Source organism: Rissa tridactyla, chromosome 10 (assembly GCF_028500815.1).
Source record: "Rissa tridactyla isolate bRisTri1 chromosome 10, bRisTri1.patW.cur.20221130, whole genome shotgun sequence".
Lineage (NCBI taxonomy): Eukaryota > Metazoa > Chordata > Aves > Charadriiformes > Laridae > Rissa > Rissa tridactyla.
This window is the reverse complement of record NC_071475.1, coordinates 14,536,879-14,794,039: the sequence shown is the minus strand read 5'-3', so window position 1 is coordinate 14,794,039 and position 257,161 is coordinate 14,536,879. Positions and strand designations below refer to the sequence as shown.

The 257,161-nt window shown below is 45.8% G+C and overlaps 2 protein-coding genes across 6 annotated transcripts; both read right to left on the bottom strand.

The window, feature by feature from the left end:
• Positions 1 to 14,249: 14,249 nt before the first annotated feature.
• Positions 14,250 to 19,010, bottom strand: BHLHE40 (basic helix-loop-helix family member e40). 2 transcript variants are annotated; one of them, XM_054216733.1, is made up of 5 exons: positions 18,715 to 19,010; positions 18,522 to 18,591; positions 18,270 to 18,377; positions 17,548 to 17,671; positions 14,250 to 16,517 (listed from the first exon to the last, which is right to left on the bottom strand). In XM_054216733.1, exons 1-5 carry the CDS (start codon positions 18,792 to 18,794, stop codon positions 15,658 to 15,660), a joined length of 1,242 nt encoding a protein of 413 aa, XP_054072708.1. In that variant the 5' UTR covers positions 18,795 to 19,010; the 3' UTR covers positions 14,250 to 15,657. The 2 variants fall into 2 exon arrangements, with proteins under 2 accessions (XP_054072708.1, XP_054072709.1); XM_054216734.1 differs by having other exon boundaries at positions 18,886 to 18,965.
• A 49,533-nt stretch (positions 19,011 to 68,543) lies between these two features.
• ITPR1 (inositol 1,4,5-trisphosphate receptor type 1) lies at positions 68,544 to 251,012 on the bottom strand. 4 transcript variants are annotated; one of them, XM_054216021.1, is made up of 59 exons: positions 250,876 to 251,012; positions 236,643 to 236,750; positions 235,399 to 235,509; positions 232,798 to 232,868; positions 199,030 to 199,145; positions 195,493 to 195,579; positions 193,773 to 193,931; positions 192,426 to 192,524; positions 191,875 to 191,958; positions 191,645 to 191,791; positions 190,208 to 190,303; positions 188,756 to 188,800; positions 185,601 to 185,755; positions 184,196 to 184,295; positions 183,600 to 183,760; positions 182,660 to 182,801; positions 182,149 to 182,307; positions 181,393 to 181,565; positions 181,012 to 181,131; positions 179,495 to 179,689; positions 177,519 to 177,770; positions 176,023 to 176,164; positions 174,885 to 175,038; positions 174,357 to 174,544; positions 172,091 to 172,229; positions 170,557 to 170,615; positions 169,260 to 169,421; positions 168,994 to 169,164; positions 167,926 to 167,991; positions 166,925 to 167,062; positions 165,290 to 165,415; positions 164,726 to 164,926; positions 162,954 to 163,205; positions 162,275 to 162,400; positions 161,418 to 161,546; positions 157,495 to 157,615; positions 156,675 to 156,859; positions 155,201 to 155,349; positions 154,132 to 154,243; positions 134,718 to 134,850; positions 133,101 to 133,291; positions 117,452 to 117,632; positions 116,573 to 116,826; positions 110,063 to 110,263; positions 108,304 to 108,414; positions 106,947 to 107,042; positions 106,060 to 106,182; positions 104,943 to 105,047; positions 103,903 to 104,095; positions 100,084 to 100,206; positions 96,200 to 96,375; positions 94,777 to 94,941; positions 92,959 to 93,154; positions 91,507 to 91,608; positions 89,469 to 89,608; positions 87,962 to 88,127; positions 87,027 to 87,187; positions 75,610 to 75,771; positions 68,544 to 69,923 (listed from the first exon to the last, which is right to left on the bottom strand). In XM_054216021.1, exons 2-59 carry the CDS (start codon positions 236,732 to 236,734, stop codon positions 69,837 to 69,839), a joined length of 8,250 nt encoding a protein of 2,749 aa, XP_054071996.1. In that variant the 5' UTR covers positions 236,735 to 236,750; positions 250,876 to 251,012; the 3' UTR covers positions 68,544 to 69,836. The 4 variants fall into 4 exon arrangements, with proteins under 4 accessions (XP_054071996.1, XP_054071993.1, XP_054071995.1 ...); XM_054216018.1 differs by lacking the exon at positions 235,399 to 235,509; XM_054216020.1 differs by lacking the exons at positions 235,399 to 235,509; positions 250,876 to 251,012 and adding an exon at positions 235,551 to 236,064 and having other exon boundaries at positions 236,643 to 236,739.
• Positions 251,013 to 257,161: the final 6,149 nt, after the last annotated feature.

Below are 257,161 nucleotides of genomic sequence, written 5' to 3'. Positions count from 1 at the left end.
AGTTGGGCTCCGTACTAGCTGCTTGGCAAGAAACCAGCAACAACTCTGCAGGACCCTTCCTGACAAATTTGGGTGCCTATGGTTCAGGTTTCCTTATGTATTTAAGTCCCACCAAGGCATTTTGCTGGTGCTGCCCACCAGCCATGGCCCCTCGGCACCACCCGGGCTACAAAGCAGCTTTGAATCCAGTATCAAAGCACTGACTTTGTCCATGCAATTCTGCTCAGCTATGGTCATGATTTTCTGCCTGCTGTCAGAGCCTGCCACGTAGTCAGGACCTGCCTGACCCATGGTGTCACCCAGCATGGTGTCCCAGACCCCTGAGCAGGTCAGTCCTACAGGGACACCCGGTACCCAGCTCCTCTCCAGCCATCTCCACTCTCACTGACCAGTGGCTGTGTGTGTTTGCCAGCAGCCAGCATCGCTGCCCCTGCCCCACTTGCCCATTCCCATGCTGGGGAGCGGGGCTACGCCTGGCACAAGCGAGACATGGTCCCCATTTCTGCAGAGGGCCTGATTGTCCCTGGTAAGAGCCCTCTCATCGTGGCCAGCAGCGGACAACCCCCCAGACACAGCTTAGGCTGGCTGCCCACGATGTCTTCTCTCTGTTCTCCTGCGGATCCCGGGCCTCACTTGCTTTCCTTGCACATTTATTTCCTCTTTTTCTCACCCCAGTTTTCTCCCTGGCCGGCGGGTGCTCTTCTGCCTTTGCTTGGGTTTTCCAGCAGAGGGGGATGCAACCTCACCAAAACTGGCCTCCTCGCCCAAAGCCTTCAAACGTGCCCTCCGCTTCATCCTGCCCCTCACCTGCATCTTCACCTTCATCCTCACCCTCGTCAGGACTGGGCTCCCCACGCAGTACAGCCCCCCTGGCCTGGCAGTGCTGGCACCCATGCCCCAGCACTGCTGGGCACATGGGCACCGTGGTGTCCAGCAAATCTTCCTTTTAATTGCGTGTCAGAGATCCAAAGCAAGGGATTTGATCAGCAGTAAGCTGTTAACATTACATGAATGAAAACAAACAGCGACGTGATGGCCAAGTGTCTGCCCCAGCCCCCACAGCGTGAACATCTTTGGTTTTCCCCAGTGTTGTGACGGACAAGGGGGGAGGGAATCCTGGGAACTGGGTATCACTTTGACATGAGGCAAACAGAGGGATGTTTATTCCCAGACACAGTGGACATATAATGTACATCAAGCCAGAAAGACAAGACGGTCTCATTTGATGCTTTTTAATCAGGGAAATTCAAAGTGCTACATGAAGCATCGCACAGTTGGGGAAGCTGAGGCAGAGACGGGAGAAGCGGCGTGCCCAAAAGCAGCAGGCAGCTGGCGTCAGGCACAGATCCCTGGTGGTGGGAGCTGCAGTTTCACTTGCAGGCTGCAGACCAGATATTATGAAGCGATGCGCAAGGAGGCATGGGTTTTATTCAGGTTTGACTCTCTGCTGCAGTCCTGCAGCATGGAGAAGCTGCCCGCACTCTTGCCTTGCAGTGAGGGAGTGTGCAATTTGCTCCGGGGGCGAGGGGCAAGTCCTGGACAATGTCTTTGCCTTGGTTGGGGAAGAAGCAACACACCTACAGGTTCAAACATCCTCTCATGGACCAAGTCACTTGAGCTGCACTGATTCACACCAGCCAAACACTCAACTCATTGCCTCAGCAACCTGGTAGGAGTCCTACACTGCACAGGAGGAACTTTACGCATGTCGATGCTGAAACCATTTCTTGACCAGGAGCAGAGGAGCAGAAGGGAGCACCCAGCCCACTCTGCAGTCTCTCTTGCATTGGATTCCATGTGCTCTGGTTGTCTTTTTTGTCTTTTATTATCTTCTCTGGAAGTAACATTCCCCGTTGGGATTTTGTGGAGCACGGTCATCTCAGGAAGCTGCATACCTCACATGCTGTCATGTCAGAGTGCTGCGCTCCAAGGTTATTTCCTATCAACTGCTCCTTCTCCCAGCCATCCAGTTATTTTCTCCTTGGCTAAATCAAAATAGAAATAGTCTGCAGCCATCCTGGTTCTTCCTGCTTTATATGCATGAGCAGGAAAGGGAATTTAGAATTTTACTGTAATGCCTTACACAAAAGCCTGCTGGAGAGCATCACTTTGATTAGCTCTTATTCTACAACCAAGAAAACAAAAAAGAATAAAAATAAGGGAGAGCCCAGCATGTGGCTTCTGTGCCTTGCTGCTTCAAGGCTCCTTAGAAAATCTCCCCGGTTGCTCAGGGCCCCCATCAATGACAAATATATGTCATATTTGTGCATATCCCAATAATTGGTTGGGTTCTATCCTCTTTTAATAATGAGGAAAAGAAGGGCAGGCGCAATGTAATGATTTGCTTGTTGGCACATCAGAAAACTTTAATAAATCACCCCAGTGTCTGTCCTTGAGGCCCCCCCTTCACTCAGCTGTCGCTATTGCAGGCAGGTGAACACCTCCGACATCGCAAGCAGCAATACGGGGCACAACAAAGCCCCAACAGCTTCATAACTGCAAACAAGGCACCCCAGCTTGTGGAAGTCTGAGACGGAAAAACTTGATTTAGGTCTGGGAATTAAATTAGCAAAAGGGATGAAAAAGAAGAAAAATACCTCACATCCAAGCACGCATCTTTGGCAGAATTCATCACTGGAAAAAAATGTTAGGATGTGACTTTTGCAGATAGCTCTGATGCATGACAGACTGGACCGAACTCCTTGTACTAAACTCCCTGAACTTTGAGGATTTGATGCAGATCCAGATTTTAAATTTCCGTTGGGGCTTTTCTCATTAAAACCAGAAGGATCACTTTTCCCTGCAGAGGCTGTACCAGATATTAATTTGCCCCTTCTCCCCCTGTGTATACTGTCCATCCCCCTCTTTATCCTTTTTCAGTTTATGTGAGTCTTGGCGTAAGGCACTTAAAAACCAAGAGGTCTTGGTTCTCCCTAGACATAGGGCACTCTGGATTCTGAAAAAATGGGCTACATAATTTAGTGCGAGTATCTGCATATGGATTTTTTTAATAAACTTAATCCCAAATAAAGCTCATCTGAAGCCGTGGGCACTCAGAAATCATGTTTAAAACCACAGGAGTGTAGAAGAGACAGAATGCAAACGATGCATCCCTTCTTCCCACCCCGCCAGGCGAGCGCCAGTCATGAGACTCACACAGCTTAAATCCCACTGTTACACTTTCCCACCAGACAAATCCTACTTTATTAAACTAAAGTGCAAGGGAATTAGCAAAAAACGCCTGTTTCCTTCACGCTGTAGTATATATAAGTAACCTAATCCATGTGCCAAAGCTCCCACTGCTCTTGAAACCCCTCAGCTGGGAGTTCCCATCAGCAGCTCACAATTACCTTTCCCTTCTAGGGCAGGGGAAGGAGAGGAACGTGTGGGCACCTGCTGGAATGCATCCCTGCAGCTCTCCTGCAACACATCCCTGCAGCTCTCCTCTTGCAACACATCCCTGCAGCCCTCGTCCCGCAATCCATCCCTGCAGCTCCTCCTGCAACAGCAGGGTGACCCCAGCCCGGAGCAGACACTCACTGCCTGGGTGCTGGCTCAAGGAATTAGACACCAGGCTAATTAGTGCTTGGCTTTCCTAGTTAAAAAGGCTCATTTGGCTAACCTGACCAAATCTATGGGTCCAGCCCACCGCTGCAGGCTCTGATGGGCTGCCCGGGGAGGAGGGAGATCCAGCGATAGAGGATGCCCAGCACCGCTGCCTGACCTGCCCTTCACCCCGGCTGGCAGGGGCAGCCCAAAACTCTGATGAAAGAGAAAGGAAGTGCGAGTCAGTGCGAAGACGGCGTTTCATTTACATGAGATAAGCGCCTTCATGTAGCAACTAGAAATCAAGGGTAATTGGCGTGGTTGGGAGACTGGTGTCTTTTGTTGCACAAGGCGTAATGGGCCTCCTCGGAGGGAGCAGGAACCAACGTTCCTGTGAGCGAATACTGCAGCCTGGAATAGCGATGTGCTACATCCTATTTCTCAGGAGGGAGGAAGGAAGGAAGGACACGTGAAAAGAAAAATAGCAGTAAATGATCCCGCTTCATCATTTTTTTTTCCTGTAACCCTTCTGGCCTTACAAACAGGAACTTCATTTTAAACTAAAAATAAAGCATGATGCCTATTTCACAGTTGCAGATGGGTGTTTCCAACTGCGCTGCTAGGTTTCAGCCCCTTTCTATATGCAGCCCAAGCAAGGCACGGTAGGAAAGTGCCTGGCTTTGCATTTGCTATATTTACATATCATCAGTTATCAGGAGAACAGGATGTCCCAGGGGATCTGAAATAGGATACACCACACTCTTCGTCTCCTGGCCAGTTCAGCCGCGGGCCAGGTCCGTATGACCGACAGTGTTTGCTTGGCTGCCCGTGGCTGCGGTGGGTCCGGCGGTGCCTGGGTGAATGTTATCCGTCCCCAGCCCGGCTGGCACGTGGGACAAGCTGCGCTGGCATCCCCAGCCTTCCTCCAGACCCCGCCTGACACGTGTGGCTGAGGCTGAGGAGAGCCGGGGCGGGGGGGGGGAGGTGGAAAGCTCCTATTTCTCTTTCTGCCACACCTTTTTTTTTTTTTTTGCAAGGGCAGAGGAGATTAATTCTGCCTTCAATAAAATCAAGTCTGTATTTTCTTCTATGCTTTGTTTTTTCATAATAACTCTCCAGCAGCCATCAGGAGTGTTTCAGGACACGGTGATGGAGCACAAGCAACCATTTCCTAGCAGTACCCCAGCACAGATCCCCACAGGCCCCCAGCGGTCCCGCGGGGATGCCAAGTGCAGAGTGGGAGAGGGTGGGTGGGCAGGTGGAAGGGCCAGTACCCCGTTCTTTGCTGGAGAGGTTACACCCGGCATTAGAGACCCCACAAGGCAGTGAGCCGTCTCCCTCGGAAGCGGGTTGGATGCCCTGCCTACCTTCCCACCTTGGATTTAAACGCCTTTCTCACAGGTTGGGCGTAGCTGCCAAGTATTGTGCCTTCTGTACATCACTCCACCTTGATTTCAAACCACTTCAGCTTGTGTTTGGGAGTGGTTTCCAAGCATTCAGCTCACCCATATCTTATCCACGCTGGTTTCCTTTATGAGCTGCACCCACTACAGGTCCAGAGCTTTAAATGCAAACCCAAACAAATATGTGGTAGTGCTTCCCATTCCCACTGGGCTGGCCTGGAGTGGGAGTGGAGTGAGTCAGGAGTACCATAAAGGAAAGTGAAATAGATCCACCCTGAGCAGACGATAGGATCAGGGCAGATTAGTAGCCTTGGATCAGATTCAAGGGTCAGCATAAATCTTTAATCTTTGCAAAGTCCTAGAGACTCCCTCCCCTACACTCCGTCTCACATGCATACACACCAGGCATGACTAAACAGCTCTCTGCGGGGATGGCAGACGCTTCAGAAACTCCCGGCTGGTTTTGGTTTGCAAAATAAAACAATAAAGCTGCTCTCTGTTCTATAAACGTGAGAACTTCCCTATGCAGGCAGATCGTGACTGATGCAAGCCCTGCTCTCGAGATGCTGCCCGGGGACTGGTGTCACACTGCGGCCACTGCTTCTGCCAGCAACTCGGGGCTCTTTGCCGATGGGTCCCGTCCAGTTTGCTCCCATCTCTGTAAAACACTCGCCTGCTTAATGCAGTCGGCTGAGAGCTAAGTACAATCCCCACGTTGCGTCTTATTAGGTCCTGACAACACGACCTGCCAGGACGTCATTACTTATTATTCCTCTATATTTGCTCCCCACTGACGCTGTGCTCAGTGGACATAATCTGGATAGTTCCCAGGTTTCACGTGGAGCTGCCAGTGGTTCACTCGGGGTAATCGGGGTGGGGGAAATGCTGGGCTGCCCTGGGAGGGGGCTGTTCTGTGGGGATGCGCTGGGTTCCCTGGAGAGCAGAGGGGCTGGAGGAGAGGCGTGTGCCAGCTTTGCACCCAACTGATGCACGAAGGGAAAAGAAAGAAAGGAAAAAAAAAAAGCGCAAAAAGCCCTGGCCTAGTTTTTGTTTCACTGTGCTGGTCTCAGGCTCGAAGGATGTGGTTTGGTGGTCAGTGCGTAAGACAGCAAATGAAAAAAAAAAAAAAAATTCCTTTGATTTAATCCAGATCAGGTCTGTGCATGCTCATCCTGCGGTCATTGGGAAATCACACGAGGGAAAACCCAGCCCATGCTGCCTGCGACTGGGCACTGAGGGACGTGGTGAAGGTTCCGTGGTGGCCCTGTCCTGCTCGACAGGGTGACCAGTGAGTGAGGTCCTCCGGGCACCGGAACGGGAGGATCTCAGTCCCCACAGGGGCTCCAGGACATCGATCTCCTTGCCGTGCAGCAGGCTCCATCTCAAGCTTTCTTGATAGATTTATAACAATTCAAGTCACTCTCATCACCGCTCTGTGCACAAAGGGCCAGGCAACTTCTGTATAAGTGAATATTTATATATTCCCATAAACATTTTTAATGGGAAATTGCCTAATATGTCTTATTAAATGGAAAGCACGAGCAGCTGGCCGAGGGAGCCCAGCAGTGCTGCTGACGGGGGATGTGTCGGTGCTGCGGCACCTCACAGCCGTAATTGTTTCAGGAGTCCTTTGACTCATCTTATGAGCAGCTCCAGGATCTGCACAGAGTTGTTGGTCTCACCGGTCTTCTTTGCCTCACTCCTGGGTTCAAAAAGCTTGTGTTGCAAATACCTCCTGACCTCAAGTGCCCAGGTGTTTGCCAGAGCTGGGCTGCAGCTGGAAAACCCCTCTGTGGTTGATGCCTCACCAGCACGCAGCAGCCAGGGCTGGTGCTCGTCACATGTGTGACAGTGCCTGGCTTTGCTGGTCCCCAGCTGACTGCCGGCATGGCACTACCACCAGCCTGTCCCATGAGCCCCAGCATGCAACCACATGCTGCGGGGCACCGGGGACAAGCATCTGCCACCAGCCAGCCCTGGGGAGAAGCCTCCACCATCAGCCCTGGGGACAAGCCTCCGTCACCAGCCATCCCTCACCCTGGGCAAGCTCCTACCAGGTCCTGGCCAGCCCCACGCCTGCCCAGCTGTGCCCTCCCCTCGGCCGGTAAGGAGAGACAGGGAAAACTTGACATGCAGGAAAAAGTGCAGGAAAGCTATCCCCAGGTTTGTGTGCCCCACCGAGGTGTTGGGACCTTGCAGGTCTTTGGTTCCTGCCTGGGGACCAGGGATGTTACTGAGTGCTGCAGTGCCAGGCTGCTATGTTACTATGGGGATGAGCACCACGGGGACAACAGGAATAAATGCATAAAAATCCCCAGCAGCTTTGCTCCAAGGGCGTCAGCGGAGATCAGTGGGGTGCCGTAACCTGCCCTCCTCCTTGCCCCTTGCCCGGCTCCATGGCCGCCCACCCCTTGCGACACCCAGCTCTTCTGTATCTTTTCCCAATCTGCGAGGCTGACGACTCAGAGCTTGACACGCAGTTGTGGTTATGCTGGCTCGGAAATGCCTTGCGGCGGAGGCGGCATGCCTGCTGCCCTGCCCACTGCCCTGCCTGCTGCCTGCCTACTGCCCTGCCTGCTGCCAGGGACCGGCCACCCTGAGCATTCCTTGGGAGCCATATGCCGGGCGAAGGGCCTCCTGCAAGGCACATGAGCATGGGGCACAGCACAGCAGGCGATGCACGTGGTCCGTGCTCTCTATCGGCACGGGTTTTGCAGCGGCCACGTCAGCACGGGATGCGAAGCACCTGGCGGGTTCACAGGCGGGAGCGCATTGAGTCAGGCGTCGCACACTCACTCCTTATTCACTCGGCTACGTGAGCCGCCGGGCAGAGGCTGAATTCTCCATGACCTTTGGACACTCATTTAAACCATGGAAAGGTTGACGGGCAGCCAGCGGGCAGGGAAAACAGGCAAACGGCCTTCGTGAGGTGGCAGTGGGTGCTGCTGTCAGAGTCTCCATCCTGGGGTGGTCCCCAAGTTGGAGCAAACGTGGTGCCCATCACCCCTAGAGCCTTCTAGCACCTGCTGTGGGGTGGTGGAGCCGACCCGCATCCTCTGGCCTTTTATCCTCTAAAACCAAGCGGTACAACTCGTGGGACACCCAGAGCTGAGCCCCAGCCCATGGCCCTTAGGGAGTCCTGCACTCCTGGACCTGCTTTTGCTCATCAGATGCTGCCACCCAGCCAAAGCCAGCAGAGATGCTCTGATAGAAACAGGCCTGAGGAGAGACTGAGCCCAGCTGTGCTGCAGGGAGGGAGGGAGGGAGCCACCGCGGCATGGCCAAGGCCGATGACAGCTTTCCCGAGGGCATCGTCTTAGAAAGCGGCACTTCGGAGGCGCGGTGATTCAAGGGGAAAGCTCTGCAACACTCATTCTGGGAAGTTTCCGTTTGAATTACTGCAAAGAGCAGTTTTTCCATGATAAACAGATTGCTTCAGTTCCCCAGCAGCGATGGGGGGGGTCACTGCCACCCCCTCCCTCCGCAGCCCTTCCTGCACGGGGCCCTGAGTCATCTTCCACCCCAAGGCTAGGCCGAGAGGACAGGGACAGGCAGGGCCCCGCAGGATCCATGCTTGCAGCCACCACGGTGCCCCGAGGAGCCCTCCCACAGCACCAGGGGAATTCAGCCCCAGAGCAGCCGGTACGGCTCTGAGGTCAAATGCTTGTTTGAAACCAAGAACCAGAGAAAACCCCTTCCCAGCCGACTCCTGACCAGAGTGAGCAGAGCCAGGGCCTCCTCCAAGGCTCCTGGGGCAAACTCAGCCTTTTTCATTTGCGAGTGGGGGCTCCATTGTGGGGGCTACATTCGACTGTACGGGCAACGCTTAGGGGACTCCCTGCCTCCCCGCCTACCTTGTCCCCATGCCACCAGGGATGCTCCTTCATGGGGGTTTCCAGGGATGCTCTGGGGCTGCCCAGGACCCCACGTTGAACTGCACCCCTAGAGCAGAACCCCAACCTTGTCTGACCTTTAGGAACGTGATATTTTGGCACCACTGCGGCTGCTGCTTGTACAGCTGTTGCAGTCACGGTGTAGAAAACACTGCTCGTCTCCTCCCTGCGTAGACACCCAAACCAGGTCGGTCCGAAACCTCGTGTCCTGGCCAGCTCTAAGGCAAACATCTAAGTGGGCAGAGATCAGTAAGGGCGAGGAATCCCACTCCCTGTGCCTCTTTAATCCTATGGAATAATGCATACTGTGAAGTGAAGTCTGGACTTGGTCCAACACTGTCTGAAGGCAATGACAGACCTCCCACTGATTTCAATGGGAGCAGGAGTGAGCTGGGGTTTTTAATCAGCATGGTACCGGCAACAGTAATAGATCATCAGGCCCTGGCGTTACCCGCGCACCGTAATGCGGCTAGAATACATTAGAACGTGGCTGCCTATGCCCATAGGTCACATTTCATCTCAAATCACACCGGCTTCACAACGACATGTGCTAATACCACGCGATGATCATCAGTGACTGCTTCCATTCGGGATGAAATATTACCCCTGCTGCGCACCAATCGATGGCTGGAGTCGAACTCCGCCAGCAGGTTTCCAAACCCCCTGCTGCAGCAGGAGGAGAGTGTGGGGAAAGGCCCTGAACATGGCTATAACCTTATTAATGATTTGGCATCAAGAATAGAAATAAGAGTTAAATCTTCCGTAAGTTGCTCAGCTCCACATTCGCGTTGCATACGTCCTCAGGCAAAAGTGCCAATATGAACTCCGTGCATACTCCGTGACAAGGATAAGTAATATTTCGGACCTAACTGTTTGCATATTCATCGGTACTTTCAAAGCAGAATATATCTTTGCCTTTTTTCTAGACAAACTGAAAGGAGGCACGCAGCGAGGCTACCGGGAAAGCCCGGCACGGGAGACGGGAACACTGCGATACTTCCAGCAGCACCATGGGCTGAAGGAGACATGAAGCTGTACTGCAGAGAGAAAGCTAATTATTCCTTCTTGTAGGACAGCTCTGCTGAGGACAGACCGTTGCCACCATTTATTGGCCTGAGCTGTTGTTCAGAAAACAATAAAGAGGCATCTCGCCCTGGGTAATGGAATCAAAAGCAGAGGTGGGGAGAGCAGATAAAATGGACCTCTGGGGACAAGCCCGAGGCTGCAGACGCTGACCCAGCTCTTCCCCAGGCAGCAGTTTCACCCCGCAGAGTGGGGTTCCCTGGCCACAGCCCAGAGGGGAGATGGACGGACACGTACGGATGTGGGGCAGCACTGAGCCGGCCGAGGGTCTGACATCCTGCAGCACACACCGACCTGCCTTAACCCGGCCGGGCCGCAGGACTGCCGGCAGCCCGAGCCTCAGGCAGGATCGACTGCATGTCGACTCCACCCGGCTCCATGTGGGTGGAACAAGTTGGGTACAAGGAGACTGGGAACAACTAGCCCGGGACAGACCCTGTCCAGCTCCTGTTTCCCTGAGGGCAGCACACATGCACACGAGGAGATAGGGGATGTACCTTGCTACTTTAGGCATTCCTTGGTGTTGCTTCTTGCAAACTCCTCCTAAACCCCTGTGCTCTTCCTCAGCTGTGTGGTGTTACACAGCCCTCCCCAGTTTTGTAGATTTTAACGAGGCACATGCAGTGAAAAGCCCTTCCCAGACAGAGCTTTCCTGTTTGGCCATTTCCAAAGGCACTGGGCATAATGGCAGTAGCTGACTCCTGACACACACCCAGGAGAAAGTGAAATGTATAAGAAATAAATTATTTCAAAATGCCAGGTAGAAATATTACCCTCTGTTTCTTAAAACCCCAGCATGGGAGTGCGGTGTCCTGGGGGGGTGGGCACCCACTTCCCACCACCCTCCATCGCACCCACCACATCTAATGGTGTGAAGACTCTGCCTGCCCAGCCATCGAGCCCAGGGCTGATAACAGACATATTCAATGTAGGGGCCAATTAGCAGTGTTTATCTGGCCAGCTGCCACTGGGAGGTATTTGGATATTTCTCTAGTGCCATGAAGTGCCTGGAGAAGGGCAGTGGGAAAGGTCTGGAGCTGGGGGGGGGGCCGGAGAGCCCTGGCTCGGGCGGCACGCCACGAGTCAGGGTTACAAACCATGAATACCCCGTGTCACATAGCGAGGGGCAGCGTCACCGCCTCCACTGGCTGCGGTTACGCGACCTGAACCCAGCAGAATAATTTTGCCCCGCGGAGTCAGGGAGCGACTCGCAGCTGGGCTCATCCCGCCTCTGCCCCCGCCTGCCGGGCACTCCCAACCCTCTCCCTCAGTCCCCACCATCACACCAAATGTCTAAAGGGGAAAAAAAAAAAAAAAAGACTTGCTCAAGACCTGCTGCTTTTTCCACGATGAAGCAGCTAACACAGAAAACAGCAATTATCTGGTTCAGTCTGGTGCTGCTGGCCTGGAACATGCCATGACAACGTGTTTCTTGTTTCAAAGCCTCTTTTGTACTAGGACACAGTTCAAGGGATCTTGCAATGCCTGCATTTGTAAACACGCGGCACTTGCAGCTACACGCTTTGCAGATGAAAGCCAGGGGCAGAGCAGAAGGGCACTTCTCCCCGCCGGGGCCGGTGTCGCGGCCGGGGGCAGCGCTCCCCCCTCCGCTGGGTGTCCGGGGGCGGACGTGCCAGTGGCGCAGAGACCCGGCAGCCCCCAGGGCTGGGTAACTGCTCCACGGGGTCCTCAGAAGTCATGGCACGTTCAGAAAAATGGAGTCCTGAAAAAGCAAAAAAAAGAAAAGGTAAAAAAAAAAGAAAGAAAAAAAAATCACAGCAAAAAAATGTGCGTCACTGCAGATTATTTTAGGCCCTGGTCCATGCATAATGCAAATAAGCAGCTCCCGGGGTACATGCCTGTAAAAACCATCCAGTCCCACAGCACTCGGGTATAGGAGCTTTCCAAACAGGTGGTGAAAGGCTAAAATTATGTGTCTCTGTGTCCTCAGCGGGGTTAGGAAGGGCCCGCGCTTTAAGGACGGCTCTTATCGTACCTCCACAGGGCTGGTATAAAACGGGACTGAGACATTAAAAAATTCAAGAGCATTTATTTCCTTTTGAGGCAATCCTGCGCTTGTATTAACCAAACCACACTCAGCATCTCCGTGCTCTCCTTTGATCTGCTCCACACTGGGCTGCCTCCTCGTACTCGCTTTTCACGCGCTTGGGCTTTATTTCTTCTATTATTTTTTTTTTGCGTTTTCTGAAAAAATCATTGTATCCTCCTCGCCTGACTTCAAGGAGTCACTCGGGAAGCCCTATTTATGGGTTGAAATGCTGCTGAAAGAGTTATTGCCATGTTATTCAGCTGTTGTGCCAAGCCTGCATGGGGATCGGGTTTCTGCTGAAAGGGTGCCAGGCACGTCTTTTTCCAGGAACCAGCAGCCGTATTTAGCCTCCGGCTGCACATGAAAGACTGCAGTCGGAAACGTGACATTGTGTCAACATTTGAGGCAGGTCAGAGCTGGGTGAGACCATGAAAACAAGTCCGGGGAACTCAGCACGCCCCGCCGGCACGGCGCGGCACGGGCTGCCACCGCCTGGCCCTGCGCCGGGGATCGGCCCCTCCGTCACCCACTGCCATGTCCATGCTCCTCACCGTGCTGGGGATCGGCCCCTCTGTCACCCACCGTCACGTCCCTGCTCCTCACTGTGCTGGGGATTGGCCCCTCCGTCACCCACCGCCGCGTCCACACTCCTTGCCATACTGGGGATCAGCCCCTCCATTCACGCACCGCAGTGTCCATGCTCCCCACCAAACTGGGGATTGGCCCCTCTGTCACCCACCACCACACCCCCGCTCCTTGCCATGCCAGGGATCGGCCCCTCCGTCCCCCACCACCGTGTCCTCACTCCCCACCATGCTGGGGATCGGCCCCTCCATCACCCACCACCATGTCCCCGCTCCCCTCCGCACCGGGGATCGGCCACACCAGGGATCGTCCCCTCCGTCACCCACCGCCGTGTCCCTGCTCCTTGCCGTGCTGGGGATCGGCTCCTCTGTCACCCACCACCGCATCCCTGCTCCTCACTGTGCTGGTGGGATGGCGGTGGGGCACCCAAACATTATCCCCAGCCCATAATTAGCCTTCACTTCCTGGGTAAACATCATCTCTTCCACTATTTTTTTACATTTTTTTTACAATTTGTTTTTCTACTTTTTTTTTCCCTCCCTGACTGAGGATCTGCAGCTTCTGCGTCCTCCCGCCACGCGACAAGGTGGGTCAGGAGACGGAGACCGAAGGGGAGCAAAAGCCATGGAAATGAGCCAGAACTGCAGCCGCTAACGAGGCTGTAAACGTGCAGTAAACGCTGTCCCCAAAATGGGGTGACTTACAGTCGCCTTCAGCGCGATCAATATTTAGCCCTAATTAAAACAAACACAACATAAACGTCAGGAGGTATGGAGGCCCCAAATAAATTAATACGAGCAGCCCTGTGTTTTTGTCGAGCATTACTTAAGCGAACGTTGCTTTAACCTAAGGCCAATCAGAGTCTAACAGCAGACCCCAGGCACCGGCTTCTCCTCCAGCGGGTCCCGCAGACTGAGCAGCCGGGACCAAATCGGGCATTTAAACCTCTCACCGGGTTTTGGGATTCATCTGCATTGTGAAAATCTTAAGTATCCCGTGGAAGTGCTTGTGCCTCGTCCATGCACGGGCAGCGCCGCCGGGAAACCGAGTCCTCCCACAGTGCCCATCGCTCGAAAAAGCCCATTTTTCCTCCAGAGAATGGGCCAGGCTGCAGAGAAGAGGCATCCTCCCGGCAAGGGGCTGCCTCCTCCTCCTCCTCCCTGCTCAGCTTGGGGCGGATGAGCCAAAAAGCCAGAGCAGAGGGCAGAAAGTGAAGTAAGGAGGAAGCAGAAAAGCCAGGCAGGCTCTGCCGGCACCTCCCTCGGATCGGGCAGGAGACAAAAACCCCAAGGTGCCAAAGGAGTTAAAATAACATCCCTGGGGACACGGGTGACGGGAACAGGAGCTGCCAGGGGAGCCCCCGCACGCCGGCCTGCCCGCCATCGACCACACGAAATCACCCTGCTCAAATATTGACAGGCACAGGAGGCAAACCCTTATCTTCCACAGGAAAAGAATTATTTTATTAAGTATTTTTAAACAACTACTTAACATTTACTCAAGATAAAAATATGTACAATATCCCACCTTGAAGAAGGCTCCAAAATATAAACACTGTACCTCTCCCTAGAGAAAAAACAAAAAAATTCTTCTCTTCAAAAAAAAAAGACAACCCAGAAACAAGAATACATTCATATTTCTCACTTCTTTATGCTCAAGTAGTTATACAAATAATAGACATCTGAAACGTTTTACCTTTTAATATATTTATATAATATATATATATTTATAACAGGATTTTACAAATAAAGGCAACAACTGTATACCAAAAAAAAACCAAAACAAAAACCAACAACAAAATAAACGTTAGAACACAATCTGCAATCAAGCATAGTGCATCTCAACAGCTGGTGCAATGGGAGGGCGAAATGAAAATCCATCCAACAGGGTTGCTGGACACCAGTTCTCCAAACCAGTAAGAAAAAAAAACAAAACCGCACTGCATTTTGCAGTGAAGTTTTCTTTTTTTTAATTAAAAAAGAGCCGAATCGGACCAGATGTTCTTGTGCAGAAAGACCCTCACAGTTTAACGGGACAAGTGTCAGCCCCCAGCCCTCTCTCTTTGATACAGTGATGTGGGCCAGGGTTTGCCAAGGAGACTCGGGAATGGAGATGCTCCAGCCGCCCCAGGATTAGACTCCTTTGAAAATCCCAGCCTCTTCATTTTTCAAAGGCACTGACGGGGGCATGTTCCGGCCGAACTGCCCCCTCTTGCACGAAGCTCTGGACTCGCCACGCGTCAGGACGTCACCGGCCGGTCCCCCACTGCCGGCACTCCTGAAACCCCCGGGATTTCCCTCGGAACACGCCCGGAGAAAGTGCCCAGCAGCAGCGGGAGAGAGGCCTGGAGTCAGGTGCAGCAAAGTGATCTTCAGGAGATTTTTCTCCCCTACCCGGCCCAAACTAGCAGCTCAACTTACAGGAAGGGGCGCGTGTTAATTTATTTATTAGATGTACGCCATGTAAAGCTTCCAAGCAGCATCTACCTTTTATTTCTTAAAAAATATATATATATATCAGCAAAGGTGTGGAGAGAAACCCGTCTGAAGTCTACCTGACTGTGCACGACCAAGCAGTGACCGCTGCTCTGCTCCTCCGACGCGCTGGGTGGCATCGCCACCGCCGCCACCCCGGTCACCTCGACGCTGGCGATTGATGGGGCACCGAATCAGCTCAGCTCAAACTACCGGCACGGTGGCCGCTGCCTTAAAAGCCCTTATGAGAAGTACCGTATTTTTATAGCCGCGGACCCTAAAGCCAAGTCTGCCCAATGGAATATTTTTTCACAGCTTCGCAATACAGTCACAGCCGACCAACGGTTGTTCTGTAGATGCGGGGAGGGAAGAAGTTAAGGGGTAAAGCAGAAAACCCTTTTTTTTTTTTAAGTTTTGGAAGTAGTTCTGAATCGCTAACCCAGGCACATCCTTCATCCTTCTCCAAGCTACCTGACAAGTCAGAGAAAAGGGGATTTCGCTTCCTACGCACAGTGAACCTTATCCCCACACCTCAGTCCAGCCAATATATAAAAGTGAAACAGTCTCAAACTAAAAAAAAAAAAAAAAAAAGAAAAAGGAAAAAAAAAAAAGTCACACTGCGATTAGTCTTTGGTTTCCAAGTTCAAAGGAGGAATCTGCTTCAGAGCCTGAAGCAGCGCCGAGGAGTCGATAGGGGAGTGGGCCGGGACGGGAGAAGGGAGTCTCTGGGGCATCAGCAGAGGGGGGGAGATTTTATCGGGGTTCATGAAGCCCGTGAGCGCGGCGGCGGAGGCCGGGAGGCTGGGGTACAGGACGGGCACCGATGCCGGGTACCAGCACTTCTCCAGCATGGGCAGGTAGGCGGTGGCGGAGGGCGGGATCAGGTAGAACGGCAGGCACAGGGGGGGCTGGTGCCCGTGGGGAGCCAGGAAGCTGCTGGAAGAGCCCATCATGTCGCTGCCAAAGGGACCCTCGGACTCCGGCGACTCCAGCCTGCTCCTTTTGGCCGGCGGGTCCTCAGTCTCTTGCTTAATAGAGCTTATTCTCTCCTGGACGGCGTACTTGAGTTCGGTATCCTTTTTGAAATACTGCTGGTCGGATTTGGAGTCACTTTTCTCCAGCTCTCCCCCGTACCCGCTGTCCGTGTCCGTGTCGCTGCCGCTCTGTTCCCCGCTGGAGTGAGCGAATGTCCTCTGGATGACAGGCACGCAGTTTTTCCCGTGTCCCTCCGCCACTTTGGTCAAGGAGACGGGTTTCTCTTTGGAGTCCACCATTTTAGGAGGGATGTCTCCGGCCTTGCGGCCGGCTCCGCCCTGCAGCACCTCGGAGGCCATTCGGTGGAGGTGGCCGACCAGCTGGGACGACTTCAGGTCCTTGCCATTCTCGTGCTTCGCCAGGTATTGCAGCATTTCCTTGGCACACATCTGGAAACCAGATCGAAACATTTCCTGGCTGGAATCAAGGTTTCTTGATGACAGGTCACCTGAGGAAACATTAACAGAAAGAAATTAAAAATTAACAACGTGCTAAATAGTTCCATTACCACCTTCGAGGCAGACTGAAGGCAATGTTAAATTTTGGTTCCAGCCCAGCTAGAGAGGCGAACGCGATGGGCAACCTGAATTTTGCATAAATCCCCCTGATTTCTGCGTAAGCGTGCATTTTTATTTAAACACCCGCCTGTCCACTTTCACACAGCGACTTTAAACATTTTTTAGTTCTGCATTTACTGTACACGCCACCTTCGACAGGTGCTGCAGCTGGGAGCGCAGCAGTGAGCCAAGCCGATGGTTCCTCTGGGAAACAGCCCGGCAGAAACAAACCTCACTCCCGGCAGAGCTCCTGGAGCACGGCCACCCCCAGCCCCTCTGCCGACCTGGGGCGACTTCGCTTCAGCTTCAAAAGCTCTATTGCACTCCCTGTGGCTGTCAGGGCAGTGGAAGGCTCTTCAGAAAAAAAAAAAACCCTAAATTTTACTTTATCAGATTCACGTGAGTGCCACATGTGAAAACAGAAGGAGGAAGTACATCTAAAGCATGATAAGCTGATGCACCGGGTCCCCTCTTCGCCTGCAGAACACCGGCTACAGCGTTTATAAAGAGATCTAAAAAAGATGTCTATAAGAAGCAGATTTGTATGTATTTGCAGAAAAAAACCCAATCCAAACAAACAAAACTGGGATTGATCCAAAGCTCCTGAACACTAATGAAAATATTGGAATGGCTTTGGAGAGAACCTCACAGCAAACCTGAGCTTTAAATGGAACTACTTAAAATCCAATTTAATTTCAAAACAACTCCACAGGGCACTCTGCATTGACCACATTGAGAAACACACCTTTTTTTTTGCGAAAACTCATAAAGCAAAGTGAGAGAAAATGACGGCAATTAAAGGAAGGAACTCCTGCCTCCTCCCTTCTCAGGAACGAGGTGTCACAACTGCATTTCAAAGACTCCAAGAGAAAGTCCATCGAGCGCACGCAGGTTCTCACACGACACTATTTGAATACTCACCCGCTTGTAAACCGTTCTGCAGAGCAATTATTTTCTGCTGCTGCTGCTCAATGAGGTTGGTCAGAGCTTTCACATGCTTCAAGGTGAGCTCCAGAACCACAGCCTTCTCCAGGTGACCCAGAGTCTGAAAGCAAAGGGACAGGTTGGTGACCACCCTGGGGACGGCCACGCAAGCAGGAGCCTGACGGGGCTGCTGGCGTTTGCCAATTAACAGCGTTTGATGATTAACAGCGGAAGGACCGACGCAGTTTTGGAGAAAAAGCATAGCAGCAGAGCCGTGATCTGAATAGTACAGGACTATAAATGACAATATTCCATGAAAATAAATTAAAAAGCAGGCAGCAGCAAAGGCTATCAGGGAATCTCATGGGTATTTTCGGTCATAGCTCAAAGAGAAGTATTTCATGTATCTGTTCTGCTGCCCCTGCCGGCGCCGTGACCTCAGCACGGGGGGACCCGGCCGAAGGGGACGCGGGGGGGGGGACGAGCCCCGCAGCTCCCGGAGCCGCTCCAGGACTCGGCTCCCGGCAAAGTTTGGGATGCGCTCGCAGCCCGCCGCGGCCGCCGTGGGGCGGGGGGGCACAAGGACGGGGCGGGGGGGGGGCGGGGGGGCGGATAAGAGGCAAAGCAAAAGAAAAAAACCCCGAATCGCCGCTGAGAGGAGAGGCAGAGCGCCGGCGGCGGAGGCTCCGCGGGTCCCCGGGGCCGCCCCCGGTACCCACCGTCAGCTTGAGGTGCTCGGGCAGCAGGTCCTTCAGCTGGGCGATGCACTCGTTGATCCTGTCGCGCCTCTTCTTCTCGATGAGCCGGTGGGGCAGCTTGTAGGTCTCCTGCAAAGCCAGCGGCGGCGGGTCAGCGCTCGGCGGCGGCGGGGGCAGCGCGGCCATCGCTCCTTCTCCCTCTGTCCCCCCCCGCCCCGAATAACGGGGCCACCCGCAGCCCCTCCGCCGGGAAAACTTTCCTCCCCCGTTTACCTTATTGTCCTCGCTTCTCTTTAACCCCCTCCTGGGCTTGTAAACTTGGTACATGTGGGCGAAGTCCAGCCTGCACGGGGGAGGTAGGGGGGAGGGGGGGGAAAGGAAAAGAAGCGAAATTATCCCTGGGGGGCCGCGGCGGGACCGCTCCTCCTTCCTCCTCCTCCTCCTCCTCCCTCCCGAGCCCCCTTACCCCGGCAGGTCTCCGCTCTCCAGGGCGGGCATCTTGCCCAGGCAGACGGGCGGAGGTTGCGCGCTGGGGATGCGCTCCATGGCGGGGTGGTATTAAAAATAAATAATAAAAATAATAAAAAATAAAAAATAATAATTAAAAAAAAAAGGGCTGCCGGGAGCCGCTACCGACCTGGGCCGAGCTCAGGGCGGGTTGTTCATCCCGCGTCCCTCGCCGGGGCTGAGGAACGGCGGGGCGGCGACGGGGCCGGGTTAAATGCGGGCGAGTGGGTGGACGGGAGCGACGTGCCTTACCCTGTGACTACCGGCACGTCTGGCGGCCGACGGGGCGGGCGGGACGGGCTTTCCCCCCCCCTCACCCCCCCTCCCTCCCTCCATCCTCCTCCTCCTCCTCTTTTCTCCCTCCTCTCTCCATCACATGAGCCTCACGTGTTGGTAGCGCTGCCGCCGCCGTGCAACGTGCCCGGGGCGGGGGGGGAGCGGGGGGAGAGCACCGGGTTGTGCTGGGCAGCGGAGGGGGGCCCGGTGGCTTGGTGGTGTGGTCCCCCCCCCCCCTCCACGGAGGGATGCTGAGGTTCCCACGGCCCCGCATCTCCCGTCGGAGGGGCACCGGACCCATCCGACACGGGGCCGTCTGGTGCCCCTCCGACGGGAGATGCGGGGCGGTGATGGTCCCCCCGGCGGTTATGTACCCCCAAGAGCCCGGTGATGGGGAAACTGGTGGGGAACCAGCGCGGCTTCGACCTGGAAAGCATCCCAGAATGGGCTGAAACGCTTTCACTGGCACGTCTATGTATTTACCATCACCTTTTAACACCCCCCTCCTGAAAAAAAAAACCAAAACACCCAAAAGAGGCAAAAAAATACCCAAACACAGATCCGGATTAAATCTGCAAGCCTCAGAAACTCTAAGAAACACGCCGGGAGTCACTCTAACAGCGGCATCACCCCGGAATTGAGGAGGTTTTCCCGCTTTTGCAAAGCAATTTGTGGATGCCGGAGGTTGCATGCCGTGAGAATGGTGTGTACCTGCCAAAGCAAAACCTCTTCTCTTGAAGGGCTTTGGTCATTTCCCGCCCCCCCCCCCCCCCTTGCTGAATGCTGAACAAGTAGAGGCAAGCTCATCAGATAAAAAGCACGTTTACCAAGATAAGGTAAGAGCAGAACTCCAGCACGGAGCCTCTGCTATCGCCTCGCAGAGTCCCAGTTCGCTCCACCTCGGGAGGAATCTGAGGTCAGGAGATATTACGTGAGAGCACAGAGATTTTCATAGGGACGATGGAGACAGGCCTTTTAAGGCTCACCCCATCCCCAGGTGCGTGTCGTTACCAGGAGGAATCCTAAGAGAAGTTGGGGCCTGGCAGAAATCTGCTAGCTGTAAACGTAACGTTTGTAAAAAAACCCCAGAAAAACTCTTTACAAGATCCCAGCTGCATCTCCAGCGTAAACAGCGCAGCACTGCATCAGCGACGCACGCCTCCCCAAAAGCAGATGCCTGGGTTGTCCCACTCGATATGGCCTTCTCGATATTTTGCATCTGAGCCTGCGAACCTGGCATTTGTGGCCCTGATCCGGTCACCGATCTCGAGGGTCTGCTGTGATGCTGTGACCCGGCTCCGCACAGAGGAGAGAGGACTTAACGGGCTGCAAATGAAGCGCTGAGTTTAAATCACAGCCCTAGGCCGCGGAATGCTCAAAGCAGAGATTGTCTTCGGTACAAGCATGGAACAAATTCAGCAGGAACCACCAGAAAAGATGAAACCGGTGGGTTTGTCCCTTCCTGCAGAGCAGGGGAAAGTAACCAGCCTCAATAATGGGGACTGAATCAGATGGTTCATTCTCTCTCTGCCCTGAAGAGCCAAGCTGTTATTTTCCAAACAAAGTGTGTGTGTGTGGGGGGGGGGGGGTTGGGAAAGGTGTACAATTTTTAATCTATCCCATCACTGACCCTCTGTCCGAGGCAACAGAAATAATTAGAGCTTGCTGCAGCTGACTGCTAATGAAAAATGAGGTCTGGGGCCAACCTGCTCTGCATTTTAAGTTCAGACTTCACGCGTACATGGACAGTTTCATGCCCATGAATTGTCTGACTCCTGCATGCTCTTTCAGATATTCGGTACATTCCTGCAGTGGGTGGTGAGCTACAAATCAGGGTCAGAGGTAATCCCCAATTATTTAGCCCTTTTACTGTTCTCGTGCTTGCCAAACAATTCTCCATATCAGGATTTACTCATGACCTTAAGGGACGTTGCCAAGGATTTAGGAGTCCCCCTAAAAAGAGGATCCAAGTGAAGTTATTACATTCTTGGGCATCAAGTTAGATTGCTGGAGAGCTGAGTTACATTTTCCTGGGGATCAGTTTTCACAAGCTAGGGCTGATGCAATCATCAATTTGCCTTCTTGATTTTGTTTGCCGCATTATTTCTACGTGGAGGGTTCCTTTACAACGCACAATTAAGGCAGTAGCAAAATGTTTAAAAAGGCTTAATTCTCTTCATTTTTTTCAAACGGCCATCCATGGAGCAACGGGACTCCTGGGCGCTTCTTTCGGAGGGTCTGAGAGTCACAGGACAGCGGCAGCTCGTGTCCAAGGGGGATTTGCAGTTCTTTACAGAGGCAGGAGAAGGGGAGGGTTGGGGGTCAGTTTGAAGGTGTGCTGAGGGCGGGCTGAGGGGGCCGAGCCCCAGGACCTGCCCCTTCCCCGCCACCGTCCCCTTCCAACCACGGCAATTTGGGGGGGAAATGTTCCGAAAATCCCTGGCACCGATGTCTGACGGGAGCCTATGTGGGCAGCGCCGGGAGTTAACAGATGGGTTGTGGATTCGAGCTTACGATAAGGTTACTGAGGGTGGTTTTGTTTTAAAATGTCTCTTACTTAATATATCCATGAAGGCCAGGCATGTGCCTGTGGCCTGTAATCAAATCGCTGACTCTCCCTCTCTCTCATTTCCAGCAATCCCGTGTCAGGTTTCTGGCACCGGAGGTGAAAGAACAGCCACGTCTGGGCCCAGCAGCCCCGGCTGGACGCCGGGGTTACGCCGTGCAGGAGGCGCTGCATGCACACCGTCGGTCCCCGGCATCTGACGGGCGGCCTCAAGGCCTCGATAATTAATACCCATTTCGCAGAAGGAAAAGTTTCTGTGGGAGAGCCAAGCCATCCCTGGGAGAGCGGGGGAGCAGGGTGAGCTCCCTGCTCAGCCTGTGCTCAGTCAACGCGGCGGCTCTTCTTCCCAGCCAGGTGGATCTCCATTGTGGCGCCTGCCTTGGGGTCAGACGGGAAGGTCCTCAGCGGGCAGCAGGGTGCTGGCAGCTACGCAGGACGGTACCTCCATCCAACGCTCACCCCTCGCTGCAGCCTCAGGGCTGCAGCACTCCACGATCTTGGTCAACGGGGGATGTATTGAGCCAGGAGCGCTCGGGATCAGCAGCTCCCGGGAGACCTGCATGTCTAATTCCCCAACCGTACTGCCTAAGGCACGTGTAGGAGACCCTGCACCCCTCAGCCGAAGGCAGGATCCTGAGAGTTAAGTCCCTGTGGGACTTAGGAGCGGTTTGTCACCCACCAGGGCTCTGCCTCGTCCTTCTGGTAGCCTGGAGGTAGTTGCAAAAGCTTGAATTTAGCGTGAAGTCTGGTGGTTTCAGCTGCGTGTGACTCACTATCTCAATAGCACAGCTGGCCACTCTCACCGCCACGATGAAAGGGATCCTCCGCAAGTCAGAATAAGTTGAGATTTATTATTGTGAGTACGTGCACCCATCACTGCTTAATTACATTGGTTTAGGCTAGCATGGACTCTGCTTGGATAAAACGCTGGGAAAACCTAGGGAGAGCTGCTGTCTCGGTGGAGTCCTGGGCAAGCAGAGGGCCCCCTCCGGCGCTGCCCCGCATGGCTGCCGGGCACCTGGAGCTGCGGGTGCGACGCTGGCACTGCTCAGTGAAACTCGCCCCAGGACTATTCAAATGAAAGCCATTCCCCTCTCCGAGCGGAGATGTTTGCCAGCACCCGGTGGGAGGAATACGTAGGTGTAAACTATTTGGAAGTGGCAAAATTTGTGGACATTACAATTCATAATAAGAGACTTTAGCCCACTTTGATACTCTGTTTAATAAAACCTGCCGGCTTGCCGGGGACGTCCTGCCCTGCCTGGCACCGCCAGCCAAGCCCAGGCAGCCGCGGCACTCACGCCGTTTAACCAGTTCCCCACCGGCGGGTTGCACCATCTCGTGAGAAAGATCTCCAGGCGTGCACAGCCATGCAACCCCACAGCCCTCAACCTCCGTCTGCTCCTGGCCTCCGAGCGATTTCAAAGGCGACATCGCTTGTCCCCTGCCACTGTCCCTGGGCTGAGGAGCTCCAGTGGGGCAGGGGACAGTGAGGGGTTGCCCAGACCCTCTGGCTGCCAACCCAGGAGCAGGAGTCGCTTCTCCTCCTGAGTGACGGAGTCGTCTGGTGGATGCTTTGCACAATGGTATCTGATCACATTCCTCCTCCTGCCAAACATCAAACAGTGAGTCAGCGATGAAGCCTCATCAGATGTCTCTCTGCTTTGGCTTTCATATCTGAAAAGCAGAAAGGATGGTGCTCTGCAAGTATGCAAAGCAAAGAAAGTAGGGTGCCTTTAGATCTACGACTTGGAAAATACCACAGCTTTTAACGACAGCATTATTTATTTTTTGCTGGCATCCACGTACCCCAGCAGGAATCAATACCACCGGGGCTGGGCAGATTTTGTTCTTTCTGGGGGGCACAGGTAACAACAGCTACAGGGCCAAACTGCGTTCTGTCCAAGTCAAATATTAACATAAAAAATATTCTGAACTTGCTAACTGGACTAAAAAAATTACAATTCCCCCTAAAATTAACACTAAAATAAAGCCAGACAGGTGGAAGGAGAGGCCAGGAGTTTGCTGCTCTTACAGTTCATGTAAGGACATGGAGGAGTTAAACCTTGACCTCCGAGCCTTGAGCTTGTTGGACAAGGTCTGTGCCATTCGCGTGCTCACGGCGTATACGGCATGTGTTGATCACTTCAGGGGATCTTGGTTCAAACCGTAACTATCGTTAGCAGCAGCGGCAGAGCAAAGGCTGTTTGTCGGGGCTTGTGAAGAGCACAGCAGGTCGGCGTGGGAAGCTGGCTGGGACCGAAGCTGGCGGGCAGCGCAAGCACGAGGAACCCAGCTGAACTTCTGCAGGGACACCATCAGCTCCTATAGCTGGAGATAAGGGAGAAGCAGCCCGTGTGCTGCGTGCGGACTTGCTTGGCCCAGCCAGCTCTTTGTAGGCTTGTGTGATCCCATGGGATCAAGCGAGGAAGGTGCTTGCGAGGGAGCGGGATGCCCCACGGCTGGCTGAGGGCTGCAGTGGTCCTGATAAACCAAGGGCTGCTTAAGGTGTGCAGACGGCTGACTGCATTGGGAAAGGAAAAGGGCTTCTTGGCACTCGAACTTGGTCGGAGCTAATGAACGTTTGACCCCTTTGAATAAATGGGATGCAAAGAAAATGCAGGCGGTAGGGGAAGTGCAGGTGCACGGGCTCCTTCGTAACAAGCCAGACAAACCATACACATGAGATTGCTTCCTAGTCGTGCAGACTCAAAAAACACTTGGACAGGAACATCATTAAGCTCTGGGGTAGTCTGGAGCAGCCGTGGGAGAATGCAACCAGTCATTTTCTAAATAAGAAGCCAGACCTCTGGATCCAGATCCACCTCCTCCCAAACTCCCGGTCTGATCCCATGTGCATCACGAGCCAGATGTGGCTTGGGCATTACTCCTGCCGCAAATTCAGCTGAAATAAGCATGAACAGGAATTAAATGGAATAGGAAATAGTCACGGTGGATTTGTGCCTAATCAAGATTACACACAGTTTTGCTGACTGCGTTCCTCCGGCGTGAAACAGGAGCGCTCCGGCAGCCCCGGTGCCACACTGCAGTCGGGCTCCTCACCTAAACAGCACCTGGAGGGGAACGTGCCCATATTTATGTAGAAAATACAGCCCACTGGGACAGACCAGGAGGCAAAGTACACCCAAGGCATCCCTACGAGAAGTACGAGTTGACAGGAATGTCTCTCATAGTGCCCTTCCCTCTGTATCAGAAGTGATCTGGCTGAGAAGTCCTGGAGCAAACCACAACTGAGGGTGTTGCTGTCTTCCCCAAATACTTTCTCTAATGAGGTTTTTAAATAGTTTTGCCCCGCCTACACTGGCAGCCAGAGCACTTTCATCTCCAGGTGAATGGGAACCGAGGTGGGACTCCGCTGTCTGCTGGGGAGGATCATTTCCATATTGCAGCCGAGGCGGCGAGGCTGGCAGGCAAAACCCGCGCCGTGGCAGGGACCTGCTGGCTCTCCGAGATGCCTGCTGATTGCCGCGCAAACATTAACCGCGGGCAGCAGCGTTTGAAGTGCAAAGAGCATCCCGGCGGTGTGGGTTCGCAGGAGAGGCGGCGCGTTTCGGTTACACCTTCACGCCGAGGAGAACTGCGCATCAGCAAGCAGGTAGCCCCTGCAAAAATGAGGTTTATTAACAGGACTCAATTTGTTGCAACCTGTACCTCCGGCACTCCGCGCAACCACACACCTTTCACTCTGAGGTGGCAAAGATCAGGTCTATCCGAGAGGCTTTTTTTCGGTGGGTGTGGAAGTACTCTTTCCATGCTAAGGCATCTCGCCCCCTTCTCCTGGCCGGTGCTAACGTGCAGCCCCAGGGGCAAGCGCTCGCCCACCTCCTCGCACACGGCAGCGGAGGAGTCCGAGATTCGCCCCACGCCTCCACGGGCTCATCTCCCACGGGGATGCCGGGGGACGCACGGCGCTGGCCTGACACAACCGCTCCGTGGGGCTGAGCGTGGGATCCGACAGGTCGGACAGTGCTTCCAGCATTTTTTTTTTTTTCTAAGGGGAAAAAGAATAATTTCATCACAAAATATTCACATGGCCTATATCCCAATAATCTGGGGAAATATAAATGGCCACACAAGCTCATTACAACTGTCCCTTCTGATTTTATAAACTGTACGTCTGTATAATGAAAATACAGTCCCAGTCCTGAAGAGCCACAAACATCTGCAGCTGCTGCCCAGATGTGGTTGCCCGGAGCCTCTGCAAAGGTTTCAGGGGAAAACCCCCCTTCTGCCTCGCACGTAACGCCAAAACAGAGGACAGAGGTTTCGTTTTATAAACCTCCACCAAGGAGACATTAAGTGCCTTTGATCTCCAGATATAAAAATGATCTTTTGATTTAAGATTATGAAAATGAATAACCATCTGCTAAGAAACAGCTACGGACCCACGTTTTATTGAGGCCATATGGTGTCCAGGGCTTCTACGTATGAATTCAATTAGCTGCTTGTGTCTGCGTCAGTAATTCTGTATCCACCCAGTCATGTTTTTGGAACAAATATTATAATATTCCCATGGATCCTCCAGACAGTGGGAGGTGTTTCCTTCACTGTGAAGGTTTTGGGAAGCGATGACTTTGTCTCATTTCCATCGTACCCTACTCTGCATTCCTAGTCCCTTGCTTCTTAAGGCTTGGAGCTTTCCCGGGAACCCTGAGCCAGCCGCGATGCTGAGCAAAGACATCCCCGGCTCCAGTTCGCCATCGGGGCTCACGTTTTGTCTTTCCCCATCACCCACGTGGGGAACCTCACCCGTCCATCTCTCCTACACCGGGACTGAGTTTCCAGCGTTATTGAGAATACAACCCATTTCTAACCTAAGCCAGATCCACCCCGCCCTCCTTTCCATGGTGCTTACCAGCGGTTTACTCGGGGCTCGGCTCTGCTGAGAGCAAGGCATCTCTTGCCACCACCTCACAATCTGGAGGCGTGGCATGATGTAAAGATACAGCCCTTTTAATAGGGGGGGAATGCCCAGTTGCCTGACTGGCCACCAGCCCCAGCAGACAGGCAGCTTTCCTGCCCGGGAAGCCAGGTTATGCAGAACGCAGTTAGCTACTATGATCTTTCAAATCTAATAATCTGGAAGTCGTTTTTTTGGTTTTTGTTTTTTTTTTGTTTTAGGTGTGGCTCGGCACCACACGCTGCAGTCAGCAGGCTGCATATTTGCACTGATTTGCCTCTTTGCAGTGCTGGAAGTGGGAAAAATCCTGTTCCGGCAGCAGGCTGGGCAGAAGCCCTGAGAGCAGCAGGTCGTAATTAGGGGTTGGAAGGGCCTCGCTCCCAGCCCACACCTTCCTCAGCATCCCGATAACTCATCTGCACAAGGGACAGCCTTGACAAATGCTCCTGAGCAGAAAGTATCCCTAGCAAAGGGATGGTATTTCTTGTTTTCTCTTGACTTTTTTGGGGAGGGATGAGGTTGTCAAGCTAAATTGCTATTTATAGACATATTTCTCCAAAGGTTTTCCTTTTTCCCTCCTCTTTCTGTGCACATAGTAGTGCAGCAAAAACACTGCAGGGTTTCGCTTAGGCAAAGAGAAATCAGCTTTTGCAGAGCCCTGCGCTATGCCAGAACAACACAGAAGAGGGATTATCACGCGAGCTCCCAGGGCCATCACTGTGACCGGCGCCGTCTCCTCCTGCGAGGACACTCTGCAAAGACACACCCAGGGCCGGCCGGCAGCTCCTGCCCCTCGTCTCCCACCCTGGGAGCAGAGCCAGCCCTTCCTTCCCTGTAGAAAACCTCTTCTTCCCAGGGCTGACAAGGCTCCTTTACGACCGCCCCAGGCTCAGCGTCACTGCTGCCCCACAGCTTGCCTGGAGCACCGATCCCATAGGGCTCCTGCTGCTCCCCATCAGCTCGAACACCCGTTCTGGGTGTCAGCTGTCCCCAAGCAGAGCCACAGGCTGGGCACAGACTCTGGAAACAGGGGCTGCCACCCTGGCACATATCCAGGCCTTGATTTACTTTTTTTTTTTTTTTCCTTATGAGCATTTCTTAATGTCATACAGATTCTGTCTACTACAGCTGGTGGAAGGGGCTGGCCAGCTGGAACATCCTGACATCCTTTACATCTGTAAAACACGGTGTTACCACCTGTCTGAATGCTGGACTGTCCTCCTTCCTCAGCTACACTGGAAAGATTTGAACCAGGACACATATTCCAATCAGTGGCCCGCACTGCCCTGCTGCCCAGGACAGCATCGTCACGCAGCAACTGCCCCGAGCTGCCCGTGGCACCGACTCTTCTTTCAGGGGTTTCTCACCAATGACCTGTGTTTGACTCCGTTTCAAGAATGGCTTTACATTATCGGTACGTGGTCACATTCCTTCAGTCTGATGTCGTTGCTGGGAATTGCTGATTTCATATTTATGTCGGTACAGAGTCTCACCAAGGTCCTTCCTGCCGCTGCTGGAAGGTCCATCTCCTCCCTGCTGTTCCTGGAGACCAGCCATGGAATCCACGCTCCATCAGGGCACGCTGCGGCTGCTGCGCCTGGGAAACCCAGAGGGGCACCTTTCCGGGCTGGCTCTGCTCGTCATTCTGCGTGGCCATGATTACAGACTTATTACCAAATTAGAGGATAATAGCGCACAGCAAAACTACTAATTTCCAAAGATTTCTCTTTTTAAAAATAAAATAAAAGCCCTTTGCCAGATGGGTTTTACAAAGAAGAGCTCTGAAGAAGCAGCCACGAGGAAAGAGCAGCAGAGTGGAGGGATAAGAAAATGGAGCAGGTTCTCATTAGGGTGCAACACATGTAATAATTACTCGAGGAAGCACAGGGGATGGCAGGGCTCATTTCATTCTGGATCCCACAGCAACTGCGAGCTTGCTTGTGTGTGCAGCTGCTACGGGTCTGGAATACAGTTTTACAGCTCTGTGTATCCCAAACATCCCTTGCCCCTTCCTTCCTTCCCAGGAACTCTTAGGAACTCGCATCTGATCCAACATGCCACTTGGGTTTTTTTTTTTCCTTCCCGTTGGTGCTGAACTGCTTGATAAAGCAGTTACTGCTCAAAAACAGGATTTTAGGCAGCTAGTTCAAATCTGACACCCATCAACACGGATTAGTCAACTTTATGCCATAGTCATCACTCCGGCTTCTCAGCCTCCCTTGACAAAGCTCACATAAGCGTCCCCATGACGCTATTACCAGATGTTCTGGTTTTCCATCCTCACAGTTTGTCTTATGCAAGGGACCCAGCACAGTCCCTCTGATCCGCTGGCAGCTCCTTCGGGAGCCCCCCTACCGCAGCCTGCAGGTTTTGGGCTCCCAAACCTGGATGCAGAACCTTCCACAAACGCTACATCCACCCACCCCTCCCCATCGCCATCACACATCACTAACGTCACCCATTTCAAACTGTTTTGAGGAAGGTTAAGAGTTGGCTGGTTGAAGCCAAAGTTGTGACTAATATTTTTTTGGGAAAGTACTTTATGTCAAAACAAGTGAATAGTGAAGCGGAGACATGTGGCGCAGAGATGTGTGGAGGTAGGGAGGGGCTTTTTTGTGCCAAATTTCCCTTTTCCCTAACGGGAGAACCCAGGTTGCCTTATTTCTTAATGTAGAATGAGACAGAGAAGGAAAACTTCCTTCTTTACTTCTTTTAGATCCCCGCATTTCTAGAAAGCCGCTGAATCACACCCTTATGATGGGCTGCCATGGAAATGGGCCCCCTCGGCTTTCACTTGCCAGCCCACCAGCTGGGTGGCCCAGGGGCAACTGATGGATTCAGGAGACGACGGTGACAGGCTCATTCCTCACGAGCCACAAAGACACCCAGAGTCAGGTATGGCATACGGAAACACTTGGGTTGTGCGCCTTCATAAGGGAAATAAAAACCAATTATTTTTAATCATTTAGAGCAGGCAAAGGACTCAGCCCTCATAACTACTTTGCTTCCAAAAGTTATTCAAGCCCTATGGAGCCACATATATTTGCTTATTAACTATGTGACTGTATTAGCAAAGCCTCCTTCCTCTCTCTCAAGCTAAAATGTGGTATGTAAAATGGCAGTGCCTTTTATAGCCCTGTGCCCGCAAAGACTCAGCTGCAGAAGTCATTTCCTATTTACATTAAAAAAAAAAAAAAAAAGGAACAGTTCAGCAAAGATCTCCCCGGCTCCAGCCATCAAGGTGCTGTCTGCAGGTGTGGATGGTGACTCATGTCCCGCCGGCAGCCAGGGGCCCGGCTCCAGCCAGCAACCTCTGCCCACAGCTTATCTTCACCCTCCCGCTCCCGGTGCTTCCCCGGGACCAGGCAATTCCACGCACACCCAAATAAAGTCCCAAATCAATCCCGTCTGGCCTCACCCTCTTTCTCAGCAGAGGGTTTGGATCATTTCCATGTCTCTTTTTCTCTTCCTCCCAGAGGAAGTCCTCCTTAAGAGCAACTCCCTTTGAAAACCTCAGCCAGAAGATCGGACATCTCCCGCCCTGCTCTCCTAATCTCTTCTGGTTAGAGTAACAACCCTCCAAGCCTCTCCTACGCCCCAGACAGGTTTTCCTCTTCCCCCACAAATAGCATCCCCTTCCAGGGACCGGCCCTTTGACCAGCTCCTGCCCTCATTAACCCTTCCCCACCACCACGATGCCCCTGGCCTCGGCAGCACCCGGGCAGAATCCCTTTGGGGGGAATCCCTTCGGGGGCACCTGGTTCCCACCGATAACTGCACCAGGGAATTAGGGACTGCACACAGAAATAAAACATCCCATGGCATAAACAGCTGGCTGAAGCCCATCAACTTTGGCTACTCTTTAAAAAACTTAACGGAAATACTAAAATGCACTCATTTTTGCTAGCCATCCCTTGGGAACGCTGGTATTGTTCCTGGCCAGCAGCGAGGAGCTGTCAGGATGCCCAGAGCATGACATGGCCATCTCAATGCCTCTGGCAACCCCAGTTTCACTGGAAATCACCGTGCTGGGCTGGGCAGCCCGGTGCTGCGGCTTTGCCACCGTCCAGACCTCAGCCCTCCCGCTGCTAACGCGCAGCAAAAGGCACTTCCTGAGGACAGATTTTTAAAAAAGTGGATTTTATCACTGTCAGCTAACCAAACCCAGGGCTCGTTTCAGATGATCTTCAGAGATAGGTACAGGGGAAATACAAAGCAGGCGACCTCAGGAACAACCTACCTTAGCACAGACTGCTCCATTAATCATTTTGGCTGCAACTCAGCATCACCAAAATTAGAGAGGTTTGAGGTTAGCTCTTCAATCTGAGAAGCCCTGTCACATTGTGACTAGATACTGTGCTGAAATTCAGCTGCCGGAATTATGGAGGTGGAAGACCTTTATTTAGCCTGATCTTCCATCGTGAAACCTCCTCCAGATTTCCAGCGAAACCCCTCTCGGAGCGTGTCAGAGTGCTGAGTAACAGGACCAGTTCAGCTGACTGCCGTGACCTCCTCCAGGCTGCTTATCCGTGTGTATTTTGGATACAAAACTATTTTCATCAGAAAGTAACTTCCTCAGAAAGTTAGTGGGAGATCTTTAGTTTTAGTTTTCTTATGGGTTTTTTTAAATACGTTCTATGCCTGTTTGCAAAGAAAACTCTGAAACCTCCTTTAACCATAAAGAAATTTTGAAGCACACTCTGCGTTTGCTTCGGCGGTTGCTCCTGCCTCTCCTACGGCCGGCCCTGGCTGTCGTTTTATTCATCACTTAGCAACATTTACGAGCATGAGTTTGTGCAGTGCCGGGGTCACCACACCCACCACCAAATCACACATCCAGACAGCCAACTTTCCAGAAAAAAGAAAGAAAAAAAAATAATCTTCTCTTGGCATCTCATTCCCACTGCTCAAACGTTACCGATTTGGGGTGGAAATTCCCTGGCGGGAGCTTCTATTTCCATTCTGCGTGTTCTTGAGAACAGTGGTGAAGAAAGTCACCGCAGCACTGTAGGGCTGGCAGGAGGTGGCAGACCAGGCAGGAGCACAGCCACGTCGCCCATGGGACATTCGTGATCCGCCATCCCTCACCACCACTCTCCTAGCTTGTTTCTTTCCAACTGCAAGACACGGAAAACCCCCAGGGCCTGCTCGGGGCCACGTACGGAGGGCAGCTGAGGAGGAGACGCGTGACTCAGTGGTGGGGAGACTTCCAGGTCGGCGTGTCCGCGGGGGAACCGCCGGCACCCATGTCCCGCGGGGGAAGTGAGATGGGGAAGCGGAGGAAGCTGGCACAGGAGGAGGTCAGCAACGGGTCGGGTGGGCACACGGGGGCATTTTGAGCTCGCTTTCAGATGAAATTTAGAAACGAATGCTCGTTCTTGCGTCTCTCATGAGGGCGTATGACGTGGGTAGATATATATGTACATCTGTCGAGATGCCCCCTTCCCCCAGCATTCAGAATATAAGGTTTTTCTTTACTCTTATTGCCAATACTATCACTCAATTGTCATATTTTATCTCTCTGGGCAGTTTCTGCATCAAATTCTCCTAGTAAAGTGCTCTGGGACTTTTTAGTATGAAAAGCACCGTGTAAGTTTAAAACTCTATCTCTCAGTGCCATTAAAATTACCAAGAAATAATGCAATCCCGTCAATTCTGGAGACTCAGCATGATGCAGGATTTAATCTTTACCTGTCATTGGCCAAGTACATTCTTGCACTCCACCAAGACGTCTTAGCAACTGCCCTAAAGTGAACACAATGCCACAATTTCTGCTGCGAGGCTGATGATTGATTGATTTTTCACTGCTTGGATAAAGAGAAAGAAAGAAGTGAAATAGTGAAGTGAATAGAAGTGAAACCACTAGTTATGCTGAAAAGCCAGCTTCGTTAGGAGAACTGCGTTACCCGCCATTTATCACAAAATCTGATTTCTGCAGCCTGGATGGCAATGCCTCGTCAGTTGAATGTCAGATTATGGCCCGCGACACCCAGAAACCCACGGCAGTACAAATCCTGTGCTGTTACCTGCCTCCCTTCCCCAAGGCAAAGAATTAGGAACAGCGAAAACAAAATCATGGGACTGAAATAATAAGAATTAAAAAAAAAAAAGAAATCACAAGACCAGTGGTTTGGAGCCGGGCAGGGCAGGGAGGGTTCCTGCAGCCAGAGCACCGCTCGGGCTCTCGCCTCCTTGAAAGGCCACACAGGACGTCTTCAGCTGGCATTTCTCTCTCCTGTCTATCTTATTCCATCTCCCCAAGTCTGACTTACTGAATTTGATTTACTAATTTGATTTACTGAATTGTATGTAATTCCCGCCCCCCCCCCAATAAGGAAACATCCTTTTTTTCCCCCCATAAGGAAACATCCTTTTTTCCCCCTCCATGAACTTTTCCAAACCTGTACATTTTGAGGATGAAAGCTCCCCTGTATGTCTTCAGCTAAAGCGGGACTTTGACTTCCCACCTGCCACCCTGGGACTGATGCAAGCAGGATAGCGAGCAAGCTGACTCCCACTTCCCGGGAGATGGTTCAGCCAGATTTAGGAAAAACTGAGCAGTCTCCTGTGCCAGGCCCCATCGCAGATGCTGGGGGAAAGGCAGGGATGGAGCTCGAGCACTTGGAGGCTGAGCTGCAGCTCGGTGCCAGACGGTGCAGCAGGAGAGGCCGCCATCGGCAGCACGCACAGACGCCGGGCTCAGCTCCCCGTGGGGACCCCCAGCCACTCGGGCTCTGCACCTAAATACACAATATCTGGTCTGCATGGGGAAGAGAGGCACTGACCGTGCCTACAGAAGTCCTGTTACTCGCCAGTGACTACACAGGACCTCAGGCTGCCTTCCTCCCACCCCATGGTCCTGTACGTCAGAAGAGAAGCGTGGTCAGATGTGTTGTCCACTTCCCCGCTGTGGCTGGAGTCAGGGAAAGCCCCAGAATGGGAAGGGACAGGCTGAGACCTCGTGCCCCAACACGCCTCACCAGGAGGAAGATGCTCCATGGCCTTTCCTGCACAGCGTGACCCAGGCGCGTCACGCACGCTGGCACAGAGGCATGGCGATGTGGCTCCCTGTGCGCACCTACAGCAGGACAGATGGCATGCGGTGGATTTCTGCATTAGGAAAGATGATCGGGTGATCTTCAGAAGAGAGATACGATTTTCATTACCTCAAGCACCGGCTTGAGCACTGTGCGAGTGCCTTCTCGCTTGGGATGCAGGTGGAGACCAGCCATTCTGATCTGCTCCATTTTCCTCCCTCCATTACCCCTTACCAGTCTATCTATCCCGGACAAATCAGTCCTAACAGCCATTTTCAAAAACTTCAGGCTAAGACCACTAAATGTTCCTCGGCTCCATCACAGTGGAGTTCATCACTGGTAAATTACTCTGCGATATCCATCAGGCAGTTACTCATGCAACAAGAACCGCACACGAGCCCCAAAATACGCTGCGTTTGTGGCAGCAGGCAACCTGCATGTTCCCTGAGCACCTCTGTGTTCGGAGGTGCCAGAACTGTTAACTAAGATTGGCAAAATCAAACTTTGCAATAACCCAGATCGTCTGACTCCTGGTCTTGTGCCTTGATCACAAGACGATCTTTCCCTCTGCGAGAGCACTGAGAGCGAGGGATGAAACATCACTTCTGTTGCCCAACACCTCCCCCACGGACATGTTCCACTTAGACCTTGGTATACATGGAGAAGAGCCAAGAAACCAACGTAATAAGGAAAGCAATTCCAGGGCAGCCTTGTGTGGGGCTCTTCTATAAGCTCTGATCAGAAGCCCTGAGCTATCAAGGTTTTTTCACTCCCATCTTGGTAATCCCTGATTTTTACAGCACAGATTTAGGACTGAGGTGAACCTTAGGCAGGCAAGCAATACCCAATTTGCCCATATGAAGTCTTGTTTCTTAGGGGAAAAAAACCCAAAGATAACACCCTGTAAACTAAACACGACTTTCTCTATTCTTTCTTGTTCTTCTTACGAGGCCAGTGAGGCCACCACATTCTTGAAAAAATAAAAATGTAATGCCCCCAGTTAATTTGTAAGGAAACTGGCTCCAGCCTACAGTAAGGATTCAGTATCAGGATAGGTTTTGCTCAATGGAACATCTTTATAAACTGAAAACCCCGTGGATGAGCGTTAATCTATTCAGGATATCCCTGTTTCCTGATCCGGACCCACTGGGAGCCTTTCCGCTGGCTGCAGTGAGATTTGGATCAGACCAGCTAACCAGAGCTGTGACTGGCTGCTCCTGCTAACTCCAGCAGACCAGGCAGCTCCGGGTCCTTAAGGGTAATTAGTCACTTAACAGGGGTCAAGCTAACGAGTGTGAGGTGCCCACGCAGCCTGGGGGCTGAGCCCCGCTCTTCCCCCACTGCTGCCCCCATCTCCGGCACCCCCTCACCCAGCCAGCACCGGGACACGAGCTACAGTCTGCCTGGACCTGAGATGCCCGGGCTCTCCAGGTATCATAGACAGACGTGTTCCTCGTTCGGTTTTCATTTCTAAAACACCCCAACATAAAATAAGGACCTATAAAGGCAGCAGCAAAGCCAAGGAATGGGTTGTTGCCACTGATGCTCTGGGTCGGGCGCTTGCTTCGCCTGTATTTATGTGCTCTGGGGAGTCGTTCCCCGGCTTGAGAGCTGCTTTCATGCAGTGTTAGTATTTCTCAAGCATCCTGGAGCTCACTCCACTCCCTTTCTCATTAGTCAAGTGACTTTTTCTTTCTGTAATCAATAATGACCCTCTGCAGAACTAGCTAATTTGAAAAAAAATAAAAAATGTTTTATCGATCACATTTTAACTGATCTAAACTGAACCGTCTTTCCTTAGGAATCAGACAACGTGGCTTCTCATTACCCTACTCTCTCTCCCTTGGCTTGACCCGTTTCCTTTCTTTTTTCTCCCCCCTCTTGCCAATTGAATCAAATCCTGTAACTAACCTTTAAGGGTTCCTTAGTCTTTATTTTGTTCCTATTAACCTTCTGTTTCTCTGGATAATTCTGCAGCCAAGAGTAGGTGTGACTCCCACGTTACAAGTCTAGCTGTGCTGTTGACTCATGTGCTGTGCTCGCAAAGCCAGCTCCTTTAATGGGAAGGCTTATGCAACGTAGCGAGGTCTCCCAGAGCATATGCTCTTACTCGAGTTGTGAGATTTCTGCTTGTTCTCTCTGCTAAATGAGACTGAAAACGCTGGTGGGCCGCACAGAAGGTGCACACTATTTCATGAGCCCTTACTATGCCCTGAATACGCACACGAATCCCTGGGCCCCCACACAGCCCATGCGAAAGGTACTTTGGGCAGATGCCACCCCCCCCTCGCTCCAGACCCAAAAATCAAATATCTGCACAGAGATGCTGCCTGGCTCCGGATGGCGGGGATGCTGCAGAGGAACAGGATGCCGCAGACTGCCCGACCTCCCGGAGCTCGGGGAATCGCCCAGCGAGGAGCCCTGGCTTTTTAAAAGGCCACTTTATGGTATACAGAGATTACACAAAGTGAATTTAACAGACGGTCAGATTTGGCCTGTCATGTTGGAGGGTGCTCACACAGATTTATTTTTTTTTTTTTTAGGAGGGAAACCAGCAAGACATGTGGTGAAAAACACCCTATAGCTTTTAACTAATGTCTTTGAGCTCTAGCCATCTGTTACCGCGAACTTCAAGTGAGAAGCAGCCACCATTTTGAAAGCAGACGCTTAAAAAAAAGTGAGAGGATTTAGCCCTCGATTCCTTGGACAGAAACCTGCTCCCATGCCAGCCTGGAAGGCCAACTGCAAACCTCTCTGGGTAAGATCACATCTTCCCTGCAAGGCTGAGTAAAAGCTGAGTTAACAGCTATAAAATTCCCAACGCTGCAGCGGGTGCAGGATGGGGAGCAAGCTGGGGGGGACCCGGGGAGCATCGACGTCCCCGAGGGGGACCGCGGGACCCCCATCAGGCAGGAGACACCGGCGTCCCTGGCGGGCGGCTGGCAGCGAGCGAGCCTGGGCTATGCGGGTCAGAGCAGCCGCCGCTATTTCCTGCGAGGCTCGTCGCCACCCAGCCCATAAACACACAAGAGTCATAAAATACAAAAATAAAACCTCCTTAAAAGTCCCCCTGTGGAAAGAAAAAGAAAAAAAATCAACCCCAAAACCCAACAAAAGCCATCTCCTGCAGCTGAGCCTGATGTACTGCCCGCTCCATTTTTCAGCCAGGCTTTCCCACGGTGTGCTTGGAAAAACCGGGTCTGAGGCAGAGGCTTTGGGAGGCGGCACCGCGTCACCCCAGCCCTTCGCTGGAAGTTCTGCGGAAAGCCGGCTGAAACATTAACCTGGGGCTTGCTGCAACGCTCCGCTCCGGCGGTGGCACCTTTCCCAAAAGGAGATTAAACCCGGCAGCTGCTGATATGGAAACCAACTGTTGAACTGCAGTGCACTTACATATGCTAATCGCGCGAAGCCACCGACTCCTGCAAACGTGATGCAGGAAATGACTAAACATTCAGTGCTTGTTATTTAGCAGTATTCCTGGAGACACGTAGGTGGTGTGGACAGCATGGTATGTGCATTAAAGTGCAATTTAGGTCAATGATTCTTTGAAAGGACCATTCTTTCTCCCCCCTCTCTCCTCCCGTCAGGGGCATTTGCTATTCCAAGATTAACTTTTCCAGCTATCTTTTCCAAACAGTTCCCATCAGCTCAAAACAAAATAAAAAAAGGGGAGAAGACTGTAGGAATTGCCCTGTTTTAATACTGAAACATCTCTGCAAACTTTTTCTCATGCTATCTATTTGTAATGCTTAGAAAAAGAAATTAAAAGAAGCTTTACAGGGAAGAGTGCATGTTTAGACAAAAATAATAATATTTAATGAGGTGTCTGAGTCTAACTTTTTAACAGGTGAACCGACAAGCCCAAAATGAAAGCCAGTCCCGGAAAGACTAGCCAAATAGGGGCTGCGGGAGGGCGTGAGCACAGCTTCAGCTCACGCTGCAGCGTGCCGGGGCTGCCATCCTCCTGTCCCACGCACTCTCCGGTGCCCAGCGGTTCCTGAAGCATCTCTGAGAACGTGAGGCGGTGCCTCCAGCACTGCCCCGGCACCTGGGGACCTCAGCAGGAAACGCAAATATTCTCTGAAAGCCACTAAAAAGCTATCAAAAGCACGCACTTCATAAATCTGTCATTATGTAACCTAACATAGATGCATTATTGTAAGGAAAACTAGCAGATGCACCGCAGCCAAGGGAGCAGAGGGCTCCGTGCCCTCCTGGGAGACACGGAGACCCCAGGGAGCTAAGGCTGCCGCAGAAAAGGGTTCCATCTCCGAGCACAGGAGTTCACCTGCAGCGGGAACAAACCCACGAAACCCCCAGGTTTCTCCCCAGTGCTCAGGGACTCCGACGCTATTTTTCAGTTGGAGTCAGAGAAACCCCAACCTGGAATCAATGGCAAGTCTCCAGTGGGGCTGGGGGAAGGGAGCTGGGATTGCCAGAAGGACAGGCCTCTAACAAACACAGGCGTCATGAAAGGAAAGGTCCCTTTGTTAAAGAAAAAAAAACAAAATAAATTATTGATGGCGATGCAGAGCACCAGCAGTGAGAAATTCAGAAGACCCTTTTCAAACAGGAATGACGCCAGGCAGGATGCCGGTCTTCTCAGGCCATCTACTTTTTTCCACCCAAGGACCAGCTAAACAAAATCCCAAGAAAAGCTCATTTGTATCTATTTAATTATTTAATCAATAGCACTGCTTTCAAATCTCCTCCTCACCCTGGCTCAAGAACAGTCTGGTGTCCCTCACAGTATCTGTGATATCCAGGGGACCGCAAAGCATTCCAGGGGGAACTGCTATGGGAGTTGAGCTTAAGTTAAATTTAATTAAAAAGGCGTTCAATTAAATACACGCAGACAGTGACAGAGCAAGGGGAAACAACAGCCACAACACTTGCCAGAGCTCACCGGCGCATTTGGGAACAAAAGCTGGTTTTGGGGAGGGCAAGCGCATCGCCAGGATGCCCAGGTTATTCCGAAGTCCTTCCAAGAGCTCCCCAGGTCCTGTGGTTGCCAACTGGGCAGAGAGCAAGGGCGGGCAGGAGGGAGCCTGGCGGATCATCTTCTCCCCAGGACATCACCTCCAGCAGCCTCCTGCCCCGGGCGTGAACCCATCCCCTCCTGACCCAGCAGATCCCAACACCAGTTGAGTCATCCTGACATTTAACAGCGCAGACCGGCTGGCTACTGCTAACTATTGTTGAACCAGGAGAGGGATCAGAAGAAAATTTTTGACCAAATAATTGTTAAAAGCTTCTTACTTTCGTTTGCAAGTCTTTTCTTCAAGTGTTTCATGCATGCATGTGATGTGAGGAAATAGCTGAGGATGACTCCGAGGTGCTATTCATGGTCACCAGGCAGCGCTTGTCTATCAGATAACATTTTCTGAGAAGAATTGTTCAAATCATTGGGAAATCTCAGATGAACTTGAGATGTATCTCTGGAGGCTTACATCAGCTGGGATATACGTCCCTTTGGTCAGGTAAGTCAGGAGGGGTCAGACCCACAGTAAACAGATTGTGCTTTTGCATGAACCACAGTTTTAATAAAACTTCCTGGTGGCAATGGGCTGCAGAGATACGTCGGGTGTGAATCTCATGGGAGAGTCAAGAGGCATGAAAACCCAAGGTAGAATTCAAGAGGGCTCAAAATAACCCCTTTGATTATGCAAATCACTACTTATAACTGACTTTAGTTTTCTCATGTCTCATCTAAGGTTGGGACCAGAGAGCGGCACCACCAACCTCTCAATAGCAAGCCTTCCCTTGGCCAATTTTCCAGCATTAACTGCCTTTCAAGGCCATTTGTTCTTAGGTATAAAGCCTTTTTTTTTTTTTTCCCCCCCTAAGGGTATTGATAGGGCAATGCTTTCAGGACTGCTGCCAGGGAAAGACCGTCCCTGTTGCTCCTTCATTACCATGACAGCTATTGGGACCTTTGCTGCGTGTCTCACTATCTTGGCTGCAGTTCCCGAGACTGAACAATCTTTCCAAATGCAGGGAATTCCCTTTGGATAAAGGGAGAGGGACAGTCACAGGAAAGCTTTGACTGCCATTCCTCAAATGTATTGCTTCATGCCCTTCCAGGCAGCTGCAAACACCACTGAAGTCAACTGGCACCTCCGTACTGACTCCAGCGGGCTTCGGATCAGCCCAGGATACAAAGGTCAATTCAGCCTCCAGTAGCACGAGTTACAAGTGCAGATACAGAAATCACAATGCACTGAAATCACAATATAGGAGATCTTCACTTTTTTTCCTCTTAACCCACTTAAGGGACTTACACAGTGAAAAATGCATTAGTGAGGGGAAAAAAAAAAAAAAAAAAAAAAAAAAAAGAGATGCGCAAACACTGAGTATCATTAAAATACAAGTAGCTCATACAAATGCGGTTAGGAGAGAGAACTCCTACATTCCTACTCCTCTTAGTGAGGGGAGAAGCTATTAGTGATCGCTACAGAGTTCCTCCTCATCTCAGTTTCTGGATTAGAGGAGCAGAAGTGCCCTCTCATCTGCTCTGTCACCACTCTGACCCTCCTCAACTCACTGCTCAGTATCTTGCCCTGTCACTGCCATATACTTTTCACTCAACACTCTCTTTAGAGCATTTATTACTCAGAGACCTAATTACTTAGCACTCCCTCAATCAATCACAAATGCAAGACACCAGAAGACATCTAGGAATCCAACTTCTTGAGACCCCAAAGTATGAAGACAAAGAATGCCTTTTCCCAGGAAAACTTAACGGAAAACCACAGCTATGCTTCTTAATGTTTACGCCATGAAGCCATCTCACATCCTTATATTAAACAAGGATGACTTTACATTAACAATATTGTTGCCCTTTTGTAATGCATGAGCTAAAGACCGGGTTTGGGTTAGTGACCAGGGAAGGTGCAGTGGGGAGCTCATGCGCGATAACTAGGCTTGACCACATTACTAAGCAACATGCATCCCAAGTTTCCCATACCCTGTTCAACGTTTCATGCACAGATCTTTGCTTTCTTCTAAAAAACATAACATGGGTGGGATTTGTTTACACTGGGTGGAAGTAAGTATTAAAGCCAAGCCGGGAACCACAAGTGTTTGAAACTGGCAGAAAGGGCAACAGCTGCTATGATGCAAAAGTACATATTTGCTTGAAGACTCTGGCTAGAAAGCCATTAGAGAAATCCAGACTGATTCATGCTCTGCACCCTCACCAGACGACTTCCGATAGAGCAACGCCAACTTTCCCGCAGGAGCCTGAATGCAGACGGCGTGCCGGCTCCCTCCCGGCCAGCTGCTTGCACGCAGGTCATCAGCGCTGGGCACTTCTGAGACCGCACAAGTTTGTCCTTTGTAAATTAAACGTGCTGCTTTGAAGAAAAACTTCCTTTAGATAGACAGAGCGCTCTTTAATCAAAGTATAGCAGTTAAGCAAGATATTAAAGTTATGGTTTAACTACAGCATCAACAGTTGAATCACAACGGCTGAGCAAGCAACCAGTGCCAGACAGTCCTTGTTCCCCACGGTGCCTGGGGAGCCCCAGGGAACCGGGTGAAACCGGGCAGGAACGCTCAAGGCTCCAACACCTGCACTGCCAAATCCACCCAGCAGCAGTCCTGTGTCAGGGCCAGGCGGGAAATGCCCACATACTCCATAACTGTATTTGCAAGTGGCTGTAAAACCATCTAAGGCTTATCTCTGTCACTTGATGCAGAACAAACCTCCTCGTTCTAGGGACGAAAATCAGGGAAGTGTGAGAAGTTGCTCCTCAAGACATGAAGATTTTGAAACGTGGGCTTAAAGTTTGAGCCTATCAGAACTCCACAAGTTAGTTTACAATCTTTGAGCACACTCCTCCCTCAGCAGGAGCTTCCAATTCACCCTTCTCTCAGAGGATTAGGAAAAGATGGAGAAACACTTCGGGGGGGGGCGGTTGAGTTCCAATTCAGAGTTCTATGTTTGGCATGTGATATTAAATTAATATAATAGGCTGCTTGAAGATGCTTTCCCCTGTCATATAAATATGCTTGTCCAAAGTGAGAAAGGTAAAATAATTTCCTCTAAAAAGTTTGTAAATATCAAAGTTATCATCAACAGTTGGGGCGGCTCAAATTTCCCAAGATTCGCAATTATGATCTCAACATCTCAAATCTCAGTGAAAGGGTTTGGTGTTTGCTTCTTCCCCCCCCACTAGCCATACATCCCAGTGTTTCATTGCTAGCAGCAACATTTTTTGGGCGCTTCTCCTAACTATATCCAGCAGTATTCTCAGAATCAAGCACCAGCCCTAGATATATCAGTATCAATCAGCAGTACACATCCTCCACATCCAAATGACTTGACTTGGGCCTGCAAGCTCAGACAAGATGCAAATCCTCAAGTAAAAAAGCCAATCAATCAGGTGTTTGGATTTTGCGCAGTCCATTTAGTATTGGGACAGGAGGGGATTTCCTCCTACCAGCTGACACTACTGCAGATCATGGCCACCACGCTCAGACCTCAGCTCCTGGGTGGATAAGCACCTTCACAGAGGTGAAGCGTGATCTGGTTACTGTAAAAGGGGAAAAAAAATGGACTGCTCTGTAGAAAAATAGCAGCAACCCTCCAAGAGTGCTATTAGAGCAAATACAAGTCCTAGTTTTACAGAAATGAATGAAGATTTCTTGCAAATATTATTTTTTTTTTTTGAGCAAAATCTGCTCCAGGCTGATTTGCTTTGTTCTACTGGTAGCAGAAGGAACTCAGGAGCTTCATGCCCGGGCAGTATGTAACAGCAGCAGAGTAAGAAAGACCACAGTGGGGCCAGAGATGAGTTTTATGCCTGTGTTGTACTCCCAAGATGTCCTCATTCCCTTCAGGTCACAAACACAGTTGGGGGGAATTGGCCACTATTTCTGGGGAGGGCGTAGCCTATTTTTTTTTCCCCAGTGGCTTATAACAGGACCTCTACTCACAGTAATGCCACAAACTCACTTACCCGGCCAGGAGCAAACGTCTGAGCATGTTGCTCAACCAGACCACAGGCAACAAAGCCATCAGCTGACAATCCCCCAAACCTTCCAGCACAGACCTCAGAGCGGGATGGGAGAGGGCCAAACACCAATCCCATCAGCAGATTAACCACTTGGCAACTGCTCTGCTTTCCCTATCTGATGGCGTTTGCCCATACAGCTCGTGCAGACCTCTGCGGACTGCCTGTGCCTGCGTGTAGAACCACCTCACCCTGTGTGAGGGCTTCAGCAGCAGCACTGGTAGATGAGGTCCCCAAGTCCAGAGAGGGACGCAAAGCTCTGCTTGTGTGCTTGTCCATAGTTTCAAGTGACACCACACCAGGGCTACCTCGGTCCTCTTCTAGTGAGCGGTGAGCTCCTGCTCCCCACGACTGCCTGCATCCCCCCAGCGCGATGCTGGCTAACTGCAAAAAGCAAATGTTGGCAGAAACCAAACGCGAAGGATGCCACATGCACGTTCCCACCTAACCGCATCCGTTTGGGTTGCGCCCTACAGAATTTGGATGAATTGCATTAAGGCATCCAATGCATAATAAAGAAATGCAAGAATTTCCCTGCTTTTGCCTCCCTCCTCCTATTCAGTCTTGCATCAGCTTTCCCCCCCCAGCTTTGCATTTACTTCAAACTCCCTCCCTTGGTCTGCAATTACAGCACAGAAAACGCCCCAGCAATGCAATGATTTCTCTGGGCTCTCCAGCTTGAGAAGTTTACGGCCCACATTGGATTTATTCTGTGTTTGTTTATTTAATGGCCCAGTTAGGAAACTCAGAGAGTGGGATCTGTGCATGGGCTACGCACAGATCACAGCAAGACCTAGCAAAAGCACCTGGGAGCTCTCAAGCCTAAAACCAGTGCAGCATCAGGCCATGTTACTTCCCTATCATTCACAAGGAAAATGGGAGAATGTTGCTCCCCCTCCTCTGTGAGGAAAACTGCCCATTTAGCAGGGCTACACACAAAGCTGGGCTACCAACACCCAGCTTTGGGCCACAGTCAGCCACGTGGTTCATGGCCCTGGTTTCTCCATGGGATGCCACCCTCCCATTTCTGTCTTGTTGCTGTAAAAACTGCAGCATCAAGGATGCCAGTCCTACATCTACAACCTTTGTAAACCAGTCCGTAGTTAATCACATCAAACTCACAGGCTTTGCTAGTGCTGACAGTCCTGCTCCTCCACTTTCTGTCCCTTCTACCAGAACAAACTGCGTCCAGATGCTGTAGGAAGCATCAAGGCCATTTCTCTTAGTTTTACATAAAACAGAAATTCTCCTGAGGGACTCTGGCTGTTTTAGCTTCATATTACATTGCACGGAGCAGCACAACCAACACAGAAGAACACAGAATCTGGCCCACAGTGAGTAAATATGAAAAATCAGACATGAAGGAGAGAGTCTCCACCAACCCTCCCTACTCCATGTTCAGATGATGGCCAGTCAGGCACAGCCCAGGAGAGGTTTCTCCTCTGGCCACCAGACAGCATTAAAGAAAAGCCAAAGCCAAGCACCTGGCTCCTAACACACTGGTACAATTTCTGTTCCCATCTCCAAAGCCCATGACTTACTTTTATGCCATTCGGAAATCTCCTTCTCCCAGCTCCAAACCAAGGCTTGAAATTATTAGAGGGAGTAATGCCTCTCAGGGCAGAATGCAAATTTAAAACACTTGTCCCAAATAACAGGAGGTAGTAATTAGGCTCCAGCGCTTCCAAAGCAGCATCCCTGGGCTACACCCTTTCCCGCACTGCTACAAGGATGTAGGACGGGTACGTGGACATGCTGTTAAAATGCAGGCTACGGGAGGCTGGCTTTCTCTATCTGTTTCATAAATTAGCTCCTCTCTTTTCATTTTCCTCCTTCTCTCTGTCCTCATGTTTATGAGCTTTGTTCCCTCCATGTTTAAATTTTTTTCTTTTTTTTTTTCTTGTTGCTGACCCTTATCCTGTTTCCACTTTGAAAAAAAAAAAACAAAATTAAGATGCCTGTTTCCTTAACTAGTTCTTCTCCCTCTCTTATTCCTTCCCCCCTTTTGTTATCATCTTCTCTTTCTCGTAGTTAACCAGTGTCTCCTTCCTCTTCCCTGGGGTTTCCTGCAAGGCCATTTGCATTCTTTCTCAATCACATCAAACAGGTGATTTCAATTTAGCAGCAACCAGGGGAACACCTCAGACATCCACACGGCATCAAAGCCTCCTGCCACCTCTGTTCACAAAAATCTCTCCAAACTCTTGTTCTGCAAAGCAGATTCACCTTGCAACGAAGTGACGGGGTGTATGAGGCGCTGCCACCGAGCCATTCCCAAAGCCACCCTTCACCTCTGCTCTCAGTGGTATGTGTCTTGTCCAGTCTGACCATACCAACATCACACTGTCCATCAACTCAGGCCAGGAAGGGCAGCCCTCCTGCTCTTGCGATGCAAAAAATAAAGTTAAGGGAATGATGCTGATGGTCCCAGTCCCCGTGCAGCTGCAGGATGAGGGCCGAACTTACGGCTGCTGCAAGGACAGAAAGCCCCAGGCAAAATAACCGGGCCACAAGTACCTTGCCCTGCCTGTGCCCTCAGGGAGAAGCAGACAGTTTAAGAAGACAAGTCTTTATGTGGCTTTAGAGAGTAGACACGTTTGTTATAATCCAATTACAATTCCTTACAAATGCACTGTAAAGTTAGCTTTGCAATCAATGAATGGTCACGGATCTCCTTAAGCTCCGGATTTATATTTAAGAAACTCTATCATTATGGTAAACCTACAAAGAGCGTGTCCAACTGGCTAAATAGGGACAGCAAACACCCTGGGTTAAAGCTTCTACAAGGGAGCCTCCAGTTCGCTTTGTTCCTCCCAACTGCCATTTTAAAGATGGGCCTAAACTGAAATCCCAGGTGAAATAAGTCAACCTAGAAACAGATGTTTTCAAAAAGGCAGGTGGAAGGCAAACAAGTATGGTTTTACATATCACTTTTTCACTCTCAAATTGTTTAAGTTAGAATTTATAAGGAAAAATGTCTCCAGACCCTCTAAATGACTCTCGGCCAAAGGTTCACATGCTGAGGAAGCAGCGGGGAAGCAGCCCTGTACCAATTACATACCAATTACACCAACCAAAGCTTCCAAACTTGTTCTTCAGGCCAGCCAGAAAATTTATTAGAGTGATGTTCCAGTCGCTAGATTTTTTTAAGTTTCCTAATTCGCCTGGAAGTTTACTTGCTTTCTGACTTTTGAGATGCTAATCTGCACTTTCAGTCCTTCTGCAGCTAGAAAGTCACTTTGTTTTAAACTGAAAGCTCTTGGGTAATCACCCACCATCAGGTGTGGGAGCTCTGGACGCACCGTGAGCCTCACAAAGCAGGGGCAGTGCTGCTAAAGCAAAGGTGAGAAGATGCTTGTGCACGCCTTGAAAGGACATGCCATCACCACCCACGCTGGGGGAAGATGAGCTGTGCCAGCCCTGTCCCACAGCAGTGGCAGTGCCCATCCCCACTGCACCGACTCAGCCCATGCCTAGCCGGTGTTTCTCGGCTGCTGCCATCCTGCGTCCCTGGCGCACCACCATAGAATCACAGAATTGTCCAGGCTGGAAGGGACCTTTCAGACCATTGGGTCCAACCATCAATCTAACACTGCCAAGCCCACCACTAAACCATGTCCCTCAGCACCGTGTCTGCCCGGTTTTTAAATACCTCCAGGGACGGTGATTCCACCACTTCCCTGGGCAACTTGTTCCAATGCTTGGCAACCCTTTCATTGAAGGAATTTTTCCTAATATCCATCCTAAACCTCCCCTGGCACAACTTGAGGCCATTTCCTCTTGTTCCTTGGGAGAAGAGACCGACCCCCCCTGGCTACACCCTCCTTTCGGGGAGTTGTAGAGAGCGAGACGGTCCTTCTCTGGACAAGGGCATCAACCCTGGTGATGCCTTCGCTCCGGCCCCACATGCCGCAGACACGGACGTTTCCCAAGAAGAGATGCAAGGGTGAGTGATGGGGGAAAGAGGGCCAGTCTGCACCCCCGAGCAAGGAGAAGCGGGGTGCGGGGAGCATGTGGCAGTACTCGGGTCTAAGCTGTGGCTGCAGAGAGGGTTTTAAGGGAGGTTTGTTCCCACAGTCTCTGGTGCTTTCCTACTCCGGGACTAGCAACCTCCTCCCGCCCAGACCAGGGCTGATTTCACATCCTTCTAGCCCGGCATCCCTGCCCAAAGCTGTACACAGCTACTCCCGTGGGGCTTCCCGATGCCCAGCCTCCCCACTGCCCAATTCCTCCTCATGGCACCCCGTCTGGAATCAGTTGGCAAGTAACGCGAGCAAAGGACTGTATTTTCTCTGCCTCCAAAAGCCTCCAGCCCGCTCTCTGCTGCACGAAAACGCCAGATAAACAAACAGTGCAAGGGTGCAGCGCAGACATCTCCGGCAGGAAACAAAGCGCAGAACTTGCTCTATTTTAATCCCGTCAAGGGTCTTCTTGGAAGCGCGGCAGAGCCCGGCTGTGCAGAGTTAAGAATGAAACCCTATTTTTAGCCTGTCCCCGGTGAGGTAAGTGCGCGTGAGTCAGAGCCCGGCGTGGGATGTTGCATAAGACGGGGCCTGTGCCGCAGCTCCGGGGGTGCGAGGAGGATGGAAGGAGCCTTCCCTCCCCGCTTCCTGGCATTGTCATCTCAAGACAGACCCTTCACGGTATTTAAATGCAGGGTTCTTTTCTTCCTTCCCCCCCTCTTTCTCTCTCCCCCCCCGAAAAATTTAATTAGAAACAGCAGTAGGCTGGTTATGTAATGAGATTAATTGCAGCATTAGAGTGAAAAAATATAGGGCATACAGGTCTTAAAGATTCACATGCAAAGTCATGTGTGGGAGTGAGAGAGACAAGGGTGAAATGCAAGACTTATCTGTTTGATTAGGTACTTTTCAGGGGGCAGTGATTTATTCCCTGAATAATTTAACCGGAGCAATCAGCAGATAGCTAAAGCAAAAAGAAAAGAAAAAAAAAGAGCAAATAAACATCCAGAAGACAACAGAACAAAATTGCTTCCGCAGCATCTCTAAAGGTTAGCTCTGTACCTTGCTAGCAGGATGTTACCCTCAGCAGCAGACCTGCCCCGTAATAGCACTCACTCACACCAATAAAAATGAGGTTTTCCATTGACTCATGATTAATGAACTGCAGACACATGCCGAACGGCAGAACTGCAACTAACTTTCACTATGCTGGAACTTTATCCGAGGGAATATCTGAAGCTCCAGGATTAATTTATTTTTTTCCTGCCTTTTGTAAACCTCTTGCCAGAGAAGACCTGAAGCCCAGGCTGGCACTCCCTCCCGCCTGTGACCTCCAAACACCCGACACTGACGCGTGCAGCTCTCTAAATGGTGTTCTCTCCACTGCTGTTGATTAAATTCAACCTAGTTCAATAATGGCAACAAGTCACTGGCGTATTTGATTGCTCAAGTGTCCTATATGTCGATGGGCTAAGTGAAGGCACGTCTTCATTGCAAAACAACAGAGCAGCCTCGCTCCAGAACTGAATTCGGCGAGGCTGAGTGAACGCTGCTAAGAGTTGAGGAGGCATAGCTGGGTGTATTTTGGCAGTGCGGTTTTTCAGAGTGGAAGAACTGTTGTTAATATTCATGGAAGGGAAGATGAAAAGGCGCTGGAGAAGGGAGCTCGTGGCAGGGTACCAAGGATGTCTCAGCAGGTTTTATCCTGTGCTCTTGCTGGGGAGAGGAAGGTTCACAGCCTAAGTATGGCTGTCCTTATATTATAGATTATTCTCCAGGATCATCTTGATGCCAGCCACCCCTAAACTCCAATCTAAACGTCCAGTGAATGAAGAAATATTAATTTAAGGCTGCCTATGAGTAAGTGCCTGAGCTCCCTCTTAAGTGAAGGCTCTTCACACAGTGAGCCCAGCCTTGTTCAAGTAAGCTCCATTACTGGCAACTTTAGCTGTAAAGCCACGGCTGGAAACAGAAAAACCTCTAGAGTTGATGTCTCCCAAACAAAAACTTTATTTGCTACAGCCATACTATACCCTTGCAATTATTTCAGAGGTCCATGCTTCTGGATTTATCAAGCAGCAAAATGCCAAGATTAATTTAAAAGCAGCTTTAAAACTACCTTGAGTTTGCATCTTGTTTGATTGCTTTACTAATAAGAAACACACTAAATGATTCATATTAGAAAAATAGATTTCAACCGCCTTCTAAGCCAGGCCCAGTGCTAACTCTGAATCAAAGCACTCTGAACTGATAAAAGCAGAAATGCTCTTCCATGAGGTTTCCAGTCCTACTGGAGACATAATGCAAAGGAGAGTGAACTGGCCAAGAAGTCTCAAGCCATTAGCTGGGTTTGTGGTGCTACACGGCATTGCAATATTCCTCAGCACTTTCATGTGTTTCTAAAGCTTTCCTCACCACTGCACACGATAGCTAAGCATGAAACACATCCATCGATTTAGCATTTGACTTCATCCGTCCCAGTGCATGTGCTGTGTATCACTTGACCATGCTTTCTTCCTTATGCAGAACCTATTTGTAGACAATTATCGGGCCAGATCCTGAAGATGCTGCCCGCAGAAACTTTCCCTGGAACCATTTCCCAGTGGAAACTTTCATCCTCTCTTAGAAACTGGCCAAAGAAAAACGGTTCAGGTTTGTCAGCTGTATCTTCTAAGTGCACAGTAAGATTTCTCTTGAAGAAATCAAGATCAAAGCTCATACAATTAGGGACAAACTAAAATCAAGGGCACCTTTACTGAAGCTCATTAAAAATATTCTTTGTACCACTCTCCTACGTGAAACCCAAAGCCTCATGAATACAGTGGTCTAATGAGAATGCGATGGTGGGGTTTTTTTCCTCCAGTATTTTTCTCTTCCATACTTAGCAAATGTCATCGTTTAATTAAGGGATGTCAAAGGCACAGAGAGCTGCCCCGAGATAACTGTCGCCTGCTGCTAGATAAATGCTGAGGTGAAGACACGTGAGAAGGGCTATCACGCAAATGCTAAATTATGGAGAGAGGGCAAAGTTCAAAAATAGAACTGACAAAACCTTCATTTATAGAGGTGGGCTGAAGAACCTGCTTTTGCCGGCCTTTGTGAATGGGTCTCTCTGCCCCCAGTCCCCCGGTCCCGAGCTCGCCGACTTCTCTCGTGCCTCTTCTCACTCCCACATTGTCCCTTGCAGGAAGATTCACTCCCAGGTATCTCAGGGTGTCCTGTGGGCTGTGTCTCAGCATCACATACGCACTGCTGACAATGCACTCTCATTAGAGCAGCGGGATGGTGCTCGGTGCGGCTGCACAAGCCCTTAACTAACATGTTACTTACTTAGTGCCGGCTCCCACCACTGCTGCAGTACCACACAGCTAGGAGCCCTTTGCAAAGCGCTCGCTGAAGACCTGACCTCAAGGCATTTAAATCGCTACAAAGGCTCTTACTGACTTCCTTCAGCACCTTACCGACAACCTTTAATTTAGTTTTTAAAAGCATGCATGTCTTTATTTATTAATATTTACCAAAGCCCTTTCAGTCTTTGACTCTTTGATTTTACAACCTTTTATGATTCTCACTAGATAAAGTTTCTTTTCATGAAAAACAACCCAACCCCAACCCACTCAGCTGCCGGCTCCTCTCTCCTGGTGCCTGTGCTTGCTTTCACAGGAAGGTTGTCTCACTCTCCTTTCCCTTTTTCCACAGAGGTCAATATCGATCCGATCATTCCAGCAGCAGTTTTTTGCTAACGGCTGTCTCTATGCTGTGCCCTCTGACAAACCCATGACCTGCAAACAGTCCTTCTTCTTTGCTTGTCGTCCTTGTCTGCATTCATTCTGTTCACAACTTACTTGACAGAACGTTTTACCAGAGGGATGGTCTACGCTTTATTTCACCAATTACTCCTGTTTCTCAGCTGCTGTGCAGAGACGACAACACAACGTTCCCTGTCTCTTCAAAATTATCTCCAAATTAATATACAGGTACAATATTTACAGCAACATATTTCCTTTTGTTGGAAATCATGCCCTAAAAATAGCTTGCTAGAGTCTCCGTAGAAGTTCATCAACATGTAGCGCCCTGAAGATGGACTTGGGTCAGGCCTAAATCCCTGTTACAGACAACCAGCCATGCAGAACTCAAAGAAAACATCCTACAAGTTCCCCAGGGTGCTGCGGACAATGCAAGCACAGCGCTACAGCATTTTCAGACTCCATAGGTCAAGCAAGATGGGTAATTTTTCTTTGATCATGTCTGCATTCTTAACAAAAACAGCTGTATTTTGATGGGCTTTGATGTATACTTTATCTGACCCACTGGTGAGATTCTTCAAGTGGGACCACACAGAGGTCCCTGGGGTGAAGGGTTCATAAAGTAAGTAATTGTAAATAACAAAGAGGAGCCAAATGAATTCCTTCACTCTGAAAAATGGCATACGTCTTCTGAGCCAGGAAACAAAAGAAGGATTTCCATGGCATTCCTCTACAAAACTATCAATCATTTCATTACCGTGAAACAAGCTTCATAAAATATTCTGTAGTTTTACCAATAAACTGATAAAATTAAGCCCCCATACTGCTTAATTGCACTTATTAGCAAGCCAATTGTCTGTCAGATTTATTTTGTTATGTGAGCTATGCTCTTAAGAAACGGCGTGCAATTTTTAATCAAACCTGTGATACTCACTACAAGACAGACTTGTGAAGGGCACAACTTCACCCAAACAAGAACATTCATCACAGCTGGACACAGAGAAGAGGTGGCTGTATCTTGTTATATGAAAACATATGGTTGTATAAAGATTTATCTCCTCCATCATGCTCCAGCTCTAACATATTTGCAGCCCTACTTGATGGACCTCCAGGTCGACCGGGGGCTGACCTGTAGCAGCATCTCTTAGGTTCCTGCCCAGCAGGGGCAGCTGAGAGCCAACCCGAGCACATAAATCATTGACAGAAACCCAGATTTACGTCCACGTTATCTTTAAGTAGGAGTTTTAGCAGAATACTGGGAATACTAAATGCGAGGCTTAATGTGGGAGTATCTCAGTATGAACAGTTGCCCCTGGCACACTGCTTCCATCGACAACAAGAGGTGGCAGGCAGTGGTCCGAAGGCATCCATCCCTTCCCGTGATGCTCCGCAGGCTTCTGCGGGCACCACATCTCCCAGGGAGACACCGACCGTGGCTGCTGTTACCATGGCTTTGCGAGAAAGACCTTCAGCAAACACGCAGCGCTTGCCAATAAAAGCTGCACCTCTCGGCAGTTAGCACAGCCCTACATGCCGGGGACCACTGCTTCGCCGCAGCCTCCGCAGCCCGCACCTGCACATCCCAGCAAAGGCCCCTTGCAGTACTCTTCCTTACTCATATGCCTCTAGTAATACTTAGGCTCATAAATTTAAGTTAGTACTGTCTCTAAAATTTTACACAGTTTGGCTCTTATACAGGCTCAACTCCACATAATTCCCTGTTGTAATTCAGTAGTTAGACCCAAGATTAATTTAAACCATTTTTTCACTTCAGTGGGGTCACTCAAAGACAATTTTCAGTGGAGTATGAGCCCTCAGCTTTAAAAAAATGCTCTGTGTTTCTTAATAAATGCTTCTTTTCTGTTTCCCAACAAGAAGATGAGTGAACCATGGGACTAAGGAAACCTCGCTTCTTGCATGAGTTTGGTTCCTGAAAAGCCATAAGGACCGCCTGCAAATTTCACAAAATCGAGTGTTTCGGTGTCATTCTGCTGCCGTCTTTCCCTTCCTCTCTCATGTGAATACACTCATGCCCAAAGACTGTAATGTTGCTTCTTCTTTCCCAGCTGGGACAGTTGTATCTCTCACTCCTCTTTTAGCTACCTATTTTATCAAAATGGAGCTCCGCAGCTTGATCTGCTTTGTAAAATTGGCCTGGTCACAGCCCAGCGTTGCTTAGCGAGTACACAGGCACAGGCAGAGGTCATAGAATCATAGAATAGTTTGGGTTGGAAGAGATCTTTAAAGCCATTTAGTCCAACCCCCTGCCATGAGCAGAGACATCTTCAACTAACCAGGTTGCTCAGAGCCCCGTCCAACCTGGCCTTGAATGTTTCCAGGGATGGGGCATCGACCACCTCTCTGGGCAGTGTTCCCTACTACCCTCAACGTAAAGAATTTCTTCCTTATATCTAGTGTAAATCTTCCCTCTTTTAGTTTAAAGCTATCACCCCTTGTCCTATTGCAACAAGCCCTGCTAAAAGTTTGTCCCCATCTTTCCTGTAGGCCCCTTTAGGTACTGGAAGGTCACGTCAGCATTGCTCCCCAGCACGAGCATTCTCCAGTGGACTCTGAACTCGCTGCTCGCTGTCACGCTATTTGCGTTATTTCTTGGCTGGTGCCCGTCATTAAGATTTCTTAGGTCACAGAAAGCACCGCGATTGAACTTTCCTTCCAGACATTTATCTCAATAACCCGTGCACATCTTGAGCATGCCGCCCTGCTCTTATTACTTCCATGAATATGCCAGGCAGGACCGGTACACCTATCACAAAGGTTGTCCAACACTTCCCACCATAAAAACCCTAAGTTGACTACAACTTTCAGAAGCTCCACTGGTTCTTTCAACCAAGGAAGCAGGGGGCAGGGATCTTTTATCCCTGATGAAATAATTCATAGAATCACAGAATGGTTTGGGTTGGAAGGGACCTTAAAGATCATCCACTTCCAACCCCCTGCCCTGAGGGACATCCAGTGGGACACCTCCCACCAGACCAGGCTGCTCCAAGCCCCGTCCAACCTGGCCTTGAACACCTCCAGGGATGGGGCAGCCACAGCTTCTCTAGGCAACCTGGGCCAGGGACTCACTGCGCTAACAGTCACGAATTCTAATTCTAAATGTGTTTTTTTTGTGAAAAGGTCTCATGTCCCCATGCCTTGGGACTGCAGCCCCAAAACAGGGAGAGAAGGGGGAGCTTTGCTATCCACAGTTCCCAGCGCAGGATGCCACTGCCCTGGCTGGAACACAGCCAGACCCCGAATTCACACCATTTCTGTAAAAAGCAGAGGGGGAGCGGGGCTGCGGGTCATTTCCACCCGTGCGGATATCCGCAGGAGGACGGAGGGCTGGGGGCTGTGCGGTACGGGAGGGTTTCCAAGGGTTTCTGGAAGCCCGCTGTGCCCGCTCCACAGGCCCCGGCCTCACACGCGCACCCGCCACCCGCCCGGCTGCCGGGGCGCGGCCCTTGATGGCGGCGGGGCCGGCGCCGCGGCGGAGGGCCGGGCGGGCCACGCCGAGGCCGCCCCGAGGGCCGGGCCGGGCTCCCTCAGCGTGCCGGGCCGCGTGTGGGGCGGGCCCGGCCGGGCCATGCGGAGCGGAACGTGAGCGGGGCCGCCCCCGCCGACCCCGCCGGGGAGCGGGAGGAGGAGAAGGCCGGCGGGGAGAAGGGAAGAAGCGCCGCCTCCCGTCCCCGTCCCGGCGCGGGGGTGAGCCGCCGCACGGGGCCGGGCGGGCGGCCAAGGCGTGTCGCTGGCGGGCCGGCAGCCAGCGCCTTCCCTCCCCCGCGGGCAGGGCCGCAGCCTGCCCGTGTCCGCCGGCCTTCCTGCCGCTCCCCGCCCCCGGGGGCGGCTGGCAGCCGCCGCCGCGGGGGTTTCCAGCCCCGTTCCCCCGGCGCGGCGGGGTGAGAGCCGCCGCTCCCCGCTGCGGGCAGGGCCGGGGGCTGCGTCTGCGCGGGGGCAGCGAAAAGGGGAAAAAAACACCCAAAATAAAGCCGCTGGACTGGAGTGGAGAGTGCCAGCGAGTCTGTGTGCTGCACGTTTGTGAAATCACGGAATGGTTCGGGTTGGAAAGGACCTTAAAGATCATCCAGTTCCAACCCCCCTGCCCTGGGCAGGGACACCTCCCACCAGACCAGGCTGCTCAGGGTCCAACACCTCCAGGGATGGGGCATCTGGACTGGGCACTGGTGAGGCCCCACCTCGAGTGCTGTGTCCAGTTTTGGGCCCCTCACGACAAGACAGACATTGAGGTGCTGGAGCGTGTCCAGAGAAGGGCAATGGAGCTGGTGAGGGGTCTGGAGCACAAGTCTTGTGAGGAGCGGCTGAGGGAGCTGGGGGTGTTCAGCCTGGAGAAGAGGAGGCTGAGGGGAGACCTCGCTCTCAACAACTACCTGAAAGGAGGGTGTAGCTGGGGGGGGGGGGCAGGGTCGGTCTCTTCTTCCAAGGAACGGGCAATAGGACAAGAGGAAATGGCATCAAGTTATGCCAGGGGAGGTTTAGGATGGAAATTAGGAAAAATTTCATCACTGAAAGGGTTGTCAAGCATTGGAACAGGCTGCCCAGGGAAGTGGTGGAGTCACCATCACTGGAGGTATTTAAAAGACATCTAGATGTTGTGCTGAGGGAAATGGTTTAGTGGTGGACTTGGCAGTGTTAGGTTAACGGTTGGACTTGATGATCTTAAAGGTCTCTTCCAACCTAGACAATTCTATGATTCTATGCACAGCTTCTCTGGGCAACCTGGGACTGTGCCTCACCACCCTAACAGGAAAGAATTTCTTCCTAATACCTAATCTAAATCTCCTGTCTACCAGTTTGAAGCCATTACCCCTTGCCCTGTCACTGCATGCCCTTGTAAAAAGTCCCCCTCCAGCTTTCCTGTATGCCCCCTTCAGATACTGTAAGGCCACTATATGTTTTTTATGCCAGGATGTGGTTAGCTGGGTAGCGAAGGATCACAAATGGGTTTCAGATGACCTCTCCCCAGTGTGTGAAAGGGGGGAAAATGCAACAACCCACTAACCAGGCAGGGAGCCAAAGCTTCGCACTGCCGTACCCTCCGTGCCTTGAGCCAGCTGCAGGCTTCTGCTTTTCACATTCATTTTAAGATAAAACACAAATAAAACATCTTCAAGATTCTACCAGTGAGCTAAACCATGGGATCAGCTCACGTAGGAGGGGATGTCACATCGCAGCGCCGCCAAACCGAGCCAGGCTCCTGGGTCACCGCCTGGGAACGTGCAGGTTGTGCTGAACATCAGCACAGCTTTAATTTTCGAGTACAGTCGTGCGGAGTGTGTTATTTTGGAAATGTTGAGCTCACCTTTTGCTAAGCGCATTCCCCAGAGATTTCATGAGGTGCAGCAAGCATTTAAAATAGAAGAACATGTGAGACCTTGTTCTTTCCAAAAGGCCTGAGCATGCACTTGCATAATATTCAAATGTTATCCCTGTAATTACGTTAGGTTTTACTTTTCACAATTAAAAAAAAAAATTCAGTTAGAACTTCACTTCGCAGAAAGTAACATTCCTGCTTTTTAACATTTTGTAGTTAATCTTCTACTTAAAAGTTTTTAACTTATTCATGAAAAGGACTGTTTTTCAGGCTGCTATCTTGCAGTTTATTATTTATCAGTGCAGAATTGTGTTTAATTGGGAGTCTATCGGATCTGCTTGACTTGGGCTTGCAAAGATTATGTGATTTTCCAGACTGAGTCCTTACATTGTGGTAGGGCTTATATATATCTGGAACCCAGTGGGAGATTTATGGCTGCAACGCCATGTCTGATGTGCCGGTGTCCGTTACTGGCAATCCGGGCTATCATAAACGCATCTTATGCCCCAGTTGATGCATTAGCTTGGTTCAGCAGAAACTGGTAATTTAGCACTGTTGCTCGATCAATGTCTTGCTTCCTTTAAGAAAGAAACCTTTCAGAGTTTTTAATTCGGTGCTTGCCAATCTGCTGCAGGTATTGTATTTCCCCAATATAATCCTGCAAAAAAAAATGTTGCTCCATCTCAAATAATATATGCTTAACATATATATAATTGATGCCTTATGTAAACCTCCTTTAACCCTGACAGCGCATAGCAAAAGCGTTTGACATTATCTCTCTTTAAGACAGCATGTAATGTAGTTCAAATCTGTTTGTTCCAGTAATAAGGGAAAAGGCGATGATCGGTAACAAGAACCAAATGAAAAAAAGAAGCAAACCAGCACAGTCATTTTTAAAGTCAAACGTATAGGTTGTGCCAAGCCAAGAGGGAAAAGATGTGCTGCCGTGTTTTCACACGACGGGGACATCAAGGGGTTTTGAAGAAATTACCACTGCCTTTCCCGTTCAAAATAACCGTCGGTTGATTAAAACTTGGGTCTGGCCGGGCAGGTGTCCCTTGCCGGCTCAATGAATGGCGAGCTTGGCGGGGGTGTGGGGTCTGTGGGCTCCTCCTTGTGGCCCCGGTGGCCCCTCCGTGTGGTGGGAGCCTTGGGGGGCTGGCCAGTCCCGGGGTTTGCTGTGCAGTATGGCACTGGGCCATGCATAAACCCCTGCTATATTAATAAGGGAATGCAGACGTAAATAGAGCTGGTGCAGCTGAGTTCATTCTGATTCTCTCCCCTAGTACTGTAGCACTTAAAAGTTACTTTTGGGAAAGCTACTTTTGGAGAGGTTTTGTCACGTAAATTCCTACTGTGAAAAAAAGAAGTTCAGTGTTACATGGGGTTACTTATTTTACAGCTTCCCTTTAAAACGTTTCAACAAGTGGTTACTGCAAGCACCAGTGACTTTTCCAAATGTATTTTTCTTGAATTGTACCATTTCTTCTATTGGATCGCCACTTTTTGTAATCCATGTGTTTTCTGGGGCTGGAATTGGTGGCTACCCCGCAGCAAGGCAGAACGAGCCCAGCTGAGCTCAAACTCACCCTCAAGTCGAGCACCAGCCTCTCTGCGGGCGCCCCGGTGCCTTCCCGGCCAACAAAGTGACTAATAGCGAACTGTGCTAGACAACCAGGACAAACCGGGCTTGACATACAAGAAGACGAAAGTCCTTCTCTAGAGTTGTTGGCATCTATAGAAGGCAAACTATTAAAATCTACTAAGTGCTCCAAAAGTGGATCAGTTGTGCATCTTCGTATTGAGCAGGAAACTTTTTCGATAGTGCAAGAGGCGGCGAATCCAAATACCAGGAGTGCTGGTGCAGAGAGGTGATAATTATGTGGAGAAAAGTGGCAAAAACGTACAACATCCCGTGCCAGGAATCTCCCTTCCCACCAAAACACAGCAGAAAAGAAAAGAAATTGGTAGTAGCGGAATGGAGGAGAAGGTCAAAGAAGGTCTACAAAATATTTGACCATTTCGTATTTAAATAGCTTCTGTGCAGCTTGTATGCAAAGTGTCAGACCAATGCAAATTAACACTGCTGAGTCATGGCCAGAGTGGGGGGGGGAAAAAGTTAATTTAAAAAGTGACCTGAAAACTAACATGAGGGAAAGGAAAAAAAAATCATCCTGCAGCTTTTGAATCTTGTGTGGAGTGTCACAGCGTACCGTTAGGGTATATCAAGGTAAAATAAACACTTTAACAATTTAAATTAAACACTTAAGAAGCCAGAATTATTGTAAATATCAGGTAAGGAAGAGCAAAAATATTTTTTATCTCAGTGTCTTTCAAGAGCTTAAAAAAAAAGTCCCCAACTTCTTAAATCAAAGGTACAGCAGAGTAGGTGTGTAAAAATCTGAATAGTAGCAAAACCAGATAGCAGCTCTGGGTTCATTTTATATAAAATAAGATGTATCAGTGAAAATGAGGTGATTATTTAAGTCATTCTGGGTTAATTTCTCTAAATATTTTGGGTTTATTCTGTAGAGGTTCTGGTTTGGGACTGTGAACCCACGCACAGATCACACGCCTCCCTGGCAGGGATTCCCTTCACCCTGTTTCTCCCAGCGCTGAGGACACAGAGTAGTGCTGGAGGGTGTTTGTGGCTCGGGAGGTGGTGGGGCGAAATACTACTCTGCTAGTCCAGAAAAACAACTTTTATCTGTCCATGCAACCCCCCTGCCCATCTCCCTGGGGGCGGCGTGGCCTGTGCCCAAAGGGGAGGCTGGGGCTGGCCCGGCCGAGGGGTTCGGTAGTTGGGGATGGGTTTGGAGCAAGGATTATCACTGCCCTGCGTGGCTCCGTCTTGCGCCCGAGCTCATCGATGCCCGTGTCCCACCCTCCTGCTCTCAGGAGGGGTGCAAAGTCCTCATCGTCATTCTGGCGTCACTCGCGCATTTATCTTCAAAGGCTCCGGTCATTACAGAGCTAAAATGGGGCAGAGGGGGAGAGGTGGGAACGAGGACTTTGGCTGAAACCGTGGCAGCGGCAGCACTACAACCCTATTAAGGCAGGCACTGAACTCGTGGTGTTCAGAGATGCTTTGCCAGCTCCCATGAACTTGTGTGAGGGTTGCTGCTTGTCAGTCCCTGGCACAGCTCTTCCCTTAAATTCCTGTCCCAGTTGGTCTGGTGGCTGGGGTTTAGATACCCATTGGAACACAACCTTCAGCCCTGTTGTTTCTTCCTGATGGCATCTTTCCACTCACGCATTTTCCTGGTGGTTTCCCACCTTTCCCTCTTAGTTTCGGTGAGGCCACCTGAGGCAAGGGCCGGAGGAGAAGCATCCCTGGCCAGGGCCCTGACTCTAAGTGGGTGTTAGGAGAAAAAACCCTGAGCATTCACACGAAGGACGGGAGTAACAGCTGTAGTAGAGTTTATATTCTACCGATCATGGGACTTTCAGTTGTTTCCTATCTGTTTTTCAGTAACATGTCTGGTGGTTATAAAATGAGCAGTATTTATCTGACCCGGGAGTCAGAGACATTACCTCATTGTCACGGGGTCAGTGGCAATTAGACTGCAAAGACCAGCCAAGCAGTGCCGCTGGGTACAATAGTCTGTGGCAGGCTTAACCTTTACGGTCACCGCTGCTGTGGAGGGACAGCCCGGCAGCGCCGCGCAGCCCCACCAAGCCAGGCCTGGCATTTTAATAGAAGAAAAGGCCCCCTCCTCCTTTCATAACTCATCGCAGAACGCTTAGGCATGCTTATCGGCATATATGTTAAAAGGCTGCAATATATTCATTTAGGCAGGATTAGTGGGCTAATTGTTTGTAGCAGTTCTATCTCAATTTGGAGTTAAAAATTAGGTTCATCCCCCCAAAAAGGTGTAGTAATGGTTGAATGCAATGCAAGTGCAATGATTTATAGACACCAGCCATCCCGTAGTTGCCATAAACACGGTGTACGAAGGTTAAGAGCCAGGTCAGCAGCTGTGCGCAGCATCACCAGCTCGGCACGGAGAGAATGTCACCTGTGACCAGAGAAGGCGACTGCACCCGCCCGTGCAGCGCGGCAGCAGAGAAAGGGACGTACCCTTGGGCGCTGAGGAGCAGCTGAGCCGTGCACTCGAGGGCATTTAGAACTGAAACCAGGTGCTTTTGCTTTCTGGAGGTGGCAACCTTATATTTCTCATCTGTTAATGTATGATTATTCATCACGCATACTTCCTTTTCGTACATGATAGACTTGAATTGCACAGGTCTACCCCATGCAAGCCAAACCGTGATAACTCTCAATTTAAGGGCAATTCGCGTTCAGACAGCATGTGTAATAGTTGCCTCAAGTGAGGCGGCTGAGCCGCCAGATGAAGGACGCTGGTCGCCAGCTTCCCACTGTTCCTGGTTATTGCCTGCGAGGGTTTGTCAGGCTGGGTGGGCAGGATGCTGCGGGAACACACGCAACAGGAGCTCTGCCTCACCCTGGCTGGCGGCCAGAAGGGCTTTCCTCCTCCATGTTGTCACTGGTCCCTCTGATTCATTCTGTCTGCGCGGCTCGCTCTTGCATGATTTCATGCACCACCTCTGCTTTTTGGGTTCAGGAAAATTTAATGTTCTGCCTATTTATTTTTCCACTGTATAAAATTTTGGTTTTGGCATAGGCTGAGATAACCCTGCTCTACCGAAGAGAGATGCTGGGAGAGAGGTTAGGGGGTAGCACTGGAGGTATTTTACAGGCATGGAGTCTTCCCTTTGGCTTTACAATTCCCGTTGTTTATAATTAGGGTGAGGCTGTGGGTAAGGAGAAAGACTTGTCCCTACCGTACTGTCCAATTGAGTACTGGACTCTCACAAAAACTAGGGACTAGACTCATAAAAGGTGTGAAAGACAAATATCTGAGTGTTTCAGTTCTTACCTTGTAGGCACCAGCTCAAGCCCCGAGTTTGGGGTCTTGGTTCCCAGAGAGGCTGTGGGGAGAGAAGGGTGGTTCCTGCAGTAGCTGGCAGAGGGGTAACCGCTGGTCAGCAGAATTATTAATTAGATCTCAGGAAGAAATCCTTTGCTGTGAGGGTGGTGAGCCCCTGGCCCAGGTTGCCCAGAGAAGCTGTGGCTGCCCCATCCCCGGAGGGGTTCAAGGCCAGGTTGGACGGGGCTTGGAGCAGCCTGGTCTGGTGGGAGGTGTCCCTGCCCAGGGCAGGGGGTGGCACTGGATGGGCTTTCAGGTCCCTTCCCACCCAAACCATTCTGTGATTCTGTGATTCTCCACACTGGATTCGCAGCTGGGAGCTGTGCCCAGGGGCGAGGTGGGACATGAACCACGGTACATGCTGGGCAGAGTGTGGAAGAGCCACACTCCCAAAGTGGGAACCGGGCGCAATGCCTTTTCATGCTCGGGGAAGATTTTAATCTAGTTCTTCCGGGCAGAAGCTCTAACAAGATATCCCTGAGATAGGAGCTCATTCGTGCCTCCATGTGTGCTTCTTTGTGCTTCTCTGAACCCTGTGACACTTGACTGTTCCCTGAGTTCAGGTAGCATACTGCTTGGGGGCACCGCGACCTTGCTGGCTGTGCCTGCTCCAGGCAACAGGGAAGTATTTTTATTCAATATTCACTGAAACAGCAACTGCACCCAGGTCTGCTTCCTGGAGTGCTACCAGTGCTATCACCGCTCTCTTCAGTCCAATAAATGCTACCAGGTGCAAAGCGTAACAGTTTCAGGAGGAGACGGTGGCATCCTCCCCGCTGTGTGGCAGGTAGGCACCATCAGAAGGAAGGTTGGGGCCTGAACCATTTACGTTTCTAGTGTCCAGTCCGGATCCCTGCCATGCTGGGTCCCTCCATGTTTTAAACAGGTCTGACCCCATCCTGACTCTGCAAACGTGCTCTTGATCAGACGACACAGGTGAGGCGTTGAGGACTTGGACGCATGCAAGGCGTCGAACCCAGATTGTCCCAAGGATGGCAATAAATAGGTATTTAGGAATTGGGGGGGGGATTATTATGGAGCTGGTGAGGGAGGACAAACTCCCAGGTTCTCGGTAGCACTTTTTTGGCTGGTCGCTGCCAGAGAGGGGTCTCTAAGTGACAGGGGCGTGTGGTCCGTGTCAGCGTGAGCTGACAGGAGTCCCCACCTTGGCGGGGCTTGGTCATCACCTGCATTTCTTCCAACTCCCCAGGCATGTCGGTATTTCCTGTAGTACTTGCCCTCAGTTCGTTCCTGTTGGTACAAGCCAGGTCCCCCTCCTTCAGAGCCATCCACCTGCCTGTACCGCTGCTGGCGCTGGTGGCTTCACAGAAAATCTTCACAGGACCATGAAGAAACATAGGAGTGGCTGTGATGGCACTGACATCAAAGGCACTGCGAGGAACCTGCATTTCCATCTCTCTTCCCAACATTTACATTGAGCAGGTTTTGGAGGCCACCGTTTCCTTCTGTTCCTCCCACTTCCTAATTTTAGGGGGAAAGAAAAAAAAAAAAAGAGCAAGCTCTTGTGGCCAACCGCAAACGCACACCATGGGGAGAAAGGCTCCTTGACGTGGCAGAGCGGGATGTCTGGGAGCACCTTGAGGATGAGACCATCGGCAGCATTCCCCTGTGGACAACTCGTCCCGCCTGTCTGGCCCTGCCTGTTTGAGGTTTTCCATTGCTCTAGTCCTGGCTTCTTCCAGACACAGAGCAGCCCTAGGTTTTGGGGTGTCTTCAGGGTGAGACTGGATTTCTGAGGATCTGCATTTTGGGTTTAGATAGTTGAATCCTCTTGTCAGCTCTAGGTCTAAGCAGACACAGTCCAGCTTGCTCTCTGCAGAAATCTAGCGATTGAGGTGACCTTTCACACTTGAATGAGATTCAACGGCTGCAAAAATTAGAAATAAGGGCAATAAATACATTTACCAGTAAAGGCAGTTAGTCACTGGGATGTATTGCAAAGGTCTACACCAAATTTACCATCACGGGGAGATGTTCTTCTTGAAAACGTGGGGCAGTTTACCCACCACCCACCAGTTATGGGGTTGGACATGAGAACCACTGGGAGATACTGTGATTTAGATCCTGCAGGTAGTTGTGCTACTTGATTATAATGGTTCTTCTGATTTATGAATAATGAATCATCCTGTGATTAAATTGATGTGAAAACTCCCATGGTGTGTAAATAGAGGCAAACTGCAATTTTTAACTGCTTTCAGGTATGCTAACACTGAAGGGATGTCATTTTCTTTCTCTAATTTAATTGTACACGGTGTTTGCTCCCATCATTCATAAGTAAAAGTTTCTTACAGACTTAACAGATTGTGTTTCCATCTCTGTTGCGTAAAAACAGTGTTATATGGACACAAGCGAAATGGAAATCATAACATAGCATCCCCACTATTTTAAGAGTCATATTGAAACACATGGAACAGATACGCAATTCCACTCTTCGCTGCCTTCAGATTTGGTGCTTTGTGTATTTATTTAGCACTAGAAAAGGAAAGTGAAAACAAACCCGTTGCCTCAATAAGCCCCAGGAACAGGCTTCGCTGCTGCCCTTTCCCTTAGGACCAAGTACCATTTCCAGGCAGGGGAAGGGATGTGGGTAAGTGAGAGCTGGAAAGTCATTCCTGAAATGAGACAACAGAGAGAAAGGGGGAAAAAAAGGGGAAAAAAAAAAAAAAAAAAAAAGGGCTGAGTGCCAGGGTGAGAACAGCCAGCTGAGGAGGACTGATGGGTGAGAAAGCTGAGACAGGGGCCCGAAGGATATTAGCTCTTCTGGATGGAAAGGCTGACATGAAATGCGCTGGCTGCTCCTGCTCCGTGGTGCTCCTGGGGAAGCACCTGCCTTGAGGCAATTTATCCAGCTGTCAGCTTGTTTTCACACAGCCCGTAAACGCATCCTGGGATTGTGACGGCAGCTAGGCACAGGGTGGTTTTCCCATCTCCTGATTATTTTGGACATTTCAGACCTGCAGGTGACCCTGCTCTGGCAGGGGGGTTGGACCAGATGATCTCCAGAGGTCCCTTCCAACCCTATGATTCTGTGACTCTGTGACCTTTTTCCCGCGTTGCACTGGGACAAACCGCTTCCACTTTTCCCAGGGAAAGCTGAGCGCGGGAAGAAGCGGCTCCAGCTGCCAGCGGAGCCAAGGTGCCGCACGGGCTCCCCACAGCCGGGGGGGTCCCTGCAGCACGCTCCGGCACCGCGGCCTCATAGCAGTCAGCAAAAGCGCTGCAGATTTTGTGCATTTTCCTACCAGCGGTTAAGATCTAAATCAATTGGCATTTTCCGATTTCTTTCTGCAGACTTTTCTAGGTGCAATTCCAATTGCACCCATATTCAAAACTTCCCCAGAATTGCTTTGATTCGCTCGAGAGTTGTTCTCGTATTTTTTTTTATTTTTTTTTTCCTTCCAGCCTTACATAATTTCATTTCCAAGTGTCCCATCACACACGTAACTGCAGCAGAGAAGCAGCGCAAAAAAACTCATGAGAGCACGCCGAAAGTAGGCTAGCTGGGCTAATACAATTATTCGGCATGGCTGTGCGTATCAGAGGTGAATTTCTATATGACTAAGCACATTGGCAGTGGGGTTTGATGGCATCTGTAGAGTACTGCTCCATATTTGTCTTTCCTTCCTCAGTTTGTCTCAGTTGGTTGGTTTTTTTTTTAAAAAGGTGGGTTCGTACGCTACGTGCTGACACGACTTCACTATTATGGATGGCAGGAGGGGTATGAGCCTCGCCACGCAGCCGAGTGCTGGAAAGATATTTGTCACTGCAGATTTTGCTTGTCATATGCAGAGATGACATGCAGATCTCCCCTCTGACAGATTGATAGTCATTCCGAGATGCATCCACCCACAAAAACCACAGGCATGCTGCTTTACTCAAATCTTTACTTTAACCACTACTTTGTGATGCAAAACTGGTGGAGTTTTTGGTACTTTTTGTTAAAAATGAAATCTTTATAGGGGTTTTCCAGCATCCTTGCTAGTTACTAAAAACAAATCAATTAGCCTACTGGATGGGGCAACTCAGTTTACTTGTGGGCGGCTTTGACATTCATCTCATTAACATGTTTAGTCTGAAAGAAGGTTGGAAAGGTAGTAAATAAAAAATTGGAGACAGAAGTACTGCATCTCTCCAGGAGTTTTTCCTTATGTCTCGGTTGAAATGCCAGTTTCACATAGGTGGAGTATTTGTACTGATTTTACTCAAAAATATCAACGTCTCCTACGGACCAAGTTCGGGGATTAGCGACGTGGGTCAGTCTGTTTGTAAAAGTAAATGCAGTATCTTAACTGGGCGGTTACACTCCGCGCCCTTCAGGGCCAGGAAATTCACAGTTCAGGACCAAACTTCCATTGTGGCATGTGAGAACCTGGCCAGGTCGGCTGGAAGCCAGGTAGTCTCCAACTAAAACAGAGAGCCACCCGAATCAGTCATCGGTAGGATTATGGCCCCTTTGTGTCCCGTGTTGCAGCAGCTACTTGATACAGTGCTTATTTTGGGTGATTCAGCACGGGGACACTGCACGGACATCCCTTTAACACCTCGCCCTGGGCGATCCTGTAGGTATAGGTGTAGGTATAGGTATAGGTGTAGGTATAGGTGTAGGTATAGCTGCCTGGAAAAACAGCGAGGGGGTCCGCAGGAGTACAAAGAACACACATGGCGACAACTTCAGGTGGTTATGTTGGAAACGTAAAAGGGAAAGTACTCCAAATAAGTTTCTCTTGTTCAGAAATACAATGGGCAATTTAAAAAAACCCTATTAAGTATGTGTGTAGGAGCATTTCCCATTCTGGGAGACAAGTTGGATTGTTACAGGGAGCTATATTATGACTTTCCCGACACGGTATCAATCAAGACCCCTTTATGTAACGAGGTATCCGTCACACGCGCCCCATCGCGAGTCCCCGCCGCGAGCGCTGAGACTGTAATCCCGGCTCCTTTGTCCTGCCTGCTGCCAATTTGCTGCAAAATTGAGGACGTGGCTTGAATTTGCCATTGGGGCGGTCTGGGGGCCGCGGCGCCACGGCTGGGATTTCAGAGCCGTTATTTGCATTGCCTTGATTAGCATGTCACCTGCTTCATTAGCGAAGAAAATTCTCATCCACAGACTCAGCCATTCATGCAAATTGAAGAATACACGGAGATCCTTCCCCTCTAGGACTTTCCATTATTAGCAAAATTGGTAGATTCTTTTTGTTCCTTCCTCTTCGGAAGGTCACTTTCATTTTCACCTCCAAATGAAAGTTCTTATTTAAAAGGCAAAATAATTGTATTCCCAAACTCTTAACATACAGCAATCCTGCCTAAAGAAATCCGATGCCAAATGAAATCGCCGGTGCGTGCAAGGCAGGTGGAACCCACCCCCCCATTGCAATCCAGTCCTTACACCACTTGCCATCTGTCAGTGCCACCGAATCACTGATTTTACTGGAGGTCAGGAATCTGTTTTCAGAGCCAAAAAGCTCCCCACCATGTAGGACCTAAACCTCCTGCACTCAGCTGAGCATTTCCTTCTCCTGACACCCTCAGCAAACAGAGGATTCTGATAGCACATGGGACACCTTCCTTCCTTCCTCCATCCCTGTTTTCCAGGCTACGCAACCCCAGTTCCTCACAAGCCACCTTTTCCCAAATCCAGAAATCCTTCTTGCTTTCCCCCTCTGGCATGTCCACACTACTTTTCCTGAAGGTGGGGCCAAAGCAGAAGGTTCTCCAGGGCTTTAGGGGCACTGTCCGGAGCAGAGCGGCACTTTCTGTACACGTTCACACCCTGCCCTGTCCCCAGGAGCAAGTTACCTTCTTCCATAGCAGCACCCCCCCTCTCTGGTGGCCCGCTGTCACCCTGGACCTCTTCTGAAGGGGTTCTGCCCCACCAGCTCCCCTTGCTCTGCACCCTCGGTGCTGGGGCAGGGAAGAGCTGGTTTCTCCTGGCCACCGCCACACGTGGGCTCCGCATCGAGAGGAAAGTCCGCTCCGTTGCTGCGACCACGGTCTGCAAGTGCTAGTTATGTTCCTTGAAGTTACTTTTGATATTTGTAGCTCTTCCACCCAATTGACAGTGCACACCAACCTCAACGCTTCCGAAGGATTCCCTGTGTTCGGTTCATTTCTGATGTCCCCAAGAAATACTGCTGCAAAACCTCTGCAGAGGAGGATGGTCAGAGCCCTGTACCTTCTCCTGCAGCATCTCCAGAGGTGGTGCTCAGCCTCCTGGGCTTAAAGAAACTAAAGGCATTGTTAATTACAGATTCTGATCTCAGGTTTTGGAGGGGGTTTTTCATTACAAATTGTTAATAAAACTTTTTGGGATTTCAAGAGGTGTTCGGCTTTTGTGGAAAAAATACCCAAACTGTGGTATTTAAAGAGATCCCTCACACAGCTTTTCCTTGACATCAATGACGAGCTGCCACAAGGCGCCCAATCTCAGTCTGGACGGGGAGAGCCCTTATGCAGGCATGAACCTCAGGAGCCATGGGGCCAAAACCGCTGCCAACCAGAAGAGGGTTTTCTCCATTCCTCACCCTCTCTGCCGCAGCCAGGGTGGGCAGAGGAGTTCAGCGCACCCAGAATAATCCAAGCCAGAAAGAACAATCCAGAAAAAGTCATGAAAACCAAAGAAGAAAAAAAAGTGAAGGTGTGTGATGGTTGGGCATGAAATTTCATCACAGTCATGAGTCTGCAGAAGTGAATGGGGCGTTTGTGGACGGAGGGGAGGAGGACGGCCATCGGCTTCCTCTGCTGACCAGGAGCTGACACAGCCTGCGCGTGGGCTGGGGAAGGAGCGTGACCATGCAAACCCTCCGTGTGACCACAGGACAACCCCCCCACGCCACCCCCTGCCCACGCCGCCCTCATTCCCACCCTCCCGCAGCGGTGGCGCTCGGCTTCAGTGGCCGGGCTGCAGCTGCACCAGAGGGAGAAAAACCACTGTTGCTTTTTGCATCTCCCCCTACCTCCTGGGAAAGGACAATCGCACGTGAAAACACCAGCTGAGTTTCACACAGATCACCGCGCCAACTGGGGTTTGTGCTTTTGGCTGGTTTTTGCCTTTTTAAGGTAAAGATGCAGCGATGTGGAGCGTTCGCACGGATGCCCTCTTGGAGCGGGTGCCTTCCCAGCCTCCTCCCTCTCACCTGGCTGGCGCAGGCTCCGGGAAGCCTGACAGATCTCTGTGTGTGTGTGTGTGTGTGTGTGTGTGTGTCTGCGTGTCCCTGGATGGCACGAAGGGAAGAAGTGAGTCAGATACACAGCTCTGCCGCTCAGAGAAAATGAAATCCCGCTCCTCCATTGCACAACCCCGGCGGCTGTGGCATCCGTCACGCTCCCTCTGCACACACCTTGCTGGGAGGCGGCAGCTGCAGAGGGGAGGAGGACACATTTACCAGGATACATATGGAAATGGCACATGATGAAGTAGTCACAACCTCACCAGTAAACCTCTATCTGCTGTCCAGGCTGCCTCCCCCCTCGGATGCACTCGCTTTGACGTTTCGCGATGACCCGTGGCAGGGAGACGCACCCTTCTCAGACAGTTGTGTGCACTTACCAGATTAAAGGTGATTAATTGTACCAGGCAGTTCCTGCTACATCTTAATCAAATATACATAATCAGCGATGCTCCTGCACACAGGATCCTTGGAGCTGGAGCAGGTTTTTTTTTGTAAACTCTTGCACGTTCCACTCTGAGGATGAGAAGCCTGAAATATCAGTGGTAGGAGTCTGAAGTATCCAAACCTGGAGTGACCGCGGGTGAGGTCCCTGGGGCACCGGTGCCTCTCAAAGGACTCGCTCCGGTGTTAGAAGCCCAACCTCGGAGCTGGGAAAAGCACCGTCCGTAGCTGAAGGCCCCCGCGGTTCAGCTTTCCGGGGTGCCACAGCAAACACAACCACACACCACCTTGGAAGGGGGACACAAACCACCAGCAGCCTCTGACCATAGAGTATTTTGCATCATTTATTTAAATACCTATATTTATGCATTTACAAATTTTCATAGCTCTGTTTGTAGCTTTTTTTTTTTTTGTAGACAGTATTGCAGAGAAGTTAGCTTTTGTAAAATGAGGTCCATGTATAAAACTATGCAACAGATTGGAGGAAAAAAAACACAAAACCAAACCAAGTTTCCTTTCATACTCTCTAGAATCGGAAACCAAAGAAAGTGACCGAATGGAGGGGGAGCGGGAGAGGAAGGAGTGGGACAGACCAACCTCAAACCAGCGGCTCTCTCACAAGCATTACACGTCAGTGCTCAGCTACAGTCCTAGCGGGATAGTTCACGTTTCCGTCGGTGCAATGCCCGTTTGCTAAAGCTTTAGCAGGCACGTAGGTCTCTAATGAAAAAATAAAAGGAAAGGATCCTACACACTGGGAATGCAAAGCCCGGACAGCCTCGGGACAGGGTTTAGGTGTCGTGGCACGACATGCCCGAAGGAGACTGCACCGACTCACCAGTAGCGCATCCTCATCCCAAACTTCATTTTGCATAAAAAGTTCCCTTTAAGAAATCTTAGCATTTAAAAAACCCGGTATCTGAGCTCTTCTAGCCTCAGTACGTAGAAGAAGTCACTTGAAAAATACCTCCTGCTTTCCTCATTTGGAAGCTTCAAAGTAATGTTTTGCTTTAATTGATACCAATTTAACAGCTCACGGATTCCCAGCGTTATCTCTGGGAGGAAGAGGCAACAGATATGGCATTGCAAGATATTTACACACATGGTACAAAAATGTCCAAGGGTATGAAAAATCACCAGTAACACAATTTTGCAGCAGCCTCATTTACACCTGTAATTTTATACCATTTATTACATTGTACTAACACACCAGATTCAAAGATGTGCACTCCCTTTAGGACATTCAGGAGTTACAAATATATTGTGATTGCATAATTCATATTGCACAATTGTATAAAAACATAAATACTAGCTATTCTATTTATTTATTTATTTTTTAAATACAAAATACATGTCACATAGTCAAATATTCTTTTCAAGTGCAATTCAGGTGCTCTCTTTAGTCCTTCCAAGAAAAAGGCAATTTTGATAGTTTTGGCACAAAGTTTAACCTCCGCCCTGTGCCAACAGTTCTAATTACAACACATATGCCCGAAACTTTATATAGTAGCAGTCATATACATATAGTATAAAAACATGGTATTTACAAACTGAACCGAACGTACACAAAGCAGCGGCAGTGGCCGGTCTGAGCGTTACTGGTGCTGCCGCGGGAGGGTAAGTGCCCCTCATGACTTATGCCGGTTGCTGCGGGTTCACATTCATGGGCGGAGGGTGTCCTAGGAGACCGATGCGCTGTTTCTGCTTCCTCTGCTCCGTCATCTGGAAAATTAAAAACTTTGCTCATTAGGCCTAGATGCTTCCTGTGCGTCAGCTTGCTGAAGGACCCGGCGCTGCCTTTTGTGGTTAGCGTTTACTCTGAAACCCACTTTCTACAAACAACGCTGCCCCGTCCGCTGTGCCAAGCGCTACGGGAGGGAAGAGGCAACTACAGCCCCGTCTCGTGTGCTCGTCGGGGGCATCCGTGCACTCGCCCGTGCGGCCGACTACCGTTTTGCAAGGAAAGAGCTCGGGAGAGCCAGGCGGCCAGCGCAGATTAATGCAGAGCAGCGCGCAGAAACCTCCCCCGTTAGAAATTCTTTGTAACCCGTCCAACGTACAAGGCAGACAAGACGCAGAGGGCGGAAAAAAGGGGCGAGCCCTCAAGTCAGGCTGGGAATACCCTTGTCTTTGCTGGAATAGACTCGAGCGCTCCCGCTCTAGTCAGGAGTGAGCCAACATCCCTCTCCATCTGCCAAAAGCCAAGATGCGAGGCAGGGACGGGAGGTTAACCACCTCGCTGCCAGACAGCCACAGTTTTGGCAGTACTTCCCAGCACATAAAATAACGTTTCTCCCAGTTAGTGCCATCACCGTGACCTGAAAATGGATCATCATTTTTCATTACTGATACCGAAAAACGCCCGCAATCCAATTCTCCACTCTTTTTCAAACCTTGGGAGGTTTCTGACAACTTGCGTAAGCCGACACACACCACGTAAGGAGCGACTCCAGCATGGGCAGACTCTCCAGCAGCCAACAGCTGGATCGCTGCATGCACTCTCTGCGTCTTGGCTTTGGAGGAGCCGACACGTGGGATGGCTTGCAGCAGCCGTGCCAAGCAGGATGCCCGGACAGCACCTTGCCCCTCTACCACTGAGGCAAGCCCAATGTTACTCCTCAGGGAACCGTGCTCCACCGAGAGCCCCTGCACCCTCAAAGCAACGTGGGAACGCAGAACCATTGCCCATGGTCAGTGGTGGCACCAACAGCGTGCACAAGCAGCTGCGCTCACGTCCCACTCCTGCTGCTCCTTCCCTCAGACTGAGCACCCCTGGCTGCGGAAACAGCCTCTGTGGGGCTGGGGCACCCCACCGGCTCACCAGGGCATCGCAGGACCCCACCAGCCACTCCAGCAGCACAACTATGCACCAGAAAAGCTGGCCCAAAAGCCAATTCACCCAAAAAAGTAATCTTTCATTCAAGCATAAGATACAATTTCTCTTTATGAAAACTCACTAGGTCCCCTGCAATGCTTTTCCTGTAACATCTCCATCCACGACCTGGCTCTGCGGAGAAGGACCTGGGAGTCCTGGGGGAGAACAAGTTGCCCATAGGGCAGCAATGTGCCCTTGTGGCCAAGGAGGCTAGTGGTCTCCTGGGGTGCACTAAAAGGAGCGTGGCCAGCAGGTGGAGGGAGGTCATCCTCCCCCTCTGCTCTGCCCCAGGGAGGTCACAGCCGGAACACTGGGTCCAGTGCTGGACCCCGCAGTTCAAGAAAGACAAGGAACTACTGGAGAGAGTCCAGTGGAGACTACGAAGATGGTGAGGGGCTGGAGCATCTCTCTGCTGAGGAAAGGCTGAGAGCCCTGGGGCCGTTCAGCCTGGAGAAGAGCAGACGGAGAGGGGATCTCATCGATGCTCAGCAATAGCTAAAGGGCAGGTGTCAGGAGGATGGGGACAGACTCTTCTCAGTGGTGCCCAGTGACAGGACAAGGGCAATGGGCACAAACTGGAACACGGGAAATTCCACCTCAACATGAGGAAAAACTTCTTTACCCTGAGGGTGGCAGAGCCCTGGCACAGGCTGCCCAGAGAGGTGGTGGAGTCTCCGTCTCTGGAGACATTCCAAACCCGCCTGGACGCGTTCCTGTGCAGCCTGCTCTGGGTGACCCTGCTCTGGCAGGGGCTTGGACTAGATGAGCTCCAGAGGTCCCTGCCAACCCCAACCATTCTGTGATTCTATAACCATTTAATTTTTTTCAATTTTCAGATATTTAATCACAAATGTCAGCCAATATAACTGACTGCGGAAGTAACTCCAGGAGAAGGGAGATAGCGTGTTTGCACATTCATTTGTAACACCGACTTGAATGTATTTGTCTAAAAACTCCAGTTTTGGTGATGGTGAATTGCCTTCCCACCCCCATCTCGGGGTACCCCAGCGTGCTCAGGCAGCCGGCCCGTGGCCAGCCTTGGGTCTGGAGTTCGTTGTGGGGAAAGAAATTGGTCAAAACAGGCTGTTCAGGGGAACCTCCAAAAAGTTCCTCCATGCGCCCCTGCCATCCAGCACGGCACACACCGCTGCTTTCACTCAGGCTAGCCGTGTATAATTACACTCATTTAACCACTGGGGAAAGGACTGAAATACAGTAATTCCTCTTGAAACCATAATTAAACTCGTCAGCAGCCCGGTGCCTTGCTCATCACCTGAGCCAAGGGAGGCAGAACTGTTATTGTACCTTTTCAGGAAGATGACCGCAGCCTCCTGGGGACAGGTCACACACACCTCCTGGTCCTCCGTACTGTGCTTCTGGAAGTCTGTTTTCACAATGGGCAAAGGGGAGCGGGAGGAGCGGGGTCTTCCCATGGCTCTCCAGTCTCAGCCACACACACAAGCTACTCCCTGGCTCAACCGGCTGGGACTTTTTTTTAACTGTTCCTAACTCCCAAGTTGGGAACGCAAAGAGGCAATAAGGACTTCATTTTAAAGTTCACACTAATTAGCTTCACTGAGCAAACTAAGAGCCACAATTTCACACGGCCAATAAACTGATTCAGAGGACAGAGGAAATGAAAACGGAATGAAAAAAAGAACAATGAAAAGGGACTGTAACAGATATTTTTCATGCTGCATAGAAAAAGGGATGGTGCAGCCTGATGCAGGTGTCCACAGAGGATGTGTCTTTTAATAAAAGGGGAGAAAAAAGCAACCAAACGTAAAGCAGAGAGAGAAATGGAATTGCAACGTCGATGCAGAACATTACCGATCCTGCAAGATGTGTAATGCTTGTCCAGAGGGCACAGTGCTGCAGGATGGAGCAACTTTAATCTCTATCACATTTACCTGGAGACTGAATCTCTTGCAAAAGCTTGACCGCTGCAGCACCTGCACGCCTGGGCCTAAAAGGCAAGAAAAGCCTGGCACAAGGTATTGCAGGGGAGCTGTCAGCTACCGGGGTAATGCTGACAGGATTAAAAAAATAAAACCAAGGGGCTTGAAGTTCATCTGAGTCAAGCTGGACTCACCAATAATCATCTGTAATGCTGTAACGCAGGCTGCTGGGTCCAAAGGTTAGGGGTGAGTTGGAGTTAACTCCGGGAACGGGAGCGTGTGCGAACGGCAGGAGCAGGGTCCCACGCAGGCGGGCACACACAGACATGCCAGCCCCTGCCCGCCGGGATGCTCGAGTGCCTCAGGCAAAGCCAACCCCAGCAGCAGCTCCAGCCACGAGTCACGTTTGCGGCGATGGAGGCCAGGGGTCTGGCCGGTGCGAGGGAACTGTCCTGAGCCAAAGTCCATTAGAGACGCCTCGCACTCACTGACACGGGGCTGGAAAGGGCTTCTGCGTGATTACATCTAATCCCCTGCTGTTGCAGACAATTATGTTGTAATCTTTTTGCGCAGAATTAAAGTGATCAAGATTTTAATGGCTCTTGGTGCACTTCCTCGTGAAAGCAGGCATGCTGGATTTCAGTTTCTAACAATTACTGTCTCCAGAAACCTAATGAGCTTGAAAAGCAAATGAATGAGAGGTTTTCCCTTTATTTAATTACAAGGAAATAAATACAAATAAAAGTTCCCCGAGTTAGTTCCTTTTCCTGGAGACAGTTCCAATCATGAGGGATATACTGGTTTTGTCAAATAATTGGAGCATCCTGCAACTTAAGCAGGGCTCTCAGTAACGGTACTTAGGGGAATTCCTAAAAGCTATCACAACATTAATGAAGCTGGTTTCCTCTTTTGCTTTTACAGTCAAATAGCTCTCTAAAAGCTAAACCCTTCATTCTTATTTTCACAAAGAACGAGAAGGGTTTTTAGTGCTTGGTCAGCCAAGAGCTGCAAGCTTCAGAAAGAAACGCATTCTGATCCAGAGCTGGCTGCGGGCGATGGAAAGACTCCTGGTGACTGCAGACCACTTTGAGTCAGACCCTTCAACAGGAAGACGTAAGACACATGTTTCAAGATAATTGTTTCCAGGCAAAACAGCAAAACCACTACCCGGCAAGTATTAAAGCACAGACAAAAGAGCAACTGCCTCTATCCTCCATCCTCAAAACCAACGAGAGTAAGGGGGTCCGTGGCACGGAGTCTGAAAACTAATTACAGCCAAGGGCAGCAAGGTTTTCTGCACCCAATCTGACATGTTAATCCCTTCCTTGTGCTCTGCGGGGTGTTGGGTAAAAGGGCCCGGCTCCATCAGAAACGCAGAGTGTGATCAGAAGGCGGGGAGCCGGCACCTCAGTCAATACTGGCTTCCAGAGACTCAAGTCTCCACGAAGATAACTGGCTTACAGAGAAAGGAGGACAACCCGGAGCAGAGGAGGAGAGCAGGAATCCGATTAGTACTGGAGAGAGTTGTGCCAACGGCGCTACAGTGGGCAGATCGCATCCGAAAAGATAATGAACCAAATCTGCTTGCCCTTTCTGCCTGGTGGATTCCATCGACTGCCCCGGGACACCATCAAGTGCAAGTCAGCAATTAATTTTATCCAGTGCCCATATCTATATAAACTTAACTAATTGAACCATCTAGCTCAGGTTATTAATTCATAAAGATAAGCACCTAGTCACTTTGCCATCACAAACAGCTCCCGACAGGGCAGGCAACAGCACTTTCCCTTTTCCTTCCAGTTAGGCTGTTATCTGTACGGACAACATGACATAAAGCCCTGCTGCCTCTGTGGCTTTCACAAAGCCATCGCCGGCTTTGGGCTGGGAACGATCCCTAACATCTGCTCAAGACCCAGCCAAGCTGAAAGTTAATACAAGTCCTCGAAATCTTGCTGCAGAGAAGAACTGCCGCACTGAAAAACCACTTGGAGGTCTACACAGTGTTCAACACACTACGCGGACTGTTCAGCAGCAGCAATACATGCCACAGTGCAAAATGTTTCTGTGGGTATGTCAGTCTCTGCTGCAGCCTGAAGTGTGACAGTAGCCAAATTCTATCTGCAGTAGCAGCGGTAGCAGGGAGGAGAGCAGTGCAAGCTAACCACTCAAGTATTTCTCCAGTTTCTCAGTGGGTTTTGAGGTCCGCGCAGCAACACAGCACTTCTATCAATATCACACCCTCTGACTTACAGGATCGTGCTAAGGTCTCGGGTTAAAACCCGTAACGACAACAACAACAACACCAACACCACATGCATGCAGGCTGCCTGCACCAGCGATGACTGATTTAAGCCAACTTCAGCTTTGATTCTTTTAATGCAAGTTTTGCCTTTCTGGAGGTGGCCACTTTGGACCGCAGGGGCTCGGTGAGCACTGCCAGGCAGGTCAGCAGGGGCGCAGGGTTTTGAAAGGACATTTTGTTTGTTCTCTTCTTTCCTAAACACAAGTTACTTTACAAACGGGGTTTGCAGAAGCCACGGAGCTGTAAAACACCCCTTTGTACGACAGGTTTGCAGGACCTTTGTCCTGCCCGTACCAGTGCGTAGCCGCACGTTCGCAGCCAGCTCTCCCTTACCTGATCTTTAAGCTCTGACAGCTGGCCAGAGAGGTTGGTCACAAGCTTCATGGTGGACTCCAGCTTCTCCTGCAAGTTCCTCAGCTCGTTCTGCTCCCCTTCCGCGTCGCTGCTCACAAGTGACATGGCCCGCATCCGGGGGAACCAGTCTAGGTTTCTCTCCTGAGAATCACACACGAGTTCACAATTAGCGTTTGCCCAAGGAAAACCTGCACCCGAGTGGCTGAGTGCAGAGAGATCTCCAACGCCGCGCGGGCACACTCCTCAGCTACACAGCCTCTGTAGTTATTTTCATTTGCATCTTACTGGAAAGTCTGCAAAATTGCTCGCTACAGGCAATGAGGCACTTCAGACCTAACTACTGAAAATTAAGGCTGCTTATTGTTGGCTTTTCCTTTCCAGCAACTCCCTCTCCCCAGCCATTTCTTCTTCAAATACACTTCACTGTAATACACAAACGCTGGACATTAAACCAGCCCAGATTTCACATCCGGATAAGAACTTTCCAGTGCTAGAAAATCTGCCCCCATCTTATAGTCTTTTAATTTGTCTTTGTTGGAGATTTTCTGCTGATAAAGCTGGTTTGATTTTTTCAGTCAAGCAAAGTCTGGACATGCTTTCTAATGAAAGAAACCATGTTCTACCTGGAAATACATTCCTAATTGAAATACTTCCTTTTTAATGAAAAAGAAAAAAGAAAAAAATTCATATTCCGACTGGCTGATTCAGGCTAAAATGCGGGCCAGATTAAGTTATAATGAATTGCTTATAATAAAATTTTCATTCAGGCATACAAATTCTCTAATATTCCATGTTTAAGTTACAGTCAGGAGCTTCAGTGGACACGTGCTCGGTTTTATTGGTATGTACATAGAGGCTCACACATACACTCACGTACACGCCAGTGACGTTAAAAATAAAAGCAGGAACGGAATAGAAAGCCACAAAAGAGGAGGAGGGGTGCATACCGCATCTTGACACCTTAAATTTCAACACCGAACTGGTTTCCTATCTAGTCTGGTTCTCCTCCCACGCTGGAGATACTCTCTGAAATGGAAGTTAAACTAACACTGGATAAGGATGTGTGCGCTCTCGTAGGTGACGCTGCAACAACTGGTAATATTTTAAACAAACCAGATGAAACGGTAATAGCCTACTGGATTCGCAGTATCCCAAACCAACGATCAATTGACATCACTGATTAACGGCGACCAAAGTTCGCTCCGCTTAGCAGGCCAGGCTCTTCGCTGGGCTTTCTCTCAAACCTAGGGCTTATTTTTACGGCAGAGCAAACTCTCTTTGGCTTTTTGCCATTCCCTGCCCAAATCTCTAACTCGAACCCGCTCCCCCACCTCTCTGTCCCCCCCTCCACGCTCACTCATCCCCAGCAGCATCCATCCCACTGAAATGGGGTCTGTGCACCTCTACGGAGATTTACAGCCACGTCCTTTCTGCAAGTCAGATGTGATGCCAAGATTCATCGTCTTAAATTAGTTGCTTCTGATCTGCTTGGAGTTTGCTATTGCTGAGATTAAAAGGCAGAAAGTGGGCCCTTTCCATGCAGCGCACCACCGGATCCCCACGTGATGCAGAACTGCCAGGAAGACTTTTTTCCTCCTGATCTCTGTTTACAGGGCAGATGGTTTCTGCTAATAAAAGAAAAAAATATATGTACAAAAAAAATATGCCTTTATCAAGACAAGTGCCAAAATATTTTGGACTTTAGGAAACGAGAGTCCCACAATTAAGATTTAATAGTAGTAACAGGCGACATTTCACTGCGTTCTTCCAGACGTAGTAAAATCCTCATTAGGGAAGAGGGCAGGCTCGGCACCAGTGCTCAGGTCCAGCACCTCCCCCCAAGCATTTCCCCTCCCCACCCAGGGAAAACAAACTAAACCAACTGCTCTTCCCTCCCTGCTCTCCTCCAGGACAGAGGTTTTCAGGGTCAAGTCAAACTAGACTGAAATGCAATTTATATTCACAGGTTTGCCTGGACCCTCAGAGGTCTGTGTCCTGAGGTTTCTAGGCAGACGCAGTAGCAGAGCCCTGAAGCTCCCGTCCATTCCTCACTTGCTGTGCAAATATTGTTATTTCACTTGTTCCCGAAGAGGTGAGCTTTCCAAGCCCACCCCAGAGCGCTGCCAGGAACCATCCTTCTGAAGGATGAAGGGGACAAGGGGAGCAGGACGTGGAAACACCAACTTTTCCCTACCTGCAACATTTCACTAACAAATCCCGCGAACCTTTTCTAGTATTACTTTGCAATATAAGCAAACGCTGTAGCTGTTGCAGAGGCTGCAACTTGATCGTTACAGGCAGGGAAGGTGACAGGCAGTCTCGGATGCTGAAACCAAAGCATCAAGCGTTAGAGCATTGCCAGCTTCTGCAGGCTTGTCAGAAGTTTCATACTCACTGGCTTTCTGAAAGCCCCAGCTCTTGAAGTTCACTTGAGTATGGGAAATCTTGGCTTTCACTTGAAAAAACAACAAAGTGCCTCTCTAGTTCTCATGGTGAAAGATTAAAACCAAAAATGCTCCATGTGAGCTGAGAAAGGAGAAGGCTAACGAAAAGGAGACATGACTCAGGGCTGCCTGGGCAGTCTCCTGGACTCCCTTTTGAGCCTGGAACTGGGAATACCCCTGCTGAGTTCTGATCCACCTGCGGAAGACCCAACAGGGGCACCTGGAAATTTGCTGTGCAGAGACAGACTTGGGGAAGGACATCACTTTGCCAACCCATGTCATGGGCTGGACCTCACCTGCCCTCCTGATCAGGTTTCATGTAGCTTATTGGCATGACTCAAACCCAAAGTTCAACCTGGAAGTGTCCAGCTGCCACCCAGCCAGAAATATGGGGATGTCCACCCAAACAGCCCGGGCAAACACCCCAAGGTGAGGAACCGTGGGGACAGAGGTGCTGGCAACACTGCAGCAATGCAGGCAGAACTGGCCCCTGTGCTCACTGGCCCATGATGGCTGCTGGGACTCTCCAGAGAGGGCAGCAGGGATGCTGCCAGCACGCAGGGGCACACCTCTTCCTCCTCCTCCTCTTTGCATACACCATCCTGCACCCCTTTGCTCTGGCTTCATGTTGGAAACCTTCAGCCTGTTCCTGCCACCTGCACCAGTGCCGCAGAGACAAGCTGGAGAGCCTGGATGTGACCAGCCGGCTGAAACGCAGACTTCTGCCCCAAAGGCAGGAGGGGTAGTTGTGGGGGGTGTTTTCTTTTAAATAAATAAATAACGATGCCTCAAGCGGAGACAGTGAAAACGGAAATAAGCAGGAATGCAGAAAGGTCAGTGGCTGACAAGCCCGCTGGGCCGGCGTGCGGCAGTCAGCCCGGCTCCCGGCCCCTCTGCAGAGCGCTGCTATTCAAGGTTGAATAAAAGATTTATATCTCGATGATCTAGTTTCTGCTGAACTTTAACTGAACACCGGGGTGCCTTTAAAGATACAGCCTCACATCTTTCACCAGGGGTTTTGCTAGTTTTCAGAGGCGCTAAGTGAGCTGTGAAGGGAAAGGCTCCCCCCGCAATCCTTTTCCCTGCCTGTCCCTGGTCCCGCCGGGCTGCTGGCACCTCGCATACCGATGCCTTTATGCACTGTCTGCTGTGGTCCTCCTGCGAACGGCGGCACCAGGATCCTGGTGTGCAGTCAGCTCCCTCTTCCCGTCACAGCCACGGCTTCCTCTGCTTCAACAGACGAACCGACTGAAGCCGCTGACGGAAGCTGGCTAACCACAAGTGCTGGGTTTCGGGTTAGCTCTTTTCTAGGTAAAGTTGGAAAAGTCCCTCTTGTAGAGCAAATATCATTAAATCTCAGACATGGGGGCGATGCTGACCGTCCACAATTGGAAATTTGAAAAAAAGAGGAAGCGGCACTGCATGATGCAGATGCAATTCATTCTGAGAAGTGCCCGCTCCTCCCTACTTCTGCCGAAGAGTTTATTCTAAGAAAGGTTTCTGAGGCAACCTCCGCGCGAGCCCTGCCAAGAGATGCATTAGCCCTGCTCCTCAGGCAGGAGGCGGCCGCTAACGGCACGGACCAGGGCTTGTCCTCGCTGTCAGCCACCACAAGGAAGTCGCCGCTCCTCTTCTGGGTCTCCATTTGCTCAGCTACCACTGCTCCTAATATTTACGGGGTGCTGAAGGGCTAATTCAATGCTTAAAATAAATCCTGTAGCCTGCCATTGGAAGGCTGTCTAGCAGCCCTCGCTTAGAAGGGGAAGGGCGGCAGCAGCAAATTTCAGTTTCTGTCATGTGTTGTTAAAAATCATACCCATACCGCTAATAAACAGCTTGGTGAAGCACTTTGAAAATTACTTTTTTTGTTTGTTTGCAGTGAGATGAAACTCCTCTTGGTTCTTTCTTGAGCTTCCTGGAAAAAGCCCCACATCAGGTTCTCTCTTTCTTCTGCAAAGGGACCACCATCACTTGTTCCACACCAAGCCACACTTCTCCCCTCGCCGTGAAGAACGGCGCTTGACCGTGTCCCCCCTCCACACCAGGAGTATTTTCAAACCCTCACATCCACCATGTCTCTAAACAGGAGGCTGATGATACAGCGTTAATGATATAAAAAAATCTCATTTTGCACTGTTTCCATAGATTAAATACCTAAGTGGTCTTTCCACTGGTGCAGAGCAGGGAGGCTGGAAGACAGACACCATGCCCAAAGGTGGAAGATGATCATGTCCCTGTATGAAATGATCCCCCCAGTGTGTCCCAGTGACTGCCCTGCTGCAGGTGACTCACTCGAGCCGAGTGTTGTGTTCACCAGCAGTGAAGTTACCCCACCAAGCACCACCCAGCTCGATGCGACCGTGGCAGCTGACCCCGCTGGGAATCCCAGAAGGCCATCTCCTTTCTCCTGCAGAAAGGACAGTGCCACCTCTCCGCAGCAACCTACTTCTGCGCTGTTTGGATCTACATTTTAAGTAGGACGCGTTTCACCACGATCAGCTGGGTAGGACAGAACAATTAAGCATGCAAAGGCTGAACAAACAGCTGCTGGTGGCCGCGGCTGCAGTCACCCACCTACTCTTGCACAATGCATCCGGCACAGCCCTGGAGCACCCCGCGGCACGGGGTCACGGGCTCCTTGGCACAGCTGGGCTCGCGGAGGCAGCGGCGGCAATGACTCAGGGCATGGCCACCTCACCCCAGCCCCGGGCCACCTCCTCGGCACACACAGCCCCACGGGGCTTTTTTTGTGCTGGCCAGCGTTGCAGACCTCGCGGTTTATTTTCCCCAGCGTGTCGCCCTCAATGGTGTCCAGGTGGAAACCCTCCCCCCCCAGCTCCCTGGCGGAGCCCCAGCAGCAAGGACACGGAGCCCACCCTGCAAGCTGTGTTGGGATCCACCCGATTCCCAGCACGTTATGCAAACAAACCATTACACGGAATTGGGCTGAAGCCTTTGCTCCTGTTTTCATCCACCCAGACCCTTTTTCTGCCGCACACTCAGCCAAAGTGAAACCTTTGGCTCGTCAGAGGGGATGCTGACCCAATATTCCCAGCATGTGCGCCTGCCCAGGTGGCTTATTATCAGGGAAAAAACAACAACTCAGCCACGTAAGGTGAATGCCAACAACGGGAGGGTTTTTTCCGCAGCAGGTTGCAGGGCACACCGGCTTGCACGCCTCTGGAGAACAGAGCACGCCGGGGCTGTGTGGGGAAGAGGAGGTTGACCAACCATTTCTCCCCACGTAGCTTCTGGTTTGTACCTTAACGCCGATTTCAAGGGCGGAACAAGTTACTTCACTATCTAAATGCAAAGCCTGGAACCTGTGCCGATGACACAGTGTTTCCAACAGCCAAAAGCCTTCTGCCAAACACACCTCTTGCCTCTTCTATGCCTCTGCTATTATTTGTTGTTTAACCCTGTAATTAAATTGACTAACTCTGGTAAGGTATCTCAAGATGCAGCTTGTTGGGAAGATACCACCAAATTAAGCACTATCAGCTCCAATTCAGAAGCTGACCTCCGCAGTTCTCCTCTTCTCCCAGCTTGCACTCAGTTGAAGAAACCCCAGTTTCTTCCTCAATAACCAAACAACTGCCTACAAGTTATTTGTACGGGCTGCTCTATTCTGCATCTGCAATCGGGTTGGTAAGTATTGATATGACAAATCTTTTTGATTTTGCCCCAAAGTACAGGATTTGTATATATACAATATACAAATTACACACAAATGTAACTAAGTCTCTAATACTTTCTCAGACTCTAATTTCAGCTGTATATATACATGCCTTTCACCAGTGCTGGAATTCAAAAGCCGCTTTTGAAATGCTTTGGGCTTGAAGCATCTCGGCCTGCCGCTTGTTATTCCTGTAGGTGCTGCAGGTCAAATCCAGCCTTGGCCATCTCCAGCCAAATTATATGGGATGCAGAGCCTGGGGACACAGGAACCCTTCAGAGCCACCACCATGTGAGCCTGCTGCAGGCTGGGAATCGCACGCTTCTGCTGAGCTCCGGAGCACTGCGACAGCCGGGGCTGGGCATTTAACTTCTCAGGAGAGGTTTCAGGTCAAACTTGCACTTCTGGAAGAATGTAATTTTAAAAGCCTGATGCTGATGAAACCTTGCCTTTGCTGACGTCTCGGCAGAAGTTACAGGCTACACCAGACACTCAAAACAGTAATAAGAAATACTTTTGAATTACAGTAGAGCACATAGCTCAAGACAAATAAAAAAAGTCCAGTAGAATATTTAAATTTCCAGTTTTGTAAAAAGAGGTTAATCAGGGCACAAAAGGAAATCTTAAGCTTTCATTTCCATTCCAAATTCCTTTAGAGATATCTGCACCATCACTCCTATTTATAAATGGTTCATTTTCAAACGATGACACAATCCACTTGAAGATTCGGGACTCAGCGCTCTCGATGAGGACACGTGAGCTTGGGCAATCCCTTCCACCTCTCTGCCTCGCTTTTGTAATGCAGGTTAATGGCATGGATCCTGCCTGGTGCAACACGAGACTAAAAGTCTGTGGAAACTACAAGAGCTAGTTAAGAAGCTTTGTGCTAACAACTTTTCCAAACAAGCCCTTATTTTTCAATATGCACATCTGCGTGCATAAAAATCACTCCCGGCCATGCGGCGCTTTACCCACACCGATCAAACGCTGATGTGAAGGTGTATATGCAAATCCCCACGTTAGGGTATGCAAGAATTGTGTATGCAAATATTTGCCCATGCAAGTGACGGCACAGTGCAGCTGCATGCACAACGGCTCATGAATGCAAAGGAAACTGAAGTGGTTTTCCACATATCGGGCTTCAGAGTAAGAATTTTTTACATATTCTAAATGCCTGCAAACAGCTGTTTGTAGCGGACCTTTGCCAAGAGGCCAGAGACAGCTGCACTGATGGGGCTGCTGCCGGCACGGCTGCCACAGGAACTGTAGGCAAAGGCAGAAAACTTCAAAAATTCTCAAGACAGGATGGGCAGATAAGACATTTAAATGAACTAATCTGTAGGGAGTTCACATAAGTCATTTGGGTGGGGATGTCAATGTCTGGCCAACACGATAAGTGGATCCCCCCACCTCCTACACACTTGGTATTATTCAGACATCACCTGATCTTCCCTGGTGACTACGAAGCCACAGAGCAGCCGAACCCTACGCCTTGGTTCCTGGGAAACACGGGAGGCACTGGACTACTAGCTCTGCAGCACCATTAGCATACTTTCCAGATAAACACTTTTCAAAAGACATTGATCCATCTTGAAGCCTCCCTATCTTAAGTGCCCATCTGCAGTGATTTAGCCAGATGAACAAAAGTTAGGTCATCAGGAGGGCTCTAGAAACACCAAGAATTAAAGACCATCTCTATTACCACTAGATGCCTTCTCACATCCTATAGTACTGTCGGTGCTATTTAATAGGTATCAGGAGGTGGCACAAGAATGCATTTCGAAGATGAGCTGCTTCACGCCAAGCTTCTGTTTGCCGTCTCCTGAAACGCATGAGGTTATCAGCCCCGCCAGCGCTGGTAAGAACTTCAGGAGAGGTGATGAGTCACCGCAGCAGCTCGGGTGTGTACGAGAGCTCAGCTTCTACATCAAACGCCGTTCCTACCTTGCACGGCTCTGGCCATTCCCAGCTAAGATTCTTGAGATATCCCAAGTTTTACGTCTTGTATTCCAGCAGGCACACGCTCACCTTACTGACAAAAGTGAATATTGTCCCTGTTTACAGGGGGAAAAGCTGGCAATGAATTCCAGGCTTCCCATCAGAAGTCTGGACTTGGAGCTAGAAAGCCGTGCAGCCTGGCTTCCCACGGACACGCACAGGGACACGCAGGGCTCCGCAAGCACAGGGGGACTTCAACACAAATAAACCACGATTGCCAGCACCAACAGACCCGTATTTGTAGCAGAAAAACATTACGGAAGGTGTAATTACAAATCAGTACTAAACCACAGTAGATTAGATTTTGCTTTGTCAGATCACCGTGGTTTTTTTTAATATTTGTTTTGATCACGCTTACAGCGTTCAAAATACTTCTAACGTTTAAACTCTGTTTCCAAGTTGACTTCTTTCTGCATGCTGTGTTTTAACTTAATGAGCTTCAATCCATGAAGAAATACAAAATTCACTAAAGAACTGTAGTTAATCATTGATTTTCATGGCTACAATTTCTCTTTAAGCTGGGTCAGATTCCTGCAGATTAATTCCATGGGCAAGATTCAGCTCTACCTTCTCCAGTACAGGGGACAGCCTCAAAATTGCCTTTCTACACACATTATTTTTAGTCAAGGAAACATCAAAATTCAACATCACTCCTAAAGCTTCTGAATATTCACTAACCGGCATAAGTGAAATTGTCCAGGATTCTTTTGATACCACAGTGCTTAAAATATCTTTAAAGCACTGTATAAGCAGCACTGGATGCAACTCACAGGCTGATGGTGAATATAATTTTAGTGTCCTAAATTCCTTTTTTTTTTTTTTAAAGGTTCTGTGGTGTTGGAACAACCCACAAATACTAAATGGCAGAGGCTTTTTTTTTTTTTTTACTATTCCCAAAAGGCAGAAATCCAAGAGTTTTCTAAAGATATTCTGTTGGGAGTCAGAGCAAAGGTGAAGTGCATTTGAGGTGTGTTCTGTCATCACAGTATGATCTGGAGCACGTGATGCTTCCTACCCTCAACTACTAAAAATGGGTATAAGTTGCACTTGAACAATGGTACCACATAACAGCCCATGGAAAAGACATGCCCCATCTCTGTCATTATCAAAGATGTTAGAGTGCCACCTTCAGTCTGAAAATGTGGGGAGAAAATCCCCTTTCAATCTAACCCTGACACGAGTAGGGCTTTCCAGGAGAATCTGGTAACTGCAGACATTATAAGCAATCACAGGTTCCCATTAGCCTCCTGTACAAATACAAAATAAACCATCACCTCCAACAGGCGAATCAGAATCTTTGGAACCACTAACATATTTAAAAGGCTTTCCTTTTGCCTGTCCTAGGTTCGTGGAATGAAAACAGAAGGCTTGAGTAAAAGATGAACCATGCCCCAAGTTACTTTAGATACACCTGAGGCAAAAAAAAGGATTTCTGACTCCTACAGAAGTATTTAGAACAGGTCTGGTAGAGAGATATATTCATCATGTTTTACATTCAGATTTCCCAGGGCAGCAAAGAATGTTTTTAATGTGAAAGGACGATGGAAAGAAATTGCTGCTGATGTTCAGAGTAGGCTTTGCCAGAGCAGCCCTAAGGAATACGTGGACTGCAGAACACCGCCGAGATCTCGGTGCCAGGCCAGCAGCAGCCCCAGCTGCGCCGGTCACACCAGACCACTGATGTGCAAAGCAAATTTACTTCCTATTCTATGGCTCGTACGGTTACAACACGCTTTCAACAGCATCACAGTGAGACCCTACTGGTAGTTCTCAATTTAAAACTGGCTTGTGAAATGCAAAAAACCACCAACTATAAGACGTACTCCAAATCTCTACCTACAGCACATAGTTACATAAAATTGCATCTGCACAAGACACTTGGTCTATGCATAATTCATCCACATTCCCATTCAACACACAGTAATTAGCCTTTGCTGACACTTCTATGAATGGGAATTCTGATAAAAGTTCTCCAGTTTTTGCGTTTATTGCAAACATATTCTGGTTTTTGGTTCTTACCTACTTTGAACTGTTAATCTGAAACAATAACTTGTTAATAAATTGTTCATTAATTGAAAGGTCTTTTTTTTTTTAACTTGTTTTAACACAAGACAAAATGGTCTTTTAGAAGTAGAATTTAAGGAGTGCAGCGCTTGCCCCTGAAGTAATGCTTGCAGCAGTGGGATAAATAAAGGAGCAATATAATCAGTCAGACTAGAAAGCAGCAGCGATGTGCTTAGTTATCTCACTGCGCTAATCCTCTATCAGGTGACTGCTCACAAGATTTCTTTGAGCCCTCATTAGAGAGGCAGAAATCCAGAACTAGGACATACACTTTAGTGACCCCAAAGTAACATGTTTAACCTCGAAGAGATCTGGGTGGGACTCACATCTGACCGGGCCACGACAAATTGCCCACTTAAAGGTAGGCTGTACTTCTGCAGCAAAAAAGTTAAGAGACAAATAAAAGGATTCTGCTAATTATTTGTCTGAAGGCAAATAAAGAAATAACTAATTGAAACGTTATAAATCAGAAACAGCTTTTGCTAACTAGCCAGGAGACACACAAACTAGTAACTGAGGTTTAGGATCTAACTCCAGGAGCTCTGAACCTGCAGCTCGGCAGAGACGAGGCTTTTCATTCTCTCCTTAAAAGGCCTTACAATTGAGTAGATAGTAATTTTAAATTTTTACAATAAGAAGCTAAAATCATATGACAACAAATCCTACAGGTCAGTTTAAGATACTTATATTGGGACGGGTTATAACTTGTTTGTGATACTTCAGATACTTCCACCAGCTTGAAAATATTCTCGCTCCAATGTTAGTTTTCAAAACTTCTCACCGGATTTAAAACCACGGCGACTACCTAGCTGTCACTGCTCACTGCCACCTACTTGGGTGCACACACCGGAGTGTTTTGGAGGCTGGGAAGTTGCGGGTACACAGATGCAAATTGCTGTGTGACTGCAGTGCTGCAGCACGTGTCAGCTCCCACAAGTGCCCCAGCCCTTCCCAGCACACTGCAGTGTGCTGCCGTCAACCCAAGGTCTTTTCTCCGGTTATCTTGCCAAGTACATCTTAAGTACATTATCTTTAGAAGATGCTTCTAAAAGGAAAGGCATTGGATCAAGCTTATTGTTGTAGGAAAGGTCTTACTCCAAGTTTTTGCTTACAAAATAAATAAAATCCATAATACTGTATTTACCAAATGTGCCAGTAGGTTAGTCTAATACAGGGGAGAAAGAAAAAAAAAAAAGGCAAAACCTCAAACTTACCTTGATCATTTCTGCCACGTAACTTTCTGGTCCGGTATATTCTGTTGAATCTTTCACTTTCACTAACACAATGAAGCACAAATAATGCCACATGTTGTGCTCCTCTTTAATGTGCTCTTCAAATGTGACTGTCTTGTTATCAAACTTATCTCTTTCCAAACCTACAAGAGTGACACATATATAACCCTTAATATTTACAAACTGGTACTAAGAAAAAGAGCTCTAAGAACAAAACTCGTTTCTACAGCCTGATGCACTTCTAACAGTCACAGTCGGTATTAAATGAACACTGAATAACAGGGATAAACTCTCTAAGAAATGGCCACAATGTAGTGAGAAGAGGAAAGAAGGCATAAGAAGTACTACTCGCACTTATTATGCAAACCAGAAAACCTTTGGTTAAAAAAAAAATGCCATCAGCTCGTTGCCTTTCATAACTCATCTCCTATTTTTAGGCAAAATGATACCAAATACAACATTTGCTTCACAGCAAACTCCCAAAGGTTATTTCTGCCAGTCCGCACGTTCTGCAGCTTCTGCATGGCCATCCCAACCGCGCCGGCCTCAAGGGCTCAGCAACTTAATTCCCAATCGACTGATGGGAAAAGCTTTCACAGGCACTACTCGACACTCAGCACCCTTGGAAAAAAAACCACTGTTTATGGAAGTCTCTCCCATTCCAACAGGAAATTATTCTTTGAAGCACAGGAGAAACAGAAACTAAGGATCTGAGGGAAAAAGGGTATACTGAGCATACGTTCCCCATCTCTTCCTGCTGCCAAGCTCCTACGCACGTGGTACCAAGAATATCAGTTTGCTGAGGAATGCAAGGTAGGAACAGCCAGGAATTCAAGACTCCCATTTCCTGCCAGTTTGCAGCCACCTCTGACTCTGACAGAGTAACCCCTTATTCTTCAGTGTGCTTCTCCACGTACCACAAATAAAGCAAGTCGTTTTTAAAATTTCTTCTTTCTTCTGTTTTTCACTCCTTAAATCAGCAAAAGTGTCAATGATCACACCAAAAATCAGGTTAAGGACGATGATGATGACCATGAAGAAGAATAACAGGTCATATATCACTCTAGCAGCAAAGAGAGGTTCCTGCAAGATACATATTTTAATAATTAACCACTCAAATACATGCACATCTAACCCTTACCATGCATTTCGCAGTTCAGCAGCAGAACACGCCACCCCACAACCCCTTCCTTTAGAGTCTCCATTTCTGATGCCCTCCAATGATAACTTACAGCCCCAAACATTAAGTGAAACTAAAATGCAAGATTACTGAAAGAAAAGCCAAATTACTCAGCTGCCAGGGTGCGATCTCTACAGAGCTGCTCTTTCTGCTTACTCTCTCAAAGTCTGTCCTCACACATTGAAATTTCTTCTCTCCTCACCCCCACCCTGCCAGCCTATCCAAATTATATCCTTATATTAATTTGCTGATACATCAATATAGTATCAGTGTTGGCCATAAAGTCTTTTACTGGAATTTGATAGTATTCATTTCATTAATGCTAACAACCACGTATGCGGACATTAAGCTGGACTTCCTGGTACTCATTTCATATTTATTGCAGGCCTGAATACCCAAATACCTAACCCCCCTTTTCAGAATCATCCTGACAGTTGGGTGCCAAACTTTTATTAAGAATTACGTAACTTTTAAACCATGGTAAGCTGGAAAGAAGGGTAAATATTAGAAAACAATTTGAAATTGCAGGCAATACAGAAAAGCATTCCCTCTGACCAAGACTGCTCCTTTCCCCCCTAGCATGGTTTTGGGGAATGACCAGCGGGAGAACAGCCTGGGACTCAGATGGGCACAGATAGCCAAAGCAGCAGCGATACGAGCAGCTTTGGGTATTATCAAAAATTCCTGCTGCTTCGACTGGTCCTCGCTCTCTGATGATGCCTCCGAACAACATTCTTCCTTCCTTCTTGCATTACCAGCTCCAACCCATCTTGGTCCCTTGTCCTCTCATCCATTCCCTGTTTTACACATCTTACCTTTCCCAAGGAATGCTCGCCACAGAAACCCCTGCCACTGGCATGGGATCAGCTACCACTGCGTTTTCATTCTGCTATCTCACAGTACTCTTTCACTAGCTTGTACTTATCTTATTTCTCCAGACCCTGAATTCCCAAAGCACAGCCTGTCAGCTACCCCATTTCTGTTCCTTTGGGCCCCATTCTGGACAGCCCTCAAGCTAAAAAAGCCCTAAAACAAGGATGGGTAGAAGCTTGTTTGAACTGTCTGCCGTTTAATTGATCCTGCAGAGATTTAACTATATTATACGGAGAGAAAGTGTGGTCCCTTCTAGTCGCGATGTATCCTACATCTGTTTAAAGGGAGTGTATACACATTTTCCCCAGCAGAACTAGATCCCCAGCCCTACATGGTTATCACTCTTCCGCCCCCATTCAGTGATAATTTACCTCTTTGGATGGTTTCCTGAGCACATCACCTACTCCACCCCCACTCCTGAGCCCGTGACTCAGTACAGTAACAATGCACATCAGTAACGTCTCGCACGTATGCTCTTTATTCTCTTCCTCCATTTCTTCAGCAATCAGTTCTATTAACACAGCAAGCAAAGACACGTTTCAAAGGCAAGAAGACCAGTTTTAAATAATTCTCTCTATTCTCTCCCCTTTGCAAAAAATGCCAGATTTCCAGCCAGCGAACCAAACCTCCTCAGCTCTTGCGAAGAGCCGACCAGTTCCACCAGGGGAGGTTTAGGATGGATATGAGGAAAAACTTCTACGCTGAAAGGGTTGTCAAGCATTGGAACAGGCTGCCCAGGGAAGTGGGGGAATCGCCATCCCTAGAGGTATTTAAAAGCCGGGCAGACGCGGTGCTGAGGGACATGGGTTAGTGGTAGTTTTGTTAGGTTGATGGTTGGACTCGATGATCTTAACGTTCCCTTCCAACCTAGACAATTCATGATTCTATAACCATGGGAGTGGGTCTCTGCTCTGGCTCCCGCCTGCCCCCTCTCCCCAGCAGCAGAGTTTTCTTTTGTGCTTGAACTGCTGTCTTTGACTTGGTTAAATATCTCTTTCCATTTTTGTGAGCGTGCATAGCTCAGATCACCAGATGCCTGTTTATACAGAATCATAGCTTTTTGACAGCTCAGAGGACAAAGTGTTGCCTCTTACACTCTCCCTTGGTGCCTAACAGATTGCACAGCCTTTGGGCTGCACTCAAAATGGCAACTTCGACTTGTATTTTTCAAATGGCTAAAATATCACTGCTTATGGAAACAGAGTTCTACTAAAAAAGCAACACGCTTTTTTTGACCCTTTCTTCATTTGGCTGAAGCCTCCAACTTCACGGTTTCAGTTGCAGAACTGCTAGAATTAATTACCTAATCTCGTATACTCTCCCTGTACCCATTGAAAGTCTCATGACTTACATTTCATCATGAAAATGCTCATGAGTGGGTCCCACCTTCCCACAAATAGCCTTAGAAGGGCCCAAATCCCCGTGCAATCCAGAAATAGCCAAAACCCAAGATGGCAGAGGAATGGCCAAGGACTTGGGCATCATTAACAGCCCTGGCCATACAAGGCCCTGATATCAGGTTGATTATTTACAATATAAAAACATCTCTGGAGTTTTCCTTTCTGCAGCCAGAGTGTATAAAGACAGAGCAGCACACTCCTCCTAGAGCTGAATAAAGCAGCTATTCTTGTATCAATGTTGAATCTTAGCTTATCAGAGAGGACACTTGAGCAAAACAGAGCCATCTCCTCTTGCGAGCACGGGCTCATGGCCGTTATTGACCTTTGAAACATTTGCCCATCTAAGAGCTCCACTTCAAAGAGAAACAGCAATGCTCTGTCTAGTCCTCGCAGCCAGCATCGTAAATCTCCGACAAGTAAATTACATTTTCTAGAAAATAAAACTGAAATATTTCAATACCCAATCTGAGGCTGGCGATTATGCTACAAGCAATATCTTGCATGCACTTCTTTGATCTCAAAAGCCCCAAAACCTACCCTGCCTACTTAATCCATTGAGTACTTCCTGCCATGATATTAAAAAGTTTCCTTAGTTAGCTCGATAGAATAATGCTGACAATAAACAATGTTCTGCTCCATATTTCATAGTGTGTTATCCTTCGGGATCACATTTAATAGCCTAATGTTTTAAAATAATAAACTTTGCAGAGGTAAACTGCATCACTTCCTTCTCAAATTGATAAGGTAGAAAATTAAAGAATATGATTGTTTTATCAAAGTATGGTTTAGCTCTAAGTTTCTCTTGTTTAATCACTTCATGTAACAAACGTAATTTATACTGTTGGCCTAAGTTCATCCTTTTTCACGTTAGTCTCATGATAGCTTTGTTGCCGAATTTATTACATAGGATTTTTAAAGAATTTTTTTTTTTTTTTTAATTTAAGGTGCTTAACTAGAAAAAGTGGGAAAACTCAGGGTGTGAGTTATGAATTCAACAGCAGATACTTACGGTCTGAAGGAATGATTGAAGAACAGTTTTCACTGCTACCTGCTTTGCATACATCTGAATAGAGAAACTCTCCCGTCATGGTCTCACCTGGTTCTGTGCGATCTAAAAACAGAAGGTGATGAATCAAATGGATAGTTTAACATTTTGTACATTTTGCAAGACTACTTCTCAGATATTAAGGCACCCCATCATAGTCAGTGTGCAATTACTAGGCAGGTTTAGAATAGCATATTATCCTGGAGTTTAGAAGGGCTCAGCACTTTCTGATTTACACATTCAATGATTTTAAATTCAAACATAAAATTCTTATTATTTCTATGAATTAAAAACCAAAGCTGTGCATTTATTTTGCATCAGCTCCCAAGTTGAGAGTAACTGAAATTGTTCCCAAAATACTAAGTTCTAGCGCACAGTGAATTTTCAAGGTGCCTTGCAAACTTGCCTTGCAAGTCTCAAAACAAACCTACTGCCACAGCGTAAGACATCTTTGACATTTCTCCAGCCGCATGGAAATGTGAAAGAACAGAGTCCGTGAGGTTTGGGTCTCTCACAGGGTTGGCAGTAAAATTAGAAAAAAATAGTAGGAAAGTCAAATAATACTTGTCTGAATAGATCAAGTGTCAGAGGAAAAAAAACAAGGCAAACCCCAAACCTCTCCTCTAACAAATTTAATTTCTGTGCTTCCCACCCACTGAGTTACTTGCTTGACGCTGCAGAGTGGGGAAAAAAAAAATCCCAGATTTTAACTTACAATAAGCAACTTAAGGTCAGCACAGAGAAGTCTGCTACGGAATTCACTGTGGCAAGCATTTGAGGGAGGTTAATACAGTCTATAAAAACTATGAACAAACCAGAGTTAGAGAGAGATAAACCTCTGCTTCACAGGAGCATCTCTTTGATGCCCATCATTTATATTCAGTCTGTTATTTCAGGTAAAATATTAATTTTTGTTATGATGAAAGTAAACCCCACCATTAAAAGCCAATATAAGCATTCAGTATCTGGCAAACGGAGGCAGAACTGAATTCTCCCAGTGCAGAGCCTCCTTCACGATGGCCTACCTAAAGTCTGCTTGTAATTAAACTGGGGGAGGGAGTAGGTGTAGCTGAATTAATCTCAACTGTTTCAGCAAACAGCGAGGGGAGAAATCTCAACCGTGTGCAGAAGAGCCCAAGTGCTACCTCCAGGGGTTCCTCCTCCCCATCCCTCTTCTGCTGCAGCACATTGCAGCGTTGTGTAAAACTACTGGGGTATCTGTTTGCACCAATCACTTTGGGGTTTTTTAACTTTTATTTTCTATTTAAACAGTGTCCTTTGTAAGAAAGAAACTGTCAAACGGGTGAGGCAATCAGTATGTCTTGCAAGAGGTGGAAGACACTCAGCACGCCACGTGGAACAAAAGCCCATTACTTTCTTCAACACAAACGGTCAAAATGAGTTGCTGGTACCAACCTGGCAGCAATGTTTCATTAGGGAGCTTGTCTACTTCCAGGATGAAGTCATCTTTGAAGAAGAGGTACCCCACTATGGAGAACAGGTAGACCAAGATGAGAGCGAGAACAGCAGTCAGGATGATGGAACGCCCATTGCGAGTGACACTCTTGATGACGTTCAGCAAGGTCTCTTCTCGGTACACCAAGTCAAAGAGCTGGGGGACAACAAACAAAAGCAAAGGCTCTTTCTCACACGCAGTACCAATACCACTGGTGGCATCCCATTTGTTGGCATAACCTGGGGCAGCACATTAACAATACCAATGGGATGTTTTAAAGAGCACTTTTTTTTTTCTTTTTTTATAGTTATCTGAAATTTAACATATTGGCAAAGAAAAATATAGGGAGAGGTGAAGAAGATGGGGTCCCTCATCCCCACTGTACCAGTCTTGTGCCATGCACTTTGAGACATGAAGAACGGAGGCAGCTGTACTCTCCTCTTCATCTGCACTTCATGGATTCCACTCCTGAGCAGCCGCATGGGAAGAAGTCCCTCCCTGGTGTGAGGGCCTTAAGTGCTATATATACAGTGCATGCTTTAAACATAAAGCTGCTAACACATACTGTTGTGTTTTTTTTTTTTTAGGACTTTCTGCCCCATCGCAATCTCAAAACAGCTCATTTCAAAATGCATTTAGCATTTTGTACTTTAAGTCTTAGTTTATTGAGTGTATAATTAAACAAGCAATATTTTTTGCCCAAATTCTTTTGTTTATGTTACAGAAGTTTCCTTCATTTTTCACTCCTCTGGGTCTGTGACAATCCACCAGCACAGCCCAGGCAGGGTGCTGGCTACGCTGGCTGACAGCAAGGGGACAGGTATTTGTTATATTGGACCTACATGAATATAGAAGATAACCAATTCAGTTACCAGAAGAGGTAGCAAGCATCAAAGGGACAAAAATAGAGTGTTCTGAATGGGATTTAAGGTTTGCTTTAAAAGTGACACATTTTCTCCACCAACACTCAATACACTCCTTCAGTGCTTATTCTTAGAAGTATTGTGCAGTACATGATGAATTCCACCCCAAACAGAAAAAACACGTATGCCAGGCAGCTGTGTCAGTCGTGTGAGGTCTGGAGTCTAGCTGCAGCTAAGAAGACACTCCAAAGTTAACCAGCTGCTCCAAAAGCATGGACACTATGTTATTGTTATTGATGATAGCAGAGTAAACCATCTTAAAGACTGTGTGCCTCTTACTCATACCATGGTAACTCCAAAAGTGCCTACTGTTCAGTTAACATTTCTATGGCTAGATTTTTCAGTGATTTTTTTTTCCCCCCTCATGTAAGAGTTTCTATGGCCTTAAGAAGGTTTAAACCTTCACCACGTATTGACATAACTTGGAGTCACAACGTTTTAAATTGGTTTATTATCTTGGAAGTCAGAGCAGGGTTATAAACAATCCATCTAAACTAGAAAACTTGCACCTTCGAAGTCTAAGAGGACTAACACACACAGGGAAATGCTAAATACCTTCATTGCAACTGCATACATATTTAGCATAAAGAGCAATTTTATCTAAATTTAACCTTAAACACGTCTTGTATAATATGCTTAAGGAGAACAAGAAATTCTCTGCTTGTCTGTACAAATCATGAGGAAGTGTCCTGTAGCCTCTCACCGTAACTCCTCCCAAGCAAAGTCTCCAGCGTGCAGTTCTCCAAGGTGTCTGCACCACAGCTTCCCAGTATCAAAACGAGAGCAAGTGGTGTACGACCAAGATGGGACTTTACAAACACAGAAAAACGTTCTGAGGGCGAAGTGAATACCTACCAACAAACTATAAAAGAATTCGTGTACGAAGAGCCCCAGAGCGCAAATCAGAAGGTACAGCAGGTGATAGAGAAACTCTACGTCCATGATCATTGCCTTGTATCCTCTAGTGAAGGTTCCACAGTTACCCACAAAACTCATCAGAAAAATGATTTTATTACAAACCTAAGGAAAGATTAACCATAAGTTAGTTACAATATGTGGCTTTCAGGAAAAAAAGGCAATTTTTCAAAGCTGGAGGTAACCTGGCTCCATGACAATGTCAACGACTGTCTGAACTGTCTGTTACACCAACAGCATTTTACACGCCAGTCAAAAGCTGCTGCTGTTGGGTTCCCTGCACAGCTGAGACAGGGAGCCACAACTAAAACTGCACATGTCTAATAAAACGTGTGCACTGACTCCTGTCTCCAGCTTCTTGTTGGAGGGCATCAAGACTAAGATTTAAAGAAGAAAGTAAAAACACTCCCTGGTGCGAGAGGTAAAAAATAAACCCTGTTCTAAGCACGGCACTTCCTGCAGTCAAATAACTCTTCCAGCAACCCTTACGTTTCCGAAACACCCCCTATTGCTTGTTAATAAGCAAGTGCTCCAGATTCCCTCAGCACTTCGCTCTCAGATCACACACCCTGTAATCCTCCTGTGCAGCACCAGCCATCAGTGCCAGAGGAAAGCTGCCTCCAACTTACCTGGAACCTGCTAAACACTACAATTACCCATAACAACAACCACCACCCTCACAATGCAACTGCCACTCGGTGGTAGACGGCAGGCAGTGACGTATTTTGAAGACAAGAAACACTATTAGATGACGCACTTGAAAGCCAGGCACTTCGTAACAAAGGCAAAGAGTCTGAGAAGACGCATCTTTGCACAGCTCCTGCTGACTCAGCCAGAGAGAAACACTTTTGGTTCACTTGCCACAAGAGACCACAGGTATCCGGGTTTGAGTGTTAATGAAGTTCTCGGGTGGCTCAGCTTACATGCTTAGTCCACACATTGCTGTAGCAAAACTGCTCAGTGTTGGCTTTTTGGCTGGCAGGTAGACTGCAGACATTTGGGAAATGCATCGTTTAGTGAATCTTACACAACCCTGAAAATACTGCAGCTCAGTCGCTGAACGGGAGATAGGTTAGAGCACATAACCAAGTACTTTAGGGTCACAGAGATTTCGGGCTGGGATGGGAGCTGCTTCCAGACTGTGGCAAAACTGAGCTGAACCTTAAAGGTCTCCACTCTGGAGAGCCAGGATTAATGAATAGCAGCAAAGCACTTCTGCTAGAACTAGTCCGAAGAGGGAGTCACTCCTCCCGCCCGTTCCACCACAGTGTCCCAGGCTATTTTTCCCCGACATCTTCATGAGCAGGTAAGAAACCCTTACATAAAGTGCAAGAGAACTTCAAAAACCCCACTCGATACTCACGTTGAATGCACCCAGAAGAAATAAAGTAGGTTGTAAGCCAACTGAAAATATTAGCCGTAATATTGTAGAAGCGATTAAGGCTCGGATGCCGTGGGGCTTAGGAAGAGCGATAACGATGGCCAGAGATATCAGCATTGCTGTCCACAGCAAGCCTGACAAGTGGGGCTCCAGTGTACCTAGGGTGCAGAGGAAAAAACAAACCCTATTTCAATACATTATATAACCAAACAAAACAAAACCAAAATAACCAAATAAATGCCATTTTATCTTATCTTTGTTGGAGCATCATTAAGCCTCAGGTTCAGACATTACTGATTTCAAAGCAGTAAGTGGAACATCTGAGCCCAATGCCTTCAGCAGATTTTAATTACAAACTTGTTACTAAAGCATTATGTAAATGATAAGCGTCAGTATTAAAGGATTCTTCACTTTAGTGTTCATTACTTATACCCCTTGAATGCTGAAAAGGAGAGGCATTGTGCTAATGTGTTCTGTAGAGGCATTGAATGGGTAGGTGAAGACAGACACCACACTCCTCCAGGTCCAGATTCACAGCAGATTCTCCTATTATGCTTTTGGTTAAAAACCTCGTACCAGCTTTTGTCATGTCTTGCTATTTCTGGTTCTATTTAGACTGTCCCATGGGACCGTCTGCTTACATAACATCAAGCCCGTGTTGCTAAAAATACATTTCTCTGAAAGAGCCGTAAAAAAAAAAAAAATACTTGGCCGAAAATACCATTTACCCTGGGTTTATGCAGAATATAAGAGACATCTATTTCTTAAAACTGACGTTTAGGAAAAAAAAAAGTTTTTCTTCAAGCAACTGGTTCCTCAATGGGCAAAAAGGCAAGATCGCCCCGCAAAATTCACAGCACGCCGCAGCCCTTCTGCAAGTATGTGCTCCGAGGACTGTTGTGTCTTATTGGCAAGATATTCACTGAGGGCTTTTTCCTCCTCCCACCCAAATTCAGAAGGCTTAGGAATATTACTCTCATCTGACTACCATGAGCAGCCATTTAGTTTTTTTCCAAATCACTGTAGATTAATAAAGACAGCAGAGGATAGATGGAAATTAAAACTTAATAAGCGTAAAAGTTGAACAGATGTTTCTGCTGTCTGAAGGGAGTCTGGGATCCCACAGCAACGCCACCACCGCAACTTGAGCTGTCAAACAGCAGAAGGTGCAGAGCCTGAAACAGAGTCACCCGAGTGGGAACGATAAACAGGACGGAGCAGGGAGAGAGGAAAAGATGTGCAGAAGCTCATTTCGGAATGACTTGGGAATTGCCGCGAGAGGCAGATCCTGAAAGACCTCCACAGGAGACCTCCTGTGCAGGCCTGCACCTCCACAGGAGCCTGAACATCCCAGCTATGACAGAACCATCCACGGCACGTGAATATATTTGCTTTCACAAGTTTCAGTAGATCCCAGTAGACCTGAAAAAATAACTAGAGTTGATGAAGTCCTCAACTGTTGCCTGTAACCCCCAGCCTGGGGAGGCCCGGCACCACGTCGGCAGGAGGAGTGCGACGCCATGACATACATGGCCGTGGACCCGGCGCAGGCCAGGACTCGCAGGAAAGAGCGGGGCTCAGGGCACAGGCTCGTCTCTCCTCCCTAGGGACAGGGAGAGACTGGGAGCAAACGGGGAGCGGTGTCTTTGCCCTGGGCAAGTGAAGCTCACCGAGCCAGCGGGCACTCCACATCTACTGTCCGCACCCAAACTGGGGGCCCTTCCATGACTGCTGACAGGAGGAGTGTGTAACCAGGAGGACCTGGTAGGAAGGTCTCCCTGTCTCTGGAATTCTCACCATTCCAGTACAGAATTCCAGGAATCTGGTTTTCTTTCTGCTCCTCAAGTCAGAAGTTTTACAGCTTCTGTTGCAGTCAGATGCTAATCAGCTGCTCAGTTCACCGTGTCTGAGCGATTCAAGACACTGACAGCTTCCCCCAAACAGTCTGACATATTTTTTTTTTAAAAGCTAAATACAAAACATACATGTATTTATTTATTTTTCATTTTTGATTCTAACTAGAAGAGGAAAGATTTTATCAAAATGTTACCTGATAAATAAAGTATTTCAAATATGTAGGGTAGGGCATCTTCAAAATGCCAAATGATCTCCCCTCAGTCTTGCAACTTGTAATCTCAACAAACTAATTTAATTACCAGCTTTCCTAGCAGCCATAAATACAGGCTTTTAAATTTGACTTATGATCTTTGAAACTAGAGACAGAAAACTCAGTTGCTCTTCATGCTTGTTAAAACCTTTTAACCCAACTGCAGGCCAGACGGGATCCAGCCCCGTGCTCTGCTGTCACAGGGTGCGACACGGAGGTACAGTGGCCAAAACCACAGCCTGGTGTTGCAGAAGGTAACTATAACTCTCCCCCCTCTCAGGAACACTGGATTTTGGTCTAAAACATCCCGTACCTTCTCACAGGCTTCAGCCATATGCAGAACGCCAAATGCAAGTTTTCCATGCCCACTGCCTTTGCCCCACGGCAACCATAAGCTGCTATCAAACACCGTTTGGACAAAACTACAGCTCTCCTCAATGTAAATTCCCTGGTGAGCTGCAAAAAGGGTGAAGCGCCTTTTATGCCACACACAAAGAGCTCAGCTGATTTTTACGGTCAGGCTACTGCTGCCTTTGAGCTGCCTTCTCTCCGGGTTCTGTAGTTAGCAACGAACACGAGAAAGATGCAGAAGGAAGTTCAATAGGAAAAGATACGCATCTAACTGGCCCTGTTGCATTATGAATCTCAAAGAAAGGGAAGGGAAGGCTTGAACATGAATGAATCACCCTCTCTAGGATGAGGTTTTACTGCTGGGTTCCTTATTTATTCCAGTTGACATAGATGCGGCAAAATCTCCTACCTAGGCATTTCCTTTACACCAGCTTTGCAAGAGATAAACGCGATAGAGCATTCACGAGATATTTCTCCAGATTTCCTGATTCTTGCTGACATGAATCCACCCCTTGACCTGCCCTGGGGTGCATCTCTTGGGAGAGGCTGGATCTGAGGCAGAGCAGCTGGATCTCATCAGGACTCCAGCAGGAGTATTTACTGAGTTGGCTCTAAGAACCACTGCTGTCACACAAACCCACTGCTTGGACCAAAGCAACTTCCGTGAGACCTATTACAGCAAGATTGTGCAATCCCGCGTGAACCACACATGTTAACCCGTAGTTTATGTCAGGAATGACAGCAAGCCCAGCTGTACCCGTGGATCGCAAGGAACCTCGGAGCAGCAAGTTGCTCCCGAGCCAGGGAACATGGCTGGCATGCTCCTCCTCTGCTCTAAGGACTCGCAGGGTAAGAGACTCCTGGAGAGACAGTACAGAGAGGAGATGGGCTCTTTTCCTGCATACTCCATCCATTTCTAATGGCATGAGGCAGGTCACTTTGCTACCATACACCTCGCCTTCCAATGCAGGGTCACCTCACTCATCCAGCCCCAGCACTCAGAGGCCTCCTGGAGAGCTATGCAACCACCAAAGTTTTATGGAAAATGGTGTTAATAAAATGCAAGCTCAAGGAAAACAACAAATTAACATTTCTCATATTTTTAGTTCAATACTTAATTACAGAACTTTAAAACAAAGTAGAACAGTCAAGTAATTAAAGGTGGATGTCTGTCTTTGATTATTTTTTCCCCTAGGAAAAAGCACGGTTCTACATTTTCCTTACAAATGCCTCAAGAAAAAGTAACTCAGAGAACAGCACAATTTAAATCAAAGCAATTAAAAAAAAAGCCAATTTCTCTTCTACTGTCCCCACTGAAAAAACCAGGGATGCAGACACAAGTGGGGGACGAGATTTGGCTCATCATATCTTATTTGTTCACATATTTTTGTATGTTAAATATTGGTACCTCCTCGAATTCCTTTGAATGGATAGAAAAATGCCACAAGCAGGTTCATGAGGACAGCCAGGTTAAAGGAAATACTGCTCCAGAAGGACATGTTGCGAGCACACCAGTATAGGAAAGGCTGAGCTGCAAAAGAGAAAAAGAATATTTTTTAATGGAGCATTTAAAAAAAATAGGAGTTCCATACAAAAAATTAATCTCCACCAAAACTCAGTTTATTTTCAGTTTTCCCAAAAGCACAGCATCAACAGCAGTAGAAGTCATGGCTTATTCTGAAGTTTATTTGGTTTCTCTGTATCTTTGGGGTATTTCCAGTTTCCTACATAGTGCTTCAAGGCAAAGGACTCATGTTAAATATTTTCAAACGTGAATTGATTCAGTGGCAGCATGAGAACGAGTTCAGAAGTGCCAGAGGTCAAAGACTTCAGGTTTTCCCTAATAATATACTTTGTACTTGGAGTCACACAAAGAACAATTAGGAGGAGGAAAATGTGTACACATTAGCAACAGCGAGATTCAGCCCATCCCTCCCAGTTACTTCCTACCTGTCTCACCTACGTGAGACGCTGCCCAGCTTCAAACTTCTCTGCTGCAGCTAGCCAGAAAAAAATGCAGCAAAGACAGTGCGAAGTGGACAGTTAAGATATAAAATGCAGTGCATCGAGATAGCAATAAAGCTAAAATGTTTAGGACTAGCTGTCAAGCCAATAAGACAACTTTACTTCAGGCTGGTAATAGACCAGTATAGCCCCAGCATAATAACGGAGCTGAAGGTGGGCTGGCCTTCCCTCCGCCCTGTGCGCAAAGGACACAAGCACATCTGCACAGAGCGAAGTGTACAGTTAAACAGCTGCACATCTTAACACTACATATAAATACTTTTCAAAAAGACTTCCATTTTAATAATCTCTGCAGCTAGCATCAAGAAGCACAGAAAGCAAAGAGATTCATTTTCTGAAGTGGTTGTGGACCAGAAGACGACAAGGACAGCTAAGAAGCTGCCTTACAGTAATTCCCTCTGCATCAAGGCAAAATCCCCCTGATTTTAGCTCCTGCGGGCTTATTGTACAGCAAATTGTGTACTCCTGAAGTCTAGAGTGGCAAAAAAAAAAAAGAAAAAACATCTATTAAAAATGCTCTCAAAGAAGGGAAAGAACTAATTTTTTCCCTGTTGGAAGGAGGTAATGTATACAGATATCAGAGAGCAAAAGAAAAGAAGCTCACAGTGAAATTTAAAGAAGAGATGAAAATGCAAACTCTGGGGCTGAAAAGATGAGTAAGTTAATGAGTGCAGCAATTCTGAGCCTCACAGTAGCCACCGCCTCTCTCTAGCAAATCACCTCTTCTAGCATCCTAAGCCAAAAAAACGGGTTAAAAGAATTCTACAATGCCTCATTATACTGAGTTGAAATGCACATAAAAAGCAAATGTATTGAACAGCTGAATGCAAAGGGAAGGACTACAAAAGGTACCCCAGCACTGTAAGAATACAAGCTTCATTGCACCTAATTAGCCAGGCGCATGTTAAGCCTCACCAAAATGCGATGTAGCAACATTTCAAATAGATGATACGCTGATTTCTGTATTATTTCTGTTCTCCATTTCATTTTAATGGGAAGAATTTGTAAGCAGGTTGAATTCATTTGTATAAAATTGTTATACGAAGGGTCATTATAAAGTTCCAGGTTTTACTTTAAACCTTCTTCTGGGGATGGGCACAGCCCATCTGCCCTTTGCAGCACTTCTGCCTGGTTTTTGGCAGGCTCATTCAAAGCCTTAATTAAGACCTTGGGAGACTTATGGTGCTCAGATTATGGGCCAGTACCATGAGCTGAAAGGGGAAGTACATGGGTCTTTCAAAAAAAGTCTTTCTCAGGTTTAAATAAATGGTAAGTGGTATCACATGAGCACAGCACAGAGCACTGCCAGCCCGCCATGTCTTGAAAACACAAACCTGTGTTTAAGATGTGAGAACAATTGTAAAAACGTAGAGTATCACCCAGAGGGCAAACAAGACCAGAACACTAGGAGACAGACTAAATTATTCCAGTTTCTTAAAGAAAAAAAGAAATATTCTCCACTTCTGCAGGTGGATCTTGATTAATTTGTGGTCTGTTGTTAATTATGGATGTCTTCACAGCTTGCCTGGAGATAGCCTCAAAGACAATTAAAGTAACTCAAACAAAATCTAACAGAATACTGTTAGATGCTGTCAAAGACAAAGTGGCCCATTTGTTTAGGATATCAAATACTCCCATATTCTTGTAGAGTTCTTAGAATTCATTTTAGGAAGCCACTTCCCGGGGATTTTGATGCTGTCAGAAGTACTAATCCATTGTTCGGTAGAAACAGCTCCACTCTGTTTAGTATTCATACACATGAAAAATATTACAGTAGAGGTGACCAAGTTTCAGGCAGTCTTATCCATACGTAACTGATAATTTTAAATAATATGATTAAAACTGCTTTTCTCTGTTAAAAGATCTATTAACATATATATATATATATACACACACACATCCCAACAATCAGAAGCAAATATTGAGTTTCCGTTACCAAACACGCAACACTCAGCTCTAGTGCGAACGGTGCATACGCGTCCCAAAAACAAACTGGGAAGAGTCCAGGCTGTTCTTGGAGGTGCAGAGTGAAAGGGCAAAATGCAATCATCACAGGTTGCAACCAGGGAAGCAATTTTATAAAAAAAATAATTTTCACAATGAGGAAGGTCAAGAATTTCCTTCTCACCTAACTGGTAACTTGTCAGCGTTGGGTTAACGGTTGGAAACTGATCTTAAAGGTCTCGTCCAACCAAAATGCTTCTATGATCCTGATTTTTTCCTATGATATGCAAACACTGACTAAGTACTAGCAAGGTCTCTGTGAGGGGAAAAACCTTTGCTAACCACGCTGGCGTGGGTTGCCTGGCACTGCAGGCAGGTTTTGGTGGCTGTCAGCAGCAGAAGTCCACTCTCCCATTTGCTCCAGGAGGTGGTTCTGGACCAGTCTGAGCCCTCGCGCTAATAACTGGAGTTTAGCCAATTCAAGCATGGGGAACAACAGTGGTATCAGATGTTGGCTTGAACAGGAAATAACTGCTTTATCTCTCATTTCAGAGGGTCACTGTTGGTAAATTCTAACCACTCATCACTGCCCGCTGAAGCTGAGCCTCATGTGCAACATTTCTCCTTTAGCAAAGCAAGGGATCAATTTAAAAAAAAATAAATTATAATTTTAGGCAAGTGAGTTAGAAAGCTTACTGGGGTGCACTGTATGAATTAAAATATAATTTTTAAAGTTTTCCTAGCTGATGGTGGGAACCTCAGAGGGAAAAGCAGTGCTTGAAAATGCTTGCTTTCAGATACTTTAGCACCATGGGGCTGGAAGGGACTTAGTTGGCACGTCTGCCAGCCTATTTCTTGCCCAAAAGAAGGGCAAATTCTACTTTTACCATTACTGGAAAACACATGTTTAAGCTGCTCTTAAATACCTCTCTCCCTGCCACCAAATGCCTTCTCGTTGAAGCTAAGCCTCCACAAATTTTTTCCTTCCTGTTGGATCTTACAAGACAACGACCTGTGCTCCTTCTTACCGCGCTCCCCTGGATCCCCTCCAGTTGGTCCATATTGCTCCTGCAGTAAGCTTGACTTCATTATAGCTTGTTGCCATCATGCAGAGGACAGACTCTTTCGAACAATTATCAAGGTCACTGCCGCACTGGGGAACCATCTGCTACCAAGCCAACGTTTCAAACTCCGGAAACCCGACCTCAGCGCTCTGCTGGTAACGCTCCACACAACCACACGGGCAACAGCAACCTACCTCGCAATTTCTTTTGCCAGTTCATCTCATTAAAGAGGTCTTCTGATTTCATGAAGAAGTCATTGATCTTGCTGCCTTGTTCATCCCTCTCCGTGGTGTAATATATCCGCAGCTTGGACTCCTTGGTGAGGAATTCACAGATACTGGGCACAGGGAAGACTATTTGCTCCATGGTACGGTCCGACCTGACAATCTGAACAGCAACCTTATTAGGCTTCTTCCTAGTTATGAAATGCTTTTATTTCTTGGTTTGACTGCTTTTTTGTTCCCTTTTCAAACCAGCTACATGTAGAAACTTGGACACATTTCCATAGAACAGCAGCTTGATAGAGACTTCATTTAATGTACCTTTCAAAGCAGGCCTATATTTAGCTCCAAGACTGATAATTTCTATGCTGTGGTCTTATCCCAGCAATACTGTTCTTAGCTGGGATTTCCAAGGGGCCCAGTGAATCCTGCACCAAAGCTGAGTTGAATTTCAGAGCAATCTGGTCGCCCAATTTAAAAATCTTAGCAAATTTTAGTTACACATCGCACAGCCCAGTATAAGGAGTAATAGTTCTATTTATATTGCTTATTAGAGTTTTGTGAACTCTCCATATTTGTGCATGTTTTACTTTTAAAAAGCATCTTAGCTTGTGCATCAGGCCAAATTGTCATCTTAATACAGAAAGAATGGCAAAAGCTATCACTAACTTTCTGGATTCAGCAATAGTACCGGCCAAAATGTAACAGAAGTGAAGTTACACTTCCTCCTGCCAACAGAGCTCTGCTCAGCTCCATCTTAAAGCCCACACATGACAGCTCAAAAATAGCTCCCCCCCCACCAGCGGCTGTCAGAAAATAAAATAAAAAAATAAGTACATATATATTCTTGTGTCAAAGATGACAGTCCACACACAGGTAGTCAGTTCAATCAGAATATCAGGTACAATGTTACTGTCGTTTAACTCCACCATTTCTCTTCCAAGCGGCTCTCTCCGCAGCAGAATATTCCTCCCCCCCCAACACCTCCCGGCAGCCACCGGTTTTTCCTGTACCTCAATCTGTGCCGTGTGCTTGGCGTAAAACTCCAGAGCCTCGTCTCCCTCTATCTGACCTCCCGGCTTCAGCATGTTCTGCAGCTCTTTGTTATGACGAGCCAACTAAAATAAAGGAATGCAAAGGGAGTGGGAGACACCAGATGTCTCTCTATGATATTAAATTTCTGATTTTTGGCATAAAAAAAGGAAAGAGTACACAGTCAGCTGCTAAGAAAGGGCAAAGTTGACAGAAGGCTTGTTCTATTCCAACCAGACACCCTGCAGCTCTATTTTGGGAGCAAGTCAGAATGATTCAAATATGTATTTTTTTAATATCCGTGTTGTAGTCCTCTTTTACCCAGCCTCTCCCACCTTTTGCCTGACTTGGGCAACTTTTTGAACATTCACACTCGGTCTATCCTCCTACACCCACCCAAATTTAAAGGTGTGCTAATCACACAAGTATCTAGGCAGGGACGGAAGGGAAAATTTGCATCAATTGAAAAGCAGACGCACAGAGCACTGCTCCATAAATGCTTCTGGATGCTCTAAATTCCTCTTACAGCGTACTGATGGTCTTTCTTCTCAGATGCTAAAGGAACAGGAAGTCTCTAATGGAGTGATATATGTAGCATCAATATATGAAGTAGATCTATATATATTCCCCCCGCCTTGGTCTTTTACCTTTCAAACACCACATTGTATCAATACAACGAACCTGACTGGCTCCAACATAGAGAGAACGTGGCAAGAACCATAAAAGCAGAGTGAGATTTCTGCTTACAGTTTAATTGATCTGTGAGTAGAATTTCCTTGGGAGTACAAAGTAACCTTTGATACAGCTGAAAAATAATACATCGCTCCCCAGTACTGCCAAGAGCTTGAATCACGTGTCTTCAGAAACTTGGTCAAGAGCCTGCCTGCTTCCCATTATAAAAGGAAACTCCAAAAATTTTCTTATATTACAGAATTTTCTTTTATGATTCTCTAAGGATTGAAATTTGCTCTGATAAAAAGAGAACGTGCAGTGAGTTTGTCTCAGAGGCGAGCCATTAAAGCAATTTCAGGGAATTATTCTCTTGCTATTCACAGTTTGTGACACTTGGTGCTACAAAAACTGTAGGTGAAATTCTACCTGATGAGCTAATATATAAATGTTGTGTCCCACGTTCCTCGGAGATGCCGCAAGATCTTCCCCATTCTCTCCATCCTCAAATTCTACTTCTCCCTGCAGATAAGCCTTCTTTATCACTTCCACCTAGAGAGAGAGATACAGGCCAGTGAAGAGACAGCTCAGGCTGAGGGCTGAAGCCTGCTGAGGCCAGTACACCTTGGCACTCTTGCAGAGGTGAAAGGGAGCTGAGCATACACATTCATGAGAAGGTCAGTGGGCTTCTCAACACCCAGGATGAAGCAGGAGACCTGAACTCAGCCCCTTCAGCCCAGCTCATTGACTCAAGAAACTAAACTTCATGTTCCCCTCTAGGTATTATATTGCATGCCACCCTTGCCACACACTGCATCACGTTCTGATGGCTGGTCCCCACCGTAACTATGTGCACCAAGGCAAGCTGACAGTGCTTCAGCTGTACTTTGAATCTCCTGTTTGCGTTTTCACCAGTTAATATATTAACCATCCCAAAAGCCCGCTACAGTCTACTGAATAGCTCTTAGATGACAAGAAATTGTTGTTTCTCTCTGCCTCTTGTGCAAATAACTTCTACACGTGGATTCCAAAGCGTCAGTCGGTGCTCCTTCCCTGCCTTATGCAGGACGCTGAATGGCTTCTCTGTAGCATTCATCACGGCTTCCCTAATTGCTTGTGCTGCCTGGGAACTAGGCAGACCTGTGGTTATTGCATTCATTCAACTAAATCCTTGAAAGGTCTTCCAGTTGCCAGGGATTGATGCACAGAGCCCTTGCAGCAGCTCTGGGATGGACGTGGTCATCCCATTCTCCCCAGTGCTGCTGCACCGGGCCTGAAGGGCCTCAGGAGTTTCGGAGTGATGCGGAGAGACTCACCAGCTCTTTGGGCCTCATGTTGTAGAGGATCCTCTCTGCGTTCTCGCTGTCATGCCTGCTCTCCATGATCGCCAAGAGCAGTTTTGAAGCATTGTTCTGAAGGGAGGAGAGAACACCACCAATCACTGCCAGGAGTCAAAAAACGAGGGTACCCAGCTTGAGCATTACTATCCCTGCTGCCCAGAAGGGCTTGAGACACCTTGTTTCTACAAATAAGAGCTGTGGGCAAGGCAGAGCCCCCCAGCCAGCCTGATGTAGGACTCCTACAGCATCACCTACCCAAGCACTCCCTCCAATTATTGAGATATACAACTGAATATCACCAGTTTATTTCCCAAACCCTACTTATTGGGGGCCATCAAATTAACCCAAGTTAAGGTTCGGATCTCTGAAGCGCTGAGGTTTCAAGCTTGTATTATTTTGTTTTGTTTTAAAGATACTGCAGCATTACTACAAGCTCTCAACTCCAAAACGCTGTTGATTAAATCAAAGGACAGCTGAGGCTGAAGACACAGACATGCTTCACTGCTTTTAACTGAAAATTACTCTGCGACCTGCTCATGCCAAGAAATAGAGGGAGGAAATGGGAAACTACCACAAGGCACCAGACTACTTTAATACGAACAATTAAGATTAAAATCCATCATGACTGACAATAAAAACCAATAAAAGTATTTAATTTTGAAGTATAATGCTAATTGAGTCTAAAAGCATTTTTTATTTAGAATAATAAAAAACCCACATTACCCATAATAATGGTGTGAGTCGGCAACGGAAAACAACTAGACATTGCGCTATAAGACAAGACAATAAGTCAGAAAGGAAATGTTTCTAAAACTCAGGCCAAAGCAGGAGTGCTCTGTGACTGCTGTTGCTAGAAGACAACCTGCTAGCGTATTTTGAAACCAGCACCAGGGCTAATTATTTCACCACTGATATGAACAGCCCTAAAATATTCTTGATGATTAAACATCAACTGATTAAACAAACAGCAACAGAGTATCAGGAAACTAGATGAAGCACAAGGAATTTTACTTCCATTGTATATGTAAAAGCTCACCCACACCAAGAGAAGTTTTCATCGGCTTGAAATTTTTAACAGGAAATTATTTTAGGATTCCTCAGCATATCTTGACTGCCTGCAACCCCCCCATCTGAAAACTGCTGGCTCCACGTTATCATTTAAAAGATGAAATACCTGTGACAAACAGTCCTTGGGCACTGCCTCCAGCTTGCTGATGCATATAATTTTTTGGCACTTCTGAATATTGGGATATAATAAACACCCACATAATTCCAACAATAAAATTATGTTTCATCTTACTGTTAATGTGGAACACACAAAATAGTCACTTGCCTTCAGTTCCAACACAAGGTCCATCCTCTTCTTCCCCAAAGGGTTGATGTCATTGAGAATTAATGCTGTGATGATGTCAATACCGTTGGACTCGTGAGTGGCAATGCAGTTCTGTCCAAAGAAAATTCATCAAACTTCACTAATTGTCTATACTAAAAATGCAGTCTAGGCTGGTGACCCAGCCAGAAGAGTCACCCCTTTCATCACCTCATAAGCTGTTCGAGATGGATAACCGAACAGAAAGCTCCAGTTGGTGGAATAACATGAGATTAAGGCATTCTGTTTCAAGCTTTTCCTATCATCAGCATGTCCTACTGAAACCACCCAGCCTCAGGAAGCAGAAAGCAACGCAGTTGATAAATGAAGCATTTGCATGCCAAAGCGTCCAGACTGAATACATAGCTAAGGAAGAACACTGTTTTACTAAGATTAGGGAGAGTTTTCTTTATTTTACATGTGCCAACCAACACCTACTTCAGTCCTGCCTAACCAAAGAATGAATTTCCATAACCCTGCTTACCCTTTAACACTGCTCTTGTAATAAAACGTACAAGGTGATGGTAGCTTGCTGACTTCCAGATCCCTGGAGTCACTGAGTTCCTCTGCAAAGACGTGTAGCCATATCTAAAGGTTGTTATTTCACTCGGTCCGTCTTACAGACAGAAACTGTTGGTTATGAACTGACGTGCACAGCTATCTCTTCAGTATGGTTTATTCTAGACTTTGGACTTCACTGGCCCCATTGAAATGGTTATAGCAAGAGTCATGTTTAGACCAAAGGCAGAAGAACGGGCCTGACTAATTGTCTGTACCACATGCGGTAAGGTGGTACGGTGAAGTGGACAAGCACGGCCACGCAGTACGGCTGCCCTTGCCCTCTGATCATTTCCACTGCAGCAAATCAAAATTCCTGAGCACCTAAAAACTCCAGCTTATGAAACAAGGTATCTTCCCATATTCAACCTTTGAGGCACAGAGCAGACTAAGTCCAGCTGTGGGGCAGTAACTGCTTTATCCGATAGGATCATTGTCATTATTCAGTTATGTCTTCCCAGTAACACAGTTACTTAAAACACCGTACTTGCTTTAAATCAGTTATTCCATCTCGGAGCAGAACATATCCCTGACAGTGAGCATGGTTTTGGGGGAGGTGCACAGAGGCTGCCTCATCCCCCAGCCGACACTTGATGGTCCTCAACAACATGTAACCCTTGCTCACTGGGAACCACTGCTGCGTCCCTGTGCAAGCGCATGGACAGTCGGCAGCAACATGCACCTGGTTCTACACACAAGACTGTGCCTGAAAACAACGTCAACCCCATGGTTCCCACCTTCATTAATAAAGCTGCAGAGCTCAACCTTCTCCCATCAGGCTGGGGAGCCACATTTCTGGCTTCACTTACAACAGGCAACACAGGTTTTAGCAAAATTTCTACTATAAGTATTTCAAGTACCAAAATTCCCCACCCTCCCTGTCTGTCAAGTCTAATAAAACAACTTAAATCCTAGGAAAGCAGAAAAATCTCTACTGCTTTGAGTGGTTCAGCTCCTCAGAGGGGGGCCTCAAGAAAGAGAAGTTGTTTATTATGAGTTTATAAAGAAATAAAACTGAACAAACCAAAACCCCTTTGCAGAGCAAGTAAAGTGAGCAGTGTTATAAGATGACAGAAGTCGATAAGACTGAGATCCAAGCCCAGCAGAGCACAGGCTGTGGGTGTAGGGAGAAAGGGCGATGCTTTCCACAGCTCTGAAGTATTACCTGGTTCTCGTGGCAAGGCCCCTGGCAGTACTCGGTCAAACTTTCCAGCGTCTGGTTGATCAGCGCAACATTTTTCTCATTTATATACAGACCAAGAAGTCCAAGTCCACCAGTTGTGCTTCCACAGATACAGTCCAGAAACTGCAGCGTCTCACACACCAAGTTGTAGTTTGTCTTGTTGTTCTGGCAGCGAAGGAAATTCTGCGGGGAGAGTGTCAAAGCCGGGAGGGAAGATTAAAAAAAAAGGCAAACTGTTTGGATCATAACATTTTATTAAGTTCATCAACCCACAATTGCATGGTATATTCCTCTAATTTCACTGGGGCTGGACAAGCAATTTAAGCCTCTTCCAGGGCTGGCTTGCAATGTGCTCCTCTCTTGGGCAGCTTGTTGGCTTCACATTTTATAGAAGACATGCAGCAATAACCAGAGTGCGTCCATTAGAGCTCTGAAACCCAACACGGAATAGGCCCTTCACAGAAAGCTCTCCTGAGCCCAGAGGCTTTCCCTCGAGCCTACCTGTGACATCTCACTGCCAACCACCACTCAAGGCTCTCTCCTCCCAACACCTTGCTCCAAGAGAGAAGCAGGAATTCCCTGGCTCTGGCTTCACATCGTCTCCACCTGCACACATGGCAGGGAGGCCCCTGACGGCATGCCTTGAAGGAAGGCAGCTCGAAACACAATTCTCTCCATTGCATTTCTTCCCACATAATTATTGTAATCCCTGCTTGAAGCTGCTGATTAGGAGCAGCTCCTCTAATGAAATGCCAGATTTATCAGCATGAATTAGACAGGTTTCCTCTCTCCTGTATTCCAAATGGAAAAAAACCCAAACCCAACCAAAACAAAGAAGGACAATTAATGAAAATCAGTTTCCCAGTGACTCAGATGCTGTTTGTCAGTGTGTTCCCAGCAGCACACTGTAAAAATGGATAGCCACTACCACTTTCTTTTCCTCGAAGTTTCTGCAGGAGGACTTGTATCTAGCTTAATTCTAGCAGGTTACAAAACACCTCACTTGAAAGGTGAAAGAAACCCTCAGATGAGCAAGATGCATGGGACAACAGCACCAGCAAGGTCTTTTCTGACAGCCTGCAGAGGAGCGCCGTTAACTGATCGCTTCTAGTGCCTGCGTCAGACTAATAAGTCTCTTAAGGCAAACAGACTGAGAAATTGCCAGATTCAATTGAAGGCTACGCTAAAAAAGGAAAATGCTGTCTATGAATGCAGACTAAAGGTGACAGTGATTCAGCACATTTCAGCTGATTGCTCATTTAGTATCCTGACTTTTGATTAACTTGTCAGAATGTAGAAAGGTTGATGCTACAGAAATCATAGCTCATGCCTTCCCTCCAGGAAAAAAAAAGCAAAAATAATGGATAATACTGAAAGCAATGAAACAAAACGCTCCCCAGCTGCGGTACAACGTTTGTTCTGATTATAGCTAGGCTTCTACCAGCCTTAGCTTCTTGATACAAAGTCAATAAACACAAAGGAAAGAGGAGGAACGAGGCACAGGAGGCAGAAGGACAATGTTAGGTGGCTAAACAAGGGGAAGGAAAAAACAGTAGAAAAACAACACCCCACTGCACTGTGAGAAACTGCCCCAGGGAATGTCTGGGGCCATCTCGGCCACTATAGATCGAGCTCTTCAGTTTGTCATCCCGGGCATCGCACTGGCTACAGTGGGAACGCAACTCTTCAATACTGAACACGCCTTCCTACTGCCTTCTGTGGGAACGAACCTGACCCGCGAGACCCTGCATCGAGAATAAAGAGCGACAGAGTTGCAGATTCAGCTAGAACATACGAAAAATATGCAGCTTGTGGGATTTTGACGAGAAAAGCATGACAAGAGCATTCATACTGCTTAACTTTCAGCATTCACTCAACTGAGAGAAATACTTCCCAATGGGATGAAATACACTTAAAGTCAGGCCGTCTTTAAACTCCTACCTTTGTGAATGACTTTCCGGAGACCCTTCCCTAGCTGACTTCATGCTACTGTTCATTTTTAGGGAGCCCAGTCCTCCCCATTTCTGGGATCCATGACCAGATAGGGCTACACGTGCAAAGGCAGCACCTGCAGCCAGTTCTTAATGCCTCTCTACAGCACAGTGGGGTGTTGGAGACTTAGCTTCCCTAAAGCCGAGTACCCTTTAGAGAAAAACGGTGACTTAAAATAAAATTGGCTACTTTCAGAATCCTCGCTTGGTGTGTTCAAGCAGGGATAAACGCAGAATCCTTAGACGGAATAGTTCTACCATTGAAGAGGGCAATTCCCCCAAAAGCCTAAATGTTTTCTTTGGACAGTCTTTGTTTTAGCAGAAATCTGACCCCTAATTGGAAAAACTTTGCAAAGAAAGAACATAAATAAGAAGAAAGTCTTAGTAAAAAGATTTTTTTAAATTATCAGATTTTTCTTTATAAGCAATCAGGTAAGGCAAGGCATTTTTTCACTGAATACAGGTTTGCTCTTTAGTCGTCTGAAGTTAATCCTCACACACACTTCTTGCCTAAAACATGGCGAGCTAAAGCAGCTCATTCTCTGCCTGCAGCAGTACTGCCCCACGAGCCAAATTACTGAATCCCTCTCCTGCAGCATGCAGAGCTTTACTGTTCTTTATTACCTAGGCTTTGTCTCCAGGGATTATGAATAAAAGAAACAGTCAAATCTGATGTTAAAAATTGTATCAATTCCTGCTTTTTTTTTTTTTTTGCACAAAAACAGTATTTAACCTAATGACTTAGACCTTTAATTTGAGCATGACTGGCTAGCATATTACTACAATATTTTTATTTCACAAAAATAACTTGCTTGATAAGAAAAAAAAAGAATTGGAGTACTATGTTCTTCCTATGAAGATGGGATTTTTAAGTGTAATGCTGGAGCTGCACACTTGGCTGTGGGGGCGTGGAAGGGTCCTGGGTGCCACCTGCTCAGGCGCCAACTCCAGAGGGAGGGCACTGCTCCCTGCTCTGCTGGGAATCAGAGAATCACAGAATGGTTTGGGTCGGAAGGAACCTTAAAGCCCACCCAGTGCCACCCCCTGCCCTGGGCAGGGACACCTCCCACCAGACCAGGCTGTTCCAAGCCCCGTCCAACCTGGCCTTGAACCCCTCCAGGGATGGGGCAGCCACAGCTTCTCTGGGCAACCTGGGCCAGGGGCTCACCACCCTCACAGCAAAGGATTTCTTCCTGAGATCTCATCTAAATCTCCCCTCTTCCAGTGTAAAACCGTTCCCCCTCATCCCATGGCTCCCCTCCCTGATCCAGAGTCCCTCCCCAGCTTTCCTGGAGCCCCTTTAGGGACTGGAAGGGGCTCCAAGGTCTCCCTGGAGCCTTCTCTTCTCCAGGCTGAACCCCCCCAGCTCTCTCAGCCTGTCCTCCCAGCAGAGGGGCTCCAGCCCTCCCAGCATCTCTGTGGCCTCCTCTGGCCCCGCTCCAACAGCTCCGTGTCCTTCTGCTGTTGGTGCCCAGAGCTGGAGGCAGCCCTGCAGGGGGGTCTCCCCAGAGCGGAGCAGAGGGGCAGAATCCCCCCCTCGCCCTGCTGCCCACGCTGCTGGGGATGCAGCCCAGGCTGCGGGGGGTTTCTGGGCTGCCAGCGCACATTGCCAGCTCGTGCTGAGCTTCTCATCCACCAACATCCCCAGGTCCTTCTCCTCAGGGCTGCTCTCCAGCCATTCTCCGCCCAGCCTGTTTGGGATCCCGCTCCTCTCCTGCAGCCAGCGCTGCTCTTGCTCACAGAAAACGTTCCCTGGATGCTTCAACTCAGCTTGTCACGAGCTTCAGTTCTCATGACTGATGCTGCAGTATACAAGGACATCTTCATTCAGAAAGAGACGGTACAGAAAAGACCTCCTAAGGAAACTGGTGAGGCTGTAGCCTGGCCAAAGCAGGAGAGGCGACAGCCTGGCTACAGCAACAGCTCTGCTGTCAAGGCTGAGCTCTCGCACACAATCAAGCATCAGACCTAATGCAAGTTTAATAAGAGCCCCGAGTATCTCTGTGCTGAGAGAGAAACAGCGATATCAGGAGTACTCCACAGCAAAATCTGATGCATTCAGCCTGAATCGGGTAACAAAACATACTCAAGCGTCCCGTCCTTGCACTAATTTGAAGAAGATATTGCAGCTCCTCCTGCAGACCCATGCAGTTAGCTGAAGCGGGGCAGCACCCCGACTGTGTGCAACACGGAACAAACTGCAGGTTTATCTGTGCAGGCAATGACCGAGTGATGCAAAAGGCACAGTATTACCGCTCCCTTGGCCATTTCAGAGACTTCCTCCTCACCTCAAACACATATCGACTCTTACAGCCGTGACTTGCATTTTCCTGTTTTTGCACAACATCAGGCTACTCACAATTGCTAACGGCTTGTAAAACACTTGGTTTGACAAACTTACAACTGCACTGGACCGGTGATTTCTAATTCAAATCTAACTTAGGCAATTTTGGAAGCCACACAGCTTCCAGGATAGGTCTGTCATTCCTTTAAGCATTGGCAATATTGATAAGGAGTTCAGTTACAATGTACCAGCTGCAGACACCACGATTTCGACGCTTCAGACACTCCTGCCTCCCCTTCAGGGCTGAAGGAAAAAGGCCAGCATCAAGGCAGGCATGCAGCAAGAAGATTATGTTTGAAAAATTGTTCCTCCCAGCTTTTTTTAAAAAAACAAAACAAAACCACCTTTTTCTCCTAGAGCTGAATGCAACTACTTGCTGTTTGGGAAATCTAATTGTTCAGGACAGTGAGCAGCTCCGGCCAAGTTTCTACATTGGCTTGAATTCAATTTTGCTCCTATAGCTCTCGGTGCCCAGGCAGAGAGCGCAGCAGCAGCGGATCACGTGCGTGCGGGTTTGGACTGCTGCCACCTAAAACTGCCGTCCTCCTTGTCTCCGACATCGCTAACGGCATGAAAATTGTTTGACAAAACAAAGATCAAATGGTTTTTTTGGAAAAAAAAATTAGGAGAAACCCTGATGTATGTAACCTCAGCACCCATAAAATGCTAAAGGAATTACATGTTCATAGCCCAGGAACATTACCATGCAGATTTGATTTCAAACGCCGCCAGCAGCAGGGCATTCAAGTTCAGCGGAAGTGATCTGGCAGGTCTGAAAAGCACTCACGCAGGGTCCTACACTTCTGGCGTGCTGTACAACAATATGCAATCACTGCAATTATTCCTCCTTTATGAGGGCATTTAGTGCATTGTACTGCCTCTCACCAGCTCCTCGCTTGCTGTCAATTCTAATCCAGCAGCGACGGTTACGCTGAACAAAAATCACGTTAATTGCAGTCCATTTGTAAGCAAAAATCTTATCTCCTGTAGAGGCACGCGCTAAATAAGATTACTAACATGCAAGTTCTGGGCTCACTATTTAAAATTATACAAACACATCACCAGCATCACAGGACGGCTGAGGTTGGCAGGGACCTTTGGAGACTGTCTGCTCCAAACCCCCTTGCCCTGTCATGGGGCATCAACGAGCAGAGCCTGGCTCCAGCCTCTTCACAACGCCCCGTCAGGTGTTTCTCATGAGAACTGTAGAATCCCGAGCATTCCCCTCTCAAGGCTGACCTCTCCCAGCTCCCTCTGCCTCTCCTTGCCCACCAGACACTCCAGTCCCATAGTAATTTTTGAGACTCCCTGATGGACTCATTAGCCCAGGACTGGACCCAGCGCTCCACGGGGGCCTGGGTCATCCCACAGGCACCGCGGACTTGTGCACATCCAACTTGTTTGAATGTTTCCTAACCCCATTCTCCTCTACCGAGGGTCCGTCTTCCTTGCTCCAGACCTCCCCTCTGATCTCAGCATCCTAGGGTTTGTGAAAGCTGGTCTTACCAGTAAAGACCAAGGTGAAGGTAGCATTGAGCACCTTGGCCTTCATGTCCTTTACCACCCAGGGCCCCTGCCCACTTCAGCAGCAGACCCATGCCCTCCCTAATCTCCTTCTGCTGTGGATACAACCCAGAAACCCTTCTTGTTGCCCTTCATGTCCCTCACCAGATTAAACTCCAGCTGAGGCTTTCCCGATACCATCCCCACGTGTTGAACTCTACGCACATGAACAGATCCATGAAAACCCGTGAGAACCTGTTCACTGGAAAGGAAGCATATGCTTGAGGGCTGCTGGAACCAAAGTCCCAATGTGCTCTTTATTTTTCTACGTTACTTTTTTCTTTTCCTTTCCTTCCCCTCTCAAAAGTACATCAGTAACTTCACAGCAGAACACCTGCTTTAAGTATATAGCCACATCAAGTGTTGATCCTATCACTTTTTGTATACATTGAAAAGACCACCGAACACTGGATAACTGGACTTCCCTGCATTTGTCCAGCAAGGTATAAATATGTTTTTTTGGATTATGTTCAAGGCCAAAGAAAACAGTCAGTCACGTATCGATTTAAAAAGGCACGGGATGAGTGAGACGGATGCAACAGCAGTGACTGCGCAAGGCGACATGAGCACGCCTGTTCAGGAACCAGGCGGTACCTGCAAATCCCGATTGTGGTTTTCACAGAGCAGCTGCAAGAACCGGAGGATGGGCTGCATTATTGAGATCACAGCACTCATCTCCAGCTCATCTTTGCTCTTGTCTGCTGCAGACTGTGCTCCTTCTGCTGCCGAGTAATGGTCATCAGGATCAGCTTCCCTCCGGTAAGTGTTGTAAGCCTTTCTTGTAGCTGCCGAGGCCTCCAGCAACTGATCCCGGACCTCCTCGGTAATTTGGGTCATGGGCTCTCTCACTACAACACACAAGAACAGATCTTCCTTAGGCGAACTGAACAAAAGGGAGCAGAGAATCTATTCACCCATTTCCCATTACAGTTTAACACACAGGCCAACTACTCATCATCAGCTCTTTCTGGTAAGTATGTTTAGTGTGATGTGAGGGTCTCGAGTTTAGAAGGATATCACGTCACTCTCTTCGCACCTTTTATGCGAACCACATTGAAGTTACAAATTCTGGTATTAATTGGTTAGGGCACACACATCTAGCACTAGCAGGAGTTATGATAAAAGGACCTGCTATAGAAGAAAATTAGGATTTCTCCACTTATTGTTAGAGAAGGCACTGACCACAACCCACAGTCCAGGGTCGTTACTATGGATCAGATTTGGGCAGCTTGTCACGATGGACAAGGTGGCAGAGTCTCATCTCAGAAATACTTTTCATCATTTCAATAGCACAATCTCACAAATGGATGAAGAGGGGATGAAGCTCTTGAAATCCCAAGCCAGGGCACCACAGATCTCTGAACTTTGCTCTGTGGGATCAGAGATCAGAGCATTATTGCATCAATTGAAATGAGTTCGAAACACAGCATTTTACTCCCTTGTCACTTCAGAAACAGAACAACTGGGGATTACCTCTTTTCCTGTTCGGTACATCTCTGTCTGAGTCTTCATCTTTCTTTTTATTTCCTAAGTCACTAGTGTTGACTGTGACAGTAGCCTTGATTTCTTGCTGTGCCACTTTCATGCGATCATAAAAAACCTTAAAGAACTTTTCAGATTTCTTATCTTCCGTCAGTCGGCAGAAGAACGAATGCTACAAGAGAAAATGGAACAGGATCTATATCTTCATACGCAGGTTTGAATACAGATTATTTCACCTTTCTGCACCGTACGATATCCTGAAGGACTGAGAGGTTAATTAGTTTTCAGTAAATCGAAACCTAGAGCAATGGAGACTCATACTTTATTGTTAAGGAAGCCCAAGTGTCTCCGCTGCATTAGCTCCCTTATTAACAACTTCCAAATATATTTTTAAAGAAGCAAGTGCAATAAATCACGCTGTCCATACATATAGGCAGCACGCTTCTCTCTACAGCAGTGGAATTAAGGTGAGCACAATGAATTAAGGTAAGGACAATGGAATTATCTATAATTTGATTCTCAGTTCAGAAACAAAACCGTATGAGCAAAATACGGAGGAAAAAGAGCTGTCCTGCCTTCCCGCCCGCGAATCAGAGGGACTGTGACTCATAACACGCAATAGTCAATGTTAATCACAGCCCAAAAATGTACAAACAATGTAATGAGGGATATTTCGTGCTAAGTTTCCATTGCCCCGTCTGCAGCAGACTTCTTAAAACTCTAATATGTCTTTAAGTGACAGGAAAACTCAAAGCACTGACTACTTTTAAAAAGGTTTATTAATGTTCTTCTGCCCATATGTGCACAGAGACAGAAAGTTCTTCCTAAAATTGAGGAGAATACAAATCATGTACAGGTCAAAAAGGAGCCAACACAGTGAGTGATCAGACAATTCTTGATGAAACCAATATGCCGTTACATAAATCAGGACCAGAGCTTAAACACGACTGAAGGATGAACTTGTAAGTGGGTCACCTTATGCAGAGTATTATGAAATTAGTTAGCATTCTGCAGCGGCTCACGATCCAACAGCTTTACATGATGAATAGGAATGAAGCCTGATTTATTGAAAAAACAAATTAAAATGGGAATAGCAATATATCCTGCCTGCTTTCCTGCGAAGCGGAGCACACAAGGCTGCCTCTGGCACGCCTGCCTTTGATCACTCCCAGGCAGCGGCAGTCAGAAGAGCGCTGAATGACTTTGAAACACTAATAAAGTTGCATCTTTGATTGCAGAGGAGCAGCATGACTATTTAAAGAAGTTGGTCAATATTCACATGAGATATCCCTCCCGCCACTGCAACACCTTCTACCTGCCCAGAGCACCTCGGGTAAACTCTTTCAGAGCTTGTTATTGTTTCCAGTGATCAACAGAGTGAGGAGGGAAAGGAGAACTCAGAGGAGGGCAAGGAGAAGAACCTTGGATGGGCATCGCACATCGGCAAAGCCACCCACACTGGCACCTTCTCCTGACATCCATTCAGTCTAGTAAAAGAGATGCCCGAGCACTGCCAAGAGACGCCTTCGACCCAAAGTCGTTGCAAAAGAAACGGGCCCTGTGACACTACACAAGATGCTTTGGGTGCCCAATTCATTTAAAGTATTGGATTAGAGAATAATTCTGAAAATACTATTATATCAAGAATTTTCACGTTTTCTCATAACATACACAAATAAAAACATCCTTTGTCTGAATGACAGTTTGCTTATCCAGTTGGGTTTTTTTTGACTCTAAACCAGTTCTTTGACCTGTCCAGACTCAGTGGACAGAATACCATCAAATTACAATCATAATGAAGAGACGCATTAGCACGGTTTCCCTGAGCTGCTGACCAGTAACCAAACCCCAGGCTGGGTTATTTACGCAGCCAACCCGTTAAAGCACGGTTGGTCTCCTACTTGGTGGCTGCAAGTACAGGGGAAGAGTCTGCATCTAAGTTGCATCTTGAAAATTTTTACTCTCCCAGTATTACACAACGAGTGTAACAATAACAACATTTTACAAACAGACCACTATAAACCATCAGTTCTAGAAAGGGCAGCTGTTTTCTGAACGCCACCACGATTTGCTCGTCAGGCGAGCAATGGTTGTCACCTGGCTGCACATCTCAAGCGCCTGTTCAGGAGGAGTTTCCCTGCGATGAAGCGGCAGTGAAGGAAAAGCTTTTTTTAATGAACCACGCTGAAGAAATACCTTGTACGCGAGTAATTGTTACTTGCTGACAGGCTTGACTTTTGTTGTCTTTTCAAAGCTTCTTAACTGACTTTCCACTGCACTTCAGAGAAAAAAACCCAATGAAACGAACATTTCCAGTAAAGCTTTCTTGTGCATGCTGTGCATACATTCAATGGTTGTCACAAAGCGATTGTTTCAGTTTAGGTCAGGATGTCTAACACCTTCACACGTATGAATCAACCACATGCCAGCTGTCAAAGATACCGTATTTTAAGAGGTGTGATCTTGCAAGTTGCACTTGAGCAGGTTAATTGGTGGTGATAATTATGACAGAAATCCTAAAATTTATTTACAGATCATCGAATCCCAGGTTGGAAGGGACCTGAAGGATTATCCAGTCCAAGCTTTCTCGGCCAAAGCACGGTCTAGACAAAATGGCCCAGCACCCCATCCAGCTGAATCTTAAAAGTTTGACCAATGTTGGGGAATCCACCACTTCCCTGGGAAGATTATTCCAATGGCTGATTCTTCTCATTGTGAAAAATTCTCCTCTTGTGTCCTGTTGGAATCTCCCCAGCAGTAACTTTTACCCATCACCCCTCATCTTTTCTGTGTGACTTCTCGTAAAAAGGGAGTCTCCATCTTCTTTGTAGCCATCCTTTAAACACTGGAAACATGGTGATAAGGTCTTCCCTGAGCCTTCTTTTCTCAAGGCTGAACAAACCCAGTTCTCTCAGCCTTCCCTCAAATGGCAGGCTTCCCGGTCCTTTCATCATCTTGGTGGCCCTTCTCTGGACCTTCTCCAGCCTGACCATATCTTCTTTGTATAGCGGGGACCAAAATCGAACACAGTATTCTAGGTGTGGCCTGACCGGTGCTGAGCAGATTGGGATAATGGCTTCTTTATCTCTGATGGTGATGCCCTTGTTGATGCAACCCACATTCTGTTGGATTGCTTTGCCGCAGCAGCACACTGTGCTTAAAGCAAAAACTGGAAAAATCTCACTTTTTAACATGGAAATGGAGCGGCCGTTTTAGACTACTGTATGCCCGGGTACTGGCTTGCACGTAGGCATTGTGCGACCACAAGGAAGACTACTGAAAGAGCAAGTGTGCAAGGAGAGCAGCTTGGAATGAAGAGAACAGCAAACCCTCTGCACTCGTACACATTTTTGAAGAATAGTGCTTTTAATGTGCCACTGATGCTGGAATATTTGACATCAGCTGTTCCTTTGAGGGCCTCCGAACAAAACTGATGCAAACTCCAAATCCAAGCGCCTTGTCAGCAAGAGAGAGCCTTGTCCTCCCAGGCTGGCTTCTCGTCTCCCAGCCAGACCCTGCTGATTTAGCCACCACCAAGCTGGGACTTGTGATCTCGTAGAAAACTACAGTAGGGCGGGGACCTGTGACCTGTAACACACCAGTATGTGGACTGTATCTGGTTATTCCAGTGTGAGGCACCAGAGGAAAAGATACCTGAAAGGGAACCGAAGATACAAGCTTCATCTCATACTCGAGACGCTGGCAATGGACCAGTTGCCTCCTCATACATTGTGCTAAAATAATCCAGTATGAAACTGTATTTTATTTCAACTGTGTTTTGTTAACAACTGTTAAAGAGTTGTTGCCGTTAAACGAGAAACACCACATGACACACAGAAGATCATGAGGTTTGCTTTATGAATGCCAGATTCAGCAAACAGCTCTACAAGTACACGCACCTCGATGAAACGCAATACCCCTCCAGAGCACTGCAACCGGACGATTAAATGAACCAAGACTTCTCTCCGATGTGACAATATCAGAGATAATTGCGATCGCAATTAATTACACAGCCACAGAAGGAAAGAAACTCACATGATCTGCAGAAGCTCCTAGCACGATAGCCATGCTCACCATGCGCAAGGACATCACGCAAAGAGTTCTCCATCGTTTTTAAAGACGGAGCATCCACCACCTATACAAACTCATTCAAGACTAACTTGGGGCAATGGAAAGAGCTTTGTTTAGAAACACAAGAGGAAAATCTTCTTGTGTAAAGGTTTGCAAGTTCAAAGTCTTGCAGGTGACTGGAGAAGAAATATTTTCGTGGTGCACTGTTTCCACACAGGTACGAAGCAGCAGTGCACTGCTGCTTTTATAGACATTATACATCAAGCATTATGATGAGCCTGTATTTGTTTCAAAGGGATGGAAGGAGAAGAACAATAACACCAGGTACCAGGAAGCCTGTGCAATAACTTCTGCTTCCTTCTCATCTCCATCACCCAACTTGCTCCTAAAGAAATCCAACCAAAAGCCTCATGCGCGGCAGAATTTCCCTCTTCCGCCTTTGCCCTCCAGCATACTGCCTCTGAGCAAAGGGAGAACCATCAGTAAATACCAACACCGTACCACCTACAACTTTATTTCCCTGTTCCACGGAAAACACGTTGCAGAAGAAAAGCTGCAAACCGAGGGACCAATTTCACTACAAAATAAATTGAGGGCCAAGTTTAAATGGCAGCGCATTGATCAGCTACAGCCTGGCACACCTCTGACCACCATCAGCCCTTCACTCTCGCTCATTAACGGAGCCCAAAGTTGTGTTTAAGTAATGCATCACTTCGATAAAAGAACCCTATCGTTCCGTAGAAGGCATCGGAGATGATGAACTAGGTCTGTCCATAGTATGTTCCAGTGGTTAATAACTGTTAGAAACACGTGATTAAGCTCCTTTTTATGTCACACTAACCTCCAGTCACTGATTTTTAAGTTTTTTTATAATTTATGTCTCTTCCATGATTGTCTCAGGAATTTGGTATCCTCTCTCATTCAAGTTATTTACATACACTATGAAATGTTTACCTAACTTTTTTGCTAAACTGAAAATACTGTTTTTGCTTGTTGGCATTTTACTCAGAATTAATATCATTTCCTGTGGTGGCTATTTTTTGGCACGCTCTTAAATATTGCAGATCATTAACAATCTGGACTGTAAAATCACATTTAAAAAAAAAAAAACACCAAACAATCAGCAAAGAATGGGCACATTCCCTAGCATTTCCATTTCACCTCTTCTCCCTTCCTGCCTTGCCTTCCAACATCTTTGAGACAGAATATACATAACTGCCACCCATGAGTGGAAGAGGAGCCCAGCTAAGTGCCCAGCAGCGCAGGGGAGTGGGACTGCAGAGGCAGGATAACCACACGGCACGTACCAATGCTCCTTAAACGTGTCTCACATACCAGCAATCGGTAGCAAACTGGTTTTTTAACCGGCAGAGCCAACATCTGCCCTTTGGAGAGCAAAGCTGGAAAACACAGCAGCCTGATACCTTCGCGTAAGGCGTACCGAGTATAGACTCGGCTAACTAATCCACTATAAACAGAACTAATCCACAATAAATTTAATGAGGAGTGAGTCTGTGCCCAATGTAGGATTGTTAAATGGAAATAAAATAAAAAAAAGAACCAGCTGAAGGCAGCTTATTTCTAGTTCTTCCTTTTGAAAGGCTGATCCGACTTTGGCTGTGTTGTGCTGTCACCTTTCCTGGGAACACCTTCCTCCACGCCGTTACCTGGAACTGCCCCTGGGTCACAACTGTTTCCCCAACCAGGAAAAGGAACAACCGCTGGATTATTTCACACCGACTGGCTTGGCTTCCCACCCCAGACTCAGTAACTGCAGGCTGGACTGTGTGCGTGGTCTGAACGACGGCATTGTGAGAAACAACTAAAAGCTATTAGCAAGCATTGGGTTGGAGATGCATCTGCTCGGAGCCGTGCTTCCTCCTGTGAGAAGGGTGGCCTGATTTTAGGGAAGCATTTGGCTGCAGAAGCCAGCGGAGATGCTGGCATCCTGCAGAGGACAGAGCCTTTTGGGGACCGCACCTTCTGTAATTCACAAAGCCGTCTCAGCAGAGCCATCACACCCTGCCAGACCATCCAAACACATCCTAGAGAACTCCCTGGGACAACAAACATCGTATTACCAATAAATAAGGGAAAGCAAAGCCCCAGCAAACACCTCCCAAATTAAAGCAAACTGCTGTCATCTCCCTCCCCATTTCTTTAACACCAGCGAACAGAAAATCCCCCGTGAACTTGACTAGTCAGGGATATATCAGAGAGGAAAGTCCCTCCAGATACAAGAGAAAGCTCAGCGATCTGGCTTCAATTCAGGACATTTTATTCCAGTGCTACAGAGGAATTATTACGGGGATCTTAACTCGCTTGGGTTATCCGGACGGGCTGCCAGCATGAACTAATGCAAAACTTCTGTGCTACTTCACGTTTGCGGAAAGAGCTTGCCACCCCCGTACCGTTTCTTATAGCTGGGCTACTTCGAAGCAGCCACACTTTACGGGGAACGGCACTGCTAACACAAGCACTGAATGCAGCGCAAATGCCAACCCTTTACATTCTGCCGAACCATATTGCCACGGCTTTTACTGCAGAAAATTCAAACCTAGCCTGGCTTTCTCTCCCCGCTCACTTATTTATTTTGAATATCACTGATCCTTCTTCTTTTTCTTGAAGTCTTTCATATGTCCTGGCTCGCTGAAGATCCATCACTCTGAGGCGTGAGTGATGGATATCATTAGTCTTGCATAGCTTAAGGAAATGGCAACTGAAATATTTCATGCTGAACGTACTTCACAGTTTGAAATAAACCCATAAGGAAAATCTGCCAGAACACCTCAATTGCCTGGTTTTTTTGCAAACTGTAAAATAAACTTTGTCCTGAAAGCAGAAGAGGGACTTCCCAGCTTTATTTTCCACAAATAAGACAAACTCTCTCTGGCATGGGCATCCACGTGCCATCCTCCAAGGCTCTCCTCCTACCTGGAGATTCTGCCCTACCGCAGGGGGGAGGTTTTTGGAGGGCAGCAGGGTGCACAGACCAGCTTTAAATGAAAGCGGCAGCAGAATTACAGCATCCATTTCAGGAAGAGCCCTTATACACGTTCTCCTGCTGCAACACCCAAAATCTTGATGCGATTTAAAACCATTTCACAAAGAGAAAAGTAGGAACAAACTTCATGAAGATATATGGTCCCCTTGTGCCCTTCCGGAGCCAGGACGGTGAAGTGACAGGGAACGATCACCGGGAGGTGAAGGCACACGGGAGGATCACCGGGAGGTGAAGGCACACTGGGGGAGCGCCAGGTAGAAGCGTTGACTGTTGGGCTGGGGGTCTAAATCCCCCTGCAGACAGAGCAGATGGCTCCCAAAGCGTGGGAGCCTCGGGGGCCTGACCTGCTTTCAGCTCAGAGCCTTATTTGAGTTCCTCCTGCGTACGTGTGGGAGCACGCACCCGCCGGGTCACTCAGTTAATCTGTGCAAGGCTCTTGCATGGCAGGAGCATGAATCCCACTTCCTTACCGAACCAGCAAGCTCTGTGTAGGTGTGAGAAACAAGGAAGTCTGCAGACTCCCCAAAAGAAAAAAAAAAAAAGTGTAAGATCTTCTTGAGAGACAGAGGAATTAAAGAAAACCATAGCAACAAGTCAGTCCACCTACCCAAACCACCCACCCACCACCAGTTTCATTTGCTGACGCACTTCAAAAACAAGCTGGCTCCTACCCGCGCTGGAAGGTGAGCAAGCCCTGAGAGCTCATTAAATTCCCGTCTCAGCTACTCCTGGGTGCCTGCAGCGAGCGAGTGGGATATAAATAGAAGTTATATAACAGCGCTTTGTTGATTCCCGTGCTTACCAAAAAAAAAAAAGAAAAAGCAGCATGACCTTGTTTTTCTGAATAGCTTGCCTCTGCCTGCTTGTGGAGGACTTTAATCCTGCTAGGGATCATCTTAAAAGTTTATGTTGGACCTTGGATCGCACCGAGAGGAGTAAAGAGAATTAATGATTTACATCCCTGCTCCTTACAGGACCAGGATCCCACCTGGACGTCGAGACGATTGACCCAAGAGGTCCGTGGTACCCAACAACCATGAACAATACAAGGCTACCAAGACTGGAGGACAAGCAAAGCAGCTGAACCCCGATATAGCACTTTTTTTTTTTTGCACCTCAATTGCTCTATTGCATACACGGGCACCTCAAAATTTAAGCACAAAACTTCCCTTCGGGCAAAAAGACCAAAAGATTCTGTGATACAGGAATACCGATGGCCCAAACATACTTTAATGAGTAGTATCGGCTGCAGTTGAGGTAGAAAGTGGTATCATTACAATCTCACCTCATCCACCCTGTTCTCAATCTCACCTATGCACCTTACTGCCCCAACAGAAATGAAATCACCTCTGCAGGAACGACTCCTCGCAGCTTTTGGCTCTGTCTCTCAGTGCATTATTAGTAGGGCTTGTTTATTTTTAACACGATGGTATCTATTGGCTAAGCGAGACGGAGATTCACCGTGCTGAATGCATTAGAACACATGCGAAAGGGAGCGTGCGCTCCCAGGGGTGGCCATCTCAAGCGTCCTCACGTGCTGCGGATCAACAGAGCATCAGGACGGGGATTTCCTCAGCCCTGACTTAATTACCAGTGCAGGTTCGGTGCCTTGCTTTGAAGGTAACTGCGTCATGCAGGAGGGGCTGGATTTGCAGCCCAAATTCTCCTTCATTCTGGAGAAGGTTCTCTTTAACAAGGGGCCGCTGCCCACAGCTGAATGAGATGGGTGGATGCAGGTCCTTACCAACACTTACTTTTCTTTTTTTTTTTTTAATGTCACATTCTGAAGCAACCTACTCAGAATGTAAAAAAAAAAAAAAAAAAAATGGTGAGAAAAACCTCATTAAAAGGGTGAAAGACATAGGTGAAAGACTTAATACATGCCGACAGCTTGCTGGTTCTGCATTAGTCTCCTGAATAGGTACTACTAAAACAATGTAAAAAAGATATAACATCCTGTATCAAAGAATTCTGCCTGTTATAAACAAAGTAGAAATTTTAAAAGACTTTTTTTTTTTTTTAAATGAATGACCAAAAGTTCTCAACTGCTATGTGCAAAAGCTCAGCGATCCAAAGACATTCTTGCTTCTGAAGCATTTACCACCACGTGCAATTTTGTGTGCTCTAAGGTAGACGCAACTTGCAAATTTTTAAAGTAGTAAATCTGGTTTAAGAAGTCCAAACCACAAACCCTAAAGCACCACTGTGTCACTAAATCTATGTTTTACAATCACCAATACGTCTGTAGCATTTTGTAAAATTTTCTCCCCATTTTGCAGGGCAATTGCAGTCACAGAGAAAAAGAAATTCTCGGTGTTTTGGCAACTGAATAGGACAGGACACATTTAGGCCAACATGGAAAAGTGAAAAAAAATAAAGCAGGTTGCCTGGCTGGTTCCACCTATTTCACTGTTGATCTTTTTAGCATCGCTTATCCTTCCGTTTTTGTCACTGTATTTCGCTGAAGGACAAAGATCTGCCTCAAAGCTACTGCTCCCTCCAGCCCGAGGGCTGCGGTGGACGCTCGCCGCACCCCAGTGCGCTCTCCTGCCTGCCACACACACCAGCGGGAATCCGACAGCCCGGGATTCCATCCCTTTTGAGCATCAGTTCTGCAATTATTTAATAACTATCGATCATCTTTGGACAGACTGAGGCAGCGAGTTCAGCAAAGGCTAAAACAGTTCACTGTGTTGGAGTTTTCTTACTGGTGGCAATGCACGAGGAGAAGCGTCAACCAAGTCCAAGTCCGTGTATGCTGCAAGACAGAGCTGGACAACCCTGTTCGCCCAGCATTTTACCCAAACTGGTATTTCCTACTAAATGAGACTAATGAAGAGCTGGCTGCCATGACTCCTGGTATTTCGCTTGTTCAGAGCCCCCACATTGGTACTTCTGCAACCACAGCCATAGCCCGAACCCTAATGAGCACTCCAAGGAGGGCACGCAAAACCCACGGCTCCTCTTTGCAGGCTGAACTGAAGAGCTCTACAAGTTAAAGGAACTCGAAGCCACACGGCTTACTGCACAGTCCCATCTCAAAGGAGCCTCACACACACATGTGAGCTCCAAACCCTGGCTCACCGCCACACTGATTCGCTCTTGCCATGTTGTGAAGGAGGCACGACCCTCCGATCCACCACCACAGGCTCCTTGATGCTATCTCTAGTCGTGGTGGCCCCCCAGTCCTCATCCCAGACATCCCTCCTTCCCCCAGCAGAGAAGAGCAGACCCTATCATTGTCCTCGGTGCAGGAGCAGCGAGTCTGCTCAGATGCCTTAAAGCCAGGAGCAAGTCCCACTTCTTTCCTGAAAAATAATCACCTTTTGCTCGGGCACTGACTCCTACCACCTCACCCTCCATGCTTGCAGCCCATCTCAGGAAGAGCTGGGGATACTTCTTCACTTCTGCACTTCAAAGTGGTAGCTCTGCATCATGTCACTTTGAAGTGGCACTTAAAAAAAAAAAAAGCCTTAAACTAAACTAATGCCATCAACCTCATTTTACCTTCCCTTGCTGAAAATACCAACGTGCGCGTGTGGGTAATTTGTCACGCAATCTAACTTTCGAGAAGATCCCTAATTAACCGAGCGGACCGAAGCCTCCATGGAGAGGCAGTTACGTAAGGGACCTGACTCGCCATGAACTTCCACCGACCAAGGAAACCCGAAACTCCACGGAGGTGAGGCAGAGTAACGGCGCATGTAATTTTTATTTGGCAGATGAGAGACGAGCGTGACAGACGTCCTCAGCAATTTCCTCCGCTGTCATTCATTCGCCAGGGCTGCTTTAACGGAGGAAAACTGGCCGCGTTGTGGCGTGCGCAGGGAACGGACCAAGCTTCCATCCCTGCCGAAGGGGATGCAGTCCCACGTGCAGCGTGCCCATGAGCGATACACCTGCCAGGGAAGCTCTGGCAACGTGTGCCCAAGCCAGCAGCCCAGGGGGACAGTGCCAGGTGCCAGCCAGCGTTGCCCGGGATGCAGGGCATGCTCGCCCCTCGCCATTTCAGGGGAGAGCATCCCCCCCCAGGGCCGCTCCGTGCAGAACCGCTGACGCCAGCGCTCTCGAGGTGGATGCTGAGGGTTATATAAATTAATAAAGGGCTTTATGTAATGTTCAGTTTGGCGAGCAGCAGCGTTTGTCAATTTAATTTGTTGTCCGGTTTCGACCCTGAGGTTCCACCTCCGCCTCCTTACAAATGAGGACAGGCTTCCCACCCAAAAAAACCTGGAGCTCCTGCCGAGCGGGAGCAACGAGCTCACCGGACACAGCTATGACACCTTCATCAGCATCTCTGTTACCAAAGAACCCGACAGGGTTTCCAAGTGAATTCCAAAAACTAAAAACAACCCAGAAAACTTTCCATGCAGAGAGCTTTAAGTGGGCGAAGACCTCTGTCTTTCCCCCAGAACAGTTCACTTATCACATCCACGTTCACCCCTATAGCAGAACACAGCAGCATGGGATTCGCTGTGCCATACTCTACTGGCTTAGCTTCCTTCCTAAGGAAAACTGGGAGTATTTTTTCTTGTCCTGCTTCTCCCCCACATTAATTTTCCTAACAATACAATAAAAATCACTCCTGCCAATTATAATAGGGAACATTTCTAGATTTGCTTTTCTGCTAGAGTTGGCAACCACCTACTTTGCCTAGCCTTAACATGGGCCCTTTATGCATGTAATGAAGCGGTAACACCTATTCCAGTTATCCCTTCCCAACATCATGGGGATCTGCTCTCCCAGTAACGCTCAGGGGAGTTACCCGGGAACTCCCATTATTAACCATATTACAATCATCATGTGCGAGTTCCTGTGTGTCAGTACAAACCTTGCACTTCAGGCCGAATTCATTTCCCGTGTGAAAACCTGGAGTTCAGAAAATGCCATGCAGGGGTGACACATTTCTGGCTTTGCTGCCAAAAAGCTTTTTTACATAACCCGTCCCTATCCCACCAGTTTCCTATTCTCAAAGGCCTGCAGATATAAGTAATTTAGGTTCAGTAAAAATTATTCAGACTGAGCACAGAATGAACTTGCTCGGAATATGATAAATCAACAGCTGCTAATAATAACCCAAAAAAATTTGCGAAATGAAGATAAACTGCGTTAGACCTCAAAGACGAAGCTGGTCGATTTGGCTAGGGCGACTTTCACAATGACAAACGTATCTGATGCAAAATGAACACAGTTATTAGTCCAGAGACTAAAGATGACTCTTCCACTGGCAGTTACTGGAAACTGCTGTAGAACTGCAGAAAATCCACTCTGGAGGCTGCTGTGAAGCCCTACCGACCTAATCTGCAAAATTTACCAAACGAATATAGACCAGAGAAAGATCAGGATAAAAGACCACGGAAAGTATTGGGTTCGTTTCCGTAGGCGCACCTAGTTTCCATAAGCAGACAAATTTTGCAGCGTATTTTGTAAAAACGAAATCTCACTGGGTAGGAGACCATCACACTGCCGCGCTCTTATGAAATCCTTGCTGTGAAAGGCTGTTTTATAACACCCGCCGGATTTGAAGCCGTGCACAATAGCCAGTACTCCACGAGTACCACCCCGACGGCTGGGCTGCACCCACACCTTCTGCATTTTCTGGCTGAGCAGATACACCATTCTTCCTACGTGAAGAGAGAAAAGCTCAGTTCCATGAACTGACCGTCTCAGGACACCAGTTTAACTTGGACATCACTCAGCAATTACTCTGGGAGATACAGACCTGAAATAGTGATTTCACTAAAGAGCAAAACCTCCACCTTCGCTTCGATTCACCGGAGTTGAGCCAGCTGTTCTCCCAGAAGTTAAGCTCTGTGGTTGGCGGTTGTTTTTTTTTGTTTTTTTTTTGTTTTTTTTTCCATTAAAGTTTTACTTACTTGGCTTTCGTGACTCAAATACTACTGAAAGACCAGAGTGCTGAATACGTGCTGCTCTTGACTGACATTGCAGCAGTCCCCGCGGGCCCTGACTGTGCTAGAGCCACTGCAAGTAAAGCCAGGCACCCGCCAACTCACCACCCAGCACCAGGACCGAGCTAAGTCATGGAACACCTTTGTGCTCTGATGAACCTTCTTTTTTGCCTTTTGCTGTCAGGCCACAGGATTGCTAGAACACAGAATACCTACGCTACAACCCCTCCATAGGATATTTTCAATAAAGTCTCCTCCGTCCTTTGCATGCATGAGTAAGAGCTGCTGGGTGTGCCCGAGACCTCGGAGCTTACAGTATTCATTAGCTGTAGGCATCACGAGTCATTTGGTTCCTAAAACATTCCGTACTTAGTAGCAGGCTACCCCAGAGACCCCCCCCCCCAGCCCCTCGCCGCTGCATTACAGCACGTACCCGCACACACACCACAGCACCGCTGCTGCCCAGAACATGTTCTAAAGGTAAAGACAACTGCCAAGCGCTTATTCCTGAGTGGGAAAGGACGGAAAATAGTTACTCTGGTTTATGGAAGTAACATCTATAAAGGCAAGAGAGCACCAGAAACTGGCCGGAGGGCCGGGCACGGATGTGAAAGTGTTACAGCACTTGCCGTGAGCACCCCGTGCCAACAGCTCATTCTGAACCACAGAGCTGTCCTGCAGACTCCCCGCTCCCGCTTACAGAGAGCAAATACAAACTAAAGAATCTCCCTTTTCAGTGGAAAAAGGTATCTTTGGAGATGGACTGCAGATCTCCCTGTTTGTTTTGACCAGACGAGCTAAGGAATGTGCTTCCAACCCTGATTCGCACACAGTGGGAAGTGACTCCACTCAGACCATTTGTTCTGGGTTCCAGCACAAGCAAAGGATCTCTCCACATCAGGCTGGTGCAGAATTTGTTTTTCCTTCCAGCATGACAGTGTGAGGTTACCTGAGGCTCCCCGAGAGCTAGAGGGATGAGAGTTCAGCTTCCTTTACATTGGAGAAGAGCAGGAAATTTAAAGGAGTGACTCTCCCCAAGGAATGTTAATCCTGTCACTGCAGTTTAAGGTGACATGGGATTTTAAATGCTTGATTCCCACTTTGTCTTTTGCAAAGAAGCTTCACCCTAGACCATATACACAGGGGAAAAAAGAGGGCACTGATTACAGAGACAGGGTGAAGGAGCCCAAAAGCCTTCCCTCTCCTCTCAAGGGGAGTTTGCATGAACACAAGAGGTGCTGCTGCAGAGATCCCATGCGTGTTTTAACCTTAGCGATCAAATATAACTATCCAGGATTCAGCCCCACATTCCACTTCATCAAATCTCCCCACGTACTGCTGCCCAGAGGACACAGCTGCTCTTTAGCACAGCTCTGGTCAGGTTTGAGCCAGGCATTTCTATGGGATTTAATCTGTTTTCGCTGGCAGGCTGGTTTTCCATCAGATCAACCGCTTGAAATTCACCTCAGCCCACACTGCACGAGCCGAACGAGGAGGGGACAGGCAGAGCTGCCCGGAACGGGACAGGCCCTTTGGCAGCAGCCCACAGTGAGAGCGCAAGATGGGGCGCTGCCTCCCATCTGGTCAAATGCTTCTCCCAGAAGTTGCCATCGAGGTCTCATTACGACTAACGTTGTGACTGCGGCGGCTCTGTGCTGCTGCAGCGATATCAGAGACAGAGTTTCAGATAGTTCAGTTTTCAGGGCAGAAAAAGAAAGGACTGGGGAGTGGTTATACCATACTGGGAACAGTGGGCCACATATATAAGGTTTCTTTAGTTCTCTTTGCCCAAGCTCTTCTGAAAATGATAGCATGTTTTATCTTTAAGTACCTAAATAAATGTTCCTAATTAGGATGCAGCACAAATGGCATGAAATTATAAGCCTAACTCTGTATGTGTATCAAACATTTGGACGTATCACTCCTCTGAGTGAAAGGAGCAATCTGCAGAATAAACCTTAAACAAGTCACCAATTGTTTTGTTCAGACATGTGAAACACGCTGCAGCGGGGCAGGAAAGGGGTAACGCTCTCTGGAACAGCTACGCATAAAGCCCATTGTCCAAGACAGAAACAGACTGTTGGCAAACAGAACACATACAAAGTCAAAAGAAAAAGATATTACATGTTTGGTAATCTTTGTAGGCCCCGTTTTGTCATAATAAGGTTTTACTTTCAGTTTGGAAGAAGTACGTACCTCTACCAGTCACAATTCTCATTTAGGGAAACCAAATCCTTACTTAAAACGCAGAACAAAGGACGGCGAGACTACAGGAGAAGGGTGCTCATCTGGAGTTTACTGTTATTTTAAATTCCAGTCTGAAAACTAACAGCTAGTTGTAAAAGTCTCTGAGCACACTGCAGTTGCCTAAACTTACTCATAGAAGCCGTCACATTAACTTACACTACAAAGCTGTTTTGTTATACATTCCTCTATATCGCCCTGGGAAATACCTCAATTACTCAGTGCCCATGCAAACATTTATTAACTTAACTTTTGCATGGTAGACACTGATATTTTTCTTAATTACAGGTCAAAGATCATTTAGTCATTTCCCCTCCCATCTCCTTAACCTCCTCAAGTTTCCTGGATTTCATAAAAACATTTCCCTTCCCACCATGTTTGAGTTAAAAGCTTAAGTTTTCCATTTCCCTACCTGTATTGTAGTGTTCCCACCTTCCAGGAGGGCAATGGCTAGCAGGATGCTCTCATGGAAGACTCTGTCACTCGTGGCATTCATGATGAGATCTATCACCAGGTTGGAGGCACCTTCCTTATCCAGGTGACACTGGACATCCGCCAAACTCATCTCACCTCGGCTCATTGAAGTCGATCCGGCACTTCCTCCTATAAAGGTGATTATGAGAAACAGGCTGAGATTCAAACCCTACGGTGATGGCACCTCTCTTCTGGTTTAAATTATTGACCTATCCTGAACAATGTGCACACGTTTATTAACGGTGATGAACTCGGCCCTGAGCACTTCTGCAAGGAAGAGTTTGTAACTCAAAGCACAGATGGGGCATGTTGTAAGATGGGCAGGTAACATCGCTTTAGCTCGCGCGAGTCTGCAGGAGGTGGTGTCCTGGAGGAGGTGGTGTCCTGGAGGAGGACAGCCTGCGCTGGCAACAGGAAATGGCTATTGCCACTGCCGCCTTCATTAGCAGCAGAAAATGGAAAGAAGGCTGGTGTATTGGAGGAGGATTCTGGAAAGAGCGTGGATTCAGGGATACAAAGAGAAGTAGAGGCTGTGCAGGACCAGTGAGGGGATGGAACAAATTCCAGAGGATGGTAAGGCCAACGCTACGCTTCTGTGCAATTACAGAGCCGTGAACTTCATGGATGAACAGACCAAACAAGAGAAGCAAGCAGGAGTTTGTGGAAGAGACAGGAAGAACTGAAGAAAATGCTTTAGAAAGTAGAAAAGCATGGCAGCAGACAGCACAACACAAGGACTAATGAAATATATATATCAACTTCAGAAAACAGGGGGAAATAGTTGGGGGTTTTTTGGTTGTGTTCATTTGTTTGTTTCTGATCAGGCCTGCTTTCAACAGCATTACCCACTGTCTTTATTCTGAAGAGGCAAGACCCACTGAACTTTGTTTTGACAAAGCATGCTTGACGTTACTGACTTTTTTAGCAATGGTCTCAAATTGAATAAACTGCACTTTATAACTGACTTCAAATCAAATTTTTGCTCATCCTACCCCGCAATCTCTCTGTAATACAATTAAATGGTTTTGTTTCAGATATGGTCAATAATCTGACATCCCTATGAGCAAATATTATTGCAAATATTAAATTGATCAGATTTTCTAAGCACACTCATTCAAAGCAAAGTTGCAAAATTCAAGCCAGCCCAAGATGGTCTCTGGAAAGCGTAAAAAGCTCTGCCTGCTTAATTTTAAAGTACTTTCTCAAATGCAGTCAGGAGAAAAAGGTCACTGCTCCCATCTGCATGAGGAATGGGCAGTTGACATGGTAAGACACAGGAGAGCGATGTTCTGCACGGCCTAAAGTGGAATCCTTCAAGGAGAGTTAAAACACATTGGAGTTCCCAAGGCCAGGAGCGACATGCAAGCAGGATTTCTTCCACATCCTTGTGGATAGTTCCTTCTTATTTGGGATTTCATACAGCAGAACAGTTGGGGAAAAGCCCAAAAGGGGGAGGAAAAAACCCCTATTTCACCTGATTTGCCAGGCAGACACAGACACACAGCATCTGGCAGGGCAGATGACACACACCACGACGAGCAGCAGCACGCCCTACCTCCTGCCCCGGCTTTGCTGGCGCCTCCAGCAGACAAGGGCCCATTGCCGAAGGTGGTGAGGCTCTCGCGCCGTCCCGCCGGTCGCACGTTGCCATAGTAACGGTTGACCAAAACTTGCCTGAGTGCCTCCCCCTTGAGTCAAAGAGGACAATGAAATCATGATGTGAGCTTAACGAATAAACAAACTACTAATATTCAGTAGCAAGGGCACTGCTGTTATCATTAGCCTAACTATAGTGAGGGAGGGGGAACCGAAACCCTGGAGATTTGGAAAAATCCACTGAGCATCTCCCAATGTGCTCGGGCAGGCTGGGACACCGGGGGTCTCGTGGGGCTCAAATAAAATTATGTGTTCCCAGAAACAGCTACAGTTCAGATTTTTTGCTACAGCTTTCTAGACAAGTTTTATTCTAAAGGAGTTTGTTTTGTTTTTTTTTTTTTTTTTAAAAAAATTAAGATCTATTGTCTCGATTTTAAATGTAAAAAAAGTGGCATCTGTACAGCACCAACACTAAAAGAGGAGAATTAGAGAAAGCGTAACATTAGAAATGGTTTAGTGAGCGAGCAATCCTATTCTCAAGCCTATCCTATTTTGCCATTTCGCCAATGTTACAGGAACCCGCTCTTTTCTCCCCTCCGTCAGCAGCTGATGCGATTAACACTGGCAGCCGCCGAGCGGAAACCCGAGCGATCCCTGCTGCATCCCGGCTCTTTGTCCCCCGCTGGCAGCCGCCCTGGTCACGCCAGCAGTCAGCATCCCAGCACATGAGCCCGGGGACGCGGCAGGGCACCGGTCCTCAGATAACCCCAATGGTCCCGGAGCACCCGGCACATCCCCGCGGAGCCCATGCCCCTGCCCTCAGCCGAGGCCAGAGGAGACCAAAAACACCTCCCAGGTTGAGCATCAACCTGCGGACCCTCTCGCTTAAGGCTTTATAGGAATTCCCAGTAATTCTGAGCGCTGTACAAAAGCCAGTGGTACTGCCAGCAACGGGCAGATACACAAACACCCCAGCTCGATTAATGGATTTTTATATTTTTTTAATGAGGTCTTTGTGTGAAAAGGAAAAGTGGTGATTATTTTAACCAGGAGCCCCTGCTCTGCTAACAGCAGCGTGCTGTGGGTGCAGCACCTGAGAGGCAGGGGGGGAGGGGATTTCCAAAAAAAAAAAAAAAAAAAAAAAAATGGTTCTAGCCAAGAATAATTTCGTATTAAAAATCTGTCAGGGTGAACTACAGTATCTTCATCTCCATTCACAAAACAAGCGCTTGGCACTGATTTTCAGTTTGTATTTCAAATGAAATTAGCTGTCTGACTATAGATTCAAAATGTCATTTACTATGAGGTTCAATATTAGCTGTCATGCAAGTGAAGCTTTACTTTTTAAACTTTCACGAGAGGCCACAACACAAATAAGTAAATGGAACAATGTAAATGTGCATCATTTGGCTCATACAAAACTCCAGCACTGCTGCAGCCACGCTGCTTTTGATAGAAATCTGCCACCCACAGAAGGCAGCTCAGAGAAATCCTTGTACCCCAATGTACTGGAAAGACAAAAACCTGTCTGGAAACAAACCGTCCTTTACCAAAGCTCAGCCATCACTTCCAAACGAAGAAGCTTAAAACCTGCCTGCAGCCAGTCAGGGATCGCTGCCCTCCCCACGAGGCTGGTGCTAACTCAGGGCTCCCACCACCTGCTCCCGTCACTACAATTTAGCAGATTAAAAATCGCTCCCGTGGATTGTTAGTGTGAAAGCTGCAGCACAGGAGCTGCGTTTTATGGAATGCGATGGGGACGGGGGAAGCGGCAGGGAGACAAGATGTAAAATAAACACCAAGTGAGCTGCTTTCCAGCCAGCTGCTTCCAAAAGCCCCGCAAAAAAGAAAAAAAGGCAAGTTACTTTAGAAGCAACAGTAAAAGATGAGCACTTGTGCAAGGGGCATAGGCTTCTCATCACCGCTTGGGCCAAACAGTTCACATGTAGGACAGGCAAGAGACTGAATTCAAAAGCTCAAGGAAAATCATATCCCTGAGGAGCTACTTTGACTGACAGCGACAGGAGAGTGTTTAGTACATGATGTAGTGCTTTAACCACCTTTCTGCTCTCAGTCTGGCAGGTAAGGAAGGCTACATGACAGAACAAGGCCAAGCCAGACAAAAAAAAACCAAAAAAACAAAAAAAACCCTTAACTACATCTTCCTTCTACATGTGTACTGATTAGAAAGGCAACTCGATACCCTAATAAGCCCTTTGCCAAAAATCAAGTTATGATGGAGTTCTCGCATTACCTTTTTCCTCTTCTGTTAAACTAACTGGCAGTCGTCATATCAAATGGCATTTAAAACCAGTAATTTTTACTACTTACTACAAAGATAACACACATTGAACCACGAGAACTGCTGTTCAGTAAACTCCACCGCCTCCTGAATTCAGAAGGGTAACTAAAGCTCCTGGGGTTGTCTCTAGGCTTTCCTTCTGGTCCGCTGTGGAGCGGAAGACAACTTCTATTCCATGCTCAAACTAGCTGGGGGGAGTGGGAAAGCTTCACTGGGAGCTCGGGCTCCCAGGCCAGCCCTGCAGCACCTCCGCTGACTAGGAGTAGTGTATCCAAAACAGGACAATTAGACAATTAGCCAGAAAATACAAGTGGGAACACGCATCAAGCATTTATTGTTTCTAGCCTGAAAGCGTGCTCGTCCACGGTTCTGGAGGTTTGGCATTTCAAATTCCAACTGGGAAGAAAAACTTTGTTTCCTATAAAATTATTCAAGCCCACTGTGTTAGCTAACAAGTATATGAGTCTGTGATCAAAGTAGATGGGAGGAAAAATAAGTGGTATTTAAGAAATGTTATAATTAATTCAGCTGCAATGCTTGGCTCCAGAACAGTTCTTTAACCATCATGTTACTGTTGTACACCACTTTGATGCGTACAGTATGCAAACAAATATCAGATGTTTGGCAGCAGTAAGAAAAATCAAATATGCTACCTAGAAAAAAAACCCCAACAGCATTCAGTTTCATCTGCATTCACCACCCAGGTAAAGAGTAAGCAGTACACAAACATTATTGTACAGGTATCAGTCACGCAGATGCAATATACAACTCCGTTTAAGTGGTATCAAAAACCTGCTATTATCTTTAAAACAGAGAATCTTTAATAGTATTTAAGAGCGAAGCAGTTATAAGCAGGTGCTATTCTGTTCCCAGCTACGAAAGCAGAAGAAATCCAGATGTGTATGAAGGACGCTGATTTTGCAGCCTGGCTGTGTAGGAAGGGGGAAGTGTGGCCAAAGCGGGTGAACTCCCCAAGCACTGATTAATCTCACTTCACAATCGTGCGATCACCACCAAAGGGGAGTGCGCTTTGACAGTGTGAACAGGCTAGCCCAGGATCTGAGGTTTAATTCCGAGCAGCCCAGCACTTGCTCCTTCCATTGAACACAAGAGAAGGTGCTCCAAGCACCCCGTTCTGTGAGGGCGGCCGGTCGCTTTAGATCGTCCAAGAGACTGACAGCAATGCAGTTAAACCACAGAAGTTTCTTACATGACTTACGCTTCACTGTTTAAAAGGAAAAGGCAGAGGATTAGTTCTGAAGGTGCTCGACTGCTGTACATACCCTTCTATGATCCTCCAGCTGCCTCTGTGGTAGACTTTGATCAAGCTCCTGCTGTGCATGCAGAAAGTTCATTTTAAAGCAGAACAACACTCAAGAGACACTAACATCTTTGCACTCATGGAAAATATTAAGGGAAGTCACAGTGGAAAGCAAGGGGGGAGATGAGGAAGATCGACTGACAAGCTATCGAAACACAACATCTGCCCTCCCTTAGCTCCAGCAGTACTCAACCAGCCTGCTCTGCCACCCTCCAGCAGACCACCATGGCATGCACCTATGCCAACGCATTCTCATGGATTCAAAGATGACACGACGTCTGTCCAATTTTACAGTTACCGATAACACAGAAGTTTTTATAAGAACTCAAACCATGCATGCCCATGCATACGTGTACACAGATACGCACGCACACACAAACACCCCGTCCCACTATACGCACACTTCGGGAGGAAGTGCAGGTACTTCGACAGATCTGACCGTGGTCAACGAAGTTCTTTTGAGAGTGCAGAGGGCCTCCGACAAAACCTGTGGGATTTCCCTCCCGATGCCAGGGACTTCAGAGGGGTTTCACTAAGCAAAGTCCCTCGGCATGTACGTGTTTCCAAATCAAATCTCTGTTTTATTTCAGATGCTCAGGAACTGAACTTCCACTTTGTAAACCTGAAGTACACTGAGTTTTTGCCACTTTAAAGCATTCTGAAAATGTGTAGGAACGACCGCTCTACACAGGGATCCATCTTAAACCAGGAGCCATCTCCCAAACACCTCAAAGTCATTCTATGACCACTCAGACTTTCAGTTTACATTTAAACACTATTCCACAAAAATTACAAATGCAAAGGTCTAAACCACCACAAACTACATTTTTCTTTCTTCATGACTTCAAAACTTATTTATAATCTTCATATTTATATAGCTGAGAGAATCAACACTGTCCTAGAATTAGACTTCCATGTCATTTCACTTAGATTTGCACTGGTCTACCACCCGGTTGTACAGTCTACCAATGCCATCTCTGGGTGTCCCATTAATTTCAAAAGAATTTGAGACTTCATAAATCCTTATGTGTTATTTATGGTGAATAATCTGTCTTAGGCAAACTGATGCTGGGGTATCTCATAAAGGAAATGTGCCTACGTTCCAGTTCACCATGGAGCTAGTAACCTTGAGGATGTGAAGTGACCACTAGCTGTTTCGCTATGGCATTTTAAATGGGACACCCAGCTGCTCTGGTGTTAGGAAGCTTCCACTAATTTCTTCTGACACCTCCATTTCCTCACCAAAGTTTTTAAGTATGTGAGACAAAGGGAAATTCTGTATTAGGAGCCAGAGAAACGAAGTCTCATGTTGCTAGTGCAGGGGGATTCGAGAGGAGACTTTTCAAACAGTGCCTCCCTTAAAAGCATAAGTGGAATGGCTGGAAGGAGCAAAGATTGGGGTTTACATGTGGGGTTTTTTTTTTATATTTGCAGACTATACTATGATGCTGTATCAGATTAAATCACTTCAACAAATCTACTTATTTTTCACTGTCTTAACACCACACAGGAACACACATTTCACAGGTTTTTTTTTTTACCAACAAGACACTCCACCAGGACTACTTCAAAACACCAATATTTGCCTGTTGTACAAATATAGGTGGGTGACACACCTCTACAGAGCTTTCCGTTTCTGGAGGTTGCGGCAGCTAGTTGAAAGTAAAATGCAGAAAAATTAGTCATTCTTCAAGAATCTTTCATCCCAACAGAAATCTAGTGGTCAACACTTAGGGGAAGGGAGCTAGCAAAGCACTTGACATCAGCTGAATCATCACAAATGAATTATAGCCATAATTCCTGTTTACACCCTCCCACCCACCCACCCGCTAAAAGGGCTACATTTGGAGAATTTAGCAGGTATCCTTTGAACATCCCAGGCTACTTTGCATGAAGACAGAAGCAGAAAGCCTTAGGTGCAGGTGCACACAGGCCTGCCAGCCAGAGATGCACTTTTTGGGCAGCTGCTTGGACCGTGCACCCAGGACCTGACACTGGTGGGGGGGGAGGCAGCACACCTGTCCCCAGCAGGGAGGAGGAGGAAGATGATGATTGATGATGATGATGAGGAGGAGGAAGCCAGGGCTGCATGTCACAGAAAGGCACCAGCCTCACAATGTAAGTTCAAAAAAAACCCAAAAAACCACCAAAGCCAAACCCAAAAAACAACCACTTTCAGTGGATTCTCATCTATAAATATTCTTTTCCCAAGATAAAAGATACACGATACAGCACCAAACACAAGCAATGAAATAAGAGGCTTAACGGTGACAGCTTTTCAAATTTAAAATGCTGATCATCACATTGAAAACAGACGAAGACGAGGAACTTTTATCTAGTAGAGCTTAGACATACAACAGAGACCTAAACATTCAAATGAAACTGCCTACTAAATCGTGGGTAAATTGATTTAGCTTCTCAGGAACAAACGCTAAGAAATAAGACAAGGACGATACAGCAATACCAAATTAAGTCAGCCACTCGTTGTCCCTGTCTGCCTGGAGGGCACACAAACTAGACAGACAAATCAAGCATAGGCTGGGAGGGTGACTCTGTATTTTAACCCAATATTCACTGCAGCCCGGGAAACGCTCATCAGCAAAGGCAGAGGATGGCCCCGGGATCCAGAAATCTAAATACGGAGAGACGCCGCTTCCCGGGAAGGAGCCAGAGGAGCGAGCGCTTCTCCTGCGGTGCTCCGTGGGCAGGGGCTCCTCAGCCAGGAAGAACCACTCTCCGTTCTCCTCCTAATGGACTTTCCCCCTGGCTAACTCACACAGCCTTTGGTCCACTGCTTCCTTGCATTGTCACCGCTCTTGGAAACTTCACAAGCATGCAAACCATTTCTCCCTGGGTCGGATTGAAGCAGGGAGTATTTAAGCCAGAGGACCAAAAAGTTAACAGGAAGAACCTCATTTATGCAGAGGAACACACAGTTCCTGCTCAGCCCGCTTTGTACACCCTTGCTGCCGCTGGGCTGGACACTGGAAACGCCGTATCAAGTCATTAGGGAGTCTGGGCACATTGTTTGATTGCAGACACTGTCTGCACAACTTGCTTCAGAGCAAGGCAAAAAATTCCTCCTTTCTTAAGTAGTCAACAGCAGCAAGGAAATTGTGCGTGTTCCCCTGTACGGGAAATTAGGTGCCTTCCGTCCAGGGCAGGGGAGACTGAAGCTGGCAGGTCAAGTGGACACGACTGCCACAACATAACCTACTGGACTTTGGACTCCCAACACAAGCTTCCTTACTCCTGGGCTTACACCATGACTCCAAATTAACCAAACATATGTGAACATTTTGGAGCTGGAAACCAGCACAAAGAATCAGCATGAAATGAGTTTGATCTTTCCAACTTAAAACTGGAGAAGGAAAATACATATTCTAGCTAGCAAATTCCTCTGCCTTCCCACTGTAGCACAGACAGTGCGTATAAATAGATCAACATGTTAGAACCAGCCCCACAAACTCATCTGCAAGCAAAAGCTACTGCCCTTGGCAATGCTCCGACGGATCATTCCAAATAAACACGGCCTTCAGCAATCTTTCAGTAAGAATATAAACTCCAGATACTGAAATTGTTATTCTTTGAGTCAAAATGGGTTAAAATAGCAAAGAATTAGTGAGCTATAGTTACTGTACTACACTTCGCACTACCCTGTGTGCTGCAACGGCAAAGTATAAGCTTATGCTTTACAAGGAGGACTGAACCGGGCAGAAGAGTAGACCAAAGGAGGAATTTTGCTAGGTTTCTTATGTCTCCTTACACCGCAGCTCTCCACCTAGAAGAGAAGTGATGGTTTGGTGGGCAGGGGGCAAGTTTGTGGAATACCAAACAGCGGCCAAATGAGCGCCATGGACACAGTGGCCAGGTTTTAAACTGAAATGTAGCAGGTGGCAGGGTCAGAGAGGAGTACGACGTCTCTACTTTTTTCTAGCAGTAGCAAAAGTTCCTTTCAATTTGCTGTGCAAAATCCCCTCTTCCTTTGAAGTTTCCATTCCCACAAGACTGGCAAATAAACCGCTCATCATTAGCCGTAACAGGAGAATTACAATTTCTTTGACCTGTTGGTGACCGTGTAGCATCCATTTCCCCAACACAGGTGACGCGTGTTTCCCAGAATGGTCTTCATCTGACTCAAGAGTGAATGTATCCACCTCAAAAACCACCAAAGCAAGTGACAGTTCAAGTGTGAACTCACTACCATCTCAACTTTTGAGATATGGAAGAGGTTTCAGTCTTTTTCCTTTATGGTTTTGAGGAAGGTATGAAAGTTTTATTTTCATTTGCTTTCAAAATAATAATCAAGATGGAAGTTGTCTAATCCTGTCTTTCACAGAAAATTCAAATGACTAGCACTATGGATAAAAAAGTGGAAATGGTTTGAGGAAATGCAGAAAGATTTTCATTCACTTTTAAAGCCTCGGGATTGCTTTTCTCAATTTTTTTTATTTTTTTTTTTTTTTATACTCAACTATGTAGTAAACACCCAGAACACTGAGCGTTGAAAAGGCTTGAAATGCATTTAAAAGGTAGGTGGAGATTCCAGTCCACATAGACTGGCGTCTGCTCCAGAGAATGGCTTCAGCAAAACAGGGTGGAAAACATCTCCTATTGTAATGTCACAAATGGGTGGGAAATAATCTTCTCAGAAACCCCTGCACGTTTGTGTGAGCACACACAGGAACACTTTCGAAAACCTCATCCTTTTCTCTTCAGCCTCACCAACCTTTGGAATTTTGACAAAATAACAGACAAGCCAGCACACTCACAAGCAAAAACCTCCTCCACTTCAGGCCATCTCTGAGTTTACCGGACTGAGAGGTGACAAACCTCAGCTTGGGCAACTTCCACAGGCTGATGCCATTTTCCAAACCACCACACATCTCCTTTAGGTCATTTGCCAGTCAGTACCTATATCGGATATGAAGGTGACTGGCTGGTGCAAGGCAATAGTAAGCTGATACCTGTCCCAGGAGGTCTTCAAGATCAACACCGAGAGTTTTGAAGAAGCTTATCCAAACTCAGTTGATTTGGCTCAGGAGAGAAGCAATGGTGAGAAGCGGGATGCCCTGCGCAGGAAGTTGGGTTAAATTACCGAGCGGTCCCTTCTGGTCCTGAAATCTGTGAATTCAGGAACCAACCCAACTCCATGCATATGGCATCTAATTATCGGGGTGGGGAGGGGAGAGATTTGGCACAGAGGAGGAAATGAAAAGGGGAAAAAACACAACTACAGAGTCAGTCAGCCAAGGATCACACACAGCTTTTGATAGCTAGGGTGTATACCTAGATGCAACGAACTACAGTGAAGATCTCAGACACACGTTATTCTGAAACCATTCCCCTCTGCCTCAGCTCTTGCATTACTATCTCCCCAGTCAGCTGGCGTTCCAGTGGGACTGGCTGGCTCATACAGTCCTGGAAGTCCCTTTTCCACTTTTCCCTCCCTTTTCTGATTTGCTCCTCTTTTCTCTCAGAAATACAGGTCCTACTTGAAAGACACACAGCAAAAGCACCACCTCGTCTGCTTCATGACAACAGACTAGAACACAAATTATGTTGCTGTCCTTCATAACTCTACAATAATACCAGGAAACTCCACGCAGATTACCTGCTTGCCAAGTCTCCTTTTTAAGGCCAACACTGTTACCTTGCAGAACCGCGAAAAAATTTGGATATTTCGGAAATTTCTAGCCTCTGCAGATGATATGTAGGTGGTTTGTCAAACACACATTTGACTTGCTATGGATAAGTTTCAGCGAATAGGGGAATAACTGGGAACCAAAAGCGCTGAACTGCTTTGACAAACTTCCCACGTTACAGTTTACCAAAAAGCTGCCGAGCAGTGTACTTTTAGCGATGGAGGATCTCACACCTTCATAAATTAGGAGGCAGCGGAGAGGTGGAGCAGCTCCTTGTCCTGGCAGGGGCTCCTCCGAGCCGCACAGCCCTCCCAGAGGACCCGTGGGATTCCCGGGGGCAGAGGCAGCCCCCCAGCTCGTGCCAGCGGGTGATGCAGCAGCCACACGCCTCCAGCCCCTGGCCTCACCGCTGCGGTGCACGGCCAGAGCCGGGACGTGGCTAAATGGTGTTTCCTCCCCCCCACCTTATCTCAGTGAGTTTGCAGAGACTTTGCGCGCTGCCAGACAATGAGGTGGGAAATTTGGCGTAAGGGCTGATGGTGCCTGCACTGAAAGGTCACCAAGATCTGCCTACGGGAGCGCCTTCTCTCATTTTCCAGAGTTTTCTGTTGAGAAAGCATGTTTTACTTGGGCTGGGGCTTTCCTGGAGTAGAGACCTCGGTCTCCGATACACCACTGACGTTCAATGGGAGTGCAATCACTTGCTTATCTTTAAATCCTCAATCTTGCAGGTCTTTTATAATAACTGAATATAGAAAGAACTCTCTTCACTACACATTTTACATTAGCAGTCTTAATTAACTAGTAAGATAGTGTAAATTTTTTTCTTTTGGGTTACAAATAACTATAAGAAATGTTCCAGCTTCCTTTCCCAAAGAGCTCACCAATTCCAGTTCGTGCAATAAAAACGGTCCAAAGATTGCAGGATTTCTGAAGGGAAAAAAAAATATAAGGCAGCCCACAAAAATTTATGAGAGCCTGCATTTCCTCTGCCTGAGACATAACAAGTGAAGCACTGTCTAAGTGCAAAATACACAAGAGAAATGACTGTGGAGTAAGCTCGCTCTACAAGGAAAATGATTTGTAAGTGCATCGCTCCAGCACTTAAGAGGTTAATGCATTTTCCAACTCCAGTCAGAAGATGCATAAAATAGCACATATCTTGCACCTTACTCAGCCGCTGTAGTTTTAGTTTATCATTGATAAAGAGCACTGAGAAGGTTAATTCAGTCAACCCCTTTGAACCAGGATTTTCAGTTCCCTTTTCACCTACTTGAAACCTCAAGACCAAAGTGAAGAGGTGAAGAAAAAAAAACCCCAAAACTATACTGAGTGGGTCTGCAGGTGTATTTTGCTGGATACCGTTTTATCAGCTGCATAAAGAAGTGTCATTACTGAGTAAAAATAGAAAAACCCCAACAACAAAAAAAACACCGGGGGTTTTACTTAATTCAGCTTTTTAACTGCAAATCCTAAAAAAGGCTAAATAATTACAAGGGTGCTTATAGAGTTTTGCTGGATTTGGTCATTTTGGTGTTTTGCTGGCTCCTGCCCCAGCCCTGGGAAGGGGGGAGCAGCACAACACCCCCTTTTCACCCTGAAAAATAAAATGCAGATCCAACGGGACAGGAAGGGTGCTCATGGGGAGCGTCGGCAGCCCCACAGGCATGGTGGCTACTGGCACGGGCTCAGGGGCCAGCAGCCCTGGCACAGCCTGCAGCGACTGTAAACATCTCCACCGCGTTTATTGGCAATTACGGCTGAAGGTCACACATCAGCAGCGGGTCTAAATTCCAGGAAAAAAAGCTGTTCTTATGTAACTGCTGCTTGAATGTTGGCAGGTGCCCAGCGGAGCCGCTCGCTGCAATGTGGCTGCGAGGGGGGGAAAAGGGAGGGGGAAAAAAAAAAAAAAAAAAGAAAAATAAGTAGGACATCTCCCATCCACATTCAGCATCCTGAGCATGCCACCTGCAGGTCAGCGCTAACACTTCGCTCCTTTTCAGTCCATAAAACATTAATGTGGTGTTTCTCTAGGACGTCTGAGGTTTAGTGCCCAAGACTCACACTGCAGGTGGAAACTGGGCCACGCTGTCCCCAAACGCCTGTCCAGCCCCAGGAGAACGGATGGGAACGTGGCGTTGCGAACAGGAATGCCTCGGCGGGAGGGAGATGTGCTGCCTGAGCTGTCCTGGACCACAGGGAACCCACGGAGGAGCTCACCGTCAGTCGAGAAACACCGCAAAATCTGCATCCGTATCATGCCTGGACTTTTTAGTGGGTTGAGGACTGAATTAAAAGTAAATTAAGCTGTTGTGTCTAATTACAACTGGGGCTGAGTTATCACTGTTGTGTAAAGATTCACACTTGATAACACTTGAGAAAAATTTACACCTGTCCTGAACCTCTTTCTCCAAGAGCCCAGCAGAGTCACCAGCTCCATCAAGAGCAAGGCTGCAGCAGTTCCAGCCCAGTACGGACTCGATCAGGAGAGACTCGACCCAAAAACTTTAATAGACAATGTGCTGGTGCCTTGGCGTTTTCTGCCGCCTTTATTATGCGAGAAGCCTGCGCAGAGACCCTGCTAAGACCACCCTGATTAGCTCCTCAGCTCCTCTCGCCTGCCCAATGCTCCGGGAGAGCTTGTGGAGCCGGAGAACAAGGAGCGCCCGCAGCAGACCCGGAGAAGCTCTGAGCACACAGCTCCAGAGCAGGACAACGCTCAGCAGTCATGCTGCAAGGAGGGCACAAAAGTGGTTTAGTTTCTGAAGGCTTTGGTTTTCTATCAAACAAATCATGCTTTTCATCCTTCTATCAAGATACCTTTTAAGCTCTTTATTTTAATACCGGTCTTGCACAGCCCCTATCCCAAAGGTCTGTGCACTTTTACAAGTTTACAGGAACCTGAATGTTTTGTAAATATTGCAAGACAACTCTCATTCTTAGTGTATCCTAATTTCTGTCCCCAGAAAAAAAGCCTTTTACACGAATCCCGCCACAACAGCGGATGCTGCAGAGCTCAAAAAGCATGTACAAAGAGATGCTATCACCTTATTTCTGCCAGACCAGATCATGGTCCTCAGACTATAGTAATAGATGCTGAAAAAAACCATGCTACACTGCCTCTCCTCGGAAAACTCCAGTTCCTTCCTGTCCCTCACTTCCAACAAAAAGGGAATTCCAGATAAACCCCTGAACAGAAAGCTCGTGAACTAGGCATTAAACCTTGCTACCCCTTCCTTCATTTCCACGCCACTTCTCCAGCACTGCAGATGCTCCAGCAGCCCCAGGGGCATCTGCAGCGCTCACCGTCCTTCCTGTTCTGCGGGGGATTTCCTACCATCGAGGTGAATTCCAGCATTATTCACCCAGTTAAAAAGGCACTCCCTTGCTTCACTCACAAAAACGTTAAGGGGGACCGGAGCGCCAATTTTCTAGCACGACTTTCAGTAACAAATGCATGGATGTCCTGGCATTTTTAGCAACTTTTATTATTTGGACCCATCACTTATGAAATTACATTGCAGTAAGCAACTAAGATACATAAATCAACCTATATATACAGCCACATAAAGACTATGAAATCATGTCGTAAAATAGTTACTTTATAAGAGAGTTTTACCCTGAGGGACTAGGGAGCACTTCAGCTGAACAGAAAAATTAAGCTGTGCATAGTTCAACAGAAAAGGAAGTTAATAATTTTACTAATAATGGAGATTTCTGTATTCTTTGCCCTAAGTGTTTACAGTTTCCAGGCTTGACAAGGGGAGGGGGAGGGGGGGAAAAAGGAAACCCCAGGATTTCCTTTGAGACTTGTCAGTGGCTCAAGCTCAGACCGAATCCCTTTCTAAAAGCAGCCAGCGCTCGCTGCCGGTGGGTACAAACACACCTGCTCTCTCCATGCAGTTACTCCATCGAGGAGCAATAAAGCTCCTCCTTTGCAGCCTCCAGACCAAATCCCAAATTGCTCCGCACACTCTGGCTGATTTATTGCAGGCAAAGACAGCACACTGCAGGCCAGAAACTACAGGGGAAGAGAGTTTCGTATTACGACTTAATTTGTAATTAGGCAATTCAAGTTTCTGTCTGAAGTTTCTCCAAGATAAAATTATATGTATGTGTGCTATTCTGGGAAGCTGGAGCACCACACAATCTAAAGGGTCTCGCGCCTGACAGAAGCCTTCACATGTTACAGATTAACTTTTCAAAAACAGAGCACGCTGCTGGTGCATACCAGGTAAGGGGGGAAAAATATCTTGGTTTATAAAAAAAAGAAGGAGAAAATAATTACACCAGAGGTTAGACACTACAGCACCTCCGTAGCTGTATAATACTAAAAGTTTGGTGTGACACTTGGAGCGCACCTGAGATAGCCCATGCCAGCATGGCTCAGAGGAGACGGCAGAGCAGTAAATGGACTCGTGCCACAAGAAATGCCATCCTTTAGCCCAAAATCAGGCTCCCGCTCTCTCTGTGCATCCCACCCATCAGCCATCCTGTGCGCACGCTAAGAGGAGAAAACTTCCACCGACAAACAGAAGAACGAAAACTCCTAATAATCCCAGATGGAGATTTTCTAATAAAGAGCTTTTTGTTGAACTTGAAACCAGTGATGGGAGAGTCGTGAAATTTTTCTTAGGAAAAGCATCTCAGACCCCAGCTGGACCTTCTGCTCCAGCCTGGAGAGGGGACCCAGCGCACGTCGGGGTGACGGTGAAGCACTGACCTCCAGCACAGCAGGGCCCCGAGCATCCCAACCACAGACCAGGAGAAACACAAACCCAAAAAGCCACCACTCCCATTTGTTCTTGCAAGGAACTCTGCTCCTTCCCTCCCCTAAAGGCCCTGCTGAATAGAAAAGACCCTCCAAGCCAATCCTGGGTGATGTGTACGCTTTTTCTGTCTACTTTTGTGACAAAGAGTTTGGATTTAAAAATCCATTTCAACAGCAAAGGTCCCCAAATATTATTTGGTTCTCAGAATGAAGTTCACCCAGGTGAATTCAGCTGATCAACGTCAAAATCAACAAGTTCTACAGAAAGCAATTCATGGCGTATTTCATTATCTGCTCTATTGAATAAAGAGCAGTAACATTTTAAGCATTTTAAGCGGTTAAATTTTGTTCCAAATAAAAGGTTGGCTTCGGAGAGAATGCAGGAAACAAAGCACAGAGAGGAAAATATTTCTTTTTTTTCCTGGTATTTCAGTAAAATAAGGTGCCAGTCAATCACTTTCTCAGTATTATACATTTATGCAAAAAGAATCTCAAATTTAGCACCCACACGTGGGTTTTTTTGAGCTGGATGAGGAAGTAGCAGCAGCAGAGACAGCTCAGCTCCCTCCCTCCACCCCACACGCCGCTGCCCCAACCAGACACACTGCTTTTAAAAGTCCTTAGAAAGCTTAATTTCAGTTAAACTGAAAGTTCTATGCTCAAATATGGCTTTTCCGCCTGTAAAACAGCTACATACAGCACGAACGCAGCCCAGGCTGCTGCACTGCCAACTGAAGGCACGTTTTTGATGGTAGGAAGCTTTTCACACAGAAATAGCTTCAGAAGTCAGTCATTTTCACAGGGTTACACCACATGGCTTTCACAACACATCCGAACGTTTTACGTGGCTTTATACACCAAACCCGACCAAAAAGCAACAGGAAGGACGCAAGATGCTTTGATGGGTTGCGTGACTGTCACCTTTCTCGGTAAAGCCGGGTGTCTGCTGGAGGAGCCAGCCCTGGGCAGGCCCAGTGGGACACGAGTAATGGCTCTCACCAGCCAATAAGTGGAGACACTTCATTCGGGGTCTCCTCCACCTGGCTTTTGGCAGGTTCTTCCAACTTGTGTGACCACCACCAAACCTCAGCATTTAGTTTTGCTGAAAGAGCCTGTTCACCAATGTTTGGTCATCATGGCCAAGGCCTACATGCCACCACCCTAATGGTGCTTGTGGCAGTTGATGCCCCAAAAGTTCTCAGATCTGTTCCTAAACTTCGTGGGATCTACTAAGGCCCCAGATGACTGCAGACAGCTAGAAGTTCTGCCTGCATTCAGACTAATACTCCAAGTAACGACATTTGGAATTAGTTATGGCAACTATTCCCAGTGCAGACACATGGCAGACTGAAAACTCAACTACTTCACTCAGACAGGCATACAGATCGGAAAGCTCAGTGCTGAGGAGACAACAGGACAGATCACAGGGCTACTCATAAAACAAACACCATAGAAACAACACTGTAGAAAATAAATAAAATTAAAACCTCAGCATTATCCAATTCAATGGTAATCTGCCAGAAAAGAAAGAACAAGGGGAAGAATTGAAAGCAAGCGTTAGTAAGAGAAAATACAGATAAATTTCATGTTAGGATCTTATAAATCATTTAACACTTTAATGCTGCAATCCAACATAGTATTTTACAGTCAGCATGAGGAACGTTTGCAATCTCCCAGGATGTGGTGGGTTAGGGACTGACACTGCTGGAAGCGCTGCGCCAGGCAGCTTCGGAGGCAGGATGCGCCCTGGCTTTGTTCCTCTGCCAAGTGACAAACCACGCGGGCTGGCTGACCGAGATCCAAGAACTTCACCCTTGGGCATGAGAGCCGTCACCAGCGTGAGCTGTAAGCAGCAGGAGGAGTGCAGAGGCTGGATTTCCAGTTTGGGAAGGGAAATGGGAGTTTTAAAATGTAAGTCCTGCACAATTGAGGCTCATCATCTGGTAGGCACCCAGGAAGATGTGCATGAATGACATGTTTCAGCAAAGTAAAAAACTTGGGTCTAGCCTACACTGTCAATGGAGTACAGTTTTCTGCCTATTAAATACACCACAGTATGCTACCCATCACTGAGCGAGCCCGAGCGCGTGCCAAGATGAGGAGTCTTTAGCAATATGTAAAGCTTTGAGCCTTCCCACAAGCTTCTGTACATCTGTGTTCTCACCACGGGTTTTGCATGCTGCAGAGGAACCCCAGCTGTTTAACGAAGCCCTTCGCTAATGGGAGCGGACAACGCCGCATTCTCATTACGTTTCCCACCTACAAAAGGGACAAGCGCATGGGCCAGGAGGGTGCGGCATTTTTATTATTTGTGCTGGGAGATTAAATGTGAGAGGTGGAGTACAATCTTTTTATAAATCAGATTGTTCCAGGGAGTACCACATGGTATTACAGCAAAAAAAAAAAAAAAAAAATCACACGCGATGCCAAAACTTCCATGGCACTCTGCTGCTGAACACTACTTCGACGTGACTGCTGTCAGTTCTGCGAACATCTGACCTACAAGCAATATCGCTTGCGCGATCAATATGCTGGTCACAAGAATAACTTTTGCTGCCTTCATCTATGTAGGGACTCAAGTATTTGGAATGGGTGCATAACTTAGTTTTTGTTCCTTTTTTTCTTCAAACACTCCAGGATCATTTTAAAAACAAAAGGTATTGCCTTTTAAGTAGTGACTAAATACAGTTATATGAGTCACAAGGGAGAATAAATACGATTGCACTTCTCACAGCCAGACAGTAAAAGCTGTTCTACTACTACTATCAGTCTATCTGTAAGCAATCAGCTGCTGCTTCATATTCGGAAATCCACTTTGCAGGCAAGCATATTCTTATCTTGAATTATGTAACTGATTGACTGTTTCAGAAATTAATGCATTTTCTACGCTTTGAAAATTTTTAGAATCTTGTGGGCTTCTCCATGGTCTGAATGGTGCAAGTTATGTTAACTGCATCTTCTAGAACTACTGCTGCACCTGACTTGGCCAAATAAAGTCTAAGTGACTGCTGTAAATGAATTTCCATTTAGAAAAATCTCCGAGTGGCTTACTGCATTTAAAAGAAAAAAAAACCCTCAAAGCTTTAATTTGTATTTTGTTGGTATATAGTATATATAGTATGTATCACCCAACCTTTCTATTACTTAAGGTGACCTTGGACAATTTCTCTTGGCTGTTTTTAACAGGAGAATATACACTGATGTGCTAAAGTGTAAAAACAAATCTATGATTACACTGAATCTTTTACATCCCCAGCTTTGGGCAACAGGAACTATCAGCCTGCCAAAGAGGATCATCCAGCCCAATTCCCTTTTGCAGAAGCAGACTACCTTCTGCAGGCTACAACCAGTCCCCTTCCAGGTCAGACTTGTACTGTATTGCAGATGTCTTCGCAAAGGGACTTAAGGAGAGGACAGAGGCCTCCACAGGGCTTCATCTTGTGCTGTTATGACCCAGCACAAGCTACCGCCACTTCAGCAGAAAAGGACAACGTGTCGAAAGTGGGTTGAAACCTGCAGTTGCTGCCCTTTCCTACCTACCCTGCTCCCCGTCTCATCCCACATTTTTACAAGGGCATGTAGTGATAGGACGAGGGGTAATGGCTTCAAACTGGAAGAGGGGAGGTTTAGATGAGGTCTGAGGAAGAAATTCTTTGCTGTGAGGGTGGTGAGCCCCTGGCCCAGGTTGCCCAGAGAAGCTGTGGCTGCCCCATCCCTGGAGGGGTTCAAGGCCAGGTTGGACGGGGCTTGGAGCAACCTGGTCTGGTGGGAGGTGTCCCTGCCCAAGGCAGGGGGTGGCACTGGGTGGGCTTTAAGGTCCCTTCCAACCTAAATCATTCTATGTTATGCTGCTTTCTTGTACTTGATTAGGGCATTCCTCCAAAGTCAATGAGTTTATTAAAAAATACTGCTACCAGAAAGTGAAAAAAAAAAAATCCCTGGGTGGGACTGCAGCTCTAGAGCAAAGCAGCAGCAGTGGCCGGGCGGTGGGCTGGACCTCTGACAGCCAAGAGGCAGCAGCAGCACATGGGAAGAGCGTTCCCTGGCAGGGCAGGGAGGACAGCACCGGCCATCCCTACCCTCCGGGCATTTTCCTAGGAGTCTCCCACTCACTCCCAGTGCTGCTGCGAGCTCAGCAACAGCCCACACGCCTGCACGTGCACACCCACATGCACTTGGCCTCCTCGCTCCATCTGCTCTCCCCTCCTCCAGGTCCCCATGCTCCAGGCAGCGAGCACCTGCCTCTTGCTGGACTGGCAACGAGCACTATGTTCTGCTCCCGTGTCCTCCTCATTTCCAGCCAGGCTAGCCAAAGAAAGGGACCATGTCCAACATCCCAGCTGGCCAGTCAGCCCAGCGATGCTGCTACAAGTGCCTCTGCCCATAGAGCATTTCCCTCCCTCGAGGCCGCAGCTATGGATACAGTGATAAACAATTATTATTTTGATTATGAAACTGTCTTACCTCTAAAGCTTTTGCCTTTTTGTGCTGGGAATCTAGCACTATGCAACATCTTCAAACCCTACTGCAAGTGAGAATTGGATATGAAACACCATCTGCTCCCGGGCACGGACTCCCAGTTGCATCAGGCATTCTTCCACACCACTGCTTCCCCCAGTCCCGACTGGCAACTCTCAATTACTCATGAGCACATTCACTGGGAGGGTATACTCCTCTGTAAATGTACTGTGAGGCGCGGTAATAACCTAGGTTGCTTAAAAATGCATGGAGATACCTTAGACAAGTATTTTGAGACTGACTGCAGGAACGTCTAGACATATGGGCATATGCACCCTCTTCTGATGCAAATAGGGAATAAGTCTGTACCTACAGAAAAACGTTCTTCTCAGCAAGACAAAGGAGTTGTATGTAGGAAAGGGAAAGAAAAAAAACCCCAAACATGGGTGGGTGTACAGTTTCCATCTGTAATTCACAACAAGATGACAACCCGGATGCATATAAATTAAAATTAAACTACAAAATATCCTCTTGTTGCAAGGGTATGTGACCTGATGAAGGATCACCTAGACCCAGAAAGCAAATAAAGAGGTTATATCCTTCATAAAGGAGTAACAACATTAGATATTTTTACAGTGCCAGCAACCGCAGGAATTAGACTTAAACTTGCAAGTCTAAAGAAGAAAAGCAACAGAAACAAGCTTACCTTTCAAATTGTATTTGAAGTTATTAGTTGACTAAAAATGTTTTGTTCCTGATCCAGTACAGAAGTGCTTACACATACAAAACAGTTTGAAAGAGCGAGAATTTTATTTTCCTTTACTGAATAATAAAGATAGTGTTTAACACAGAATGGTGAACTGTAAATTACGTTACCTTTTCTCCATAGCCTCTGTCTTTGGTCATCATTTCCCTGAGCGTCTGTAATACTTTAATACACAGTTTCTCCTCATTCTCCTCCAGCAGCTGTTTAGTATGCTTTATTAATCTGAAAATAACCAATCAATCACAGCTCGTTTTAGTACTAATATTCTAAAAATGGGATAAGATATACGTGGCTATCTATCTTAATTGGATTAAGTTGCACACAAGTTTTATTACCATGCCATTATACAACATTCTTGGGAACATTCTCTCAAGAGCAACATTGAACCAGGTACCAGGGGGCTTCAGTGAAGCTGTGAAGGGAACTGCATCCCCGGGGCAGGAGGAAAGCCAGATAAAACACTCTGACTACCGGCATAATTTACGACTTGCTGGTTCTCCAGAACAAACACTTAACAGTAAGAAAGAAAACTATTCCACTTTGTAAAAAAAAAAAAAAAAACAAAAAAAAAAACCAAAACAAAAAAAACCAAACCATACTGAGCATCCTGGATATGGCAATTAGGAATCCATCCTACCCAGCAGTTGTTTGTTACTCTGGTACCTAACTTCCATTAACTCTCTATATAACCCCCCCACTCCAGGAGGCGATCTGAGAAGCCAGATTCTGCTCTGAATTGCACTCAAAATGACCTTGTAATCTTTCCTTTTCCTTCCCTCCAAATTTGGGAGGCATCTGCGTTGGGTGATGCACACGATGACAACCGACTCTTACCCGGCACTAGGTGCTACAAGATCAAGACTAGGGCTGAAGGCAGGGACACAATAACAGGGACTAGCCCATAATTTCTTGCTTGTTTATACTACTGCTTATGACACTTCTGTCCTGCAGCAAAGCCAGCGATTGTTTAGCTTTAGCTGTGAAAGCATGTCAAGCAGTCTTTCCCCATCCCCAAGAGCTTCCCCCCGCCAAGGACAAATTGCATTTATCGTATCATGAAAAACTCCACTTTACATAAAGCTGGGCAAGAGGGCACCATTCCACAGGGCATGGGAAAACTGGGAAACAGCAAAACGTAACAGAAACCCTCCCAACAATCCGGACTTCAGGACAACTTACTTGCAAATGAAACCTCCACTTTCACATTTCCTCCTTGCATCTGTGTTCTCTGGGAAGAGCAGCTCAGGCCTGTGGAGCACGTCTACCAGAACTGATAACTCTGCCTGGACAAGAGGACGTAGGCGATCCTCTAAAGCTGACACTATGTCCTAGAATATAATCACATCAAGATTTTAAACAAACATCACATACATCTAAATATGTAAGCAAATTAATTTTACAAACTGCAAAAGAGGGACAGGAGAATTAGGTCTGTCCTGCCTGGATAAACTAGATCAAAAACCTCAGAGTCTGGTCAGGTAAGACTTTCAGTTTTATCATTTAATAGTTGTCTTTAAAAGGAAAGCCCTGATTTTCAGCAGTCCCCCAGATTACTTAGTTCCCCTCCCCATCTTTGTAGGTGCTCTTGTTCATATAGGGGAAAGAAAAACATGCAGATTCAGAGCTGCACTGAAACTCTGTGATAACAATCTGGTTCTTTATGCTTACGTGAGCTGACAATAAAAAGTACTACTGTTAAAATTATGCAAAAAAAACCCCAAAACAATTTCTTCCCCTTTTCAAAGTTTGGAAAGCTGTAGCTACCTTAAAATGAAACCACATTTACCCTAATACTTAAACAAGCCGAAAATACTGAGAACCTCTGAAGCCAGAGAGGAAGTTTAATCAAACTGAAATGGACAAATAGACAGGAGCAGATAGAGAGGGACAAGCTGGGCTGGGCAGCGTTTTTACATTATGTAAGTTGACATAAAGTTATTTGTAACTGTTTGCCAGAAAAAGCTTTTGGCCAGAGAATGAATCTTCAAAGGTTAAAAGCATCATTGAAAACGATGAAATTCATTTGGTATAAGAAAGGCCTTATTGAACTGTCTGTACATCTGAACATAAAATATAGCTATAACACATCAATCCCTATTTCTAACACAAAGCGGTATGTTTAAATAGTCTTTTTAGCAAAAGCTGTATGGGAATGCACACACTTTGTTTCAGGGAATGTCTGTGGCTGCAACTGGTTCACAAGGAACCGATGCATCTGTTTATTTCAGTCTTCCAGGCAGGGCTGTGGCACCTTTCATTGTACGGAGAGTTTTGGAGTACAAGGAGCAAAGCACTGGAGGAATCTGGAAGGCTGTGATGATGAAGAAGTCCTGTCTCATCAAAGAAATATTACTAATGGTGAAACAAGAATACTTCAAGTACCACTAGCTTCAAATATCTGCGTCTCCTAGGATGAGTACTTCTATACCCATTAGCTGTGCACATTCAGTTACCTGTCTTGCTACAATGGTTTACGTTTGATTTTATATACAGTATTACTGTATTATTGTATTCAGCATCAGCTAACTTGATTACCATGTGGCATTTTGACTAATTAATTCATCCCAAAACGTTTTTCTACTTAGTATAAATTCCTCCTTTTGTGTAGGCATGCAAGTGCTTATCAAAGGAGGAAGGGGTGCTGCGTAATCACCTGTAATCTTTCAATTATGTTTCGATAATCCCTGGAGGCAGCGAGCACCGAATCTCTTCGGGCAGCATTCCTTGCAGTCATTCGCCAGTTCATTGCAGTCTTCTGTACGATGTTATGAGATTTCAGGAAGAGATTGTTGACCTGACTGTCCAAGTCTACAGGAATTGCAATCGCGCGGCTTTTTGCTGCAACAAGCAAAAGTTAGTGAGAACTGACTCCTTCAGCCCGTGTATTACAACCAACGCAAGAACAAGACAAGCTCTACTTGCAATTCCTTCTACAATCTCCTTTGTGTGAACTTTAAACAACGTGATACTCAGTCCCTGTGTAATCATAGATGTAACGGGTCAGACCCCTCTGGAGCATTATGATTAAAGACTTTCACACCTCAGAGCTGTTTATTGTCTTCAAAGTCCTTACACACGCACTCCCAACATCTCGTGCTAACACACCCATGCACCTATCCAACAGAATTTGGTCTCCTACCCAGGACAAATTACTCTTCTTGCTACTAAAAGCAGAGAAAATTACTGGGAGGAGCAGCACAGAACTACTTCCCTGCTGCAGATCAACAGGACTGCAGAGAGTTTTGAGGTTAAATGGAGAAAGCACTTCAGGTTCCAGTGACACCACCTATTGCTCAACCATGACAATACATCAACGGAACTCTGGCTTTGTGCTGTGCCTTGGCTCTGAGTTATCTGCAAGTGCAACTGGAGGGAACTAAACTGCAGTTTCTTTTTGGAAGGATGACATGTAAGCAGCAAACACTGGATGACCACATCTGCAGCAGTTAGTTCTGATTACGTCCATTTCTTACCTACATCTGAGAGGACCCGAATGCAGCTTTCCACTGACGCCTTTTGGCTGGGCATTAACCAGTTGCAGTGGTACACTCTGAACACGCCTTGCAGCAACTGCACAAACACAGGTTGGCGAGTCTAGAACACACGGTTAAAGAAAAGAAAATCAGACTCATCACACCATATTGAGGTGGATCAGCATCACCCTGAGGTAATACTGGTTACCAGCTTCAGACAAGACTCTCTGCACACCAGTCACTTCTAACTGGTCTGCATCCACTTGTTAGGCAACTTCACGTTGAAGACAGCGTATCTACCACACAATCAGCAACTGAATGGAAAGGGTGGGAATGAAAGCTGGAAGGGAAACATTAAATAGACAGCTTCTAAAGCATAAAGCCTCAAGTAATTGAAGCCTGACTAAGCAAAGGAAATAAGCAGTCATCTTCATCTGTTTAATCAGAGTTATCAGCAAACCTGGCATACAGAGATTCTTCCTTTAGCGGTGACCAGTGGCTGACTCAATAGTCCACAGGTAAATGGGACTTTGCTCTTGGCTAAACAACAGCATGGCCCCAGAGTTGAAAACTCATCATTTCAGGTATTATTAACTGGTATCTAATTTACTGAAGAAACCAGCTGTGCGTTTGTTACTTCGAACACAGGTAGTAGTTAGTGGTAAACACTACAGTTGCTATGGATCTGCCAAAATTAAGGTGTGGGGTTTAGCCCTGTGTTTCGCAAGGTGATCTTCCACTATAGATAGGTGAGGTGCTCCAACACACACACACGAGCTCTGTTCGTCCATCTTTGCAACATCCCAACGATATGGACCAAAACTCCCGGTTTCGTTTTGTACGGTAATTACTCAGTGGAACAATTCATTTATTTTACCATTAGCGGAAAAAGTATTTTAAATATTTCAAATGAACCTACATTGAGAGGGAATACGCCGTATCCCCGTGCCTACTAGCTAAGTAATGTTTCTATCAGCTAAGTGAACTACACCACAGTGCAAAGCCCACAAGACTTAGGAACCAGTGAAGAAAATACCTCTTTTATTCTGGTCAAGATTAATGCCTGTTTGTAAGAAAAAAGTGGAGTTAGATGAAAAAGCCAAATCTATTAGATAATTAAATCTATTAGATCAAATGCATCAAATAACACCATTGTGAAATGTACAAAAGGAGAATCAAAATTCAAGAACCAAAAATTACTAAGAGGCAAATACCTATTATCCTTTCTAGAAATAAGCCAAACACCAAAAACATGGCAGACAGTAGTATTCTCCAAGGGCATTGAAAATACCGGCAGTTCTGGATTTAAGCCACCCACGTATTCTTTTCAGTTCATGTTTAAAGACTTTTCTGTCTTAAAAAGCTTCAAAGATGTTTCATTTGCTTAAATTAGGTCAATAAATCAAATAAGAAATTTACTCCGTGTTCCACATGCCTCCAACCACACTCGCGAAGGAAAGCCTTGGGCAGCAGCACCCTTAGGAGGGAAACAGGCTAAACAGTACTTGCTAAAGAGGAAAAGTTTTGGACAGCTGTTCTTTGAAAAGACATATTTATGTTCTCCTAATTTCATATTATTTGAAGTGCATGACAGACGTACAAGGTGTTCCTTGAACAAGCAAGGCCGGTCCTGACTCAAAGGAGGTACAATTTAAATCGAACAAGCCATAACACGAAAGAGCATGAGACAAGAAGAGGCTCGCATGGGAAAAAGCAAGATGACAAGGTGCAGCAGAAAGGACGGGGAGTGACTGCGTCCAAAGGCAACGCAGAGGAGAGTGGCAACGGTCCCTCGCCTGCGGAGACAGCGGCACCAGATCACAGTGGCTGCAGACTGCCCTGCAGCATCTTGGATGGGAGGGAAAAATCCCACCCGGAGGAGGGACATCCACAGCCAGGTGGTCCAACAGGCTCTACTCCTCAGGTGGGTGAGTCCCAGGCTACGGGCAAGAGCCTTGACAGGCAGAAAAAGGGAGAGAAACAAAGATCTTAACTTAGAGATGTAGAGAAAAGATGAATCCAGGATAAGACAGAACTACCAACAGAGATGGTAAAAGAGAGGTGAAATAAGTTAATTCCTCCTGCCAGACAGAAGGAGAGATTGAGAAACTAAAGAAAAGCTGCTGACAGATGAAATTAACAGATCGCTAAAGTATGACGGTAAGGAAGTGTATTCAAATACTGTACACTCAGAGATGACAATTAAAAGCATGACAGGGAGGAGAGGAGATGGGCAGAGCCCTGGGGGACAAGGCGAACGATCTCCATCTCTCATTGTCTTCTGACGAAGTTTTGACAAACTCTCAGGGAAGCTGATACCGCAATAGGGCTGACAGTTTGAAGCCACATGAGGAGCAAATCAACCGCTGGACTGCTCAGACTTGCGGGAGTGAAGCCAGAGCCCCAACGAAGCTGCTCAGCCCAAACACAGCTGTTGTGGCTCCCTGTGCTCTCCCAGGCAATGCCCACAGTTTGGCAGTTTAAGAGCGTTTGAGCCAATCCCAAACACAGCTCTTGGTTTCAGTGTGACTGTCCCCTTGCCTGAATAAGGAGGGCTGTCTAAGCCTGTGAGAAGCAGGGCTGTGTAGAATGCTCAACAGTTGGTAGATCAGACTGGCCGCTGGTCGAATCCATGTCCTGACTGCAGGGGGACAGACTGGCAACATGAGAGATACGGGTGGTAAACAAGGGAAAAGCAGGAACATCACTGCTCATGTTGAGCAGTAGAAGTCTTTACCGTCAGCAGTTTTATGTATACCTCCCTGGAGCCCTGCAGTCACCCAGGCAGCACACCATGACCCAAAGGGTTAGCATAAATCCTTTGACAAGGGATTGACATGTCAAATTGGCCACTTTTGAGAACCAGATGACTCCTAACCTGCTGCCAGTTGCCTTCAATTACAAGTGAACAACTGCCTCTGGCACACTGAGGCTGCATCAAGTTTCAACAACTACCATACCCAAACTTCTGACAGACCTGCCAGGCACCTGACCACTCCACCCACGCTCCTCCCAAAACGTTATTTATGAATACAGGAATGATGTTATCTTTGTGCTGCAATACAAATATTAGGGCAATGTCCTGACACTGCTGTTCTGCAGTGGAAATCTCTACCTTCTGTCACTTCACAAACGTTCCAAGCCTCTCTCCATGTTTCCCCAACTTTTGAACACAAAAAAAATTACTCAGCTTAATGAAACACACTAGAGCTTTTGGAAATACATATATATATATATTTTATTTTTTTTTAAGGAAATTAGAGTCTTCCTATAAAAAACATGCTTTGTTTAAACAATCACCTTTGTACCCTCTGTAATGCAACACCCTCTCCTCCTGTCTGGAAAGCCTGCCACCAAAGCTTTATCTCCCTTTATCACAGCACTCTGGAGAACCTGCTGCCGTGCTACTGCTTTACCACTGCTGCACAGCTGGCATGACAAACTATCGCTGAGCAAAATTGCTTGTTTGCTCTCCTAAACCTGCCCAAACCATCTTGCTCAAGTGTACTCTGATCTAAGGCTGCAAAGAGGACAACCAGAGCCCTTAGATGCAACTGGAATACAAAACATACAAAAAAATCCTTCATTTCCCTACTTGCAGTGTGATTCTCTCACCAGGAACCTGATAACGACACGTAGAAACTCTCTCCAAAAGACCTGTGTGATCTCGGTGGGAGCATGGAAGTTGAATCTACTAATGAAGCAATGTGAGACTTCAGCCCCTCTACGAAAACATTTGTACTGTGGGCTATAAATCTTTCCACTTCTACAAGAAAAGAAACATCCTGCTCCCAAAGAATACGTATCTGCTCCCCCATTAAACACATGTGTTTCTTTTTAACTGGTAAATGGAACGAAAGTGGAATGAACATAATTGCATTTGCAGCATCTTTTTACTTTTCTGTCTTGCTGCATTTTCCTACCTGCAAAGTAGTGCTCTGATCAGAGAATGGGGAACTGAAGAAAGTGGTGACGATACTCATCACTATTTCTGTAACGTACTTCTCCAATATGGAGTCAGCATGCTTTCTGTCGCTGGTGTTGTTACAAGCCTGCAAGACAATTCGTTCTTAGGTCAGAAGCAGCTCAACCAAGGTAGATGAATAAGTGTTCCAGACTGGAATTCTTCATTTCGCACTGTTCCAGTCCCAGCAATTCCCTGCCACAATGATATTTATGACGCTTGGACCTCTGGATTTCCAGCATACACAAAAGCAGAAGCCCAACACCATTACTGTTCAAGGTGCTGGCATTCAGCATGTTTAGGGGGGAGGGAAAAAAAACAGAGTGCCTTAGAGGAAAGAAAGTAGTAGGGTAGGGAGGACTGAAGTGTAATGCTTTCGTATGGGGAAATACTTGGAATCCCAGGCAAAAAGCCATATGGCCAAACAAACGCCAAGCTTGGAAAAAATTTGTCCTGACCTGCCAAAAACTGTTGACTATTGCTCAGGAAGGAGCTCACTATCCTGGCCAGAATAAGCAAGCCAGGTGGCAGAAGAGAAAAAGGCATCAGACAAAAGAGCAGGGTGTGGGGCTTTTCTGAGGTTTGTTGTTTGTGGGGTTTTTTTTCTTTTTAAGAGGAAAATATTAATGTGTTCCATGGAATATGACTAATGAAATCCACAGGCATAAGGAAAAGAAGGCACATACAAATTTGAAGGAACACAGTATTCAGGGTACTTATTGCCTTGATGCACTGTTGTGTCCTATTCTTACTACTCTGTACTAAATAGGTTCATTTGAGCTTTTTAATTCAGTTCCTAGATACAGAAACCATTACCCGACAGATGTCAACCAGGAAGTTCTCAAATAGCTTCCACATATGATTACTGGTGTAAATCTCTTTCATTTCTACTTCTGTGTCCACATAGCAGTGATTCAAGAAGTTGATGTACGCAATTTTGACCTAAAAGCAGAGGAAAAAAAATTACCATTAAAAAATAAAAACCTGAATGGTATTACGAATGAATGCCACATTAAAACCGCTATATAAATCATTTGTAATTCTACTTCTTCCTTTTATTTAAGCACTGGTGAAATTTAATGCCATGAATAGCAAGACATCATCCAATAAAAAACACCAGGATCACTGTAGACGAAACGTCAGCATAATAATCATTTCCAGTTCTGCAGAACCATCTGTTCAAGGTTAGCAGCCTACTCCATAAACCTCTCTGCCTCAAGAACCCTATAAAACAAGCAAGTACAGCATCACATCCCCATTTTAAGGGCAAGGAAACGAGTATAGAAGGATTTAACTTAACTATCCAGATTCTCTGGGGTTGCCGATTAGCAGCAGCAGGGAAGGAATCCAGTTTCCCAGCTCACATCTCACCGTCCACCTGCACCCGCCACCTTTCCCAGGCCAGACTGGGAATGATCTGTAATATCACATCTCTCCCACCCAAAGCCAGCACATTTCAAATACATCTAGGTCAGTGCCTCCAAACGGCCCTCACCTCCGGTATGCAATCCTCGTGGGTTACTACCCTGACAATGTCATCCAGAGGAAGAAGGGAGTTGCATTTTATTTCTGTGTAGACATTTTTGCCTTCCGTGCAGACAGCAAGAAGTTCTACTAAGTGGATGTGGTACATCAGTGGGCTGTTTTCATCCATCCGATCCCTCTCGGATCTCATCATTTGCACCAAAGTCTGGAAGGAGGCTCTGTCATTGTAGAACACTAGGACATCTTCTCCCGCATTCACCAGCTACCGAGAAAGAAAGATATTCCATCAGCAGATCAAAGCCTGTGCATCTCCCCGCAGCATGCTCCCCTAATCTGTGGGCCAACTGTTACAGTGCAAAATCCCGATTAGTTATTCTTTAGACGCTTAAAATGAGTGCAGCCCACCAAGTCAGCTGGGCATTCCTCCTGCGCTCCCTTCATGGGACACAGGGCTCGAGTACGACATTTTCTCCTAAAGAATTTACCACTTCTGAACTGCTGAAGAACTTCAAAGTCAGCCCAACAGAACAGAAGTTGTGCCAAGAAGCTTGTGACTTTCCATTGTGCTTTTTTATTTCACGTATATTGCCTCAGCTGACTTCTTAATACAGCAAGCTGCAGACATGCCGTTTTGTTCAGAGCAACGCCCCAGGGGCACGCCGGATGGGAGGACTGCAGGGCTCAGTAATTCCACCCTTCTGAACAAACATCATCAATTTTCCAAGGCTAGCCAGCGACAGTTAAGTTGCACACTGAAGATTTTTATTAGCTGCACGTTTGAGACTCAGCTGGCCAGATTTTCGGAGCAGTTCAGACCTCCTGTAACTCCGTGACGGGAAGGAGTAGGAGTAAACGGAGACCTGCTCCGGGCTGGGCAGTTCTGAGCAGGCAGCTGGAGGGTCCGAGGGTGTCCTCCCGCAAGCTTTGGGGCAAACAGCCAGAGAAAACGCGGAAGGCAACCCCCAAGGCAGCTCCCTTTTCCCAGCAACTGCTGACCCCCGTGGAAGGTGATTGCTGAGCATCCCACAAACTCGACTCTGTGATGAGAAGCTCACGAAACCATTTTTGAACTGAACGACAAAACATGGAAGACCTTTGATCAATCTGGTAAGATTGATATACAAAAGCCACAGCTTGACAAATCTGATCCTCGGGCTCCCCCTGCTGAAGAGGCCGATAAAAATCCTGCCAGGCATGCAAAATGCTGTCAAACAGATCATGACCAACTTATCCAACTTAAAGGGATTCACTGACCTATCCAACTTAAAGGGATTTATTCACCCTTCTCTTACCTCTTCCTTCTATCCTGACACCCCAATTTCCACACCTAAATTTCTGAAGACCCTCATACTTCAGCACTTAAACAGCTGAGTATGTACATCTTGGTAAGATAAGAAATTCCCATCAAAATACTATCATGGTAGAATTTTCCTTCTGCATTAGTGATCTTGAAATTAAACTATTTCTCTTCTAGCCAACGTTGCTAGAGGAGGGCACCCTTGTTTTGTACGCCCACCTAGATGGTGCTGTGTAGAAGCCTGGAAAGTAATGCCCAAGTATCATTAATAACTGACCACTCATTATACCTATGGGTGAAGAGCTCAGAAAGCTTTTGGTCACAAAAAAGCCTATGCTTTCTGGTAGCTGTATGCTCTTTTTGCATTGTGAGAGCTAACTGTCAGCTTCTTGGCAGTCCCAGAAGCGAGAGGATCAATTTGTCATTTGCACCAAATGGTATGTGAAAACTTCTGTTCAGACCTTGCAAATCTCTGCAGCTCTCACCTCAGCCATTACCATATCTTGGCATTTCTTAATGAATTTTCCTTCCGCCTTGACAATTGTCTGCAGGAACTTTATGTACTGAACATTTCTGCCATGTGTTTCTATACAGTGGACAAAGTGTTGAACAACGCGTTCATTAATCTCACTGCAAAGCTGGAAGTTGTTCATGAAAATGTGTTGCATTGTTACCGCTTCCAGAATCTAATGGAGGGGGGGAAAGAGAGACAGACAATTAGAAAATAAACAAATCGCCAAACCCACACAGAGGTCAGGATAAAGTCAACACTCCTGCAGGGTGCAGGACTGAAAAGAACATTTCTAAGGACCTAACCTTTCAACACAACAGCTCGTATCTAAGCCTATTTTTCAGTCCACTTCAGCCTCTTGAACTTTCTATGCTGAAATGCTCCTAAACAAACAGATCTTGCCAACTTTTGAGGCTTTAGAATGGAAACAAAATGTGACCCCTTCAATCAATCTTGCAACAGAACAGGCCCAGAGGGATCACCGAGGACTATCTTTTCTTGCTAGAAAATATAAATCATGGCACGAGGTTATTCTTACCCCTGGGTTAAGGAACAGGTTTATGTGCTTGTGCAGCAATGCCTGGTTCTGTTGGTTCCCAGCACAAAAGTTCTGTAAAAACTCGTGTGCAAGCTTCATTATCTCCTGCATCCTCGTGTCTTCAGCCTGTGGTTGCACGACACATAAGATGGGGTTAAAAAGAATCTGAAGGTTCACTTTCAGGTGAGTACTGGATGAGCCACAGCTCCCTCTCTGCAAGGGAACTGTCACGTCTCTCTCACACTCCAAAGAAAAACAAACCTCCACCCAGCTCACAGACATTAGAGATGCGTTTGGCCTGCTTCGCAGTTCTAAAGATCATCAAAAATAAAGACCATAATAGAAATTACAGTAGTTTATTCTCTAAAATTGCATATTCCATGGCCAAGCCTGCCAGCAACGTGCTTTAGTCACTTTTACACTTCTGAACATACCAGTACATTGGCCAAACCACACATCATCACCTTGGGGCTGCACAGGAAAATTGCCATGTTCCACTGAAACGCATTTCAGCTGCGACAGATAGGTAGTTCATGGCAAAGAAGAGATGGAAAGTTATTATTGCAACAGTTAAGCCCAATTTATATTTACTGGAATCTGCACACTACTTGCGTGCTTCCAAGTACAGCTCAGGAATTGGTGCCTTTCCTCTGACATCAGTGCGGATTACCAGTCCACTGATGGTATAAAATGCAGTTTGGAAAAACAGTGCCTGCTTATATTTTTAAGGAGTTTCATATATTTCCAAGGGTGAAACATCTTCCACACTGCCTGTCCAATATGTTTTCATCTGCCTGGGACAGAAAGGTGACAAGAGTTGCTGGGAGGGTGTTTTTGCTGCCAATTTTTTTGCAAAATATGAAGCGAGACAGCATGAGACTTAGCTTGACATTAATCAAAGCTACTGTCTAGAATTACTGGTTTTCAGAAACCTTTAGTTTGGAACCGAAGACAGCAGAGTGACAGGGAAAATGTGAAGAGCTCCCTCACCTATGCAATGATAAGTACCTGTCACCCATGACTAATGGGCAGCCACCGCGATGAGCTGAGGGTGTGCTCCATCAGCACAATGCCGTGCTGCGCAAGCTCAAACTGTACAGCAACCCAGCCAGAGTGGGCTTCAGACTGTGCCGCTGACATCACATGGCTAGTTCTGACCAGCAGTCCTCGCCTGGAGAGTCAGCTGATATTTATTCATTTCTAAGAGGGAGTTTGGGACTCTACAGCTGGGGGTGTCTGTGTCTAACTACTGGGCAGACCTGCTGATAAACTCCATGGGGAACCAGGCACCCTCGTTTCCCTTAGCATTCCCAGAATGGCTGTCACACAGCTATCTCATAGCAAGAATGAGGGTCTTGCTTCCACCAGCACAGCTTAACTTCAAGGCAGCACACACCTCCCATGACAAGCTATGAGATGAGCCTTGGTCTTACTCTGAGCTATGATGGACAAGCATTTCTTCAGGACGTAGTGCACAACACCGTATATTCAAAGATTCTATTTTTGAATTGTGAGTAGTTAAAAAAGACTCTTTGAACCCAATATAAAGGTGGAAGGTTCAGGAAGGTTCAGAAGAGGTATTAAAAGCCCATCAACATGGCAAGAAGCAAGATGACAGCCATACAGAAACCCAACCTTTTCGTAAGGGATCTGCAGCAGCTCCAGCACAACCGCATGAGCTCCCATGTTCCTCAGAAGTCGCTGCTGCTGTTTCCGGCTTTTCCTGACAGAGGCGCCTTCCTGAACACACAGCTTGCTGAGCCGCAGCAGGATCTGGAGAAAACACTTACTTTAGAGCTGAAATTCTGAGGTTTATTTCAGAACATGCCAGGTGGCTCCCAGAGAGCAGCCACAACGCATCTGCACGGACCAGAGCAGCTCTAGGCAGCAAAATGAGGTTTTATGGACTCAAGGCGAGGAGGTAAGACCAGACTAAGGCCTGGTGGCTCCTGCAACATCAGTAAAGGTGCAAAGGGACTGAGCTGGAACCCAGAGAGGCAGCGATGGTGGCAGCCACCACCTCGGGGATGCATCAGCCAGCACAGCCTTGTGCCACTCGGCATAGGCAAGAAAAGCAGTGCAGCAACAGTGTTATCACGTCTGGTGGTTTACTGCCCTGAGCACCATCCATTGCATCTCTGACTGGAGCTGGTCCCACAGAACTCAGCCGTGTCAAGGGAGCCCCGCGTCGGGCTCTGCAGCACAGTGCCACAGAAAGCCCATTAGCTACCACCACACCAGCGCCAACGCAGGCTCTTTGTCTGGCATTTTTTTAAATTAAATTTCAACAGCACGGTGGGTTTGAGTGCATAGTCCTCAGGACACAGCAAATTAAATAGCTTCTCCACTTGCTTACTTCCTTCGTAGCCTTTTACAATAAAAATATTGTGTTGCCATTGAAACAGCAGCAAAATGTCGCGTTTCTCACTAATCCATTCTTAAGGAAAGAATACACATGTCGTGCTTATTATACTCCTGGCTTCTCATTCAAGTTGGGATATGTTATTACTCAGCAAATAGTTTCCACAATGGAAGAGTGACTCAGACTTTCCTGGGTGTCTCCATCTGACTGCAGCTCTCCACAGCTGCGTTACTCATTTACACTTCCATTTAACTATCAAGAAGCAAAATTTTACCTCCTTTACTACACGGTAGTTGTAGCTGCTAGTACTTTCAGGCTTTTGGGACTTGCTGTGACCTTCCTGTGGATAAAATCAGACAATTTATTAGTAGCTTGTAGTACTGTGTTCATGAAGGCTAAAATTACTATTCTGGGATAGTGCATGCTCTCTTCCTGGAAAGGAGTGTCATCCTTCGATTTTCTGACAGTCTCAGAAAAACACATATAATTATGCTGTCAGGTCACATTGACCTCTGTATCATAAAATAAGGTGACGGTGGGATGATTTTAGAGACAGCAACCTCCTGTGCTTTCCTTTGCTTGTCACATTATGTCTGTAATCAAGTCTCTCCCAAAAAAGCTTCTTACTTTCTCTCCCTCTCTGTGATTATTAAACTGTCATTGCATAGAAATCAAGAGATACCTCACAGAGCTACACCCTAGGAAAGCAATGAGTAAATTACTTCTATTTACTTCCAACAATAAACGTTCATAACCCAGGGAATACTCTTGCATTCCCTCATCTGCTCTTTTCTATTTGATTGCAAATTATACTGAGACAAAAGGTGTTTAATTAGTTGTAAGCCAGATGTGTGTGCCAGGAAAGTCCAGTATTATCAGGTACAGATAAAGCACCAACATTTACCAGGTTTCTTAAGCACTGTTCTCTCCTGCCATTTAATAATAGTGCCATGATTCAAAACGCATGACCTGAACACAGTTCACAGCTCTGCCCTTATATTATCCGAGGTACTTGTGACCACGTGAAAAACATGCAATCTGTCAGTGGTGAAAGGACACAACTCAGGAGCCAGCGCAAACCCAAACCACCTGCTCTGTTAGAGCCTAAAGACACCACATTAGTGGGTGCTAATTCTGAGCAGTTTCCCCCTGAGACTAACTGGCATCAACTAGCTCAAATTCTGCCCTTACTCTTGCCTTAGTCCCAAAGCAATTCAGACAGCCTCACCAGGCTATGCAGCGTGCTGGAAAGATGCTTGGGTTTTTTTAGTCACAGTTCCGGAAACAGTTACATTTTCATAAAAGATTAATACATTAATTTGTGCAAACAGAACCTAATTACCTCTTTTTTCTTGTGTTCGTTTTCACCTTGCACTCCATCCATAGTCTCATCAGGGCCCTGGCCTTTGTACACCCAAAGCTCCGATTTCTCCACGATAGACCTCAGCTGGTCCAAATCTTGTTTTATCTGCTTGTAGTTGTCAACATCTTGGCTGGTAACAAGCAGTTGAACCTTATATGAATGCAATCCATTAGTTGCACAAAAGGATTGTTTTTAGCTGCCTATATGCATTCAGAGGAGGAATAACGCTCTCAATACACACATACCTGCTTAAAAGCTTGAAGGACTTCTTGTCTCTGACTAAAGTGCCGGAAGAGTAGCTGAAGCGCTCCAGACACCAGAGGAGGATAATCATGCATTGTCAAATGCAACAAAACTCTAAGAAATGTTCTGCCACCATGATCATCCAAATCCAGCGGTGTGTTCTCCTCACTGCAAACAGAGCGGAGGAGTTAACACATTAGCACATTAGACTGAATATCCCAGCAGGTTCTTACGTCCAGTCAGCAGTGGCAGAAAACCTTTTCTCTTACTTTTAAATAAGTCAGAAATGTATCAAATCAAGCACTATCTTAAGACACACAGGAGTTTTTGGTGTGCTGCTTAATAGGGAGGCTATTCCACAACCACCCATTAATCATGGTTCACTCAGCTTACCTTATCCAACTTACATTTTTCGGGGTCAAACTATGCCAAAATATTTGTGCCTATGTCAGCCTCACCCTATTGCTCAAATACTTCTTGCCCATTCCTGGTACTAACCTTTCTCACTATTTACAAAATACAACCCTACCTCAGTATCCAGGTTGCAATGCTAATTATGTCAAGCATTTGAAATCCTCCTCTTCCCTTTTCTTTCCCCTGCGCTCCCTTTCCAAACACGAGAAACTCCTGTTGTATTTTTTTTTTCCTATCAGTGCCCTCTGAATCTTTTCCATGTTCTGCTTCCAACTGAGTCTGCATGCTTACATTAAAAATTCTGGGTATTAATTTTGTAAGTGAATCTCTCTCTCTACCCCCTCTTCTGCCTCCATTTAAGAAATGAGTTATCTCAGGTTTACAGAAAACAACTGCAGCTCTGAGCAGCTTAAGGACAAACTCAAGTACTCGGAGTCTGTCACTGATTTGCCGGCCTGTGATTTAAGAAAGGGTATAAGCCGCTCCAGAAGGCAGGCAGGTATGGAAGGTACAGCTTGTTTTGTTCTGTCACGTGTGTGCAGTTTAATGCTGCATTATAAGAAAAACTCATGGCGCTATATGTACGTATCTATCTCAGAAGACCCAATTAGTGCCGAGACAAACTTTTCCACCTAAGGTTTTACTGCAGCATTCAGCTTAGAGGCACTAATCCTCCAACTTGGCTTTCACCCACACAAGTGGAGCCCTCCCATGAAGAACTTCTGGCTGAAGGGCCCCTGTCCCTTATCTGTGGCATTTCATCCAAATGGACATGACTTTGAGCTGGATCAAAGGCATTTCAGGAAAATGAAGCCTTGGTAACTGTGGCAGCTACAGCATGGGGACTCCTGAGTTACCCCTTGATCAGCACTGGTGAAGAGATACTTGCCTTCCACCAAAGATCCCCTCTGCTTGTTCTTCAATATGCTCAAAGTCTAGGGCTCCTGAGAAGATAACAAGAGAAATACATTATGTCAGAGTCGCACCAGAGATGTGCTTGCAACCTAAAAACATTTTAAACGGCAAGTGGTGATGTAGGTGTAAGCAAGGGGGTCATAACAAGCTGAGAGGAACACTGAGAGATCACTGAAGCAGCCTGCTAAGACAACATAAAACAATAAGTTAACCTGTTCTCAGCTCACAAATTAACCTGCATAATAATTTCAGCAACATCCAGGCTTATTCCTGTCTTGCCTATTTTTAGATTGCGCCAGCATCATTCCAGGACCTGGTGTCATTCAGAGGGGTCATCCACAAGAAAACACTGAACTTCAGCCTTGAGAAGTTCCAAAGTAATAAATTCAGCAGTGACAGCAATAGCCCTGTGGCTCAACAGACAAAAGGTCTTTGCATTTTTCAGTATAAGGTATATATCATGGGCAATGACCAATATTCTGAAATAAAAAAAATAAAAATGGTAAAACAGACTCTGAGCTCTCAATATTTCACAAAGATTTGCAAAGGGGAACGGAAAGTGAGCAGGGGGATGTTACATCCTTGCCAAAGAACGTTTACCCTCTGTCTTCCAAAGTTCAGCTCGCAGAAAGAGCTCTGGCTCTCCCCACCAGCCCAGTTCCCAAGGCCCTGGCACCCCGGGGGGCTGCCGGACAGGCAGCCCTAGAAAAAAGTAAACACATCCCCTTTGAAGTGAGATCAAAAGAAGCAGTCTCCTCCCTTTGAAGGCTTGACATCTAAACCACATTTTCCTTATCTTTCTCCTTCGCATCTAGAGATCCAGTCCCCAAATTGAGGAAGAAAAACTGTTTGATGTCTAATAAGCTGCACTTTTAAAGTCCGTTATTCCTACACAGTACGCGTCATAACTATAGGACAGTTTTGCCCCTGGAAAGTGATACAGCAATTGACAACACCCCATCTATCCAGGCCACTAATTATCCTGCTTTCAATTAAGAACAACACTGGACATGCCAAGCTCCTCAACAGCTTACCTTCATACCCTTGCCTAGCAGCACTGAGATACAGACACCTCCAGACATCTTGCTTTCCTACAATACCTTTGGAAAACAAGAAATTTGGGTGGGCAGAGCCATCGAGCCGGGGGAAAGGGATGGAGAAAATCAGATTACTTTGTGGACCCTTTTCCTTCACCCAGAAACATTAATACAAAAGATTTAATTTGAGCTTAATGACAGATCACATGATAGTGTTTATTCCAGGCTTTTTTTAAAGGCTGCATCTCAGGCTTTGGGTCACGCTTTACACATGGAAATGAGCAGGAGACAGTACAAATAAATCCTAGGTATTGCTAGGAGTATACGGAAACAATATCTACTCTTATTCCTACTGCTAGCAGGGTACTCTGCTTCACTGGGACCATCACATGCCAAAGCAAAAACCTGAATCAATTATCCAGTTAGCGCCTCTGAGATTAAAATTCATTCTTTGCAAAATAACTAACCTGGTACATTAGCTGGCATTTCTTGATTACTGCTTCCAGTGGGGGATTCAGACATCTGGGCATTGCTTTCATCAAATTCATGTTTAAATATACAAAGCAGGCAGGAGATTCTGTAGTCCAATCTCACATTCAAAATAAACTGATGATACAGAAGTAGTAAAAATGTTGAAATAACTCGCCTACTTCCAGCACATACACAATTTACACGTAACGCAGTGCTACCAACATGTAAGACCAACATAGTAACAATGCGGATTTAACTTGGAGAAGAGGTATGCAAATGTTTTCTTAAAAATCCCCAGACTTCAGTAATTTTTTTCAGGGATTTCAATGAGCACATGATATACACACAGTAAGAAATAATTATGAGTAAAAGATTTTGGCAGAGTTTCGATCCCTCATTACTGCCCAATGCAGACATCCTCACCCACCCCCTTGGAACGGAAAGCAGCATTTTCCTCTCTGTTCTGAAACCAGCAGGAATCCAAAGACAAGGGCTGCCATCCCCAGCACTGCTGTCCCCGGGCGCTGGGGCAGAGGCAGCTGAAAGTGAGCTGTCAGGAGCCAGGCTGCAGCCGCCACCAGCCCAGGTGGGCTGTAGGAGCCAGTGCCACTGAAACCACCTTCTTGGTGGGCTTCCTCCCTCTTGAGGAAAGCAATACAATCTAAAGAACACTTGCAGTTGTCTCAGATTTAGGGAAAATCTTAGGTCCTGCAGAGAAGGACCTGGGAGTCCTGGGGGAGAACAAGTTGCCCATAGGGCAGCAATGTGCCCTTGTGGCCAAGGAGGCCAGTGGTCTCCTGGGGTGCACTAAAAGGAGTGTGGCCAGCAGGTGGAGGGAGGTCATCCTCCCACTCTGCTCTGCCCCAGGGAGGTCACAGCCAGAACACTGGGTCCAGTGCTGGACCCCGCAGTTCAAGAAAGACAAGGAACTACTGGAGAGAGTCCAGTGGAGACTACGAAGATGGTGAGGGGCTGGAGCATCTCTCTGCTGAGGAAAGGCTGAGAGCCCTGGGGCCGTTCAGCCTGGAGAAGAGCAGACGGAGAGGGGATCTCATCGATGCTCAGCAATAGCTAAAGGGCAGGTGTCAGGAGGATGGGGACAGACTCTTCTCAGTGGTGCCCAGTGACAGGACAAGGGCAATGGGCACAAACTGGAACACGGGAAATTCCACCTCAACATGAGGAAAAACTTCTTTACCCTGAGGGTGGCAGAGCCCTGGCACAGGCTGCCCAGAGAGGTGGTGGAGTCTCCGTCTCTGGAGACATTCCAAACCCGCCTGGACGCGTTCCTGTGCAGCCTGCTCTGGGTGACCCTGCTCTGGCAGGGGGTTGGACTAGATGAGCTCCAGAGGTCCCTGCCAACCCCAACCATTCTGTGATTCTGTGAAAAACACCTAACACCACTTTTAATAGACCATGGTAAGAGGGGCCATAAAAGAAGTTCTGGCTTTAACTAAAATTAGCACTGGTGCGAGGAAGTGAATCAAGCCTCCCCTGCATGCTGCATCTGCTGCCGAGGGGAAGGGCATAACCCCAAACCCAGCTCCGTGCGAAGCCTCCCACGGGGGTGCGGGGAAGGCACACCATGGCTTTCCTGCTGCTTTGCATACTTTCGCCCACAAGGCTTTTGCAGCATTCTGGCCTCCATGAACCTGCCCGTGAAGTTACCGCACAGAAAAGGGACTCCTACATCGAGGGAGGGAAGATGGATTTCAGTGCAGTAATTTTGCGGTGACATCTAGATCGAGGCAGAGCTGTGGAAAAGGGAACAAACTTTTCTCTTTGTGTCCCAAAGATTTCAGAGTGAACAAGTGAGAAAAGCCAGACAGAGATGGAAGGGACGGCAAGGCTGGCAAATGTGCACGCTTAAAAAACATTTCAGGCTGATGGCTGCATGAAGAGGAGTCTCACGTATCTCCGCCTTCCTCAGGGCACTTAACAACATGGCCCTGTAGACTCAGAGAAATTGCTAAGACAGTAAGGTGGAAAACAAGTGCTCCACTGCAAGTCAGATATTTATAAATCCCTGTTAAATATGCAGATGTCTATTGCAAACTCACTTCTATTAAATTGTTTCAGTAATGGCATAACCTTGTCATATGCAAGCCAAGTGCTGCATGCCTGAAAAAGCCACCCTTGTAACGCTTTACCTGTTTTAAGGGGCACATACGAGGCAGAAATTAATTAAAAGGCAGCATGGCACTGTATTAATGCTGAGATTAAAGACAGCACAAGACGCTACATTATTTGCTCTTCTAGTACCTGCAGTATTTCGATGATCTTCAGCTTTGTGTCCATTACCAGGATGTCCTCTTTCTCCGGTTCGCTCTGCTTGACGTTACCCTCTGGAGCAGCAGCGAGTGGAGTCATGGGCAAGAACCCACCGCCTCTGAGCACCACCTGGGTCATCAGCTCCCCGACTCCGTGGATCGATCTCATCACATTGCTCCCTTGAGAGAGGCAGGTAAACAGGTAAGGTTACGATGGTGTAATGGGACTGCACGGACAGGGCAAGGACCCTCCACATTCTATGAAGAGAAATTGTCTCAACAGTAAACAAGGCCAGGCAGACACCTAAATCCCTGGAACAGATGGAAGTCAACAGAAGCACCAGTACCTTCAGAACCCCCCTGCCCTCTCTCTCCCTCTTTCATCATTGGCATTGCTCAGCTGTACAGCCAAGCCATAGACAGAAAGGAGTAGAAGATTTCAAACCCACATTTACATTTTGAGATGAACTAGAAACTACCAAAGAACGATCTGTTCTGACAATCATTTTTCAAGCCTCACCTTTACTTTCCTCGCCTTTTGCCATCTTGGTAATAGGGAAGATGGTAGTGATGTGCACACAGTCTAATATAGCAAGGAGGATTTTGGTTAGTCTGAGGAGGTCACAGAAGTTGTAGAAACCAAAATATATCAGATTTCTGGCTAAGTTAACAACCTACCAAAACAATAATAAAAAGCCCGATTAATACTAATAATTTTGTTATCACAATCAAGTTGTCTTAACACAATGAAAAAAAATCAAGAACCTGGCTGTGAGTCATATTCTTATCTTAATTCCTAATCCCATAAAACTGTATAGTTCTACATTTTATCAGAAAGTTTGCTACTTGCCTACAGATACTGCAATGCCTGGAATAACAGTCTGTACCTGCAGATGATATTCCGTAGCTACAAAATCATAACATATTCATCTCATTACAGAAAAGGTAAGACAGGCGAAGACTAGAGGGAACATACAGATGCTTTTTATGGTTTTGTCTTACAAAAAAAATAAATATCACACATCTAAAGCTTACTGCTACCAAGTTATAAAGTTTCCCCACAAGTCCTCCACATCCACTGCTTCAAGATTCAACATGTAATATAGCCCCAAATATTTAATGTTATCTGACGTATATTCCCTTAAATTTAATTTTTTTTAAAGAAATATCACATCTTTTCCTTAAATTAATAGTTATTTAGGGGATATTATTGCATGCATTTGCTACATTTTATTCGCAGAGACAGACAATTTTAATAGGTCAGTAAGTCACAGGACACTGTATTGTTCTCTTCGTGAGTAATACTGTAAGCTCTAGAGACTATCTGTGCATGCAGATGGAGTGTTTAGCTTTCGAGACTATTTATTCCAGTAAAGCTTGGCTTTGCAATAACACCGCGAGCACAAAAAGTAAACAAGGCTGCTGCAAATCTAAGACATAACCTCATTCATTAATTGCATTTCAAGAACTATCATTGCAAACTCACAAACTTCAGTGGGGTTGCTTGCACGAGGAGAAACGACTAGTGCAGAAAGGAGGAGCCCGCTGAGGCTCAGCACTCACTAATTACTTGCCAATTATCCACTCTTGAAAAAAGTACCAACATTCCACACACACACACAAAAAAAAAAAGGATAAAATCAGAACTGGATAACTACCTCAAAAGTGAGCTTATTTTTCTCTTTATCAGAGAAAGGGAACCTCTGACACACCACATCTCTTAAATATTCCTCTACAAATTCCATTGTTTGTGCAAATCTCTCCTTAATTTCATCTTTGGAAGTTCCACTGCTATCATAGCTGAAGAGGAAAAAAAACCAAAATAAAAAACAAAACACAAAACTTAGCATGCAAATACACAGGGCTCTTTTCCCCCAATACAATTTTTCATTGGTTTGTCAAAATCTAAAAAAGTTAAAGGCTGTTAAATAATTTATCCAAATGAGGGAGTCAGGAAGCTGATGCCATAATTTCCTGGCTTTTGCTGTTTTATCCCATATGCTCATTTTGCACTATTTAATAATGTCTGAGGAAAACAAAAAAAAAAGATAATTTTGTCCCAATAAATAAAAAAAGAAACCCTTATTTTAGTGGAAACAATGACGAGCTGTGTACAGCATTAAGGAGAACGGATGTGGCCAGGAGATGCTGACTGTGGATGCTATTTTTCCTCCAAATAAAAATATATATATAAAGTAGGTGTTAATTTTTCTTAATACAAATTCTAGGTTTGTTCCTTGGCGTATGCAGAGAGTATTTGAAAAAGACAATCCCCACCACCTTCCACTGACTACTTTTGTTTCCCTGTTTGGTCACGTATGACAGTTTAGCCTGTGCCAGAGCTGAAGCCATTTGTTTTTTCTATTTTGGCATTTAAAGTCGAATACGATCTACTGCATTTGTCTCTGCAAGGGGAACTGGGCTAAGCAAGGAGGGAAGGGAGGGGAAACCAAAAAACCACTAAACACCAGTACTAATACAGACAAGACTCAAATTCCTAGCATTTAACACTGATTTTAAATGTTCATTTTCTCCAACTGAAAAAAATGAGTTCTGAACAGTTGAAGTACTACAAATTATTTGTACCATAAAGAGTTAATACAAGTCTATGGTCAAGAAGTCACGTCTCCAGTCTAACTGTGGGTTTGTATAGGTTTTTCACCGCTGTATCAGAGTACTTTCCACGGGAGGTGAAGGAGCACATTACTTCTTTCAGTGTCCTCCCCCTTGTTTTTGCTTTGGATTGTGCGAGCTCCCGCATGGACAATCTGCCCTGAAGAGTCTATATTCATGGAACAGTCCCCCCTTGCTTTCCCTCCCCAGGGCTAGGTCACTTGTCACATCACCCGAAGCAGAGACAGACCATCCCTGTCACCACTGTGCATTTTGGAGACAAACTCCTGCTTACACCACACACGCACAGGAAGGTTCTTCTGTTCTCAGGAACATTCTCCCCAGCAAACATTACAGCCAACAGAAACTACAGGCTCTGAATAATGGAACTAGTGAGAATGTGTTATGGATTTTTTTAATTATTATTTTTTCTCTTTAAACAGAAACAGTATAACGCATGAGTTTAGGATTGATCTGGTTTTGTTTTAAAAATCAAGAGTGATGTAGTTTCCTTTCCCACACCATTCCAGCAAGTACTTACTCATCAATAGCAATTTCAGAAGGTATTTCAGACCACAGACGAGCGTACTTCACTGGTGTTACTTGTTCTTGGGGGTCACGATCAACGTGCATATGAAGCATTAGCCGGCAGAAAGACGCTCGCAGATCATACGGCAAGTTCTCATCAGACATGCAACGGAGAATGAGGTCCACGTCCAGCTGGCCAGATATTTCATTTATGGCTAAGTACTGTCGATCAAGGCACATTCTAGCAAAGAGGTTTAGCTGGTATCTTCAGGGGAAAAAAAACAACGAAACGTAAACAAACAGCTTACACTTTAATGTCCAGAAAAATCCACTGGATATAGTACTGATATGTTCTTATATATATTAACAGAATGAATTGTATATTTTCCAGTAATATAGCTATATTTATTATGGACTGGATAAAGTACTTATCAAATACTAGTAAAAGGTAACATAGTGCAAAAATACAATAAATGGAGCCATCATATTTTCCAGAGAGTTACATAGAATTAAGTAATGCTGTTTATGAAAGCTACAGAAGAATCTGAAGAACACTTAAAGCAACTCAGCCTAAATACTGTAGGAGACCAAACACTCCTTACTGATGCTGAAGCCCCAGTTGTTAACTGGGGCAGCAATGCTGATGGGCGACAGAATCATTAAAAATTAGGTACCTGATTAAACAACTACTGAGCTCTGCTCCCTTCAGTAAAAGAACTCCTAGAGAAAAACTAAACTTAATTCCTAAGCTTTTCAGTCCATAAACTAAAAGCAAGCAACTGGCATTTAAGGTATGCACATTCAACAGATGATAATTAACTTTTAGCCATAAAGCACGCGTCCAACATTCATGAGTATTCATACAGGCTTCTGTTGAATAGTGTCAACTGTGAGGTTTCCTAAAGAAATGAACATTTAATTGAAAGCAGACGCCTTTTCATTCTCAGCACTCCTCATGGGAATTTGACCAAACCGTATCCCAAACCCTTGATTTCAGCATGTTCACGAGTCTATAATGTAGACTAAAAATAATTAACACTATCAATTCTATTTAAGAACAAGTGCAAGAAAATCTATTTTGAAAGCAGATACGATTTTTAAAAAACATATAGAGGAGTACTCCTTTTGAGCTCAGCCCTCCAACAGGCTCAAATAAAAACATGTATTAGGAAGACTACTGCAAGAATCATTTCAATGGAAGAGACAATGCAAAATAAGACAGCTATTAAAAAAAATCATCTAGTTGTACTTTCTGCATCACCCCAATTGAGTCCATCAAACTACTCTCAGAAGTTTCTAACCCAGACGCAGGAATTTGGTCTGGGCTGAAACCTGATCTTACGCTATGCCAAGAACTTGGTGTCTTGTCAAGTCATCTGGAAACATCGCTTCATGTTAGAAACTGCTAAAAGCATAGCTTAAGCCGTACAAAAGAGCACTGCACATTAATCAAACCGAACTTGTGGCATTTTCATAACTTCATCTATTGTCCTGCTGAGAACTACAGGACCACTGAAGGCTTTGAGTCTAGAGGGAAATTTAGAAAGCAGGGAGAACTGCAGCGACTTTTTAAAATCAAAAGCAAAGCCATCTGCACACTGAAACCCCATTCTTCCCGCAAGCAGTTGTTCACCCCAACTATCGTCTGATCACAGGTAACCTAAACAGTTAATACAGGCTGTCTCACAACAGCCACTTATCAGGAAACCAAACAGAAATACGGGCATTAAGTGCTGTGCAAATTCAATGCACCCTAAGCCTCAACTATTTTTTAAGTCAGTTTAAACTTGCTCACGCTGATAATCAGACTTCTCACCATGAATAACTTTGCGCTTTTAGCTCTCGCTTCAAAGAGACTTCATCCTCACTCTCTAATGGCTATTTTGTCCAGGAAACGGGTATCCTTTCTCCCAAACTAACTACAGCCTATGTACCATCCCCACGCAGCCTCGATGAACTCTGCTAGCCAGCCCTGCGCGTGCTGTTCACCTGTAGTAGCTGAGCACGTCCCGATCTTCCTTCTGCCCTTCCTTAGCATCCTGAGCCAACTCCCTGATACTCTTACTGCGGATTTCCTTGTTAACGTCTCTCCAGAACAACCACACTTCTTCCTCATCTTCTCCAACTTCCAAGGCATTTTCTCCACTTGACACTTCTTCAAACTCAAATCGAGAGAGGACCAGCCTGCCAGAAGGAAGACAGGTTAGATTACAAACTGCCAAGACCCATGCAGATCTCAGAACATTTCCACACTTGCTAAAAAAGACATTTGCTAAAATGTACTGGTGATACAGCAGTAACTAATTTTATGATCTCACCTGCATTCAGAAAACACAAATTTTATTCCTCAACTTTGTGAAGTAAAAGCAGAGTATCTTACTTTTTCAGCAGTAGCAGTTTACCACATAAAATCTTTGTGGCTTATTATCAAAAGCATTAGATTAGAATGAATTCAGATTTTTAATTTTAGATATTTAAGGTTTTACATTCAGCCTTACAGAGATCAACATTTCAGCTTCATTCAATTGCTGAAGATAAGGACATAAGTAAGTTAAAGACATGTCTAACTGACTTTCACAAACACCTTTACAGGAGAACTGGTTAACAACAACGGACTAGGAAAGGACTTGGTAAACAAAAATACCTAAAATCGATTAGTTCTGTATCCCATAAACACCAATTAGATTAGAACTTCTTTCTGCTTATGTGGTGAAATAACTACAAACGAATCAGCTACTAAAACTAAAAAGGCTTTGGGGGCTTTCAGCAAAAAAAAGATCATACATCTGAAAACAACAAGTTAAATACACAAGGATAAGAACAAATAAGTGATGTGGCAACTTTAAGTGCTGGCGGAAATAAATATAGTCTTTATGATTTCATGAAGAGAATTAAATCTAGAATACTCCTCTCATCCATTTGTGTTTTAAATGCTATCTGACAAAGACCTGCTTCCCTTTTAGAGTATTTTGATAATTATTATCTATGCCCTATTCCACAGATCGAATAAACCCATCTTTATGAAAGACCATTGGGATTTGGCGCCTGCTGTGATGCTTCAGCACGGCAGGACACTGCTGAGCGCTGGAGACCAAAACCCTAAACGCAGCAGGAGAAAGGGGTGAGCAGCGATGCAGCAGCTCCTGCTTTTTCGCGGGCTGAGCTGGGGGGGACACGCACCCACAGAGTGCTCGCTCACTGCAGACAGCGTTCGGAGAAAAGCCTGAAGCCCAGAGGAGGATCAGGCCCACGGGACCCCGCACACCTTCCTGCAAAGTCTGTCTAGTTTGATCAAACGTGAGATATCGGAAAGACTTCTCCGACTGCAGGACTGAGAATGCATATGGCAGCCGTCTGCTGCCATCAGTACCCGTTCGCTGTGTATCTGAAGGGGACCCCACACACACTCAACTGCTTTCTCTAGACGTGCCAGCAGTGCTCTCAGCTTTGAATCACCTTCCTTCTGTTTCACACTAGGAAAACCATCTTTAAAGGCATTAACTTACTTGGTTTCAATGAGGATGTCTGCATTTGCTGGATTCAGCACGGCTTTGCAAATCAACTCCTGCGTCACTGGAATAGATTTGTTCATGGAAACGCACAGATCTGAGAGGTAATCCAAAAACCTGTTGGAGAAAACGCCAGCCAAAAGGGTATCAATCCTTGTTGAGATCTAGACTGAAGCAATCTACATTTCAGAAAGAAAACATTCAGAACTCCATTTTAACATTGCAGAGCCAGACTGTTGCCCGAGGGGGAAGTTATGGCGAGTGCCAAACTAGAAGTGAGCTAGCTGTGCTTCCTTGCTAGCAAGTTGGCAGGTACAGATTTCTCTCAGAAGGCTAAGAGGAAAAGGGTAATCATATACTCAACAACATGGATCTCACCTGGGCTCCCTATTTTTCCTCACAAGACTAACAAAAGTGTCAATCTCGGCCGCTGTGATGTGCTTCTCCAAGAGCTTGCGATTGTTATGAAGCAGTGCTGTAATTGTGTCCTCGGCCAAGACATCATAGCCAATTTGCTTCTGCATGAAGCCAAACTGCTTTGCAATGTATTCCTTCAAAACACAGAGGGAAGAAGGAAGATGTTGTAATTAATTCTCATAATTTAAGAAAATAGCCAACAGCAGAAAACAGTAAGGTGTTTGTCAATATCAACATCCCAAGAAGCAAACTGGATTAGATTCAAGTTGTTCTTCTTTTGAGAGACAGCACGAGAGATAACCTTAACACCTCCCCTCCCGGGCTAGACACCACCAAGGCATTTACCCTTATCTGATATGAGTTTCTTTTAAATAAATGGCAACAAAAAAATCAACAGCCTTAACACAGGCCAACTTTCAATGGAGCTTGTAGTATGCAAGAGTGAAGAAAGCCTTATAATTCACCTGGATTTGACAGTTAGCAACACTGTTGTTTTCTTAAATTCCCCTTAGAATTGGTACTAATTACACTGCATATAGTCTCCGACAGAGATGAAAAATGCCAGGTAACAGCAAAACTGAGCAATCCAAAAATATCTTGCTGACTGTACAATCACAGCACAGCATAGCAGGGTTTAATTAATGGGATGCAGCTTTTATTTTTTTGGAGCACGGGAACAATGTTAGTGCCATTGAAAACTGCAGACATATTTCAAACCTGATTCTTTCTGTAATCCTGCTGAGAGTGTCTCAGCACCCGGTAGCAAAGCCGGCATATGTGTCTGAAAGGAGCATGGCGCTGGTCTCCAAGCTCCTCCAACCGCAGCATCGGGCCATCACCGCTGTCCGTAAACGGTGCTTGCAACAACTTGAAAATCTATAGATTTATTAAAAAATAAGATCCCATGAGACACTGCCTTCATCTATTTCAAATTAGTCTAAAAGCACCCTGTGTCTTTACGTTTCTAAAACGTACATCAGAAATACACTACAGTCACCAAGTTTCTTGGCCATAAGAGTAGCCTGGACAGAAGGCATTGTTGATCACCTTTAGTCAACCCCATATTCTGTAATTTTTTTTCTTCTAGCCATGGTATGCCTACAGTCCACCACCAAGAGCCTGCTGAAAGCTAGAAACTCAGAGGATCTTTTGGTCTCAATAATTTGGCCAGGTTCTCTATTATTACGTTCTGTTTTCTGACGACCCTTCAGAGAAAAACGCAGCCTACCTGCTTTAGAATATTCTGTTCTCTCATCAGTTTTTGCCGTTCTCTATTAGGTTTAGAAAATACCACTTCAAGGACATCTTGTCCAGAATTAGTTCCACCAGTAACAAAGTACACCAAATCCTCCAACAATTTGGTAACAGATCTACAGGAAAGCCAGAAGTTGTTAATACAAGACCTACAAATTCTAGCTGTTAAAAGAACAATGCCAGTGTAAGTTTACACATGTTTCAAAATGCTAAGTGAAAAAAGAACATCAATTAGCGACTGGCTCAGATGCTGGATAAAGCACATAGGTTTGTACAGAACTTAAAATTAGGAACTGATGCTCCCTATTGCTGTAGCCTTACTGTCTCATAGCTAAAGCACAGCAGCAGTAAGACAACGGTATCGCTTTAGGGCAACTATAAGCTTGCCAAGTTTTATTTGGCAGTTCTTTAAATTGCTGGAAAAATTAAATCAGGTGATAATCTCTCCCAAGGCCAAATAAAAGACATTGGCTGCAGAAGGACACGGGCCCTGGTTTTACACAGCTGACTCTCCGCTCTTTTTGTGTGGCCACGTACTTTTCACGGATATCGTCAGAGGATTTGCAAGAAGTCATATGTTCAGTCTTCACAAGATGGATTATAAATTCCCACACTCAATTTGCAAAGCCCATCAAGAGAGGTAATGCTGTGGATTAGTCCTCCCAGTTCACAATAACCGTTCTCATGCTCTCATTTCACAGAGGAGCAGGGAGGGCTTGACAGAACTGGCTTGAGAACCTCCACTATGGACACGTCAACAATAAAACCATCAAGCTGTTTTTTAAAAAATATATCTCATCAAGTAGGAAACAAAATCCTTCTCCTGAAGATAGCGTACATAGATAAAATTTTCAGAGAAACAGACACTGAGTAAAGGAAACAACATTATCTAAACCAAATTCTTGCATCCTTACCTTCTTTCATTCTGGGTTATTGTTCCCTTTTCCAATTTGCCAGCAATGGAACCTAAAACCTTACTTGCATCATTTGCAAAATCCAAGTCCCGAACCTCTGCAGGGGAAACCGGCACTATAGCAAAAGCTTCTTTGTCCTCTTTCACTGGAGAAGTACCAATCTGAAACCCAGAGAAGTTTTATCATCAAACCAAAAGGCAGAAAACAAAGTAGTGATTCACAGACTCAGTGATAATAAAACAGAAGAAAAGCCACGCTCTGATGAACTCAAACTCTGCGAACAGTACCACTCCGTGCAAGCTCAAAGGTGTTCCTAAATTCAGAGAAACATCAGGAGAGATTGCAAAATGTTGCCGTAAACAGTGGAAAGAATTCTCCTTGTGATGACTGTTGTACAGCAGAAACTGAACAGCGTAACTAGTAAACTCCTATGTAAACCTAATCTTTTAGATAAAATATTTTGCACAGGCACTGTTCATTGCTGTGAAGCTGCTTGACAAACCCAGCAGCCTCGATGGACTGGAACTTCTACCAACAGCACTTTTGTGAAAGTACAGGAATCAACGGATGTGCTTATATAAAGTAACAGAACTTACTTTAAGCATCACAGGTTTCTCTTCTTCTTTATCAATAGGAATATTGGTACTATGGACCCAGGTGTTAGTGCAAAGGTGTCTAAGTCTGACATAAGAGTTCCTGAAAGTCAAAAGTTTCGAAGCGTGAGTCACTTCCCAGACGGGAAATCTTCACATTGTTCAAATTGCAAGATATTGGCAGGAATAAGTGGGGAAAAAAAGTGTCATCTTTATCCATGCTGCATACCATAACAGGAAAAAGGCTTTTCATTCCTTATTTCATTCTATAAATTCACCTTAAGAAGTCTTCTTATATAATGAAGTAGATTCTGCTGTAAAACAGAACTATGTCTATATTTTGTTGCTGTAACCCAGCCAGCCCAAACCACGACATGCACAGTAACAAATTAAGCCTCTTCAAATCCTCGCTTTTCCACATGCTGTAGTGTATCTGAGCTGTCAGCTTCTTCCCTTACCTTTGTATTTTCAGACCGTAACTCCCTATCTATTTTATATTTTCTGAACTGAAAATTTTTAGACTAGCTATAAAAAGGGTCAACACTGTATGAGCATCAAAGGTCCATTAGGATACAGAATGCGAGGCCAGCACACAACAATGTTCTCTAGCAAAAGTCCAGTCTTTCTTCCCTGCGGGGACAGCAGTTCCCAGGGTCAGTTTTCTTGGGTACTTCTGGGAATGATGCTGCTTTGCATGTACCAGCTCTTTGATAAAAGATGTCAAGCCACTGTCAGACGAGCATCTTAGGCCAGGACAAGAAAGACTCTCAGCTGCAGTACAGCCTCCTGTCTCCACAGAACCACGGCAGCCCAAAGGAGAGAAGAGGCAGCCAGGACTGCTGCATTTGGTGGCCACATTAGCTTCTGCTAACTTAAGAGCGTCTGATGATTTAGAGAGTTGCTTAGATAAAGTGGGTTGAATAAATATGCCATGCTTTCTCAGTGGGAACTGACAGCAAAGAGCTTGCATTCAGACTGCGCATCTCTCAAAGGTACAGCATTTTATAAGTACCAAGAGGTGCCACATGAATAGTTAAGATCCTGTAAACAACAGAAAATGAAGCGTTAAATACTCGATGTTACGTCCTAGTTAACACCATACAGACAAGTCATGCGAATGGCATGATAGGACACCCAAGGCTTTTAGTTCCTGTTTGTTCACTGGCAAGGAAGTCACCTAACCTCAACTTTTCCATCTGTAGAAGGGGTTCTAGTGCTTATAACTCAATTGTAAAGTGAAGCTCCAGGCCTTTGCCAAGTATTTCTGTATTAATTTGAGGAAGAACCTTAATTCCAGAGGGGGGGAAAAAAGTGGGAGACAGCTTTACCTTATAAAAAAACAAACCAAAAAAAAATCACCAGATGTCACACTCCAAAGCAAACAGTCAGTTCTAACACTTAACCATACCTGGGGACAAGGCTGTCTCCTCCTCGCAAGGTGGTAGGGTCCAACTCAAATATGGAGGAGATATCGTTCCCTTCAGGCACAGAGACCAGAGAGTACGCCATCTTCTCCTGAGCGCCGCGCAAGCCTCGTCTGGAGGCGTCCTGCTCAGGGTCCAGCTGTGGAAGAAGCCCCATCACACACGGTCAGAGCAAGCCCTCCAGACCCACCTGCCTAGCATTAAACAGATGTCTCCTGCCATTCACAGACATAACTCTGAACCACTCCACACACTGGTTACGACAGCTGGGCTTTAGGACACCAGTAAAACTGACACGCAGCTGCTCTTGCCAACCACTGCCTCGCTTTCCCTGGTGTTAATCACTTTGAGCATTCCTGGATCACAAACACAATACATCCTAAACCACAGAGGTTATGTCTTGCAGACAGTGCCAGAAGAGGCTCAAAATCCCCCGGCCATTCACCCCACAGCACACTGGGAACTCTGACTGGTTTCAGATGACCCACATCTGTTAAGATCCCCACCCCTGACACTACTGGCTTTTGAAATGTATTTGACATACTGCAATCATCACTCTAACAAAGTAATTATGAGAGCTGCAAATATAAAAATCAGCAACACCATGTACCAACCATCTTGCTGGGAAATAATCAACTTCAGCAGCAAAAACAGGACTCTCATCTACCACAAATGAAACAAAATCTAATCAAGAAGTCAGCCGTCTTGCTGTTCACACTACAGCTTATGATGCACTCGAACACAATGATATGCTACGAAGGACACGGCATCAGAAATATCTTTATTCCCAAGGTGCTAGTGAATTACCAGCCTCCTTTAACAAAGTAAAGATACTAACATCACCTGACTAAAATGTTGGATTTTCAGACGAAAGCACAAAAGGGCAGGAAAAAATAAAGATAAATGGGGAAAAAGGAACGACAACTTTCTCTAAGAGCATTCCTAGGGAGCTACCAGTTATCATGAGTCAATAAAAAAGTTGCTCACTGTCTGACACAACACAGGAGCCAGCTGTCCACGTATAAATCCTAGATGTAATTTTCAAAGTGATCAAGCAACCAATTTATCAGCTTCTCCATGATCTTGGCACCAGCGGAAGGCAGGCACCCAACACAGTCAGCACTCAAGTACCTGTCTTTCAAAGTCCTGGTGTAAGGCCTTGCAATCCTTAAACATACGGAAAAGTTATCCAGTGCTGCCTGCGCCTCAGGATACTCTGTAGTTAGCACATTTGCAGTCAATGAACTTGGCTGCAAAGTAGTGACATTTAAAGTCTGATTTCGCACATGGGAACAGACAGTTAGCTGTATGGAACAGAAACACACATTGGGAGTGTGCCTTCAAGAGAAGAAGCAACTATACACCAAATAGCGTCCATCTGGAGGCTTTACACCACGAGAAATTCACTCACTTGGAATGAATTCTCCAAATTTCAGCTGTCTCCATCTCCACAGTAAGGCAGCTGCTCTGTATTTGCAATTTGTGCTTCGGGAGACAACTGGTCAGTTATTGAAGCTGTGACAAAGCTGAAAATGAGCAGTAAATCAGGCAGTAGGATAAGGGGCAATTTAGGGAGAACTAAAACTTCAACCTCAACATTGTCAAAAGCAGTCCCCTCTATGTTCCAAGGGTACAAGCTGGCATCTCAGCCATGCCCATTTAAACCCCATTCTCTTGCAGCTCACAACATTAAAACACAGAGCTGTGCAAAGAAACCCGCTGTCTTGCAGACAGCTCACGTTTGGATAAAGTTGGAGTTTAGATAAAGTCGCATAAAGCAGCCTACACCATCCTGTCACTAGTGAATATTAAATGATGCAGTAATTTTGTGTCAGAAATGAATTATGTGCTCCCGATCCTATTCTTTATGGTCTATTTTTGCCACCTAGTGGTAAGGAGACAGCAGGGAAAAAAATCCTCAACTCTGAAGCCAGTGTGTTATCGCTATTACTGCGCTTATCAAGGGGCATTAGCAAAACACCAGTAGGATGGATGTCTGCATAAAAGACCTTGACACTGATTAACTGTCAAAAAGTTAGGCCAACAAAATAGTTCAATGGTGGATGTCCCTGTCCCCCAGTAGTTTTGGGAGTGGGGGGTAGGTGTCCATTTTTTCATCTTTGCAGTACATTTACTGAAATCAAGCTGTCAGAAGATCAGTGTTTGCTGCCAAATACCACCAAGAACTAATCAGAATAACAGCTCAATATCTGGGGGCAAGGGTTAGTCTTTTAATGGACAGGCTATAATGACAAATCCTTTTAGGAGGAAAGCTCCACCTCACAGGATTTCAAAGCATCACAGTGCATTCATCTCCCTTTAAAAATCGGAGGAGTAGTTCTTTTTCATATCCAGATGGAGCAAATCTTACATAACACAGGGTAAATGACCAAGAAAGCTGCATAAGCCTACAATCAAATCCAGTTTAAAAAAAAAATACGTAATCCACAATGGAAAGTGCTGTTCCAGTTTTATCTGTTTTCAGCTGCTGAAAATGCTGTTTGCCTTTGACACCGAAGAGAAGCTTCTATTAATACAAAGCATCAGCACACTCAATCTTTGACACAACAACATTTACCGAAAACAACACAGACTTGCTTTCACAGGAAAATCAGAAGAATGGCACTGAAATCATTCTCACCCTGCCATTCTTGCTCTCTAGACCCTTTATCCTGGCTTTCCTGTGACAAGCTAAAACGAGAGAGGGAATTCGTTTCTTAAACAAGGAGGTCGGAGACTGACTGGCACAGCACCACATGAACATCCCGGCAGGGGCACATGTCACCCAGTGTCACCTTGAGCAACTTGCTTTTCGGACCTATTCCAGAGAGTGCTTCAAGGAGACAAAGGTTTAAGAAAGAGGAAGACAGAAAGAGAGATGCTACAAAGTGGGGAGGCGAGGGGGTCCAAGTAACACATAAACTCGGTTCCGTGTGCACTGCTCTTCACTAAAGCCTAATCCAGTTTTCAATCTCCACGTCTCTGGACAGGCCTTCAAAGCCTCCAGATCATTCTCAGTTCTTTAGGTTCTTCACTAGCAACAAAGCCTGGACCATCTATGCACTGGCCAGGTAAATACCTGGGCCTGTGTCAAGCCCTCCTCAATTAGGGGCAAGATCATACTCTTGCCTATACTTACTGAGGATTGACACTCCAGGTCATCTTCCTCATAGTCAGGGTTTACCTGATGAAACAGAATCACAGGCACGTCAAAACTCTAACAGAGCTGGAAGTGGGAAACAACCTCAGCGCGGTCTAAACTTATTTTCTTAAAGATGCACTCTACTGGTACAGCACTACCAGGCATGCAGAGCAAATACACTGGGCAAACCCATGCACTTCTCATCAGGCATCTCTCTGCCCATCAGTTAAACAGTTAAGTAATTGGCAAGTACGCAGAGAGATTTATCTTGTTCAGGATAATCACTAAAGGAGCAAGAGGAGTAGCGAGTTACCAAGTTTCAGGGTCTTTTTTAAAATCCCAAGTGGAATTTCCAACTAGAAATTACTGGCTTGGCAGAAATCTTTTAGAACAAACGCTATTCTAACCATGGATCAGGTGAGCAATCTCCGCTGGTACATTTTTGGATGATGTAAGACCATGTTTTTGTTTTGGCTGATTAGCAAACCCAAGATTTACTGGAAAAGCTCTATACTGGATCACTACTGAAAGGGATTTGCAAGCGTGCATGTGACAAAATGCTGCTGTTTTTTCAATCTGCTTATTAGAAGAATATAAAATATTAGAAGAATATAAAATGGGATATTTAATCTGGACTTTTTCCACTGAAGCTCTCAGGACAACAGGATGGTCTGAGACAGCTCTTCTGCCCTGCTACACACTCTTACACCCAGGACAGCTTTCACTTACAAAGGTTTGTGTATTGGCATGTTGATACAGCCATGCTTTAAATTAAACAGTAGTAGTTTTAATAAACATTTACAAGTGTTAAGTAGCAGAACTCACAAAATTATAACCCTTAGACTTCTTTTTTAATTCTTATTTTTAAATAAAATGTCTTGAAATCTTATTTCAAGGAGGGAAAGATGCCCATTACGGAGAGAGAAAAAGATTTATCTATTTTGTGCTTGGACAGCTAAGCTTCATCTGCAGTTCTCACAAGACGGGTCTGAAGTCTAACTGCATTTTCATTTTACACTCAGTTCTACAATTCCGCTCAGAAATCACTGATTCAAGAGAAACTAACGATAGTTGAATTCATTTTCCCCAAAGGCTCTCAGCCATTTACAATTTAGTCATCTATTAATAAATTCATCTTGATTCTACTGCCCACATGACAGGATACTATTTAGTGCCTATTCTTTGCGGAAGAGTTACAGCCCTTAGAATTCATACAAAAAGTGAAAAAAGCTCAAGGCTACCCCCTGTACCATGGTATTCTTTCAAGTCTCTTGTTCTCTATGTTTAGCCACCTACTTTTGTATCAATAGTAAGGACCCAAACACCACTCTCCTTCCCCTCCCCTGGGTATGTTTTTAGGGCAGAAAATGAGAGAATTTCAGAAGGTGTAACAGGAAGAAAATACCATGGAAGGAAAGGAAGAGTTCCTAAGCAAGTCCCAACACCTACCTCTGCTGCTAGGTAGTGTCCAGTAGCGAGGTGTTTGAACCTGAAAAGGCTATTCCAGTACCCTGCACCACCACGACAAGGATCATGCTGCACCACCTGCAAGGAAAGGGAAACCACGTTTACACCGTGTGTCAGTGACCTCCCTTTCAAACACAGCATTTACTGTATTTCACGTACAGATAAGAGGAAACAGAATGAGGAGCTTCAGAAAAGAGGAAACAACCTTTCGTATGTGAACAACACACAGTCCAGTAGATACTTTGAGCAGACTACAATTAGTTCACCTCAACAATTTAGGAAAAAGTGACAATATCTGTTTGCAAAGGCACGGACCGTGGCTGGTACTCCACTGGAGTCTGGTGAGTCACGGCAGGAAGATTATGGTGCAAGTTGGCAGAGAAGGTGCCCTAGATGTGCATGTGCTGCTAGGTCTTAAAACAAACTTCCTAAAGAAATGCAACAAATCCTTTACCTTTTTGGTATAACTGATTTTTGGCCTTCTGAAAGTGTGTGAGGGAAGACACTTGGAAATGTTTCAAACATAATGGTGTTGTACAAAGGAATTTAAAGACTATTCTCCAGCTTCTCCTGTGGCAAGCAGAGCCTCCAACATCAGATGATGTGTTACTCCATATCAGCTTCTCTGAGGGTACACCCTCTTCCTCAGGGAAAACTCAGCGCAGCCGAGCTGTGCCTTTCGGGGAAGGCCTAGCTTACCTCTGCCTCGCATTTACCAACACTAACTGCATACACAAGGACGGTTACGACAGACATTACTGATGTGTTGTAACATCTAATGATAATTCTGGGTAGGCTTTTAATGTATGTCAAAGCAGATACTTCTAGAAAGAGAATATGGAAAAACACAATTAATTTTATGATTCTCAAAGGCAGTTCACATGGCAAACACTTAAAATCATAAAACTACTCTAATTGATAAAGTGAGGATATTTTAAGAAGGCAGCGATGGCCAACGTGTTAGTCACACTACTTAAAAGCCAAGTAAAGAAAACAATGGTCCAGACAAACAATGCACAGAGCATAGCAAAGGGCTGCAGTCTCCTATCAAATGAGGATGTGCATAATCACTTACTCCACACCAAAAATAGAGCGTTGGGTACACTCAGCAGGAGAGTTGAAATTATTCGCTGGTGTTAAACTTTAGTGATGGGTAAGAAAATGACTTCAGAGATGCTTCCTGTCCCCTTTTTCTGAATTGTCAAGAACCTGAATTTGAGAGCTATGTGCTGCACCATTAGAGATCAGAACTCCTCTTTGATTTTGCACAGAAAGCACAGTAAGTAAAGGAACTTTAATCTTAAACTTCTAATACCAGGAAGACTTTTACCTATAAAAAGAAATCCAGGTACACTGTTTTTAAACAGAAACAGTAATTGTTACTACAAAGCCACCCCCAGCCTGGGTTACAATTCTTACCTCTACTTCCCACAGGGCTTTTGAACTGGTTGCAGACGTGGCCGACTGTCTCCCCGTCGTCCTCAGGAAGACATGCTGCTTCTTCCTGTGCTCATCGCAAGTGAGAAACTTCTCCTGCTCTGCGTGAAACAGTCTCACCACGTCCCCCTGTCAAAGTCCAGACAACACAATCAATATGGGCATTACCCATCACTGAACAACAGACAAGCAAGTAGAGTTTTGAGTCTTACCCCTTTGAGAATATCATCTTTGTTATCACTCCATTTCATGAAGAGGACTATCTTCCAGCTCGTATTGCAATTCACAGAGTTGACCTAAAACGAGAACTAAAATCATTAGTCCCACTGTCTTGTGCCTGCACAAGATACTGCCATGAAGCACTGCTTTACCTTTTAGACAATTTTCAACACAATACTGCAGTCCCTGTTGCGTTACTCCAGAGGAGGAAAGCCCTTTCTGAATTTACTCTGGAACAAGTAACTCCAGAGATGACCTGCTAGGAAGTCACTAGCTACACACCATTTTAAGAAAAATTTTAAGAAAAAAATTAATTTCAGCTAGTCAAGCAAAAGAGATCAAACTCAAACCTCTGTCCAGTGCCCAACAGATACAAGAAAAGTCTGACAGCTATATCAAGTTGACAATTAATGAGATAACCACAATGCCGCAGGTACCAACCAACTTACTGATAACCTGATTTTCATAAAACACAAGTCCTAGCAGCTTTGCTGAAACACGCAGAGGTTTGTACAGTGCTCCAGCCGTGTCGGTCTGCCCTTACCTCATTGCATCCCGGGTTATCGACAAGCTGATGACTACTGGCGTGGAGAGGCTGGCCAGCATTGACGGGATTCAGGACTACTTTGTCTCCGATGACAACCTGTAGATGAGTGCAGCATCAGACAGAAACCTGCAACCTGAGAAAGCTCTTTTTCTTTCTTTTTTTTTTAATGGGAGCGATGGGAGGAAATCACCTTCTTGCAGTTTGGAGAGATGCCAGTCTGAGTACAAAAACCAGGAATCTGTTTGCTTCAGAATTTAGCTCATCGTACTCAGGCGTTCAGCCAGAAAAAAATCCTATACTATTGGACTCAGGCTTGCAGAAGACAGACAGACTGCAATTCTGGTAACTAACCTATCTGATGCTTTCCATGAAGTTGTTTCGTTGGTTAACATTTAACAAATAATTCCTATAGCAAAAGGTCAGCCAAAAATCCTCCTCCTTCAAGACACACTTTCATTTGTAAAATCTGATTCTGACCAGGCTGGCATATGACTCAAGACAAATGCACTTAATTATGGGCAGTAAAGGTCCAGTTCTTCCCTTCTTCTAGGGCAAAGTCTTACTTAAGCTAAAAACCAAAAAGCCTTTTCTGTATTGAAAAGAACTGTTCTACGTGATAAAGTTCTGAGAATTGGCGTGATTTAAAAGAGCTTACTGGCCACTAAGACTGCGCTACCCTGTGCATGTGTGCGTCTGTAGAAAAGGAACAGTCACATGGAAACGTATGGGGCTACTCTACAGGATAAATTACTCCTATTTGATAAAGGCCGCTGTGTTTAGGTTCCCAATATATACGTGGACTACACCACGTACCACACTGAAGCTTATTACCTCATGGTTTTAGGCAGACAGCATACCCAGGTGGCTCAGATTTGTAAAAAAGAGATTAAAACAGCAATGCGTTTAATTCATAACAAATTATTTTCCAGATTTCCCATGAACAGCACCATTGAACCTCATTACCACCTTATTCCTTATATAAAAATTGATGACGAATTTTGATTTCAAACTGACAACATTGAAAACCGAGATGCTGATTATTTGTTTCAAATCTACCACAGGAACTCAACATTTCCTACCATTTTGAATTGGGCAGGAATTGTGAGAGGCTAGCGTAATTAGGTCCCTTATTCCCTCCAACATTAAATCATTCCACATTTCCAAAATACAAGTTACCATAGCAATTTTCCTCCCCCTCATGACAGCATAGGAAAAAGGTTGTTCCTGCAACATCACGCACTAAAAGATCTGTGCATTTCATTAATTGCAAGACAGGCTTCCTGAAACAAGCTTTGCCAAGCTGCGCACAAAGTAATACGTGAAGATATTCCCCTTGGCACTTACGCTGTCTCCAATGGAACGCAGTTTGTAAAAGGGCTGTATGTAGAACCAGGAACCTTCATTTCCAGCTTCATCCAAGGTCACCCTCATAGCATTCTTCTCTAGTAGAGCTGGAAGCCTCTTATTTACTGTTAAGTATTTGTTACTTTTTAAGTGAAGCAGCTAGAATAAGAATTAGAGTTCAGTTCTAAGAATGCTCATTTCTCCTCCCCTCAATAAATAGCGAGTGTGCATAAGATAACCACAGTATTATACTAAATTATATAAAAATATTGATGCATTCAGGCACAATTTCACTTACACTTCTTTCAGTACAATACAGTCCTACAGCACAAAACATCCTCAGCTAATCCAACGGTCCCTTCTTCAGCAAACGATAAAGACTTAGAAATGCTCTTGTCACTTTACAACAGCCTGTTCAAAAACCCAGGATCAAAAGTTGTAAAATGCTGGGGACTAAGTGGTTTTTCCTGGTAAGAAGGGGGTGGTGAGAAGTAAGGCCGCTTTGCTCTGTCTGATCTAACAGAAAACATGACTGATGCTTTGAAGACTCTCTTCAAAATCTCCCATTCTTCAAGCCTCCGCTGCATACCCCCTCGCAGACTGCGCACCATCAGCACGAAGAGGAAAGCTGAAACAAGTCACAGCCCAGCTCCCAACCTGCCCAGCTCCAAACAATTGTTTTTTTAATTTCCAGTAAATTTAGTTTTGTATGGAAAGCGCTTTTTTTCATGCCTTTTGACTACTCACAGAACATTTGGGAGTTACGGGAAAACATGGGCAAAAACACTGTTCTTAACAGTGTTAATGTTTGTAGTCCAACCAAAAATGGATATTATTATTTTTCTTTCGGCATTAGAAGACATTTCTCTTTGCCTCAAACACACAGGCCAATAGCAAACTTAATTCAACCAAGGCAGAGACTTCCCTGCCCTTCCTCCATCAGGTTTCTCCAAATCCCGCAATTGCTATAAAGGGCAGCCAACCAATTTCTCCTTGCACCGAGACACTCCATCTGCCCATGCCCCAGCCACCCCCTCGGCTGGCTGATGTTAGCTCAGCGGAATGAAATAAAAGCCATTTGTAGAGGAATTTCTTAATCTTAGACTCAAATGCTCAGGTAACTATCCCTACTGAGGCACTCAAACTTGTGGAAGCAGGTCTGCTTGGGTGAACCCACATGTTCTGCGTGTTATGTTCACCATTTATTAAAGACTTGTCTTTTTTAATTATGCAAGTATTGTACTTTCCATTTTATTTGGTTTCATTTTTTTCCTTTTCATTCCCCGGGATCTAGCATATCCTTTGCTTCAATGGATTGCAATGACTTATATGGCTTGATTTTCCTTCTCCGTGTCAGTTTACTATTTGATGTGTCAAGATTTCATTGTGAGGGACCATATTTGGCATCATGCGGCGCCTGTGCCAACTTCCACATGGCCAACTCTAATGAAGGCTCTAACGAGCATTTCTGAAGAAAGCAATTACATGGTGATCTCAAAAAAAAAAAAGCACAATTAACCCATAACGAAAAAAGTTACTCCATTGTAGCTATATGTAGCTATAAGCCCAGTTCTTGCTTCACAGGATCCTGCTTCAGGACACTCTTACACCCTTGCAAAGCTACAGACTCTTGTCCACGAATTCCAGAAATTTAAAGTTGCATTGAGCAGGGGAGTTTGAGCAAAATCCTATATAGCCTGCAAAGATGCTCACAGCCTACCTGGATGACATTGCCATACTGGATGACTGTTCCCAGCAGCTTTCTGTTTTCAGTTTCATTCTGTTTCTTTTCCAAATCTGCCGCATGCTGAAATTAAAGGAGAACAATTCAATTGCTGACTGTTTTATAAAATGTGGGGCCAAACACTCAAGGTTCTTTAAGAGTATTTCAAAGAACTGGGAAAACAGTGAGCATCTGAAACAGCGCAATTTCCTTTTTCCAACTTCCAACAGCATCATTTCCAATTCCTTGTTCCGTTGGTTAGGAAAACAGACATACACCATTTAACCAATCCATAATTAGGGAAGAATTTGACAAAACTTTGGAATAAAACATGAGATAAAAAACTCAAGACAAGAGAGAAGACACGCCATGAGAAGAAAACACCACACCTCTGGAGGGAAGGCGAAAAGGGATGGGTAAGAACTCAAGCCAGGCAGTCTATATGACTTTCTACTGACTTCTATACAAATTGAAAGAAAAAGACCCAAACTTTGGGCTTTTGGTGCCAGTATAGGCCACAACTTTTCCACAGCCTGTCTTTTCACAATGACTCTAATCATCTTCACCATGCAGCAGGATCATTTAGAAGACATTTAGGAATGCCCACTGCAGCTTTGGATCCCCACGTTCCCAACTCCCAGCAGCACAGGGCTGGTACGCCACGAGCCTGACGGATACTCCCCGCGCTATGTTATAGACCAGCTGCGAAAATACAGCTGGGCATTTCTGGGTCACACTAACATGGTAATAAAAGGGAAAGCCCTTGCAAAAATTGAATGATCATAGGGATATATTGTTCTATTTAATAACTTAATTTAAACTAGCCTTTGTACTTTGTCTTGTTTTGAAAGAAGTGAGCTATTTTGCCCAGGCTGTTTTTAAACCCTTTCATTTTGTAAAGAAATTCTCTCTTGCATTAACATGAAAGATGATTTTTTCACTAAAAATACCTGTATTTTCTTTAAATGATATCTGGTGGTAGAGTAATTTAAAACTAGACTTTTTTGGAGGCTAAGCATCAATGTCTATGGCTTGGTTCTCAGATCTCAAGAACTATAGTAAGTGCAGTTTTCTCCGGGAGGAGAAGAAAGTGCCCGCAGTTCCTAACTGTAGTAAAGTAAAGCCGTAATAACTCAGGACAAAGCTTAACTACTGCAAAGGAAGAGCCATCTGTAGCTGTTACAAAATTTCAGCATCTTCAGCTTACACAAAATGTGCTGTTTTTAGAAGTTGCGCTAGGTATGATAGCTGGCTCTTGCTCCAGGAGAACCTGAAATACAGCTGCTCATTCAAATTCAAAAGTACATTCAGAAGTACAATACAGCATAATTTTCTCTTTATTACTGAAATACAACTTTTTTTTTTTATTTAAAAGTATTCTGTCGAGAAGGGGCTTCTTCAAGACACTAGAGCCCTCTCAAATATCAACAGCAATCACAAAGACAGGAATTCCCTGCCTGCTCTGGACTGGGTGACACATTTATTATCGAGAAAGAAAATAGCGTATTCTGTGAAAATATGGTTAAGACTTTGGATGCATTTCAAAAGCACACACCAAACTGACAATCACTCAAGAAGGAATCCTTTTCCCTGGCCACTAGATGTCAGCTTCTCAACCGGCACCGATTCTTGATACCAAAGAAAGACAAGTGTCCCAGATTTTAAATCCCTTAAATGGCATTAACTTAAAATAACCTGACCTCAGCATCGAGCGCTCCACAGCAGACAATAAATTCCACCAGCGGACAAACAGAAGCCAAAAAAGGCAAGTGTGATGAATACATCTTGAATCACCAATTTCGTTAGAAATTATATGCACTGATAAAGAAATCTAATTACAGGCAATTGCATGTACACATTTCCAGGCATAGCCCCCCGAGTACATATCATACAAAACACAGGGGGTTTAGGGTATTCCATGTGCCAACAAATGGAAAAGATGCCACAAGCAGCCATATGATTGGCAGAAAATAAGTGAGAAATATGAGTGACATACATGAGGCCAAATTATTTTAAAGCCATGCAACAGCTCCCAGGTCACCGAAGACCTGATTTGGCACATGCTACATAAAGGACTAGCGTTTACGTCACAGTGATGCATATTAAATAATCTCCAATAAAACTGCAAAGCACTCAAATCCTTTCACCAAATCAAGCAGGCACTTCATGTATGGGGGTACATTTCTGTACAAGCATCACTCAGCTGGGGCTAAACACTGGAAAAATCTAATCCTGCATTTCCATAGGGACCCCAGCACAAGATGGCAAAGCGTCAGATGAACAGGACCAGGTCCCAATCGCCTGACTGGCACGTACTGAGGAAAGAGACGACAACTTCAAATGACATCGTAATCCAGGGCAATTGCACAGGATTTTTCTTCTACACGACGCAATATTTCAACCACACTTTCTCTTAAAATCCATGAACTCACACACATAACCCATGGCACAAACTCTCCCCCTCCCTTACACACCAGAAAAACCAAACCCAGAACCCCCTGTTACTTAAAGCTTGCTGGCATGGTCTCCTTTTATCAGGAGAAATGCGGCACCTTTGTGCTACAGCCAGTACCAAAATAGCTTTCTCCTTGCCAAGTTAATACTTCTAGGTTATAAAATTATGTTTTCAGAAGCAAAATGAGTCAAACAGCCAGCCTTTGTGAAGTGCAGGAGCACAGCAGCCATATGGCAATCAGCAAATGACACTCTCCTACAGGGCCATTTTGTATTTCAGTCTACAATGAGCTTAATATAGGCTTAAAGAAACTAAAAATATTTAGAATTGTAATTTTGACATGAAGTACTCCAGCTATGTAATTTTAACATAAACATGGAGTTTATTTAACTCTAAAGTCAACAGATGGTATTTAAGTTAAGTTGGCTTTTTTTTATATAGGAACTCTAAAAACAGCAATCAATTGCCTTACTGGGTTTGCAGCTGCTGAATGTCAACATTTTACCCAGAAAATATTAAATACTGCAAGCTAATAAGGAAGGAGAGGCTTGTCTGGCCTTATAATTACTCATAATTACCCATCAACCTTTACATGTATCAACAGCAGCTATGTTTGAGGAATCCCGACAGATTTATCCAACCAGTAGCTCCGATGGCATCCATCAGGACAACTAACACCCACGACTTCCCACGTCAAGATGCAACGCTCGAGAATCCTCCGCTCTGTGTAGTTTGAAGGGTCCCATTTTTATGCTGTTACCACCCAAAATGCCCACATAGAGCACTGCTACAGGTTAGCACAGGTTAACGACAACAGCTTAAATGGCTACCACGACTCTGACCCAGGACCGTACATACTGATACTGGGACACACAGACCTCGAACAGCACATTGTCAGAAATCAGAGCATGTTTAAAGACTTAAATCTCAATGTATGTTCCCAAAAGAGTCTTGTATACTGATTTCTATATCCTTTCTTAGTGTCTCCCGGTTAACTGTGTCAAGTTGATTGGAAATACCTATTTCAAGCAGTATGGATGAGAGTGTTGATCACGAGCAGCCCAAACATCAATACTTACGTGCAGTTTATTGAGTAGCACGGCATCAGTTGTGCTGTTAGCTCCTGGCTTTGCTGCTTTCCAGAACTGCTTCTGAGCAGAGTACCGGTTCATGGGACATAGTTTGAACAAGCAATCTACAAAAAAACAAATGAAATAAACAGAGATTGCTTCAACCATTCGTAATTATCTGGATTTTTGCTGCTAACATTGTCCAAGTATTCCAGCAGCAAGGAAACGTTTATAAACAAATTCCAAAAAGCTCTTGAACAGACAAATGCTTTTTTGAGCAACAGGAATGTTGCCCCATGAATGATAAAAATTAACTGCTGCTGCCAAACATCTGATGCAAGACCAGAAAATTTATAACTTGTCCCAGTCAAAACCACTACCATACTAAAATGGTAACGCTTTTCAGTGCTTTCCCAGGCAAACAATCCACTTTACACACTTACAACATTTCTTTTTTTCTGCTTTAGCAGGTATACTACTTCACACAATTAATGTTAGGTTGGAGGTTTTGGGGGTTTTTTTTGTTTATTTGGTTCGGATTTTTGGTTTGTTTAATTTTTAAACCAAATCCCTTCTATTCCTAGGGAAAAGGAGGCACAAGAATTGGAGAAACTCACCTAATAAAGTAGTAGCAACAGCATAGAAATACCCCCAAAGAATAGCACACACAAGCACAGACATTCAAAGCACAGTTCCAGGTAACTAAACCCCTTGGGGTGTTGGGTTCTTTACCCCGTCCATCAACATTGTTTATTTAACATTCTGCCTGGCAAAAGCCAGGAATTGCAGCTCATTAGTCTTATTAAAAATACATTTTTATATTAAAGAGATGCTAACTTATCAGTAATAAAACCAAATTAGCTGCGTTTACTATTTTTCCTCTTCTTTGTTGCTAAGCAACGGAACACGCAAAAAAATAAATTAAGCTATTCAAAGCCAGTGCCTAAAGTAGCAGCTTAGAAGTTTAAACAAAGTGCCAGAAAAGCCAGAAGGGCTGTTCCAGTGCCTCTTTGGCAATGGCGTGGATGTGAGGCTTCAGGCTTCTAATTCACACAGTGTTTCTCAAGGCTCCTGGTGTGTTCTTGCAGGCAAGAACTACAATTTGGGAGGCAGTAAGCTGAGGAGAGACCTACCCGGGGGTTTTATCTTCCCCTTCTGGGCTCCCTGGCTAACAAATACATTGGATGGATGCCAACCAAAAAGGGAAAAACCCCACAATGGAGACAAGTCATTTCAGCTCTGCCAGAGGCTAAAGTTACAAGGGCATGTAGTGACAGGACTAGGGTAATGGCTTCATACTGAGAGAGAGGAGATTTAGATGAGACATCAGGAGGAAATTTTTCACTCTGAGGGTGGTGAGCCCCCGGCCCAGGTTGCCCACAGAAGCTGTGGCTGCCCCATCCCTGGAGGGGTTCAAGGCCAGGTTGGACGGGGCTTGGAGCAACCTGGTCTGGTGGGAGGTGTCCCTGCCCACTGGAACAAGATGATGTTCACGATCCCTTCCAACCCAAACCATTCTGTGATTCTATGAAAGCTGCTGGAGGGGCTGATCTCCGCTAGAGACAGAACTTGGTAATGCCATTTGAGATGGACACCGTCACTCTTTTCATGCCCTTCCTAAAGAAAAGACCTATGTGACGTTGCTCTGCCTGCCCATCTGATCCAGCCTCAAAGCACCGTTGGAGCACACTAGGCAATACCAAACACCTTTTCAGAAGAACAAAGGTCTGTTTTTCAAAACTAAATCCCTTTCTAATGGGGGGAAGCGCTGGTGGCAGACTGTCATTTAATCTCACAGTGACAGCCACATGGGCTGATCGACTTGTCCCAAACCACTACAGCAATTCCTGCAGCCTGCTGGGATGGTGGCCCAGGATACCAGCAAGAGATACGGTAGGAGCTGGGTACGGCACTGGGGACCTTTAATGGAGTGACACTTACTAGGGAAGGAGAGAAAGAGCCAAGGGTACGTGGATGGAGATTTAATTGCATCTACCCAGAACTGCTCACCTCCACTGTGACACTGCCAGCTTACAGCTTCTGCACGAACAAGAAAAGTAGAAAACGAAGTGCAAACCACACTTTCCAGGTTTGCTCTCTTCAGTGTATTTTTCATTTACATAAAGATGATTCAGAGAGATTGACAGCACCGAATAGATTCAAAAAGCCACTGCAGGCTGGCACTTTAAGCTAAGACTATGCATTGTAAGCAACACACCAGTTATAAAATTTTCTATTTTTGCTTAAACCATCAGTTCACACAATGACAGCAATTAACACACAGAACTCCATAGAAGAATTAATTGTATGCTAGATTTAGTCACAGTGCAAGTGTACTTTTTTCCCATCCTTTTCAGTCAAGAAAGTTGTCAAGTTAAGCCTAACTTCTACATTGTTAACTGCAAGCAGCCCCCTCCCTTCCCGGTAGCATGGGGCAGAGCTCTGCAAGTGTCTGACCTTCTCCAATGCAAGAAGGGAAAACGTAATTTGTTTTTCTTAGGCTCTCTTCCTAGTTACAAAGCTACACATCTACAACAAACAATGAAAAGCACGCAACTTTTTTTTTCTAATATTTGTTCTATGATATCTATTTCTTAAGTGGCTGAGGAGTTAAACTTAGCCTTATTCACCATAATATGGCCACCAGAGGCTGAGTAGTACTGGGTGTATTTCACCATGGGTCAAACTACATGAACTTTATGGCCAGAAGACTTCTAGATCTCCAGATTCCATAGGCTTCTATGTTTACAAAAATCAACATGCAAGGATGCACTAGTTGAGTACCAGCAGGGTCAACAGTCTGCAACCCCGAGTAGTGATGACTGTGTAAGATAAACCGACTACTTGTCAGACACTACACTTAGGGAAGTGAAGTCTATTTCTAACAGATGCAAAATGAAGCCAAAGCAGCTGAAACAATCAGCTATTTGCTCTGATCACAGAGTCAAGCAGCTTTAGCCACACAGCAGAGGTGATAAATAAAGCTATTACTGCAAAGTAATTACATCTTATTATACGCTGTTGAATATTAACCATAAAGGAATGCATTTTCTATTCAGATCTTCATGATATACAGTGAAAAATGGCAGAATTGCACACTGAGTAAGTATAAAAATAAAATACTACGTAACTGCTGATGAAACGACAACACATCATTGAGTCTGAACACCCAACAAAGGTCCTGCAGGAAATAGTGATTGCGTAATTGTGTACCACCCCATCACGCAGATGGCACAAGGATGATGAATGAAGGTTATATGGACATGTATTAAGTGTGCATTTCAATGTTTCCAAGCTAAATCCTGTTCTTTCATCAGCAATTGCTTTGCATCTAATAAAGTGGACGGAGTAAGAGCATAACTGCACCGTGTGATGCATTAAGGCTCTCACAAGTTTGGACATTTGGGGCCCCAGATGGGCCTCTGCCACCTGAAGCTCACAAAAATATTTTCAGTGATGTTTGTTTATCCTCTGCCTGTACCAGCATCACAGAGGAATAATCAGAATCAAGGATACCGGAAACACCAGAAAATTCTATGCTCTGAAGTATTCTGGGGTTCAAAGAAGAGAGAAGCTTCCCAGCTACATTACGTCAACTGCAATTCTTTCTACCCCTCGCTTTTTCTCTTCTTCCTTTTCCAATCCTTTCTCTTGTATTAGACCTTGCTGCTTTCCTACCCAGTCAGAGTCTCCAAACTTCCAGCCTTTCCTGTCAGTCCAAGCCCAGTCACATTCTCTACTTCCATCCCAATTAATTTATTTGCCCCCCAAACAACTGACTGATCCATCCCTTCTCTCTTCCCCCCCTGACAGCAATGTACAGGTTTCCACCTAATGCTTGCGGAGGGATTATGTTTTGGATTAAATTCTGCCCAGACAATCCTCATCTCCCAAGATTTCCCAGCTTCATCATCCAAGGCACCTTATACCTACAAAGCATAAGGCACCAGAACATTGTAAAAAAAATGCTGGGCTTTTTTCCTAAACCATCAACACAGTATTTTGCCAATCACTTTTTAGGGAAGCAGATCTTTTCTTAAAAACACAACTGGGAAAAGTACCTGGCAAAAAAAAAAAAAAATAATCAGCCAAACCAGCAAAATTTATAAACATCAGCCTGGAAACGCATCCCATAATGGAAAGTTTCAGCCAACCTTGAGCCTCTGCAGCGGCTCTACCTCCAGCCCGCAGTGAACAAGCCCTGCACTGCATGGGGGCAGATAAGCTGCTGTTGGGCAAGTGGAAATTATTGCATGGTCAGTCCCTCCAAAGTGGTAACAGCATCTGGGCTCACAAAGGCAGGACCTGAGTTAAGAAACAGCCCATCACCGTTTTGCATCCCCAAACATCAGCAAGCTCCCTCCACTTAGCTCCCGGGCAAACCCCGTCCCCTCTGCCTGTCCGGTTCAACTCCACCAGGTACACAATTTGTGCTCTCAGAGCAAAATGAAAAACCCCACCAGACTGATTTTTTTCCTTTCTTTCTTTAAAATGGACTCTGTCACATGGGAATTTAGGTGGCATTTAGGTAGTATGTTAGTAAGATTATTATAAAATATAATGCAAGACTTGTCCAAAATTGCAAATACTCACTGACTTCAGAGAGACTGGAATGATTTGGAGAAGTATTTCAGAGCCCACCAAGATACCGTCACCTTCTTTCACACCAAGTTGCCCAGAAATACCTACCTCAAACACAATTCCAGCCTTCCCTTCAGAGGGTTTCCCACCGCCTGGGGCATTAAGCAGCGTTATAAGGTCAGTTCTACCCTCGGTATATGAAGACAGCTCAGAAAGCTGCTAAACTGACACTGCCAACATCCAAAGCTTTTTGCGGACACCAACTACTATTAAAACTTTCCACCTTTGCTCCTTTTGCTTGCTGTGCCATTCTCTAGCACGCTCGTTTCTGAATGATCTGGAAGCACCTTCAGCTTCAGCCAGGCAGGTTGTGTAACACACCACTCATCATTTTTTCCAAATCTCCCCCAGCTATTTTAAGCGTTTAGTAGAAAGTCTTCAACTTCTCTGCAGTTAGAGAATGCGGGCATCAAATATTTTGTTGGCAAAAAAGGTATGTTTATTCCATTTTTTAAACACAGACCCAGACTTTACAAAATGCCAACTGGAGAAAGGTAAGAGTCAAGTAAAATTACTCCCCCTCTCAAATATCTTCATACTTCAGAGCACTTTCAGATGAGGGAAGTCTATAAAGATGAAGATATTAAAATAAGTCACTTACAAAACTCACTGAATATTTAACACCAACACAGCTGTTTCTTCGTTACTTGAAAAAACCAAACTCCTTTTTGCGCAGCAATACTAAAATTAAAAGAAAATTAGCAATTCCCTGTTGAAATTTAGCAGCTTTCTCTTCAGACTTTTCTATACTTAGATACCTGATATTTCCTGAAGGCCAAAGCCTGCTCCCAGTAGAGAATAAACATAAGGATAGTATTTTTTTATTTTAAATGTAAAAAATAGCAGCAAAGAAGATGAAGTAGTAACATAGCTGGCAATGATGGAAACATTGCAAATAGAAGTTCTTGCCTTTATATTTATGAAAGGTGCACAGCTTTAATACACTCACAGGGATGATAACACTCCATAGGATGAAGAGATTATTTATTTAAAGACAAAATGAAGACCTCTTTTGTGTTTAAGTGAAATATTTTCAAGCAGGAGGCATACAGAATAATACCAAATGCATATATTCAATCACAGGCAAGTTTCACCTCCTCAAAAGCCCTCGGATTACTACCTCATCTATTTCTATACTTGTTCCTTCTGAGGTTTAAAATGAATAGATGACAGCCTAAGAGGTTCAAAGAATATAGAACAAAAGCTGCTACAGAAATGTGTTGATTATTAATCATTCCTGCATTTCCATAAAGAGGGAGGAAAAAAAAGAACCTGATCTTACTGAAATTACTGTCTTTGTGATGAGAAGACATCCTTTCATTTGCAATTTGCAGTGAACAAGCTTTGCTGGGAACACAGAAAACCATTTCAAAAATACCTATTTTTTTCGGGATGCACTACACGCTTGACCTGCTGTCCCGGCAGAGACCACTCCATCTGCAGCTCCAGCAAAACGAGCAAGAAAAACCCGAACTCTACCCATTTAGCCCAGTGGAAGGCGATGACTGAAGTCTTACGTTGCCAACAGTTCTGCCATGCCACAAGTGGGGGAAATTTAAGCGCGGGTAAGAAGGGCATTTTTATTCCAAGCCCAAAGGTCTTGTCGCAATCACACATGTCACTGCAAAGCAACCCCACCATTCAGGATTCCAACGCTGAACTAGTTACATGACAAAGTATATTAGAGGTTTCTGCTGCTGTGAAATCCGTTACCTCCCTTCTGCATGCTGTCGCATCTTACCGGTTTCAAGGGCTTTCAATGGTTTTCTTTTTAAAGCAGAATAAAGGAGGAAAATCACCCTTGCAACCAGCATTTAAATGGAGAGCCTGAATGATTTATGATCTAAATACATTTTAATTTTTATGTTAAAATAACCGCCCTCGATTCATCTCTGCAAGACACGAGGGTAACCACCCTCTTGCCATTGTACTCATTTTATGCATAGTTCTACCAATGGAAATTGCTACTTCATTTTTTCAAGCTGTAACAACATAGGAAATAATGCAATTGTTATTAATTTAGAACTGATGTCTCAAACCAAACAAAGGGAGGAGACTGCGACAGTGATTTCAGAGTGAAAAATTACAGACCTGAGAGCTGGACGCTGAATATCAATGCCCGCTAAATCAACAACATTCATTAATGCAACATTAATTAAAAAGCAGTGGCTTTTTGAACACATAACAAGTTAGCAAATGACTCCACATAACATTGTTAATAACTTTACAATAATAAATACAGCATTTTAGACGCACCAAAACTTACTGTCCTTCAGTGAAAACTGAGCAAAAAAACTTTATTCTAACAAAGAAGAGCAAAGGCAGAGCTCCTCACCTGCAGGGAACGTTCCCTTGTGAGGCTCTGGACACATCGTCATGTCTTGGGGTAAATTAAGAACCAAAGCACAGACACATCAACGCTCCAAGCAAACACCCTCCAAAGCTCTCAAGACCACAGTGGCAGCAAAGCACCCAAAAAACTACCAAAAGACTAACATGACAAATGCACCTTTAAGTAAACATCTTAGGTACCAAAGAGTTCAGAATACACCAGTGTTTGTTTTATTTCTGCATGTAACCTCTTTGGTCTCCTTCAAAAAGAAAACTGCTACTCAAAAAGAGAGAAATATTTAGACACTGGATATACAGGCAGTTCCAAAAGGAAACATTTGCAGGAAAGACCAGATTCGTTTTTCAGTCTCTGGTTCAAGCAAGGCTGAGGGAGGATGCTTCGTGAAAACACAGAGCCAGAAGGGACAGCAACACAAAAAAATAAAAAAAACACTGATGCATTTAACTAAAACATATCCCATTGGACATCTAGGGGGTCAGGTTAAAGAACGCAAGAAAACTGGCAGCCCCCTTGTCGCTGAGATGGAGAACGTGTCCTTGGATGGGCAAGACACATGGCAACGGGAGATCTATCAAGACAACATCACACTGAGTTTCTTCAGAGAAAACTGACAAGGTTTAGACTAGATTTAGGAAAAATTTTTATACTGAAAGGGTTTAAGCATTGGAACAGCTGCCCAGGGAAGTGGTTGAGGCACCATCCCTGGACGTACTTAAAAGACGGACAGACATAATGCTTAGAGATATGGTTTAGTGATGGTTTTTGTCAGAGTTAGGCTGATGGTTGGACTCGATGATCTCAAAGGTCCCTTCCAACCTGGGCAGTTCTATGATTCTATGACAGAGTGTAACTATGCCAGGTAACCTTGAAAACATTAAGGAGCAGGTCTTATTTATGGACACAAGGATAATTTGGACCAAGAGAAAGTACTTAAATTAAGCCAAGAATAAACTCAAGAACCTTTAGAAAAGTCAAAGCACCATGATAGCTCCTGGCTAGTAACAAATACAAGCCAGGGAAAAAAAGAAAAACAAAAAAAACCCCTCTTAATGTTGAGAAGAGGGAAAAAGAAAAGAAAAAAAAAATCCAAGAGCAGACTTCACAACTGCACACATTAATTTGAGCCAAGCCAGGATTCTCAAGAAAGCTACTGGTTTCAGTGAACGTTTTTACTGTCTTAGCTCATATCTGTCTCTGGTCCAGCACGAAAAGAAATCCTGGGCTAAAGGCAAACCTTGCCAAGAGGCAAGGCCAAAGGCCAACCCCCTCTGTCCCACAAACACTGAAAACCAAGCCTTACACACTACAAGGAGAAGCATTCATACTTTATGTGAAAGTAATTCAGCAAACTGATGTGCATAAGAGGCATTTTTAAGTAAATTGTCGTGGCTGTAGCCTTTGTCCCAGTCCTGAGAGCTGTATTCTTAACTGGGGAAGCCACCCACTATCTCCCTTTTAACAGTTCCCATGACAAATCTCCCTGCGAGGCACTAAAACATGAGTCTCAGAACATGAACCCTGGGACATTCTTCCTCAAAATCCTTGGGTGTTTTCAGTCTGCATCAGTGGCATTTTACACTAGCAGTGAATCAAAGTATAGTCATCTGCTGGCTGTATTTTGTTTTATTTTGACTGCTCACCACCCCCACCCCTTGGATTTCATTTTCACGTTTGCTTCTTCACTTGTTCCTGCTTTTCCGGAATAAAGTTCCTGCTCAAAACAGGTCGGGAAGTGGGGGCAGGAGGCAGGGAACGGCTCAACAGTCCAAGCACAGGAAGAACAAGAAAGATCAAGTTTCAAACACTCTCTGAAAGCGTCAATGTTGAGCAGTATGGAAAGAGTACAGTTATGCTATTAGCCAGAGCTGACGTGACTGAACAGCATAATAAAAGTTGTTTCTATTTAAGAAAGCTTTGCGTGCGTGTCTTAAGAAACGAGCCACCGCAGCATCACACAAAACAAAAGGCAAATTTTTCAGCCGTTCAATAAAGTAACTCAATTTTCAGCTTTTAAATGCATTTGGCTTAAGGAAAACCCACATTGCCAAAAAAGAAAAAAGATACAGGGAAGTTAAATAAATATTTGATAATATTATTGCAGTCTAGGTTGGAAGAACTGAAGAAATAATAAAACTGAACTCAGTGCTTTAATTTTTATTACACTAATGAAGTGTTTGGGATCCCTTGCCTGAAATGCTTATTTGTTTCTTTCCTTCTGCATGGAATGCCGTCTTCCAACACCCCGGCCCCACTGCCTTCTGCAGAATCCCCCGTACCCAGGTTCACAGGACCAGCAGAGCCCCGGAAAGCTCACTGAGCTCTTCCCTCCCTCCCAAAGGCAGAATTAATGGTGCCTGCTCCATTCCTGACATATCGCCTGAGGTCCTCTATTCCAGCGCTCCACTATTTCTGTATCTAACCTATTTATTTTTACAATTTAAGGCCATTACTTCTTTCCCTCTCCACGTGGGCATTCAGAACAGAACTTCTCCCTCCCCCTGCAGTATCTGCGGGCTCCTTTCTCCCTGTCCCACAGCTACCGAGATGCAAAACTAATCGGTCTTGTTCCTGACCATTACCCTCCTCTGGATTTTCTCTAGCTGGTTCATATCTTTCTGGAAGAATGAGGTGCAGCACTAAACAAGATACTTCACTTGAGGCTCTGCCAGGAAGTAAAATTGGAAAAAAATAATTACTATGTCTTTTGGCAATGTTTCTTTTTATATATTCCAAGGCAGCAATTGCACTTTTTGTAACAGCACAGCATCGACGACTTCTATTCAAACCGTGATTCCTGCAATCCCCGCATCCTCTCCTACCGCACTGCTGCTGTGCCCATCCTCCTCCCTGGATGCAGCCAACTAAGTGCAGCCTTTGACGTGTGCCCCCACTGAACGACAATGTGGTTTTTCAGATCCTTTCTTCGATTTCCAAGGTAATTCAGAGTGAATTCCCAAGTCACCACCTTCTCTGTGGGTCTTGCATAGGAGAGCCAGCTGTGACAAACGCAGCTACCATCAGCGTGGCAGCATCCATAATGCGTGTGTGCTGCCACACAGATGTTCAGACTTCCAGTAAATTGACTACAGATGGACCAGAGCAGCACTATTTGAAGAGCTTAGCAAAGCAAAGATAAATGCAAAAAAGCCCAGACCTGCCTTAATTATAGGCAACGCCACCCTGGAGTTGAATAGAGCAGAGTCACGCTGCTGAACTGCGCTGCACTCGCAGGCAAAGAGAGTAAAACGCCCGCGTCCACATCTGTTTTCTGAGTCTGAAAACTTTATTCCTCGCTTTCTGTTCCTAGGCTTGGCTTGAGTCTTCCACCGCACTTACTGAGGCCCTCTCCCTCTCTCTACTTTAAACAGTCACCATCCTTTTGGCAGGGGACCAGAGATGCTCTTGCTGAAGCCTATCAAATGATGCTACTCAATCTCTCCAAGCTCACTCCATCACTCTATGCCACTCCCCTTCTCAGCAGCAGAGCACAGAAGACACCAACAAATCATGCAGCTAATTAAAATTTGGCCAAGTCCTCCATAACGTCGCCTTAGCCCTGAAGATCACACTCTGGTTGTCATTTTAAAAAGTAGATTATGCTGACAAGGTATATATAGGCTGTAAACAAAAGTGCTGCCATATATTGCCTCTGCTCAGATTGTCCGCAGCAGCATACCAGTGAGTTACAGCAGGGAATAAAACACTTCAAGCACTTCTAAAAAGCACAATATTCCAGTTTGACAGCACTGAAGAGTTAAGCTATGCCAGCACCGCTGCTGAAATGCAATCTATGGCTTTAGAGATCAAAAATGAAAGTGGAAAATAGTCCCAGAACTAGTAAAACAGCCCCTTCCAGGAACGCTGAAGAGCTCTGCTTGACCAAATAAGGCGAGCGAGAGCTGGGAGCCAGAGCAGCAAAGCCGGGCTGCAGTAAAACAGCCAGACAGCTGGATAATAGAAATGTGAATAAGTCAGCTTCACTCCACCGGATTGCAAATGGGAAGAACAAATGTTCAGCGACCACGAGCGGAAGCAGAGCCTGCCAGCGGAGGCCTGAAGGCATTTATCCCAGCCAGCGGGAGCCGACAGCACATTCTGACTGCAGTTTGGTGGGGTGGTTTTTGGTTGGGTCTTTTTTTTTTTTTTTAAAGCAATGCAATGCCGTCATTCTCAACAGGCAAAAGAATCACCATAGATTACGTCTGGAAAGAGATGCTGATGAGGCACTTACCATAACCTGAGTGACCCTGCAAAACCAAAAACCCAAATCCCAAAAATGCACTGTGCATCCCAGACTGACACACGTTTCACCCTGCTGTACAACACTGCCAATATGCTGCTAGATGAGGACAAGCACAACAGTGGAACTGCTAGAGAAAATACTGTTCATTTTCCAACCTCAAAAGAAACTGAGTTGGGTTTTTTCTTTTCTTTCTTCTTTTTTTTTTTTTTATAACAATGGATGTCATTCCATTTATTTTAGCCTGCACTACTACTTCATTACCTTCCAGAAAACAGAAGTAGAACGTGCTATCATCCATCTCTAAGGGATGTTTCATACAGGCTCCAAGTGTAAGCCTTTTGCAGAAATAAACACTCCGTGTTAACTTGCTGTCTATTTTCCAATGGATATAGCAGCTTCTAGGACTCCTCAGTTTATCATAACCGATTTTGATCCTGAAAAACAGATTGCAAGAACCTGCAACAGGAACACAAAAGCTTCATACAATAATTCAAGGAGTTAAAACATATCTGTAAAGGAAACCATTGGTCTCATTTCTTTAACTTCTTGTCCAACTATTAAGGTTTTTTTTGGGTGCTGTAACCTCCCATGACAATGCCTGCCTTATTTCCCTAAAATCCTTGAGACAAGAGCAACCAAAAAAAAAACCATTATCATAGAATGGTTTAGGTTGGATGGGACCTTAAAGATCATCTAGTTTCAAGCCCCTGCCATTATGCTGACACCGCAGTAAGAACATGCAAGCGATGGACCTCAAGGCTGCTTCTTATCCCTCTGACACACCAGCCGCACCCCCAAAGCAGCAGCTCCCCTGCCCCACGCTCTCAGGTGCTCCGCTTTGTCACTTTCTAATTAGCACTCCTCCCTGCAGCACTCACACCAGCACCTACCAAAGCCAAGCAGAGCATCCACCCATGCGTTCAATCCCATGTACTACTGCTTCCTAAGCCAGTTTACCTTCAAGAACACAATATTTACCAGTCATTCAATTTCAAAGCCTATTAATTGTTGCATTCTCACAGTGTGTGTGAATCAACAGACCCATTCATTTCGGTCCCCTCTCCTGCCAGCTGCAGAAAGATGAGCATATCTGTACATTAGTGTGGCATTTGACAGTCACAGCTGGGAGGCCTCACAGCAACACTAATCAACTGAAAAATGGAAAAGGGGGAAAAAAAAAAACAATGATTAAACCTTTACCTAGCTATCACTAATGCACTGACAAAGTTTTTCCTTAACACTGAGAGTCCTGCATTTTCCCATCCTTTAATTGATCCTGTAATGAAGCCCTCGGACCATAAGAACAATGCATCAAGGCATTTGTATTGCCAAGGAAGCACCAAAAGGGACTGTGCTGTTACCATCTCGCCCCCAAGGCATGACCAACAACATACATCCCTACCTGTATTTGTTTCTGAAAAATCTAGAGAAAATAAACACATGCAAACCACTTAGCGCTACATCCATTTTAAAAACTTCCTTTTCCACACAGAACAATAATTAGGTATTTTCGATGTTTCAAGCCATCTTTCAAGCTGCCTTATTGACATAATGATAACTTATCAATCAGTGCAGAAGAAAGCTGGATTCAGAAGTGATGGATAGGCTGGTGAGAGCTATTAAATAACACCAGCTGCATCACTGTCTGAACACATGCCACACTCATATCCGCACAGAATCAGCGAAGACAGTTGTCTCGGTTCACAAATATCACCTTTGTCAATAGCCTCAAAGCAGCAATAACCTTCGCAGTTCAGAAAAATGCACTGAAGTCCTCTTTTAACATTGCCTGCTCCTGGTCCCTTCTCTTCCCTCATTTGTTTCAATCACTGTCTTTTTTTTTCAATTATTTGTATCATAATTGTATTAAAACTGTTTTCTGTTTGTGTCAGGTGATTCAGCATCTTTTTCCAGATCTATGTCAGGTTTATGCCCTAATTTTCAGGATTTCAGATTAATTTAATCAGGTTTCAGATAAATTTTCCTTTTCTACGCAAGATCTTGGCGTTCAGAAACAGCAGAAGCAACTAAAAAAAACCTGGTTATATCCAATAAATTTGATAATATCTGTTTGCAACTGTTGGTCTGCAGCGTGGAGCGGAGCCACAGTGCAGGCAGATGAAATCCTTTGGCGGGGAGATGCTGGGACAGCCTGAGATGGTGACTCACAGCCAAGGCAGCACCAAACACGGACCAAAGAGCGTTCAGAGGCAGGACCCAAGGCTGCTGGTTTCACAGATGTGATGGAGTTTTTTTAAAAGTTACTGCGGCCCTCTCCCACTCTGCTGTAAATTTAACAGGAGTTCACAAGAACTACATCAACAGTGACATCTGAACAGTGTCATTGTTCCACCTGTTACGGTGCCAGTGGCTGTTTTCAACCACTAAAAAATGGCCCTTGGCACCGACAGCTAAAAGAGCACTCAATGCACCATCCCATGCCAGCTCTCCCATGGAGGAGGTCAGAAACAATGCTTCCTAGGTTTATGACTTCAGAGGAAAATTGCAGTAGTAAGAGGTGGCACTCAACTACGTTACTCATCTGTAGACCCCAGGGATAAATTTCACCCAGAACAATTTTAACACAAGCTTTTGGAAAAACAAGTACATCAGCCTCTTGAAGCAACAAGCGACTCTCATATGAGAAACTAGACATGAGTTATGAAAGATGGATTGCAAGTATTCTTGATATTAAAGATGCTCAAAAAATAAATTCTGCCTGGGAGTCCAGAAATAAAGAGTATTTCAGCAAATGGTAAATGAAACCCAGACACTGATGCTATCCAATGGCTTAATCATGGGAAGTGCCAACTGTACTGATTAAATATCTGGACCTTACTCAGAGATAACTGATACAAGTAGAACAAAATCTCCCCTCAAAACGCCTAAGGATATGTACGTTATGCGAAACGAAAAAACTAAGTGACAAAGATATGAGAAGTCGATTACCTGTAATTTCCTGAGTTTTTAGATCTGGATGAGCACTTGGGACTTTCCTCTTTGACTTTCAATTTTACTAAGTCACTCACAGTATGAAAAGGAAGTCACTAGAAGCAGCGGTTTAAATTTACTTGTCTGCCGTGTCTCTGGATTTTTAAAAGGTGAACTTCAAGATACTGAGCATGCCTTCTATTTGCCCTTTGAAAATATTCAAAAAGCCTGCTATTTCTCCATTGAAATACACGTACGATATTTTCATAATTTCAGATTTTTAGATATTCTCAGGCACAAATCCATTATTTTCTTACTGAAGATCAGAGCACTAGCAATGCTACACATTAACTTAAATGAAGAACTTTAAGAAAGAAGGATTATGAGACTTAACCCAAAGGTACTGGCTGGTAGAAACCCATATGCAGTGAATTACTGCAGCCCTCTCCCACTCTGCTGTAAATTTAACAGGAGTTCACAAGAACTACATCAACAGTGACATCTGAACAGTGTCGTTCCATCATATTTCCATGATCTTCCACTGTCATAGGAACAGAGGACTATTAAGGTCATTAGCGCCTTGCATCCTCCTGCGGTGTGGCTGCACAGGAGTGTTTCCACTATGCAGTTTTCCCAGTTTGGTCATTCAAAAAGCTTTGAAAGGCTTTTACAAGGTGAAGCCACCTAAAGTATCGTTAAAAACATTACAAAGACTCAATATTTAAAGAGAAACAGATGAGCTGCTCAAGGGAAGTGTCAGAGAATCGTGTGCACTGCATAGCAGCATGTCTCTGAGCCAAAACACTACTATGACATTGTGAAAGTAATCCTATTTTTTGAAAGGAAATAGCGAGGCTGGAAGCATGATGGTAGGTCACAGCACATGACCTGCCAGAGGGAGGATATAACAGAGTTTTTGTATTCCATCCCCAAACTTGCACTACTACAAACACTGCCAAATATTATAAATGTTCATGCACATTATTTCCACTTCTTTACAATAACATGTCTTGAAAATTGTCATCAGATAGCCCACGCTCTCAGACAACCCACGTTTGGGGACACAAATGACCGCAAAAATGAGAAAGCTTTCAGCCTTCACTCAAGAGCTGCTCATGGAATACTAATTAACTTCATAAACCCCAAGCTTATTCCAGAGAACAAGTTTTTCTTGTCAAACATCCCCGCATGGTACTTTTACTAATAAATACATCCAGATAACTGCTGAGTAGAAGCCTTAAAGCCATATGCTTGTTATGTATACAAATCAACTTTTTTTTTTTTTTTACTAAAAATATTTAAACTGAGACTGCTGATATACCCACCTTCATGTAGCAAGGAAGCTTCAGTTCAGCAACAGAACACCCTTTTTCTCTATTCTAATGAAATCTGATGAAGAAATTATCTCTGCAGTCTCCATTTTATAAGGTGCATTAGATTTATGATCAAAGTTTTCAGAAATCATTGGGAAACGGTAACAAAAGTGAGTCAAAATGATTGTGACACTGACAGAGATGCCAGGCATGCAGAAAGAATATCACTTCACACTATCCTCCTTGATCTCTCAGTACTCAGGATTTCCACTTAACGCATGGGAGGGGTTGAGAGGCACTTCTTTTCTCAAACCGGTACTCCGTCATCCCACGACTGACCACTGCGTTACACTTACAAAAAGACAACAGGGACAGAAGCAAGCTGAAGGGGTTTTCTGATTGCAATGATCGTAGCTTGTGTAACTCCACCATTACATCCAGTCCCGCACTGTCAGTTTGCTGCTCTGTGGGGACGTGACCAACAGCAAAAGGCTTCCAATGCTGTGGTAGATCTTGGCCTCAAACAGCACACAGCTACCCAAAGCAAACCGCAGGAGCTCCTGACCTCATGAGAAGAGACAAGCAAATGTTAATACACACACAAAACACCATCTGGCCAGGTCACAAGTATATTCCAGGTAAAGGAGTGTTACTTAATTATCAACAAACTCATTGTGCTGGCTAGACTAAAAATTTGCAAAGCACTTCTATAAAAGTAATACAGTTGTACTGCATATCCTCGAAGGGCTGCATCATTCAAAAGCAGTACTCATTTAAACAATGCATAAAGGCACACAAGATTGCCAAGGCACTCTTGACTGAAAACAAAGGCCCCTGAAGTCCACCATGCTGTTAGCTCTGTAACCCCTTCCCTCCCAAGCAGCGCAGAGAAAGCCAATTTCCTCTCTCTGAAAGACCCACCCTACCCTATGTGCCTTCAAAGCTCTTCCATAAGGAATGCACCCAACACTTGACAGCGAGAAGTTCCTAGGATTGTTTGCAAGAGCAGGCTTCATGCATTATCCTCCCCCAGTCTTCCTCCCAGTGTGGCCCTAAAGCAGCTGGTTCCTGCCTACTCCCACCCCACGCTCTCCTCCATGGCAACACTTCTGTGTACCAACAGGGAAATACAGAGAAAAATGAATAAGAGATTATTTCTGTGTCCTCAGATCTAGCACCAGCATGATGCTAGTAATCAAGAATCATTGCAAAGCAAGATGTCCACTTCAGCAATTCAGTCAGTTGCATAAATTTTAATCGAGAGGTTGGACTAGCTCCATGCAAATCTAAAAAGCCCAGCCTGACAGCTGGTTGTGCCACAGACTCGTAAGCAGAGAAAACCCACACAGGATGCTGCCTAACGAAGCTTAATCTCTGACTATTAAAGAAGTCACCCTGCAGATCACTACATCTTATGGAAGGGTTATTCCATTAAACACCTTACTTTTCTTAATCATCACAAATATCTGGTCACTATCATCTATTCCTCCTACCACCCTCAGGCTTCTGTTCATTAAATAAGTATCACAGAATCATAGAAGTTGGACTGGAAGGGACATCTAGTCCAAGTCCCCTGCAATGAGCAGGGACACCTCAGATTGCTCACACAGACCAGGTTGCTCCAAGCCCCGTCCAACCTGGCCTTGAACCCCTCCAGGGATGGGGCAGCCACAGCTTCTCTGGGCAACCTGGGCCAGGGGCTCACCACCCTCACAGCAGAGAATTTCTGCCTCAGATCTCATCTAAATCTCCCCTCTTCCAGTGTAAAACCATTCCCCCTCGTCCCATGGCTCCCCTCCCTGATCCAGAGTCCCTCCCCAGCTTTCCTGGAGCCCCTTTAAGGGCTGGAAGGGGCTCGAAGGTCTCCCTGGAGCCTTCTCTTCTCCAGGCTGAACCCCCCCAGCTCTCTCAGCCTGTCCTCCCAGCAGAGGGGCTCCAGCCCTCCCAGCATCTCCGTGGCCTCCTCTGGCCCCGCTCCAACAGCTCCGTGTCCTTCTGCTGTTGGTGCCCCAGAGCTGGAGGCAGCCCTGCAGGGGGGTCTCCCCAGAGCAGAGGGGCAGAATCCCCCCCTTGCCCTGCTGCCCACGCTGCTGGGGATGCAGCCTAGGCTGCGGGGGGTTTCTGGGCTGCCAGTGACATTGCCAGGTCATGGCCAGCTTTTCACTCACCAGTACCCCCAATCCCTTCTTAGCAGGACCACTCTCAATCCCTTCATCCCCAGCCTGTGCTGATACTGGGGGTTGCCCCAACCCAGGTGCAGGACGCCGCACTTGGTCTTGTTGGACCTGATAAGGTTAAAAAGATACATTGGAGCCCTACCACACTAAAGAATAAATTCACATAGTTCCTTCCTGTACAATCTACTAGTTCTGTTTTATGTGTATTCATATAGGTTTTGCTCAAAAATTCCCTCTTCTGTCTTCAGAAACATCTCTCACCAGGCCACACAACTGATTTTGCAGAAGCTCTGTCCAGAACCAACTCTCTCCAAGCCACCCACACCATTCCCAAGCAAAGAGCTTGAGGACATAGAACAAAGCAGATCTTGTCTTCAAGCACATGTAGTGCTGTGCAGAGGAACACAGAAGAATTTATCTGAGGTCACAACCAGAAAGACAAGAAACTCATATTGATGCATGTGAGGATGTCCATGGACTATTCTGAAGGTGCACGCAGATCCAAGGAGGCCAAAGCACCATAGGAGGAACTGTTCATTTCTTCAGGTTGACTGATTCAATCAAAAAAATATCCAAGGAACATTTTCAGTCCTTCAGAAGAGATGAGCATAACCCAGCATTACACTGCAATAACCATTAGACAGCACTGTTTCTGGAGCAGTCACTTTTAAAGGTGGAAAAAACCCCAAACTAGATAAACTTAACTTTGTATTTGCAAAATAATAAATATTTATAAATAAATTCTCTCCTTTCTACTTACCAATATCACAGTACTATGCCTTTATACTTCTTTAAAAATCTAAATATTTAAAGTATGTTTAAAATTAGCAGAGTGCAAAAGATACTTCCAATAAAGCATCCACCAATAAAAACCATCTTCGGAGGTGGGAGAAAATCGTAGGGCTTCCAACATGAGCCATACGCTAACTGAACAGATATTCAAAGTAGCTGAGTCATTGTGGTTTTCTGAAATGAGCCTTTAACCACGACTTGAAGGAAGGAACATTAAGTGACAGGCACTTCAAAATCTCTGAACGATGAAAGTTTTTCTTTTGAAGTTACTGAGTTTGTAAGTCTAAGGCTGCAACTCATTTTCCTGACACTTCCCTCCACCCCCTTTTTCTTTTTTTTTTGTTTTCTTCAAGTACTTTGACATCCAGTTCCCAACACAATGTTTAACTTTAATCCTGTATTAGCCATAATTTAAACGCCGCATGGATATAGCGTTGCTCGTTAGAGTAGTTCACTGTTTGGGATCTCAGACCACACTGTCTGTAAGTCTCAACACTTTTGCATGCGTAGCGAACAGAACCATCTGTGGCAATGGACTTGTGTGACTAATCTGAGGTTTTAGTAAAACCTCAAGGTTTTTTCCCTCCCCCCTCCATACTCTACAAGTGGCACCCCCTCCCCGCTGCCTCCAATTGTGGTTTTACAGCGATGGTAGCAGCGGGGCCATCAAAGGAGTGGCCAGGCTACCATACTTATAAAAACACAGAGCAGACAAACAAATCCAGTAGTTTCTGCACAGAAAAGGTACAATAAAGAAGACGGAAAATGTAAACATTGGGAATATCTGAAGGGAAAGCATGGTACAGCAAGATGGAATTAATTTTGCATGAGAAGCAGACAGCTCCACTCAATCCCTTCCCAGTTATCATCAGACAGACCCATTTTAGGCAGGAACAAACCTCGGCAAAGGATCACAAAGATCCTCAAATCCAGCACAAATGTATGCGAGCTATCAGTTATGAAAGCTTTAACACAGAAAGCCGAAAGAAATTTCTGCAAACAGACATTCCCTCCCCCTGGAAAGTGTCTCAAAAAAAAAAAAAAAATCACTTTTTCTGAATTTTTTTTCCCCAAGAATTTTTACAGTCTTCTCCATGGTTTTGGTTTGGGTTTCTTTTTTCTTTTGAATTTCAGAAAAGGAGAATCTTCAGTGTTATCATACTTTTTTCAATAAAGGAGTCTTGAAGAAATTATAAGAATAAAATATTTACTCTAGTTTTATTCCAAACATGCAGTTATTCTCACCAACGTAAAGAATAAGAATCCCATATGAACATCCCCAAGCAAAGGGCCTTCCTCTCTCCCCCATCCCTTCTGCTTCCCATTTAAAGGACGCTGGCTTGGGGAGCAGAGGCAGCACAAGTGAATTGTGGCACCCCTCTGGAAACACAGACTGAAATGAGTTTAGCCTCAACACAGCTGCAGGGTTTCCCCTCAATCAAACATTTCATAAAGGCAAAGCACTAATTACACTTGTTCCCTTTCTGGCTTTCTCTGCTACCCATACGCCTTCAAGGTCCTGAAAACTACTGTTTAGCATTGAGGATTGTGAAGACTGAAAAACTACGGTGATGGCTGCTGACCTTTCAAGGTAACTTCAGCTAAATACTTAAAACAAATAAATATGAAAACACCCTCTAATTTTTTTTACATCAGATAAAAGTTAGAAATTAAATGTCAACCATAATATTAAAAGAAGCTGATGTGAAATATTAGTGGATATTCATAACATAAGCTCCTACAATTAAATATAAAATCACCTATATATACTGTACTCCCTTATCTTGCAATTTTTGTGTGTGTGTGTATATATATACACACACATAAGCAAACCTGTAAGGAGACTGTAAGACAAATAAGCTGTTAAACCCCAAGGAGTTCACTGCAGACAAATTCTGATACCAATGCAGAATTATCATCTGTCAAGTTTCACAAATCTTCACAAAACCCAAAAACTTTAAGCACATGACTGACAGCATATGGAAAAAAAAAATATATTTGGAATTAAATTCGTAGATCATATTTGAAGGATCTTCTCCTCATTGTCATTCCCCATGACCAAGGCCATCTGCCTGACAAGGAGTGGGAGGATATAAATTCTTAGCTTATTTTAAAACATGTCAATGATAACCAAGAATTATCTCTAAAAACTATATTGCCTTCAGACTTTACCTTCCAATCCCTAAGAGGCTGGCTAGTAGGGTACTGTCATTCCTATTTTGAGAGTATGCACTTTGCATCAGGGAAAAATTATTCTCCTGTGTGCTGCCCAGCACTGAGCAGACACAGGGCACGCAGGCACCATCCCCTTTCCATGGCCAAAGGCTCCTACACCAACAGCAAAGATCAAAGTTTTGTTTCCCAGGGAAACATGGTAATTGAGTTCCTCTTATAGTACAGTACCTCAAGTTCTTATCAGTTTTTGTTGTGATCGCATGAATATGGGATACATTAGTCGCTTTTTAATCAATACGGAAAATGCACTTTTGAGGGACAGAGCTAAGTAAGTCAACACGACCCCCAGAAAAGTTGCATGTATGTGTATGCTCCAAAAAGCACCTTTGCTTATTATTGGTGTTACAATATGAGTGAGAAGTCAAAGGCACCTGGATGCTTTTGACAAGAACATCTAGTTAAAAGAACATAGAAACGCTGTAGTTGAGGGAGTTGTCTGTGCTGAGACCATCTGCGACCCAACAAAATCACAAATCCACCGCTTGGTTCTTCAGCCTCTCTTTGAAGCCTTTGGTGACAATTAATCCAAACTTCCAGGCTGGACTGATGGAGCGCTCACCAGAACAGTACTGCAGCTTCTGCTTTGGGGAGGTGTCTGAAAAGCACTGAAATAAATACCCAGCTCGGTCCCTCTCTCTCCGGCCCTGGCCAGTATCCAGCATCTGCGGCTCCAACAGTTTCACAGGGAAGGGAGTAAACTTCTCTTTCCACATAGGTACTGCTTACATTCTAATAATACTGAGATTTATTCTTGTGTCTTTGGAAATAAAATGCAGCTTTATGGCACAAGGAGCAGCCGTGGACCACAATCCCTGACACAAACCAACCCTTTTGCACAGGCCCCCACCCCGGTCCCACCACTAGCCTGAACCGTGGCGACAGGGCTCGTCTGAAGTTCACCGGCGCTGGCTGGAGACCACGCACGGCTCTCAAGGGGAGGGAAAGGATTTCTGGAGATACAGCTAAGATTTTTCCTTTGCAGGACCCGGCTGCTCCCTCATCCAGCTCTCTCACTTCCTCATGCCTACAAGTTCTGTGTTTATTTTTCCCTTGTATAATTTTTAACCTCAGCGAATAAAGGGGCTGATACTCACTAAATACAAGGTCTAAGTGCTACCAGATTGCTTTTGCATAGCAAAGCTTTCTGTATCCTTAATAAAATCTGACTCGGAGGTAATTTGTTCTAGTTAAAGCAGGAGAGGATCCTGTAGCAGCGTTTTCTAGCAATGTCACGGTTTCTCTGCTGTCAGTAGAGCTTGGAGGCGATTTCTTATTCTGAAAACCTGACTGAGCACTACAGAAAGACTCTTCAACCAAAATACAAAGAGTTATGTTTTCATTGAACTTCTGTATATTATATAATCAAAACAGATGATAATTGCCAACACTGAGAACTCAGCGCTGATTATTTTCACAAATGAGGTATGAAGGAAGTGTTAGTCCTAACACATAAGTAACTCTCTTACTTGACTGAATAATAAGTTGTTCATTAGAATAAAATTTTCAAGGAACACCGCGTTTAGTGTCAGTCAATCTGTAATGGCTATTCTAGCGTTTGAAACATTCACATGAGACATGTCAACCTGAAGGCTTTGACTTTCACAGCAAGGTAACAGTATTTAATAAGAGCTACGAAGCTCAGACTTCTCAGCATCTCTGCTCGGCTGCATCCAGACCAGCTCAAGGTGGAGAAGCGCAAAGGGCTCCGTTACTGGTTACCAGCTGGCAAAAAGCCTCCAGCTCAGCTTCAACAACCACCAAACACCACATGCATTTTGTCCTTTGCCATGACCACCAAGTCACAAGTTCAAAAGGCACAGCGCATAAGAAACAGCCTCCTACATACACCAATTTTTTTTTAAAGCAAGTGAGAAAAATCAGCATAGGTATGCTTACAAACAATACTTTTTCTAGGTGAGAAACATGAGCCTTCTTTATACTGGTTGCATTTGTTAGGGGCCACCTAAATGCTAATCTGTTACTTTTGCAACTCCCTACCCCAGCCAATCAGCTGTCAAGCAAGGAAATAAAATGATTTTCCAGTTTATTCCTGAAGAACCAGTAGGTGTTTTTCAAGACTGACCTCAAAGCAGCAAATTCCTTTCTGGATCGCAAAAAAATACAATGCAGTTTTCAGAATCAAGAACCTTTACTAACAACTCGTTTGTTTCCCAGCATTTGGATCACAAACGTTAAAGAACGGAAAGACTGGAGATTTTTATACAGGCAGGCCGCAAATCGCAAGAAGCTTGACGGATTAGCGCTGGCACCTTGATCTCTACCCAGCAACGTGAAGAACTCAGCTGGAGGTGCTATTAATGCACCAATGATTGAAGAACAGAAATCACGCTCGGGTGTTGACACGTTACGTACTATGCTGCATCTTGAAAGATGGATCCAAATTCTGCAATGGGCAGGACAAGGTATTCAATCTCCAGCAGCAATGTGGGGATGGAGGAAGATGCGAGTGTCGCAGACTGCTCACTGAAGACAACTCCAAGGTCTGGCTTTCATAACAGCACAGTTTTACAGCTGGCTATGCTGGCAGCCTCACTGCTTTGCTTCTGACTGCTCTCAAACAGAAGTACTTACAGCATTACTACCCTGAGCTTACAGCTGAGGGGATACCACCGCGCTACTCAGGACTCTTGCTCAGTGAAGAACAGGCTACTCAGAAAACGAAAAGTGAAATTATTGAAGTTCTGGGTTGAGGCTGGGTTCCTCTTTGAGTAATGACTTCCATGTGGCACTGGGACACAGTACCTGTAAGACCTCCTCGGTACGGGTACTTAGCATATTTATCTCTTGTCTTCTTAAGTAAATAACCTAAATTGAAAATACTTTTAAACTGTAAGTCCTCTCAAAATACAAAGCCTTCTTTTTTAGGTAAAGTGAAATAATTGAAGCTTTTAGTATAACTTACTGCTATTGCAAACAGCTCAGGGCTTCACTCTGTCCTAAAAGCAACAGAGAAGTGAGATTCTACAGAAGAGATTGTCTGAAGAGCCTGACACAGATGAGACCCCCAGGGCTGTCACAGAGCACTTATCCGCTCCCGATGAAAAATTAAACACCTCATGACCACGCCAAGTCAAAGGGTATGAGGAAATCAAATTTGGTCACGTTAGTGAAGGGGAAAAGCTTGAGAATGTCGTTCATACCTCTGCCAAAGTAAAAGCTAGGTATGGTTTCCTATAGTTCGCTGGGGAAGGCAGCTGGGTGTACAAGGCAGAAAAATAGAAATCCTGAAACATCAATTTTCTAATCTGAATTGGAAGATCCAAGAATTTGGATCACACCTTCCCATGACTGTGTGCTGTATCAGGAATCACAAGCTACATGTCACAGAAGCAAAACGAAGAGAGCTGAGAGGATGTGCCTGGCAGCTCAGCTAGGCAAGTGTCAGCGCATCCGAGGTGAAAAACGTTTTTCTGAATCAAACTCCAGTGAGTTTGTCACCAAGCATTTATGCTTCTACACATCCAGGACAGTCCAAAGCTAAGCCTCAGGAAATTCATTAAGTGAATTATAGCTGCTTTTGATTTATTACAGGCACTTTTAACCTAACTGCAAAGCACTGTCAGAAGGGGTGACCATTCATTAGTATCTCACTCCGACTAACAGAAATAACAAAAGCTACAACCAAACTGGTAAAGCATCATTCAGATGCTTTAGATGCTCCTTGCCTAAACCTTCTTCCCATGTATTTGGTATCTCTCAAGCACCAGCACTAAGGGAACACTGCTCATCACTGCGTGATACAGCAGGCAAGTCGGGATGGAGAGACGGATGACAGGCTCTCGTCACAGTACTGCCAACAAGACGCCAGCAAAGCTGTGTTTCACTGGCACGATCCTGTATGTCAGACTTGCAGAGAAGGCAGTTCAGCTTCCTTAGCTGCAAACTACCATTCCAAACCTACAGCGAAAAAAATTCAGCATGTTGGTGACTCCAGAAAGCTACATGGGCAATATGGTTCAGCCAGGCAGAAACACTGGGCAGGCTGAACAAGAAACTAAATTTCAAACAAAAGTGAATAACAGATAGCTCACCTAACCTCCCGCCCCTAACTTGCATATTAGATATTTTTCTTATATTAATACCCAAATAACCAACTTGCACATGTCCTGGTTTCAGCTGGAAGAGTTAACTTTCTTTCTAGTGATTGCTGTGAAAGGAATGTCAATAATGCATATTAGTTGTTGCTACGCGATGTTTATACTTTTCAAGGACTCTTTTCAGCTTCCCCTTGAAGCTGAGAAGGAGCAGAGACAGCATGATGGAATGGCCAATGGAATATTCCATACCTTAGATGTGACGCTCAGTATATAAATGGGGGTTGTCCGGGGGAGTGGGATTCCATGACTGCTGTTTGGGAAGGTACCAATTCATAGGTGGTGAGAGTGACTTGTGCCATTATTATTTTCCATTATTGTTCTATTAAACTGTCTTTATCTCAACCCACAAGTTTTTTTCCTTTCCCTTTCTCCTCCTTTCCTCCCTCTTCTCCTTGCCCTTCTGGAGGAAAGGGAACTGTGAGAGCGGCTGCGTGGTCCTAGCTGCCGGCTGGGATTAAGCCATGACAACATAAGAAAACCTGATAATTCATCACAGTTCCCATATTGCCAAGAAACAATCTTTGACTCTAGGTTACCACAGTTTGATAAGATCTCCCCCAAGGCTAGGTCAATGAGGCTCAGGCATAATAAATGCCCTCTCAAGTCAGGTGTTCTGGCCTGATGGCAATATTTTACACGCCAGACCTCACCAACCAGCCTCTCTGAGTCTCTCCCTTAAGTTTCTGAACACTTTAGAAAACCAGTGAAAAGCTGAAGATGCCTAGTACGGCATACCTGGGAGATTGCTTCCCTCACACACAGTTTTTTTCCCCACAAACTTCATGATTTTATCCAGCTGCTTCAGTATTTGCATCCTTCTATGAGTAAGACTCCTTCACCTGCAAAGCACTCAGGCTGCACTAACAAAAAGCACACCACTAGCTCTGAAGTTTATTTGAAGGTCCTCTGGAAGTACTTAGTATTGATGAGACTCACCAGCATCTCAATCTTCACAGCGTACAGAACAGACTCCGAGAGCTTTTAAAAGGAACAAGAGCAAAGTAGATTGAGCGCACAGAAGAACGCAACAGTTGAGCTACCCTACATATTAAGCAAGCCACAAATTTTAATAACTTTGCTATATTAAAAGATATGCACCAATGTCACCCCACCCCCACAATTCATCAAGGCATTTCACTCCCTTGGGCTCTTGTGACTAAGTATAATATTTCATTAAATATCCTGTTCATACTGGCTTATGTACTAGGGAACACACTAATTTTAGAAAACTGATTAGCTAGTTCTTTCTAACCGAATGTTATTGTAGCTAAGGTCAGATTTTGCACTGAAACTATGGCAACAAAGCCACAGTATTCTTTTGTCTACAAGGTTGGGGCTAGGTTTATTAACAGTACTGTTCTACTTAATAGCTAAGTACTGCTTTTTGGCAATCCCTCCCTCGATCCTACCTGAAATACCCTGAACTTTCCACGGGGGAGAAAGCTCAGACCTGCAAGAGCTGTTGAGAAAGAACAAATGTTCAAACCGGCCCTTTGCTTATTTCTTCATTTTTAGGACACGGTCACAACACCACCGCATTCCCCTGCTGTCCTGCACTGAAGGTCTCGCCAGTACAGAACTAGTACCTGCATTTTTCAGATGGGCAAACAAAGTGCACAGATCATAAAACTTCACACTAGGAGCTCGGTTAAATCCCCCCTCATTCCTTTGCAGTACCTTAACCAACAGATTGCGTTTTTCATACAGCGTTCCAGTTATGCATACTAATGGCCACTTGCTATTTCAAAGGGGCTTCGCTCTGCCTTCATCTAGATGCAAACTGTGGAAGATGAAAGCCCTTTAGCACCAGAAGCTGGCAGACAGCTGTTTGAGCACAGCACTCTGGGCACACTCCAGCACACAAACGCAGCCGAGCCCATCTCCAGCCCAAGCAAACCCACCTCCTCCTCTTGCACTGTTCCCTATCCACAACTTTTTTATGCCAAGTTTACCAGAACATATTGTAATCCGTGCCACGCAGACCCTTCCCATTATGGCCTTGGTGCCCCATCACTAGGAAACGGGAAAAATCCATGCTAAACCATCTCAATTAAACCAATACTTATTTAGCTATTTCAGCAAAGCACATTGGCATCATGGAGTTGGAATGTCTTTAGGATGTCCTGGTGCTTCAGCACACATAGCTACCGGCTGGAGTACACACTTGTCTTGCTTAATCGGACAGTAAGGAACTACACTGCAATAGACGTGGCAAATTAAATAAAACAAGCTTTCCGATTCACTCTCCATGACAATACTTACCATCCTGCGGGGGGCAGGAGGGGGGGGTGGGGGGAGGGGGAGGATAAAAGAAAAAAGGCTTCCCTTTGGTCGCTGCATCCAATCATCCAATCACTATAGGATTTCAAAGCAAGGCAAGCTATTTTTGCACACTTAAATAAATTACAGAACACAGCAGCTACACAAGTTAAGAGTCCAAGATCTATTCTCTAGTTGTGCTCATAACGGGAAAGTTCCAATTCCTCCTCTGCTCGCTAATAGAGCAAGCCATCTAAGTAACCATTAATGAGCCTGGCGCTACCACAAAGCCTGTGGTTAAAAGTGTCTGGAGATGAGGTGTCCATGGTGTCCCTCTGCAGTGACCACGGGCAAGCAGAGCAGCAGCGTACATTGCCCACCACCTCACCTGCAGAGGAGGAGGAGGCTTGGGCGCCTTCCTTTAACTGGTGCATCAGCTATTGATTAGGATCCCCTCTCTCCCAGGGTTTTCCACGCTTCATCAGACACAAAGCACGTTTCTCTGTATGAAAATGCAACACTTCGACTTTTCAGTGTTTTGAAATACCTAAATGCCACAGTGACAATTGCCCATAACATCTGCTTGTACGTAGGATGCAGTGGGCTGAAGATTCACATTTTAGAGACAGCCCTCAGGATTTCTTCATCGTATAAAGGGCATCAAATTCAAATGTGTACGAGCAGTTGGCAGTTTTCTAGTACAGTTCTATAAATACTTAGAAACATACCAAAGGATTCCTCCTCAAGGCAGCAAAAATGTATTTTGGATATTATATCTATATCCTAATTCAGCAAGATTGAAAGATTTTTCCTACACAAAATGACCAATGCTTCAATTTTAAATAAAGAAATTATAGGCACAGCATTAGATTGTATTTTTATAATTTTTCTCTTCCATCATGCCACCTCTAAAGTCACTTTGGTTTTACACTAAAAAGGTCTAAGAAACATATTTTTTTTCTTTTTCTGGCATTTGGGTCCGAGGAAAAACTGAGAAGTTAATTAAGTAGGTGTTCACTATTGTTGTCCCACTTCCTACTTTTGGTATTCAGCAAGTGCATTTTTATCTTTCTTGGACATCTCAAAACTGAGGAGTCACCACTTTTCTATTGCAGATGATTTATTTCTCTTCCAGATCAATCGCCATGCTAAGCTTTGAACTTAGCACTCAAGCACTCTCAAAAGTTCTGCATGAAAAAAGAATCCTGCAATTTTGTCTGCTAATATATGGTTATCAGAGTGAAAAAAACCCAAACCATTATTTAGACATTAGTTTAAATATTCCTTAAAGGAATTTAGGCACCTTAATAACATACCTGAATGTTTTAACAGCATTAGAAATGCCATGTTCAAAGAGAAAAAGGAGCCTGAACTTGGCCATGCAGCCCAGGTCTATCACTCCTCACCATCATTCCAGGAACATGCCCTCAACCCTCTGCAAAACACCCACTCAAACCCATCTGATATATGCAGAAAGTCACACAATGCAGACTATTTCACATCAAAGTTTAAAAAGCAATTTGAGCTGATATAATTGCTTTCACCAGAGTAGATGTGGAAAAGTATGCATGGAGAGCATACGGAGAGCAATAGGATTTGAGGCTACACACTTATCTGAAGCTGAACACACGATACCTGAAGGCTTATACCGCAAAAAATTCTCCTTGATGAGTATAAGGGGTGGTACTGAACTACCTAGAAAGTGCACTTCTATATGCTGCTACTGTTTTTCCAAAGCTAACAGGCAGAGGGATCTGGGTGTTTGGTTTAGTTTGTTTTTTAATATTCTGAAGCATTTGGGAAAACTCTGTATGTGACCCTTCAGCTGAAAATTCCCTTAATCTCAGTTCTAATGCCAAACTATAAACAAGCTTGCATTAGCTAAATAAGGCTAAATAATCCTGTATGTATGCAACGTAACTCCATAGCCTCTATCAGCACTGCATAAATTATATGGTTTCCTTCGTGTGAAACCAAGCAGTAGTGTATGGGCTTCAGATCATTGACGGCAACACTAAGAACAACAAATTACAACTCAAAACACTTCTGTTATGGAGAAGCATACTGCCTTTCATCAATGCTGAGCACAGTATGAATTTAAGAGAAATCCATCAAAAGAATTGGGGCACGTAGAGATATATTTATTTTTTTTTATACATCTTTCTTTGTAATGCCCAGGTTATTTCTTCTACCGAAGACAAACTTGCAGTTCGAAGGCTGAGACCCTCCTGCCATCCCCAACCACCACCAGCCAAACCTGACCGAAGGCTTCGGGAAGGCACTATTCAGAAAGAGCGTACAGTATGGATTAGGATCAAAAGAACAAACAGAATTTGAACTACTCATCTGCTTCACCATGAGGGTATTTTAAGTCTAAGATATGGGTTCATTCCTTGAGCATCTTGCCAAAAAAAGAGTGTTGCCCAGCAACTACTAAAACAATGTTCTGGAAGGAGGTAGCTGCTGGACAAATTAACCCAGTAAATGCTCTTTTTCCCTGCGTTCCGTGCAGCTATTGCAAAGCTTCTGCATCCCTGGCAGACAGATCTGCATCCCAAATAAAGCGCTGTAAGGAATCTCCGGAGAAGGCTGTCAGACAGACTGTTTTGCTGTAGTAGCAGTGTCTTGCATTAAGCAAACACATTTGGCTTAGCGCAGCGCTAAGTTCCAATACAAACCCAACACAAACAAAACCTCTGCAAAAGCACACACAAACTAACTAATAAAGCACAGAACCAGCAGCTAATGCACAAAATCAGCCCTGGGCTCTGCTTCAGCTTCACAACTATTGCTAGGTCTGACTTTAATTTAGAAAACAGCTATCCGTCTCTGCACATTAAGTACGAATGATTTCTAATGAAACACTGGTGCTTTTAGCCTCGCTAGAGGGTCAGCTGTAGTTCATACTTTCCACATAAACCCATGCATATTAAAAGGATGTTAATTTATAGTCACTATTCAGCTGCACAGTCATACTCAAAGACTGCAATTAGAGCAGCAACTCCAGCTCTAAAAGATACATAAAATGTCTTTTTTTTGTTCAAAGCAGTGCAGATAACCAAGGAACTGTCACACTCCTTTTTTTTGGAGACTCGTACAACTAGGATTTTTTCCAGGGATCTCATCTGTACAAAGTATATTCAGACCAGTTAAGTCAAATACTCTTTCACAAGAATTTTCATATTAACATTTTTAAAAAGAAACACCCTAATGAACGCATTCTTAAGTCTTAACGTTTTGCAAGGCAGTTTTAGAGGACTTTTGAATTAGTCAGAGAAACATTGTACTTTAAAAAAAAAAAAACAAAAAAACAAAACCAAAAAGAACACCAAAACCCCACATCCAAACCACCATATTTAAAGTGGATTCAGAAAGCCATAATAAAAAAAAAATCCACTGAAATCTTACAGACCCTAATTACCATCCAACCTCAAACCACTACCTTCAGGTGCTATCTGCTTCTGATTGGAATGGGAAAAAAGAAGAAAGAAAAAAAAATCAGCCTTCACACCTTCAAGTGATCAAACTAATATTTTAAGGACCTAGAGGCACAACAGCATTTAATATGTGAAATAACTACTACTAAACACTCGTAGTAACTAGTGGGTGCTGGACTAATAACTTTCTTTAGAGTCCTTTCCAACTCTGGTACTTCAGGGTTTTTTTCCAACTAATTAATACACCCTCTGATTATTATTTTTATTTAATGTTTCATTTATACTTTTACACCACACTCCAAGTCTTACCTGAACTCTATCCCATCTTACTCTCAGCCTCCTCTTGCGTTTCAGCCCTTTCAGGGCTCCACCACCACCAGATTAATGTCAGCCTACTTTTTTTCCACAACTTCTGTCAACAGCGCAGGCCCTCGTGTCCTCAGGATACCTCTGTAGGTTTTCCTCCAAGCAGACGGAAAGGCTCTATCGCTCCCATCTCCCACTCCAGTCGCGCTGCTGCAAATCATTCTGTTCAACCCAGTTCATCCAAACACACATCGAGCTCCCCTCACTGAATTTTCCTTAGGACAACTGGAAGGCAACATTTTTAAAAGAAGTGCCTTACTAGGACACAAAACCCACCTCCGTTTTAGCTACCAAGTGCTTGCTTTTAGAAACACATTCCTCAGGCTGGGACTATTTTCACACCACAAGCAGGTTATCAGCGTTTAGTGACAGCATATACTCACGGCTAAGCATTACTGTCAACTGCCTCTCGTATGAGAGAGGCTCTCTCCAGGAAAACGATGGTGCATACGCCCCAGCACCTCATGCACAGCAACTCTGCTGCATTTCAAGGGTCTAAAGTAGAGAAGAAAGAAACCCCGGTACCCTCTAAACCAGGGCCCTCCTGCTGCCATGAGATGCAACTGATTAAGTGTAGCCTAGGCAACAAGACTTTTTAAAACCTGAAACACCCGTGGCTAAGAAAAAAGCAGGATGGATTAATTCTGCCACTGGATACAGATGCTTTGGTTTCACACCGAATTTTCTTGTAGTTATGTATGCATATCTCAGCAGTGAATCTTGCTTCCAGATATCTCTCACCACTTTGATTAAGCATGAAAATTGTTTTTACCACTGTTTTACATCTGCCCACAGAAGACAGATCTGCTCAGAGAAGCTTAGAATTATGTTTCTTAAAAATACTACCCAAAGCAAGATCCTCGAGACCAGGCCCGATGTCACACGTTCAGTGCTCCTCCTCCCAGAAGGTGACTTCAGATTTGACTGACCTGCATCTGGACACCTTAAAGCACAGCTCATTTGAAAGAGGATTTGCACACAGATATAAAACAGGTTGTGGCATAGAGGTGTTTTTCCAGTACTGTGTAAAGCTATTAATATAACTCACATTTGATTAATTTTTGTCCACATGGCTACTGTACAAAAGGTACCTTGTGCTACTGATCTGCTGAACCTGTGACACTGCCCAAGGCAACGAAGACTAAATCTCAAGTATGACAAAACTAAACAGCGCAACTACTGAATTACATTCACCAGATGCCCACGGTCACTTTATATCCCAGATGTAAATCTTGTTTGGATAAACGCACCTTAGGGAAGACCTCGTGTTCCATTTGCAAAGGAGGTATTTTTGCAGCGTGTCCTTAAAACATCAAGTAAGATCACAGAGACACGGCTGTAGCTCCTGACCTTGCCTGAGACTTCCCCTGGAACACCCCAGACAAGCCTCTGGGTGCCTTTGCTTCATCATAAAAAAAAAAAAAAAAGGGATATTTTCCATTTGTGTTGAAGATGGTGTGATAAACTTCATTATTACTTCTTCTGAACATATTTATTGTGGAAAGCATTTTATCTTAGACTACACTTACAAGCATGTGTATAAATAACAGAAATGCCTGCTAAAATTTTATGACTTTTGTTGCCATCTACCATTAAGCATAAACTTCCCCATGAAAGCTTTAGTGAAGTAACTACAAAGGTTGGAAAAGGTTCACACCATTCTTTCTCCGTGTATAAATTATAAGTAATATGAGAACATTTACAATGTCTAACCACAATGTTTTATGTCAGACAAATGTCTCTCTGTACTCACAGTTCCTAAACTGTGCTAGCAAGAATTGCCTTTTTCTCATTCTTTTCTCTCTCTCTCCCCTCCTTCTACACCCAGCAGTCTCAGTCAAACCTGGCTTTATTCCTTCATATGATTTTAACATCAAGAAATGCCTAGAGTCAGGGCTCTAGTTCCCATAACACCATTGTTCTTTTTCTGGAGAGCTTAACATTGAACGCTAAAACTTCCCCAGGTTGCCTCTTCAGTATTTGAATCATCAGCTATTTAGTTTTTCAATAAAAAGTGAGAAAAACCAACAAGAACTCAGAGACTTCAGCCATATTTTAAAAACAGTTTCATTACACAAGACATCTTCATGGCATGGCAAAAGCCAAAAAAAACCAAACAGCAGCAACCAAAACAAGCAGTACAGAAGGTATAGGATTTTCAAGGACAATCACCTGCAGTTCTGTCCAAACCTGAATAGAATTATGGTAATTCTGAGTCCCTGATAAAGGCAAAGCATAACCAAGGAAACAAGATTAATCCAACAAAGAAACAAGACAAACAGTTGCCACTACATCTGAGAGCAGCAATAAAAGGTTGATCAATTTTTTAGAATATTTGCTGAGCTATCCTTTGGGTAAAAGACGCAACTAAGGGGTGAAAAAAGAAGAATTCAAGAAGGTTTTTCCAAACAAAATCCCAGTGCTGCTCTTCCTGTTCAAGATTGTTCTTAGACAAATCAGCCCTAGCCAAACTGTGCAAAGTAGTAGGCATTAGTTTCTTATCACTAAGCATAAGTTTCCTGGCAGAATGAAAGTGAAGTCAAACGAATAACATCGAACGAGGTCAAACAATAGTTGTTACAAACATTTGCTCCTTTTCATTTTCCTCCTCTCCGAGACAGGAAGAAATTAAACTTACAGAGACCCTGTCAGTATGAACAGATCTGAAAGCCAACCTCAATTAGCAAGCCCATCTTCACCCCGTCACGAAGCATTCCTTTTAAGTCCCACAACTCACTTCACGCATTCAGACTCATATACTTTTATTTTTCCTCATGAGTTACCCTTCGTGGAAGAAGATAACACTAAAATACTCTACAGAAAGCATGGAGGTCAAAAATAGTTACACATGATTGCACAGAATGAAGCACTTCTTCCAACCGGCAGGGTAATAAGCTGTCAAATAAACTTACCTCTGAATTTTTTGGGTGGGTTGTTAAGATCACCTGCTTCTGGCTGAACAACACACCGATCATCCACAAGGCTGCAAAAAAATGAGAAGTAAAGTGAGATTCCATTCCCTTGCAATTGCTCACTTCCTTGTCAGCAAAACCAAAGTCGTTTATTTGCAATATTTCATCCGAGTGGCCACTTCAGCAGAAGACATTCCCCAAATGCCAAATCTTTCTAAGAAGCATGCAGCTAATTTGTACTGTTGCCCAGAGCTATGCTCCTGGATAGGCGGGACAATAAATAAGTCATTGCTCCTGTACACCGCATCATCTTTATGTCCCCTCCTTGAGGTGCAGACAGAACAGCCCATATTCTAGTTAGGTGAGAGACAGCCTTAGAACAATTATTGCCTCTTGGACAGATCTGAGTAACATTGCAATGTGTTTATATGAAGGATAGAGAACAGGAAAATATGACAATTATGCAAACTGGACACTGCCCCTATGACCCCTCAAGCATTAAGAAAAGGCAGAAACAGTAACTGCCACAATAAAAATTGAGTCCCAAGAGAAAGGAAGGCATAAGTACACCCTCCTGCTCAGCGGTCATAAACACAAGATAAGTCGAGGGATTGAACTAACCTCCTCCTGCTCTACCAGGAAGGAGGTGAATTGGACAAGTGAACCCAAGAGATTCCAATAGGGATTGCCAGGACAGACCTTCTCCTGTGAATACACATCAGCAAAAAACCCACAGGATCAATTCAAAACCCGAAGAATTAAAGAAAATAGTTAAAATGTACCCATCACCACTGTTCCGCCTTTAGCGTGCTTTGGATCGACATGGAATTGCACTTTTACCAAACATGATTTCCAAATTGTGAAAATGCAACTGTAACCAAATGCTTTACAGTTTCTGATTTGATCCTAAATGACTCAATTTGGCCGCTAAGAACCAATCTGTCAAAGAGGCTTTCTACGCAAAAGTAGAAAGAAAAACTCCAAGGTCTTAAAGGTTTGAGAGGTCCATTCTCATGCAGAGTAACTTGAGAAAGACTGAGACCTAGAATATGAGAGTTGTTCCTTGCAGAGGCTGGTTACATGCAGGGAGCATCTTGAGACAACAATTATGGAAAATAATGAAGTGCATAAAAATTAAGAGATCAGAGAGATTAAGTGGACTCAACAGTTCTATGCATCTAGAATTTGCATATGCAAACATTCAGAGTAAATTGCTTTTTCCCCATGGATTTTCTCCCTATTCAGTATTATATATACATATATGTGCTCCAACAAGAATGGTAGTATTAATATTTGAGCTGATTGAGAAACACCTGCTTCTAGTGAACAAAGGGCCAAAAAAATATCGAAAGTCAAATGGGTTACTCTCATCATCCCACACAGAGATAATCTCAGTGCAATATATCCCTCTCGTCCTGAGATTAAATTGAAAGTAAAGAGGAACTTCCCAAACTATTCACAAAATAATTTTACAGGGCGCAAAACACAAAAGAGGATATATTGTACACCAGTAATCATAATGATGACAGCACTGAGTTTGGGAAACAGCAAGAGTAAAGTCCCGATTAAGCAACAGTCATGTCATAGGAATATTAAGTAGGAACACTCTTCAAAGATTTAGAACGACATTAGAATGTATAGTGGTATCTGTTTCTCAACCTTCATTAACCACATGAACAAGTCATTACACATTGTTATGACATAAGACTGTCAAAACTCCACATGGTATAGAGTACAATTACACTGAATCTTTCCTTTGCTTCTTTAATTTTCTCCAGGACAAAGACTAAATTAAATATGGGACAAAACTAATTTGATTATGAAGGCTTATTAAGATGGTAATGCATTTCACATTTCACATAGCAATTGGGAATTCTGGCTTAAATTAGGCTCAGAAGATGTGTGGCCATTATATAATGCAGTTACCTTAAAACAGTACTAATCAAATCAAAGAGGATGCTTGTAACACAAGGGATCTTTAGACCTGCCATGAGAACATCTCATCAAGCCTAAAAAAATACACGTGCTTAGGGCCTGAATGTTGAAAAGGACTACCCATGGTGAAAAATATCTGCTCAGCAATGCCATCAAAAGCCACAGCCACTGCATAATGTTCATCATGCACCGTATGGGATTAAACATAACATAACAACTTTCTACTTGTTCTGGAATTATTTACTGCCAAACTTGCTTCAATACTAGGAAGAAAAAAAAAATAGCCAAATGTATAGTATCGCTCAATTCGTTTTGCCAGTTTTCAGCAGATAGTATTTGGCCAGTTACACAGCTGATCGAATACTGCAGAGTGTACATGTCATATTTGACGAGTACCTGGGAAATTTGTCAAATACATTCGCCAAATACTATTCGACCAACCCTACTTACTACATCCCTTGCTTTTATCATACCTTCTTTCCTTTCTGGCAGCATCCCATATTTTCTTCTCTTTCCTATAATAGATCATGGTGCATCTTCAGTGTCTGCTTCCTTCTCTGCCCCCTTATTTTCCAGAATCCTAATAGCTAGAGGACTAAACCTACAAGTTAGTTTGGAGTCACTCAGATGAGATTCCAGCCCATCGTTTCCTGCCGAGAGACTTACCAGGATGCTGTCTTTGTACCCTGCTTGGGAGCTCCATTTATCAGATGCATCTGGACAGTAGGCATCAAAAAATTTGCTGTCACTGTACCCACCCTGAGGCCCTTACGGCTACTGGAAATGAGAAAGAGCATGTTGTGTGCGTGCCCACTCACCACATCATCAAGCTTCCTGGTTGCTTCTTTGCTACTCGTTCCGTATCGAAGTACCAAGCAATGTGTCATGCATGCTACTTCCCTCCCTCTAATTTCTCACTGCTTTGAGACAAGGTGGCAGATGTGCTCTTTGAGCTTCTCATCCAGCCCCCTGCAAGGGCTTCCGAATCAGTACACAACTCCACTGCCAGCTTCTGATGTTGGGAGAGGCTTCTCAGCAGCGGCTGAGCAGAATAAAACATACCCTGTCACTCGTCAGAGCTCTGCTTGAATTCCACAGCTTTTCTCTGCAAACTCTTCCTTTTCCTGCATAAATGGCTACTTTTTGTTTAATGAAGTGGCATATAATTCTTACTGCTTAAGAGGCACTCTCCTACAGAGCACCCACTCTGATGTCTTTGCAGCAGGAAGCGTAGAGGAGCTCTGTGGGGAAGCACGGCGGGGGCAGGAGCCGGCAAGGCACAGATCCCACCGCAGCTCCATGAGCAAAGCTGGAGATTCAAAACACATTCTCCTTGGAGTGGAGAACAACAATTTTGTTTGTATGAGAAACCTCAAATACTGTAAGAAAGGACAAAACTAGTCATAGTGGTTAAGTTAGTGGTATATAAATGGTTTGGCTCAGGGCTTCTTGTGTTCTGTTTTGTTTTTTAATTATTTTTTAAAAAACTACTTGCATTGCCTATGCTACGCTGTTTTTTCCAGTCAGCAGATTGCACTGGGGCCTATTCATTCCTGACTGGGAGGGGCAGGGAGGGACAGGACGGGACACACGGATGGACACGGGACAGACAACAACATGAAAATCATTTGCTTGCATTCATTCCCTCTCCCCACACCTAAACTTGACAAGCTTCCTCCTCCCCACCAAGTATATCAAAACCACACCATCACCATCAATACACTCTCCATCCTCCTGACATCTAACTTGCCAGATTAGCTTCAGGTCATTTTTAAATTTAGGGTCAAGTATGTACATAAAGCTACCTTGCTTTACCCTGTATCTCCTGGGAGTCAGGCTCAGGGGAGGTAGCTGAGCTCTGCTAGTCCTTCTTACGGATGTTTTTAGTATAAGGGAACAGCTGTTCTTACCCCAAAGTGCTAATAAATCCATTTGTTGAGCCCTCTGCGTAGAGAGAACAAATATCTCCAATATGAAGGAAGCTCGACATCTTGTCAGTCATCTCCGGCTTACTGCCCCTAGAAGAATAAAGCAATAAAGCACAACGTTACTGTTTATCAGGCAGAATTTCTCAGTTTAAGCTACTGGAGGTCACAACAACAGAACCCTTTTGCTTTTCTTTGCTCATTTGTTTTAAAAACGGAACACGTTCTTGCACTGGAATTTCAGGTATCAAAGAAAACACAGCATGTCAAAATGCTTGCCTAGGAAAATAAGCTAGGGAAAAGCAAGCAGCTACAGGCATCCCATTTGGTGTGGGACTGTTTTACAGGTAGCCGTATTCATCCCAACAGATGCTGACAGCCCAGGCGTCCTGACCTGTTTCATCCCGCCTGCGAGAGGGACAGGGAGCAGAGGAGTGGGCTGCCTCCGTTTCAGATCTATTATTTGCACCATCTAAATCACAGCGCATTTCTTTGCCAGATTCTTTGTCAGAATCAAAGGTAGGTTTGAGCATATTTTGCAGGTTCTCTGGTGTGCTGGAGTGGCACTCATGGGAATTGTAACGTAAAATATTGACATGACTCATGTCAACATGTTTTGGTCACATCAAAATATTGACGTGACCAAGACTGAGGTAGCCACCCGCTTACAGCTGCAGGCCCAAAGACAGCAGTAGGTGAAGACCCACCGAATATGCCTCACAACAGATTTCTGCATGTAAAAGCATAAAGATTAAGGTTTTTGAGAGTCAAATACTTTAAACTATGTACACATCAGGAAGCCAAATCCCTGTGAAATCAGGAATACTTCAATCCTGGTTTTAAAATAGATGGCCTAAATGTAACACTGAGGAGACAGCCACTTAGTGTTGTCAGCCTTCATAGTATTAAGAACTATTCTTATTTTCTTTAAAGCCCCAAATCCTGGACCGAATGATTCAGGACCTACCTGTCATTTCAATAAATATAGAAAAGCAAGTTTCTATCTGTCACAGCAACAAAGAGACAAACAACATGAGCCCAGATAAAAAGAAGCCTAACTGAATAGATTTTCAAAGGTGTCTTTTCCAAGACCATTTACTGCTTTCTTGGAGATCCTCCTAAGCCGTGCTTTTTGATCACTGAGTTCAAAACACCGAAATAGCTTTCTACGCTGGAGGTTTCAAACAGCAGGCAGCAATGCAGCTCTTCCAAGCTGCTCCTTCTCGCAGGCTGGTGACTTGCTCTGCAGGGAACACTGCCCGGGACCAGGCTCCCAGATTTAAGGGGAAGAAAAAAAAAAAAAAAAAGAAAACACTTTCACCCTCTCCAACATCACACCTAAATCAGTTTTAAACGGTCTATCACCAGGAGAACTAAGCAGCAGGATATTATGCTTATTATAGAGCACAACCCTGACATTGTACAGGGGATAAATATTCCCTTTCACTGAACATTATCTTGTTTACCAAAAGTATAAGGATCAAGTTTATTAAGCAAGGCTGGAGCTCAACAAGGACAGATTCATGGAGATTTAAAAGTTGATGTTGATAATGCACTGCAGCTATGAAAGTGTGAGCAAAAACCTGAAGGTGCACTTTTCCCCTGAAAAGCTGCAAACAGCAAAAGCTGCTATCCCTCCTCACTGCCTCACCCCAAGGTATTGGTGCTGCTAATAACAACAACTACTTTCATTATTATTAAGTCAAAGCACATTATAGACATTATGATGCCTGTAAATCCCTGTGTCATCTGTACAATTAAAAAAAAATTAAGGAAAAACAAAAGATAACAGGCCAAGCTCATATGCAGGGCAAAGAGGTCTCAGCTCCTCGGAAAGCAAATCTGTGCACACACAGAAGCAAACCTTTTGGCTTCACGTTGCTTGTTTAATGCCAAGTCCTTCAGCCCCTGCGTATGTTATACAGTCCGTTCCCATTCTCTCTTGATAAGTGGATGGAAAAACATCACTACCTATTTTAAGATATATGCCACAAAACATACAGAAATATGCTGAGTGACTGAATTAGCATCACTAGAAATACAGCTCTCCTCATTTCCTGACTTGGATGTTAACTCCAAACATCATACTAAAAACTTTTAAGCTCTCAAAATTAAGCTCAGCCCTAAATTAATACAGTCCAAAGCAAAAGGTATCTAAGAACAAGAAGTGTAGATACTTCCAAACTATGCCTTTTTACAATGGCATTTAAGGTGTCCCATTCGGGGTGTGAGGGGGATTATTTTACTGAACAACATCATTTTTCCTTTAGAAGAGGCAGATGTTCACCACAGCTGTTCCCAAGAGAACGTGAAGGTCAAAATTATTGACTTCCATTAGAGAAGAGAAGAATTTATTCTTGGCAAAAAAAAGATATATTATCTCAGACCATTGACCAAAACCAGGCCCAAGGATGGACAATCAAATTCCTGCGTTACTTTCCAGAATATAGCCTCGATTTTCTTGTATTTTCTTTACCCGAGGAAGATCTCAACATACTATGTTGTATACCAAGATACTGTAACAATGACATACTATATTGTATACTGTGACAGTGTAACCCCTACAATAAGCCCTTTCTGCAATTTATTGACATTTCCATTAATAAAACATTTAGCAACTTTATCTATAACCATTATATGGTTATGGATAACAAAAAGGTAGTTTTAAATCTGGAAGCAGTTCAGCTACATGGTATGATTGAATTTCATTGCCAGTTCTGTTCACCAGATCCTTTTTAAATCTTTTGGGCAAGCTTGCAAAGCCATCACTGCAGAGTCAGGTCCTGCTTGGGTGGACCTCAGGATGCAGGACGTCCACAGCACTGCTGAACCCCAGCCTCCCCTGTTCCCACCCAGGAGAGCCGTGCTCCTCACGCTTCCTGCTGCTCATCCGCTTTGCTGCAGTTAAGGCTTACAAAGGGTTGATCTGGCCACAATAACCAGATTTTTTAAGGCTTTTCTCAGGCAGGCAGTATTTAGCACTTAAGTCCTCACTCATCCCTTCTCTTGCGTTCTTTTTGAATACTGTTTTAACGCCCATCAGCGTGATGTTATCTCCAGCACAGCAGGGGATACTCGGATGCTCTCATGAAGCACGCTGCTGATTCCAAGTAGGGTGAGCCTCTCTAAAATACCTATTTGTCCTAAGGCTTACCCACAGTCAAAGCTGGCATGATGAACACTGTCTATATCTATTACAGTCTTCAATAACTGAATATCAAAATTCAGTCCACTTGACATTTATCTTTAAACACGCTGTTTCTGAGGTTGGCCGGTGCTCAGGAACATGCTGAACTGGCAGATGGAATGAGAGACTAAATGACCCAACAGTCCTCCTTACATACAAGATTTACAAGTAAAGAGAATAATTTCTAAACTGATTTAGCTTACTTCAAAGCTGCTTTCATAGTCTCCTCACAAGACACTTGTGACACCTAACAAAATTACTCTACTAATTGATCAATTATTTGCATTAAACACTGAATGATCAGCTACCACAAATGGCATATTTTCCAACTCTGATGAGGACAACTGGGATAGATGAGACAAAGTAAAACTGGAAGGTTTTCAAGAGCAAAGTTTCCAGGTACTCAGTTTGAAAACCTTTTATAAACAGCTCTGAATGTCAACATCAGCTCACCATGCTAATCCTCTCAAAATCAGACCCCTATGGGAATCTTCAGCTGGAGAACCCAGAAGTCGAGGTCCTAAAAATCTGCCAACCTTGGCACATTTATCCCAAGTTCACAGCACAGGCGGACCACAGGGACTGAAGAACACAGGTTCCCTCCTGGACGTGTCAGCCAAAGCATCCGTGTGTGTCCCCTTGGCCAGGAGGGGATGCTTCCCTCCCACGTCGCATTGGCTAAAGCCATGAGGTGACCACCAGAAGCCCCCTGGAAGTGCAGGGCAGGAGGGTTCTCCCCCACACTCTCGGAACCCAGCTCTTATGGCTAAAAGCACAATCGCACTGCTCCAAAAGCAATTGTGCTCGGTAGACAAACACAACCATCACTCTGCAATTTATTTATTTTAGATAGGCCAGTGCCAAGAGCAATTGATGAATACTAGAGGAGGGACAGCCCAAAGAGAATGTTTGCAGTTATTGCTACACACAATCCCAGTTTTAATGGCACTGTCGCAGCCTCCCAAGAGACAAGTCCTGCAAGAAACCCATCACGTTCCAGCCCTAACACAGCAGTGTCCCAGCCAGGGAGCACTGTCATCCTCTTCACCTTAAATGCTGGGGGGAAAACAAGCAGGAAAACCTTCCTTTTGGGTAAACTTGCTTGAAAAACTGAAGATAAAATACTCTGATAAGGAAACGATAGCAGTGTGGCAATACTAGCGTACAAATCTAGCAAAAGCGAGTCAGGTTTCTTCAAATAAATATGAGGCTTGACTCAGGTGGCAGCAATGCTGACAGCAGCAACACAAGTTATTAGAACAACGTTCTTTTCCCACTAAACTGAAGACTCTAATTTTGACAGACAGAAAGACAGGCTTAATTTTTAAGATGCGAAATGAAACGTGAACTAAACATGGACTGTACATTGAGAAACAGACTATATGTCCCCACAGACATCAAAAAATACCTGAAAGACTAACACATTCTACAGTATCTTCTAAGCCTTCACAGCTTGAATTTTTTTTTAATTATGTTGGTGATGGCCTCCTCATGTATATTATCTATATACAAGTTAGTGTGTCTTTTAAGTATGTTTTATATACAGTTTATCTGCACAGGAAAACAAAATTAAGTATCTGTTTAAGAAGCTACCCCAAAAAAAACCAAATTAGAAACCCAATGAATTTCATGTGAATTGCAAGGTACTGCTTTACAAGTCATTTTGCCACTCTGTAACTTTGCTCTATGGGACTGGATCTGAAAACGCATTAGCTAAATCCAAGCAGCGAATTAAACCCAGGCAAACTTTCTATTCACCTCAAGAGTTTTAGGACTTGCCTTTCCCCTACTGCTCTGTACTGCTTTGGTGAACACAAATCTCTCTCACAAGACCATGAGTTTGGTCGTCTGACTGAACAGAAAGTGTCATAATTATGGGGTTCATTTTTTATTATTTTCTTACTTATAGATTATCTTGTGCATATCCTCAAAACAAGCTGCATTTCATAGAGCAAAAGCCAACGAAAAGAACCAATCTTGAAATGCAAGCTAAGCACTTTGACAGGGTTTGTCCAAGCCCTTTACCACCACAGACCCTCCCTTACAACAGTTCCCACTGGCTTCCAGGAAGATTGAAAGGACTTTCTCATATTTTAGGCCACAAGCAGATCATATCCTTAGCCTGACGGCCTTGAATAAGCCAGTATAAGTTTGATATAGTCACTGAAATTCAACTCTGAGACACTTCAATCCATTTTCTCATGAAAACACATTTCATAATGGTAGTTAAAGCAGAATTAACAGCGCAAACACTTAGAAATCAAACTGACTGTTAAATATCAAATACCTTAATGAGACAGCTGCTTTTTGAAGATCTCAGAATACGAAATGCAACTGCTTTGTAAACATTTCACTCTAATTTCTCCCATCACTCATCTAGATCTTGATGCTAAGTTAGAAAAAACAGGCTACAGAGCAATGCTGAAAGTTGAATAGCTTTCCTTGAATAGCGGAGTCAAGGCCCCCTTTTGAAGTCCCTCCTTACGGGGACTGTTTGTTACAAGATTTCGGCAGTAGGCTATTCCTCATCTCCAGCAATTTAATGCTGAAAGGCTTTTCAAAGAATCTGAAGCTATTTTGCCGACTCCATGTTCCACATGTCTGCTTTGTGTGGGATTTTAATACTTTAACCTATGACTGCAAATCCTATTTGTAAAATAAACGAGACCAAATATGTCTTATTGCTGACGGTTTGATTTCCAGCAACTGGGACACAAATGACTTAATCTTTTTAAGATGGTTCTAATGATGTTTGTTTTGAGCAAAAAAGCTCCTTGCTGTGCCTTGCAGTCCCATGATGTACTCCGTTCTCTATTATCATATTTTCACTGTGGTTTAGTGCTCAATTAAATGGAGCCTGGCGATTTATGTGTACCGTTACAGAAATTGGGGCAGCACTTTATCAAAGTCTTTTTCACTATTTATGTTGTTTAGGTAAGAACAGAATCTCAAATCATACTTAACTGCTTCGACTTCATTCCTGCAGACAGGAAACTCCACAGTGAAAGTCTAATTTTGGTTCCATTTTTAACAGGAAAAAAAACATCAGAGTTTAAGAGTAGAGAGACAACAAAGCAGCAAAGGGCTGCTTAATGGCATAAGCTATTGCCATGCATTTGAAGAAGCATCCCTAAGTCAACAGATACTGTTAACATGGCTGCAAGACTTGATCAACTGAGAACCCACAAGACCAGGTTTGTGCGTTTGAATCCAATGGAATTGGGTACTTGATATTTCTAAATCAGGCCAAGCAAGCTAACGTTTTTTTAAATGCACCCAAACCGTAACCCCCTAGATTTAAGTGAAAGTCCAGTGCTTAAACAATTTGGTAAAGCCAAACTTCAGAACATGATTACTCGGCCAAAAATTTGGCCTTGTAGGCTTTACTCAATGACTCTCCTAATGCATCTTTCTCTAATGATTTCCATGTTTTTGAATAACACCCACCCAGCATTCTATATCTACTTTTAAGGTGCAGCTACCTTTTTAAAAACTGAAATCAAAACCTGATGTTTCCCATTCTTCTTTCAATAAAAAAAAAGGAAGGTTTCCTCCAAGAGTGCTGTGAGAAAGATTCATAAGAATCCCATTAAAACAGCCAAAGCAAGGAGGAAGTGGCCTATTTAAAAGATCATCTAGTGAATAATCACTCTTCTGGGGCCGCAGGATGAAGCACTGTCATTTGCAAAGCTTCTGACTTAGCAAATGGAAAAGGAGCTCTTTGCACACATGGGGGAAAGACAAATACATTGGATTTTGGGTGGCAGAGCACACAAAGGGATACATGCCGTGCACCCAGCGGCCCATCTCAGGGAAGTTCGTTCACTCCCCATCTGAGCACCAAGTCACCAGCAGAATGAAATCCTGCCCTTTCTCAGCCACTGACGCCGTTCGTAGCACGCGGATGGGGGACCCACATTGTCTCCAACGCCAGGATCCTCACCCTCGCACGCTGCAGCTCAGGAATGCTCAGGAATCACATTAGGTTTTCAGTGGGTTCAGCACTGCTAAGGTTATGCACATGTAGTTACATTTTAGAGATAACACATTAAAAAAAAAATCAGCATAGTACATTTATCTACCACATGATCTTGTTTTCCACTTAACTGCCACCTTTCATGTCCAGGAGCCCGCTATCTGACGACAAATTGTCATTTGATGAACCGTTAGATTAAAGGAGAGAAATGCACTTTCTCAGAGGAAGTATTTTTCCTCCCAACGCTTACAACGCAGCAGATTTTTTTCTATGGTTTGTGTCTGAACAGGCAAGATGGAGGCTGTGGCCGAGGGGAAGGAGGGAGCAGCACAGTGCTATGACTTTCTCAAGGACATGCAGCGGGTCAGGCTCAGAGCCCAGATCTGAATCCAGGTCTCCTGAATCCCCATCCACTGGTCCACACTGCCCCTCTTCTCCCAGGAGGAAAATCAGCCTCATTGCACATTTAATCAAGCATACATTTCCCCTTTTTCTTGAAGAAGTTGGAAGAGGCATGTAAATTCATACAGCAAGACGATGGCCAAGTTAATTATGTTCTATTCATAGTTTCTGCCACTCCACATATAAATAATTTATTTTTTTACCATATCAATGACAAAGTTATTCAGAAGTTACCATTTCATGGGTGCAACAAAAGTCAGTTTAATAAAAAGGGAGAAAAAGATATAAAGTAACTCATTTTGATAACTTAAACCTCAGTAACTCCTCAATACAGGGAAGCAAACATTCACAACGTCCTTTTCTCCTCAGAAAGAGCACCTGCATATTTTTTTTATTTGCCCAGTGCAACCATACAAGCTAGTTACAGAAAATTCAGGTCAGAAGTAACACAGTCATAACACACTAAGCAGAAGTTACACTTTGACAGCGATATCTTATACAGCAGTCATCAGACTGATGTAAGAAGCGTGACTGACAGACCCTATTGACAGGCATCTGCAGAAAGCTGAAAAAAGAAAATCTATTAGAGATACACTGTCGGGGGGGGGGGGGAAATAATTTTTTTTTGTTTCAAACTGAGTATGACCTGACAGCATCTTTTTAATCCCATTAAAAGTAAGAAGCACTTACTGAAGTTGATACTTACTGAAGTTCGTACTTCCTGGCTCTAACCCTGATGGGAGAAGGCAGCTTAGACGTCAGCCTCTGGATGAGGCCCCTACAAGCACACAATGTTTTCCAGCATATTTCTGTTAGAAGGAGAGAGTTGGAACACGCCAAAAGAACCAGGGCAACCAATGTCATGGGATAAGAGAGTAAGCTTGGTTTATAACACCAACTGGAGTTTGGCCAAGGAAGAAGAAAGTACAGAACAGTCCCAATTTCATTCTGCATGGCCATATATCTACCGAGGCTTCACCACAGAACAGGCTGTCTCCTAAGCCCAGTTCCTCGCATCAAGCCTCCAAGCTTCCTTCCTCACAAGATACACATTCTTTAGCAAATGCAATACTCCCTAAATTTACCAAAATAATTTCCTTCTGCCAGTCCATCTCACTAGCCTTCATCTGCCTCTGACCCTACTTGCCCAACACTTCCACCCTTCCCATGTCCTACACCTGCCATTTCTCCCTTTGCCAATACTGCACCTTGGTGGAGGTTCTCTGGCCTCCATGGTGGCACTGCTGTCGTTTTCCAGGACTGGGCTTTGCTGGATCCCTCCTGGTTGCCTTGGGTCCCCGTTGGCAGTAAAGTCAACGCTTTTCTTCCACTAGCAAGTCTCTTCTATTGAAGGCTTCTAAGTCTTCTCCTGTCTTCCAGCTGCAGCAACTGCTACCAGGCTAAGCTCACTGCTCTTCCCTCCTAGACACCTCAGCAGGCATCCAGGTCTGCAGACTAAAACCTAAGTGCCTGTGACAAGCATCCGAAGAGGAGGAGCCACTACCAGCACATGATTAGCACGTGTGGAGAACCACTGGTGGCCAGGGGACCTACTTTGAGCCCTGCTGATCTAAAAACCCCGCTGGGTTGGGCTCTTTTATAGATGACGGCTCCAGTTCCCAAGTTCCCTTGTACACGTTGGCCCCTCAACAGTAATTTTCTAGAATGCAAGCACAAGTCATTCTTCTGAAGCAAAGGTTCAAAATACTGTACCATCTTATCTCAAAGAGCATTAGCAACCGAATACACTTAACCCTTACAGACAGAGGAGCGTCCAAGGATTGCGGAGTTATTTTAATCATAAGTTTTCAATTAACGCTTTAGATCAAGCATCATCAGCCAACTCAGGTATCTGCATTTGTGTCCATGCATCTCTCCTTGGAGTGAGAAATGGGATGCAGACAGGACATATCTGGACTGCGATCAAAACCTTCTTCTTCAGAACTTCTTGGCAGATTTCTGAATTTCTGAAGAAGTAGATAGGATGGGCCAAGGCACAAAAGAAATGTTTACAAAAGTTTCTCACCAAACTGCTACTAAACAATTCCCAGAAATTTAAAAAAAAGGTACGGCCTTTTGGCAGTGGCTTACTGTGATCAGAAATTTCTTACATGTATACACACAAAGATTACTGTCTTTTGACTGCAGACATCTTGCACATGGCAGGGATGAGGAGAGAAAGAACTGTTTGTTTACATCATTACATCTGGATCCAGCATCCGAGCCTCTTTCCTTATAGCTTAGTATCAGATTACTCCAAAAGCCAAAACATTATCTAACATCCTAACCCAGAAATTTGCTTCATCTGGCACTCAGTTCTCTCAGAGCTATTTACCACCCTTTGACAACCTGTTCAGCCGAACGATCGGGGAGGTATGAACACTCAGCTTTCTGCAACACTCCTCACGCTGGCGTTTTGGCACACGAGGATGCAGTTACATCGTCGCAAGCCGTCAATCAGCAAAGTAACACGCACTTCCATGCACGTGTCTAACGTAGTTTTCTCTCTAGAGGGTTAATTTGCCCAGATCTAAGTGATCATTTTATTCTTAATATAACACTGTTAGGAAGGAAAAATAAGTTCTGATCTAAATTTTGATAGGCTTAACCAAAACCACAACTATGAAAAGGAAACTTTTCTGAGTTCAGAACCCACAGCAACATTTTGCTCGTTTGAATTACAGTTCCTATAGTTTTTATCTTAATTTTTTTTTTTCCCCAAAGGTATTTGGTCCCATAAAACATAACTGATCTGAAGACTTGGAAATTTATTTTCTCAACAGGTACACAACAAGCAAGAATAACCCACGCTTCCTGCGGTTGCCTCTCCCAATCTAATGAGCAGTTGCAGAACCCTGGGAAGAGGGATTTGCCTCCATACCCAGCCACCATTCATCTGTGCCAAGACAGAGAACCAGGGAATAACTGCTGTAGTGTTTTTGTAGCGTCTGTTGGGAACAGAAATCAGAAAGGAATATCGAGCCTGATCAAAGCTCATGCTGCTTGGCATCCTGCCTCCCGCAGCAGCCTCTGGGAGATGCACAGCGGAAGGGCACAGGAATCACTTTGCATAGCTATGGACACGGATAGGATCTGGCTTAGCAGCCCTGAGATACTGTCCAACAGCTTTTCAAGTCTTCTCCGTTACAGCACCCAGTAAAGCAATACCTGCCTGTACCCAGCACAGGCCACTATATGAAATTGCTCAATGGCTTTTACTTCATTTTCTGTACTATCACACAAAAAAAAAAAAGGCAGAAAAAAGGCTCCAGGCTACTGAAGCAACAGAGAGTAGTAAAGGTGCTATCTCAGCAGCAGAAAAAAAATAATTTGGAATGTACTGTTAAGGCAGATTTTTATAAAACCAGATTAATACCACGGTCACATTGTGACAGAAATGCTACATTTACATAACTTTCTAGCAGCACATCATTTTCTACCTCTAAACCCCTCTGGTCTCCATAAGCTGCTTTGGCGAAGCTGCCTTCCCTCACACTCACCCACAGGCAAGCGAGCAACTTGTCTACCAGCTACTACAGAGCCACTACCCTCATCCCACCTCCCACGGGATCCTGAGATTCCTCCCCTCTTTAAGACATAATCCTACAACTATCTTATATTTATGGGGTAATAACGTCTCAAAGACTCCCAGTACACTTTGCAACTTGACACATTGGATACTCCTAAGGAGTACGCTATGCACTGAAGAGTTACCACGCACAGCATCACGGGGGAACAGCACAGTCAACAAAACAACCAGAACAAGCTACACCTGCTCTGCTGACTGCTTCACTGAAGGGCAAGCTCAAGACAAGGGCTCAAGATACCTGGGTCCTGTTTTAAGCCTGCTTTATAGCACCAAAAAAGAAGTTTCACCTCAACACTGTCCATTTTGGCGATTCATCAGGATAGACCAGCTCATCTTACAGGAAGCAGCTGAAAGGACTCCTGCTTCCAGAATGGACTTCTGGATCACACCGGCCCGTATCTGATAAGTCACTGGGACTGTCACCTTTCCCCTGGTGCACACACACAGTCCTGGCGGAGCTGGAGCCTTGCTGGCACACCATCCAAAATCTGCCACTCCTGCAGGTCACCGTCCATCTTCTCACAACTGCCACCTGGCAATGCTCATTCAGCATTCCTCTACAAAAAGAGTTACTATAAAATTAGACCAAAGCCTCACACCCCACAGCAGCGTGGATTCATGGTTTGCAAGGCACACTCTAAATTGCAATAGCACCTGTGACCAGCCAGGACTCCAGATTAATTTCCTTCACCTGAGCTTGATTTTTGCACTTTCTAATCTACCCCACACCACCACAGATGGTGCTGAGGTGATGCAAGGGGATGACAGTACCATGAACAAGATCACATTACACCCTTTGTTTAAAACCAGAGACCATAGCTGTCATTTACACCACCCTGTTTATCAGTCCCAGTATTCCTCCTCCATCCAGTTGTTCTTACCCAGACCTGCAGCTCCAACAAGTCACTGAAGAAACACACGGACCAAGCACTCGCCCATTCGGTGTTCTTCACCAGGTCCTCTTCCACCCTCCAACCATGGCGTTCAGGACTAGCAAATCTTAGAAAAATACACTATTTCCCACAGTTAAGCTCCACCCCACGATTGCAAAGGCAAAGCAAAGTTACACTTGCTGTTTGTTTACTTCCTAATTTATGAACCCCTGTAAGAGGAAACCAGATTGCTCCCTATTTCAAGGCTTAATCAGCGCTGCAAAACAAGCAGATGGGGAAAAAACTCATTGAAGCAAACACTTTAATCTCAGGGTGGAATAAGGTATTTTAAAAAGAAAAAAATTGTTATTGACAAATAAAAGATGGCTTAAAGTACACATTAGAAATAATCAGCTCAGCAAACAGCTTACTTGACAGCCCTCCTATAACAGCTTGGTTTGAAAAACACTGGAACTGTGTTTTTCATTTCCACAACAACTCCTGTTTTGGTTTACACACACTGACCACTACATATTCACACCATTTCAAGTGGTTTCTGTAGCAGTCAGCTTCCACATTTGTTTCGTCAAGTGTCCTGTTACAGCAGAATTTTTGTCCTAATCAATGCCACCAATTTTCTCACTGAACAACCAGTGTTGGACAACCAACGCCTTGTGACAGTCACGACACCATGCAACACTGTCATCCTTTCAGGCACTGACCTTACACCAGTACAACCACTGAGCCTTTAGAACCTGGGATATTTGCTGTACGAGGAAACTGACTTAAAGTAGAGGTTCAGAAAATAAACAAAAAAACCCAGTGCCTGGTAGCCCATTAATTTAGCCACATGGAAACCACCAAGGGAAAGACAGCATTCACATTGCATCCCATGCGCATGCAGCCGAACCCTGCAAGAAAAGCAATTCAGATGTAGGCCTTTAGACCTGGCTCTGAGTCAGGGAGTCTTTTGGCTCAACAGGTTTGGGAGTCCTAGGATACCAGGCAAATTTCCGAGCACAGGAAAAGAAACTCAAAGGCAAATAACAAAATGCACGTTTAAGAAATAAAACACATGCACAGGTACTGGCCCTCATTAAATAAATAAAAGGAACAGCAACCACACGCACACACAACTCCATGCACAACTTCGAGTCACTAAATCTTGGTAAGGCAAGGGTCTGGGTTGTATTAGCCACGTTTTCCCTTCCTGATGTGCGAGTAATGACAACACAGCCCATTCCATCTGCAGCTGGGCAGGCACACACCAACAGCTGCACGGCACATTCGGTGATACGTTTGATGCAGTAATTAAAATCTTTCACCTGTTGGGAGCTTTTTATACAAATTACTGCGAGCCAGACTGAACCCACACAGGGCAGAGAGGTTTTATAGCAGAGTTTGGGAAAGCCTGGCCAGCCCCCAGCCATCACCGCTGTGCTGAGCACCCGGGGTAACACAAGGAGGGTCCATGGAGCAACAGGCGTATGTAGCTGTCAGAAGAACCACAAGGCAGCCTTCAGCCCCAAAACAACCAGCAGTAAGTGAGCTTTTCACATCAGAATTATGGCACATACCACATACACGGGGAACACACAAGTGCCCCCAACCCCCCCGCTGGAGCCCAGTTATCGTAGTCCAGGAAACAGCCAAACATTCAGCCCATCAGACCAGTCACCGAGACCCTCAGAAACACCCACTCCCAGTTGCCCGGCTTGTGACTATCTCGGAAGAAGCTCGCCCGCGGCCAAGTCCCCACCAGCGCTCCCAACTGTTTACATAACGCGGAATGTCCCTTTCCAACGGCGCCCCAAGTACGGCAGGAAAAACAGGGGGAAAGTTGGAACGGACTCGCTGCCCCGCCGCCGAGGGGAGGAACGGTGGCCAGCCCCAGCCGGCGACTCCGGCCCGGGGACGAGCCCCTCCATCCGGCTGCTCGCCAACAGCCGCCGAGGAACCGGGCTCCGCTCCCCACGGGGCCGGGAGGGCGGAGAGATCTCTGCCCCGTCCCGCGGCCGGGCACCGCTCCGCCGGCCTGGCCTCAGCACCGGGCAGCATCCCGCGAGCCGGCCGGGCGGCCGCAGCCCAGCGGCGGCCTGGGGAAGGGGGCTGCCCCGGCGGCCGGAGCGGAGCTGGGCGGGCTCGCCGCCTCTCCCCTCAGCCTGCAGCCCCCGCCCGCTCCCCGGCCCTACCTGGCTCCGGTGGCGGCGGGGCGGGCTAGCGGCGGCTCGGCAGCCCCATGCTGGCGGCGCGGCGCTGCCCGGTCCCGTTAGGATGGAGGCTGCGCCGAGCTCCCCCCACCCGCCGCCGCCTCAGCTGCACATCCACATGGTTACTGCGCTCGGAGCTCACCGCCGCGCCTTATATAGGGCCGCAGGGGGCTCTGGGTAACCGAGTCCTGTCGCAGCCGCGCCGCCGCCGCGCAGCGCCCTGCGGGACTACAAGTCCCGGCGTGCAGTGCGCCGGATAGCGGGCGGGACGGGACGAGCCGAGCCGTCCGCTGTGGTGAGACCCCCCTCCAGCTCTGGGGCCTCAGCATCAGAAGGACACGGAGCTGTTGGAGCGGGGCCAGAGGAGGCCACGGAGATGCTGGGAGGGCTGGAGCCCCTCTGCTGGGAGGACAGGCTGAGAGAGCTGGGGGGGTTCAGCCTGGAGAAGAGAAGGCTCCGGGGAGACCTCGGAGCCCCTTCCAGTCCCTAAAGGGGCTCCAGGAAAGCTGGGGAGGGACTCTGGATCAGGGAGGGGAGCCATGGGATGAGAGGGAATGGTTTTACACTGGAAGAGGGGAGATTTAGATGAGATCTGAGGAAGAAATTCTTTGCTGTGAGGGTGGTGAGCCCCTGGCCCAGGTTGCCCAGAGAAGCTGTGGCTGCCCCATCCCTGGAGGGGCTCAAGGCCAGGTTGGACGGGGCTTGGAGCAGCCTGGTCTGGTGGGAGGTGTCCCTGCCCAGGGCAGGTCGTGGCACTGGGTGGGCTTTAAGGTCCTTTCCAACCCAAACTATTCTGTGATTTTATGACCCTCATAGGAAGGCCGGCACTGCAGGCTCCCCGGGCCCAGGCACTGCTGTGGGGGCTCCATCACCTCCTGCCAGGCCCATGTGTTCAAGGTTGTCCTAAATTCCGTGGGTCGAAACTGTTATTCTGTCCAGGGGGGCTTCAGGCAGAGCTCTGGCACAGGGTGGGTAGTGGGAGGCAGGTGGGACTGTCACAAGTAGCGGGATACACCGGCATGGTTTTACCAGCCACATAAACCACAAGAAAATCAAGCCAGAACAAATAAATCGTTTGTAAATGCAGGTCTTCGCACGGTTTAGGATGCGCAAAATAGAGGAATCATGCTTAAACCCTTGTGGTTAAATATATGGGATTGCAGTTTCACCAGGTTATTTACACACACTGCTTCCACCACTGGGGTAATTCCGTTATTGGAAGGTCAAAGCCTTTCCCTGAGAACGGTCAGCTTACCGAAGTGCAGTAATGTGGGGTAAACCAGCTGTCTGTTGCAGAAGAACAGTTTAAAACTTTGAAAGCAGTGAGTTTTACTTGGTTTCCTCTTTGGTAAGATTGTCTGGCATAGGGATGCTACTAACATTTCAGCCTGTCTACTGACAATGCAACTTAAACCAGAATGACCAGCAAAGATAAAAAAGAATCATAGAATCATAGGGTTGGAAGGGACCTCTGGAGATCATCTAGTCCAACCCCCCTGCCAGAGCAGGGTAAGCAGTAGTAGTACTTCCTTTGATTTATTACATTATGCAATTGTTTGTCCTTAAAATATCAGCCAAGGTATATTGTCCAAGATAATACTGTAAATTTTATGCCCTCTGTAGGGTACACATGGCGATGTTTGGCAGCATAAAGTGCCTTGCAGAAGTGGATGCAATTGTTTGTGCTGCAGAACTGCTGTATCACTTTAATTGGCATAAGGCGAAGAAAACACTTCCATCCTCTCCCTTCCACCCGCACATACCTGCTGCTGTTGATAGCAGGTGGGAACTGGTGTGTCAGTGCTCATTGCTCGTTTTCCTCTTGACAGCAGACTGCCACCGGAGGAAGGGAACAAGTCCAGATCAGCCTGTGGTCCGATTCAACACAACCTACCACTATATTGGTTCTTCATTAAAAAATAGCATCAGAAGAGTTGTAATTATGGTTGTCAAGCAAGATATATGCAGAAGTTGAAGTCCATGACTTAGGAGCTTAAGCGAAGGTCAGTGAATAGACTTCTATGATTTTTATAAATGGCTGCAATACTACAAGCCATTACTCATCAGAAATTTGGCAGAATAATGGTGCCTAATATCATTAGGTAATCCTAATGAATTCTCAAGTAATCAAATCTAATCTCTGGATGAGTTCAGTAGGCTGAGGGCAGTGAATGGCTAGAACGTCTGGTGCTCTTAGGCAGTGACATAAGGACTGTCACTACAGCCAGTGGCAAAGAGCTTTGCCCACTGACCACCCTTAGCAGTTATGCTAGCAGTATGCCTTGAAATATCTTCATTACTGCTAAATAAGAGCAGCAGTATGTTAGAAGTCGCATGTTTTGGGGTATTTCCCACAGACAAAGGATGGACGGGTCTCACAGCCACACTCAACCTGACAGTATGAAGTTCTGTGAGTATGGGATGCATAGGAGACAGCGGAGGAGACCTGGGGACACTCTGCGCTATCCCAGCCTGGAAATCCTCAATGTGTTGTCCAAAGACTTGCATATATCTCTCCATACTTCTCCTACAGCAGCCACGTCCTTTGTCTCCTGCTGCTTCTGCAGCCTACCAGTCCTCTGATCTTGCAACCTCTCCAGAAGGTAGAATATCAAAGGCTACATTTTCTCCCATGGACCACATCTACTTCTGTGTCTTGGTCAGTTCTTCAAAGGCCGTGGAGGTTGTGCTACTGAAAGCCCTTCAGCCAAAACCACTGATCAGGTACTGCAAAGAACTTGCTAGATTTGAAGGGGTACCGGCAAAGACAAAATCATCACAAACATTTCCAACAGTGGAAAATGTTTCTGTTTCTCTTTGGGAACTTGCTTTAGGATGTTGCTGCAGGAATGGTGAGTTCACAAGGTTCCTATAACTTTATAGCTTTAAGAAGAGATGAAATGCTAGGGCAGTCTGCGAATGAAAAATTTCACACTTGGAAGTACCATAGAGTTATTCTCTTAAAGCAACTGTTTCATTGATAATGGGAACTAGAGCAGGTAACCCCTGAGATGGGGAATAGAGTCCTATTCGCTCCGTAGCAAACAAGGGGTTGGGCTTAGATTACATGCACATACACAAAGAGGGTCTAAGGAATCAGAACTGTTCAAGAATTCAGAGAGGAAATACTGAAAAAAATACTACTTCACAGATATCACTTCAGTCTTTAGAGTGCTGTAATACAGATGTTTAGCCCAATCACATGTGATTTCTGCTGCTGGGGAACTCTGTTCTTTTTCTCTTTTTTGAACCTTATTCCATCACTACCTTATTTGTAGCAATTATGTGAATTCACCACTGATGAAAGACGTTAAGATGAAGTTTGAAGTCTTTCATTTGCCAAGAAAAAGAACAATATTGTGTTGTTTTATGCTGCCGCATTTGCAATTAACTGTTGACTTCTTCGGACTATTTTGGACAGAAGGCACTCCAGCCTGCTGGGTACGTTCGCATGTTTTTTTGTCTCTGCTGTTGGTTCAGCTGCACAAGCAGCAGCCCTGGAAGAAAAATTAGAACAGAAGATATTCCAGGCAGCCACCAGGACTCTAAGGATCAAACTGTCTAATCTTGTTCGTGGCTGGTCTTCATGATGAGGTAGATGATCACAAAAGCTTCCCGTGGTCAGAGCTGTCCATGCCAGTGCTGCAGCACTAGATTAAAAGCACCGCTAACAATAGGGACAAATGCTAGGCAACATCTCAGCTTTTCAGCTAAGTGCTGAAAAGTCTCTCGTCTCTATAATATTTTAATAACAGTGAAATCAGCGTCTTAATCCTGAAGCATGGTGCACTCAGTGCAAGGAAAGAGAATAATTAAACCCTGTGCAGAAGAGATTAGCTGCCTGTGAACAAATGACTTAGGAGCACAAACATGATCAATAAATGACACCAGCGAAAGTTCTCAAAAGTCCTCAGGATTACAAACTGGAAGTTGGATGTTGCTCAGAAGCAAACTGTAATTTTAATTATTTCATCTAGTCTCCTGAAAGAATAACAAACATAAACCTTCATTATGAAAGTACACAAATGATGCAGAAAAGAATTCTAGGAAGAAGAGCAACGAGAACAAGTGGGCAAGATTCACTAGAGAACTGTCCCAGCTCGTTAGAAATTAGATGATTTTATTGAATTCCATCATGACACAGCCAGAATCCCATGGCTTTAATAAGGGGAAGTTATCCTGGCAGACTGCTTTCAGTTCTAGAAGACTGTAGAATTTGGATACCTAGATTTTGCTGTTATTTTAGTAAATTTCATTGGAAATGTGGAAGGAGAAAATGTTATATTTACTTTTCATTTTCATGGAGATTCTATGAAGATCACTGTTTCAACATAAAAGGAATGTTTACATTTCCTGACCCTGAAGCAGCAAGGGTTGATTTTATAATTAAATTTGCATTCATTTGTTTTCCTGCACTCTGCTGCTTTTCTAAGTACGTCACAGGGCAAAAGGGACTAATGATGGATAATTGAAATGCATGCTTGTGAAGACTCCCAGCACTGTCATTTTACACACAGTAAAATTTCATACAGCAAATACAGTTGAATAGTGTTCCAGTGTTCCTTTCCAGTACCAATACAAACCAAACCCTCCTTCACTATGGCCATGTTTCTTTTTGCTGCACAGTCCTAATCTCTATAGGGAAAAATTATATTAAATCTTTTGAATTAATATCCCACAGAATAAGTAGAGATTTCTTTCAGCATAGCGGAGGATCCAGAAGAAGATCCATTCCGTTGACAGTCCTGAACAGAAGCTCCCACACAAAGATTTACATGACAGAGCACCAAAATCTTCAACGACTACAGTGAAGGAAAACCGAAGGAAAACAAGGGCATTACCAGTTCCCTGATGTAGAAGGTATTGACAGTTGTGGATGGAGATGCTGATCTCCATCTGCCTTGGGCTGTGTACCTGGCTGTGCAATGCCTACACAGCAACACAAAAACAGAGCACCCTTTCTGCCTGTGAATGAAGGAACAGGACTCTGGATTTGTGTCACAGAAGGCGGCAGGCATCTGCACCTCCTGCTCCCCCAGCTCCTTAGCGGGGGGACAGAGAGTGGGAAGAGCCTTTGCCTTGATTGCAAAGTCCCAGCCAGCCAAGCTGGCACAGAGCAGGGTAGTAATTTGCTCCTTGCTACTAACAGCAAATTGCTACCTCTCCCAAGAGCAAAGTAGGCGGCCATTGTGCCTCTGCAAAGTGCGTTTCCATTCCTGCCCCGCTCGGCTGGCACACTAGTGTGCTGCCATTCACCTGCCTGGTGACAAACTGCCTCTCCGTCCCCTGCATTGAAAACTCCTGCAGTAACTGCACTAACAGGATTTGATGTTCACTTGGAAAGAAAAGCAGGTTTCTCCTTTTCCCCTTCCAGTGATGTTTTTGCTATAAAGACTGCTCGTGTTATACTTGGCAAAATCCATATTTAAGTGTGAAAAATCCAAATCCCAGGATAGACACACAAACGAAAGTGCCCAAGTAATTTACCATTTATGTATTTTTTCCAAAGTCCTTATTCTGAAATGATGCTGAGTTGCATCACCCCCCATTAATAGAGATGAGGGTTCTCTTGGGAGGAAGGCTCTGATATTACACACTACTGTTGAGCACGAAGGTGTGAGCACTCGTTTTTGCCCTTAGGCTTGCACCTCGTACGAGACCCTGACATTAGTGCAATCTACGTGCTGTTGTCCATCAGCGGAAAGAAATCTGATTCAGAAAAGCTGAAAAAAATGGGGGATATTAATTCAAAGTATTTAATATAATTTTTCCCCATACAGATTAGGACTGTGCAGCCAATAGCTGCAGTTTCGTTGCAGCAATTTGCTGCAGAAGAGAAAGATAGAAAGTGTTTAAGTCAGAGGTGAGAGCTGGTGCGCTCGGCCGCAGACCGAGGCCTGGAAACCTTGTGCCAGAGACCCCCCATGATTGCCATGGGAGTTTACAGAGGCACCATTCCCCCCTTCCACTGAGCGAGACTGGCACGATTTGAACCTCCCCTTTCTGTGCAAGTTGCTAAGTAATGTACCGGTCACCTAAAATGACCCCTCCTTGCAGTTTTTGGCATCCGGAAATGCGAATACTTGACAGCAGCATCTGCATTTCCCCCTTTTCTGCCCAAGGAGGTGAGAAGAGCGGTGAGCAACTGTGCTGTGCAAGGGATTATACTGATGGATAGTTAAGAAATTATTTTTGGGAGCACAGACCTGTCTGCATTCGTGCCATGTACATATTTTTCTCAGGAATGCTGGCTGTAGCGAGTGCTGGA

Bases quoted from the DNA above. Each gene is read 5' to 3' on its own strand.
- BHLHE40 (XM_054216733.1), bottom strand. From the start codon at position 18,794: ATGGAGCGCATCCCCAGCGCGCAACCTCCGCCCGTCTGCCTGGGCAAG. The intron at 18,592-18,714 runs GTAAGGGGGCTC...TCCCCCGTGCAG, and splicing joins GAGAGCGGAGACCTGCCGGG to GCTGGACTTCGCCCACATGT. The intron at 17,672-18,269 runs GTGGGTACCGGG...CTTTGCTTTCAG, and splicing joins CCGAGCACCTCAAGCTGACG to ACTCTGGGTCACCTGGAGAA.
- ITPR1 (XM_054216021.1), bottom strand. From the start codon at position 236,734: ATGACTGACAAGATGTCGAGCTTCCTTCATATTGGAGATATTTGTTCT. The intron at 181,132-181,392 runs GTGAGATCCATG...TTTCTCCAACAG, and splicing joins AGGAAAAATAGGGAGCCCAG to GTTTTTGGATTACCTCTCAG. The intron at 161,547-162,274 runs GTAATGGTTTCT...ATTGTCTTGCAG, and splicing joins TCCTGGTTGACATCTGTCGG to GCTTGTAACAACACCAGCGA.